General features: G+C 40.4%; 5 protein-coding genes across 10 annotated transcripts; 1 reads left to right on the plus strand and 4 right to left on the minus strand.

The window, feature by feature from the left end:
• Positions 1-7,752: 7,752 nt before the first annotated feature.
• Positions 7,753-19,904, minus strand: LOC127661845 (monocarboxylate transporter 13-like). Its single transcript, XM_052152771.1, has 5 exons — positions 19,314-19,904; positions 16,283-16,501; positions 15,154-15,297; positions 13,236-14,081; positions 7,753-10,084 (listed from the first exon to the last, which is right to left on the minus strand). The coding sequence occupies exons 1-5, from the start codon at positions 19,318-19,320 to the stop codon at positions 9,909-9,911; spliced, it is 1,392 nt and encodes a 463-aa protein (XP_052008731.1). The 5' UTR covers positions 19,321-19,904; the 3' UTR covers positions 7,753-9,908.
• Positions 19,905-20,080: 176 nt separating this feature from the next.
• On the minus strand, positions 20,081-27,874 carry LOC127661875 (uncharacterized). Its single transcript, XM_052152817.1, has 2 exons — positions 26,954-27,874; positions 20,081-20,713 (listed from the first exon to the last, which is right to left on the minus strand). The coding sequence occupies exon 1, from the start codon at positions 27,765-27,767 to the stop codon at positions 27,117-27,119; it is 651 nt and encodes a 216-aa protein (XP_052008777.1). The 5' UTR covers positions 27,768-27,874; the 3' UTR covers positions 20,081-20,713; positions 26,954-27,116.
• A 25,382-nt stretch (positions 27,875-53,256) lies between these two features.
• On the minus strand, positions 53,257-117,773 carry LOC127661389 (potassium voltage-gated channel subfamily G member 4-like). 3 transcript variants are annotated; one of them, XM_052152053.1, is made up of 3 exons: positions 117,730-117,773; positions 89,585-90,512; positions 53,257-54,685 (listed from the first exon to the last, which is right to left on the minus strand). In XM_052152053.1, the coding sequence occupies exons 2-3, from the start codon at positions 90,332-90,334 to the stop codon at positions 53,810-53,812; spliced, it is 1,626 nt and encodes a 541-aa protein (XP_052008013.1). In that variant the 5' UTR covers positions 90,335-90,512; positions 117,730-117,773; the 3' UTR covers positions 53,257-53,809. The 3 variants fall into 3 exon arrangements, with proteins under 3 accessions (XP_052008013.1, XP_052008012.1, XP_052008011.1); XM_052152052.1 differs by lacking the exon at positions 117,730-117,773 and adding an exon at positions 112,329-112,462; XM_052152051.1 differs by lacking the exon at positions 117,730-117,773 and adding an exon at positions 91,593-91,824.
• A 773-nt stretch (positions 117,774-118,546) lies between these two features.
• On the minus strand, positions 118,547-204,895 carry LOC127661390 (solute carrier family 66 member 2-like). 4 transcript variants are annotated; one of them, XM_052152057.1, is made up of 6 exons: positions 204,812-204,895; positions 192,255-192,503; positions 191,186-191,319; positions 152,189-152,405; positions 125,887-126,082; positions 118,547-118,599 (listed from the first exon to the last, which is right to left on the minus strand). In XM_052152057.1, the coding sequence occupies exons 2-5, from the start codon at positions 192,455-192,457 to the stop codon at positions 125,908-125,910; spliced, it is 729 nt and encodes a 242-aa protein (XP_052008017.1). In that variant the 5' UTR covers positions 192,458-192,503; positions 204,812-204,895; the 3' UTR covers positions 118,547-118,599; positions 125,887-125,907. The 4 variants fall into 4 exon arrangements, with proteins under 4 accessions (XP_052008017.1, XP_052008018.1, XP_052008016.1 ...); XM_052152058.1 differs by lacking the exon at positions 118,547-118,599 and adding an exon at positions 120,119-120,245; XM_052152056.1 differs by lacking the exon at positions 118,547-118,599 and adding an exon at positions 120,281-121,431.
• Positions 204,896-211,952: 7,057 nt separating this feature from the next.
• LOC127661391 (heat shock factor-binding protein 1) lies at positions 211,953-213,998 on the plus strand. The gene is made up of 4 exons (XM_052152059.1): positions 211,953-212,107; positions 212,408-212,474; positions 213,432-213,555; positions 213,681-213,998. The coding sequence occupies exons 1-3, from the start codon at positions 212,063-212,065 to the stop codon at positions 213,548-213,550; spliced, it is 231 nt and encodes a 76-aa protein (XP_052008019.1). The 5' UTR covers positions 211,953-212,062; the 3' UTR covers positions 213,551-213,555; positions 213,681-213,998.
• Positions 213,999-221,492: the final 7,494 nt, after the last annotated feature.

Below are 221,492 nucleotides of genomic sequence, written 5' to 3' on the forward strand. Positions count from 1 at the left end.
TTCAAAGAAGATACATCTGCAAGAAAATATGCTGTGATGTGCACAAAAAAAAAAAAAAAAAGAATCACCTCTATCTCAACTCTCTGTCCCATTCTTTCTTTTTATGTCTTTCCCTTTGAAAAAAATACCTTTGATTGCATGTAGGTGCATGTATGTGATGTGGGCTTGAGTGTGTCTGTTGTCAGATACTCGAAGACCTCTATGACCTTGAGTGTAACATGGTATGAAACTGATGTTAGCAGAGAGATACACATTTTCTTGCAGGTAGCTTAATTATGATTTACCCTTAAAGGGATAGTTCACCCAAAAATAAAAATGCTCTCATCATTTACTCACCCTCATGCCAACCAAGATGAACACAACTGAGGACTTTTAGAAGAATATCTCAGCTCTGTACTTTCATACAATGCAAGTGAATGGTGTTCAGAACTTAAAAGGTCTAAAAAGCATATAAAGGCAGCATTAAAGTAATCCATACTTCAGTGGTTAAATCTATATCTTCTGAAGCGATATAAGAGTAGGTGAGAAACAGATCAATATTTAAGTCCTTTTTTACAAAAAATTATTCTCCCTGCTCAATAGGTTGCAATATGCACAAAGAATGTGAATCACCAAAAACAAAAGAAGAAGAATGTGAAAGTAAAAGTGAAAGTGGAAAAAAAAAAAGGACTTAAATATTGATCTGTTTCTCACCCACGCTTATATCTTATACACTCATACAGCTTCTAAAGACATGGATTTAACCACTGGAGTTGTATGGATTACTTTTATACTGCCTTTATCTGCTTTTTGGACTTTCACATTTCTGTCCACCATTCACTTCCATTGTATGGACCAACAGAGATGAGATATTCTTCTAAAAATATTTGTGTTCAACAGAAGAAAGTAAGTCACACATCTGGATGGCATGAGGGTGAGTAAAAGATGAGAGAATTTTCATTTTTGGAGAATTATCCCTTTAAATGTTTCTTCAAATTAAGCTGGTATTTCAGTCTTTCAGATATGTACACTTTTTAAAGATTAAGTTACAGATTTATTAAGCCACACAGTTGAGTCTGTTTTCAATGTAATTCATTGTACAGTACCAACCAACTCAACAGCTGTTCCTATCGCTCATGTTTAGGGTGGTCTCCTCTCATTTGACCTCATTAGGCCCACCCAACAACCAGTAGGTTGTTAGTAGGTAAAGTGGGAGAAAAAGTGGGAGAAAAAGTTAGATAGTTAATAGAACTTTACTTTGGTGTTATCCAGTATAATCCCTCCAGCTTTCTAGATTTGTCTCTGCTTTGAAGTTGAATCTCTGTTGGTATGCCTACTTTTGCCTGGGTTTACTGCATGACAACTTTTTATTGAAGTGTTCATTCTTAATACACATCTAACTCAAATAACTTTCTTTTTTTTTACCTATCACACTTTTAACCCTAAAGGTTAAGTGGTATGATAAACAGTGTTGGGTAAGTTACTCTAAAAAATGTAATTAATATCTAACTACAAATTACATCTTCTACATGTAATTAGATTACAGTGCAAATTACTCTGTCTGAAAAGTAACTCAATTACTTATTACTAATTACTTTCTAAAACCCTTATCAACCTCAACCAGATGAAAATTTAGAACAGATTTACATGCTTTAATGTAAAAAAAAACACTTTACTTTTCTCATACTGTATGTTGCTGCAGCACTTTTCACCCACTGTCTGTTAAACACTGTATAGACACCTTGAAATGCATCTTGTTTTCATCCTAACTCTATATAAAGTTTCTGGAAGCAATTTTGTTTCACTTTTGAATGTAAAAATGGATTCTTAATGTGAAAATGCACAGTAAATACAGGATTTCTAAGGAAAAAATGTGCTAAAGCACACACTAGTGTACATTGTGTTTAGCAGTGTGGCGTTTCAGATAAATCTTTAAAATGCCATATGAAACTAGAAACACTAATCTATTGCCTCAAACAGATTTCAATGTAAAAACTTCATTAAGTTTCTAACCAGATGTAGTTTTGTTGATATTGAGTATCTAAATTCAATGACATACTTTTTTTTAAGTCTTAAGTGTCCAAATACATAAGGCCACTCTGCACAAGTAAGTGTTCAATTACTTATCAACTGAGTGATATCTGCACCAGTTACTTTATACTCACTAAGTTTGTCCCACTTTCAGGGCTTTATCTAGCAGTATTGGAGTTTGTAAGTATTGGATTGGTATTAAATTCGATTGAAATGTAGTTATTTTTGGTGGTTTTCAAATGGAGAAAGAGTATCACTAATTTGTGTGCAGTTTGAGAAACAGGTTTAGAAAGTAATTCCATTACAACCTCTGTGCAACTGTGCAGAAAAAGAACAGTGAATAATGTTTGGTGCAGACTGACTTAAAGGATGTCATTTTGATGTCTGTATAGTTTACAGTGTAGTATTGTCGTTATATTGTTAAATGATAAACTTGATATTTTAACGTTCTGAAACTGTAATAATCTGCTTTTCACTTTATAATGTATTGTTCATCACTGTAGTAACTACAGAAGGACACATGATGACATGGAGTTCAGCAGTAGTGATTCTTCCAGGAGCAATGACCAATAAACGTGTAGTGCTCAGTGTCACTCACACAGACACCATCAGGGTAACACATGTGAAATGTAAATAATGCAGTAAACATTAACTAAACTACATTAAATATAAACAGAACACACAAATGTATGTAACTGATAGTAAAATTAATAAGCAACATAACTATTTCCATAAAATATAATTAAATGGAAAGGGTATGATGGGTCACGCTGAGAATTCTGTGAACACCCGATTATTGTTTTTTTTTGCTGTAATTTTAACAATAATGTGCCATAAAAAGTACATGTACTCTCTTGTTAAACATCATTTTAGGTAGCTTTTTATTATGCAATAAAAGTTTTTTTTTACTGTAGCATTTTCACTGCCTTTTACAGTTAAAATTACGGAATTGTTTTACAGTATACGTACAAGGATTATAAGATTTCCAATTCCAATACTTTTGTTTCAATTTTATATTCGGCCTGATGCAATCTGTATCCTTGGGCTCCACTGAATGGAATTCCATGCTGCACAAGTTCACAAATAAAGAATTTTGACTGGCCTTTTCTGGGGTATTACGTAACCTGGTGTACAACATTGAGGTCAATGTTAAGAGGCCTGAGGGAATGGGGGGGAAGACACATGTGCAGGCAAATAGATCCGGGATCCTTTGGAGTTATTCCACATTTCTCAATCAACTGTTTCCAATTACAGACTTCAAAGGAGTCGTTGCCCCAACCGTGTTTAAAAGAAAAGATGGCTCAGGTCACAGGAAAACAGCATGTGTCCCATTTTCTTTCATTATAGCACAATTTCTTCTGACGAGTTCAAGTGTGAAAAATATATATTTTATGATCAGTTTCTGCTTGGAATGATAACTTTGACTGTAGACTTGCACCATAGAGATGAAACAAATTTAAATAGTTTAAAAATTACTTCTATTTAATTTATGTAAGGACAAGTTGTATATTCTGAAATCCAAAAAATAATATGTCACATCATAAGAAATACAAATGTATTGACCTTTGTAGATAATACAATTATTATTATTTTTTTTTCAAAAAGGCTGCAGTTTATTGAAACTAAACTGCAAAAAGGCTCTTTCAGTAATTTAGATGTAAAGGATGCCTGGACGAACAAAGTCTTGGCATGACAAATATGGTAGATAATATTTTTCCTAAACATCAAAATGAACTATAAAAGTAAAATATCTAAAAGTAAATCAAATCTTGTGCTGTTTCTGACCAGGTGTAGCACCTGCAGCTATCAAAACCTTCTGTAGGATTCCAAGTTTAAAACAACTGCCCGAAGTAGATTTTTAGTATTGCTGTAGATGCTATTTGAAGGATGGTGCAGTTAAAATGTTTACCGCAGCCTTCATCAAACGTGTACCTTGTTTCTCATTTCAAATGTGAAGAGGCTGTTTAGTGTAATTCTTAATAGTCAGAGAGAGTTAATGGGATAGTTCACCCAAAATTGAAATTGCTCTCATCATTCTCATGATATACCAGACATGTATGGCTTTCTTTCTTCTGCAGAACACAAACGAAGATTTTAGAAGAATATTTCAGCTCTGTAGTTCCATACAATGCAAGTTAAAGGTGGCCAGAACTTCGAAGCTCCATAAAGCATATAAAGGCAGCATAAAAGTAATCCATATGACTCCAGTGGATTAATCCACAACTTCTGAAGTGATAAGTCCTTTAAGTCCTTTTTTTTAACCATAAATCTCCACTTTCACCCTCACTTTCAAAATGTAAAAGAAAGTGAAAGTGAAAGTGGAGAGGTACAAGGGAGAATAATATTTAAATATTGATCTGTTTTGGACCTGCAAAGTTCTGGCAACCATTCACTTGCATTATATAGACCTTCAGAGCTGATTATTTGATTATATTTAGGACTAGGTGATATAATCCCTTGTGTGTTGCACATACCTTGAGGCCTTGCTGTTATGATTGGGAATGATGACGATATCTCAGGGCTTTCAAGTGGGCGCCCTTCTTCCTCAGCGTTTCACTGATAAGCCCACTACACCTCCAGAGAGTTCAGCAATGAGGCCTGGCGTCCCAGGCTCACCCCCCTTGACGTCAATTCGCTCTTGATGTTACTTTGGAGCCCAGGTGTTGTCTCTCCTCTTAATCCAGAGCCACTGGCTTGCCCTATCAGCTGCACTGGAAATGGCTTTGATGGCTTGCTGTTGGACCTGGCCTCGGATTCCCAAGTCATTAAGCAACCTGGTAGTTGACATGCCTACGAAGCCTCTGCAGCCAACTTCCACTGGACAAACCTTAGCTTTCCAGCCATGTTGTTCAGCGTCGGCTGCCTGCTCAGCATACTTAAGGCTCTTCTGTTCATAGGCCTCGTCCACAGAATTCCCCAAGGGCAATGTAAGCTCTATGATGTAAGTGGTGCGAATTGAGGTGGACCAGAGCACGAGGTCCGGTCTGAGGTTGGTCCTGGCGATCTCAGTTGGGAAGCAGAGACTCTGTTCCAGGTCCGCCAGTAGCTTCCATTCCCATGCCACTCCCAGCTGCCTGGCCTCTGGTTTTGAAGTGCCTGCCTTGGGTTGCTTCGCACTCTCTTGCCAATGCAGGATGGGATGACTGAGGAGGCAGGGTGTTAATGGCTGTCCGTCTGCTCTCCAGTGTAGCTGCCAAACACTTCAGTACTTGGTTGTGCCACCAGGTGTAGCGGCCTTGTTTAAGGCTTGTCTTGCAGCCGACGAGAATGTGCTTCAGGTTTGCTGGGGATGGACATAGTGGGCATGTACCATTGGCTGATGTTTTTGGGAGATGGCAGGAGGTGCGCCGGCATCATATGTGGCTTGTATAATGAAGCTGGTCGAAATGCTTCCATGTCCAACAACTGCTTCCATGAGAACTTTATCTTCTTAACTCCATCCCATCTCATCCACTGCCCTTGCTTTGCTTGAGAAACAGCCTTTGCACACCTTGCTGCCTGCTCTTGCCGGTGCACCTCCTCGACCACAAGACCTCGTCGCTGAGATGGAGTTGCCCTGTACAAGGATGGTTTGCTCTCTCCATGGTCTCCTCTCCCTTGTTGCACGTGGCCAATGTGGCCAGGGTGGGAGCAGTTTGGGCTACACATGGTTCATGGGATTCTGTCAGTGTCATATCCAGCCTTACCTTGGTGCACTTGTACTCCTCTGAAAGACTGGAAATGGGAAGTTCCAGGATGCCTTTTCCATAGAGCCCTAGGTTGCTTAAGCACCTGGGGAGATCTAGTCACTTTCTGGCAAATGAGCTGATCATCCTCTCCAACTTGTCGACCTTTGATATTGAGGCCTCGTAGATGGTCAATGGTCATATTAGCCGGGGTAGGAAACCAAATTGAAGGCACCAGAGCTTCAACCTGCCAGAAAGCAAGGATCTATCGATACTCTCTAGGCTGTTGGCGGTGTCCTACCTAAGCTGGTCAACTTGATCTGTGTCCTTGAGGGTTGCATCATAACAGCGTCCCAAGCTTTTGAATGGCTTCTCACTCGCAGATGGTATGGGCTCATCACCAATGTGGAAGCATTGATCTGACAGCTTCCCCTTAACAATTGATATGCTCCTGGACTTGCTTGGCTTTGTCTTCATCCAGGCCCACTTGATGTTGTCCTGCAGCTTTCTCAGCAGTTGCATTGTGTATGCCTTGGTTGTAGTGTGTGTGGACATGTCATCCATTTATGCCCTGATTGGAGGTAGCCGCAGGCCAGGTTTTAGCTGCTCTCCTCCCACCACCCACCGTGATGCTCTGATGATGAACTCCTGCCATGATGCCTACATCTAGCCGTTGCCATGCTGTGGTGTATTCTGCTGTTGTCAAGCATAGCTGCATGTCCTGGAAAAAGGTTTTGACAAGGGTAGTGATTGCCTCTGGGATACTGAAGTAGTTGAATGCAGTCCAAAGAAGGTTTTGAGGAACTGAGCCAAAAGTATTGACGAGGTCCAGGAACACAACGTGGAGATCTCTATCATCCCTTTTAGCGGCTTGGATTTGATGCCATATCATGCTTGAGTGCTCTAAACACCCAGAAGAGCCTTTCTAGGTAGACAGGTGAGCCACTACACTTCAACGTTCAGGAGGCTGATTTGGCGAAATTGGCCTATGTCAACAGAGTTCTTTTCCTTTGGGATAAGGTTGCCTCCTGTCCTCCACCAGACTGTTGGTATTACTTGTTTTTGCCACACCACCTTCATCAGTCTCCACAGAAACGTAAGATGTCTGGTGCATTCCTGTAGAGCTTGTATGGGACCCCGTTGGGCACTGGGGAGGATGAAGCTCTTGCCCGACCTACAGTTCTTTCCACTTCACTCCACTTGGAGGGCTGACATCCAGCTGGTGTTCTGGGGGATGCATTGGTGTCATGTTGGGTGGAAGAGTGATCTGTTCATGCTGCCGGCTGAAACCTTTTCTAAAAATCTTTGTTTATATTCAGCAGAAGTAAGTCATACACATACATTTCAACTAAAAATACATATCAAATAAAATAAAACACTAAATTAAGACTTTAAGAAATTAAGGTTTTAGGCACAATCCTGAAGAAAAAAAAAAACAATAACAAAAAAGCTATATGACTTCTTTATTTCATTTGATAATCTTAATTTAAAACTAAAATTAAGCCTGTCCTAAAGTAATGAAAAAATTAACAAAACTAGATAATTAGAGTTAGACAATACCTATGCAGTCTCACAACCTCTTATCCTGGTATTTCATATCTCAGTTGTGAGAGCACCTGTAATAGACATGTAACTAAACTAGTGTCTGTAACAGCTGAGGGCGAGAACAGTCCATGTAGGAATTAATGGTATTCAAAAGACATAAAAGGGACCTCTTTTAATGGTGGTTGTGGTTCTGGGGGCCGGAAATGAGGGGCGGACAGTTTAAAGCTTTGATTTTACTTCCCACATCTGATGGCTGGTGGCCTTTTTGATGATACTAGTGTATGTCTATCCAGAAAAAGAAAACATAAGAATGCATTACGGGGAAAAGTGCGCTATTGAGATATGTCATCATGCGTGAGTGTGTGTACAGACATATGTGCTCAATTGGGTGTGAACAGACTTAAATGTGTGAAGCATATGTTAATTTTTATGCAGTTTGTGACTCCAAGGATTATGTTTACAAAGAGGCTCTCTAAGTCTAGCAAAATGTTTGTCTACTCAGATTTATGAGAAGTAACAAGTGTATTTATTTCTGTTATTTCAAATGAGGAAAGTCATTGTTCTTTGAAAGATATACACAGAGCAACATGAATAAAACACATCAAAGTGCAGATACCAGGAACAGATATTTCTTGTAGAGTGCATCAGAACAATGCTTTGATATCCTGTATAAATTATTTAGCTTTGAAAAGCTACAGTATTAACAGGAAAGATCTGGTCATGTCTAAGTAGCACTATCTACCCATGTGGTTTTCTGTCATGTGGTAGTCTCTATGCCTTCAACATTTAAAGAAAAACATTTGCTCCTTTGATTCATAGTTGACAATCAAAGGTTAAAGCAGAAGGGTGTAATTTCTGTGCCACTAGCGTCACCAAACAGAATTACAAAAATAATGAAAGGTTCCTGAATACATTGCCCGTCTTCAATTGGTCAAAAAACAGAAAGTCCCGCCCCAAACTTACGATATTGGCTGAGCCAATATTGCTTTGTTGGACTGGTTGGAATGCTCAAGCAAACAGTGAAATGTTTTGATAACAGCAAAGCGTTTACACATTTTCAGGAAAATCAACCTACACATTTGCGTGCATATTAAAGGAATATTCCAGGTTTAATACAAGTTAAGATCAATCAACAGCGTTTGTGACATAATGTTGATTACCACAAAAAATATGTAAATTATTTTATAAAATTATGAGCTTCACATTTCTGCCTTTGAAACCTTCAAACATTGTCCCCATTCACTTCCATTGCAAGTGCCTCACTTTAACCTCAATTATTGCTTTTATATTTAAAGAAAAGGAGGGATGGGTTGAAAATATTTTTTTGTGGTAATCAACATCATGCCACAACTGAGCTAACATGTGCACTCAATTTGTTTTCTCTCATTAAGTTTAACTCCTGAAGACTTGAATTGTAATTTAGCAATATATGCAGGAAATCACGATCACTCCAGTCATATCAGAAATCTTATAAAAGCTGTTTTATTCTACATGGAGAGAATCCGCACATGTGGGCTGCCATGTTAGAATCACATGACCAGCTGAATACTATTTGCTTAATCTTAGTAACCGTCCTGTTGTTTGACACTTTCACTCATTAAATAAAGTAATCATGGCTGACTGTGAATAATACATTTCTACAATAGCAACTGAAACTGAAAACTATTGATTTTAAATTATGCTACATCCAAGCCGCAAGGTGTCAGTGTAAATCCAAGATACACAGAGACAAAAGAGTACACCTTTAACTTGTATCAAACCCAGAATATTCCTTTTAGCTGGGTTGGGAAAAATTACTTTAACATTCAAACTTCAGCTTTAAGGTTTTGTAATTACTTTTTGCTAAATAAATCCAGTAGATTTTGATGTAGGCTATATTTTGGTTTCCTGTTGCATGCTTTTTATCTACAAAATCACTTATGACAGTTGTGCAGTATAGTTTATTCTCCATCCTGCATTTCCATTTTATCACCAGTAGAGGGGGATCATTGAGAATGTTTTCTGAAACAAGAACAGCTTGGATCTCAAGACCTGCACAAAATCCATATTTCAAATACAAATTTTAATTTGTGTAATTTTATACAAACAAACCAAAATACTTTTGAGTGCACATAGCTTCATTTTTTTGCTATAGGCAAATAATTTCAGTAGATAGTGTGCTTGACTGCATATATTGTCAGTAGCTAAACCCTGAGTCAGCATCCATTAGTCCATTAAGGCAGAACCCATTTTTCAGACTTACTGGAGCAATAGATCTGATGAAATATGATTGCATTGCAATGGCATCATTATAGGATCAAGCCGAGAAGACTTCCCAGAATCTATCAAAGGCTTCATTTATGTGAGAATGATGTACTGTATTCTCTCAATGTCATGTAGAGAGAGCGTTTTCAGGGTAAGCAGATAATGCATGTCAACAGCATTAAAGGCCCTGCTGTCAATTTACACCTGTTGTATATGATAGTCATCTCTAACTATAATCTCATTTACATGACTGCATATTCGGTGGGACTTGCATGAATTATATTTGTCCTCAGCAGAGAAGTCTGGGTATAGTGGGTAAATGTGTTTGAACAAACCCACTTTAAAGTGACATTGCAAAATAAATGTAGTAGCTACTCAAGTGTGACCCCAAACATATGGTGCCTATAAATAGTCTCGCTTTTAACTTTTTCCGAATTCGGAATTTCAGTTTTTCATATCTTTGACTTCTTTTCTGTTTTCCAAAGGGGTGTCTTTTCCCGTTTGCTTTCCTTTCTTGTTCATATGGTGCAACAAAAGCAGAAAGATGGTGGAGACTATGAGAGCCACACCCGCCATTATGAAGCCAGCACCATAGTCATTCATTTTGTCAATGAAGAATCCTGTAGAAACAAGAGAAGAATATGTTTAATTATTGTCATTTTCTGCTAAACTAATAGCTTCATTTTTAAGTCACATTTTCTGTGCATTAGTAATAAAAAGTTAAATACATATTATACAAAATTACAGGGTTTTCAGGAACAAATTAATTTAATAAACCCTTGTCAGTCCTGAAATGAAAATAAAATATTCTTAAATGTGGTGGGCGTATTGTGCAATTAAGATAGCAAAATAACAAATTTCACAATACATATTGTTCCAAAGCAACTTAAAAAAAAATAGTGCCTTACATACGCCCAATTAGCTAGCCAAAGGCAGCAGTCACAAGGAAAACTCTTCAGATTTAGGCTTATCCATTTTAAAACGGTGGCAAAAATACTTCTCTTATCTTTTGTTGTTGACGTCGAAGGCTGTGCATACAGTCATTTTATTTATTTATTTATCTGTTATCAAATTATGCAGATGTCCAAATGGGCAGGTTGCATGCCACTCAACACTAGTTTACAATTAGAATTAATTTGTATTTTTTACTAAAGAAAATGAAAGTGATGCTTACGATGCAAAATGCGGCATCACATTGGTGTTCTTACTTTATTGCTGGGTTGTTCTAGGTGGTTGTTAGCTGTAATAGTGTCCACCACTATCTTGCAGTTTTTTGGGCACCATCCCACCTCACTTTTTCTGCCCGGCTCTCTTTCGGAATGCATTTTTCTCTGGACATTTATTTTAAATGATCAATCAATTAAAGCACCAAGTTATAGAGCCCCTACAAAGTCAGTGATGCAGAGAGTCATTTTTTGTAATGCGACAGTAAAAGAGTTTGGGATTTTCCAACCCAATTAAAACTCACTCAGAGAAACTGCTGCGCTGTCAAGACATCAAAACTAATTTATGGTGTAATTAGAAGGACATTATGGAGCCCTGCAGACTACACTCTTAACCTGTAGTGCCCAAAATAAGGGCTATCCTCTCCTCCCAAATGTCAATCTATGCTCTATTTAATGAAATAAAAACCCAAGAGATTCAGACTAAGTGCATTACTCTTTCACACTAAATATGCTGACATGGCAGATAATGTCCCAAAAATGGACGAATGAGGGTTGTAGTGTTGAACTGCCTCTGGCATGGGAAATATTTTTTGGCTGAATGGGGTGAGGACTCTTCCAACTTAGAACTTTATTAGCACAGGGCAAAATGTCACCATTTCCACATTACAAAATGGCCTTTTTGAAGTAGCCCTATCAGAGCTTATTAGGTGGCAATCAATTACACCTATTTAATGTACTGTTGTGTGCTGCCTTTCGTTTTTTGATTCATTGGGCACTTCTGTGGGGCTCATTTGATGTATTGTCACGATACCATTTGTGATGTGTTCTTTGCACTGTGTTAGCAGAGAGCAGCAGGAAATGAATTGCAGCCAATGAAACATGGTTTAAATTTGGCAAGGCCAAACGAAGCGTGGCCCGCTATTCAAAAAGATGAGGAAAAATGGTTTATGCGGTGACCAATAATCCATGAAATTAACACAATAGCCGAGTGCGAACAATGATGCATTTCCTTGTTGAGCAATGCTTTATGAGAACATAACGTATTATTACTGTGAATTTAATTAATAAAATTACTGTCAAACCTTTTAAGGCCAAAAATATGATGAGGGAAAGGTATGCATTAAAGTGACTTAAAAATAGCTTTTCCATATCTGGACAATACATCAAGACATACAGCTTGTTACTGTATGATGTCCATCTAAAGTATAACTAGAGTAAACCATTTCTATACTGTATTAAGATATAGTACAACTTTTAAATCTCAGTTTTAGAAGGCAAAATTAGAGAAAAAAAAAAAAACTATCAATTACTAATAATCTCTGCCATTATTTACACACCCTACATTTAATTCAAAACTTGATTTCTATTATCAATCAATTGAACACAAAGAAAGAATTTTTGAAGAATTTTCATCAAAATAGGCCCAAAACACCATCAAATTAGTCAATACAACTCTTGCGATATACAAGCTTGTAGTAGCTACTGTAGTCTTCTGAGACATATGATAGGTTTATGTGAGGAGCAAATAGACATTTAGGTTGTTCCATCCATCCATCCATCGTCAACCGCTTATCCTGTGTACAGGGTCGCGGGGGGCTGGAGCCTATCCCAGCTAACATTGGGCGAAAGGCGGGGGACACCCTGGACAGGTCGCCAGTCCATCGCAGGGCCATTTAGGTTGTTATTCCCTGAAAATTTTTACCTCCGCTGCAGAATTCAAATTTCATTATCCATTTCGGATATTCAAACTGGTGTGAAATATTCAGTTACACATATATATTAGCCCCAATGATATCGAAAACATTTTTGAATCTGAAGAACACATATGCACATAAGACTTCAAAGCTTCAGCGGAAGGGAAGATTTCAAGTAAATAATGACCTAAAAAGCTATTTCAATCTGTCCATACAAAACTATCATATTGCTTCTGAAAACATGGGACAGAGTGCACAACATCTGTCATCTGGACTACAATTATAGATATTTTTTGTGTCCTTTTTGGAACTTGAAATACAAGGTCACCAGTGTTGGGTTTAATCTGATTACAAAGTAATTAGTTACTGTTATCTAATAACTTCTGAGTCAAAATGTTGTGGTATGCATTACATTTTAAATTCTAGTAATCAGATTATAGTTATTTTCAATTCAGTTAATTACGTTTTAGTACATTACTTGGATTACACATTTTTTAAATAGTATTATTTATGTTAATTTTAAAACATGAATTATGTTCAGATGTACGTCTTTTTGTGTTTCTTTGACAGCCGAAGGGCAATCACCCCCTAATAAGTCATTGTAAAGGCATGGTGCTGAATGTAAGACTTGTGTGTGATAATAAACGTGGAGGAAATATAGATATTACTTTAAATTCATTAATCATAAAAACATGTTTTAGAAATTAACTTCAAGTGAAGTTATTAGTAATGTGATATCTTTTTACATAAAGCAATTTGTGAAATATTCTAATAACAATTTTATAAATGTAATAGGTCATTTTTGGTGGATTATTTTTTTTGTAACTTTTTGGGTGAACTATCCCATTGTAGTTCATGAAGGTTTTTGGAAGGTTTCCAAAACTGCACATCTTCAGCATGTCAATTCTCACCTGCCAAAGGTGGTCCAAGAAGTCCACCAATGCTGCGGATGAGCATGAAGAAACCCAGAGCACTGCCCAGCCTCTCTACTCCCACCACTTCTGCGAGCACTGTGATGTGAATGGCCACGGTTGCTCCGAAAACCAGTCCATAACCAGCACTGAACAATGCCAGCTGGGTGAAGGTGGTTGCTAGCGGGCAGAGCAGGAGAACAATGCCCAGCAAGATCACTGTGACAATCAACTGATGGATCGTTTCCACCAGCCTCAGGTTAGCCACCAACCCGAAGACCACCCGGCCGGACAGGTCCAGTACCGCAGAAATGGACATGAGAGCTGCCGCCTGGTACTCCTCAACTCCCTGACTGTGGGCATAAGGTACCAGAAACAGTGATGGTGCGAAGAAGCCAAGAGCTGCGAAGACACCAAACATTGAGTAGACCATGAAGTGAATGTTACCGATAAGCGTGTAGTCCATGTAACGTATTATTTTGGTTTTCACCGTATTATTTTGGTTTTCAGAGTTTTGTTCTGAGACTGGCCTGTTTTTGTGTGCCTGAGACAGCATCTCCAAATCTAGATTTTTCTCCTCTATCGTAAGTTCTTTAGAAGGAATGTGTCTGTCAAGTGGCCTCAATAGAGCTCCACACAAGCACAGATTGAGCTGCAGAGCTCCAAGGATCAGCATCGCTCCCCTCCAGGAATACTGATCGACCATGAACTGGAAGGATGGGGTCAGGATGAAGGTAAGGATACATTCTCCTGTGCTGGCCAGAGCATTGGCTACTGGCCTTCGCTTTTCAAAGTACCAGCCCAGCATGGTGACAGTAGGGGTCCAGGTAAGGGCATAGCCAAATCCTGCAGAGGACCAAACAGAAAGGACATTGAGTGAGCAGTGTAGGTGGATACACACTGAGTAAGCATTATTTCTCTGACAAGTCATTAATTTTCCAAGGGTAAAACATTGTATAAACGCTGCTGGCCAATTGGACAACAGCATTGCAAGGTTATACAGTTTGTATTATATATATATCTTGTACCGCTGACTGGCCTGATATACCCTCACTTTATAAGGTCTTGTTAGCTGCTATATATCATTGTTTTCATTCAACTTGACCTGCCACTGTATACTCTGTTTACTGTTGTAACTGCACAGCACTTATTAGACTGTTATCATGCCATTGACTTCAAGTCTTTAAGTCATAAATGTTTTTTCTTTTTCTCTCACATTAATACAAATAAAGTAACTTAAAATTAAATACAAATGTGGAAATGAACCAATTGAATGAAAATAAATAATTTAAAATGTTCTTTGTTTCTATATTAAAGTGTGCTTCATTAACATGAAACAACATTTGTATTACCAAAACATTTGCAGATTAGCTGTGTGCAATGAAAAAAATGCAAAATAAGTAAACTAACACAACAGTGTAAATAGATTAAACAAAAAATATCAACAATTAAAGATATTAAATATTTTATAAATAAAATGAAATAAATATATAATTAAGTACAAATAAATATAACATAAAATGACATGAAATAAAATCATATATAAATTAAAAAAATACTTAGAAATTTAACAAATTAAACAAAAAGGAATAAAATAAACAATTTGAAGGATAAACTAGTCATAAATAGTAATAACAAACATAACTGTCTCTTTCTTTCTTTCTTTCTTTCTTTCTTTCTGCCCATCATTTTGCTGTCTTTTTGTATGCTTTTCCTCCTGAAGTGGTCCTGAATGCGAGTGTTTTATGAATAAGAAGACCATTACACCTGCTGTAAATGGCTGATGACCATTTCTAGGTCTGAATCAACGATGCAAGTTCTGTGTTGTCATTGCACTGTGTCAGTGTCTGTGTGTACATGCAAAAGAGCGAGAGCAAGTGAGGACAACCATATGCTCCATTGCTGGAGTTGCTCTTACCTGTAAGGAACCCCACAGTGATATACAGCTGTAGTAGATCCTGGGCGTATGACCCTGCCACCATCCCTATGCTGCTCAGTAGACCCCCCGCTATTACCACGGGCCGGTGCCCAAAGTACGTGCTCAGTGCAGAGCCAAAAGGGGCTGCATCACAGACAGACAGGAAATAAACACTCATGACATTCTGTACTGCCAGGAGCCAAGTGCTCTGTCAGCTCTTGGAGGAGTAGAACACAAATTCATATTTCTGGTCTCCTGCTCTGTTAGATTTATTGCAGCCTCACACTGTTTAAAGGTCTTATGGTGCCAGTGGGTGTATCGTCATGCATTTTTATTTCATTTTTATTAAGTATGTCTTTAACAAATATCAAACGATTACAACGAACAAGCAAAAGATGCATTAGATTACCCGGCAACAGTAAAATCAAGTGTGGCAAAGACTTGACATTTGCAAAACAAATACAATCAGTTTGTGCCTGTCTGAGGTTCGGACATTTCAAGTTTACTGAGAGTGTTAGTGGAGGGCACCCACTGATGTTTAAAAGTTTAACTGGATCTCAATTAGCCCACTAGGGCAGGCTGTTATAAAGTAAAGTGCCATTGGTTTAGCCAGGTTTACCATTGTCTGGAGCACTACTTTGTAGAAGTGGCATGTAATGATCAGCATATGCACAATATTCTGACCTCTTAGGCCTAAAACATACTCTATGCAAGTATGTAAATGCAAAAGTTTCTAGCTAAGCAAGCTCAAGTTGTGTGTTGTTGTGCTCTGAAATGTGTCAGGCCGTAATTCATAACGCAACACAAGTACGTATGGCATTCTCAGTTTTGCCGCATGGGGATGCTAGCAGGACAATTTCCGTCATGGCAAAGCAACTGATTGAAGATGGTCTTGCAGAGCAAGCTAGTTAAAGCGGAGATGTTTATAGCCAGATAATTGAATAATAACACACTTGGTGTAATTGACACTTGAAAGCAACTACATTGAGTATTTGAGTATTGAGGTTTGTTACCACAAGTGAACATGTTAGGTATGTTCAACAGGGGCAACACTAGTAATGCCTTGGCCTAACATTTTGGCATGGACAGACGAATGACCTGTTGTTGGAAATGACAGACTGGCTCATACCTCCAAAATGTACAGTTGCCACACAGATGGATGTGATCCATGAGCTTGCTGTTGCTGTGGTAGCAAAATAGTGGTGGATTTCTACAAAGAACACACCGAAGGACTTGATAATGCCAAATGTCAGCCCAAAGACAAGGAAGGTAGAAAGCACAATGAACCATCCATAGCCTCCATCAGGGGGACCTCTTGTCAGGACTATTCGTCTCTTCCCTTGAAGTTCTATTGAAGATCAGAAGGGAAGTTAGGATTCAGTGCATTATCTGCAATCTAAAATAAGAGATGCAGTATTAAACAGTATGTAACTATTTAAAATGGAAATGCATACAGTGGGGTCCAAAATACAAAAACTAATAAATAATAATAACCCTTGAGCAAACCCTAGGATTTTAATATATTTAAAACAGAAACGTTATGGCATAAAATATAAAATACAAATATATATATATATATATATATATATATATATATATATATATATATATATGTGCCGTTGTTTTGGTGGCACGAGGGGGACTTGATGTATGTATACTGTATATAAAATATATAAATAAAATAAATTAATACTGCACTATTTCTAAGTAACAAATTAAATAGGTAACATTTTGACAAATTGAGTCTATCTCATTTGAGATATCTCATTTGATTTGATTGAAGCACACAAGATGATATTTGGAATATTGTTGGATCATGCTGGAAAAACGTAAAAGTTAATAAATTTCTATGCCAGCTCGAGTGTATGCTGTCATTAAAGCAAACATATTGACATACCAAACTAGAAATTCCAAAATTCAAGTACATTTTTTCCATTTCACTCGAATGTTATTCTGATAATCAAATTTGTTTTGGAAAAAAGTTGTATTAAACTAGAAAAATGCTAAATAGAAGCATTTTCTTTTTTAATCGGAGACTTTTGGACCCCACTGAATTTAAAATATCTCAATATATACATTTTATTATAATATACAGATGTATCACATATTCTATATACTGTAGATCTTCTGTTATAGCTTTCAACATCTGTAAGGTGGTAAACAAGTGCAATTTAACAAAAACAAAAGCAGACAGCCTAGTCAGCACGGATGTTCTTATTAGCCCAGTAACACGTGGTGAAAGTGATATGGTTGATCAATTATTATCTCTTGAGTGTTAAAACAGCTGAAGAATTATTAACTAATACATTGTTGCATAATCACATGCAATGCACAACATTGACCTCATGCTGTGGCCACATGTGCTTTTTCTGGAGGTATGATTGTGTAATCTATGTTAGAATAATTCACACTGTATATCAGAGGGCAGCTGAAATTTTGATGGTCCTGGCAGAATAGTAATCATCCATCTATCAGAATATGTGTTTTATGTCAGTGGAATGGCAAAGTAACTGAATAACTGATTTTGGAAATGTAGGCAACAAAATACATTTATATATACATATTATGATAAATATATTATTATAATTGCAAATTCTAATTCATGGGCCAATATTAAAATACAAAATATAAAGTATTTCCCATTAGGTGCAACTTGTGAATGCAGTAAAAACAATGGAAAAATTACAAAATGATAAAATGATATATATATATACACTACCATTAAAAAAATTATGTGTACAAGGTCCATTACTTGGTATATTCCAAATGACTCTCATACCAAGTTACCTGTATCGGATTCACTATATTTTGCTTTCTAAAAGCACATCTTTTCTCTCTGTGTAATCCTCTGCATTTGGCCAATGAGTTCATTATTATTTTTAATTTATTTTCATACATTTGTGTTTTTGTTCATTTTGTAAAGCAACCTTGGCTTGGGGAAAGGTGCTATGCTATGTAAATGAAACATTATTATTATTATTATTAATATATCATTCACTATATAATGAACAAAGAAGCAAGTGAACAGTAATGGAAACACAGTGTACATTTTTCACTTGGGAGACTGACAGCAACCATACCAAAGAGAGCTAACTGCTTCTTTCATGAACTTTTTGCTGCCAAAACTGATTGATAACGGTCACCCTCTCAGTCACTTCCTACAGTGTTTTAAATGTCATTGCTGAAGCAGTCAGTTGAACTTACAGTTGGAGTACATTTGTACAACAAATGTTCCAGACGTGCAACACTAGTGTTACTTGCACATCAACTCGAAGGACAGTGGATATCAGTTAAAGGAATGGTTCACCCAAAAATAAAAAAAGATTAAATTATTTACTCACCCTTATGTCATCTCAGATGTGTATGATTTTCTGTCTTATGCAGAACACAAAAGTATATTTCAGCTCTGTAGGTTCATACAGGTGAATGGTGACCAAAACTTTGAAGCTGCAAAAAGTGCAAAAAGGCAGCCTAAAAGTCAAGGACCAACAGAGCTGAAATATTCTACAAATATTTGAGTTCTATATAAAAAAGTAATATACACATCTGGGATGGCATGAGGGAGTAAATGATGAGATAATTTTTATTTTTGGGTGAAATATCCCTTTAAGACAGGTGAACACATGACAACCTATATTCCACCCCCTTTTATAACCTACATGTTATAGCCTACAGAACTACAAAGGAAATTTCAAATGTGAAAACATAAATTAAATTTTTACATTTGAGTTTACGATTAATTTTAAATGATGTTTTTTCTTTAAGAATGCTATATAATGCTAAGATTACATTAAAAGCTAGTAGAATAAAAAAATCCTTATAATTTGGTAAAATAGGCAAAATATACACATTTTTTTATAAAAGTGTGTTAATCCAGATAATAAAAAAGATTTAACTAACTCCAAACTAACCTCCAGTTCTGTCTTCTGATTGGTCAATTTAGTATCACACTATTATATAAAATATAGTAAAAACTTTCAGCGAAACACCCGTTCACCTAGTAACCATTTTATGATTGCAATAAACCACTGGTGACCCTGCAATATTGTGAATGTAGTCACAGCTATAGGGGTTACAGGGCCTAGCGATGCCCTTTAGCGATAAATGTATGCACAATTTAGCACTGGCTTTCGTACCTTATTGCTTGAATAAGATCTTACCATTCATGATGTCTGGAGGGTCTCCTCATTAATGTAGAGCATCCACTGTGAAATGAGACGAGATAGCCTTCTGTTACACTGGAACTGTCTTATTTTTAAACACATTCCAACTTCTGACAGGCTCATCCTCTGTGACATTGCATATCCATGCTTCACACAGATACAAAGGTCAACACAAGGAAAAAGTAGGAAGTTGGTGGTAACTTGCTTGGCAGCACACTACTTCATATAAGAGGGAGAGATTAGAGATGAAAGAAGATAATTGAAAAATAAAGTAACGGTTCAAATAAGCTGATGAGTGTCGGTGCAGCATTTAAAGGTCTCTTTTAAAAGTCTATAAAAACATAGGTTGAATAATGTTGTTGTTTAACTCATGAGAGTGTATGGGTAAATCTCATATAAAACATGTCGAGGTCACATTTCACCTAAAAAAAATAAAAATAATAATAATTCTAAAATATTATTGTATATTATTTTGCTTAAATTGCACAACAAAACTGCTTGAGCCTCACATTTGTAGGTCCCTTGCACAGACATCTGATCTCTGGACCTAACCATAAATGAGCTCACTCCTGTTTTGTAAATGTATTACTGTGGAGAGTAGTGTGTGTGTTTAGGAAGGTTAGGTAACCTAAAAATATGCTTCATGTGGTAAAATCTAAGCTACATATTTTTAAATTTTAAAGTTTTTTGTCCCAACCAAAAATATTATTCGATATGACTGAATCAACTTAAAGGCATAGTTCACCCAAAATATCTCTCCTTCACTCACCCTCATGCCATCCCAGATATGTATGAATTTCTTTCTTCTGAAGAACACAAAGATTTTTAGAAGAATATCTCAGCTCTGTTAGTCCATACAATGCAAGTGAAGCGTGACCATAAATCACATCAAGGCAGCATAAAAGTTATCCTTATAATCCCAGTGGTTAAATCTATGTATTCAGAAGCAATATGATAGGTGTGGATGAGAAACATTTAAATATTTAAGTCCTTATTTACTACATCTGAAGATTTATAGTAAAAAGTATTGAAATATTGATCTGTTTCTCACCCAATGTGATTGCATCGCTTCAGAAAACATTGATTAAACCACTATGGATTACTTCTATGCTGCCTTGAGCTTCAAAGGTCTCAAGTATAATAAAGGGATAGTAAAACCTGAGATCTCCTACTTTGTGGGGACAATGTAGTGTAACCATGTACACACACGCACGCACGCACGCACGCACACACACACACACACACGTAAAGCCCTGAAAAGGGGAATAATTGAATGAAAGATGCAAGGACACAAACTTTCATCAGATCATATGTGTAATGACTTACTGGTAAAACGCATTATTCCCATCTGTCACATACTTCCCCTCAAAATTAGATGTTGTCCTCAACATCATTACCTGTAACCATAAATTCAAACATGTTCAGAACACTTTTTACACTCTGGAACTCTTTTGATACATTCTGTCTGTCTCAAAATAACACACATATGCCCAATTTTGGCTGTTTGGTTACAGTCTGGAACTCTTTTGATACATTCAGTTCTCTTACAAGAGGTTCTCTCGTATTGCGTAAGCTAGTTTACGCTACGGGAAAGATTCATCTTTTCTGAGATATTGAAGCCAAAAAATTATCCTTAATTTTGTATCCATTGTCAACGCAGTGCAGCAACTGCATACCTTGAGCGGGCTAGCTAGCGAGCTCATAGGTTGCTCTGCGGCAACTGCTGCAGCCTATAGACGAACTTGAGTGAACTTGCGTCCAATGACAGGCGCCCGCGCCGTCACTGCCTCAAAGCCCGCCAAAATGGGCATGGCTAGAGTGCATATAAGCGTAAGTTCGTAGGCTGGAACCCTGATTTTCATCTATTCAGCAAAGCTCTTCGCATCTCTGAACTGCAGAAGCCGCGTCGCCGTTCGAGGGGCATCTAGCATGCTTGGACAGCGCTTGAAGAAGCCGGCCGTCTTCGCCACCTTCAGCCATCCTGCGAGCTACGCCATCCGGCGACATATCCTTTTTAGAGCAAGCAAGTTCCTCAGCGAACTTCACAAAAAGAGCAATGAGCGTCTTTTTTAAGATGCCTCGCACCACCTGCGCCTCATGCCGCGCCCTCTCAGCGCCGGAGACCGCCACCTCATCTGCGCTCTCTGCCTGGGATTGGAACATGCAGAGCTCACCCTCGCTGACGGCGGATGCGACCTCTGCGAGGAGCTTCCGATGTCAACCCTGCGGGCTCGACTTGAAGCACTCAAAACCGAAGCCGCCGCGCGCCTTCGTTCGCCAGCGCAGAAAGAAGCGCCCGCTCCCAAAGGCTGCCGGAACCGGTGGTAGAAGCGACTACCTCCCTGGAGCCTCTCCCTCGAGCCTCGCTTTCACCCTCCCGCCCTCCGGGACCGCGCAGTTGCCGCCGAGCGGCCGCACTGTTGCCATCTCGGATGACGAGGCGGAGGATAAGGGCTGCTGTTCCATCATGGCTTCGGACAGCGAGGAGTGGTCAGGCTCCCAAGCCTCCTCCTCGGCCCAGGAATCCAGCAGGACCTGCGCCGGAGTCGAGGAAGAACTAACGCACCTCCTCACACAGGCCGTCGACCGCCTCGGGCTCGAGTGGTCACCGCCCTCTGAGCAGGCTCCCAACAGACTCGACGGCTGCTTTCTTCAGAGCCGTCGCCGCGCGGCGCCCTTCCTGCCGGAACTCCACGCCGAGCTCTCTAAATCGTGGAACGCGCCTCTCTCGGCCAGGAACCGATCCCACGTCTCCACCTCTCTTGCTCTGGTGGACGGCGCCACCGAGAGGGGCTACTCTTCCATCCCCCCGGTCGAGGATTCGGTAGCAGCACACCTTTGCCCGCACTCCGCGAGATGGCGGTCTAAGCCAGTGCTCCCATCTAAGGCCTGCAGAACTACTTCCGCCTGTGTTGGCCGCGCCTATGCCGCCACCGGCCAAGCCGCATCTGCTCTGCATTCCATGGCCGTTTTACAGATCCTCCAAGCGGACCGTCTCCGAGAATGGGATGAGAAAGGCAGGCACCCAGAGGCTGTTTCAGATCTAAGGAGCGCGACGGATCTCGCCCTTCGCGCCACCAAAGCTGCAGCTCAAGCCCTAGGGAAGTGCATGGCCGCGCTGTCTGTGACCGAGAGACACCTATGGCTAACACTAGCCGATATGGGAGAAGCTGAGCGCTCCACGTTCCTCAACGCGCCGCTCTCTCCGTCCGGTCTCTTCGGTTCCACAGCGAGTGGCATTGTTGACCGTTTTTCGGAAGTCCAGAAAGCCACCCAAGCCATGAATCTCTTCCTGCCTCGTCGCGCTAGCTCCTCTGCAGGCCGCCCACGTGACCAGCCTCCTGCACGAGCCTCTTCACAGCGCCCAGCTCAGCAAAGCCAGACTTCTCAGCGTCGACAGGGCGGACCACCGTCAAAGCTTCGCCCCCTGTCAGTCCCCTACTCTCAGGCTACTGCAGTGGTGGATTCAGCAGCCAACAAGCCGGTGATACTGCCCGCTTGCCTGCACTCAAATGCCGTTTTCACAGCGAACAAAGACATTTTGTGAAAAGCACACATGCCTTATGTGTAGAAAATGTGCCCACAATCCAGTGTTCACCCCTACACACAAGCATTACACTTCCCGTGTCCCTATCAGAGCCCACTCACATAAAGCAGGCACAGCCAGCTCGAGTGTTAGAGTCAATAAGCGCCCACGAATCCGTCTTGGCGCCCTTCTCTGCCCGCTCTGTCACATGGCCAGCAAACACCTCTCTGTATGTAAGTCCCATGCCCGTGACTATGCTTACGCATCACTTCACAGATGTGACTCTTTTCCCATTCACCTCAATCGGAAGTCACTCACAGAACAGCCTGTCCCTGCTGTCTGCGAGCAATCATGCATAAGCACAGTAAGCGCTCACACATTCTGTTCAGCTCGCTGTGTGCGGCAATCAGGGCGACTTGGCCATTCACCCTCTAGCGTTACGCTTCAAAGCGTGGAAAGCTATCCCAGGGATTTCCAAATGGGTGTTAAGCACAATAAAACAGGGCTATTTGCTACAGTTCGATCGCCGCCCTCCCGCTTCAGAGCTGGCTCGAAACTACTGTGAACACGGAAGCAGCCTGCATGCTTCGTTCAGAAATAGCAAACCTTCTGTGCAAAAGGTCCATAGAGAGTGCCACCTTCTCTGAGCGAGTCGGGGTTTTACAGCCGTTATTTTCTTGTCCCCAAGAAAGACGGCGGCCTCAGACCAATATTAGATCTCAGGGTTTTGAACAAGGTGCTCGCAAAAAGACAGTTCAAAATGTTTACAATCAGGAAACTCCTCGCGCATGTGCGCCAGGAGGACTGGTTTATTTCTCTCGATCTGAAAGATGCCTACTTTCAGATTCAGATAAATCCCCGTCACAGGCCATTCTTGAGATTCCAGGTTTATCAATACACCGTCCTTCCGTTCGGCCTGTCTTTAGCACCCCATACTTTCACGAAGTGCATGGATGCGGCGCTCACACCCCTGCGGAGTCAGGGCTTGCGAATTCTGAACTATTTGGACGATTGGCTGATTTTGGCACAGTCACATACGGAGCTTCTGTCTCACAGGACAGTTCTCCTCAGTCATCTGAACAGTTTGGGCCTTGCAGTCAATTGGACCAAGAGCTCACTACAGCCCAGTCAGGCAATTTCCTTCCTTGGAATAGAACTAGACTCCATGGCAATGACGGCTCGCTTATCTACACAGCGCGCGCGCCGTGTTCAGCGACTAGCCGCGTCCTTTCAGATGAACAGCCTCACGCCTCTGAAAAAATTTCAGAGAATGCTAGGTTACATGGCTTCAGCCGCAGCAGTACTTCAGCTGGGCTTACTGTGCATCGCCCGCTTCAGCATTGGCTAAACACCCGCGTCTCGCCGGGCTTGGGCCACGGGCCGCCAGCCGATCAGAGTGACTCAGACCTGTATCTCAGCTCTGCAGCCCTGGGCAGTGGCCGAATGGTATCAAAAGCTCCTTCACATAAATTGTCTGGAAATGATAGCGGTCGAGTATGCACTCGTGCGCTTCCTCCCGGTCATTCAGGGTCACCACGTCCTGGTCCGTTCGGACAACAGATCTGTGGTATCCTATCTAAACCGTCAGGGCGGTGTCAGATCCAGGAACCTCTTCCATCTGACAAAACGCATACTGAGTTGGTCCCAGTGCCACCTGCGCTCGCTGAGGGCGACGCACGTGCCAGGCCACCTGAACGGCGGCCCAGACAGACTGTCCAGAGACAATATTTCCCCAGGGGAATGGTCCCTGCACACTCAAACAGTCCAGAAGTTATGGAGTATATTCGGCAGAGCAGAGATAGACCTCTTTGCGTCAGAAGAGAATTCTCACTGCCCAGTATTTTTCTCGAAAAGCGAGGACACGCTGGCCCAGGACTGGCCCAACCGCCCACTTTACGCCTTCCCTCCCGTCTCGCTATTGCCACAGGTAATGCAGAGGATCAGGGAAACAGCGTCACTCGGTGCTCCTCATAGCCCGGCTGGGAGAATCAGACATGGTTCCCGGAGCTTACGCGGCTGTCACTGACAGCCCCGTGGCCCATTCCAGTGAGAGCAGATCTCCTCTCTCAAGCTCGCGGCACGATCTGGCATCCCCACCCAGAGCTGGGCTGCACGCGTGGGTGATCAACGACTACCCGTCGCTTTGCCAGAAGGAGTAATAAACACTATCATACACGCTAGAGCCCTTTCCACGAGAAGACTCTATGCGTCCAAATGGTCTGTGTTTTCAAAATGGTGCACCGACAGAGACCTGGACCCACGGACATGTGGGGTGTCGTCGCTGCTCGTGTTTTTACAAGGGCTGCTGGATAAGTGCCCCATCCACGCTCAAAGTGTACGTGGCGGCCATCGTGGCGTTCGAAAACGAGCTGGTCATCCGCTTCCTCAGGGGAGCTAGAAGGATGAACCCCCCGCGCCCCCCATCGGTTCCTATCTGGGATCTTTCCGTAGTTCTCGAAGCTATGAAAGCCCCCCCTTTCGAACCTCTTCAATCCGTGGATTTGAAATACCTTTCACTCAAAACCGTTTTTCTGACTGCCCTGTCATCAGTTAAACGTGTGGGAGACCTTCACGCGCTGTCTGTCAGCGCTGCGTGTCTTGAGTTTGGACCAAGTGACTCCAAGGTCATTTTAAAGCCTAGACATGGCTATGTCCCCAAGGTGATCGGTACTCCTTTCAGAGCACAAATCATTTCCCTATCGGCGCTGCCAGCATCCGATAGTGAACGCGACGCCAATCTCCTTTGCCCAGTCAGAGCACTGAGATTGTATACTGCGCGCTCCGCCTCTTTCAGATGCTCTGAGCAGCTTTTCGTTTCGTTCGGAGGGTGCACCAAGGGTTTCACCGCCTCGAAACAGACACTGGATGGATACTGGATGGATAGTGGAAGCTACTGCTGCCGCGTACGCGTCAAAAGACCTACCATGCCCGTTAGGCATTAGGGCTCACTCCACTAGAGGCATGGCCTCCTCGTGGGCATGGTCCAGCGGGATTTCCATTCACAACATATGTGTGGCAGCGGGCTGGGCTTCCCCCTCCACCTTTGTCAGATTACAATCTGGAAGTGCCCGCCCTGCAGGCGAAACTACTAGCGGTTTAATACGCTACAGCTCCCCTGGTGAGCTGCACTGATGGGACACATTCCACACAGACTGGCACCGCCGCTCTGTCTTTTCCTTCCCACTATGTGCTTATGTATTACACACACACTGGCCCGCACTCTTGCCAGCCAAATATTATTCCCCCACTCACAAGGGCTCCCCGGGTCCCCCCACCCCCGGGGCTCATGCAGTGGATGCTTGGCACGCACGCCGTTGACAATGGGTTCCCGTAGCTTAAGCTAGCTTACGCAATACGAGAGAACCTCTCGTAAGAGAACGAATCGGTTACCTTACGTAACCTCGGTTCTCTCTAAAAGAGGGAACGAGTATTGCGTAGCCGGCCGTGCTCGCGCCACGAGCGATATTCGCTTCATTCAATGAAAACCAGGGTTCCAGCCTACGAACTTACGCTTATATGCACTCTAGCCATGCCCATTTTGGTGGGCTTTGAGGCAGTGACGGCGCGGGTGCCTGTCATTGGACGCAAGTTCACTCAAGTTCGTCTATAGGCTGCAGCAGTTGCCGCAGAGCAACCTATGAGTTCGCTAGCTAGCCCACTCAAGGTATGCAGTTGCTGCACTGCGTTGACAATGGATACAAAATTAAGGATAATTTTTTGGCTTCAATATCTCAGAAAAGATGAATCTTTCCCGTAGCGTAAGTTAGCTTACGCAATACTCGTTCCCTCTTCTAGAGAGAACCGAGGTTACGTAAGGTAACCGATTCGTTTTCAATCCACATAACACATACTGTATATGTCCAATATCTGAAGAAATGTTGAACGCTTTACAGTCCATCGCCTGAATACTCCACAGTTAACTTGTGTAACTAAGTCCTCAACTGTGCAATGTTTGTGACATTAGCAGCACTCTGCTTTCTCATGAGTCAATGAGTGCAAGGCAGTTTAAGCTGTTCAAAGCAGGAATAGTTTTTTTAGTTTACATCCCACACAAATAAAGGTGCTGGTTGTAGTATGACTGTACCGGTTGTGCCCATAATTGAGTTCTTACATAAGAGGGAAATGCAGCAAGACTGTAGCAGGATGGGGTTCCAATTTTATCATAGCTGAAGGTCTTTGGTGGCCTACGTTGTCTCTGCGGCCGCTGAGGTCTGGTCTCCAACTCTACTTCGTGTGTGCTATCCACTGATGGCAGTGATGTTTCCTCCCCAGTCTCATGCGATGTTGTCCCGGACATCCTGGTTATCTGTTGAGTTATCATCACTATGTTTTATCAGAGGTTGCTCTGCTGCGTGTTCATTTAGATCTGGTTGAATCACATCAGCTGCCATGACAGGAATCTCTCTCACTGATTTTGGTGGTTGAGCAAAGGTCTGAGGTGGCACAAAATAGTAATCCTCATCATCATCCTCTTCCTCTGACTCCTCTCTGACTTTATCAGCTACTGTAGTTTTCTTTTTTGGTTTCACAGGTGGGCGTACTTCAGCTTCCAGCGGTAGGTGATCGCAAGGTAAGAGGAGGTTTCGATGCAGAATCCTGGTTTTTCCTTTCCCATGTTCAGGTCTCAGCTCATAAATGGGAACATCCTCTCCCACTTGACGGACTACAGTATGGATGGTGTCTTCCCAGTGATTCCTTAATTTTCCAGTTCCACCACGAGGGGTCATGTTTCGGATTAACACACGGTCCCCTGGACACAACACTGAACTCCTCACCTTAGTATCATACATCCTCTTATTCCGCTGAGCAGATTTGTGTGCATTTTCTCTTGCGATAGCATATGCCTCCTGCATTCCTTGCTTCCACATTTCAACATAGTCACTCTGGCTGCGACTTCCATCTTCTGTGGGCAAACTGAACAACATGTCAATAGGTAATCTTGGAGAGCGGCCATACAATAGATAAAATGGGGAAAAGCCTGTTACGTGTGCAGTTATAAGCGAATATGAGCTTATTCAGAGAGTCTTTCCAGCTCATCTTGTCTTTGTCTGTAAGAGTCTTGAGCATCTGTATTAACGTTTGATTAAAGCGTTCTACTTGGCCATTTCCCTGTGGATGGCATTTCCCTGTGGATGGTAAGGGGCTGTCCTTGATCCAGCTACACTGCAGTATTTGCTCAACTGTGAGAAGAGTTGATTCTCGAACTCACCTCCCTGATCGTGGTGAATGCGTGTTGGAAACCCGAATTTCAGAGCATAATCGTTGAATATTTTGTCAGCCACTGTCTTTCCAGATTTCGATGTTGTCGGGTATGCCTGTGCAAAACGTGTAAAGTGATCTACAAGTACTAGTATATACTCGTAGCCGCCTTTGCACTTATCTAGATGGAGGAAATCTACTGACACAAGTTCAAATGGCTGGGTGGTGACAATGTTTGTTAGAGGGGCCCTTGTTTCACGACTAGGTTTTTTTTGTTTCAGGCAAGTACAGCTCATTACATATTGCTCTATGTCACGCTGCATGTATGGCCAGAAAAAGCGGTCCCTTATCAGCGATATTGTTCTGTCAGTGCCTTGGTGTCCCATCTGATTATGCAGCTCTTTTAGTGCTGTAACTTTGTGTTTTCCAGGCAATACCAGTTGTTTCCTGTGGGCTGTCTTTCTCCATAGGACTCCATTTTCGTCTACTTCCAGTTTTTCCCATTCTCGGAGGAGACAACAACTCTGTGCATTGAGTTTTCTCAGTTCCTGACGCATGGGCCTCATTCCAGACAACTTGCACTGTAAAACTGGTCCAATATATGAGTCGTCTCTCTGATCCTATTGTATATGTGCTGGTGTTATTGAGACAACTGATGCATATTGAGCCTCGAGCAGACTTTTAGCAAAGATGGCCATTGACCATGAGGCATTTGACTCTGCCTGTGATTCTACTGCCTGAGCAGTTGTTCCCACTGCATCATAAGACATTTCTTCTGTGCACTCATTCATCAGTTTTTCAACATCGACTGGCATCCTAGACAAACTATCGGCATCAATGTTCTCTTTGCCGGGGCGATATTTGATGGTAAAATTGAAGTCTGCTAGTTCTGCTACCCATCTGCTTCCTGTAGCGTTCAACTTAGCAGTGGACAACACATAAGTTAAAGGGTTGTTGTCACTGTAAACTGTAAAAAAGGGGGCGTAGTACAAATAGTCACGGAATCTCTCTGCCCACTTAAGAGCGAGAAATTCCAGTTTGCCTGAATGGAGATGATGGTTTCTTTCTGATGCTGACAGTGTCCGGGAACCGTATGCTATAACACGCAGTTTTCCATCTTGTTTCTGATAGAGCACGGCTCCGAGTCCCTTATTAGATGCGTCTGTGTGCAGTACAAATGGCTGAGAAAAATCAGGGAATGCCAGGACAGGTGGTCGAACCAGGCAATCTATCAGTCGCTCAAGGATTTTTTGGTGTGAGCCTGTCCATCCAATTGGTGAGTGGGATGGCACCGCTTTTGCATTTCTTTTTTTCTGCAACTTCCTTCCCTCAGGTTGTGACCTTTCCATGTGAGCAGATCCTTTAGTTAACTCATACAGAGGGCTAGCAATGCGAGAAAAGTCTTTTATGTACTGGCGATAATAGCTCAACAGTCCCATAATCTGTCTTAACTCGCCAATTGTTCTGGGTTTTTTGTCTTTTAAAACTCTGATGGCAACAGTGTCAGCAGGATCAATTTTGTTCCCTTCTGCTGATACTATTCTCCCCAGGTAGCGCATTTCAGCTTTAAATAACTCGCATTTGCTTGGTTTTAACTTGATGCCATACTGTCTCAGTCTTTGCAATACCGTTCTTACATCACTGACATGGCTTTCAAATGTTTTGCTGAACACTAAAGTATCATCCAAATATGGGACACATATTTTGTCTCAGATGCCTTCCAGGCAGTCCTCCATGCAGCGTTGGAAAGCAGCTGGAGCATTCATAAGCCCAAATGGGATCCTGGTCCATTCGTACAGGCCCCAGGGTGTCACAAAAGCTGTCAAGTGCCTACTGTCTTTTGCCATAAACCCCTGATGATAAGCCTTTCCCTGGTCTAACAGTGAGAACATGGTGTTTCCTCCAAGGCCATCCATGATATCCTGGACTCTGGGTATTGGCTGTCTGTCATGGTGGGTCTTCCGATTTAACTCCCTGTAGTCTATGCACAGTCGTAAAGAGCCACATTTCTTTCTTACGCAAACAATGGGTGAAGCGTAGGATGAGTGGGATTTCTCAATCCACCCTTGTGTAATCAAATCTGTTAAATAGTCCTTTCCTCGTACAAGGGCTTAGGGGCTGATATGTAGGTTCGAGCTACAGGCTCAGGATCTTTCAATGAGATTTTCAAATGGAGCTTCTCAATACAGCCTATGTCACTATCTGATCTGGCGAAAGAGTTTGACTCCTCCCTCAGCATCTCACGAACAACCTTCCTCTGACTTTCGTCCAGATGGCTGAGATCGATAGGGGGATCCCAGAGCCCTGTACTTGTCTCCTGATCTTCGGTGTGCTGGGCCTGAATGTTGTTTACATCAACAGGTGAGCGTGTTTCCTCAATAGCATTGAGTGGATATACAGATGTGACTGACTGTGCTGTACCGATAACTACTCTTCCTGTTAATAAGATGTCATGGTCAGTGGCATTCTGTACACTCAGGATAATGTTTGGTTGTGCCCCTTTGCTCACCTGGACAAGTGTGTCACAAAATTCAAGTCCCTCTGGCCACTGGGGATTGTCATCAGGCTCAAATACTAATGTTGTGTCTTCATTAAAGGGTTTCACATTTATCCTACACTCTACTTGGACAGCACTATGACTGGGTATACTCATTCTCTGGGTGGCTGTTCTCACTAGGCACTCACTTGTTCGCTCAACGCTCACTGCTTTAATGAATGCCTTAACTGTCTTTTTCTTTAGGTCAGGAAAAGCCATTTTCACAGTTTTTATCAATTTCTCTTCCTCTGTGTCATTTGTCTGGTTTTTCTGGCTGTTAATGACTATACGTTCAATGACATTGAAGCCAATAATGGGGCGGGGCTGTTGGCTGCCTTTCATAACAAGTATGGGGACATGAAACTCCTCAGCGCCTGCTGCTAGCTTAAAAGCCACTTCTACCCATCCCACATAAGGCATCTCTGTACCATTAGCTGCCTCAATCTGCAAGGGATCATCTGGATCAACTATTTCTGCTATGTCTCTCAGTCTAATGTCAGGGAAATTGTCAGTTTTCCATACCTCATCAATTGCAGACACCTGTGAACTGGTATCCCACAGCACTTGAGTGCTCTTCCCTTGTAGGTAGCAGTTGAGGAGACATTTCTTTCCCACCAGTTCAGTCAATGTCGAATGTTCCTTCGTCAGAATGTTTCTTTTTTTTTCAGTCATCATCTTGCATGAATGTGTTTGTTGCGTTTTTGGTTCAGGGTGGATGAATGGTTTACAGTTTTCTTTATGTCCTGGCCAGTGATTACCCTGACATTCTCTGGAACAATAAAATGCTGTTTTACACACTGAGCATTGTTGAAACTTCTGATATTTCTCTTGTTCTCCACAGTTAGTGCATTTTTGGGACACTCTGACAGATCTGGTCACTCCCTGTCCCTTGGGGGCAACCACTCCTCGTTTAAAGGGGTCTCTCTAATAGAAATGGGCGGTCCTCTGTATCCTCTGCAACCCGCGCGAAAATGTTCACTACTCCCACACCTGTAGCAATGTTCGCAGTATTCCTCCCCTCGCCGCTGGCACATAAAACATCTTGGTTTGGGGGCGTTGCATTGGGTATCTTTGTGGTGCAAACCTCTGCTGAAACTGGGATGTTGCTGTCTTTAGTCTTGAACCACCAGCAGTTTGGTACCCCTGCACTGGTCCACTTGGCTGATGAAAAGCTGTGGCACTCTCTTTGTTCCAGGTCGTGAACTGTGGCCGAACATAAGCTGGGTGGTTGGCTGCGCTGTAATCTATCTCTTTACTAGCAGGAGGATACAGGTTTGGTACGGCTTCTGTCTTATGAATGGATTCTCGGATTTGTGATATCTCTGCCTTGAGGTCTTTCAACAGTACTATGTCGGCTTTGATTTCCTTTAGGTCTGAAAGAACATCTGGAGGGAGGGTGGCAATGTTTTGTCGAGCTGCACATTTTTTGTCGCCACTTGCATCACTAGACTGGACAGCATGGACCCCAGTGTGTCGCTGTGGAGCAGTCAGTCTGTTTTTATCCTGCCTCTCTTTCTCATTAGTGCATGCCAGATTTAGCCTCTCTAAGAGTAACTCATCAGAAGTAGTCGGCTGCAACAGGTAAGGCTGGAGGTCAGTTTTGATGCTGTCATTTTGTAGGCCTGTGAGTACTGTGTGCATGAACATGCTCTGCACTAGTGTGGGGTCATATTTGAGGCTAGACTCAGCTTCCTGTGATGCAAACAATATTTTCTGTCTTAAATCCATAGCTCTGATTAAAAAATTCTGTGGAGTCTCTCTATTGCTCTGAACTTCTGTGGTTAGTTGTTTATATAGCTCAGTTGCACTCATCTCTTGGTAGTGTGTACAATGGCTCTGATGACGGCATCTACTATTTCTGATTCAAGGTAACCTTTACTGAGACCATTCTCGATTTGACGGGCCAAGCTGGAGAAGGTAAGTCTGTCTTTTTGTCCAGGTTCGCCAATCTGACCAGAGATTTTATAATCTTTTCGCCATGGCGGGCTGTTCGCATGAGCATGGGCTACGTGAACTGGGGTAGTTTCATTATTTACTGTACTCTTTGTGTTTCTATTAGCTCGTTCCTGCATTTTGGTTTCCTTCTGTTGTACCATTAGTTTTAGTTGCTCTAGCTCTTTCTTTAATTTCTCCTGCTCCTCATTATCTTTTGCTTTTTCTGATGTGTCATTTTTGCTAGTCTCTTGCAGGGTTTTTATCATGTCCATGAGACTTAACAGATCTGACATGCCTTCATCTTCGAGGTCACTTAGTTCATCATTTTCAATGTACTGGATAATATGGGAAACAAGAGTATTACAAGTTTTTCCAATAAGTTTTTCTCAGTTTGTTCCTGATATTTCAAGAAAGTCACTTATTCTGCATTAACTCGTCTGTAGTGAGTTGAAAAAGAGCTCCTTTAACCTCAAAACGCAAATTCTCAACCTCAGGATCCATCTTGGCAGGTGAGCTACAAGCAGGGTTGTGGTGTGATTTATTGCCTGTTACCGTGATTTTTGCTGCTCCCTAGTGGACACTGCACCTCAGGATACACGCTTTCCTTGGCTAGACTTTCACTCCAACCGTGACTGCACTGCACTCTCTGCCACCTGGGTTACTTTTATGGGATGATCAATGTGTGGTTTCTTCCTCTGTCTTGGAACACCAACCTCACTTCTCTCATCCCAAGCGGTGCCTCCAAATGTAAAGCCCTGAAAAGGGGAATAATTGAATGAAAGATGCACGGACACAAACTTTCATAAGATCATATGTGTAATGACTTACTGGTAAAACGCATTATTCCCATCTGTCTCACACACACACACACACACACACACACACACACACACACACACACACACACACACACACACACACACACACACACACACACACACACACACACACACACACAACAAAGTTTCACATTTGATTGTTGGCTTTTTTCAACAGGAAATAAAGAGAGGGGTAATTTTAGCAAGGTGCTAACCTGTAATTTTGGACTTTAATGATGAGATCATTAACTCTTTATTTTTAACAAAAAATTGAGGCACAAACACTTCTTTGCCCTCAGAATCAAAACATCTTCAGTAATAGCCTGAATCTCATCTTGCTGCCACTGCTCTGAGTTTATTGATTAGTGGAGGTCATTTAAGTTTCAATCTCTGAAGTCTGATCTTCACAGCTGGGAGCAAAAAACTAAAAGTTTTAAAAAACAAATTAATAGGAAGGAAAAATTAAACAAGCTCTGGGGTCTACTAAAAATGAGTTTCATTGATGTTCTCTCTCTCTATCCTTTGTGCATATAAAGTAAAATGTATTTCCTTAAAGGAAGGTTAAACTGTCAAATGTGCATTATATTGCCAACTGCAGATACATTCAGCTGTAATTTTTGGCTCTTGGACAGGCACATAAACACTATTCATTAAAAGACAGGGAGTTATATTAGAGAAACACTATAAATCTGATCTCCATAAGCCACAATAAAGATAATAAAAATGATGCCAGTTGTGCTCACAGGAAAGAACATCGCTTACACAGTATGAAATAGCTACTTATTCAATGTGACACATGATCTTGAATGGATATTGGACATCTTGGCTATTCAGGAATACCAGTGATAGTTTTACTCTACATCAGCCTCTCTGTGTTTATGTCTGTGTGTTTATGATTTTATATATTTTATAATAAAGATCTTCTACTGATCCAACTCTAATACAGCTCTATAGTTTTAATACAGATTTACTGTTGTACTGTACTAACAGATATACTGTTCATCTCATTGGCAAGGATGAGGGGTTAGTCATTATGACTGTATAACAATGTAATTAGGCGCCACTCCAGTTATTGATTTCTATTAATGGTCTGAAATTGATTTACAGTAGATCAGGGAAAAACATACATGTGGTGTCAAAGTGAGTCTGAATACAAAAATGAGTCTGAATACTACTTATCCCACACAGATCAAATAATATTTGATTTTATTTGAATATCTGATTTCTGCATGGATGATCTCAAAATACATGTAGACATTTCCATTGAATAGTTGAAAGAGACTCATGATTATTCTCAGTGTAACAGTGCACTCAAATGCAAATAAAGAATCTGGATTAAAAACTCTTACACTCATTTCCCACTATTTTCTCTTGGGTGAGTGATAAAGGTTAACGGAAAGCCCTAATCCTCAACATTCCCTGAAAATTAATTTTAGTAGGACATAGTTTTTGTACAAATCTGTGCATGAAAACATTCCGTAATATCTGACATAATAATATGACATAATATCTGACAAGCGGTCACTTCCTTGAAATAAAGATCAATTCCTTTGAGCTAAAGAACAGGCTGGCAGTGGGCCTAGAAAGAGATGTATTTCTTGAGTGTAGAGGCAGTATGAATAATATAATTAGAGAAACTGATCATTTCAACAGCACTGAAGGATTAAGCTAGCATACATTATACTCACGTGATAAGCTGTAAAGTTGAATGTTGCGTGTCCTGAAAGCTTTACAGGCTTGAGGTTCTCTGACTAATTGCTATGAGCTTCAGGTCCAATCATGGATAAAATCCTTACTATGAACCAATTAAAAGGACTTTGATAACCAACCAACTGCAACAGACAACCCTCAGCCTGAGCCATGTGAGAGCAATCAGGAAAAAAAGATCATAGCACACATGAACAGTTTCCTGCATGTATTAAAACATGTCTATAAGGCAGTGCACATTGCATGCTTGTGAGGAGGACAACCTTTGGAAATGTGTATATTCAAGGCATGGATCTTGAAACATCTCATTAAAGGAATATTTCAAGAAAAAGATTTTTGCTGGTTGTTCAATTTACTTAATTAAAATGAATGAAATCAACACAATTCTAGAACATTTGGTCACAACTTGATTTTATTGTGGTCTATCCAGTTGAAATGTACAAATTTAAGTTTACTTAATTTGAGTTGTGGTGAAGAATGACGCTTGTGTCTAGGTTGAGGATTGACTTTAACTTTGAAGAGATGTTTGATTTGAGTGTTGTTAAGCTCCGTAAACAGTTGCTATCAAATTAAAAGTGCAACAGTTTCACGGTCCTTACACTTGCCCATCTGGCATATACTAATGATTAATAAAATAAATTAAGTTAGACCAACATAAGAAAATTATTTATTATAATAATAAATGAAAAAATGATTATAATTGAACATTATTAAACTGAGTTTGACTAACCTAATAAAGTTGAGTTCAAATTTAAATTTCAAATAAATTTGACTTGTTTTGCTTGTAAATCTTTCTCAAATTAAGTGTAATTTTTTTAATTAAGTTAATCTATCTAGACAGCATTTGTGGCATAATGTTGATAACAACATTTTTTTTTTGATTTTGCTAAGCCATAGATCAATCTATAATAATGTCTCTATGTTCAGGTGTTATGTTTATGTGTTTTGTTCATGATTTCATGTCTTATTGCTATGTCATGTGATCTGTTACCTCATGTGATCCTCTCTTGTTCCATTTGTTTTGTTCTCATTGGTCTTTATTCATGAGTCTTGTTATCAGTTCTGTTATGTCATTGGTTCATATGGTTATTGTCTTGTTATTAGTTTAGTCTTGTTATTGGTTCATGTTTCATTGTCTTGTTATCAGTTTTGTATTTTCATTGATAGTCTTGTTAACTTGTTTACCTAGTCTGTGTATTTATAGCCTCTAGTCCTTGTCGAGTATGAATGTTGTAATGTTGTTTCATGGTTTATTAGTCTTTTACATCTAGTCAAAGTCAAGTCATAATTCATGTTTGTGTTTTGTATTATTGTTTTGCTATTGTTCACATTTTGGGATTTATTGCACTTTCAAAAATAAAACTGCACTTGGGTTCTCACTTCATCATCTTTTCATTCTCACCTGTTCCTGTCTTCAGCCTGTCATGCCTTGCCTGAATGTTACATCAGAATGCCTCTGATAGGCTCACCCTCATATTGTTCCAAAACAAATTTCTTTCTTTTTCCATGAATTAGAAAAGGAAGTTACACACAATGGCTATGTTTACATGTACCCATATAATGCGATGAAGGCAATCATGCGATTAAAATGTAGCTCGTGAAAACGGAACATTGTGATTATGATATTGCGATTCTGTTCGAAAACATCATGAAAAAGAAGCTGCACTTTTCAGCTTTATGTAAAACGGCAGTTCCACGCATCTTCTTCCAGCAGTGGTGCTCCCCATCTACAGCTCCATGGCAAAATAAAACATTTTCCAGAGTCGTGAATGTCTGTTTACATTCTGAATTGAATGTTGGGGAGATAAAAAGACCATATGCAGCAAAATAGGGAAGGAAACACATCTTTGAAATGAGTTTGTGCTCACAGGCGAAACACAACAACATCCATTGCGATTCACACACAAATGACTCTTATGAAACGATTCTTTTTAGTGAATCAAAACAGACAGAGCAACCAGTGTAGTCTGACAAACAAATTACTCTTATGAAGTAGTTCTTTTAAGAAATCATTCAAAATGACTCACAAACTGACTGACTCACTTTCTTTGCATCTTCTTTCCATACAGTGAAAGTAAATGGTGAGACTGATCGTTCTGTCCAGCATCTCCTTTTACAGAAAATGTTATACAGGTTTGGAACAACATGAGTGTGAGCAAATGATGACAGAAGTTTCATTTTCGGGTGAACTTTTCATCTTTCAATGAAAAAAGATGTTGAGATGTGGAAAGATTGTATGAGCATTAATCCATGCATAGTGAATTAACGTGACATTTAACGGTTTTAATTTTTTTAAATTGTAGTTTCTAGAAGGGCATCCTCCTCTGGCAGTCCTTACACTCCAGTGGCTTTCGTCCAAAACGCACAGGTGTCTTTGCACTTACCCAGATGGCTTTGCTGTTGATTACCAAACCAGGGTATCAGAGAAAAATATGAGATGCCAGCCACCAAGGATCTCTTTGGAATACAAAGGACATCTAATTCTCTATTCCACTGAAATTGCTTTATTCGATTACTACACAATTTGCCATTTTTCTCACACACACACACACACACACACACACACACACACACACACACACACACACACACACACACACACACACACACACACACACACACACACACACACACACACACACACACACTTCTGTGACAAATTGGTTGGGCAATTTTTGAGACAAACCAATGCAACGTAAATGAAAATGAGCTTCTTTTCTTTCAAGTAATAGACTGCTCTCCAATTTTTTGGCTGAGCTGTCCGTCAAGAGAGGTGCGAGCTTATCTTGAGATGAGTATAGAACATAGACGGGGAAGACTCGAATCCCAAGATGATGGAGGGAATTGTTTTCATGGACCTACAGTGGGGATCTAAACTACTGTAACTAACATTCAGACACATATTCATCATGTACAAGATCATCTGTCTTTTTCAATGTCAATGAATATTGACATTTTCAAAACAATTTCAGTAATATACCTGTAAATAACTTTAACTGTCTTCCAAATGCATAAATTATTTGTGATCAGCTCTTTCATTTTTAGTCACTTTAACCCAGAAACAAATTTTGAATTTGGTGCACTATAGTAAAAAAGGGAGTCTCAGCTTTCTAACAGTATATTAAATTCCTCAAAATCATTGTTGTGGTGCAATCATTTAAATGTGGGGTGATAAAATTATTTAAATTGGTTCCCAATCAAAATGTGCTTCTAGGACAAAGTGACCCAAAATGATGAAATGATGGTCACTATATAAATGGTTTCATGTTTTATAGAAACTGATAATTTAAGAGTGATCTGGTGAGGATGTGTATGTGTTTAACTACTAGCATGATTCTATTCTATTGTTTTTATCAGTATGTGTGACTCCAAATGTGTCCCCCGGCTATCGTCATGGCTATGTTTTGGTGTTCATGGTGACCATCTTTGGTCTTCAAGAGGATTGATTTCAAAGCATCAAATATCCCTTGGTTTTACAAGTATAGCTAAGTATTACACACTGTTGGAACCAAAATAGTCATACAAACTGGAAAAAGATATTTATCACGTTATATAAAACTACAGTTAAGGTCTAGTCTTACCTGTAAGCATCAGTGAGCATCCTCCAAGTGTGTTGTAAGCCTCTGGGCTGCTTTGATGAACTCCACAAGTTGAACAAGGGGATGAGGAAAGGTTGGAGCTTATGTAAATTAAAATACAACCGTCAGGCTTCTGAGGGTTATAATGGCTGCATACTCATAAAAAAAGAGTGATGTGAGAGTTTTGCTTTTGTGTTGCTCGCATGTCATCCGACTTGAGCTGTGCAATTCTAGCTGGCTTGCAACATAACACAAAGATTTACTGATATATTGTCGATGTACTGTATTAACAGCTGTACTTGACCAATCCCTTCAAGCACAAACCCTCTCTCCAAAACCCTGCACGCCAAAATATTTAAGCCAACCTGATGTCAGCAAACTTGAAAATGCATAATGACAGACAGGCAGAAAGGATTTCTGATAAAAAGCTCATGCCCCTCCCCCGATTATGTTTGGCCATACAGGTCTGATTTCTCAGGTAGCTGGGACATTTGATCAGTGGTATTCCAAAAATATTGATTAAAGCACCTTTAATTTACTGGGAGAAAGTACGTTTTGAAGGTTTACATAAACATGAATAAAACATTACAGAACTAATGTTCGCCAAGGTAGGCTATACTGTATGAATTATGGAGGACCAAACGTGCAAAGATAGATGAAAGGGTATAACAGAAATTAGACAGACAGAAGACAGACAGACTGACAAACATATAGACAGATAGATAAATAGACAGACAGACAGCAGACATACACACAGAAAGATAGACAAATAGACAGACAGACAGACAGATAAACTTTGATTCATCACTATGGAGTTGAAAGTCACCATCTGTGCAGCACCATATAAAGTATTCAAAGCCCAAGGCATTCTAATTTACAGCAGTGCGGAGTGATTTAGTCACCAAAAAACGTACAATATATCCAATCAAAGTGTCAGAGTGTGTACGTGTTGCGTGCACACACCCATGCATATATGCCTGTTCTGGGGGACTAATGCAAGATGATAGTTTTCTTTGCATTTCCACCTGAGCTAAATGAAGGGCCCATCAGAAGCTAATTCAAAGTCTGTGCTGACAGTTTGGCTGATTAATAGTCAATCCAGCCCCGCCACAGCTGAGAGGACACAAAGTCTTCTTCTACCCTTTTCCCTGGGAGTGATCACAAATTACACTGTATATCTAATACAGGCATGAGGAGAGAGTTGTGAGGGGTGCCTAATTTCAATCCAATTGTGCGGTTTTCTTTTCTCTAGTCACTGTTATGTTTGAGGACACATGGGGTAGTCTTGATTGATTCTTGAGACATATGGAGATCCCTGTGGACAAGTTTCTGGGATGCTTTTGAGGCATTCAATTTCTTGATTTTAGGCAGGCAAACATCTGGCAGTGATCCAGAGCGAGACTGATGATGTCTCTGTTGGTGTTGAGCAGGACAGACGCAGGGAGGAAATGAATGCCAGTTCTACAATATCACACTTGTGTAACTGAAATTAAATGGAATGACAGGATAACACTGTAAAATGTTTCTGAGATGTATTGTAAATCGAGCAAAACAAAACAGGACACAGGAGTCTCGAGAAGCGTTTTTAAAAGTTGAACTGTTTTTAAATTGACATGGTGTTTTAAACATGTGACACTTTTGGTGTGAGATGCTGAAAAAACAATAAAACTATATGCAACGGCCAAAGAAATGTAGTCAAAAAATTACAAAACTGTGCAAATGGAACACAAGAACATGCCCTCTGTGAACAGCCCCTAACTTGCAACTTGAACATGTCTGAAAATTAGCGGCTTATGAACCATTATAAAGTTATTGGGGAATTCATGAAGAATTAATTGGATTTGCTTATAGTGTGATATATTTGCATGCCCCAAAAATGGGTGTGGAATGCAATTTGCATGGTCCAATTTTCTATCTTAGAGTTCTGAGTGCTGGATGGCTAAAATGCAGCAGAGCAGACTGCCACAATCTGGCATACTTAACTGAAGTTGCACAGCATTTCTCCACCACTGCAATTGATACACTTGAAATAATTCTTTCAATAGCAGAACGTGTGCTCGGTACGGTGTGTCTCAATATACACAAATGTCTCTTTAAAAGAAAATCTGTTTACCACCTGCCTACCGTGCAAACGATAAATGACAATCCTACTGTGTCAAGCACTTACTTACCAAAGTCTACCTTTCAGAAAATAAGGTAGGTCAAGAGGGCACACTTAACCCATTATTAATATTCATGAGCAAATCTAATTCTGTACCCCACCCCCCGCCACCCCCATATTTTTGAATGCTCTATCTCCCTTGCTAAAAATAAAAAAGGAGTGTGACAAATAAAGGAATGGAGTACATACATAAGTCATAAATGGAATAATCTCACCATTTCTTTCCAGACATTTTTTAGATTCATCAACTTCCTTTGTGAGGTCTGATGAAGCTCATTAATACATTAAAGTCACACTGATTTAGGGACATTTTTACATTCTCTGACATGACATTGCTTTGGTCACCATGGCCACTAGAATAGCTCATGCCTGTCATATGAGCTATTTAAAGTGGAATTGATTGATTGGTTCTAGGACGTTGGAAGTTGGAACTAATTACTCATAGTGATGAGATGATTAACATGGCCCTTTAATTTGTCCTTAAAGGCACTTATCACCAGTGTCCTGTCTTTTTATCTCTATATACATGCTTCATCTCGGCACCCGCTCCTCCCGCTTCTCTCTTTCTCCATCTCTCTCCACCTGTCTTTCTTTGATATCTCTCATGTATGATTCCAACATCACCCCTTCTGTAGAACACATCAGAACAAGTCTGTATCATTATAGCCATTACAGAAAGTCAATTTACACAATCTATAGTAAGAATAGCATACTACTGTATCATACTAAAAATAGTACTTTTTCTCCTTACAATTTTACTTTAAAAGTTCTCACGACAATTATCAGATACTTTTCGTCTTACTGGACTGAAGCCACCGAAGCCACCGCATTGTCACTGCATCCAACAAATGACAGATGACAGACCAGAGGTCAGTCATTTCAAATGGATTGTTGCAAGGCAGCTGTGTAGAGTTCCGACCATCTGCAGAGGTGGACTTTCAGATACATTGAAATATTTGTGCGACTGACCGAATCAGACGGGCATACTGAATTTGATGTATTTATTCAAAACTATGTGCACGAAGTGAGAAACAATGATAGTTTTTGCCTTGAACTTTATTCTAAATGCCTGCTACTTCTACAGATTGGACAGTTATGAAGTCAAAAATTATCATTCTCCTTGCAAATATACAGTATATAAAAAAAAACAAAAGGCTTTTTTAAATTACATTTTTACATGCCATTTATTTCAACACTTGCCTTCATATTTGAATCATAACTATGAATTTCTTGCTAAATTATTATTGTTGTTGTTAGGCAACTATTAATTATAACTATAAAACCAGCAATGATAATGATGATAATAATGATAATAAAAATAACATAATCTGAGTAAATATTAATTATGAATTATTTGATTGAATTCATCCATCTGATGAACAGCAAGGTTAGGTAGAAAACCTCAGAAAACAATTCACAAAACCATCACAGTTACTAACTTTCCTCAAAGCTTATTTTTATTTCTTAACTTTCTCCATGTCTCAAAGGGCTGGGTGTTCTGACATCGCAATTCAGTAGTGTCTTCTCTAATGCCACGAACATTGCATGACTGTGGCAACATTTCTGCAAAATAAAATGGTGGTTCATTACATGTCTCAGGGCAGTTCTGAAGTGAAATGCCCACTGTGTTGCACTAAAAGTGAGTGAAATGTTCTCCCAAACAGAGGAGGCATTTAAGGTTATTGTTCTATTGAGACTTAAATCAATAAAACCTACCTCCATACCCTAAACCTAATCCTAACCGATAGTGTCATAAAAAGCAAATGTGACATTAAAACATTTCTGAAGCAACAGAAACATTTTGTGGTGCATCTATGAAACTTTTGGCTATGTGTCGACTTGTGTGCTCTTCAGGACTCATACCTTGGTCCTTTGTATCGCGTATGCAACTCTCTTATCAGTTGAGCTCCCATTCAATTTGATCACACTTCAACAAGCACAGTGTAATCTAAAATATTACATAACTGATTGCCATTTTAGTTCTGTAATTTTAAACAGTACCTGATGTTATATTTTCACAATGCTTTCTGTTTTATATGTTATCTGAAAAAGTAGTATGCAGTATTTAAAGTATGGTGCAATATGTAGTCAGCAGTATGCTAGACTACTAGTATTCCATTCTGAACATTGCCTTTGACATTAAATCTGTTTATGAGATGATCTCTTTCACTTTTTGTTTTAGTGTTTATTGTAGTGATTCATTGTCTATAATCCATTTCTGTCTCTAATGTCAAATTACAACACATTTCCCTGAAAGTGTAATTAAGAATAACAGATGTTGATTAGATGATTGAACCAAATACAGACATGCCATCTGTGTAAGCAACGATTTTCATTAAAGCCTTAGAGAGAAATCATAATTTAAAGTCAGCATTAAATACTGAACAAGTCAAGTGTATTAGCTGAAAGATGGAAGGCCATGCTGCAAATTGAAATCAGACACAGTATGTCACAGATCTCTGAGGGACACAAAAAGACACTTTGTACCTGAGCTAAGCATCAAGTAGACATCAGCAGAAGACCTGCTACACAAGTGTCTCATTTGACTGCAGAATTAAGACAGCGGTCTTGCCCAAACACCTGCTTAAGAGCCCGAGAAACTTAAATAACAAAGAAAATGTGAACCCTCTTTAGCCTTAGCTTCCATTTACACCGTACATTTCAGTTGTAAATTGAAGGAATGCTACAGGCTCAATACTATCGACAGCATCTGTGATATGGGCTTACCACCAACAATTTTAACTTGCCTCTCAGTTGGTAAAGGCAAACAAAAATCGCACCTACACTTACACGCACTTACAATTGATGTCTATGAGGCAATGTATTCCAGAGGGTTTAAACTATAGATGTGGAGTGGTATTTTTGTTAAAACACTTAAATTAATTAATTCTTACAAAATATGTTTTATTTTTGTTGTAAAGTTGTCTAAATCTCTTTCTGTTCAAAACACTTGTTCAATGTTGGTCATAATGCCTACATGCATTGTAAAGTACAGCTTCTAAGCTATAAAACGATACCTATTTTGTGTTGGTCAAGACTGTAGTTATTAATATGTTTATAATATTTTTTTTCCTCAGCAGACCACCAAAAGGTTGAATGTTTATTTGGTGTAAAAACTTCGTCCATCGATATCCATTGTAAGTGCATTTTTTAAAACATCACAGATGCAGGCGACAGAAAAGTTGTATTGAACCAGAGCATTCCTCTAATGTTTGCTGTTTCTATTTTACTCACCCTTCTGTTGGGTTATCAGGATGAAGAATTTAGTTTAGAATAGAATGTTTCACAGATGTTCTCTCTTTTTAAATTGAGAATAACAAAAAAGGCGGATTTTCTATGAGCCTGCAAATGAACAGATACAATGTCTAATGAAACCATATCACCCAAAGCAAGCAGTTTATTAAGAGATAGCACATTATATGCCACTCTTTTAATGAACACTACTTCTTCTGCATGAATATTCTGCATGAGTGCTTTAACTGTCCTTCCTGCTCTTTCGCTCAGGGTTGTGAGGTGTGGAAATGATACATGGATTCACACAGCAAAGTAAGCCTGAAAAAAATAAAAATAAAAAAAATCACTGAAAATGCCTCACACTAGATTCATTTTGATGCCTTTGATTCATTTTTAAAATCTTGACTTTAAAGAAATACGAAGAATGGCTTTAATCACAGCTGTCTGTCAAAGACACTGATATCTCCGATGCTCAATAAAACCTGACTACACTTGAACTACTGCAATAATGAAGCCCATGTCAAACAGAAAGGAGGCAAAAAGGAATGCTTTAACTTCCCAATTGAGACTCTTTCCAAAACCACACTACAGTAGATATCTGGTCTAGCTGTCAGTTTAAATTGATTGGAAACACACTGTCCCATTGAAGCTCATACCACCATGACAGAAAGAGGAGAAAAAGACACCATGTCAAATTTCCATTGTCGGTTCACACTGAGGTCCCATCCACACTTATATGTTTTCAGTTTCCAAATGCCATTGTTTTCTAAAGTTTGCAGTTATGGAGAACATTTTTGAAAGTCTATGTTTTCAATGCCGTTTCAGTGTGGATGAGAGCCGTAAATGTAGAAAAATGTATGCGTTTTCAAACTAAACATATTAGTGTGGACATGGCCAGAGAGTAAAAATGTACTGCAACAAAACACAATCACAGGCAATCAAAGCCTGTTTAATGTTTGATATACAATAGAGCAGGTGTTCTTTTTTGCTTTTTAATTCCAAGGTCCCCTAAAAATGATCATCCCCTTGTGAGGAACTACTTACTATAAAATATAATGGCATCTACAGTAGATATAGTATTTCCATAAAGACACATAACGTGTGAGAAAAATAAAATTATATTATTAATAAAATGTGTTGTTTGCAAAATTCAGAAATTGAATTTTATATAATCATTGTACTAAAACCAAGACATATTAAATTAAATTTAAACATTATCTGGAAAATAGTTACTGTATGAAAAAAACTGTATTAAATAATTGTATTAAATTGACAATGCATCTATAAAAGAATATAATAATCATGATTAATCTCATGATTTCTGAACTTTCTGAAAAAAAACAAAATAAAATCTAAACTCTGACTGTGCTTTTCTGATGCAATTGAAACTTTGTAATGCAGCACTTTCATGCTACTGTTTCCATAAGATGAATCACTTATCCTTCCTCATTTTGGATAATCCTCATCCTCATCCTCATTCCTCATCTGCTAAATCAATGTCAAATTTTGAAATAAAATAAATAAAAAATACTTACAAAAATTACATGTTAAGCATATTTATTTAATATCTTAAGTTAAAAAGTTAACTTGAGTGCCCTTGTATGATCTTTTTTTTTATTTTGAAAACCTCTGTATAGAACTTTGTGGAGCAGGAATTTAGACCAATGAGATTTCACAATGGGCGGGGCTACCCAATGCAACAGAAATTTACATTTACATTTATCCATATGGCAGATGCTTTTATCCAAAGCGACTTACAGGAGCAACCTGGAGTTAAGTGCCTTGCTCAAGGCCCCAACAGTGGCCTCTTGGTGGTGCTGGGGCTTGAACCCCCAACCTTCTGGTCAGTAACCCTGAGCCTCAACCACTGAGCCACCACTGCCCCATGTAAACAAATCGACCTAATGTCACGTCGCTGGTCTTGGCAGGCAGAGGTGGGTAGAGTAGACAAAAACTGTACTCCAGTAAAAGTACAATTACTTCAAAAACATAATTACTCAAGTGGAAGTAATAGTACTAACATAAATAATTACTTGAGTAAGAGTAAGAAAGTATCATTAATATATAAAAGTATAATTAAAAGAGTACTCAAGTAGTGAGTAACTTGTTACCTTCACAAATGACATAATAGAAGTTAACTCCCCTATATTCCATTACATAATACACATTTAACCTATATTACAAAATTATTATTATTATTAAATGGAAATTCTGTCATCATTCACCATCATGTTGTTCCAAACAGAGAGAGAGAAAGTGAATGGTGAGTGAGACTGTCAGTCCCTAACATTCTGTCTAACATATTTGATGTTCCACATAATACAAACCCTCACACTGGTTTGAAACAACATGAGAGTAAAGAAATGATGACAGAAAATAAAATTATGGCTGAGCTATAACTTTAAAGAGATAGTTTACCAAAAATTTAATTGTCTCATCATTTACTCACCCTCATGCCATCCCAGATGTGTATTACTTCCTTTCTTCTGCAGAACACAAGTTCAGATTGTTAAAAGAATATTTTACTATATAGTGCACTATTTAAAGTGTCCGCTATTTTGTAGGAGTGTCTGAATTCTGAGTGAGCCACTCGTACCCTAACTCGTTCACTCATTCTTACCCACAATGCACTCTAATTTCAAATATACATTTCAAGTACACTCGATGACGGTTAATTTCCCACAATCCACCACGGGGAAGATGTATGAGCTAGGAGTTTACTGCTTCCTTCACTCCTGCAATGTTTTAATTTCATGCTGAATGTAGTAAATCACTTTTTGACCAATCATTACTGGATTCAAATAACATAATAGCATATAGAGAGACAAAACATACGGATACATTTTAAAATGTCCTCTTTATTTGATCAAATGTGTTTACTCTTTATATTAACACACAGTATATATAAAAAATGACAAATTGAATGAAGATTTATTGTATTAATATATTATATCATAAGAATAACTTATAAGGCCCAAGTATTTTAAAATGTTATATGTAACGTTTCTGCACAAGCCCCTGAGCTCCGACACTCTCGTCTGAATTCACTCATTTCGTTCACTTACTGCTGAGATATAGTGCACTAACTGATTCACTCTATAGGAAATAGTGAATGAGTGAACGATAGTGGACACAGCCACTCTCGTCACCACGATCAACTCACAACCGCAAATCTCACACGTGCTTGCCCCGCCGCGCACCGCGCTGTGCATGCACAGAAATGCTGTCTGTTCACGCTCCAGTTATCGATCGCATGAATGGAAGTGATTTACACTTAACTTGGATATTTAAATGGATTTATACAGTTAATCCGCCTGAAGTAGCTGCGATAGTTTCCAGTACCCCAGCGAGGGCGCGGAGTAAATGCGTAAATACTGCTCACGACATGCGGGACAAAGCGCACTGATATAAAAATGTACACTTAAAAACTGATGTCATAAGAGCCCAGTTACAGAATCACCCTGAAAATGACTATGTAATTACACAGAAAAGCCTGCGTTAGAATTAGAGCCAAAACATACCCCAGCGTGTTGCCTGAAGTTGGAGCTGTGACTTTAATCTTGAAATAACAGCTTGTCTTGGTGTTAAATGAAGGCATTGCATGACGAATCTATTCTTTGTGTGGAGCGAAGAAAGTGTTTCACTTTGAAGAGTTTGATGCTGCTGCGCCGATGACTTGATTGACAGTCTCATCACTCAAGTGGCGCGTCTCATCACGCGCAGCTGTGAACTTCCGCTCTCGTAAAAGTCCCATTCAATAATCTCTCAATAAATTAAACATTAATTCAAATTAAACCCATTAATGTAATGACAGTAACACCACACATTGTAAAGAAGTAAAAGTAAAAAAAAAAATCATTAGAAATGTACTTGAGTGAGAGTAAAATGTACCCATTTTTAAATCTACTCTAAAAGTAATTTCCCCCCAAAACGTTACTCAAGTAAATGTAAATGAGTAAATGTAACGTGTTACTACCCACCTCTGATGGCAAGTAAGGACAAAAACTCTCTTCTCAGCACAGAAATAGCTGTTATCGCTTGTCTCTTTATCATGGTTAGGACACCATGTGACATCAATGAGAAACTTGATGACCTTCTTTTAAATATCAATCACTGACTGTGTATTTCAAAATGCAATGCTTAATGCTAAAATCTGTGTACTGTTTAATGGGCGGTGGGTTTAAAATAGTTAATTCAGATTAATCCAATATCTTCTTCTGTATATCAGGTTTACTGTAGTGTAAGCAAATGGACAGCATATCAAGAGAAATAAACCCATTTACATACAAACAAGTCATAGAGACTGACAAAAACTGAAGCCAATGCAAAATTATAATCTCACTAACATATCCAATCAAACATAACGGAATATTGTAAACTCAAAAATCAGCTCACTTCACTGCCAAGAGGAATCAAATGCTTCAGCTAAATGCAATGCTAAAGGGACACAATTAAGCCTGAAATACAAGATAATGAAAACATTTCAGATGTGCTAGTAGAAGCTTTTAGACACATCTGTAGAACTCACATTTGCTGTCCATAAGACAATACAGTATTTTTAAAGTCAACATGAAATGGCATTTGCAACCCATTTTACTTCCGTAATGTGAAGCATTTCAGATTGAAACAGGATTTTCAAAAGGATTTGACCCATTATTGTAAAAAAAGTGGGCATTCAACACAAGAATGGAGCCAGTCCTCATTATTTGCAATTATTGCTGTAACCTTTAATACATTAACATTAACTGGCATTATATTACTGTGTTAACTATTCTTAAGATTTTAGAAAGGCTGCCTAAAATGCACAATACAACAAGGAGCTTGCATTAAAACAAGTAAATATGGTACATTTTTACTACATTTTGACCCATCATTCTAAAAAGAGTAGCAAGAGTGATTTCCTTCTGACTATGTGATGACTGAAGACCACTATAAAAAGTCCTGGGAAAATGAGAGATAGACTGGAATGGCCACACATTTATCCATCCATCAGTGGACTGCATTTATACCTATCACTGACACTCAACGATACTGTTCAAGCAACACTCCACCCGTGTGTGTGCCTGAAAATGTCCTAACACACACATCATTAACCTGACTGCTCAGACCTTGATATCAACTGCACTCAATAAAATGGTTGAGACTTGATACCTACATTTTAAAGTATGCACTTTGAAGTCTGAATAGCAACTTGACCATCAAAAAGAAATCAATCTAGCCATCAAAAAGGCCTGATGGATGACCTCTTCTCCATCAATCACTGATGCCAAAAAACACTAGCCATGTAGATATGGCCTTCCTTTATAATGGCATATGATAAATCATTCTAGCATCCTTCTACAAGATGCCTCAATAAGCACAACTGCTAAAAGCATATTCATCGCAGAGCTGATGGAATATCTTGAGAAGCTTTAACCATATAATGCTGTTAAAAGGTGCAGAGGGTTATTAAGTGGTGAATTGTCATAACTGCAATAGAATACGAACCATCAAAACGTTTAAGGCCCTGGCTCTTTCTTTTAGGTTATGTTACATAACAATTTAATATAAGTACTTTATAGTTGTAGGCCTAGTATTTACAGTCCACATTTTTGCTCTTGAAAGAAATTGATGCTTCAGTTCACCAAGGATGCATTAAATTGATCTTTTGAAACAATTGGAAATACTGCCAAAACCATTGGCACTGTTGAATTTTTTTATTACTGTTTGAAATAGCTGGTTTATATTTATATTTATTTTAAAATGACCAGTGATGCTCCTGGGCACCATATCCCCATAGCCCACAATCATCATGGAAGAAAGAAAAAAAAAGTCTGTAGATGAGCAGAAAATTTGAAAAATCCAGAATTTATTTAAATACAATTAGTCATTTATAACATTATAAATGTCTATACTGTAATTCTTGATAAACAAAAAGCTTCCTTGGTGAAGAAAATTATAATTTATGTCAAAAACATAAAAATTTCATGATTATTTCAAACTTTGAAACAGTTGTGTATGTTATCGCTATTGTTTACTTCAGTGTTCCAACCCCAGAAATGTTATAAGTGTCAATTTCACAATAAAACATGCATATCGACAACATCGCTGTTCAATACACAAAGACCGGAAACCTTATGGCATTATTCCTTTTGTTTATTGTAAATTTTTGTTATAGCTGTTGAAAAGTGCAGTGTCATTAAGAAATATGCACTTGTCCTCCATATTGACAACTTTAGAGATTGAAGAAAACATAATGTCATTTCCATTAAGTAATAAAATGAGCAACCGATTTTACAATGCATTCAGTACATTTATTAGGGAGCTTATATTTTGTGCACTGGAACATTGAAATTGCTGACTCCCTGGGCAGCATATTTAGTACTGAATTCGGAAGCGATTTAAGACACACTACTGTATGGTTTGGGACCAGATTCTAGCCCTACTTGTTTCAAGAAGAAAATGTCTCGGTTACTAACGTAACCTCCATTCTCTGATGAGGGAATGAGACGTTGTGTCGATGAGTTGACACTAGGGGTCGCTCCTGCGGAGCCCAGACATCTCTGATCTTGAGAAAAGGACAATGGAAATTGGCGTGTGGAATTTGTAAAAATTCCAAAAAGACCCGGACATGTCAGCGGTTGGTTCAGTGTTGTGGCAGGAGGGACACAACGTCTCGTTCCCTCCATCAGGGAACGGAGGTTACGTCAGTAACCGAGATGTTCCCTATCTGTCACTCACTTGACATTGTGTCGATGAGTTGACACTAGGGGTCCAAATGGAATATGCCACAAGAGCTGAACCGTGTTACGAAGACTGGTGGTGCGAGACGGGCAGACCTCTGTGCGCGGCAATAGCCTCCTCAGAGCAAGTAGTACTGCCAGCAACTCGAGGCATTTGATGTGCCAACACAGTCGCGAGCCGCTCGGGAGGCATCTGTCGTAACCACAACGTGCCTGGGGACCTGGCCTAGGGAGCTCCTGCCCGTAGGAAAGCTAGGTCTGACCTGGGGCTGAATAGACGGCGACAAGCCTGCGTGATGAGGACGCGGTGTGTGCTGTGGCACCATGCTCGTCTCTCGACTCGGGCCTGTAGCCAGTGCTGAAGTGGTCTCATATGCATCAACCCAAGTGGCATGACCGTCTCTAAGGATGCCATATGCCCAGGATCCTCTGAAAGGATTTCAGTGGGACCAACGTGTTCTGTCTGAACACATGTGCGCACTCGTTGGTGAGGCGCGCCGTCATTGAGGCAGAGTCTACTCCATACTGAGAAAAGAGATGCTCTGAACCGGGGCGAGCTTGCTCTTTCCCGGTTGACCCGAATCCCCAAGCGGCTGAGGTGCCTGAGCACTAGGTCCCTGTGTGCACACAACATGTCCCGTGAGTGAGCTAGGATTAGCCAGTCATCGAGATTAGCAGAGCAAGGGCTGCTTCTGCGAGTTTCGTAAAGGCGCTAGGGGACAAGGACAGGCCAAAGGGGGGGACTTTGTACTGATATGCCTGACCCTCGAAGGCAAACCGGAGAAAGGGTCTGGGTCGAGGAAGAATCAAGACATGGATGTACACGTCCTTCAGGTCTACCGCCGCGAACCAATCCTGATGCCAGATGCTCGGTAAAATGTGTTTCTGCGTGAGCATCTCGATGGGAGTCTGTGCAGAGCCCGGTTCAGAACTCACAGGTCTAGGATTGGCCGCAACCCTGCCTTTTTTAGGTACAATTAAGTAGGGGCAATAAAACCCCTTCTTCACCTCGGCTGGAGGGACAGGCTCCATCGTGTCGTTTCATAGAATGGAGGCGATCTCTGCACGCAAGGCAACGGCATTCTCGCCTCTCACCACAGTTGAGCAGATGCCATTGAACCTGGGCGGGGCCTGGCGAATATAATGGTGTAGTCGAGTTGGACGGTCCTGATCAACCAATGCGATGGTTTGGGGAGCGCGATGCCACGCCCCCAAGCTCCGCGCGAGAGGGACCAAGGGAACTACAGCATTGGACGTACCAGCGGGAGGGCCACCTCCGAGGCGCCATGCCTGCCAGAGAGAGAAACGGTGCCCGGTGGTCGTGATAACGATGGCCGGGGACACCGACTGTGAGCCCCAGGAAATGATAAGACCGCTTTTTTCTTAGAATGTGGGAACCGCAGCCCTTGTGGCATGAAAAGGAAAATAATTAACCTCCACCCAGCCCTCCACTGGGGGAAGGAGTCGTGCTCTTACCAGCTCCTGTGCAGCAGGACTCCTACTTCCTGGACTGCCCATCTCGGGAACACTTTCTTGGGATTATATATATATAAATGAAGTTGTTCACTCCGTAGTTTTCTGCTGCTGAAGCGCCCAGGGGTATTTGCTCAGCACAACCGTGGTCTGCGAGGGGGAGGACCGCTGGAATGAGTTCAGCTCTGTGAACTTGCTTGCTCGGCTCTGAAGAAGATATCTGATGTGTGTTTGTAGCGTCACTCCTTTTATACCCTTATGTCCGGGGGAGTGGCATGCAAATTCCACACGCCAATTTCCATTGGCCTTTTCTCAAGATCAGAGATGTCTGGGCTCTGCAGGAGCAACCCCTAGTGTCAACTCATCGACACAACGTTGAGTGAGTGACAGATAGGGAACAAGTGATAAACAGGTTTAACCTTTATGTCAAGAACAAGCTGATGTCCATTTAATGATTCAACCAGCTGGTTAATCCTCAGAAAAGGTACACATGTAATTTGATTGGTTCATCAAACCCTCTGGCTTTTTCTGCACTTTTTTTATGATCCATGACTCAGCCTTCAGGGACTTTCAGCGCAGTGGCAAGGCTGTTTATGGAACATCTGATTCAACGTGAATGAATAATTGGATTAGAGGTGCAAATTTGTAGTTTGTTGACAAAGCAAAATCTGTTAACACTCAGAGGAAGGCCTTGCATCTCTGAGAATTTATTGCATCATGTTTAATCCCCAGCTTCACCAGAATTTACCCTACAGCTCCCTCTGTAAGCATTCAGCAATGGGACAATTTTGTAACCTATTACAGTGGAGCTCCTCACATGGGGGCAGCAGATTATCCAAGAGGGAAATCGTCAAGAAGGACAAAGATGAAGATATAATAAAACACTTCCCAGAAATAGGGGACTGACCTCATTAAGGTCACAATATTATAGCAACAAACACACATACCACATAAACACATATTTAGTGCTCCGTCATCGAGCCGACAGATGGTGAAGGCACATATGAGCTGTTTTGTAAAAGGAAGAGAACAGGGTGACTGTGTCTAATGATTGAGTGTTTCATGGAAGAAGATTAGAAATCCTATGAACTAAAAAAAATCAAGAGAGGGCTGTGAGATTACTGTCTTTATTTGGAGCTGTACAAGAGCCATTGCATATCTATTCCGACTATATATATAGGCGCATTTACTGAAAGAGCAAATTCTTGAACGTGAACAAAATGTTAATATCAGCAAACAAAAAAATGCAGACCATCAAATTAAGGAAATAAAATGTCACTGCTGTATGTCTAACAGTGTGGAACAAGGCTTCAAGCAGTAAAAGTTGAACTACTGTATGTCACTATTTCAAGGATTTTCAGTGATAAATCTGAACAGTTAAGTCCACAGTGAGACCATGAAGGAAATAGTATTTTAATGAGATGTAGTCAGCTTGCGGCTGATGGAAGACAAAATAACTTCACTCAAATTGTGAAGGTTTAACTCTTTAGACAGAGCTGTCTATAAAAATTCACCCTGTCCGTTGCACTAGGGTTTAGTCTGAGGGCATGGAAGAACAGGTTTGACGCAGTCCAATCTAGAGAAGCATAGTTTGTTTGCATCAGTTAAAAGGCTCGAGCTGGTAAGGGGTATTTGTTATTCCCGGAACTCTCTCCACCATTCCCAAGTAGAGAGAGGTCTTCAATAGAGCCTGGCATCTCAATGTCTGGGGTAAGAACTAGTATAGGAGCAGGATAGTCCACCCATCCTTTGTCCTGCTCCTCCTCGGGCCCTATGGCAGCAGCTGCTGCAGTGGCTGCTGCACATTCCTCCTTAAAGAGCCTATCGTGTTCCTGTTTAAGCTCCTGGTAAGAGCGAGAAAACATGTGGAAGATTGAAGTAGCTGGGAAAGCCATGATAAGAATCCCGCTCAGAATGCTGCTGAGCGCCACCACTTGACCTGGGATGCTCCTAGGCACCATGTCCCCATAGCCCACCGTCGTCATGGAAATGATCGCCCACCAGTAGGAGGCGGGAATGCTACTGAAGTCTTGCACCCCGGTAAGCTCACTCTCTGCCAGGTGTACCAACGGCGAGAAGAGTGTCACAGCTACACAAAGGAAAAGTAGCAGCAGACCAAACTCCCTCGTGCTCCGCCGAACTGTCAACCCCAATGTCTGCAATCCCAGAGAGTGGCGGGCCAGCCGCATCACGTACAAGATCCGAAGGGCACGTAGGAGCCGCAACACCAGCCCCAGCTTGTCTAGATAGCCTTTACCTCCTGCGGGTCTCTCATACTCATCGTTGGGGTTCTCCTCGACCACGACTAGGGATACATAATAGGGTAGGATGGCCAAGGCGTCAATGATGTTCAGAGGTCCACGGAGGAACTCCAGCTTACTGCGCGCCTGCACAAAACGTAGCAGAAACTCCAGGGAGAACCAGGCCACACATACCGTCTCGACCACAAACATGTGTTGACACTTTTGGGAGCACTCACCCTATAAGTGGGGAGAGAGAAAGAGAGAATTAGGACAGTCTACTTAAATTCACAATCAATTAATAAATCAATAGAGAATGCTTTGCATCTAACTTTAAAATCCATAGGATTTGGCAAATTAAAAATGTAATTAATCTAAATGAAAGGCAAGTCTAAGAAAGGGAGATTTTAAATTTGTAACGGAGCAAAAGGTCAGAGGGGGAGGAGAAATGACTAAGATAAGGAGAAGGTAGATAGCCACCATATCCTCCAGAATAAGTCAGTATTTACCTTAAGTATTCAAGTCACACTTACAGATAAGTCAGACGGTATCAGTTAATTAGCCAGAGTCAGAGGTCATATTGATGCAGTGGGGGGGTTAACAAAAGACCAACAGAACCTATTTGACCTTGTAATGCCCTTTCTGGAAAACGGCAATTAAAAACTCTCTGTATTCACAGTTCATGGTGAAGTGGCCTTATTTTCTATCACCTTGTGACATATACAATTTCTGATGTGGTTTTAGAACCTATATATCAGATATACATCAGATTGGAATTCATCCATTTTGTAAACATCACACATTGTGTGCATATCATGCTATATATCATGTTGTTATCTATCAGTTCTAGCAAGTGCCGTATTATAAAAAATGTAGGAGCAATGAGAATCAGTGGAGAGATGCTGAGATAGCAGAATCAATTAATATTTGAGGAGATGTGTTAGTTCAAGCAAAACTCAAGGGAATGTATCGCAATCATGCCATGTTAAAAAAATAGCAACATGGCTTCAGAGAACAAGGTATGTAAGGATTAACGATTGACTGTAACACCTCAGGCGTGCATTAATGTTCAATAATTCAACAGTCTGGACTAAATAATTTGACTCATACCGTGGCTACCACATGCATATGTCTATATAGTCTGTATATTTCAAGTTCTTGTGTGTAGAACTACCTCCTTACACCAAAGATTAAAGGAATATTCCAGATTTAAATCAAGTTAAACTCAATTAAAGCATTTGTGGCATAATGTTGTTTTCCGCAGAAAATCGTTTTGACTTGCCAATCCTCTCTTAACACAAAAAGCAAAAATCGCAGTTACAGAAAAGAACTTGCAATGGGAGTAAATAGGGCCAGACTATAAACCCTAAAATACACGTGTTTCAAAAGTATTGCTACAAGATATAAACAGTTTACATGTGAACATGATTTTAGCAGTGGCGAATTCTCAGGGCCAGTAAAGCCTTCTCTGAAGACATAACATGCCAAATAAATAAATATATAATAATTTTTCATCCTTTCATTCTCAATCACCTTTTTGCCTATGTATTTTTTTTTTATCACTTTCCACTCTTAATTAATCTACAAACAAATAGAGAAAAACAAGTTTATCCAGTCAGAATTTATTCCTCGATGCTTATAAGCAAAGTGAGACAACTCTTTCACAAAACGTATGCCCAAAGCCAAGCTTGTTAGCTGAAGCAGCGAGTGAGTTTGAGCTCCACCCCCTCAGGCCTTCAGAATTTCTTCAGAATCCCTCAACAGTGAAAATGAATGGGCAACTAAAGTCAGATTGTCAGATTCACCAGCCAATCAGATTGATTTATTTGTTCATGTTAGGTGTGGTCTTTAGGATATGTCCCAGTCGAGGCCTTCTAGCTCGCCCTGAGTGATGCAATTATGCTTTAAGTGATGTACGTAATTCAAGAACAAAAAGCGTAAGATCAAGCTGTCTGATGAGTCAGCTGTCATCTCTCCTGGTATTGCTGTTGAGAAAGAGATTTTTATGGATTTAAAAAACCTGAGATGTTATGCGATTGATTAATTAAACAGGAAAGGAGGACTGATTTTCACTTTAAGTAAATTGGTAAGTGCTTTTTGCATTGTTATAGCAACATCAGGAGTTTTATTAGGTATATTAGGTATAAGTGTATATTAGGCTGCTTGAGTATTCAGTGTCGGATCAAGTTTTGCTAAGTAGTGCTGCATTCCTTTCATCTCGGAGCGTCAAATTTTCTTCCTACAAGGAAAAGTGCAATGGAATGCATCTTGAAGTCAGAATTGCAACTTGTAGGCTCGTGCAGAAATTCTCAACTCCGATTTCACAAATATGTCGACACACAGGGAGATATACAAAGTAAGTGAGCAGAAACAGGTGTATAAAACATAATTTCTTTTGATAATCGTTTACCTGAAGCACAAATACTAGCACTGCAGCATTGTTTATCAGTAGGGTTGCTAGGAGACATTTCTAATGAGAGTCAAACCACCGCTAATCTAACGGGAGCGTTGCAGTTCCGAATATCTGGGAATGGAATGCATTTATGGATATATAATGTATGTAATGCATTTATGGATATATAATATATATAATGCATATATAATGTATGATGCCCAAATGCATAGGGTGTCTTATTCATTGTGAAACTGTGTTTTCTTAATGGAATGAATCACACTGAAGGCCTGGACTGTAAATGCACGGCCCGCCACTGGATTTTAGTGTGATAAAATAGCTAACTAACCTTTTTTACATAATGTTATTTCTATCAGGAAGACTCGCAGACTTGAGTCAAATTTTAGATTACATGTATTTGATGAATATAAAACAGAAATTATGTCTCTCTTTGGCTTGAGCCCTTCTGGCTGTAGGAAGAAGTTGTACTCGGGACTGTCATATCATGCTGGAGATAGGAGGCAGGGGTGAGGAGCCTACCCCCATGTAGGACAGAATTCAACTGGTGGTGGTGGGGTGGTGGAGATTGCCGTGTTAGCACACTGAAACAGCAATTTGATAGATTGTGAGCAGACTTATAAAGCATTGGCTTACATGTGATTGGCTAAGAGTTACCGAGCTAATGGTGCGATGATGTACAGCTGCTAGTCTTCCCGCTAGAACTTCACTGCGCTTACATATCCAATACTACAACTTTGTTGTTATGGTAACAAAAATCCTGTAATACCAGTATTGGATATAACTTGGATTTTTTGTGGTAATCAACATTATGCCACTAATGCTGTTGACTGAGCTTAACTTGAATTGAACACAGAACCCAGGTTCAGAAAAAATGTTACAAAGTGAATTTGGTACTGTAATAGAGTCCAAAAACCTGTAACTTCTAGAAGCTGCAAGTTATAGAAAATGAATAAACATTTCTCTCAAAACATCTCTCAACCAAACATAATTAAGAATTCAACAATGCTTTGCTACTTTATATACTGGTTCCTTATGCTCTCCCTTTTCACCTGTGAAAAGTCTTGTTAATTCTCAATCTGTCATTGTAGCAACAGACTCACAGTCAGAGCTGCCATAATATTAAACTGCAGCAGCTTTATATTGATTAATTTGGGTAAATGCGGTAATAGGAAATGTTCAGCATGCACAGTCTAGACGATTTGTCCTCTTTTTCCCAGTATTTCCAAATTCCTTTTTCTATACCTCTCTTTCTCATACTGTTACTCTCCCCACTTTGAAATAATTCTGATTCTCTTCATATTAAGTTTTACACCCTCCTCTCGTCTCAATTTTCCATCTCTTACTGGTTCTTGTCTCCCTACCGTGAGGTTGAAGTGATTGTGAACAGAGCTGCTGATATTATGCATGTTAAAGAAGGCTAACACTTTGCAACTTGTCAGGCTGATTGTCAGTTTTTCAGTGCTAATGCACTTAGGGTGACCTTATCTGTGTGCTGCCATTAGAAATGTCAATTACATCCCTCCCTTTGTGCCCAAAACCAATCAACCACAACCTCAGCATCTATACTGCCTGTATACATTTAGAAATCTCTTGCAGAGCTGATGAGCAGATTACCATGAAGACATCTGCGCGGGCATGCTTTTGAGATCATCATAAATAGCAGACATGATAATAAGACCTTACATGTGGGACTTTCTGGGTGAATAGTAGAGTATAATGACAAATTAAATCAATAGGATGGTTGAAATGGGTTTGGCTCAACCCAAAGTGAAATGTACCTTCTCATTGTTGCCAGCATGCATCACAGCATTTGTTTGCATTGAACAGAGCATACAAACTGACAGTCATCTTTCCGATATGAGTCTCTGATTGAATGTTAGGAAGTCTGGCTGGCTCTAGAGGGAGGGTCTGATAATGCATAAATGGATATATTGAAAACGAACGGTTAGAGTAATCGGATCTGCAAGCTGCATAGTGAATGAGATATGGGGACCCTTAAGTAGAGATTGCAGGAAGAGAAGAGGGTTTGGACAGAGAGTTTAATAATTGAAGAAGCACTAAAGCTTAGGAGCATTTCTTGCTTACACACATACATACCTACACATACATACACACAATTGTTCATCTGACAAATACACTTCTAGAGGGTCTAATAAACAATACTAAAAACATTAATACTAGCAGCATATCAATCTCACAACACTTGCTACAGTACACTTCTTCTTTCATGTATATATATATATATATATATATATATATATATATATATATATATATATATATATATATATATATAAACTCCTGGGGTCAGCTGTTTCCAAAGAATCTCATTTGAACTTGGACCTCCAAACATTTTCACATATTATATTTTCAAGGAAACGCATCAGATATTTATCAAAAAGATATTATTCATGAGAAACGAAACTGCACCAAGCATCTAGCCCTAAACGCATATGCACTGAACATATACTGCTGCATGGTGGGCCTGGGAACAAGAACAAGAAACTTAAACAAGATTTCTCTCAACATTTAATATTCAAGACTCAAATTAAGTTATAAAAAACACTTGCAACTCAAATTATACACTTTCAGATGTTATGAAAATGTTTTGCACACAGCTCTTTAGGGCCTTGGGGAAAGTTTTCTATTACTCAGGGCAACTGCATCACTGAATATTAAATAGTATTTAAATAACACCAAGTATATACTGGAGACTTGGGCTGGTTGTCACACTTTTACATTAAATACTGTATTTCTAAGGGTAGGAACACACTCACTGAACACTTGTATAAGGAACACCTGTACACCTACTTATTTATGCGATTATCTAATCAGCCAATTGTGTGGCAGAAGTGCAGTGCATAAAATCATACAGATACAGGTCATGAACTTCAGTTAATGTTCACATTAACCTACAGAATTGGGGAAAAATGTGATCTCAGTGATTTCGACTGTGGTATGATTGCTGGTGCAAGATGGGTTGGTTTGAGTATTTCTGTAACTGCTGATCTCCTGGGATTTTCATGCACAATAGTCTCTAGAGTTTAATCGGAATGGTGCCTAAAACAAAAAACATCGAGTGAGAAGCAGTTCTGTGAATGGAAATGCCTTGTTGATAAGAGAGCTCAACAGAGAATGGCTAGACTGATTCAAGCTGTCAGAAAGGCTACGGTAACTCAGATAACAATAGGTTACTCACGTAACCCTGGTTCTCTGAAACATCGAGTGGAGAGATCCACCTATGGGAAGGGCATCCGTACCTGACTTCTGCAGAAGCTTCCAATTGCACCAAGTCTGGCTAGACAGAGAGAAGCGCGTGACCTATGCTCGGTAAGGACCCACCCCCTTACCTAAGAGCATATAACGACCTGCATGCGCTGCTGCTCCTCAGTAAGTATATTCGCTTCTTGTGCAGCAAGCGGGGCAAGCTTGGTGGATCTCTCCACTCGATGTTTCAGAGAACCGGGGTTACGTGAGTAACCTATTGTTCTATTTCATCATCTCGTGTCCTGCAAGCCAGTTAAGGGAACGGTCACCCCAAGAAGGCGGTGCTTGACACGTCCCATAATCACACACATGGCAACCCTGAAGCACACAGGTGAGAACTGTATACAGGTAGAGCATAAGTAACATGTTAGTGGCACAAACATAAAAATCAGCCCAGCAGCATACAGTAAAGACAACACCCAGGCAGGAATGTTATTGCATGCTTGGTGACATGAATGTGCACAGCCATCTGGCCCATTACCCCTTTTTCTTACATTCTATATATATATATATATATATATATGTATATATATATATATATATATAAAGAGCCACCCTGTCTAGGTGTGGGTGATATATCTCCCCGTTCGCCTGAGACAACAGGTCGGTGCGTAAATTGAGGGGCCACGGTTGGGCATGCAGAAGAGGAATTATCTCTGCCAGCCATGGTGCCTTGGGCCTCCTGGGTGCTATCAAAATGAGGGACAGGCCCTGCTCTCTCACCTTGGCCAGGGTAAGTATTAACAGGCACAGGGGAGGAAATACATAGAGCAGCACTTTGGGCCACGGGTGGGCTAGTGCGTCCACGCCGAGGGCCACGTCCTCGTCCATTAGCGAGAAGAACATAGGACAATGGGAGTTTTCGCGGAGATCTACGTTTGCCTGTCCGAATCTTTCCCACAACATGCCCATTATCTGGGGGTGGAGTCCCCAGTCTCCGTAGAGCGGGTTCCCCCTCGACAGAAGGTCCGCGCCCCTGTTCAAAATGCCTGGAACATGGGTCGCGCGAAACGACAGGAAGTGCCACCTGCTCCACTCTAAAAGCCTGTGAGCTAGGGCATGAAGCTTGGGCGAGCGCATGCCGCCCTAGCGATTCATGTGTGCCGCTGCTGTGGTATTGTTGCAGCGAACGAGCACATGATGCCCCTGCAAGCGGGGCAGAAAATGATTCAGAGCTTTCCATACAGTCATGAGCTCCAAATAATTTATGTAGGCTGAACGAAGTTTTCTCGGGCACGAACCGTTCACCGTACTGCCCTCCTGAGTGGCTCCCCACCCTGTTAAGGACGCATCTGTCTTTACCACTTTTCGCAACATACCATCCCAGAGAGGGGTCCCATGTGCATAAATGTCTGCGCTCCTCCAGTGGCGCAAGGCTGCTGTGCACGAGCGCGTCACTGTGACAGAGCAACAGAGGTCGCGTAATGGGCTGAAGTGGAGGGATAAAACCCACTTCATGAATGCCCTCATTCACAGAAGGCCAAACCTGAATAGCTGATGCCATAAAACCCTGTAATCTGAGACATGTGCGATATGGCACATTCGTCCCCTCCTTGAATTGTGATAGACAATTCATTAGAGAGTGAACGCGTTCTTGTGAAAGGCGCGCGCTCATGGAGATTGAATTCAGCTCCAGACCCAGGAATATATCACTCTGGGCAGGTGTAAAATTGCTCTTGTTCACATTCACTCTGAACCCGAGTGATGTGATGTGCATGAGTACACGGAGAGTGTCTTGCACCACTTTCTCCCTGGAATTGGCTATGATTAACCAATCGTCTATGTATGTTAGGATCCTTAGACCCGTTATTCTCAGCTGCGCTAAGCCCGCCTCCGCACATAGACAGAACACCCTCGGACTCAGCGAGAGGCCGAAAGGGAGGACTGTGAAGTCGTAGCATATGCCCTGATAGGCAAAACGAAGACATTTCCTGTGCGAGGGGTAGATACTGATGTGGAAAAAAGCATCTTTCAGATCGACTGATGTGAACCAATCGTTCTGATGAATTGAGCATGCAAGTGTGTCGTGTGTTAACATTCTGAAATTGTATTTCAATTTCCAAATTGTAAAACCCCTGATTGCATTGATCTAGTGGTACTACGTGAATCGCCCCCTTCGCGAGGAGGAAGGAGATTTCTTCTTTCAGAATGTAAGCAGCGCTCTTCTCTGTGTGAGAAAAGATACCACTGCCGAAAGGCGGGGGTTTCCTGACAAACTGGAATCTGTACCCGTTCATTATGGTTCGAATCAACCACTCGGGAGCCGACACAGCCTGCCAAGCTGTTGTGTGGCTTGCAAGTGACCCCACCTGAGCCGGGGAAGCGCTTATTGCTGCGTTTATGCCCGATTTGCTCATTTGAAATGCAATGGCACCATCTAGTGGACAACCTAGGGGCGACATAAGGGGTTGCAGAGAGATGTTCTGGATTTATTAGATTTTTTTGTGTTTTTGTGAAACACTGGGGCCGAAGCCTTTATTGAATGCGTGGGAGAGATGTAATAGGGGCTGTGTGGTGACACTGCTCTCATACTTTTCCCACTGTAAACATTTCCAGAACGGGGAGGTTCACCTGACATGAGCTGGACAGGGGAACACACATTGTTCTGAACTGAACACATAGGGTGGGCACCCACTGCTGGGGGGGACTGACCCCACCGAGTGAAAACATCCTTTTTTTAACATAATGTGAAACCAAATAAATGCCATAGCAGATATTGTACACTGTGTAATATATGGTATTAATTTATGGTTTGTGCTCCTAAAATCATCTAATATGATTCATGTTTTATTAAGACACTATCTGTACTACTAATCTTCTGTAGTGTCTAGCAGTGTGTCTGTTTGGATCTGCCATGCGACATTAAGTGTAAAGGCTTTAATGACACATTTCAGTCAAGAAACTTGGTTAAAATTAAAATAGCAGACTCATACATTCAGTCAGGTTAGCTATTAATCTAATGATCAGGACACTCTACAAATGGGCAATTTTCAGCTGTCGACATTTAACAAGACACTACACATGTTTAAAACTGAGAGAACATTATATGCCCCTTAAGTCACAGTATTCCTCTGATGACATCTATTTCTTAGAGTTTGTGGCCTTGGAGCTTTCCATGCTAATGAGAGCTGTGACTCTTGTCCTGCCCTGATAGTAAAACGAAGCGTGATTGGTTGAAGATAGAATGTGCTACGATTGCTCCGAGTAATGTAGCTGTTATCTGGTTGGCTTGAGAAGATGATGGGTAGAGTCCACCTATTTGTAGATTTGTGTGATGCTAGATTTGTTTCAAAATCGACAAATGAATTTAGCGATCCGTAAATGCACAGGAAGTGATCCACAAATAAATGTGCATGATTCACAAATGAGTGCTGGACAGAGTAGTGTTTGTGAGTTAAAACATATATTTGTAAATAATGTTTTTCTATTTGCAAATCTCATTTTATTTATTTGTGAATTCACTTTATTTTTGTGAAACTATAAAAATGCTTTTGATCATAATCAGATATAATTGTAAATAATGACAGTACACAATTTGTTCAAATTTTGTGTACTACTGATGGAAAACTGTTATCTATAAAATACTACTCACTTAGTTTAATGAGGAGAAAGGCTTGTGAATCCAAACTACATTTCCTACCATTCTTTGTGGCAGCACAAGAATGATATATATATATATAGCTAAAGCATCATTACTAATGGGCAACATTTGCTTTTTATTTTGTTGCATTAGCGCTAAATACTTCCTGTCTATGTCAGGAAGAGATAAATTGAAAGAAATAGCACGTTATGACTCCGGCTCTGAATATTTCCCAGTCTTGATCACACACAGGTGATTTCCAGGTGTGCTCAAATCATGAGATTCATCCACCAGAAGAGTAGTGCAAATACATGACTTACATAATATGTTATTCTGTAATTTGCTTGCAATTTTAAGTTTCGACCACAGATGCTGCTAGAGAGCACAAAGTTACGTAGTGCAGCTTTAATTAAAATGTTAATTTGTCAAGAAATTCATACATGGGTACATTTCATATTTGTGAAGAAAACAAAAGTAAAAGCATTTAAGAATATGCCTTTAGATCAAAAGCTCTTTTAGATCATGAGAAATATGCATTCAGGCAGGTGTGGCAAAACCTTTGACTGCTACAGTTATGCTTTTTTACAGTATTAACTATTTGAAATTGAAGAATAAATAAAAAAAGTATAGTCATAAAAACAAACAAACATCAGAGAAAGAGAGTTTGAAGTGAGGGTAGTTTGAAGAAAAATATCACAAAGCTCACAGACACCCCAAAACTTGTCACTGATGTTTTCGAGCTTGTGACTTTGTTATAGAAGTGGTAAAAACATTAGGCTGAGGGCTCTCTAAAGGCTCAGGAACACTCCATTCTTCTCTGGATTGAATCGCACCTGGTCGACCGCATTGCCTTTCAAAGTAAACTTTTTTGACTGCCAATGAATACAAATTAACTTGACGCATTTGTACTACAACTGCTTTGTGATACTCTTTTAGTACAGTCAATGACAGCCTCATGCACCAAGGATGCTCACACATGAGGACTGTTCACGTGTCGAGAAAATCTGGACCGTTGATGATGAACTTTGAGCAAGCATATTGTGTGCATTCCAATTAGCAATGCGGACACACCAATAATGCTTTTCCTTAGAGTTCGTAAAACCCTCTGATATAACGCTGTTGCATCACCCTGCTCTCACTTTCTACAGTAAAGTGGCAACAATAATGCCCAGAAAACAAAAAAACAACAACAAATCACCTTGAAATAGAGTTCAATGGATAGTTGTGCTATAATGCATTGACAGCAGTACAGTGGTACAGTCTGATATGATGTAATGTGATTAAGTCTCCACTGCACTGCTGCTACTCACCGTGTATTCCTGCTCTAGCACTTCAGACATCAGCCTACACGCCGGTGTCTGTCTATCTTCAATCATCTGATCCCATTATTCAGTCTCTCTCTTTCTATCTATCCCACTTTCTCTTGAAAAATATGTGTTGTCAAACATTTTCTGGCAAGGAGTCAATAATTCCATGTAATTCTGAGAGCATCTAGAAAAGGCCAATGGCAGGAAATTGGTGAGGTCTCAATATTGCTTTTATTTAAATCCCTGAACTCTCTGCCCCTACTGCTCTCTATTCAATATTCTGACTAAACGTTGTTTCAGAGACATATAGGATAAAGTAAGCAAACATCTGTAAAAGCGTGTTCAATCAGTCATGCTGTTTGTGTGTGCTGCTAAGGCCATATGTAAAAATAACCTTGAGGTCACTGCTAGGGATTGAGAAAGAGGCAGAGACAGAGATGGAGCGATGGGGACATTGAGAGATCTCTGTGTACAACACTGCAGTAACCCAGAAACCCTCAACTTTCTGGTGCACGCTAATACAGTCACAGACCAGAGACAGACAGGGACATGACAGATGATCAGGTATACTTGTGTCTGGGTATTTCTGGCAACTGACCTCGCTGGAAAACACAACACACAGACACACACACACACACACCCATATGTTGGTGTGGCTAACCTTATGAGGACTCTCCATAGACATAAATATTTTTACACTGTATGAACTATAGATTGTATCCCCTAACCCCACCCATATAATTGAATTCTTAGTTATGTTTCTTTAAAGTATCAGCTTTGTCTCAAACTTGTTTCTCCTATCATTCCTTAAATGCAGTACACACAAATGAGTACAGGGTTAAGAAATTAATGGGGCGAGTATAGCTGTAATATAGTATATTATAGATAATTTGGTCTTGAAATGATTTGACAAGAAATTTTTGAGTTCATATTAAAATCTCTGGTATCTTGGTGAATGCGAGCACAGTTTATAACATTGCTGAGATCTATTTCAAAACTGTAGAGAAGATAGGAGAGTAAGATTACATTATTCCTTCACATTATATCCTTCACAGTGCTTTTAACTTGGAAATACATCACATTACCAGAGAAAAAAGGGCTGGGTATGCCGTTTCAAGTTGACTTTAAAGAGAACTCATATGTGATTTTTCTCTTTTTCATAACATCATGCAAGGGTGTAGATTTGAACATTTGTAACAAGCATTTGCATGATTCCATTGATCATGGTTGAAATGGGGGGTTGTACTTGCTTGTTTTAATTATTGGGGTGTTACCTCCCCCTTTCCCCCAAGAATGTACGACCCCGTCATCATGACTTCCAAACCAACACACACACACACTTACTCACTCTCTTTCTCTCAAGCCGATGCTTTAATCTGTGTAATCCTACAAAATGCACTCCACACAATTTTTCCTCCTAAATAATATTTTGCAAGACATTTCTCCCTCTTTCTCGGTCTCATTCCATTGCAGCCAAGAATCCTCAAGTATAAAGCAAAGCGTGGGGTGGTGCGGCTTTGCACTAGCTAAAACACACAGCGAGACAGTCTCAGAATCTTAAACAACTGCCTCTACATCTCCAGCTTGCTAAGCACTCTTGATGTTTTTATTTTTTTTATCGAGACACTCGTTCTCACCAACTTCTGCTCCAACAATGGAGAGTAATGATGGGATAGAGGGATAGATGGAGAGAGAGAGTTGGTTTGTTAGCATTCACAGCCTTTCACACTAAGTGTGTCTCAGTATCTGTCAAAGCACGTGCTCAACTTGATTGTGATAAGCTACTGTGTGTGTGTGTGTGTGTGTGTGTGTGCGTGTGTTTGTGTGTGTGTGTGGAGCAGGGCTGCTTACCCTTGTAAATCTCTATCACAAAAAGTGCCCCTTGCACACACATACACACTGGATCCTCTTACAACTACCTGTGATTACAGCCACATGACCTTTTGAGGCAGTAGTCACGCCCACCCACACCTCTCATCCAACAGCAGCACTCTCATTCCATTCATTTTCATCTGTGTCCTCCCCCGTCTCTGGAGACTGATTCTGTGCTTGGTCCATTTGATCTGTCTTTTTCAGCAGGTTGCTGAAAATTCTGTCAAGCGAGTTTAACTGCTGTAGTCCTACACCAGCAGCTCTCTGTTCTCTCCATCTGTCAGAGCATCTCTGCTTCAGACTGACTATAAAAATACTCCCTGATAATATGTATGCATTCTTTACTCTTAAGGCCTGTTCACTACAAATCTGTGATGACTTCTGACGGAAGGTCTATTCACACAAGTCCGTAATTTGTTTTTATGAAAAACAATTTTACCCCTGTACAGTAGGTAGCGCTGTTTATTTTCATCAAACATTTATACCAGTCTCCTCTCTGCACCATTCATCTGTTTATGCAAGAGATTCATATATTTAATGCTGTTATAGCATTTATTTACCTAATTTGCCATAATGGTTTCATTATGTTCTTTCCATGGTTTTTATACATTTTGAGGAGCATATGATCTGGGCCTGTATTCACAAATATTTTTATCTTAGCACTAGGAGATCTCCAAAGAGTTCCTAGCTTGGAGTTTTTGCCTAAAACTGCTAAGGGCAACTTTTACTAAGGACATCTTAAGAAAAGAGTAAGGACCCATTTCCAACGGCCATTACTCCAACACCTTATCCTTGAGTAATCATGCTAAATTGATAATTTGGTACTAGAAAAATCACTTGCCATTATATAAAACACAGTTGAAAGCTATTTGGTTCGATAAATGAAGCTTAACATTGTCTCTGTGTTTGTTATTGAGTTGCCACAGTATGCAATAGACTGGCATGTCTTAAGGTCAATATTAGGTAAAAAATGGCAAAAAATAAACAGCTTTCTCTAGAAACTCATCCGTCAATCATTGTTTTGAGGAATGAAGGCTATACAATGTTTGAAATTGCCAAAAAACTGAAGATTTCATACAAAGATGTACACTACAGTCTTCAAAGACAAAGGACAACTGGCTCTAACAAGGACAGAAAGAGATGTGGAAGGCGTACAAATAAACAAGAGGATAAGTACATCAGAGTCTCTAGTTTGAGAAATAGAAACCTCACATGTCCTCAGCTGACAGCTTCACTGAATTCTACCTGCTCAATACCAGTTTCATGTACAACAGTAAAAATAAGACTCAGGGGTGCAGACCTTATGGGAAGAATTACAAAGAAAAAGGCACTGTAAAAACAGAAAAACAAAAATAAAAGGTTAGAGTGACCAAAGAAACACACATTGGACAACAGATAATTGGAAAAGAGTGTTATGTATCTTAACTCCATTGAGCTTTTGTGGGATCAGCTAGACTGTGCACGAGAAGTGCCCGACAAAACAGCCACATCTATGGCATGTGCTACAGGAAGCGTGGGCTGAAATGTAATTTGAGTATCTGGACAAACTGATAGCTAGAATGCCAAGAAAGCTGTCTTTGCTGCACAAGGAGGATTTTTTGATGAGAACTCTTTGAAGTAGTTTAAGACGTTCTGAAATAAATTGTGGACAGTTGAATGCCACTTTGGTGAATAAAAGTACAGATTTCTTTGCATAAGAGCAAAATCTGTACATTACTCCAAACTTTTGGCCACCAGTGCGTGTATATATATATATATATATATGAATGCCCCCTTTTTTTCTCTGCAGCAAGCGCACATCCACGGGAACAAAATACACTTTGAATTGTTGGATAATATGTATTCTGGAGAGGACATCTATAGTTTGAAAATGTCAAGATGGGTTTGATTCCCAGGGAACACACAAAATGATAAAATGTATACCCTGAGAGCACTGTAAGTCACTGGATAAAAGTGTCGGCTAAATGCATAAAGGTAAAATGATAGACTATTCTACTGACAAATGACAGAAATTCCCGATTCATCCAAGCTACACAGTTTTTTAGGAAGCGCTTAATTTGCCTTTATATCTGGTATAATTGGGCAGTTTCAGTTTTTGGAGAGGTACCTGCATCTCTATCGAAGTTTATAAGAATGAACACACCCACGATTCAGGTGATACCTTTTTAAATGGTCAATGTCATAATAATATTCTAATATATTGTTTTTAATGTGTATTGACGGCAGCAGCCATGCTTTGGATAATTTGTGAGTGACTCTTTAAAGAGCAACATGCAGGTTGAATTTATAACTGAATTAATACTTTATATTGTCTGCAGAGGTCTTTTAAAAACACATATGTAGAAATTACTAATGAAATCTCATTTGATGTAGAGATTTTGATGAAAATGTGCTAGGCTGTGGAATACGCCTTTCCGCTATCAACGCGTCATATGACGTAGGGCTGAGGCAAACAAAAGAGCTCATGGTCAGCTCTCATTGTGGGTGTTGATGTAGTTAAAGCAGTAGTGAGAGACAGAAAGTTTTAGAGAAGCCATAATGGTAAATTATTGTGTTTGTGCTGGTTGCACGAATTCCAGCCTGTCAGGACATCGTGTCCATCATTTTCCTTCTAGAAAAAACAAGGCTTTTCGGTCTTGTGTGCGTTTTGTGCAGGTGAAGAGAGCAGACTTCACTGCCGCGTCTGTTACCACACACTCGGTCGTTTGTGGCGCACATTTCACTCGGAGAATTATCGACCTGGAGATTTGTTGGAGTCTCGGATGGGATTTCGGAGTAAGGACCACGTGAGGCTGATTACTGATGCTGTTCCTCGGTGCACTCGATGGAATCAAGTCCACCGTCAAAGTGTACACCGGATTTTGGCGCGGGCTGGACTGGAGGACAAAGTGCTAATGTTAGCAGACATTCTGTGCAACGAAAACGAGGACTTAGCAGAGTAAGTCTTACTTTTAATTATTTTAACTCTTAATTTGCTCATAATTATAGGCCTGTGGGCCATCATAGGCATGTTGGCCACATCGAGAACTCGGTTTCTTCATTCGCATCCATTGTAACCTGAGCCTGAACTTGACCAGACTCCTCAGCCCATCGTCACTTCCGGTTAGTGCTTTATAGACGCGGAAGTTATTTTATCACAATTTATCTCAAAATATCGTTAATGGCTAAATATATATTACTCCAGTTCAGAAAATCTAGTTGTTTTATCATCAACATACACTATGCTATATAGGGGTGTCCAACCTGCATGTTGCTCTTTAAAGGGATCGTTCACCCAAAAATTATAACTTGCTGATAATTTAGTTTCTTTCTTCATCAAAACAGAAGTTAAGATTTTTAGGATTTCATTTCAGGCCTCCTCCTTTAAACAATGCAAGTGAATGTACTCTAACATTTTTTGACGGTCCAAAATGCATATTTAGGGTGCATCAAAATAATCCACATGACTCCAGTTGACAAATAAAGTCCTTCTGAAACCAAACGATTTTTATTTTTAGAAACAAAACAATCATTTTAAATACAAATGATTGTTTCCATACATCTCTGTGACACGCGCTCATGAGAGGGATGATGTAAGCTTGTTTGTAAGATCACACGTGGAGGAGGAGGCAGAAAGTGTGTCATTGTTTACAAGAGGAGCGCTGTACAAAAGTTTAATTGTCTTTGCAGTACATTTGTAATTGTAAAAGTGTACTGTTCAAAATGGTTGTTTGGGTGTGTATATCCTGGATGCTTCAACCTTCAGAAACCCCAAAGAAAATGCACGTTGGGAAAAATATTAACTTTTCATCGATTGCCTATACATGATCATGAGCGATTGTGCTGAACCTGGATATCAGTACACCCCTACATTCTCTCAAATATTTGAGGGTGTGCAGTGAAATATTTACCCCTGAGGATTTCAGACCATTGAAAGAAACAAAGGGTCGATATCTGAATTCATCGGCTGTTTTTCAAGTGAACTCCGGTATGTGTGAAAACTTTGTCATTGTCATGTCTCCCTCAGGCTCTGCACCTCCCTCAGTGCTCTGCTCCTCATCACCCGATTTCTAATTCACCACTCCTGCACTCAGTTAACTCACTCATCAGTGCCTGCATAAATAACTTCACACCACTTCACTGTCAAGTCTCACACAAAGGACTCGCAGTGTTTATTTACCTGTCTGTATTTGCTCTTGATCTTCGTCGATATCTGTTTAGTGCTTACCCTGCTGTTTTGCCTGTTACCTCTTCTTCAGTTCTGTGGAAATCAACTTGTTTGTGAAACTTCTCTTCTGTATGATATCTCCTGTACCACTGATCTCACTGTGTAAACCCTGTAAATCCTGTGAACATTCATTTAGCCTATTTATTTCTGTTAAATAAAGGATGGTTATTTACTGCATTATTGTTTTTTTTAAATAATTATTTGGAAGTGATTTCTTTTATTTTATTAAAAAAGTTTTGGTTTGTGAATTGCGCTTGGTCTGTGGTCTGTGCAAGTTTCTCATGTAAATAATGCACTTCCTGCCTCCTCCTCCATGTAAAACGTGACCTTACCAACAAGCTTACGTCATCCCTCATGAGCATGTCACAGAGATGTACGGAAGTGAACATTTGTAGTTTAAAAGTATGCAAGTATTGTAAGGGTTCCATACTAATACGCCACAACTAGCTGAACTGGGTTACGTGGATCGGCAGTGCAAGACGGGCAGACTGCTGTGCACAGCATAGCCAGTGCACCGGGCTGGCCAATTACCTCCCCTGATGCTAGTGTGAGTGTCAAACAGCCCTTTTGGGGATGAGTCGACTACCCAAAATGATAGGAACAGGCTTGTCCTAGTCGTGCCTCTTTTTTCTGTTTCTCCCCAGAAAAAGAGAGAATTTGCTAACCGACTGGGACGCCAGTGTCCACGTTGGGGAGAGGGAGGGGTCACTTCCAAGGGGAAGACACCGCGGAGACCACACCCGCCCAGAGAGAGGGGGTATTAAGTGGAAATATGTCACATGGTCTTGCCGAGTCTAGTCGGAAGTATGTCATATGGAGATGTCCCGTGGTAGGTCCTGCCCAATGAGGAGGAAGCTCTACGAGCATGGAGACTGGGGCAGTCTCCAAGCAAATCTGCTGCAGGGCTGGGAGGAAATCAACCAGAGAACACATCTGTGAACACTGCTGGAAATCAACAACACACATCTTCAGCTCAAGGGAGGTGAAAGGTGATAGGTGCAAGCGGTATACCTGGCCGGTTGACCCAGACTTAACCGTTCGTTCCTGCTTAGACACGGGACGAGACCGGCTCAAGCCAGAAATTGTAGAATCTCGCAAAGGTGTTGGGTGTAGCCCAGCCCGCTGCTCTGTAAATGTCAGCTAGAGAGGCGCCACTTGTCAGAGCCCAGGTGGCCGCCACACTCCTGGTGGAATGGGCTCGTAGCCAGGCAGGGGGCGGCATGTGCTGAGCCTGGTAAGCGACAGCTATGGCATCGATGATCCAGTTTGTGATCCTCTGTTTGGAGACAGCACTTCCTTTCCGCTGTCCACCAAAGCAGACAAAGAGCTGCTCAGAGATCCTAAAGCTCTGTGTATGATCCAAATAGATGCATAAAGCATGCACCGGACACAGCATTTCTCTCTCTCTGGCAGGTTCAATGCCCCGGCGGCAGCACCCCTGCACCGGCGCACCAGGATGTGGCACAGATGTACTCAAACTCAAAGTACTTAAAGTTTTGATGGACCACGGAGACAGAACACCTAAGTCTGGGTCTGTCTCCTCTTGGGGCGGCGCTTGCAGGTTCACCGCTTGTTCCCTGAGAGGGGTTGTGTGATCCTGAGACCCGGTCGGGGTCTCAGGATCACGTGAGAGTAGCCCGGACCGAACTCCGGGTACGTTTCGCTGACAGAGAACGCTTTCAGGTGCCCTACCCTCTTGATGGAGGTGAGCGCCATCAGGAGGGCAGTCTTCAAGGAGAGTGCCTTAAGCTCTACTGAATCTAAGGGCTCAAAGGGAGCCCCACGCAGGCCTTGCAGGACTACGGAGACATCCCATGAGGGAACTAGGTGTGGTCTGGGGGGATCCAACCTCCTAGCGCCTCTCAGAAACCTGATTATCAGGTCGTGCTTCCCTATATGCTATGGCAGCTACGTACACCTTCAAGGTGGAGGGGGACTGCCGTCCCTCCAACCTCTCCTGCAGAAAGGAAAGCACTGAGCTGACTGTGCATCTCTGGGGGTCTTCGTGTCGGAAGAACACCACTTTGCGAACAGACACCACTTCAAGGCATACAGGCACCTCGTAGAGGGGGCCCTAGTCTGAGTGATGGTGTCTACCACGTCAGGTGGTAGGCCACTGAGGTCTTCCGAATCACATCCAATTGACGTACCTTGCTGCTATTTTTCATACCATGAGAATAGCACAGTTATATACTTATTTAATAATGTATATTAAGACAAAAAAGCATAAGCAGCCCTTCAAAAACAGACCAGGCTTATGTTTGTAGTATCCTACAAATGGTTCAAGTATTACATTTTTGGGGAATGCATGTCAAATGCTGGTGTTTGCCAGCTGATTAGCGCCACCAACACGCGGGATTGAGCAGCTGCAGCGACTCTGGAAAAATGACAAAAAGCTCTTATATCATTGGTCAGTCAGTTTTCATTGCAGTCCAAAGAAGAAAAAAATTATACCACTCCACATAAAAAAACCTTCAGATTGTTGATGGACAATTTGTCGGAACTGGTATAAATAGCAGCAACTGAATCCATTGTTCCCGTTCAAAAGCTTGTTCGGAATGAACAATCAAACCGAATATGCATCTATGGAAATACAGTATGTGAAAGCAAATTTCTTTTGAATTCTTTTAAATTGTCAGTTTTGATGATCAATTCATCCTCTAAAATAAATATTTCACATAATACATTTGATAACTTTAGCTCTACGGCTGCTACTTTCGGTCATAAGATATTGTTGGTCACTGGAGAAGTACATCATTCAGCTTAAATGTCAAGAGTCTGACTGCAGGGTCAAGTGGTAACCTATTCAATCCTTGTATTAGAAATCCAGGGTTCTAAACCAATCAGATGCAACTTTACATTTTCATAAACAAAGATTGCATCCGCACTTCAGTGTACATAAATCTTGAGTGTTTTGAACTGTTTACATAAATCAATCAGGACTTGTGACAGTAGCATCAGCATGTAAGCTTGCTTTCATATCTTGTGTGTAGGTTGAGGGTGTATGCTCTTATTTATTGAGTATTACATTAATATTAACTGTTTGACCGTGTCTAATTTATTACACAAATTTTCAAGTAGAACATGTTACATTCAAGGTAATACAAAACGTGGCTGGGTCTCGTCTCTGACGTCCGGAGTTAACAGTCATTGTAAATACAGCAGCGAGGACCTAGCAATAAAAATATGAATATGAAGCAATAATTACACAAGATGCCTGTTTAACAGTTTTATTTCTCATATTCTCTGAACATGTTTAATTAAGTGAGCTAACAGCGAACAGCAGAGTTAAATTTAAATTATTTTTACAGCATATTTAGTGAAATCCGGGGGGAAGAAACTTTTCATAAAGTTATTTCGAGGATCTCCGGTTGTTTTTTTTTCCCTTCTTCTTGTTTCCTGTTGATGTGTACTCCTTGAGTTAATCGTGGACGAGTGAATGGCAAGCCAACAGTGTCTAGTTGATGTCACAACACGTCTTCCTCTGGAGCGAGCTCAGTATCCTTAATCTGTCCTCAAACAGATAAGAGAATAGCACACACCATATACTTTGAGTAAAATTTAGTTTAAAACTACCCAGGTAGTAATTCTGTCTTCTGTCACATGACTACCTCTGCTTCTATTTTTTTTTACTTCAATATTTCTTTCCTGGAAAGATCAGACTTTATAAAAAAAAAGACAAGTGACAACACAAGGAAAAGACTTTCTGAACTGTGTTTCGGGAACCATTTATTTAATTTATCATACTAAACAGGCCTGATTGTATTTTTTTGTTTTGTTTTATGTATTTGTATGTATACAAATATTGAACTGGTACCAATACAGTAATTATTTTTGTTATTTCACAAGGTGTAGTGAAATTGCTGTCTCAAATCCTCCTTACGAATCTAAACGTTAACTACAGTATATTGTAATGCTACTGTGCCCATTCAACCTGATCAGTTAAGTTAGAGTCCTACAATAGAGCGATGCAACGTGTTACAAGTGGAAATATTGCAGTCATTCAATGCCCAGAACCCATGATTTACTGTAAATATCTTTATTTCTTGACTTGTGTAAGCACTTAACAGTGTGCATCAAATATTGAGGATATCAAAGTATGTGGGTAATTTCAGAACATGCAGTGTTTTTCTTACAAGTTGGAAGGATCCGGCCCACCAATTATTTACCCATTTATCTTCATACTTATCCTCTCTTAACACAAATGTGAAATATTTAGACGTACATGTTTTTCACATTCACAATATTATGAATTTCTTTTAATTTCGTTTTTTATGTAGTTGGTACCGGAGTAACACACTCGGGCATATTTGATGACATAATCGAATACTACTGCACGGGGGAAAAGTTATATCAGGAAGACACAGACTTAATTAAATTGTCATTGGCATGACATATATTTGATGAATAATATGTAACAGGGATGTACTCTAATGTCTCTTTTTGGCATAAGCATTGTCTGGCTTTCCAATGAAATTGCTACTCGAACCGTCAGATCCTGCCAGAGATAGGAGGCAAGGGCGAGGTGTCTATACCCATGCAGGACGGGACTCAACTGGTGGCTGGTGGGAGGAGGAGGTCGCCGTGTTGGCACACTGAAACAGCAATGTGATAGACTGTAAGAAGTCTTATAAAGAGATCAGATTACTACCACTAATACAACTGTTACCCCAAAAATAAGTAACATGGAATTTTCTGGTGTTTGTTTTTCAGAATTCTCCATGTTAGATTCTCAATCCCTGTGTAATGTGGTTCTAAAAATGAGGGCTGCCACCACAAGTGTTGATCCCATACCAGCTGGGTTGTTTCAGTCATGCTTTTCTTCTTTGTGTCCGGCTGTATTGAGTATTATAAATGACTCACTGTTTTCTGGTGTCATGCCATCTGCACTTAAAATTGCTGCTGTAACCCCTGTTCCAAAAACAAATAGCCGTGACTTTGAGAATCTAGCAAATTTTCGTCCCATCTCTGGTCTCCCTTTTATTGCTAAAATCCTGGAACGTATTGTTGCTTCACAATTGCTTTCTCATTTGTCTGCAAATAACCTCTTTGAGCCACTTCAATCTGGCTTTCGTAAAATGCATAGCACTGAGACAGCATTAGTCAAAGTCACAAATGACTTATTGATGGCTTCCGATGCTGGTTGCTTATCAATACTGATTCTGCTCGATCTCAGTGCTGCTTTCGACACTATTGATCATAGCACTTTACTCTGCGCTTAGAGTCTGTCTTTGGTGTATCTGACTCTGTTCTGAGCTGGTTTACGTCTTATTTTTCGGATCGCAAACAATTTGTTGTGCTGGGTGGCTGCAGATCTGAGGCTGGTATGGTAAAATTTGGTGTTCCTCAGGGTTCAATTTTGGGTCCCTTACTTTTCACTCTTTATATTTTTCCTCTTGGCCAACTCTTGAGGTCTCTAGGTCTTGATTTTCATTTTTATGCGGATCGACACCCAGATATATGTTCACTCAAAATCTGATGTAAATGTGGCCGTATTACATCTTTCTAACTGTATCACAGTTATTAAAAATTGGATGTCTGCTAATTTTTTATGCTTAAATAGTGATAAGACTGAGGTGATGCTTATTGGTTCAGCCTCACCAGTTACGCAGAGTGCAACCTGTAGCGTTACAAGTGGATCGGCTCTGTAATCCAGTTTCAATCAAAATTAAAAAATTTGGGAGTAATTTTTGATTCTAATTTAACATTCGATCTTCACGTATGTAATACTGTTAGAGTTTCTTTTTTCATCTCAGAAATATATCCAGATTACGCCCATGCTGTCCTTTCCTGTATCTGAAAAATTAATTAATACTCTGGTTTTTTCTAGAATTGATTACTGCAATGCCTTGTTAGCAGGAGCATCAAAATCAATTCTGAATAAACTTCAGTTGGTACAAAACTCTGCCGCACGTATTCTGACTAGGACAAGACAAAGAGATCATATAAAACCCATTTTAGAGATCTTGCATTGGTTACCTGTTAAATTTCGTGTTGATTTTAAGATTCTGATGTTGACGTACAGGGCATTGAATGGACTCGCCCTCAATATCTCGCCGAGCTTTTAAAGCCCTATATCCCAACACGTAATCTTCGCTCTGCTGATGCCGGTCTTTTGCAAGTTTCGGTAACGAGCTAAAAACAATGGGTGATAGGGCATTCTCCTCAGTCAGCCCCAAAGTTATGGAACTCCTTGCCTTCCGAAATCAGATCTGCACCATCTTTGAAAAGTTTTAAAACATCACTTAAAACTCATTATTTTACGGAAGCATTTGGGTAAAGGTAATATTGGTGGTTGTCAATGAGATGTATCTTATGGTCTTAATCTGTCTTGATATTTATTTATAATTTGTTTTTAGGTTTGTAATCCTGTGTGAAATATTTTGTATTGTGTGATCATGCCTTTTTATGTGTTTTTTACATTTTATTTTTTTTTTTTAATTTTTTTTTTTTTTTTTTAATTTTGCTATGTAAAGCGCTCTGAGAATTAACTTTTAAAAGCGCTATACAAAATAAAGTTATTATTATTATTATTATAAAGCAATTGCTGATTCATGATTGGTTTAGGAGCTACCTAGGTAATGGTGTGATGATATAGCTGCGAGTCTTCCTGCTAGAACTATGCTAAGTTAACATATCCAATAGGTTATCTGGACACAGAAGCTACTTGACGTGGACAAATTACAAATAAGTTCAGTTTGGAAACTACATGGCATGGCTGGTAGGTCGAACAGGTGCACCATGTCCTACGCACCGAATCAGAGGCTTTTCCCTTTTGTCAAAATATATAAAGCCGCAACTCACCTCATACAATACAATTGGAAATGGCTACAGCAGTGCAATATGTGTAGCATTATCGTCCTCTCGAATAGGTTTCACAAGCTGACTTTCTAGGTTCCAAGTCCAGAATCCTGGAGGATTTGTTACCAGGAAAATATCTCCGCCAACCAAACTAAAGCTCAGACTTCCCCTGAGACAATGAGTGCCCATAACCAAGTAGCACTTGAAACATACAGCTTTCTTCAGCTGGCCACATTGCCGACCGGCTTTCTTATCAGATCTCCGTGACTCACAAAGTCTTCACTGAGCTTTATATTGTAGCTTCAGCATCCCAGCTGTCAGCGGTTTATGCAGCAGCAATACCTCACAGTCAGTCAAGCAGGTCACATCATCATTTACCCTACGTTCGTGAGTTTTCCTGTACTATTAATTCCCAGCATGAGTACTTTAATGCACACCGTAATTTTTAAGTTTAAATTAAAGTCACAGCAGATGCACTGGAGGACAGTTTTCTAAATATACTGTGCAGCAATGCACAGCTCGAATCACATCATCAAGTTCGCCGATGACACGACCGTGGTGGGTCACATCAGCAAGAACAACGAGTCAGCAGGAGGTGCAGCGGCTGACGAACTGGTGTAGAGCCAACAACCTGTCCCTGAATGTCGACAAAACAAAAGAGATGGTTGTTGACTTTAGGAGAGCACAAGGTGAACACACTCCGCTGAACATCGATGGCTCCTCTGTGGAGATCGTCAAGAGCACCAAATTCCTTGGTGTTCACCTGGCGGAGAACCTCACCTGGTCCCTCAACACCAGCTCTATCACCAAGAAAGCCCAGCAGCGTCTCTACTTTCTTCGAAGGCTGAGGAAAGCACATCTCCCAACCCCATCCTCACTACATTCTATAGAAGGACTATTGAGAGCATCCTGAGCAGCTGCATCACTGCCTGGTTTGGGACTTGCACCGTTTCGGACCGCAAAGCCCTGCAGAGGATAGTGAGGACAGCTGAGAAGATCATTGGGGTCTCTCTTCCCTCCATCAAAGACATTTACAAAAAAAACACTGTATCCGCAAAGCAACCAGCATTGTGGACGACCCCACACACCCCTCACACAAATTCTTTACCCTCCTCCCTTCTGGCAAGAGGTACCGAAGCATTCGGGCCCTCACGGCCAGACTGTGTAACAGCTTTTTCCCCCAAGCCATCAGACTCCTCAATACTCAGAGACTGGTTTGACATACACGTGTCCTGAGTTGCACTTTAATTACTGTCACTTTATAACTGTCTGCTACCTCAATAACTGCTATGTGCATAGAACATTATCTCATAGTATGTTATGTTTACATTTTTAGAAACGGTCATCTTTTTGCACTACTGAGTACTGGTCGGCGCTGCACTGTCTATTGTCCTGTTCATTGTCAGTAATTTGTTGTACTGTCCTGTACTTTTTGCACATGTTTGCACGTGCACTTTATATAGGTATATATAGGTAGTTTATATAGGTATTTTATTTCGTTGTGTAGTCTCATGTGGTCCTATGTTGGTCCTTTGTTGTTTTTATGTAGCACCATGGTCCTGGAGGAACGTTGTCTCGTTTTGCTGTGTACTGTACTAACTGTATATGGTTGAAACGACAATAAAAACCACTTGACTTGACTTGACTTGATATTCATTCATATCATGTGATTTTAGATGTTTACAAGGATTGATTACGATAGGTAAGCTGCGATTGCAACGTGTGGCCGGTCATGGGCACAGACCTGTTTGTTTAACAGGGGTTACTCGGCGATGCCTCCAGTTGACAAGGCGCTCGCGGTGCACCTGGCGTGGGTGCCCCAAGCTCCTGTCCAGGGCCTGTAGGCTTACGTTGTCCCTGACGGCCAGGGCCTACGGTGCCGCTGGGCAGGTACACCAAGCTCCTGCAGGTACACCAAGCCAAGGAGCTGAAAGAGCTTCACGAGGGTAGTTCCACACCAGGATTGATGCAGGAGCTGCGCTCGGTGACCGACCTCGCCCTCCGGGCGACAAAGGTCATGGTGCGGTCTCTCGGGCGGACGATGTCCACTTCGCTGCTCCAGGAGAACCACCTATGGCTTAACCTGGTTTAGATGCGAGAGGTCGACAAGACACGCTTACTGAATGCACCCATCTTCCAGGCCGGCCTATTCAGCGACACTGTCAGAGATTTTGCCCAGCAGTTCTTGGCATTGAAGCAGCAGACGGAGGCTATCCAGCATATCCTGCCCTGGCGCGGCTCAAGATCCCGCACCCCGTCTGCGTGTCACCAAGGGTGTCTCCCTGCGGTGGCTGCAATGACTCTGCCTTGGCCCGCCACTGCGGCACCGACCTGGCGTCGAGCCACCCGTGCCGCTCGTCTCAGAAAACTGCTTAGAAGAAGTCTTCTAAGCGCCCCTGAGAACGGAGATCCAGGGATGAGAAGACCTGCTGTCATGTAGCAAATACACAGTTTCCTCATTCCCTGGGTCACATAACGGGTGTGTACGGCCATCACCCAGACCACTGTCCCCGCCCCTGCACACTATGCTGTGGCACAAACATGCTCAACCCTGGACGGTAGGGATGGGCGATATCTTATCGTTTGCGATATATCGTTGAAAATTCTCCTCACGATAAAAATGTGTCTCCTCACGATAATAATGATAAGTCTAGTTGATGATGTAGTTTTGTGCGCGCGCACAATCGCGATTCACTGTTCACGTGCGGACATTCTCAGTGCGGAGTGAAAACAAGCATGGCGGAAGGCGGACGTGAGGCTGAGGAGGAGCTTGTTGTTAAGCGAGGAGCTACCTCCACAATTTGGAACTGGTTTGGTTACAGAAAATCAGATGAGGAGCAAACTACCGTAATATGCAAAGTTTGCAGAAAAACGTAGTTACAAAGAGTGGAAACACGTCCAATTTGTTCCACCATCTGAAACACAAACACAAACCAGAGTATGACGAATGTCTGAAGATACGCGAGGCAACGGAGGCGAAAACTACAAGTGGACCTAGGGGTAAGAAATTATAGAAATTATATTTACATTCTAAGAGTGTGTTTCACTCTGAACTTCTTTACTTTATCAGGATTTATTTGCAGTTGTACTCTGTTGTAATTTTTAAACACAACTGAAGACATGGTTGGTGATTGTTACTTTTGCTGTTTGCTTTGCACTATTTTTCCACCATGAGAGTATAAATAAATAAAGAATCTGTGTTTACATTTTAAACTTGTAATTGATTTGAATTATTATTATTGTGTAATTGTTGTTGTGTGATGTTTTTCAGCACAATCACTGGAACACAACTTAAACATAACGTAATCTGATATTTTACAGAAGAAAATAATTTATCGTCATTTGTATCGTTATCGCAATAAATCCCTGAAATTATCGTGATAAATTATTTAAGCCATATCGCCCATCCCTACTGGACGGTTTCGATGGACTGTGGGGATGAAGCACCTCCTCCTCGACCGATCCGCTGGTGAGAATCAGGAGTCAGGTAAGTGCTTCGATGTCTCTCGACTCAGCACCGCCAGAGGGCTCAAGCCCCGTCAATGTGGCCTCCCTGGCTATATTTGCATTTATTCACATACGATTGCAGTGTTTCCCACTGGATTTTGTGAGACTATGGGGGGTGGGCTTCCGACCCTCTAGGAAAATTTTGTACATGTTAAAGTTAAATCCTTCCATCTGGAGCACTTTGAGAGCAAAATAAAGAGGATGGTGTTGTGCTCTTGTAAACAGTTTTGTGCTCTTAAAGCTGCAGTAGGCAACTTTGAAATAAATTGAATTGAGAAACAGCGCCCCCAATTATTCCCCATATACATGATGCTCTTCACCCCCAGCCAGGGTTCAATTGACAGCTGTTCACAAACAGAGCCAAGGGCTTTCTCGCCAAAAGTGATTGGCTAAAATTTGCTGGATTGATACAACCCACATTTTTCACTTAGAGTTTGAGTCTATGGTGCTAACGAATCTCTCACAGGGCCTCATTTAACAAGACACCATGTTTATATAGAAAACAATTTTTTCAATGAATAAATACTACCTACTGTAGCTTTAACAATTTCATGCTCTAACCATTCTGAAAAGCAGGGTACAAACTAGGGATGCGTCAGCTTTTTATCTTTTAACATTACCTCAGACTGCTAACGATAGCTAGCTAGTGAAGGTGTTGTCACGTTCACTGTTGTCTTTTGTTTTTGTACTGTTATTTTGAAGTTTAGTTTAGTTCCTGTTTCCTGTTTTGGTTTTTGTAGTCCTTTTGTAGTTTCTTTGATGCTGTCATGTTCCCTGTTGTCTTTAGTTTTTGTACTGCCATTTTGAAGTTTAGTTTAGTTCCTGTTTCCTGTTTGGTTTTTGTAGTCCTCTGTAGTTTCATTGGTGTTCCCCTGATTGGTTAGCTTTCCCTGATTGTTTCCTCCAGGTGTCCCTCATTCCCTTGTTTGTTCCCTCCTGTATTTAAACCTGGTTCTTTGTTCAGTCTTGGTCGATCGTTGTATGTGATGTTCCATGTTTCCAATGTTTTATGCCTGCTCTTGTTCCCTTGTTTCGTGGATGTTTCATGTTTGTGTGTTAAATTAATTTTCCCATCGTGGACCTTTAATTTGTTCCAGTGTTTTGTGTTCCTCCTCCTATTATTATTTAATAAAACCGCGTTTGGATCCGCACCTCTCGTCTGTCTTGTTCTGCTTCCACACCAGTCGTGACAGGTGTAAACAGTGTAACGTTATGCCAATTAACCTAGTAACGCTAATGTTAATTTATGTTAATCATCATGATGCTAACTTCGGCAGTAATATTATCTGTTTGCTCTTGTACACTGATGATGATAAATTGTGTATCAAGTAGTGTATAAATGCAGTGGATACATTTAATGTTGTTTATCAACCCTCTACGATCATGTTAGAGAAATAAATCATTATTGGATAGTACATTTTTGTTTATACTCTCCAGACGTTTGACCTCATGTAAGCACAATGTAACTAAAAAATATATTAAGCAAACTGAGAGAGGGGGCCTCTTCATATATATTCACACAATATAGTATATTGTAATTTTTATTTGATTTTGCTTTATCATTTTAATCACATTTTAGCATTTCACATTCTATCAGTTTTTATGATGTCATGAAATTGCTTTTTTACTAATGAGAAAAAACTGTTTCACTGTTTGAAATTTCATACATATTATTAACAAAACAATTCACAAAGTGTGAACCTAATAATGAAAATTAGGGGCTAACAATTAATTGTCAAACAAATAATTGTAATTATGATGATTATTTGCCTGTTTTAGGTGTTTCACGAATGTGACGATTAATTACCATACAAACTCTCTATGACCCAGCCAACCTGTATAGCTATTATATTATATTGTATTGTATTGTATTGTGCAATATGTAAAATATTTCTGCCTTAAATTCTTCACTTTCATACATTATTAAGGCTCTCTGATTAACTCACAAGCCCTTATTTCTCATGAAGGAAGACTTTGATCATCTCCACAGAAATAGAGTAGGAAATCTCCTCTGTCTCACTGCTGCACTGTGTGAATAAACCCCATTTGCATTACATGGCCGTTAATTGAAACTGGAGTCCTTTGCGTTCACAAAATTAATACGTTTATACCTTGTTTATTTTTCACGGGAGTTTGGCGAAAGTCTCTGTAGACGGCGTGCACATCAGAATGCTTGAGAAGTGATTCATCTCCACAACTGAATGACACAAGTGCATTTTCCTGCACTCATCAGGCAGCATGCATGGAAAGATGAGGCTGAATCCAGCTTCAACTGGTCTCAGTGTTCGAAACTACACAACTCTATCACAGGCGGGTGAAATGTTAATTTCATTATTGAAAATGCGGCATAATTTTATTATGCCTCACTTTACTTGTTGCCAGTGGCTAATAACAGACGTTTTTTGGTCGCACAGTGAGTAATTTATTTGCATATATGAGTGATTTATTCGCAATGTAGAGGGCTGAGTTAATGTTACTTACCTCAAAGATTTGTCGTCGTCCTCAACCAAATAACAGACAGAATACTCCAGGTCATATCTGCGAGTGTGTGAGTTTACAGCAACAGGTGAGGAACTGGCTGGCACGCGCGCACGCGCGCGAGAGAGAGCGCGCAAAACACAGCCTTTTATTTGATGTTATTATGAGACTGAGAAGTGCAAAAATATTTTAGATGAGAAGTGTAAATAAAATTCGGTCCATTATGAGACCGTGGCGGGGCAAATTAGATTAGTCAATTAATGGGAAACACTGCGATTGGATTAGCTACTCTGCATCAGAGGGGATTTAGAAGTGGGTATATGCAATGCAGACTTATAAAGAAGTATATGCCGTATACATGCGTATACCCTGCACCACATCCCTGAGTTCAACCAGTCAATTTGTCCAGGTCCGTAGTTCAGGTTGTAACACAGGTGAGTCTGCACCAATAACAGTTTTGCCCTACAATGGCACTTTGTGGCTTGGAAAACCCTGCTGTTGAGTGTCATATAAAAAAACCTCCTCTGCAAGGTGCAGGTGAAGGTAAACCCCCCAATTTCTCCTCCATCAATACTGGAACACCTTTTCGGTAAAAAATTTAAACCAGTGAATTCTAAAAAAATAAAAATAAAGAGTAGAGATGATGAGTCCATGTGCAATAGGGAGTGCATTCTGGTACAGTGAAAACAAACTAAAACTCAAAACCAAAGCCAAAGAATTAGTAATCGACTTCTCCAACCCACTTACATAGTGTTTCCTGTACCATTACTCCCACTGCTGAATTTACTGCCTCACAGGAAAACGATTTTATGTTTTTGTTGTGAGCCTGCAGTGTGAACTGAATGTGATGAAAGAGAAAGAATGGGTTCAATGAAATAATATATAGACAAGGTTGCATACAGCAACAAACATTGTGCACAAATGGATCTTATGAACAGTCGAAATGATTCAAGATCTGAATTAGTCACCCTCATTTTGATTCAAACTGGAATAAAATAGTAAATACTAGGCAGTCACCATTAACTTTCATCGTATGAAAAAAAGAAGCCATACTTATCTTGAACAACATAAAGGTGAACAAATGATAACAGAATCAATTTTTTTAGTAAACTATTCCTTTAAATGTAAATAATTGAGTTGACGAAGCATGACATCAGCAGCGGATGTGCTTCTCATGTCTACTTGTTCAACCAGTATTCAACTACCCCAACTTCTCTGAGTCAATCTGCCCTCATCCTACTGGCATAGGGCTGTATCTGCCCACTTAAGGGAGAACCTGCAGTGCATTGTCCAGATTGTGCTGTGGATTGTTCATCTTCTCCTGCCTTATATTAAGGACCCAAGCCAAAGAACGCTCCAACACCATCTGTTCCAGGTACTCCCTTTCTGGCAAACTATACAGCCAAAATGCAAACTTGTGCAACACAAGGCCAAAACCACTCATGTCCTGTACCTGCACCAGCACCATCTGGCCCTCTGTAACATTCTGTCCGACATGGCTCAGTATGAGCAGGACATGGACAATGGTAGCTAGTCTGCCACTTATGGGTGTAAGGAGGCAATGATTGTCAAGAGGAAAAATGTAACTAGCATTGGTTTGAACAGCAGGCAGGCTAACTGTTTAGTGACTTCAACAAATAGGAGGCCACCTATTAATGTCTCATAAATATCATTGAGCCCATTTACATGCACACCAATATGCTGATTACTCTCTAAAATTAGGTTATTTTAAAAATCTGACAAGGCAAGAAATAGCATTTACATGACATTTGAAATAATCGCGCCATTCTCTATTTGACGTCAAATCTTGAAGTCATGTGCTCAACACGTGCGCACATTGAATGAGCTGGTAAGAACATTGGTTAAGGTGTTTACTTGGCACATGAAATCGACGTAATAGGCAAAAATGTACCCTGTCGACCGTGTTATTCAGAAGCAATTTATGGCCTTTACATGATAAAGGAACAGGGTTTATTGCATGTATATGCGGTCATTGATGCAAAACTCCTCTACCAAGAGAGTGAGACTGCAGGGATGTAAAATAGCAAACATTCACTACTTTCTCTCACTCTAATGTGCTTGCCAGTACTCTTGGGACAATTCATTTGTCAGTTTCTCTTTTTTTCTAGCACTTCCACTAAGCAGCTGCAGATAATGTGGTGGTAACTAACATACGGCGCTGTTCATAATCTCTTAATGCATGTAATCAAGTGAATATAACTGCAATAAAAAAAGGTAAGGATTTTGATTGTTGCAGAGGTAAGCTCAATTCCAGGTAAAGTAAGCACTTTTAGTAGGTTTCTATCCAATCAAAAAGGATTAAGTATTCTTTCTTGTTGCAATCATAAATCCACTCTTTGCAGAAATTGCACTTGCCAGAGACTTTTAGTCAAATTAAAAACAATGGATACAAAACATCATGGTAAAGTGTTTATTCCACTCTACATTTCTCACTTCAGGTAAATTTGTGTATAAACAGTGAATTAATGAACAAAAAGTCCAATACGAGCCATTTGCCGAGTCGCATTAGCTTAAGTTATCATGGCTAGTATAGGAATGGGAATCGTAAGTAATTTAACGGTTTTGGTTCCGATTACTTCTTAATGATTCTGGTTACTTAATGGTAAGAAGATGCATTGCTTTACAAAACAAACACATGCAAAATAACTTTTGTGCGCTCAAAATATCATCTTATGCAGAATCGTGGCACAAATATAACTCCATACAATACAAGACACTTTTACACACACAATGAATAAGTGTTTGTTTCACCAGCACTGGGTGAGTGAGTGTTTGCAGGATGCTCATGGCATACAAAAACCCTTGATTCTGAGTCCTCACTGCTGTACTTACAACAAAGCAAAAATTTACACCTACAGTCCGGGGAGAGGAAAAATGAGAGAGAACGGGAGAGTTAGAGGAAAGGAAGGGGGAGAGAGGGGAAAACAAGAGTGAAGGTGAGAAAAGGCACAGAAAAGATAAGAGGGCAGAGTGAAGACAACCAAAATGAAGAAAAGCTAAGAAGAAATGTATATTTGACAGAGGGAAACCTAGAGAAAACAGGACTGGAGTGGATCTATGATGACAGGCAAATAAAAGGAGTGGAGCACAAATACTATTGGTGTTATTGTTTCTGTTTACTAGCTGATTTATTTATCCTTTAATCCACATAATTTAAGGCTTGAATATATAACCAATAGCACAATAGAATCAAGGTTAGTTGTAAAAATCGTATGTATAATACTGTACATACAAAATTGTAACAAAACTACAGAAGATACAGCCATGAGATCCCATAATACCATTCCAGTACCACTGCGTCAGTCTTATCTAGCTCCAGCAAAGATAAAGGTATTAGGGGATATGCTGCCAGATAAAACTCATCTTATCACCTGACAACAATTTATTTGTTGTTATCTAAATAATAAATTAAAATGCTGATTGGGATAAGAACATAGCTTATATAGCTTATACTTTCGCCTGGCACTGCAGCGCGTCCTGTGTGTGCAGCTCTTGAAAAAATTTGAGAAATGCTCAAATTTATTAGCATAAAAACGGAAATTGCTGTGCGCCAACCAATCACCGTAAACTCAAAGCAGTGACATCTGTCAAAAGCCCTTCACAATCTGACAATAATGCTGATGTTCCTGCTGGATTTAGTGCTTCAATAACATAATAATGTTTTATTCAGACTTCAAAATTGGGATTGCACGCATTCATTGTTGCAATACTGCTGTTGGGTAAACAAAAAGTGTAATAAATCAAAAGTGTTGGTATATTTAGGAATTCGGAAAAAAAGCTGGCATTCCACGTGTGGCTCATGTACAGAAAGCAATGATAGACAATACACACTCGCTTTACATATAAAAAAAACATGCCCCAGAGTGGCAGCTTTCTAGTTCTTTGAGCGGGTGAGCAGATTTCTTCTGCCCCTGTGAAAATATACTGCTGTGTTATCAGGTGCGATGTGAGAAAAAAAAAAAAAACTTTTTGGGTGCACACCAGATTCAAATTAGAGAAGAGGTGATTTAAAATCCCAGTGAAGTGCCTTGACAAGCACAGTTTAATTTGGTGTTTTGGTGCATAGAAAAAGGCAAAGGGAAAGAATTGTCCACACTGGTACTTGCATGTACTGTCACAATTTTTTTTTTATATGTAAAAACACATTTTATATATATATATATATATACACACACAGAGTGTTATTTATTATCATTTAAGTCTAAAATTTTGTGCAATGTTTTGCTTGAAAATGAGCTTGTTCTATCTTTCTCTTCAAAATAAACGCCACATTGTTTGATCTTTTGTGTAGGCCTATATACAGAGCCACTGTAGATACACTTAAATAGATTCATGTAGACCAAATATGCATGCTGGATATCCTACAGGAGTTTGTTGGGGTCACAGTGATGTCAAACAACTAAGCCTGTGGGTTGCTGGATGTATTCGCTGTATTTATCTTTCAGCTCATTTTGAGTTTGAACACAGTGTTCCTCTCTGTTGCACAGCGTTCTCCTCACTGTTTCTCACTTGTTTACACTTGTGTTTGTGTTTCCTGTTTACAAGAGATTTGCTGCCTCATCTTCCCAGATCTGATATTGAGCTCTGAGCTAAAATGGCACAGACAAATTTATAGTGGCATAAAACTTTATGGAATAAAGTTTTACGCTTGCGAACATACAAAACTGTCTGCACATACAGTATGCCAAATTTGACACATTTTTTTAAAAAGTGCTGGGAGAGATATAGGAGATATAACTATTTATCACTCAAATGTACACACACACACACACACACACACACACATTTATGAGCAGAGATGAATGACTCCATGCTCAGGCCACTCCTATTCAACCATGCCAGTGACAGTGAATGTGAATTAAATGTGACAGTCCTGCTACTTCCAGTAGGAAGATGGACTCTGGTTGTTGGACCCTACATGCTAGTGTAACTGACTAGACACTGCTTGTCTTTGCCAGTCTTAACTTGACATACACAGCATAACACACACAGTATTCTTTTTTTTTTTGGATGGATGGAAACAATAATGTGTAGACCAAAACCTCATGCAAACGAAGCTACAGCCAGTTTGGCCTACAGCTACCACATTGGGCAGTGTGAGGTGTCTCCCTAAGGGCAATTAAAATGCATAGTCATTTAGCAGCAACAAGGTACCCCCCTGTGTGCCTGTTGACATTCCAGAGGTCTCTTAGAAGGTGGTTCATTATTCTTGGTGTGCATTTGCTGACATTTTTGAGGCATCACTGGTCCAGTTCATTACTCTCTGTGTATTTACTGACATTGGGGAGCACTGCCAAGTTGCATTCATTATTCCTCACTAGAAAATATCACACTAAGGTCTGCATGAAGACCAGTAAGACCTCCAGCAATGTAGACACATTTTAGGCAAAGGGGGTTTGATAAAACATGTGTACATATGTTTGGTGTTTGCTTACATCCTGGCATGAAGTCACAGACAAAGATGCACAGAAGTAAAATGTGCCCGACTAAACCAAAAAGAGCTAAGAAATGAATCAGAAAATGATTACAGATGGAATTACTTATGAATCACTCTATTTCCAGTAACTTGGTTTGGTAAAAACATCTGCCAAGAGCATAATTTCAAATAAAGAGTGTTTGAGAATATACAGACCATCAGTTTGAGTTTCCACCACAGTCACTGTGTCAACATTTTGTACACACTCACCCTATTTTCCTCCTCTCTGAGGTCTGGCATGGTGCTGATGCACAGACTGACCACCGTCACCGCCACCATCAACACAGACAAACAGGCGAAAAACTTTCCCGGCAAGCCCGACTGAGGGTTCTCCACCATGTCCCTCAGACGGTTCATGAACTTGCGGTAACCTGTCTCCTCGGGAGGAGGGTGCAGCTGCATACTGTGTTGACGTCGCTCCTCCTCCCGTCGCTCGAGCTCCGCAACCTCGTCGATGCGTGTGTACATCTTGCGCTTGCAGCAACGCTCCATGTACGTCATCTCCACGCCCCAATAGTTCAGCTCATCGTGCAGCGAAAGCACACACATCTCCCGTAACATACGAAGCTTTCCCGCCGCTAGGAAGTTTAAGATAACGCGAAACGCACTGGGGCTACGGTCAAAGAAGAACTCGCGACGTGCCTCATCGTAGTCGTCACAAACACAGGCGATTTCATCAGGGCTGCTGCAGGGTCTCAGACGTCCTAAGCGTGTCAAAGGGAACTGCTCCAGGGTGCTCCAGGGGAAGGTGTAACGGTTGCCCCCCACGTTGATGAGGGCCTGCAGGCCATGGTCCACCAATAGCAGATCTTCTGGTCGGCGAATGAACTGGGCGCGCTGATAGTACACACCTTTGATGGTTTCTGTTTCTGGGATCTCGGTAAAGATGTGGTCCAAGCTGCTTTCATCACTGACCGAGAGGTTGCTGAAGTCATGGTTGGCGTTGCTAATGATTGGCATGGTGGCATTGAAAAAAGTTGACAGAGGGGAAGGTTTAGATTCAGTTCAACTCAGAATGTGTTAGCTTGTTACCTGGGTGCAGGGCATTGAGGTGTTTATCCGAAGAACACCAAGGTGGATCCCATAGGATCTCATGCACAATTCAGCGAAGAGCCAAACAGCCCACATTATTTATACACTGTTGGAGACAACAAAAATCAACAAGGTCAAACACTTGCATTGACTTTGCATTTGTACAATAACCAGCACTATGTTGAAATTACATTAACATTTTATTCTTCACAGGTAATATCCATATTTACAGCAATGCTCCTCCTAATTTCAATAAAGCAGGATGTTATCTTTTGACACAGATTGAGTTAACCCTCAACAGTCTCTGGAGGTAGGGCATATTAGCAAAAACCTCCAGACCTCCTTCAACTCTTTACAGACATTGAATAATTTGCTGTTGTCAAGGTGTTTCATTATGTTGGGAAAGGGTGGGAGAGAGTGAGATTGACAAAAGTATTTATTAATAGAAGCGTATTCCCGTCGGGAGAGAGGCTTGCTTTACTGTGTGGAAAGTTAATTGAGGGAAGTGTGTTGAGCAGCCCAGTGGCTCTATCAGGAAAAATCTCCCCAGTACAGCCTGATGAGCAGAAAGTGAGTGGAGCAAGATTTTTCATAGTCATGCATATGCAAGTGGTAAAATGGATGTTAATAATGTTGCTAATGCTAATGATTTGCATAATGGTATTATAGAAAAAACTACTATTTGTTTCTTTTATTAAACTGTAATATGTACCCCCTTCCCCCCATTATTAATTGTTTCTTTGTTTATTACAGCAATTATTTGCTCAGTTCAGTTTTTTGTATGTGCTTTCTACAAAAAATGTTGTTGACTAAATCATTTAAACTGTGTCTAAAAATGTATCAAATTTAAACTTTTACAACAGCAGACTAAATACAGCAAAAGTCAAGGGTGATTTATGGTGCCTTAAAAAAAGCTTTTTTTTTTTTTTTAAGTCACTGCACTTGTGACTATGCTTCTGAATTATATGATACATTTTACATTATTAAAACATTATTGATTAGACTAGATTCAGGTTTCGAAAGCACAAAAAGCCATTACATAAAAGCTCAATCAAAAAGCTTTCCCAACAGACCAAAAGAAAAAGTTAATACATGTAATAAATACAAAAATAATTAAAATAATTAGCCTGTTTATTAAAGCTTATTCATCACAATATAAGGCATCAATATAAAAAGTCCAACTCACTCCTCAACACAACTCCTCCACTGTAACCGGTCCTCACTTTCTTCATCAGAAACATATTCTCTCCATAGTGCTGCATATCCGTTGAGATGAACTCACTTAAATATTTATTTAACGGTTCTTGACGCTGAAGTCAGAGGCGGGAAATTTGTCAAGGCGCGAATATTCTGCGCTGACACATCATCACTGTCCGAGTCAGTATCACTGCATAGACCCGCGCGAGTGAGTGTGTGTGTGTGTGTGTGAGAGAGAGAGAGAGAGAGAGAGAGAGAGAGAGAGAGAGAGAGAGAGAGAGAGAGAGAGAGAGAGAGAGAGAGAGTGCAGTTAGCGCGTTCTGAGAGATGCAAGGTAGGCTAAGTTTAAAGCGAAATCAAAATAAGCGTATATCTAGTAACGGATACTAGACCAACCCCTATTTCGTGGTGACGTTTTCAATCTATTTCTAATTAACAAGTGAATACGAAGCAGAATAGTCTGCATATGCAATAGGACTTTTGTTAACATGCCTCGTGAATTTTTTAAACTGCTGATATCATGATCTCTTTTATTGACCCTGCACATGGTACAAGCACCTCGGGACAGTCCAATTAGTTTGATTGAGAGTGCAACAACAAACAGCATTTGTATACAAGCTGTTTACCTGGCAGCAATATTTGTAAGTCTAAAGCTTAAAAACAGACATGTTCAAAGTGTGCATATACTCATTAGGTTGCACCTTCCTGGGGAAATGGTAAAATAGCTAAACTGTTGGCACAGTTCCTGGTGGTATATGGTAATACACCAGTGGGAAGTGAGACAGCTGGCGTTGTGCATTTCCACTCTCCATCACTTTATTTCGAAGGTGTTCTGCACATACAAAACCCAAGAAGGATTACAAAAATATGGGCTACACCTCTTTATTTATCTCTGTCTTCCTTAAAGGAATATTCCAGGCTCAGTACCAATTAAGCTCAATCAACAGCATTTGTGGCATAATATTGACTATCTCAAAAAATTATTTTGATGTGTCCCTTTAAAAAAAGCACAAATTGAGGTTAGTGAGGTACTTACAATGGATGTCAATGGGGACAATTTTTGGAGTGTTTAAAGGCAGAAATGTGACGCTTATAATTCTATTAATAAACTTACATCATGAACTCTTCTGTTAAATGTTGTGTATTATTTGAGCTGTTAAGTTGTTTAAATCATCTTTTTGTGGGATTACAGGTTTTACAGCGTTACGTAATCTTGGCAACAAATACAATTTTAAAATTGTCAGCCACACACATACATAAAGAAGTCCTGACTTTTAATGCATTTTCAAATGTTTTGTAGATGATTTAAGCAGTAACAATTTACAATAAGATTCCATTTGTTAATATTAGTTAACAACATTAGTTAACATGAACTAAAAATGCATAACACTTTAACAACATTTATTATTCTTGGTTAATGGTAATTTCAATATATATTAATACAATTTAAAAATAAAAAGTTGTATATGTTAACATTAGTTAATGCACTACAAACTAAATTGAACTAACAATGAACTGAATTAAATTGTATTTTTATTAACTAACATTAACAAAGTTTAAAGGAATATTCCAGGTTCAATACAAGTTAAGCTCAATCTACAGCATTTGTGGCATAATGTTGATTAACACAAAGAGTAACATCGACTCATCTCTCCTTTTCTTTAAAAAAAGCAAAAATCTGGGTCCCAGTGAGAATCTTCAATTAAAGTAAATGGGGCCAATCCATAAACAATAAAATAATAACTGTTTCAAAAGTAAAGCCACAAGATGTGGTGGTGGGGTAATGGGCTAAAGCACATAACTGCTAATCAGAAGGTCACTGTTTTGATCCCCATAGCCACCACCATTGTGTCCTTGAGCAAGGCACTTAACTCCAGGTTGCTCCGGGGGGATTGTCCCTGTAATAAGTGCACTGTAAGTCGCTTTGTATATCACTATGAAGATGTAATGTCAACAAACCCTAAAACGTCTGTAAAAATTATGGTTTAAACAACTTTACAGCTCAGATAATACATGAGTTTTGTAAGTGCTTTTAAAAAATTATATAAATTATATATTATATTATAAATTATTTAATATATATTTATAAAATTCTGTCTTTAAACCCTCCAAAAATTGGCCCCATCCACTTCCATCGTAAGTGCCCCACTGTAACCTCGATTTTTGCTTTTCTGAAAGAAAAGTAGGGACAGTTCAAAATAATTTTTTGACATATCAATTGAGCTTAAATTGTATGGAACCCAGAATATTCCTTTAAAAAATGCTGTAAAAAATATATTGTTCATTGTTAGTTCATGATACCTAATGCATTAACTAATGTTAACGAATGGAACCTTATTGTAATGTGTTACCATTTAAGCACATTGTATAAACTTGACAAACAAACAAACACACACACACACAAAACACACACTCACACACACACACATTGATGGTCTTATTAGGGATGCTGTGGAGTGATAATGCTACAAAATTTGATAGAGAAACTGAATATTTGAGAGTAAGACAGAGGGAAAAAGGACAGGAAACAGTCCGAGGATTAAACTGTAATCCCCAGCGACAGAGAGACGAGATCAGCCTGACTGATGGGTGTATTGAGTTGGGGGATGCGAGCTGCTCCAGGAGCTGGTGGGCAGTTGTGTGTCCCACTGACATTTGTTTGATCCACTGCACGTTCTGATCAACCTAATTGCTCTTCAAGCAGATGTGTGAATAGATAGTAGATTACTGCCAAACGACGGCCTGCTGGGAAAACGAGATGGAGCAAAGAAGAGTAAGTGAATGATAGAGGGATTTCATAAAAGGTGCGAGCCGGCAAGACTTTCTCACTCTAAACTCAATCCTGATAATAAGGGTTTGATTAATTCCCTCTCCTGCTGACTGAGTTGATATAATCAAAGACGTGATTTGCATTGTGCTTTGAGCACCACGACTTGGTGAGTAGGAGCACGTGAAGGAAGGCAGTGCTAGTTTGTATGTCACCAGGTTCTGCTTTGTCATCTTGGCAGCGATCCTAATCCATGCTGATTTACATAACATTCAAATTTGTAATCAAATCCAGCAGCTAGCCAAGGAATGCAGGTTAAATTAGTTTTCTCTGGGGGGACTGCGGATGTCTGTCAAGTGGAATTTGGACCTGTGTTTGTGCTGGAGATTTTGAAGAATGAGATAGGTCTATGCAGTCTGAAGCATTCAGTGGTGTTCTGTATTAAACATTAATGCTGGAAGCAGGGATGCATTGGACCTACCCCTTTATGCAGACATCAAACCTCCCTTTGAGCTTAAATTGGAATTTGAGAACAGCCAGGAACGTAGAACTCCCTCACTGTCACACACACCTCTCTTGTTCTCTGAGGGTGCATAAGTTAGCAGGAAAAAGCAAATAGCAGACCGGATATCCCCATACAGGGTGGACAAAAATAGCATCGTCTTCATCATCTGCATGGAGTGAAGCACTTCTGAGCCTTTCCTGTGCCAAATTTGCCCTGTCAGCATTTTGAACGAATCTTATGTTTTGTAGGATGAATCCATCAGCATATCAATTAACTTTCACATGTAATTCTAGAAGCATCCACTTCTTTGAACCACAGCATTGTTGGTTGACAAGGACACATGACATTTCCATAACTGCAGCCAGCAGTGAAACTAACAAGGGACCATCCGCCCCACCATTAGGGACTCACTATGGTCTCTGCTGTGCATGTGTGCAGTGTTTTATTTCCACATTAATTGAGTCTATTTACATCAGCAGCCCTTACCCTGGTGCTCGGATTACCTGTAATGACACCTGAATAAGAATTTGAGAGCTCAACACGATCACCTCACTTCCCTGATCTCTGATCACAGACGCTATGGCTCAATTTCTTTGCCTATGAGATTCAGGCTTTGAAAGCACAAAAAGACATTACATAAAAGTATCCTTAAACTTTGTAAAGGTGTCATTCGATTGAATGAAAGATTATTTATCACCGTCTCCTCTTCTCCCTAGTCTCCACCTGTTACAGTCAACATGAAACCCATTGATCACGTAATTCTGACGTATTTTTGAGTGAAGCAAGATTCAACAAAACCAAAAAGTAAAATGGGACTTGATTTTATCCATCCGGATAATTGAATACTGGGCATTCAGTATCAGAACGGAGCCAGACCTGAAAGTAAGATGACAGTCGGTTATGGAGAACTGCTCCACTGGAATGCCACCGGCACCCACTTTTTAAGAGGGTTTTTTTAACAGGGATGTTGAGGCCAAGTTCACTGTAGCACATTTTAACGTATCTCAAACCTAATATATTGTTATTTGTTGTTATTGCATATATATATATATATATATATATATATATATATATATATATATATTACTATTATTATTATTATTTTTAAATAGAATGCACTGATGAATCATGCACACATTCATTAAGACCATGAATGTGTATTAATTAGGGCTGTCAATGAATAAAACATTTTAATCAAATTAATTGCATGATGTGCCAATTAATTAATCCAATTTATCACAACTAATCACATACACAGTATATAAATATTTATTGAGAAAGGCATATCATTTAGTATTAAATAACAAAAATACTTATAAATATAATATGTAATATAATAAAAATTATCATTCTGATCATTCAAAACAATTACTAGTGGCGTCTCTACATTAGGTGCAGGTGGGGCTACTTCCCACTGGATGTGGTGCTGCAAAATGTGTGGCATAATCATTCATTTATTTTAAGAAATAATATATTTTCCGCATCATAAACTAGTTTTATGTCCATTATACATGACAATATATTCTTTTGAAAAATACTATACTTGTAAGGTCTGTGGCATTAAGGTCTAAAGCCATTTAATAGTTCTCATTTGCTCTGTGTAGGGCAAGGCTGTCGTTTGCCCCTTAGCCAATCAAAAGCTTTGATTATGTGTATGTCAAGCTGATATGGTCTTCGGAATATAACACTCTTGAACTTCATTGGTAAGTTTTAAAAGCTAAATTCATGGTAATGTATTGCTGGTTGGATTAGTTAAAAGTGCATCACTCATCATTTCAAAGAAGTGGTTTGTATTACATTACATTACATTAACTGCAAAATATTGAGTCTTTTATTTTTATTATTTTTGAAATGCTGTTAATGTGATATGCCCATAATTTACTTTAAACAAGTGTTACTTATTTATAATTTTTTTTGCTGGTTATTGTGCATACATACATGCACAAGTTCACACAACGTTTTCAGTGTGCCTGATACAGGCGCAGACTGGCCATTGGGAGAACCGGGCCATTTCCCGTTGGGCCGGCCGTAAAATGGGGCCGCCGCGTTATGCAGAATGCACCACAAAACGGCGCTGCGATATACAGAAGGGGGCAGCGATATGCAGAAAAGGACAACAACCCTTTTGCCTTTTTAAATCCCTGGCCAAATTTTCTCCCCAGTCTGTTTGCTATTATCATGCGTTAAAACACTGACATAATAATTGATGTATTCAGTCATGAAATCAGAGACCCTTTTCCATGAAATCTGAACACAAATGTTCACAAATGGGAATAAACAGGGCACACAGACACAGCAGGAGTGTGTGTAAAAGACAGTGAAGTAAAAACTGATGCAATACAGTAGGTTAAAATTATTTTCTTATTTCTTTTTTATCTATCAAAATGACAGACAGGATTTGGAAATATCCGTCAATGTTTAAAAAATCGGTAAACGATAAATTACATAATATTGTGGCAGCAGACAAATAAAGCATTTATACAATAAAAGGTGGCTTAAGCAGTCAAAATACAGTTTGTTTTATTTCCATATCATTAATCTTAACCCTATTATTGGATATTGCTGCCTTCATCTGCTATCGGGATTATTGTAAATACTGTATGAGTTTCCCCACTTGGAAGTTGGGAGGAGACTTCTCTTATTGATTTGTCGAGGCATGTTGCCTGTACAGGAGTTCTGCTGACTGCCAACTACTGCTACAGATTTGCAAAAACATCAAGGTGGTACAACAAACTTGAATTGCATGATTCATTTTCTGAACATGTTATTATACATACAATTAATCCCATTAAATTAACCTGTTAAATAGACAGTCATAGTATTTTGATTTCATGTTAACTTTAAGAGCATTGAAAGACTCAAACCATAGCCTATTCCTGTTTCCCAAATACCCAAACATGTCAATATGCTACAGACAAGTGAAGAACAGACCAAAACAGGACATGGAGACAACAGCTCACAGCAAAATACACAGCACATGAAGGCTCCTATTTTTCTGTTGCAACTCAACTCACCCAGCGGCTATATGGCAGCAAGTGAGTGGACTGAGGTCCATTTAATCCTTGGAGAGATATGTCAGCCATACTAGCCCACACACATACATGCACACAGACAGTCTTTCAAATTGAATCAAAATCCCTGCAAGGAGTCATTAAAACATTACAAAGAATCCTAGCTTTCAAACAAAGTTTCTCCCACACCAAGCTTCCATCGACTTATCATAACAAAACACCCAATAGGCTGAATCAATCAGGCTCTTTCCTTCACACTTCTCTACGCTCCTGGGCAAGTAAAGGAGAGAAAAAGTGTTTTAAGAGTTTTTAATAATTAAAAGCCACCAGGAATTATCTATTTTCATTTTAGGGCAGCACTAACTCTGTTGAGCAAACATGCTGGGCTGTTACATTGCCTGGTCCAATTAATCATTAAACTGCAACAGAATTCAATATTCTTGTCAGGAATTATTTGCTAGCTACACTTAGTTAATAGAGCTCTTTCTTATTCTGCCCTCTGACGCACTGCGTACAGCAGGAATATTGACAGTACATTAGCACACTAGAGCATCAAACATGAAGAAAAAAAGCTGTTGTTCCACCAGAGTAAGTCAAATATTTCACCAGCAAGTCAAGCAGTGCTGATTGATGTTTTAAATTAGTTTGTTCCTAGAAAGACAGAATGATATTTAAAGTGTTCACCGAAAAATGAAACTTCTGTCTTCATTCACACAAAACTGTTGTTCCAAACCCACCTGACATTCTTTGTTCCGTGGAACACAAAATGAAAAGTTTAGCAGAATGTTCACACTCTTCTTTTCCACAGAGTGAAAGCATACACCATGGGCTGTCAACCTCCAAAAATAAAATAAATTAATATATAAATAAACTATTTTGCTATTTACCAAGTCTTCTGAAGATGTACAATATGTACATCCCCTGACAGACCAAAATATAAGACATGATTCGCAGAAAATCTCTTCCCATACACTGTAGCTCTTAAATCTCAGGACCACATACAATGTATTCAGTAGGGCTTGGCAAAAAAAATTATTTTGATTAATTAATATCTATTTGATATTGATTCTCAAAAGCTATGGATCGATCTTTTAAACTGCGCGCAACCCTCTACTACAATAAGAGGAAATCACTCGCATTTGCAACAAAATTTTGTGCTGTGTCTAAAAACACTGTGTCTTCACTTACAAGTGATTGTGATGTATAGTGGTGGAGTATTTAGCAGCAAGATCCTTTCACTGCTTGTTAAGAGTAAAAGTTGTTCCGTGTAATGTGTGTCCAAAGACGAGATCCACGCAACCTTTTTGCCATTGAATAATGTCTCTTTTAATATCTTTTCTGTTCTTTAAAATCAGTTGTTGATCATAAACTAAAAAATAAAGAAACATTAATTGTAATCAGGCATAGCACTGATGAGATAAAGCCATTTGAGTCTTGAGAAATGCAGAATTTCCTTAAAGAGACAGTACTGGTTTTCAGTTTTTGTTAAACAAATCAATGTAAATACCTGTATATAGTACAAATTATGCAATTAAACAATACAAATGTAACAAAATAGAATTTATACAATATAATATCATATTTATTTATTAAATACATTGATTTGTTCATTTTCAAAGAGTTAAAGTGTGGCCAAAATGATGAAATAAATATTTTCAAGTTGCATCTACAAGTACAATAGTTACTGTAGTTAGACAGCATTAGCTGCAAGAGAATTGATTTCACATGTAAGCAAATGGGACATTAGAACTGAAATATACCCATATGAATCGATATTGAACCGGAGTCAAATTTAGAGCTTGTGAATCTCAAACAAATCGAATCAGAAAATCTGTATCGATACCCAGCCCTAATATTCATACTCTGCATGAAGTGTAGTGCCATGCTTGACACTGACAATGTCGAACTTCATAGGTTCTTGAATGTCATGTGACCAATCAGATGCAGAAAGTTTGAATATGCCCATGGTCACAGCATCAACATTATGCTAAAAATACACCAGAGAAAGAAAGTCATATGGGTTTGGTACAAGATGAGAGTGAGTAAATGATGCCAGAATTTTCTGTAACACTTTACAGTGAGGTTCAACTTGTTAACATTAGTTAATGCATTAGGTATCATGAACTAACAATTAACAATATATTTATTCAGCCTTTATTAATCTTGGTTGATGTTATTTGATAAAAAAACAAATTGTTCATTGAAAGTTCATGTCAGTTAATATTGCATTAATTAAATAAGATATTATTAAATGTTGAAATTAACAAATGCTGTGAAAGTGTTTTTCATTTTAACAAATTTAACCGTATTGAAAAGTGTTACTGACTGTTTATTTTTGGGTAAAATATCCCTTTAAAAACAAAACACATTTGTTCAGTAATTCTTTATGAACATAGAGCTGCCTATCAAATAATGGATAGATGAATCCTTTGTGGTCATTTGTTACCAGTGCATACAGTCTACATTGAATGCCAAAGGAGTGCCATAGCACTCCTTGGAAGTAGAAACGTTCAAGGCAAAAAGATGAAGGATAATGAATGGCCTCTAAAGTACAAATCAAAGCATCAGACCTCATTTAAGAAACATGTGTCAATTGCTCAGCCTGAATCATGTTCTCTTGTGAATGCAGCATATAATACAGCCCTCAGTGATCAGAGAGGAGGAAAGAGGAATGTCCAGCCTAATTACATATAGAAAAGATCAGTGGCCCAAAGGCCTGCCTGCTGTGAGAAGCCTGCTGAATATGGAACAGCTGCCTCTGACCAGAAACATAATGGAATCTGATGGAATGAATTCCCTGTATTACATACTTCAAAAAACACTTATGACAACACAGTGAGTTATTATGCAACAACCAAATATGAATGTATACCAGAGTGAAATCCACTGTCATCCACTGTATCTTAAACCCTAAAACAAGCAAGAGTGGCAAATGATTATCAAAAAAACATGTCATGTCACTTTGTATATCATTTGGACTTCAGTAAAACATATCCAAAGAAATGTTTTATATGTTTTGGATTTTATGAGTTGTATCTCCCAAAATACGTTGCCCAATTAATGTACAAAAAAGTAAATGTCATAATTTCTGTTTTATTTGATGCAAAAAAAATAATGAGTTTCTAAATGCCCCTCTTATTTTAGAACATATCATGGATGTGTGTGTGTGTGTGTTTGAGAGAGAGAGAGAAATCTGAGAAAAGTTTAGCTTTAAGGTTGCATGTATGACATTTGTAAGTGTAATATATGAGTACGTGTAATATTGTGGATTAACCCTTTTTCTTCACTTAATCTGGCAACGTATCTCAGGGGATGCAAACACTTTAAAATGTGCTAAATAACAGCATGATAAACATATGACTTAATTTTCTTCAGCATCTTAAAACAATGTTCACAATTAATGTTAGCAGTTTTTTTTTACGTTTTTTTTTCTGAAGAAAAGAAAGATTAATATATAATTTATTATCACAAAGTCAGCATGTCATGCACCTTGGGCAGCCATGTTGGATTTAGGTCAGGCTGACTTAACGTTCAAAGAAAAATGTAACCAAATCATGTGACCCAAATACACAAAACAGACCCAACTCTGATAAATGATAACAAGATTGGGTGAGAAACTCTTTCTCATACCCCCTATAAAATCTAAAGAGCATGTATCTTGTGGTGCACATTGACTGTTTTAGGGTTAAAACTGTCCTCGTTAAAAGATTCAGTGACTGGTTTAATTACAGAATTGCCAGTTGGGTATTCTCTCATTAAAAATAACAGAGATAGTTCACCCAAATATGAAAACCTCCAAATGTGTCAAAACCTTATGATTTTTTTTTCATAGTGGAACACACATTGAGATGTTTGGCAAAATTTTAGTCTCAGTCACTATTCACTTTAATTTTAGAGTGAATGGTGACTGAGCTTAACATTCTGCCAAGCATTTCAAAGCTTCTCAGCTATAATTGGCTGATATAATATAGCATAGTTGTAGTGAAACGTGTTTAGGATGAAAATGAATGGTAGACTAATGTTCTTTTTTGAGGAACGCTCTGGGGCCATGCGGCTAGATTAGAATGCTGATACAGACACACACACACACCTCCGGATGTGGTGGTGTGGGTACCCTGTGCCGCACTCGGCAAGATGCTACCTCAGGCGGCTGCCCATGTCACCCATGCCTAAATCCGCCCCTCAAGATCGGACAGTCTTTCTGTTCTCCTTTCATCATGGGCCGGTCTCTTCTCCTGTGCCTTTACTCTTACACACACATAAACACACACACACTTGTTAATACTCAAAAAGATTACCACACAAACACACAAACGCCTTTCTAATTCCCATACTACTCAAACTGAAGCCACAAATGATTTTGTATCTTACTGAGTGGAATACAGAATAGAAGGCTGCATACTGAATAATACAAAAGTAGAGTGAACTTTTAAAGATATAAAAAAAGGTTTTGCCTTCATTCAGTTTTTATAATTTTTTTTTTTTGCAATATTCTAGAAAACTGTAGGCTTTCATTTTTTATATAAAGTAAGCACAATCAGTGTTAAAATTGAACTATACTTATCTACTTAGGAATTAAATATTTCAAGATGCATTGACAATTCTAATTTTGTTGACTCATGAGGACCATTGATACTCTGGAATCTGTTTATAACACTTTATCCCTTCCAGTAATTTTTTTTTAACTTATCTATCTTAAAAGGTGAAGTGTGCTATTTTGTCACTATACCAACACAAAATGGATTTGTGAAATCGCTAAATTGTCTATGCATATTATAAGCTAGGAGAGGAGAATGTATTTATTAAAGGGGTCATGACATGGGTTTTTTTTATTGTATTATTATGTTCCCTTAGGTGCAATTATAGTATTAATATATTTTTTTTTAAGAAAAACTTTTAAAATCTAGTGATTTATGACCTTTTCCCACCCTGTTTCTCATCCTCTGATTCAAACAGTCTGTTTTGGGGGCGTTTTCCATTTAAGACTTCAGTGTTAACGCCCAGTGTTATGATTGGCTAACGTCAGTGCCTATGTATCAATTATTGACGCCCCCAGCCAGAACAATATGCAAGTAAACTAAGTAAAAACACTGTTATTATTCATAATGAATGAAATTGCGCTTTAAAAAGTAGTTTAAAGTTTAAAATAGATTACTTACAGTTTGCGTCGTCGTTGTTCCCAGAATAGTCGGCACGGACTTATCTTTGAGTAACAGTTTTCTGGCAAAGCCAGCATCATATTGAGATTTGTTCTCAAAACAGTCATCCTTAAAATGTACAGAACAAACGCTTAAGTTAACACTGCCGTGACTGGGACGTCCGCAAAAAATAAACTGCATCCATTTTTCCCTGGCGTCTGGATCTTTCGGCAACTTATTCAGAGGTTTTGTTTGACCACAGCCAGGAACAGCACATCTGTGTGGCATCGTAATTTTCCTGTGCACAAGTAGTCTCTGTCAGAGCTCAGCTGTCCATCGACTGAACACTTGTGAGGTGCACAGCGATACTGAAATGAGCGTAGTTGTCTTGCGCTTAAAGCGTAGTTATCTTGTGCTGGAGCGGTCATATGCAAACGCTGGTACGTCACTTCTAACCGTCACGTCACTTCTAACCATGAATCCAGAACGAGCTGTATTTTGAGCTTGATTAAATAAATGATTCGTTTAGAATGGGGAGGACGTCTTAAAATATTAAACTTGCAGGACTTTTTAATGATACAAAGACCTCTTATATACCAAAAGATCAAGGCAAATTTGGTTTCTCATGTCATGACCCCTTTAAATATATCCAAAAAACTACACACTTCAACTTTAAATTAACAGACTGATCTCGCAGGGGAATTGGAAACAGTAGGTTGACTTTATGTTAGCTAAAATCTGTCTGTGCTTACCAAAATTGGAAACACTGCCCCCAGTGGCCAAAGCGGTAAGTGTTGCAAGTGTTGGTAAGAGCGTGAGCTCCATTTTCCGGTGAAATATCCACTGAGGGGTGCAAAAAGCCAGTTGTAAAGTGAGATGTTTTCAACTGTACATAAAGTTATAGATTTAAAAGGAATGCATATTTTATAAACTTAAAATAAATTTGGTTAAAAGAACAACATTTCAATGCAGACCAAGACAAGAGAAAGATACTTTTGATTGTTTTATCGCACTGGAGAACACTATCTGTTGATAACTGTTTCACTTCAAGCACTACAGTGTACACATAAAGAAAGCTGAAGGTTGGGTGAGATGCATTATTGAATTAAATCCTGTCTCAGCAAATAAATATCAAGGCTCTGAGGCTACATTGCAATGATAGCAACTTACTCATGTTTCCCATTAGATGTGATGCCAGTATCATTACCACGTAGATGCTTCAACTGTGTTATTACATCAAAACGATGTAGACACCCATGACAGAGCCTGTGCTCTGTGATTTGTTCTTTAGCTCCAGTTTTTGTGTGGCCATGCATAGAAACTGTTCTAGTAGTAGAACACAAATGGAAAATAACTTAAATGAAACCAATGCAATGGGTCTCAAAGGCCAGAAATGGAGAGCTTTTTTTCTAATCCACTGCTGATATGGTTACAGTGCATGCGCCTACTCCCTCAACATAATTACCACTATCGAATGTAAAGCTTGCCCATTTTAATGCCATGGCAGGGAAAGCCTGTAATGCATAGACAGAAATGAGTGAGGTACATGTGTAGAAATTTATATTAACCCATAGAAATTGAGGAATGTACGCATCGATACATATGGTTGGTCATGGAAAATCACACACATGATCAGCTGTTGTCATTAAGGTGTCCAAAAGGAAAAGCTTGGAAATGTAAGAAAAAATGAAGAGAGAAAATGAAAGGCAGACATGGAGGGCTATTAATGAGATGTCTCATTTAAAAGTTCATTGCTTATTTTCTTCCCTCTATTTCTTCTAGCTGGACTTTAATCACTTCATTGATATTCTCAAAACAAGCAAACATAACCAAGAAATATTAAGAAATAAGGTTTATGAAAACAGGTAATTATAATATCCTCTCTATATTATTATTTTTTAGCAGTTTTGCATGAACATAAATTCATATTTGTAGGTCAAATTATTTTTTTTTTTATAAAAAAATAAAACACAAAATTTAATAATTAAAAAAAAAACTTTTGAATTAATATTTAAGGTTCAAGTGAAGATAAATGGACAGAATTTGTGGCATTATGTTGAATACCACAAACAATATTGATGACTTGTCTCTTGTTTACTTGTTAAAAAGGCACTTGCAAAAGAAGTGAATGGGGCAAGTCCATAACCATTAAAATACATTTTGTTTCAAAAGTACAGCCACAAGATGTAAACATTATATGTGTTAACATGTGTTTGGTGATATAAAATCGATGACTAACCTTATCAGTGTAAGTTATATTTATAATATTACAACTTTGTTGCCATGACGATGCAATGCCAATAAACCCAGTAAGCAATTTTATCAAATTAAAATTATGTTAACATGTACATTGTTTTCATCTTTTTGCTAAACTTTTGAAACAGTGTGTATTTTAATGTTTATTGTGACACAAGTCCTTTATCCCTATGTATGTTCTTATAAGAACAGGCAGAAATCAGTATTGAAATAAAATACTCTTTTGGTTGCTTTGGCTGGTTATAACGGACCACCTGTCAGACTTAAAGGGAAAGTTCACGCAAAAATGAAAGTTCTCTCATCACCCTCATGCCATTTTAATTGTGTATGACTTTCTTTCTTTAGCTGAAAACAAAGCTTTTTAGAAGAATATTTCAGCTCTGTAGGTCCTCACAACTGAAGTGAATGGTGTCCAAACTTTTGAAGCTCCAAAAAGCAGTATCAAATTAATCCCTATGACTTAAGTGGTTAAATCCATGTCTTCTTAAATGGCATGATAAATGTGGGTAAGACACAGATACATATTTAAGTCATTTTTTACATCAAATTCTCCTCCCTGCCCAGTAGGTGGTTACACTATGCACAAAGAATGTGAAATGCCAAAAACAAAGTATATGACAGTGAATGTGGAGGTTGATAGAATACAAACTGACTTAAATATTTATCTGTTTCTCACTTACACCTATCATATCACTTCTGAAGACATGGATTTAATCACTGGAGTCTTATGGACTAATTTTATGCTGCCTTTAGGTACTTTTTCGAGCTTCTTTTGTCAGCAAAAGAAAGAAAGTCATACACATCTGGGATGGCATAAGGGTGAGTAAATGATGAGAGAATTTTCATTTTTGGGTGAACTATGCCTTTAAAAGAATATCAGATGCTTAGACGTGAGACATTGTCACTTGACACACTACAATAGTTACCACGAGTGTCCACAGCATTGTTCAGTCTCTATAATCTCAAACCTTTTAACATAGTCTCACAAAATTACAAAAAAATTTAATTTATATATCAACTAATCACATATGCTTCACAAGCACTCCTTCGGAACCTGGAAGTGTCTTCTTCCATATTACATAGCAGGCATTTAAACATTAATATCATTGTTATGTTTAGGGCAAGGTGTTTCACTTCAACAGTGGACTGTGGGGTGCACTCTTTTCTCTGTATCTTTTTCACATCCCACAGCTAATACAATTTAAATAAAGAGGAGAAACCTGAGGAAAGACACTGAAAGGTCACAATTTCAAAGGCTTTATGTTTGTGGTTCCATCAGTCTGGTCTTAGGTGTGCAGGAGCCTCTGAGCTTCACTGTAGGTCAGCTTGTGATAAATCACTGGGCTTGTTTAATGCGTTTTCAGTGTTCACTCTGTCTCGAGAGTAGGGTCATAGGCAGGTGAGAGGAAGTGGAGCAGAGAGGCTCTTCCAGGGAAGCACCAAATCCCATGATCAATTTCATGATGTGAGAATGGTCCTTGTGGTATTTTATTATCATCTTTCCTTATTTATATAAAAAGTCTGCCATTCCTTAGGTTCCAGTCTGTCATTACAATGTACAAAATAACTCTATAACTCATTGACAAAACACTTTAAAAAGGGCCATGAAGCATAATGTGGTGCCATTTTCCTGCCTTTGCCTCAATCTATCAGTAGTGAGGAAAAGGGAGAAAAGATAGGTAGGTATATATTATAGGTATACGCAGTTTTTAAAAAGTGTCCAAATACTTTTGGGGGCATGTAAGTCATGCTTATCATTTACTCAACCTCATGCCCTTTTTATGCTAAATCTCCACTGGAGTCGTATGGATTACTTTTATGCTGCCTTCATGTCCTTCTGCAGCTTCAAAGTTCTGGTCACAATTCACTTGCATTGTATGGACCTACAGAGCTGAAATATTCTTCTAAAAATCTTTGTTTTCAGCAGAAGAATTAAAGTCATATACATCTGTGATGGCATAAGGAGGAGTAAATTATATATTTTTGGGTGAACTATCCCTTTAACTATGGAGAACTTTCACTAAAATTTGACAACCAGAAATTGTCCCAATAGCTTTTTCCTTCACTTTAAACACTGTATCTATTGTTGTATCATTTCAAATCTAAGAGACTGCTTTTTGTGAACAGGTTTGCTTGAAAAGTGTGCTTATGCTAAATGTATTTTAAATAAGTACCACGTAGTTTGATTTATATACTATATATGTATATATATATATATATATATATATATATATATATATATATATATATATATATATATATATATTGCTAAGAGTTGATTTAATCATTTTTACTGTGGCTTTACCAGTAACTACCACTGTATAAATAGCTGTATAGATAGAGGCTAATCTTGGTTTACAGTATCAATGGCTATTTATCCTCTACAACGATGGCATTTAATACATTTGTCAAATTAAATAGAAATTAAATACAAACTTTTGTCCTTAACATTTCATATTAAATTATTATGTAATAACAGTTTTAAAAAAGTGATATTGTGACTATAGCTTGACAAATGTGGTTGCAGACATTGGTGTGCATTGTTAGTAATTTCTATGGAGTACATAACTCAATATCTAAACTGATTACGGTACATATTGTCATATAAATTAATGTTTTTTTAAGGCTAATGAAAATTATCTTTCCACTGTTAAAATGATCTTGCTTTCCATCTCATACTGTATATGTAATTCATACGTGCAAGTCAGCTGATTTACGCACACTGATGTGTGACCCCGGAGCCAGTAAAAGCAACGCTTTCTCTCTCCAGTCTACACAGACCATGTGATTCTCATTACCACGTCAGTAGTTACTTATCTTCTGCTTCCTTGACCAGTGCTTAAAGCTGCATGGAAACTTAACCCACACTGCTCAGGATCACTTTCAGTGATCTCAGTCTTTCCCGAGCTCAGATTCTCTTACATGGGACATTCATTATTTAAAATAAAAAAGAATGAGGGAGCAAGAAAGAAGAAAAAGAAGGAACAGGGAAGACACCACTAAAAACTTCATCTGTCCGATGTCAAGAGCAGAGTTATTACAGTAGCTCACAGACCGCAATGTGAGTTACTGTAGACCCACTGAGTGAACTAGATGCAGCCTCAACCAGCCTGTGAATATTTTATGAGGTGTCCTGAAGATGGCCTGAAAAAGATGCAAATGTAATTTCTCAAAAAACTGCTTGGATCTACTCCAATGTCCGGAAGGCCAAAAGGATTAAAGTTTCACTTAAACCTGGCAGGATATTCACCTTCTATGAAGTACGACATTAACAAGTAGGGGCTATCTGCCCATGCTAACAAGCCAAACCTTGATCCACTGGTCTGTTTGCCAACCTTGTTCCTGGAGTATCCCAGCACTGCACAATTTGGATGTCTCCCTTATTTATCATTCCTGATTTAACTCATCAGCTCAGTAGAGAACCTACAAGACCTGAAATGTGTGTGTCCAATAAGGGAGACAATAAAAACATTATGTGCTGCAGTACTCCGGAAACAGGGTTGAGAATCACTGCGCTAAAAGACTTGTGAGTGTAATAAAAAAGCAGGAGGAATATATATATATATATATATATATATATATATATATATATATATATATATATATATATATTTATTTTATTTATTTATTTATTTTTTTTAACTAAAATAGAAACCCCCAGAAAGAAAAATCTCCAAAGCAATTCCAGCTTTTTTCATGCCTACCAGTGATGAAGAAATGTGTTACATTTAATTGAAGCCTAGCATTGCAGAAATTATCTTGGTTTCCCATGATTGAATTTTCTGTTATTACTGTGTTGAATGGACTTGTTTGTAATTAGAGAGCAATTGCTCAGACTTAAGGTCAGGAAAGAGGTTCTGGCATTTCACTGTGTCGTTGTAGTTGTGCATTTAAATGCTTAAAAGAATCGTTCACACAAAAATGAGAATTCTGTCATCATTTGCTCTTCGCAACTCTTATGTCCTTCCAAATATGTACACATTACTTTCTTCCATGTAACACAAATGGAGATATTTAGCAGAATGTCTGAGCTGCTCTGTTTCATACAAAGAGATTGAATGTCGTGAAGAGTGAGATTTTAAAGACAATATTTTCCTTAAATAAATCTTACTTAAAATTAAGTAAAATTTGATGGTGCTTTTTTGGAGCTTGACAGCCCCTGATCCCCATCCACATTTTTATTTGATAGAAAAGAGCAGCTCAGACATTCTGCCCAACAACTCCTTTTGTGCTTCACGGAAGAACCATGTGTTTGAAACAACATGAGGGTGAGTAAATAATAACAGAATTTTCCTTTTCGGCTCAACTATCACTAAGCACACAAACTTATCTATAAGTGCACAAAACTATTTAATGCTACATAGTTTTTGTTTTAGAAAGGACCAAAAATGATTAGGTTGTACAATATCCCTAATGAAACTTAAAGGATGATTAACCATGTGAATCTATTTATATTTGAGACAACAACATGAGAACCAGTGAATAACGATGCTATGGAGAAAATTAAACATAAAATCCCTTATCTGTTCATAGTATGTAACTAAATATATAGACTGCAGAGCTGTATGAAAAATATCCATATTGTAACTTTATCCCTATATCCTGCTGTAGGGTAATAGCATCCCTGCTGTTAACACATCTTAGCATGTTCAAGCTGGTCTTTGAACCAAGTTGGTTTTTAGCTGGTCTAGCTGATCTCTGAACCTGGCCAAGCTTATGTTCAGCTGGTATTGCTGTCAGACAGCTGCTCTCCAAGTCTTACTAGCTCACTAATGCCACACAACCCCCTTAAATATTAAACTGACAGTGTTAGATTGTTTTAAGCTGTTTCAGTGGGGATCTAACCAGCAGTTGACAGAGCTAGCATGCTACGTATAGAAAAACGCTAACTGTTGAAGCTAACTGTGCCTTGAGGTATTCGTGGTTCACCTTCAACTGTTACAGGGAGGGTCGCATACAATGCTCTGTAATGGTTTTGACCTTGTTTAATTAGAATGTGTGGGATTACTGCCCAAAAGATGGGCAATAATAGCCACTAGGGGAGGTGGATTGAGCAGACCATGAGACCAGGGTGCCCTTGACGTCCCATAGAATGCAAGTCATACCTAACAAAGAGGACCTACCCTGGGGGACTTCATGGGAACAATGGACACTGCAAGTGTTTGGACTCCAAAGAGATGGGTGTAAAATGAGGGGGCATGAGGAAAAACCATTGCAGAGATGACAGAGATGGAGGCTGTGATTGATAGAAAGAGATACAGTTCAGCATGGGTGGATAGAAGCACTGATTAGCTTTAGCGCTTGAGATATTTGCATTTCCCAGAGGTTGTGACAATAGCATGAACAGTTTCAATGTGGGTAATGCAAGGTGTTTCAAGGACGTCAGATTAATCTTATTGTCAAAACACAAGGCTATTCTCAACTGTTTGTTACTGTAGGAATGAATAATGCCCTGCAAATCTGAAACTACACCAACACTGAAACTGTGAAAAATTGCTTCAAAGTTTTTTGATTGTCCAGCCAAAGGTTGAGAATGAAGTATTCTCACTCTGTTCTCTTTTAATCAGCAAAGCTGAGCCCATCCAGTCTGTCACCGTACAGATCATCAAGAGACCCGATATAAATGATTACACAAATTTGATCAAATGTGTACTTTATATTTTTGTATTTGACCAGTTGGAGGGTTGGCTGAACAACTAGTTGACTAATCATTACTATGGAAGCCCTGAGTATATAAGTTGGTTGTGGGTTCACTTGACCCCAATCAGATGTTTTCTTAGAGGAGGTTACATTGGAAATGTCCTTGTGTTTCAAAACAGCTGGATAGAGCTCAACGTAATGCAGTGGTTATCAATTTTTTGGGTCACGCCCGGCTTTGAAACAAGAAAAACGTTCTCATTTGAAACTGGTGGGCACGCAAGAATGACCTTGTTTACATGAGCACACCTGACATTAAAGCTTTCGGCTGTCAAGAGCTGCGGTGACAGGCAAAAGTTTAAACAAGGCAGGAGAAAAGGCAGAGGAAAAGAAATTGCGCACATCGGTTCATATATGTATTTTCACAATTTTTGTTGAATGTGTAAAAGTGAATGAGATTTGAGGACGGGTCTGTCTTCCACGACCCCCTTGCAATACCTCTGTGCCCCCTCCCCCCCCACCCCCCATGGGGCATGCCCCAGACTTTGAGAACCACTGATGTAATGGAACAGAATACAGAGGTCTCGAGATGCATTTTTTTATGTTTTCAAAAATAACTATTTTGAACTTTAAATGGCATCTTATTGCTCATGGCACAAGATCCTCAAAAGAAAAGTTTGAGTTGCGATGTCTACAGGCTGTTCTGGCGGTGCTTTAAAAGTGATACATTTTCAAGATGCATCTTCTCAGAGAGAGCTTTACAGTGCAAATGGTCTCACAGCTACAGCATAGCGCACAATCAGAACACTAATTAAAGCACAGAAACCATCTTTTTCCCACCCAAAACGAACAAGAAAGAAATAATAACAAATCCAACATAGTTGGTTGTTGGTTGAATGGTTGGTCTTTATCACTGATATAAATCAGTAGTCTTAATATTAAACTCTATTTAATCCAATGGCACAAAAAGCTATAAACAAGATCATAACTCTTTGATCACTCTGGGTTGAAACATATAATTTGGTTTTGTAAAATTCCTCTTGCGCTGCTATTAATGTCTTTATAATAAGCTAGAGGACAGTGTGGAAAAACAAAAACATATACAGTATTTACAATATAAAATCAAAATATATTTCTTATGTTACACTTTGAGATCAGTGGCTCCTGAACTAGTAAACTTATTTCAACTCAGGGTTGTATAATTATTTGGTGAATTTCTGTGAACTTGGTAAAATATCCATGCTTGTCCTTTAGAATTATGAAGTGCTGTTCAAAATGTGTGGTGCAGGGACTGAAAATATCTTGACCAGAAAAATAGCATGACAGTGTGACTCATAACCTTTCTTTTTAAACACTCTTCAGGACAGGCCAATATAATTTGTTCTTACCTGAAAAAGTGTTGCTAACATACCGTATGTAAATTCGTTTTTTTGCTTAAAAGCAAGGAGAGAGAAGAGTGAAGCCATAAAGTGATTTCCCTCTCTTATAATCACACAGATGTCTTCGAACCTGGTTAGGCTCCATTTCCAAAGCCTTCCCATGAGTCTTAGCAATTTTCCAGGCTGCCGTACATTTATCCGGTCGGCCTATAACACGGATGAAAAGACAATAACATTTACTATCTAAATCAGACATAGATATATATACCCAGGGTTGGGGATTAATGGAATAAATGTAACAGGATTACATATTTAAAATACCAAATATAAGTAACTGAATTCCAAAACAGTTACAATTTAAATAATTGGTAATTAGAATACAGTTACATTCAAAAGGTATTTTGATTACTGAAGAGATTACTTTTTATTGTCATTTGCTTAATTTAATATTTAGTCCTTTCAGATGGAATATACATTTATACATATAAATGATGTGATCCAAAGTGCATTTGAACAGCGGTGAAACAATTTTTATGATGTGTTACATTCATACGAGCAGACAGAGAAGTAAGTTTAAAGTAAGTTTGGAGCAGAAGAAATAGAAATAAACCTTGTGTAAATTGTCATCTTTACGCTAAGCTAATATGCTATTTCTAGCCATTTTACATGCACGTTACCAAGCACGATCATATTTTTATATCAAGAAAATTCAGATGTTCTTTTTTTATGATCAGTTAGATCATAATTTCTTTTGTCTAGTACTGGCAGTGTTTTTATAGTCAAAACAAGTGAAAAAAATCTACCAGTGCTGAAGAAGTAATCCAAAGTATTTAAAATACATTACTGACCTTGAGTAATCTAACAGAATGTTACAAATGTATTCTGTAATCTGTAGTGGAATAAATTTCAAAAGTAATCCTCCTAACCCTGCATATTCATTATATGCCCAAAACCTAAATCAATGTTTCTTCATCTTTACATGGAGGCATATAAGGAAAAACTCTACGTGCATTATAAAATTACAGTAGTAATTGAAACATGGCTCATAATTTCCTGTGAGCAGAAAACAGCTCCACTACAACAGTGAAATGCTGCCATGTGAATTCAAATGGTCCGATTAGTGATTGTTTCATTTGAATCGTCAGTAATGAGCGAAAAAAGCTGTAATTGGATGGAGAGAAATTGATATTGATTTAAAAATGGTGTAGCAAATTCAAGCACATTGATTCAGGCTCAGATAGAGTTTGCCCTCAATCAAGCTGAGGGGTAATTGCTTGTGTGAAGGAGCCAGGGGGGTATTCAGAGTTAGGGAGGAAATTATAAAATAGGTTTATGCTAAGGAAGTCTATGAGTGCAGCCAGGGTTCAAATTTAACTTTATGACACACCTGCAAGTACAGTAGTTAAAATGTGCCGTATTTTGCAGTAGTTTAACTTGTGAAAATAGGGTTACACAAGATTAGTCTCTCAATAAAATGGCACTTATAACAAAAACTTGTTCCTTACATATTTGATTTAGTAGTTGAATGCAGGGACTATTACACATAATTTATGTGCAGCCACAATAAACTTTGTAGGGATAGACTTATGAGATTAAAGTTTTTCTTTAGTAAACAAGGTGTATCAGTATGTCATCAAATTATTTTACAGAAAAATAAGTTAATTATGGACCCTGAGTCAAGCCACTCTGATGGCAGTTACACTAGGTCACTTCATGCATTTTTACAGATCAGATATCCTATCATAGTGTAAATGCCCTACAAGACATGACAAAGTCTACTGTTCAGGGCTTATATGTGAGCTTTACTCCTCCCAGACGTTATTATACCAGCATATAGAAGTTAAGTAGCTCTGCAATCTACGTGTAAGTAAGCAATCACATGAGACAAACACTTTTTACCATATAGGTAAAATAGAGCATTCAACAGAATCTTTAGAACTTATAAAAAACTAAATGATACATAAAATGATAGCAAAAGTTGGCATATCAGACAAAACTTAATTAGGTTTCTTACCAGATGTAGATTTGTTGCCGTTTCAACCAAAAACAAATTCCTCTGCGATGACTGCCCTTTTGTTTTGTCACATGACTCACCATCACCATGGAAGTAAGCTCAATTATATTTGCATATCACCTGGGGAATATTAGATCATATTTATATCCGTTTGGGGAAGACCAAGACTAAGTGTTAATGGAATGAGCATACCTAACTGGACAGTAATACAATCAATCAAGACACATGATAAAAATTATAAAAATCTGGAGGGCTAGATGTAGCAGTCCTTTTGTCAACTGCTGTTGATGCTGCAGTTTGTCTTTGGAAGACAGAAACATCTGCAGCAGGAACTGTCAGTCTGACCTTATATGGGTAAAAAAGAACAAAAGAAAAAAAATGCAAGGAAAGCAAAAGTAATATAAAGGTATGGCTTCGATCTCCTATTTAAATCCAGTAATCTAATGTGTGACGTTGTGGAAAATAAATTAGATTTTCCATGTGGTTGAGCTGATAAGTGCTTAAGTCAACCAAGTGTAGCACAGTAACAAGAAAGATATTTCAACCTCTTGCGGTGTGCAAGACCTTCTCATTATGCTAACACATTGAATAATTTTGCCTGGGCAAACTAAAAGAGCCATTTATGACAATTTTAAACAAATAGGATCCCAGGGCCCCAGCATTCTCACAGTTTGCTCCAGTCATTGTTCATATGCATGACTGGAATAGAAGAAGTAAGGATGGAGGAATGGAGAGCATATCAAAGCTAAAAGCATAACAACAGAACAGTCAGGGGCATACACTAAACAGACCGTTTTTCACATCTTATTCACTTAGCAAACACAATCTAGCTCATCCAGGTTTGCAATGCATATTCATTTACTCTCAGCCATCCCAGATTTGTAGAACTTTCTTTCTTCTGCTGAACACAAATTGTGATTTTTAGAAGAATATTTCAGCTCTGTAGGTTCATACAATGCATGTGAATGGGTACCAAAAATGTTAAGCTTCAAAAAACATATACATGCAGCATAAACGTAATCCATAAAACTCCAGTGGTTAAATCAACTTCTCCTGAAGTGATCTGATCTGTTTTGGGTTAGAACAGACCACATTATAACTCCTTTTAAAACAATAAATCTTGATAGCAGTCTCTTTGAAAGTGTAATCAAGCTTGAAATCATGATCAAGCCAAGAGACTGCTATGGCAAGATGTACAATGAAAAAGGAGTAACAAAGTTTTGGCCACCATTCACTTTCATTGTATGGAACTACAGAGCTGAGATATTCTTCTAAAATTCTTTGTGATTTGCAGAAGAAAGAAAGTCATACACATCTGGGATGGCATGAGGGAGAGTAAAAATTATTTTAATGTTGGGTGAACTATTCCTTGAATGCCATGGAAAACAGGTGGTATTAGTGTACATTTTCTATTGATAATGACAGTAGTAATTCATCAAATGAAGATCAAATTATGGAGAAGAGCATCATAACCGGCATCTATTCAGACATGCAGTACAATTAAGGCCACTTTCAACATTTCAATAAGCAGATTCAGGTACCTAAATCACAGTGGTGAAATGATGGTGTGCAGTCCCAGAAAAGAATGCCAGACCACCATAGTCTGCTGCATACTACACAACCTTGCAGTCAGAACCAGCCTAGAGGATGGGGAACTGCACTGTGAAAGTCAACAAAGATTTCTTGGGCATTTTTGTGCTGTTGCCTGAATTTCATACTTCCTATAGTGACTTGAGTGCTAACATTAGAAAACGCAGACTGCGCAAACAAATAAACAATACTATCAGTTGGCACAATTATTGGTGAATGCCCCCTCAGTGTAGTAATTCCATTAAAGTGCTCCATATTTGTTTAGATCATCTGAGTGTGTTAACTTGAATGCAGCTGCCAAGAGAAAAACATGTGTACAAAATATGTGTGAATTCACTGATGATTGATTAACGATTAGCTGATTGGCTAAGATTTTGGTTAATAATGTCTGTCAAATGCACACACATGTAATGGCATCTGTAATGGTAACCCAAGTGAAGAACTAAAGTACAGTGTGACCCTTTGACCCCATTAGCAGGTTGTAATTAGGAACAAAATATCCTCTACCTACATACTTCAACATTCACAGCACATCACCCCTCTAAATGAATACACTGTCTCTCATCACATATGCATACAGTATATGCAGCACACTTCAAAAAAGCAAAAAGTATTACATTATATTATAATACATACTTCTTGGCATGCTGGCCTTATCAAAGAAGCTAATGTCCTGTGAAATATGACAATTGCACTGTAGTTAGACAACACACACATCATGTTGAAGGACTCTCTTCCTTTGGCCACATTTCAAGTGTTTCTCCATCTAAGGAAGTTAATAAAAACATCAATCGTGTCACAGATGACGCACAGACACACACACACAAATCTCTCCCATAACTGCATATAAACTGAAAAACACTGTGAAGGCAAAGGACAAATGTACCATAACTCATAAGTCAGGTCAGCCCACAGCTACACAGGCTATTATCAGGATTCAGGACATCTCATGTGCAGTTTTAAAGTGTAGCAGACATACTGTACCTGACTAGCTGAGACAGAGCCATCCGTCATTATATATCACACAAATCAACTCCTTCTGTTCTCTATTGCAATTTCAACATTATTCCTGTGAAAGTCATTTGAGTGAATCTTCCAAAAACATGGCCACCTAATCACTCAAATATAATATATATAAACAGTACTCTGTAAAAGTTTTAGGCAGTTGTGAGAAATAATATATTTTGTGGATGCTTTCAAAAATAATACCATGAATCATGTTTGTTTATCAATAAACTTCATACAAAGTGCAGTAACACAAAAAACCTAAACAAATTTTTGGTGTGACCACCCTTTGCATTTAAAAAAGCACTAATTGTCCTAAGTACACTTGCGCACATTTTTTTTTTAAAGGACTAGTTCACCCAAAAATACAAATTCAATCATTGTTTACTCACCCCTGTATATAACCCAATAAGACTTTCTTTCTTTTTCTTAACACAAAGGGAGAAATTGTGAAAAAATAATTGTTCTCAGTGATGTCATACAATGGCAGTTAATAGTGACCACTTCGTCAAGCTTCAAAACGACATAAAAGTATAATTCAGAAGTCTAATAAATAATTCCATGAGACTCATGATTATGAAAGCATATGATATGTAAAAAAATATTGTATATATATATATATATATATAGTAACAAAATACTGTATTGCAGTAACTAAAATCTATTGAGAATCACCATTTAGAATAAGAATAGAAAAGAAAAAACAAACTCTAAGTAAGATGTTGAAATGCATTAAAATATAAAATATATAAATGCATCACAGGCTTAATTTACTTTAATCAAAATATAATTTCTTATTTCTTATGTTTTTGGGGCAAAATTACCTTTTATTCATGTTTGTAAGTTCTGTTCTCTGGTTTTTGAGCAGCTATGTTGTGTTTCTGTTGTTAATATCGCCCCAGTTACTGTGTAACTACTGTTGCTTGCATGCAAAGATTTTTAAAGCTCATGTGCAGACTCAAGTACGCGTACAGGGTCAGAAAACATTTTTACTAAATAATACATTCGATTTCGGTTTGTTTCTCCACAAAGCTTATCGAATATACTTTTGTGTCATTTTGAAGCTTGAAGAGATGGTCAACATAATTTTTTTCAAAGCAAAAAGTTCTCCCTTTGTGTTAAGAAAAATAAAGAAAGTCATATGGGGAAATTAAAACACAGAGGTGAGAAAACAATGCCTGAAGTTTTATTTTTAGGTGAACTATCCCTTTAAGACAAAGTTTTTGTGAAACAGACTTTTACAGAGCACCTTATATACACCCAAATACAGTGTGTATATATATATATATATATATATATATATATATATATATATATATATATATATATATATATATATATATTATATATACTGAAAATATATTTATGATATTATTTCTTCTGCGGAACACAAAGATATTTTGATGGAGACATGAGGTGTTTTTGTCCAACAATTTTAAGCTACAAAAAGGACATAAAAGCAGCAAAAAGCTAATCCATACAACTTGAGTGGTTCAATCTTCTGAAGCGAAACAATAATTATTGGATGAGACACTGACAAAAATAACAAATAAATATTGACGACTGCAGTCTCTTTGGCACGATAATGATTTGAAGCTCGATTACATTTCTTTGCTCATGACATACGTGCAGACGACTGTTCACAGGAGACACTTTGTTTTTGTTGTTTCATTGACTTGTGTAATGCTGGTGTCCTGGAGAGGAAGAGACGAGAAGAAGGAGTGAATACTTTTCAATCTTTTAATAATATACGCAGGAGTGGAACAAACATTAAAGTTTAACATCATAACTTAACACAACGTGACAATACTACAAACCATTAAATGTAACACTTTAAGGACTGACAATTGAATGAACAAAATTAGAGGGTATATATATATATATATATATATATATATATATATATATATATATATATATATATATATATATACACACAAGGAGCTAAATGAGGGAATGGAATACAGGTGAGGAGCAGATGGAAGTGTTAAGGCGAGTTAACTATGGGAGATGTAGTCCAGGGGAAAACTTCAAAATAAGAGTCCAAACAAGACATGAGGGAAAAAGGCTGTGACATTACCCCCCACCCCCTTTAAGGGGCAACTCATGGTGCCCAAAAAAAGGTGAGTTGAGAGTGGGGTGATGCAGAAGGTGAGGAAGGATCCAAGGGAGACGATCAGGAGGCTTGGGGGGCGGCTTCATGTTGCCACATGCAGCCACAGGGCAGGGACTGGGCCAGGAGGTGGATCATTAGAGGATGAGTCTCTGCGGGCGGAACCGCTGGAGGAGCCATGGAAGACTCTGTGGGTGGAGCCGTGAGAGGCGGAGCCAGGGAACCGTAGAGTAGCAGGCGGCTCGAAGGGACAGGGTGGAGCCAACTTAGGTGGAGCTGGGGGATATGAGGATAGAGGTGGAGCCATAGGGAAGGTGGTCCCCGGTGAAGCCGGAGACTCAGAGAGTTGAAGCGTAGCTGGAGGATCGGAGAGGTGACTGACTGACCAAGGCGGAGCTGGAGGGACGAGGAACCCCGGAGATGCCGATTGGCTGAAGGACCAAGGTGGAGCCAAAGGGACATAGAGTTGAGGTGGGACAGAGGGAACGAAGGGCCAAGGTGGAGTCCAGGGCTCAGAGGGTCTAGGTGGAGTCGGATGAAATGAGGTTCCCCATGACCATGGTTTTGCAGGGAACGAAGGTCAAGCTGGTGATGTGGAAGGAGCCGGCTGACCAGGAGGTGGAGGAGGAAGTGCTAGCAAAGGAGGAAGGACCAGGGTACTGGATGGAACTAGGGTGTCCATAATGTTGGGCAGAGCCAGCAGAGGAGTACACTGGGTGGGCATATGGGTCGGAATGGAATAAAGATCAATAAGCTTCGTGAAAGCAGGCTCTGGGACAGAAGGGTCTACAGGTACTGGCTCTGGGACAGTCGAGGCTACAAGCACTGGCTCTGGGACAGTCGAGGCAACATGCACTGGCTCTAGGACGGTCGAGGCTACAGACATTGACTCTGGCTTGATGACCGTGGTAGGCATGGGTGATGGCTCGTTGAATGTGGCAGGCTTGGAGGGAGGAGCCGTGGAAGCCTTGGGGGCATCCACTGTGGGAGCCACCTCCACAAACTCGAGTAGCGTCCAGTGAGGACCCGCCGGAAACATTAGCTCCTTTAGTGCACTATTGAGACCAGCCCTGAAGTAAACCACAAGAGAGTGGTCTCCATAGTGCAACAAATTGGCTAGCTGGAGAAACTCACATACATGATCCTCAACTGGACGGTCCCCTTGCTCAAGGAGGAGGATTCTCACTGCCAGTAGATCCATCTTGTCAGGTCAGTCCTTCTGTAACACTATTGTCGTGGAGAGGAAGAGAGGAGACGCGGGAGTGAATACTTTTCAAACTTTTAATAATAAATGCAGGAGTGGAACAAACTCTGGAGTGGAACAAACATTAAAGCTTAACATCATAACTTAACACAACATGACAATACAACAAACCAGTAAATATAACACTTCAAGGACTGACAATTGAATGAACAAAACTAGAGGGTATCTATACACAAGGAGCTAAATGAGAGAGTGGAATACATTCGAAGATGATGAAGAGCAGATGGAAGTGATAAGGACAGTGAACAATGGGAGATGTAGTCCAGGTGAAACTTCAAAACAAGTGTCCTAGGAAGACATGAGGGAGACAGTCTGTGACAACTTGAACCCTTAATGTATCATAAGAGTACATTTCAGAACAATTCCATGGCAAAATATCAAAAGAAAAATCCTTGCTCATCAACCTCTTGCATTGTTTGTGCTGCAGGAACATTTGAATCACAAATCGTCTCCTTTCATCATTGTTCTGGAAAGTGTCTACAGTAGGTGATACAAAATGAGTGAATGCGGTAACTCAATCTTTCCTTTCCCTGTCAAGCCCCTGCATCAGGATACTCTATCGCTCACCCGAACATTCGCATCCCTGGGGTCGAGAGAGAACACCCATGATCCCTGCATTCATCGATCTGACATCCTGTACCATATAATTAATGTATGGGCTTCGAATAATGGATGGATACAGGTATCCTGTCGCCTTAATCTCTCATCCATAATCAAGTCTTGCTCGCAGTCTTAAATATTTAATTCTGGGGCCCTTCTGTAACGTATGTAAAGCCACCAAGTGCAGTGCCATCAGGTTCAGTACTGTGGGTCAGAATTTGGTAGAGCCGAACACTTTCTAAACAGTGAGATTGTTTTGATTATCTGGTCATTCACTGTCTCCTGCCTCACATCGGGAGCACAAATTTTCAGTTGTACACTTCGCTACACTGGACACACAAGCAATTTACATATCATTTAAAATGTGCAATCATGCAGTAGATGTTATATAAATAAAGTATGTTGCTGGAGCTTTGAAAATCCAAAGCACTCTGTAAATAAAAAGTAATTCAACAAGCAATATAGATCTTGTTTCATAACATGCTGACAGTGTAGGCTCATCCAGTATTTGCACAGCAGGACTGTGGTTGCAGGTCCAAGGATAGGTAGCTGAAAAAATAAAAGCATTACAAATAAATAAATGACATTATATCATGAACAAAATACAGAGAATTGTTTGGTTATTTTTATATTGTTTCTTTATTGCGAAACAGGAATTATTTCATACTGTGCAGTAACACTTACTCCCAGTCATTTGCTTACAAGACAATACCTGTACATTCAAATGCCAAACTAAAGGTTGCATACAGAATGTGCTGATCTTGATATCTCTTAAAAGGATATTAAGTCCATAATAATTTATTTTATGCAGTGTATAGTAATATATACACACTGTATATAAAATGTATTATTATTCATAAAGACAGGTTGATTTGATGTCAACAAGGCACCTTCAGAATTAAATGACAAAAATGTTCAGACCATTAAGGCAACATTAATCAGTCATTATCACACAACATTAAACACATAAAAGGCCATTTTCTTGCTCGTCAATGTGATTTCTTCTTTGAAAGATGAGAGAAGAGTTTGATAAAGATATAAAGCTATTTACCAGTCATGTGAAAAAGAAGAAAAAAAACCACTGAAAGTGTACAAATATAAACAGATACATTAGAAAGAAATCCATGGCTGTTGAAACAAAACAAGAATGAACTTCAAATTTTCATCCTTTGCACTGCGTCTAGATGGTTGTCACAAAGATTCAACAATCTGAACAAGTTCAGGCTGCATAGAAGGGACTGTTGCATTATTTCATTTTATTCCAGAATGTTCTGCAACAAATGAAGCTTCAGCAAATAAATGGTAAGTCAATGCTTTTTTCACCTTCTACTCTAGTGTACTTGGGGGCTGCTGTGCCTTGTTAAAACTATGTATGTTTACTGTTTCAGTAATGTTACCAATATTGCATATATGCTTACATAAAATACAGAATATTGCAACAGTACTTGCTAGGAGAAGAAATTAGATAGTAAGTGATTTCAGGTTCGGTTCGGGCTTAAAACCTGACTGTATCGTTTGGGCCGGGCAGGGTCACACGGTCTCGGGTACGAGTCAGGATTGAGTTTCATTTTAAGGCCCATGCAGACCTCTATTTGTTTCTCCTAGACATCATTGGGATGACATGGGGAGCAAATAGAGACTTTGCTAAAGTGTCCTGCTTCTCAAACATTTCTACTGACCAAAGACAAAACAAAAAACTCATGTCTAAGAGGTCTTAAAGTTTCAGAAAATATAAAAAAAATACCAAATGCAAGAGATTTCATTCTGAACTCAAATGTTTCTAATTGCCAGAGCGACCCACGTTACTTTTCGTAGCTCTATACGCTTACTGTATTTCACAATTGCTTAATTTGTGTCTATTATTTTTTTCCGCCACTTTGAAGTTTTGAGAGAAACATCTGAGACAATGTTGATAGTTAAATTAAGCATAACTGATATGACTCCGTTAAGTCTACTGAGCAATAAAACTTTCCTCTGCTGGAGTGTACTGACTGGACAAACACGATGTACGTTGTCCAAGAGGTCTCCTTAACATTAGTGGCAGGCACATAGTTCCATATGCTATTAGAACATACTGCAATGTATTCAACATGTATTTTGAGTGGCTTGGTTTTGCATATTTTTATATGAATAAACATTTTGTTTTGAGATTTGCTTGGGCCATAGTTGCTGATAATGCTGAGGAGATTAACAAAACAATAGAGCAAAGATTTACCTCACACACATAATGAGAACTAGTGCCAATAAAACCTGCTCATACAGCTGAGAGACAACGATTATGTGAACATCCTTAATAACAAACATCTAAACTTTGAATTTAGACTAATACCGAAGGAGTCACCAGGCTTAAACTTTCCATCAACATTTCAAAATACCTAAAGTGAAACGTTGGCAGGGACGTAGAGAGAAAATCAAAAAAGCAACAGAGATCTGAAAATGCATTTTAAAAGGCCACATTTGTGTCCACCTGAGTATCCTGGCACTAGAGCAGGATTTAAAGTTATAGTGACCTTTCTTTGCAGCAATAAATATTACATAATCTCAAAGAGCCTGTATGAACGGTAAGTTAATGGAGTGGAACTATTTTATGATGAGAACTCATCATAGCTGATCAACAGCACCAGCATCCAAGCTGAGGTGATGGCATTTTTATCACCAGTCCTATCAACTTTCACATAAAAAAAGTCAAAATGTCAATATTTGAGGGCAGGCTGCCCTTCATCTTGCCATGACATGCATTGATAAACATGTGGACAATATATACGGGTTGTGCTCAAGTGGAGAGGTAATCGTTGTTATCTTTGAGGACAAAGTACTGTAGACTATCAACCCAAGAAAGCTACTGAAAACTTCTGAAAGCATATATGCAATTTATTTTCCATTGGACAAAACTATACTGCATTTGTCAAATACTGGCACCAATACTATAAATAATGGCCATTAAATGATCCTTCAGCGAAATTACTTTGTTGAAAGGGGACTACTGATTGGTGTTAATAATAAAACTGAACTAATCTATCTGTTTTTATTTTCTTCATGTTAGTTATGTAATTAAACTTTATAAATCAGTTTTATTTTATATATTTATGGCATACCCTCATGCCATTCCACTGAAATCTTTAGGTAATTAAAGTTTAGGTAATAGAATCATTCATCAGCAAATGGTCTTGACTCAAAGGCTCAGATTTAGAAGTCGAACATTAATACATTTTCTAAAATATGATTTTTTCTGAGCAGCTACGCAAGTAACAGTGCATTAAAAAGGACCACAAATATATGATAAATGAGCTAGCAGTTTGAATCCAATTTGTGGCAGATGCATTTGGCACATGCTCTCAAAGTTCCACATTGGTTCAATTGCACTAAGAGTGTTTTGGCTCTCACAAAAGCTAGCAAAAATACATTCTAAAACAATAAAGTGAAAGGGTCATTAATTGTGTTGCAGTTTGGAGTGGATGTATTTGTTGAAAGAATTAAAGGGATTTTTATCTTGGTTGTTTTAAGAAAGGTACTGGGATGGAACATCTTTGGCTGATGCATATTAAGTAGTCTTTGAAAGAAGTGTAACACTTTAAGGAAAGAAAAAAAAGAGCAACTAAACATAGGTGTTTTGTCACAAAAAATTAATTACAGGGTCCAAAGAATGTGGACATCCAAACTAAAGGTCTGAAAAACGACCCAAACCTGGCGGGTCCCGACAAACCTGTTGGGTTCAGGTACCTTTTTCTTGTATGAATTGGCTAATGAAAAAATAGGTCAATGTAGTTTGTTTCCTGCACGTGCTCTTACTTACAAACAAGTGCAAACAGACGAGTTAGGATCTGTTCACACAAACATATTTTTGTGAGCATCTGCTCTGTTTTTAAAATTATTTTTCAATGTAAACATGTGCTGGATGGACATCTTTGATCCTTGCGCCACGTCTTGCTGTTTTTAGTGTCTCGCGCAGGACCACCCAAGTTTTTAGACATTGTGCAAATTTACAAAAAAGTATTTCATTTGTAGCACTGCTTTTTGTTTAGTGCAGGCGTCATGAAGATTCAACATTTCAAGAAGGTCAAGCTACAAAGAAGACCCTTACACTGTTACACATGGTTCCAGATTGTTCTTCAGCCAGCACAGTTTTTGCGCTTGATAAACCTAACCAAATATTTTTTCCTTTTACTCTGGTGCATTGAAGGGCCACATTGCTTTGTTAAAACTGTGTATGTTCACTGTTATTAAACTATCTTGAATGTTGTCTATGATACTTACATAAATTACTGCCTATTGCAACAAATTTACTTGCTTACAGAAGAAAATACTGTATAAAGAGAGTGAGTGATTTTGATTAAGGATCGAGTTTGGTCTTCTAGCAGTAAGTCTCAAGTATGGGCTTCATGTTAAAGCCTGTGCAAACCTCTAATCTGCACTCCACACTAATATGTGCTTGTTGAACATTAATTTCAAAACTATATACAACAATAGGAAGCTGCCATTCCTTTGCTGCTACTGTATATCCACCTCTACTCTTTTTGCAAGGCTTTTTACTAGATGTTGGAACATGGTTAAGGGGATTTGATTCCATTCAGAGACAAGAGTATCAGCGAGGTCAGCACTGATGTAGGACAATGGGGACTGGCTTTCTTTCAGTGTTCCAATTTATCTTAAAAGTGTTCAGTTCAGTCCAATTCATCCACAACAGACTCAGTAAACCATTTCTTTATAGACCGCACTTTGTGGACAGGGGCATTTTCATGCTGGAACAGAAATGTTATGTCCCATTCTATTAAAATGTTTTTTTTTTAAAGGAGATTGCAAGGCTGTGTGCTTGATTTCATGCATCTTTCTGCTAGTAATGATTGTAGATGAAATAGACAAACATGTTAATTACAAGGGGGTGATCACATACATTTGGCCAAGTAGTGTATGTATTTCTACAAAAATATAGCAAGTAAAAGCATGTTGATCTGGACAAAGCTTGTAGCAAGTAGTATGTCCTTGTGTAGGAGTGATGAACATCACCTTTATTCTTCAAAAGTGAATTCAGCCCAGTTTGATTCTGGAGTCTTGGCCATAGTAGCCCACCTGGAGCAGAATAGCAATGTCAATTAAGATCTGCACTGCACCACACACCATGAACTGTGTGGGGCTTTCATTGATCACAAAGTACGTAGTCTTAAAGATGTCACCAGCGGTCCACAGAAGCACCATCTTCACGCTGAAAAAGAGAGAGAAAGAGGGAATTTTACTACAACATTCTAGTAAAGTTGAAATACGTCGTATCCAATTGCCGTGCGCAGTGTCTTATCCAATTTTCGTGAGAGCGCTAATTCTAAGCGCATGCCAGTGCAAAGCGCAACTGGCCATGGGTGGGAGTGTTTGTGCTACTGTGGGTGTAGGTGTGCAAACTGTGGGTCTATTGTATGTAAATTAAGTGTCTCAAAGCCCAATTAGCTATTTTCCAAAGAATTTGGTTGTTGCACTCAGACGTTTCAATACCACCTTTTAACTCAAATTCAGTTTCTGCATTTGCAGTTTATAAAGTTCATGTCCAAATTTTGAAAGTACAATCACTATTGAAGCCGTTTGTTGAAAAACAACCTTAAAAAAATGACAAATGCATTTGCTAAAGCAACCACATAATTTTCTGGTTCTTCTATGACACGTTCGGCTCACATGTCAGCGCACATGCTCTGCTGGACTGCACAATTTAATCAAATTAGAACATCTTGTAAAATATATCACCTTATAAGTCATGCACTACAGTTAAACTGTTTATAAGATAGCACTGTGTGAGGAACATGAAAAAAGTTAGTGTTTATAAATGAATAATCTGCCGTTTTACTTCTGATTGGTGTAAAACTAAATCAATGTCATTGTTGTTGTTGCGCTTCTAGTATTTATTTCACTAGGAAACTGCTGTGATACTTACAACCAAGCATTGCATAATGTAGGTATTGTAACATGATTCTATAATATAAGGTTGAAAAATACAGTTACATGAAAAAGTATGTGGACCTTTGGACTTCCTAATGAATGAGTAAACTAGTCATACATTTTGATCTGACTCAGGGCCTGGACAACTTGTTTATAAGGACATTTTGCAGTAAAATGTAAGGCTAATTAATCTGTGTGCCAATTTAATCTAAACATGTGATGCAACAGGACAATGGCCCAAAGTACAGAAGTAAATCAACAGAAATTTTTCAACAGAAGAAAATACACCTTCTAAAGTGGCCCAATCAGAGCCTTGATGTCAACCCAATTGAGATGCTTTGGCAAGACCTCAAGTGAGCTATTCACACCAGACAGCTACAGAATATTGCTGAACTGAAACAGTTTTGCAAAGAGTAATGGAGCAAAACTCCTTCTGACTGTAGTGCTGGTACAATCCTCAATTACAGGAAACATTTGATGGTTGGAGGTTATTGCTGACAAAGAAGGGTCCAATTATTAAATCCAAGGGTTCACATACTATTTCCACCCCGCATTGTGAATGGTTACATGGGTATCATCTATTTGTTTAAGAAGACTGTGTTTGTCTAATTAAGAGCTGTTCAAATGAATGCATGCAATTCGTTTGAAAGGTTTAACGGTTTAATTTGTATTAATCACATTTAAAGAATTTTAACATTAATTACAGCATAAATGAACATAAACAATGGCTAGAAGGGCGTAACTTTTGCGATGTGTCCGGCCCGAGTCATTTTACTGATACACACACACCACAAACAACGTGTGTGTGTAATGACTCCAAAGCATCCGTGCCAGGGATCAAATGATGGTGAAAGGAGCTCTTGAAGTTATTTTAATTACAAAAGAACTCCAGATGGTACATGTAACAGAAATTTTCAGCCTAAATAAGGCACATTTTAATGACCACAGATGCACGTCGAGTCTTAATTATCACCAATGTGGCTTGAAACAAATCAAGAACGTGGCTTCACGATTGCTGTAACAAAGCGGATAGATTACAGTCTACCATCAGATTCATATTGTAGAGGATAAGAATTTAAGAGATGGAATGCCTATTATACTGTGGTAGGCTTTGTTTGGAAAATAAAGTTAATAAAACATTAATAAAGTATTATATTGATTCTTATTGTTTTGTTTTCTTTCCTAAAATGGAAATAAATGCATTCGAGAGAAAATGTACTCACTTTCAAAATCTGCGATAATTCGCGATTAAATACAAAAAATTATGCGAGAATCCGTGATTAAAAGTGTTAATCTACTGAGAGCACTACTATTATTGTGAGTTAGTTGCAAATTGTATGAAGAAATTATGAATAAAAAAAATTAAATGCTGGCCACACACTGAATAAAGGTACAGACTAGAAAAAAGGTTTAGCAAATCTATTAAATTTTACATTTGCATGGTACAAAAGGTGCAATTTGTATGTGAATTAAAAGTCAGACCAAAGTTCTTCAGTACTCAGGAGTACCGAAGAACGTCTAGGTTACTAGTGTAACCCCCATTACCTGATGAAGGGATGCCGTGGTGCCATGTCCATCTCGCAACTCACTATCGAGTCACTAGCGGCGCGACAGCGGCTGAGGATACCCCAGGAGCCTCTGGAACTGTTTTAAAGGAACGCTGAGCCTATTTTTAATGACGAAAGGCAATTCAGCTTTGACTGCGAGCGCTCGTTTGTGAGGCACACTATCATTGAGTCTAACTCCACTCAGAGAAAAGAGATGCTCTGAACCGGGGAGAGCTTGCTCTTTTCCCAGTTGACCTGAAGCCCTAAACGGCTGAGGTGCCTGAACACCTGGTCCCTGTGAGCGCATAGTGCCTTTCTAGAGTGAGCTAAGATCAGAAAGTCGTAGAGGTAGTTGAGTATGTGGATGCCCACTTCCCTTAGCGGGTAAGGGCGGCCTCTGCGACCTTCATGAAGACGCAAGGGGGAAGGGACAGGCCGAAGGAGAGGACCTTGTACTGGTACACCCGGCCCTTGAATGCGAACCTAAGAAAGGGTCGGTGTCAGGGCAAAATCTGCCAGGGGCGTGGACTGCACTGGTGTGCAGAGAAGGTAGAAAGCCCCTGGTAATGTGCAGTAGGATCCAACAGCAATGTTCTTAGAGGTGAGTGGAACAGAAGTGAATGTTTCAGCTCACTGATCACACAACCGCTCGGCTCCGAAGAAAGAATCTGACTGAACAGATGCAACAGATGGGCCTTTTAGAACCGTATGTCCGGGGGCGGGACATGCAAATTCTGTTTGCATATTCTGAGACTCTGAAAGAAGCCCCTTGTGTCACTACAATCGACACAACGTCGAGTGAGTGACAGTAGGGGAAAGGCAGATTCCTGTTTGTCTGGCTTTTAATTAACTCTTCACTTTTTCACAATGCAAATGTAAAATTTAATAATTAATGTATTTTTGCCAGACCATTTTTCTAGGCTGTATCTTTATTCAGTGTGCATACAGCTATTTTTGTTTTGACAAATTATGTAGAAATCCATGGTAAATCCAAGGGATCATTTAGTTTTTCCTGCAACTGCAAATAAAAAAGTTCCTTAGTGTTTGGAAAGAGCCCCAGTCAGCTATAAAGTTCTGATAAATGAACCTCATTTGAAATCTTTTTAAGGTGCCACACACACACATCAGACTAATGTATTGTGCAATGTCCCATCCACGCCTTGATATAGTCATACATCTGTATATCTCACACATTTACAAGATTCTGAATTCCTGTGCAATGGACTGCAGCAGGGTGCAAATTTCAGTTATACTTAATTGAATATAGAGGATGCAATTTTTCAACTTGCATAAAAATGTGAAGGGGAGAGGCAGCTGGTAGACTCCATTGGTTGCACAGCACAAAACCATTGCCTAACTTCTGGCATATAAGCCCTCATAAAAATTGCTCAGGTCTGTTTGAGAATTTAATGTAGAAGCATTTTAATTCAAATTTTAAATTGACCGTATAAGGTGAAGAGAATTAATTTCTTCTCATCCTGTAACATTTGAGATGTCACCTGCTTTATATTAGTCAAAGCAGGGCCAAACCTCCTCAAGGATGCTTGGAGGAGACGACCTTCCGAGGCACAATGTTTTGCAAATGTCAGTTGTACTTCTATCCTCTATGACAAGCAGATAAAAGTTATGCTTTAAAAACTTCCAGAGAGAAGCGAAGTGTTTGTATGCAGGGAGAGACAGCGTTTTCTGGCACCCATACATCCTTCTTTTCCCAGCGGAATTTATGCCGAATTCCTTCATTCATTTCATCCGAGTGGAAAGCGAGAGAAAGATGGCCTACAAATGAGTGCAGACTATACATCAGCCGTCACAGACAGAGAGAGATGGGTTGTGGACTTCCCACCCTGCTGTCGGTCAGCTCGACTAGAGAAATTTGTCTTTTACATCGCAAACAACTACAGTAATGAAATATTACATTCTTCTTTCCTGTCTTTTTGATGATGTTACTCACCCATCTTCATATGAAATTTATTTTTACCATTATATTGTTGGCTAACACTTTATTTGCACTGTTTTGGTTGCACAGGAAGATTTTGCAATGAGGATACAGGAAAATCTCCTGGTGGCTGTACAAAATAACATTTCCATCTGATTTGCATTGATAAAGTTTGCTGTTTATAAAACACTGCTCTGCTAAATCACAAAGATTAGGCGTCATATTATCAAAGTCTTTGTCCACACGGCACTGAGAGTTAGTGCCCCAGGAAAACTAAAAGGCATTATATATACTATTCCATCGATACATTGAAAAATAATGACATTAGGAAAATAAAAACATATGGATATGGCCTCTTTATAGCTGTTGTTTTGAAAAAGTTATTTTGTACTTGTTTTGAAACTGGGCCAAATTGAGCATTCCAAAATGATAATAGGTGAGTCCCAAACCATACACTTCAGCACTATTTTACATAATTTTGATTTGAAGTAGTGCGAGTAGTAAGTTTACACTGAAAATACAACAAAAAGAAGTGTACTACAAGTATACAGTAAATGCACTTTTTCAACCATCAAAAGGAAGTGTGGAATGTTGGACACTTCGTGCACTCAGGGTATGCGGCTTGCCGTTCATAGCAACATACCGTCAACGATGATGATCTGGCAAAACAGTTGTAAATAATGGAGAATATGACAACTAGCGAAACTTCTGTGAAGACAGCACCATACAAAATTTATTTAAATGCTTTACCATCATACCATGCTGTGTGAATATGTATATTATTGAGGTATAAGTGTTGAACTGAGGGTGGCTAGTGCTCTAAAGCTAGCAGCAACACAACACTTATGTTTGAAATGTCACTTCCATCAGCTGTTTAACAGCAAACGCTTAAAAAATGGGGGAACGATACTACACTTGGAAAATTCATACACTACATGGCTGAGTGCATAGTTCATTCTGTAAGTTCTTAGTGTATAGTGTATTGTTTGGGACACTAATAATACATGCTTCCAGTTAAAAGTTTGGACACACTTGACTGAATCTGTTTCTCATAATTTTAAAAGCCTTTTGGTCTATTGGTGTCTGCCTAAATGTTTGAAATTAGTTTTGAAGACAAATTTAAACTACCTTCAGATAAATAAATATATAAGAATTTTTTATTTTTTTTATGGGTGAACTGTATCGAACAGTGTAGAAACAGCACTCAAAAAGTGAGCATCATAAGCGTGAACTCCTTCAATAATGTTTAAAAAGCATCCCAGGTGGAAACCTCATGAAGTTGGTTGACAGCTGTTGGTGCAGAGCTGTAATCTAGGCAAAGGGTGACTACTTTGAAGAAGCTAAATTATAAAATCATTTTGATTTGTCAATTTTTGGTCACTACACAAATCCCATACAATATGTGTCAGATTGTGCCATTTCTTATTTTTGATTACTATTATTCTTAAATGTGAAAAACAGTAATATTTTTTTGTACACTACATGGAAATCTCAATTGAAAGTGTAATTTTTTTATATGATCTTGAAGAAAATGTCCACTATATATGACCAAAGATCCCATCAAAGAGACCATCTCCAAACATCATTAATGAGGATGAAACATTAATGAGGTAATTAAGGGGGGAGGTCATCAGTACAAGAGCACTGAAAACAGTGCTGCCACACAAAGGAGACAGAAAACCACTTAATAGTTCTCAATCTTCCAACCTGAGAACATAAAGTCTTCAGATTGCTCCCAAACTCAAACGCACCCTTTCTCGCTCATGAAAACAAACCACCCTCTTTCCTCTCTCACCTTCTCCTCTAAGCCCTTGCCGATTGACAGCAGATGAAAGAAGTGCTCTGCAAACAGCGAGCAATGCTTCAGGGCCTGTGAGAGACGTGGAACTGATTACTGCATTGATTAGGAGAACTGAGGCCACAGTTACAGAAATCCTAGTCCACACTGAACAGCCCTGAACTCAACACTGACAAGAGTACAATTGATCCTCTTCAACCTGACAATCTAATCTTTACACTGAGGGAAAAGACAGGGGAGTAGGCTGGAAAGAAAGAAAGAAAGAAAGAAAGAAAGAAAGAAAGAAAGAAAGAAAGAAAGAAAGAAAGAAAGAAAATACTTGACTGAACTGGCAAGATTTACATTAAAAAAACTTTTATTTTAGTAGATTCTCAATATAAATTGATTGGATCTCTTCAGAAGATATGGATTAAACCACTGGAGTCATATAGATTACTTTCATGCTGCCTTGATGTGCTTTTTAGAGCTTAAAAGTGTCGGACCCCATTCACTTTTATGCATTTTCATTAATTGCATAAAATTACATAATAGAATAAATATTTTGTGCAGTTAAGTACGAATGGATCTCTATCCAATGACATTGAGGATGCATTGTAAATGCAATCAAGCCAAAACATTCCACATATCTGGATAAGAAACATGTTAATGTAAGGTGTACAGTGGCCACAGTTAATCTGTATACACCTACTGAATGGTAAGAGAAATAATGAAAACAAAACCTTGAGAATGTGTCAGAGGAAGATATGAACCATTCATGGCTAGTGTTACACAAGATTCTTCAAAACTATGGCACATTTTAACAATGGCTGAGAGGCCCACCTCAACAGAAGAAATTATGAAATATGCATGCAGATCGATCAAACCCATTAAGGTGTGCTAAGTCATACAAATTAGTATGCCAAACAGATGGTCTGCTTTTACTCTATGTCTCCAAAATTCTGCTCTACACTCTTATTTCTCCCGTTTCTCTCCTTCCCTGCTCCGCTGTTCTTTGCCCTAGGCCTAGAGCAACTGTGAATAATTCTGTTGTGGTACTGGCCCTGGCAAGCCATGGAAGCTAGCGGGTCCTTTAATTCAATCACACTGCTCAGGTTGATCAATGGGGACTGTGCAGGAAGCCAGCATACTGCTGCTCACATTGAGTCATTTGAGGATCTAGTCCAATGGCTTTTTCTTCTCTAATTAACCCAGACACAACAGCCTACAACTGTGAGGGGAACAACTCTACTCACAAAGTTCTGTTTGTTTACCTCTGAGCAAAAGCAACAAAATGATCAAGACAAAACTGGACACATATTGCAAATATGTGCTTGGGTGCATCATCACTTTGATGTGTCAGAGATTAATTAGCTATGTTTGAAATATCTTACTACCATACTATTCCTGCAGTATGCAGAATGTATACTGTGCTCAGTATATTCATTTTCTGTATGCACTGAATACATGGACGATCTACTAAATTTGCCAAAGTGCAGTATACAACCACAGCAAGGAGTTACATTATATACCTAAAGAGAGCTAGCCATTAGCATTCCCATTATCTCAAAGGCAGTTGCTTGGAAGTACGCTGCCTGGATGCTGCCATCTTCTCTTCATGGTTTTTGCTCTTAGCAACCTTTGACTCCATCAACCAGAGGACATTGCATGGAATATTCTATTATAATATATTATATATACACACTCCCTGAGGAACACTATGTTCCTAATAAAGTACTGGATGTGGTCTTCTGCTGTTGTAGCCCATCAGCCTCAAGGTTCGACATGTTGTGCATTCTGCTCACTACAACTGAGAGGTTACCTCAGCTCGAACATCTGGCCATTTTCCGTTGACCTCTCTCATCAACAAGGCATATTCGTCTGCAGAACTCACTTATCGTTTTTTGTTTTTTGACCCAACCTGAGTAAACTTAGAGATGGTTGTGCGTGAAAATCCTATCAGTTACAGAAATACACAAACCAGCCCTTCTGGTACCAAAAATCATGACACGGTCAAAATCACTGAGTTCAGAGCTGGGCGTAATGCTGATATATATCGTGGTGATGATATAAAGTGTCAATAGACAAAGATTTTGCTATTTTGTGTATATCGCGATATGTAATATCCATGTGCACACTGTGACCGTATCTATCAGGGGGCAGCTTCACAGGCTTGAATGGGGAATGAATTTGCCGGATATTTGCCCACGCTGGTTTAACGTCAGATTCACTAAAGGAATTGTGCAGATTAGGCAACGGCGCAATCGCACCCACAAAACTCGTGGCTGATTCTTTGCAATTCTGATTTTACAGGCCGGTTCTGAGCGCTCTACAGGGAAGGATGCAATAAGTCCACTGACTGACACACTCTGCCGGAACAGCGTCACTGTGATCCAGACACCTGAATCATCTCTTTAAGATGCCGAGGTGTGCTTGACTACACCGCACATCTGTACATATCCATCATTTGATACATTTTTGCTGATGTGATCAAAAGAAAAGTGAAGGGGAGCTTGTTATTAAAACAGGTGTGACATCTGGTTCACAAATGCTGACAAAGATTAGAAAAATGTAATCTGCAAAACTGTCACACGACGATAATCACTTTTGGTAATACAAACAATCTGTTTTAACACTTTAAAATGAAGCACGCTAAAGAATATTATGAAAGCTAGAAGTGTTTATAAATATATTTTACATTTATTTTCTGCAAAATATGTTATCTTTGTTGTGTATTTTCTACTAAAAATTATGTCATATTTTCTTTGTTATTTTGCTTTGAAAAGATCTTCAGTTTCTTGTAAAAAGTTTATAATAAAATTGGTCAACAACTTATCAGACTGAAATGTGCCATAATGTGAAATTGAGTTTTATGGTAAGGTTGATTTAAAACTGAGTGTTTATTTACATTTTTAATTCATATTATTTTATTTTTATTTATTTTCATGTTCTAATTAAAGAGTAAATTATGTAAAAGGAAGTAGATGTCATTTAAATTTCACTAACTATTTCCAAACATAGGTTATTTATTATGTTAAGTATGCAGTACACTTGAATATGAACATGGAATGGAATCCAAGTTTTCTTCTTCACTACCTTTGATAAATGAGGTGAGTTTGCCACCTGTGGGTGTACTGCTAAGCACCATTTGATGAAAAGATGAGGTAGATCACATGCACACACAGACAACAAAAAGATGAATAGCTCCCACCAGTTGCCATAACAGTAGCCAGAACAAATCAGAACAGCTCAATTGCATCTGTGCTAAAAACGTGTAGACTTTTTACCCAGATTCCCTGTACTGGCAAGTTACCTTCGCTACTTCCATATTTTCATAAATAAGGGAAACGTTTCCTATTAGCATGAAATTCCCAGGGGTAATCAGGGCCGATCAGGGCTCAATGTGAGCAGCCAGGCCTATGGCGCAGCTTGGTCTCTGGGGAGCATCTGGCTGCGTGTCCCTGCTTGTTAAGGAGACAGATTACAGCGCTCTTGGCTTCATCAACACAGCAGGGTCCTGATGCTAACTACACTCTTGACATAGCATCGAGCCCAAACCCCAGAAACTGGCTTCCACCCTCACTACAACCGAGCGCCTCAAACTTTTTTGTTAACTTTTTTATTTTTCAGAACTCCTGTAGTGGTGTCAGAACTTGGAGAAATTGAGGTGAAAACAGCAGCAGCAGGGTGGTGCTTGTTGTTTTTGTTGTGAAATGGGAGTATTGTTTGGGCTGTGGCTAATTAAAGATGTTCATGTGTGGATGAGACATTTTGTAGTTTCAGACAATAAAGTGAATTTAGTTAAATGTCAGCTGGACTCTAGCAATGTCTTTTAAAATATTTTAAAGAATAGTTAATCTACAATGACAATTCTATCATCAATTATCTACAATCATTATTCCAAAAACTTTCTTCAGTGGAACACTGAATTTTAGACATTATTTGCTGAAAAACTTCCTCTCATTTGCAAGTCTGAATATTCAAACCAGGTGTGTCACATTTGAACCACTTAGCTATGGCATCATTGACATCATACCTGGCAGCGTATTTATATACACATGGATACAAATGAATAACTAAGATTAATAACTTGCATTGTATAAAAAAGAACTTAAACATTCTGCTAAATTTCTCCTTTTGTGTTCCCCTGAATAAAGAAATTCATATAGGTTTGGAATATTATAAGGGTAAGTAAATAACAGAATTTAAATTATTTGGCGATCAAACCTTTTTAACCCCTAGCTGAGGTCTTTGGCTGTATCAGGAGGGATGAGATGCAATATGTCTTAAAGGAGGAGGAGTGTGAATCTGTGTTAGCTGTAGGAGGGAAGAGGGTTCAGTGGGGGAGATTCTATTAAAGCTTTATAATTAGAATCATCATCAAAGAACCTACCAGATCTCAACTGAGTCCACATCAAAGCAAAGATGATAGCCATTAGAAATATAGTTCAAACTGAGTTTTAAGTGCAACTTTCTACATTTTGCTGCAGTTTCCTGGTGAGATTAACACTAGAGGTGCTACAACATCTGTGCGTTTTATTAACTTTCTCACAAATCATGGGTACAACGACTGATTATGACTTTATAAACATATTTTTTGCTCTATTACTCACACACTGCAATGTTATGATATCAAAACACCTTTGCATCACACGTAATGCATCATTTGAAAAACTACACATTTCTTGTATTACAAACCCATGTACATGTACAGATGTATTCCAACATGATTAGCTTTTGCGGTAGCTCACCTGATAGAGTGTTGGGCTTTAGAATCAGATGCTAGTCTCAAGCCCTGCCAAGAATGCTCAGAATGAAAGTTAAACCAAAGTGTTATAATGGTGTGTTACAAGTGTTATAAACAGCTATATAATGGCATGTTTGCTTCAGTAAATGTGCTTTTCATGTCAAATTTGCTTTTAAAACACTGTCAGTCAAGTTTAGGTATTGGCTAAAGGTAAGTGTTGTGAATTCTGTCTTATTGTCCGTAACTTCTCTTGTTAAGGTCTTGGGTTACGGAAAACATGCATTATACAGTTTGACACAGATATGATTCCAACGTAAGTGACGTATTCTTTACTACGCAAGTGGCGCAACCAGAGTTTGTAATGTTTCCATTCACATGCAGTATCCTTAAGTGCAAGTTAAACTTCACAACGTAAGTTCATATCATGATTCTGTGTTTGATGCGGAATGTTTCTGTATGTGTTGCAACTAGATCTGGCATTAAGCCAGTATTGCTGCTGTTTGCGATCTATATAATTAATTAGTTTGTCACATATAAACACTTGCGCTAGCGTGACTAGCACGGCTGCTTATGTTGCTAATATCTGCAATATGATTCTATATGTTCATTTATCTCCATATGTGCATAATACTATATTCTGCAGTTTGTTATCTGTTAATATGATAACGCTGCATAATGTGATCCATGTTACTATGTCCTTTCCATAGTTTATATCCCTTGCTTTCTTTATCTAAGCATATATATGAGAGACATATATATTGATATTGTTTATTGGTAATTTACTGTTGAATCATAACAGTATGTATGTAGACAATTATTCATTTCTGTTTGATTGTTTATTACAGAAACTACCTCAGTTGTATACTGTTATGTGTACAAGGTTGAATCTTGCACAAATAAAAGGTGGGAAAGATATCTGATGACTCCTACTCCCTGATCAGAGTACTGTAGTGGTTAACACCTTAAAAAAAACAGATTATAAATTCAATAGGGCAATCCCCAACTGTAAAGATGTTTGTTTTGTTCACCTCTCGTTTATATTTTTGTTCACTATCAATCAGGTTTAGGTGTTGGTTTAGGTTAAGGATGTCTGTTTTAGTCACCTCTCATTTATCTTTTAAGACACTATTGGTTAGGTTTAGGCTAAAGTTTTAGGTATGGAAGATACGTTTTACTCATTAAAACGTGAATCTAATATTCACCTTAAAAAGCTTGTCTGATTACAACATAATTTACTCGCTTTTGTCACCCACACTGTACATTTCACTGGGAAACTGCAGCCAAACGTGTAATGAAGCACATGACTTTGGTTTGCAAAAATGTTGAGATGGTCACCTAAATTTCATGAGATCAGGCTATAAGATTCTCTATGGAACAACCTCAGATCGTACTGGATAACATGGATCATGAGGTTTTGCACAAACTTGTGGAGCCATGCCAGCTCGAGTATAGGTTGTCTTTAAAACAAAAGGACAAAAAAATAACTTTATTAAATAAAAAAGTGCAAAATAGAAGCATTTTTACTTTTTGCCCCACTATACGGTACATGCAGTTAGCTTGCTATATATATATATATATATATATATATATATCACGAAAGATTTGCTGGGATTAGGATGGTTGAGAAGGGGCGCTGTAGTGAAGGCATCCTTAAGGTGTTGGAAATCTTAGGAGGGTGCAGGGGTCCAGAATAGGGAAAACCTAAAGAAGTTGGCAAAACCAAGAAAGCGCCGGAGTTCCTTAATGGTGGTTGGAGTGGACCAGGCTCGCACAGCTTCTCCCTTCCCTTCATCCATTTGGATACCTTCTGGACTGATATTATATCCGAGGAACTGGAGGGTCTTCTGGTGAAATGAACATTTCTCGGCCTTGAGGTATAGGTGGTATTCCCTCAACGTCACAAGCTTGACATGCTGATGTAACCCAGGTTAAAATTTGTCCATATATATATTAAATGTTTGTATATTGGTTTGGCTGTCCCTTTTAATATATCTGCGCGTGAGTACGTGCCCTGCGACCTTACGTAACTCCAGTCATGTGACTGTGCTTAGCCAATCGCGCTTTGGAGCACGAGTGTTTAACCGGAGCGCAGCGTCTTCCTCATTCAGAGGTGTGGGAAAGCCGATCGACAGCTGTGGATAGGTTTGTGTTTTACAAACTATTCACTCTTATGTTCGATTCATGCTTTTTAGTTAAGCATATCATTGTAACTTTTTAGAACAACTTACTGGCTGTAGGGAAGCCGTCGCTGCCATCAGGGTATGTTTGTATAGAGGAACTGGTGAGTAATCTGAATGAATGAACTACATGCTAATATGTTAAGTCATTAAAAACATTAGCATTGACATTGGCTGTTCTAAACTAATGGTTTTGATTCATTTTATGCTGTTGTGAAGTCTGCCAATTTCTTTTGGTTTACAGATAGATTTGTTTGCACTAAGTGTGTTTACATGCAGTACTGTTTGATTATTTATTTGAATTTTGTGCGGGTAATGCAACTTTAATATTTCACTTTTGATTGTATTAATTTAATATTGCATTTAATGTTTATTTGTATGTTGTACCTTTATTGATTATTTGGTAATGATTTAGATTTGGGTACACCTAGAAATGATATGCGAGGGTGGAATTAGCTAAAGTTTAATGCAAACTTAGTTCCAACTCAGCTTTATTATTTACTGGCCCTGTTGTTGCACTATAGGCCAGGTTCTCTCTCTCTGTTTGGAGATGAATGATGGCGAGCTGAGTTACTACGGCTGGGAGCCTACCATCTGCGCGGCATCCACTGAACAGTCGCTCTACTGGTCTGGTAGGAAGGTTGTCTGCAGCTTGTCCCACGCACACTTCTCCATAGACCAGCGCTTCAGTCCCACATGCACATTCTTCCCTTTGATGAACACTAACCTATGGACTTATTAACATAAACTCTCATAAAACCCTTGTGGGTTGTCGCGTTGGTCTTGAAGAAACCAAACATTGCTGGGACAGTTTTTTTTCTGGTTCTTGTGTATGGCATTTGTTGTAATTTCTATTATCATATGTTATTGGAACAATAACCACAAAGTGCACTTAACTATAACCAGTTCAACTGTAGTCTGTCAATATTATTATTTTTTTTCTATTTTTTTTGTAAATATTTTATTTAGTCACTTATCAATATATGGTACCTGCACCAAATTTAAAATGTATGTTTCTGTGTTGTTACTGACCACCAGCTCCTGTAGTCGAACTTAGACTTCTGTGACCTAACTAGCCTATACTGTTTATTTCTATAGCCACCTATTTAATTTATTATAGTTAATATTAATGAAGTAGTATTATCGGTTAGCAAGGCCCAAATACCTGTTACATATTGGCAAGCCAGCCAGGAGCCGGTTTGTACAGTAATTAACATTTTTATAACAACAGAAACAGTGCATTCAGACTCACCAGTCCGCTTTGGTTTTTGTGATGGAAGTTTTCGGAAATCTCGGGATAAAAATTCCCAATGCCGTCTTAGTGGATGGGCTGGTTGAAGAGAGTTCCTCTGAAGTTATAGATTTTCTTGATCAATACGGCGATATTAATCGTGATAACATTATTGATGATAGCGAATCCGAATTTCATCATATGCTCGTTGTTGAATTTGCGTCGGGAGCGTCAGTAGCAAAACTGTCGTCACGATTGCCATATACATTTATTTCTGATGAAAATAATGAATTCCATATTAAGAATTTATCCCAAATTTACACTTCAAAGTTGGGTGGTTCAAAAACTGACACCTATCTATCTGACCTGAAAGAAATTGCTAAAATGTCTGGAAAAGATTATTCGATGGTTTTTGGTGAAATGATGTTCCAGATACAACAAGCTATTGCACAACTTCATCCTATTGCTGTAAAGGTCTCAAAAATAGAACAAAAGATATTTGACCAACAGGAAAAACCCCCAGAGCCATCTGTACCTCCTTCTGTACCAAGTCGAACTTTTGGCTCAGGGTATGCTCCTTTACATAGCTCTCTCACCCCACCTGTTTCTGCCTCTAACAGTGCCGATATGAACAGCGCTGGGGGACGATCGATTGCACCTGGTGATCTTAACCCTCCTGAGGTGCAGCGCTATGTTGTGGAGCATGTGGTCCGGAGCAGTGATGCATCCATGCATGTTAGCCACCGGCTGAGACCGTTCTCTGGTAAAGTGCCCAGATCAACCCATGAAATGGACTACGACACCTGGCGGTCTGGCGTCGAATTAGTGCTGCGTGATCCAGCCATCTCTGATCTCCAACGCACCAGACTAATTCGTGACAGCCTGTTACCCCCTGCCTGTGATATGGTGAAACATCTAAGCCCTGATGTGCTGCCTGATGTGTATTTGTGGCAGTTGGAGTCAGCATATGGCACTGTCCAGGATGGTGAAGAACTTTACGCCAAGTTCATGGATACTTACCAAAATCATGGAGAGAAGCCATCTGAGTACCTACAGAGATTCCAGGTGGCATTGCAACATGCTGTGAGGAGGGGAGGAGTATTTGAGAGAGATATGGATAAACGCTTATTGGCTCAATTCTGCAGAGGGTGTTGGGATAATGGACTGATTTCAGAACTTCAACTCAAACAAAGGAAATCAAGTCCACCATCTTTTGCTGAACTTTTATTACTCCTGCGAACAGAGGAGGACAGAGACGCAGCAAAGGAGCAAAGAATGAAACAGCACCTTGGAGGAACCAAACAAAAGGTAACCACTCATGCTCAATTTGTAAACAGGCAGGATGAAGAACCAAATCTGTGCACTGCGATAACAAATTTCACCAAGGAGCTTTCACAACAGATGACAGCCATTCAACAACAGCTTGCTGCTCTCAATGCCAGTTGGACCAGCAGGTATCAGCCAGCAGCTATGTATTCTGCTTCAAAGCAGTCTGAAACCGGGAAGATGGGGAGAAATGCCAAATTAGCTTCTTTCATTTCAAAACCTGGGTTTTGCTTTCGCTGTGGGGAGGATGGCCACATTAAGCCTCAGTGTGATTCTGATCCGAAGCCAGCACTGGTTAGTGCCAAGCGAAAGCAGTTTGAGGACAGGCAGCAGAAGTGGTAGAGACAAAATCCATCTGCAAAGAAGCATTTAAACTAGCTCTAGTTCCTGGTGTGGGACACCCAGGGGCTGAGCAGGACCAAATTTGTCCCGCCAAGAGTAAGCGTCCTGTCAACTGTTTTGAGCTGCAGTCTACATCAAGGAGAGTACCAAAAGGACTTATAGGATCCAGATGTACTGCTGATGTCAAAGTCGCTGGTCATCACGGTTCCGGTCTTCTGGATACCGGGTCCCAAGTTACGACCATTCCGGTTTCCTTCTACAATGAACGTCTCTCCGATCAACCAGTTCAACCTCTGCACGAGCTATTCCACGTCAAAGGAGCGGCAGGCCAAAATGTTCCATATCTTGGCTACATTGAAACTACAGTGACTTTCCCTAAAGACTTTGTGGGAAGCATCATTACTGTTCCAACTCTTGCACTCATTGTTCCTGATGTCCGACCAGAATTTCTTACTTCAATTCTGATTGGTATGAACACTCTCGAAATGCTCTATGACCTGTTTCGGCAAAGCGACAATTCTTCTTTCCAACCAAATGCATCCAGTTACCGAGCTGTACTGCAAACTCTCCAAGTGACCTATCAACAAAGCTGTAGCGGCCATCTTGGAGTTGTAATTCTGCTCAGTAAAGTCTCTGTGCTCATTCCTGTTGGCCACACCGTATTGCTGAAAGGCTCTGCTAAAGTCTCTGCTCCAGCAAGTCAGTATGCTGTCGTCCAACATCCGGATTCAGGCCTACCGGGTGGTCTGTGCGTTAGCAGCTGTCTTGTCGACATGCCAACACATTTCCCTCACCAAGTACCTGTTATGGTGAGAAACGAATCGGAGCAAGACATCTACATACCACCTTCGACCATCATAGCAGAGCTGGGAGCGTATGAATACATCGTTTCAGAGCATCGTGTGACCAGTGCCTCAGCACCTGGGACGAACGGCTCTCCATTAGTTTTTAACTTTGGAGAATCGCCATTACCCCTGGAATGGAAGGAAAGAATCACCACCAAGTTGAATGCAATGTCCAACGTCTTTTTCCGGCATGACATGGACGTTGGCTGTGCTAGTCAGGTGAAACACCATATTAATCTCCATGACGACACTCCATTCAAACACCGAGCAAGACCAATTCATCCTCAGGATATAGAAGCGGTTCGCAAACATTTGAGAGAGCTACTAGATGCCGGTGTTATTAGAGAATCTGAGTCACCATTCTCGTCACCTATAGTTGTTGTCAAGAAGAAAAATGGAGATATTCGACTATGTATTGATTACCGTAAGCTCAATTTGCAGACTGTAAAGGACGCATATGCATTGCCAAACTTGGAGGAATCATTTTCTGCACTCACTGGATCCAAGTGGTTTTCGGTGCTAGACCTCAAGTCCGGTTATTACCAAACTGCAATGAATGAAGCAGATAAGCCAAAGACAGCCTTTGTCACGCCTCTTGGATTCTGGGAATTCAACAGAATGCCCCAGGGAGTAACCAACCCACCTTCAACCTTCCAAAGGTTAATGGAAAAGTGTATGGGTGACCTCCATTTGGAAGAGGTCCTTGTGTTTTTGGATGATCTGATCATCTTTTCCGAGATGCTTGAGGAGCACGAGAGCCGGTTGCTAAGAGTGTTGAGTCGTCTACGAGAGTACGGATTGAAATTATCGCCTGAAAAGTGTAAATTTTTCCAGACATCAGTCAAATATCTAGGACACATTGTTTCTGAAAAGGGTGTTGAGACCGACCCAGAGAAGGTATCTGCACTAAAATCCTGGCCAGTTCCCACTAATCTCAAGACCTTAAGATCCTTCCTGGGATTCGCAGGCTATTACCGCCGTTTTATTAAGGGGTATTCAGCCATTGCAAAGCCTCTCAACGACCTGACCCGTGGATATTCTTCCACAAGAAAGAACTTAAAACCTCTTGGCTTAAAGGTCCCCCAGTTTGATTCAAAGCAACCCTTCGGTTCTCGGTGGAGTCCTCATTGTCAACTTGCTTTTACTACCTTGATTGAGAAACTTACCAGTGCACCAGTCCTGGGGTTCGCTGATCCAAAATGCCCTTACATTCTGCATATGGATGCGAGCACCATTGGGCTGGGTGCAGCGCTTTATCAAGAGCAAGACTCTAAGCTTCGGGCTATTGCTTTCGCAAGCCGAGGACTCTCTTTAAGCGAGAGTCGTGGAGAGTCGTGGAAAGCCCTTGGATTGAGTCCCTGTCCATCATGGCAGATGTTCTTCCTGAGAGCTATGCAGAAGATCCTGGATTGACTGTGGTTCCGACTCTGTCCCATCTTGAGCTCCGGGACAAACAGAGGGTTGACCCAAATCTCCGGGAAGTCATACACCAGATGGAGACAGGTGAGAAAGTTCCTCCTACTGCTAGGGAGGGGCTGCCTGAGATTTCCTTGCTGCTGAGGGAGCTCAATAAGCTTAAACTGGTAGAAGATATTCTCTACAGAACACGACAGGACAATGAACAGACTTCATATCAACTCGTTCTGCCTGAAGAACTTCGTTCCACTGTTTTGCAGAGTCTCCATGATGATATGGGTCATATGGGGATAGAGCGCACGTTAGATCTTGTTCGCACTCGCTTCTATTGGCCAAAAATGTGTGTTGACGTAGAGCACAAGATAAAGACTTGAGGACGGTGCGTTCGTCGTAAAGCTCTTCCTGAGAGCTCTTCATTAGTATTTACACTTCCAGGCCACTTGAACTCATCTGCATGGATTTTCTCAGCCTTGAACCAGATACCAGCAACACCAAAGACATCCTCGTGTTAACAGACCACTTCACCAAATTCGCCTTAGCCTTTCCCACTCCAAATCAGAAGGCTAGGACAGTGGCCAAATGTCTGTGGGACAATTTTATAGTCTATTATGGAATACCAGAACGACTACATACAGACCAAGGGTGGGACTTTGAGTCCAAACTAATCAAGGAATTATGTGAAGTGGCTGGAATTAAGAAGTGTCGGACTACACCGTACCATCTGCGAGGAAATCCGGTAGAAAGATTCAACCGCACCCTGCTCAACATGTTGGGGACTCTGGAAGCAAACCAGAAAATGAAATGGAAAGACTTCGTCAAACCCTTGGTACACGCTTACAATTGTACAAGGAATGAGACTACAGGATATACACCATACGAACTGATGTTTGGACGTTCTCCTCGTCTTCCGGTCGACCTGGCATTTGGTTTACCTCCGAGTAGGAAAACCCACCAACCTCATTCACAGTATGTTCAAAATCTGAAGTCCCGGTTGAAAGAGAGCTACGATATTGCCTCGAAGAATGCCGCCAAAGCATCTGAAAAGAACAAGGTCCGCTTTGATCAAAGGGTCACCCCTTCAAAGTTGGAGCCAGGGGACCGAGTGCTTGTGCGCAGTGTTCGCTTGAGAGGTAAACACAAGCTCAGTGATAAGTGGGAGCAGGACATCTATGTTGTGGTGGATCAAACTGGAGACCTACCAGTCTATACAGTGAAGCCAGAGCGTCGTGATGATCCTAAACGTACTCTTCATAGAGATCTTTTATTACCGTGTGGTTTTCTACCTGCTGTTGAAGAGCCGTTCATTGAGGTCAGTCCAGTCTCAAGGTCAAGAACGCGGCAACAACGTGAGATTCCTCCTGACTCTGAGGTCTCTGAAGAGGAAGACTCCTCACTTGAACCAACAGTTCTCGGTTTGGACCCAAATCCAATGAAGTTCACTGTGGAGAAGTTTTCCAAAAGAGCTTCACCTGCAAGTGTTGCCAATGACTATTTTTCTCCATCTATGACGTGTGAGTGAGCCAGCCGCTTTTGATGTAGGGTCAGAGAGTGAGCACTTACCTGAAGAAGAGACGTTACTTGTCATCCCTGACCACTTACCTGAAGCTGAAGAATTTATAGTACCTGTTGAAACTGACTTATCTGAACATCTACCTGAGTCTGACCCTGAGGAAGAAGAGTTTGTCGATCCTGAGACGTCAGTTTCTAGTGTTTCTGAGCCCTCAAACTTTGATTTAACTTTTGATTTCTATTATCATATGTTACTTGAACAATAACCACAAAGTGCACTTAACTATAACCAGTTCAACTGTAGTCTGTCAATATTTTGTTTTTTTTTCTATTTTTTTCCTTTATTATTTTTGTTGTAAATATTTTGTTTAGTCACTTATCAATATATGGTACCTGCACCAAATTTAAAATTTATGTTTCTGTGTTGTTACTGACCACCAGCTCCTGTAGTCGAATTTAGACTTCTGTGACCTAACTAGCCTATACTGTTTATTTCTATAGCCACCTATTTAATTTATTATAGTTAATATTAATGAAGTAGTATTATCGGTTAGCAAGGCCCAAATACCCGTTACACTGACAATGGTTAGTATCGTTCTAGGAGTACACCAGAATGTCATCAATATATACAATGACGAATCGATGGAGGTACTCACGGAAAACCTCATTCATGAATTCCTGGAACACAGAGGGGGTGTTGACCAGGCCATACGGCATCACCCTGTACTCGTAGTGGCCTGTAGGTGTCACAAAGGCTGTCTTCTATTCGTCTCCCATCCGGATTCGAATGAGGTTATAGGCACTGCGCAGGTCAAGTTTGGTGAAAATACTTGCTCCTCTCAACAATTCTAAGGCAGCAGGAACGAGGGGGAGAGAATACTAGAACTTAATGGTTATTTTGTTGAGAGAGCGGTAATCTATGCAGGTACGGAGGCCTCCATCCTTCTTCGCTACAAAGTAAGTAAGTAAGTAAGTAAAGTTTATTTATAAAGCGCTTTTCACAGATAAAATCACAAAGTGCTGTACAGGAGGATAAGTAAAAACAAACAGTATAAAATGTATATACATATGTAAGATTAAAGTGACAATAGTGAAAACCCATCAACCAAAAGCCTTCTTAAATAAACATGTTTTCAGAGCCTTTTTAAGAGAGGCAACAGTGTCTGCCAGACGCATGGACAGGGGCAGGGCGTTCCACAGTCTGGGAGCTACAGACTGAAATGACATGTCCCCTCGGGTCTTATAACGAGTCTTAGGGACTGCAAGCAAGTTCTGGCCAGAGGACCGGAGAGTGCGGTCAGAGGAATACAGCTTCAAAAGGTCCAGGATGTAATGTGGGGCCTGACCATTTAAGGCTCTGAAAGTCAGCACTAAAATCTTAAAATCAATCCTGAATTTTACAGGGAGCCAATGGAGATCCAGTAAGACTGGTGTTATGTGAGACCTTCGAGGGGCACCTGTTAAAAGTCTAGCAGCAGAATTTTGAACAATTTGCAATTTGTTCAAAGCAGACTTATTCAGACAAATAAAAATAGAGTTGCAGTAGTCAAGTCTTGTTGATATGAAAGCATGAATTATTATTTCCAGATCCTTCTTTGACAAAATTTTGCGAATTTTAGAGATGTTCCTAAGATGATAAAAACAATTTCGGACGAGCTATTTAGATTGTGTCTCCAAAGTCATGGCCTGGTTAAACACAACCCCCAGGTTTTTGAGGCTGGATTTGACAGAGCATCCCAGAGAGCCAAGGTGCTGTTTGATCAGCGGGATCTTATGGTCTGGGGCAAAAATCAGAGTTTCAGTTTTGTTTGAGTTTATCTGCAAATAGTTTGTGGCTAACCAGTCTTTGATGGAGGACACACACTCTAAAAACAGAGACAAATGATGAAACTCAGACTCATTAAAAGAACAATACAACTGGACATCATCAGCATAGAAATGGTATGATACATCCTTGAAACAACCAATAATTTGACCAAGTGGCAAAATGTACAGTAAAAACAAAATAGGGCCACTCCCTAAGGCCACACCTTGTGCCACTCCACAGGACAAATTGGTCACATCAGACTGTACATTGTTCACAGCAACATTAAAGGTTCTGTCATGAATATAGGAAGAGAACCACTGAAGGACAGATCCTGATAGTCCCATCTCATTATGAAGCCGATTTATCAGTATACCGTGATCCACAGTGTCAAAAGCAGAAGTCAAATCAAGAAGTAAAAGTACAGTGTAGCGTCCAGAGTCCGCTGCCATCATCACATCACTAGAGACTTTGATAAGGGCTGTTTCAGTAGAATGTAATTTTCGAAAGCCAGATTGAAAAGTATCAAACAGGTTGAGCTGCTCCATAAAGGAGGTCAGCTGGCATGCCACTACTTTTTCCAAAATTTTGGAGATAAATGGAAGTTTAGATATGGGCCTATAGTTTTTAGGTTCTGAAGGGTCAAGATTGGGCTTTTTAAGGATCGGATTTACCACAGCGTGTTTGAAGTAGTTGGGGACTGAGCCAGATCTAAATGTCTGGTCTTCTGTAACAGACACCCAGACTCCTAGATAGCGTAGAACCTGGAGGTTGTGTTTATTGAGAACAAAACAAACTAAACAAAGGCAGAGAAGAACTTGGGGAATCGTCAACGGAGTGATGGAGCAGGAACCAGGATAAGAGAGTGAGGGAATGTCTTCAGAGAGTAACCAGAGGTAGTAGGTAAGTTAGACTGTATTCTTAGTTGAGGGACAGGTGCAGATGATCAGTACTCAGGGGAGAGGGATGGTAGAGTATTAGTGCTGGAAGTGTCCGGTAGATCTGTAGATCTAAGAAACATGACCAGATACAGCACGCATTTACCAGTTTTAAAATGACACAATATAGCTTATTAGGTAGACTAACTCGTCACTTGTAACTTAACGAGAGGCCAACTATTTGTTCATACATTTATTTTCTTAACCCTATATGGGCAAGGCCATAACGATCCTGAACATTTATTTATTGCTATTTTCCAAAACATTAGGTTAAAACCCCCCCCACATATTTCTGTTTTTCTCCCAAATATAGATATTTATTTTTTTTATTTTAAAGCTGATAGAAATCATGATCGAAAAGATGACATTTGTCTCAATGCTTAATCGCAGCACAACAGTTAGCATACAGTGTGTATATTACTAATATGTTTTATTTGTAAATTAAAAAGTGCTTAAGGCATACAGAAAAAGTGGCAGTGCTTGTGCAAAAAAGAAAAACACAAACAAATAAACTGCAAATTAATAGCCTAATATATTTTTTTATTTTAATAAATGTTAATGTCTGAAGAAAAAAAGCAAAGTTTTATCATTTCTTTTATTTTTAGGAAGGTAGACCCACTTAGAATCAAACTAAATTACAAATGCAATTACTGAATAGAACGCACAACTTAACTGTTGCAGGGCTGTATCACTGAAAATTATTTTAAAAAAATTATTATAGAATTTTTCTATTATTTAATATTAATAATATTACAATTTAACTTGATACAATTATTTTATTTTTTTAATGGCTACTTTCAATCATTATTGTTTTTGCGAGACATTTCAGATGGTAACCGGTAGCCAATAACACAAAAACAATTAACATCGAACAAAACAAAACAAAAATTATCTTATGAACTATTTATAAAACTAGGACTAACTATCTGAATAAAATCAACAAAATTGGCTATCATGGAAATCTCATACAGTGACCAGGGAGCTACTCGCCATCCGCACAGAAGAAATTAACCGTCAGTTTAGTTGTACCTTACGCAATTAATTTGTTTACGAAATAATAAAAGAGCGGGCTTCTCGAGAGAAAAGACGTGGATATCAGTAAATTTAAGACGTCACACCGATTGTCCCGGCATGTGTGTGAAGGTGAGGGCAGATTATGGGAATGCTCTTGTAGTGTGAATGAACACATTTTCCGTCCCAGAACAGTTGCCAGAACAACATTTCTAGGGATAAATCCCAGGATTTGTGTGTAAAAGTAGCTTTTAATATGTAAGTAATTGTATATTCAGTCACTTTTATTGCAAAATAAACCATGATCAAGTATTACATGGTTACTTACCAAAGAAATACACAATTGCTCACAAAATATTGATGTGAGATTAAATGTTTGTATTATGTAAAACGAAAGCTTAGCACGGAGTGCAACGAAAGACAATGGTGTGTGTATGTGTGTATGTACGTATATGTATAATTATTTTATTATTATTATCTATGTCTTGCTGCTGGTTTTGTATTGTTTTTTGTGTTGTTTGTGCACTGGAAGCTCCTGTCACCAAGACAAATTCCTTTTATGTGTAAGCATACTTGGCAATAAAGCTGATTCTGATTCTGATTTTTGTGTGTGCAAAAACCTTTACTAAAATTGTAAATGAACCTCAAGGAAAATAATAAAGTAAAAAAAAAAAAAAAACCCAGACAAGAACCTTTTATGTAGACGTGGCATAAGACACCTTGTTTTGGGAAAATTCTAAGCCAGAATTTTAAGGCAGAAATACAGAATTGTTAGCTATTTATTGCAAAACTTAAAGGTTTCATTTTAACCTTTAAAATGAAACCTTTAAGTTTCATTTTAAAAAACTTAAAGTTTTTTAAAATGAAAAACCAATCATAAAGATTACCAATCATAAAGATTACTACATCCATTATAGTACATTCTTAAAGTGTCCACCTTTCTAATTCAAAGAACACATGCAAACATACAAACACAAACAAAACCACTACTGCCACTGTATGCTCCATTGATCAGAAGATTGCACAGCCTACATGTCACTTGAGACAATCTACTGCAGCATTTTTTGCTCATTGGCTGGCATAATGTGTGTTAATGTTGCCTGTGCCATGACAAACAAGGTAAAAAAGGTTAAATTCACACACGGTAATTGTTTGCAGGACATGTCTCACCAGAGACATCACTCATTATAGCCACATAATGATGACAATTAATATTAGACAGCATAATGAGCTTGTTAATGGATGTTACGGACCACTCAGCTCGAATCCAAGGGCTCCTTGCTGTAACAAAGTTAACCTTACTGGAATTGCTTGTAAGAGTACCAAAATGAGAGCCAGGCAGATCTCTTTAGCTGCAGGCCTCAGTCAGCATAATAATCACAGCTCAATAACAACTACCAGTCCAGCTGAAGCCAGCTCTTTTTCCTTCTCATTTACTAAGAAAAAAGTAAAGTCCTTCATCTCTTGGTCTACTCCATAGAACTCAGTGTGACACGTGCTCCAGGCTGCTCTTTATGAGGCAAATTAAACATTGTGTGCACAGTTTATGCTGAGAGAGGGAAAATGGAAGCTAATGTAACTGGCTTTACTCTGGAAATTCATCTTTTTATGAACCCAATGAAAGTGCCACTGCTGTCACATGTAATGTGTAATGCCTTTGAGCATGATGTGATTTCAGTGTCTGCAGGCATCGACAGCTCTCTACCAATCACAGCGATGACATCTGTGTTCCTTTGCATATTTGTGTGTGAATTTATGGTTGGTGAAGCCTTTGGAGACATGGTTCAGTGTGAGTTTTTGAAGCTTCAACATACAAAGAAGAAATACAGTATGTCACCAAGACAGGATGGCAATATATGTGTGTACATCTTGTGTGTATTTCTCTATAAGTAAAAATATGTACTGAACCTTCACAGTGCAGAATAAATAATCAATCAACATGAGGTGACAAGGTTGCACATAAGGTATCTTTTCTGGCTTTTGTCAAAAAATGATTAATTGTGCTGCTACTAACACTTTGACACCTATTTTCCATTGAGAAATTAAATTCTCAAAAATGTTAAAGGGATAGTTCACCCAATTATTCAAGTTTTCCATCACTTATTCACCTTCATGTCATTCCAAACCCATACGAGTTTCTTTTTTCTGTTCTCTCCATACAATGAACGTGGATGCTGACTTATACTAGGCAAAACTACCAATTTTCATAATAGATTGTCTGAATGACTAGTCAGTGTTAAGGAACCCATAAATGTATATGTCACGGTTTTGTCACTCTGTCAGTCTGGGTTTTTGTCTGACAGAACCGTGGCATCATCGTCCCATGTCTATCTTGTGTTTCATTGTCTGTCTTTGTGTGACCGAACGGCTTCGGTTGTATTCCCTGCCGTGCGCTCTTCGGTCTTGTTTCATATCTGGAGCACTGTGTCTGGATCCTGACTTCCTGTCTGGTTCAGTTTAGGTCTGTGTCGGGATCCGGACACTCATGCTCCATGTCTGTCTGTTGACATGGGCGCATCGCACTTATGTCATCTTGGCAGCATGCACTTGCATCAATAGTTTATGACTGTCTCTCGCAAACACGGGTGTGCCTCGTGTCGCGCTAGTGTTGTGCTGCACGCCCGTGTCGTGAGCTGTCTTGTTTTTGTTTTTGCTATTCAGGTGAACTATCCCTTCAATCAATGTCACAGTGATACTAAATACGCAAAGTCACTGGACAATAAAATCTACCACCTTAATGAAAGATCAATCACTGTTTGAGCTGCATCCAATTCCACATCTCACCTCATTCCTCGAGTGGATCGGTTGTTGTAGTTCTGTACCAGCTGAGGCAGACCAAGCATGGCTTCAAACATAACAGCCAAAGAGCCCAGAGCTTCCACAAACAAGACCCAGTCCAGAAAGAAGAATGTTATAAAAGCACACATCAGGGTAAAGGCAAAGCAGAACATCAGGTAGTCCTCAAAAGAACTCCAGCTCCAGAAATATCGGAGGTCCAAATCTGAAAAACAGAGAGTGAGGAAAGAGTGAGCGAAATCATACTAATACACTAAAAACAGATTAAAATTAACATTAAAATTTGTAAACAATAAGATATCTTCAGGCATCAATTTACAGTATATACCAAAGAAAATGGGATGGGAAACTTTTTATTGTTAGTATGCATGTCATAATGCTCAGTGTTTCTCTCTGCGCTATATGAAAATTTAAATGAGCTTTGAAACCTGTGCCTCTTTGAGCGAATCTCTATTATACACAGAAACCCATTTCCGACAACTCAACATTTCATCTACAATTTTCCTGAGTGCCATTAAATAAATGACCAAGTCCTCTAGGGAAACACAGCCAAACATTCAGCAGTGAGGATTAAGCACTCACATAAATAAAGACACAAAACCACGACTGTAACAGAGTAAGTAACAAAGGAAACCACCTAAAAGAAGCAAAAATATATATTTTTGGAGTATTCAGCTCATTTACATTTACTAGTTCTGTACATAATGTATATAGTAATGAGCGAATGAGTGGTTTCAGATACAGATTTCAGATAATGCCCCATGAGTTTAGCATAATGATGGACGCATGTGCTAACTGTTCATATTTTTAGTCCTCTCTTTACACAATTACAGCAGCTTATGCCTGTTGCCGTTGTGCTGACTCTAAAAGGAATATTTTTCTTAAAATCTGTCATCAATCTGTCATCATGTTGTTTCAAACCTATAAGACTTCCTTCCATGAAACACAAAATTATCTGCAAGGCAAAATGGCATTTGAATAATAGATGCAATAAAAGTGAACAGTGACAGAGACTAACATACTGTCTAACATTACCTTTTGTGTTTCAAGAAAGTGAAATGTTTGGACATTTCGATGACAACCGATGTAGATATTCTAGATAAATGTAGATAGTCTGAACAAAGGGATCTGATGTCATTATTGAAAAATGAGAGTATGGACAGTCAGTCCCATAGATAGGATTTGAAAAAGAATCAGATTTATATGCAGTGTGAACAAAGACAAAGAAAAAACACTGAATAGCATAGACAGGCTTCTTAGTCTCATTGGTCATCTCTACAATAGTGATCACATACCATGTAAGACATCCTGACATGATCAATGACTACGGTACCTGCCTTTCTCCAAAACTGATGGAATGAATCCTGAAATAAGCTGATATCAGCTCAACAATTGATCGCCACAGTATTGTTATGCGCTCGTGTCATTTACTAAGTTTTAAACCGTCTGATTACTTGTACATGTCTAGTGTCGCTACCTGATGCCATCCGCTGTTGGGAAACGTGTGCATGACTGTGTGGTAAAGCAAGAAGTGAGATGTCTCAATGTGTGTGTTTATGATTAATGCACCGTATTATCAGAAAGCTCAGAGCCAGAACTGAGAGAAGAGATAAGATCAGGAACTGGAAAGCCCCGGAAATAAAAAAGTGAGTGCTAGAGTGAAAAACACAAGATGAAACATGGTAATGGCCTCTTCCTGTCCTTGTGAAGCAGCCAAGGACAAAATAAAATAATATAAAGATATGGAAAAGTATGGGAGAGTACTCTCCCATACTTTTCCATTACTTTATATTCACACACCTTTCTCTCTTTCTCTCTCTCTCTCTCTCTCTGTCAAACACACACACACACACACACACACACACACACACACACACACACACACACACACACACACACACACACACAGCCATCCTTGTTTATCCAATAATTTGTTAGAAACAGCTGCATCATTTGGTTCTGATCCGTCACGTAAGAAAGTAGTTACATGCACAATTGCGTTGTTATGACCGTACTCGTTAGTTTTTTATAATTTTTTGAAATGTACTTGTTCATTGAACTGTTGTACAGTATATAAGCAATATCACACTCGCAATCGTCATATATGGCCCTACATCAGCACACATGGCCGAATCATGCTCGTGTGATTTTGCTTAAAAAAAAAAAATAAATAAAAAAAAATATATATATATATATATATATACACACACTGTATATATACACACACTGATGGCCTGTATATATAATAGTCATGTATCAATACATGACGATTTCCGATCCATTCAAGTCCTGATTAATAAAATCAGTTCTCACCCAACACTGTCTTCTTGCTGAATATCCAGTTTCACTTGGAAATATGTCACATTACGGAAGTAAAATGGGTTGTAAAAAAACTAGGGCTGTTGATTTAACTATTTATTTAGTGTGATTAATTATATGAAAAATAACATGTAAAAGCAATTTACACAATTAATGATGCCCCTGATCCATACGGTAATTCTATAATAAGAAATGTTCCTATTATTAGACCAATTCAAGCTTTATGTACCATCTTGATGTGGCAATAGGGAGAAGTCAGCTCCTGCTGTACAGGCAACACCCCTCATCAAACCATCATGAGCAACAGGCAGCACAGCTTTCCTCAAATGTGCTTTTGTGCTTAAAGACAGCTGGACTGAGCACAACAGAATTCCGGTATCTAGAGACACGTTTTTTAATGTTTCAAGTGACATTTATTTTGACACAGCATCCTAAACCACTAGTTAAAAATGGAAGAAAATTAGTAAAATGCAACGCAACTAAAGTGAGACACTCAGAAAGTGTCCGTCTGACGCATGAGTGCATAGACCAACTATTTTAACAGCGCAGAGGGAAGTAGGCCAATCCTAAAGTTATGTTCAATAATATGGAAATAAATAAAAACTATATTTTTACTTTTAAGCCACTTCTTTGTAATGTAGAAATGCTAAAGTTGTATGATGCCACAATATGTGTATATGATGTAATGTGTTTGAATTAACTTAATTCTAAAATTTGTTTAAAAAAAAACATCCGTGGTTTCAAGCCACATCAGTGAAGCTGTCAGGCCACAAAAGGTCTTTGCTCCCCATCACTTCATGGGGCATGTCAGTCTCAGCCAATAAAATCAGGCCAGAGAAACCTTTGGAAGGATGACAACTGATGAGGAGGCCCGTCAAAATAAACCATCTCTTCTACCGCTATGGCCTTATGACCAAGCCTGCCTGATGGAGATTGCCAGGTTTACGGCCCGATGGGCCTTTTTCACATCTGTCCGTGCCAGGCCAGGGGCACTGTTTTACTATTTTTACTTTTAAGCCACTTCTTTGTAATGTAGAAATGCTAAAGTTGTATGATGCCACAATATGTGTATATGATGTAATGTGTTTGAATTAACTTAATTCTAAAATTTGTTTTATACTATATTTATAACTATTTCAAATATTATATAATACATTTGTATACTTTTTTATGCTTTCTTAGAAAATATTGATATTGCGATGAATCCCATTAATTAGTTGGCACAACATGTAATTATTTCGATTCAAAATTTGAATCGACTGCACTAAAAAAAAACATTGTTCCACATGGGTTGGATGATACCAGAGGCTGTTTAGCAGAGGAAGGGTCACTTCTATTAAAATGAATGGAAGAAATTGGAACACCCATTGATGCAGTCATTGCCTGTCAATCAACTTGAGAATGCGCATACGCATTAGCTATACAAGGCTTTTTTGTGTGTAATCTGAGGCAAATGTACAAGATTTATGATGCCAGTGTTTTCAGATTTTACTGCTGATTTCAAATATGTTATTTGATTGTAATCTTGACCAACCGTTTTGGGGATTTCGGACTTTCCACATGCAAGTAGATAGGAGCTGCTCTTGTATGCCACTTGTTTACATAGAAAATAGCTGCCCAACCTGCATGCAAGTTTTCCAAAGATGGCTGCCATGCCAAGTGGACTGACTTCCTTAAAAGATTTTGATAACACACAGCATCCTAAAATTCAAATAAATGTTTTCTATAAATGTACACACACCAGCGGCACCCAGCTATGACTCCGGAGACTGCTCAAAATTCTGCCACATCACTGAGTGCCACTCACATTGTTTTCCATTTAATTACTTTAAATTCGACCCAAATCATTATCAAGGGACAAACATTATTGACTTTAGCGTAGACTAGAAGATATATTGTCAATAGGCAATTTTTCAGGAACAAGTAGCCAATGTCTTTTTTTGGTTTGACAGCTTGACTAAAGCATAGGCTACATACAGAGAAGGTTATGGTTAGAGTTTGGTTAGGTTAGGGTTAGTTAGGGTTAGGTTATAATAATAATATAAACATCACCCTTTCTAATTATTCAGTTTGTGCATCTTTTTTCATACATCAACCTGCAAATTCATCGATATCTCTTGGTTCATTCTAGTGTACAAACAAGTGCAAAAACCTTTGTATGTATAGTGATTACTGTATATTCACGCTTTTGGACTGCCAACTCTAAATACCGCACCAATCCTTTATGTGTGTGATACCTGTGCATTTTCATTACTGCGACACAGCATTGTGCTTCTTGTTCAGTTTAAGAGCCTTCCTCAAGGTCAAAACAGTGAGTTCCTTTGATTCATATGAGGATCAAACCAGCAACCAACTTTCTAGTTGCAGCCCTGAGCCTCATCCAGAACACCACACCACACCACCACCATGCACAAATGCAGGTGGCCTGTGCCAGCACAATCATATTGTGCACAGTGACAGTGAACTCACAACAAGCAGCATTAAATAAAAGAGCTCCTCTGAAACATTGTTCACACATCCTGGTACATGTCTCCTCTGCGCACCACTACACTTCAGCTTAAAAAATTTAAAACTCCTTGTGAACAGTAACAGTTTGTCAGCACAGCGGTGGAAACACTTTTGACTTTCATTAATTTCAGCACAGTCAGCATGCTTAGCATACTCAATCTTGAACTGCATTATTTATGAATATTATGCATTACTTTCTCTATTTATTTTTCACTTTTAGTTGTAAGGCTCACCAGGACTTTCTACCACAGCTTTCAACGTCTCCCTAATTTTATCTTCATACAGGCCAATGTTCAAGCCATAACCCTTTGTGCTCTGGAATGTCTAATTTCCCACTGCTGGCATTCTCGTCAAACTGGCCAGTCAGAGCTGAGAACACAGCTGACAGGGTCACATTTCAAAGCTGGAGATAAGGGAGCATGATAAAACATCGAAGAGGGCAGAGCTCTTTCTTATAGGCTGTCCATGGATCAAACATTTCAATTAATAACACAGCTCCAACCTCAAAGCAGAGAGTGTGTCTTAACCTCTGTGTGTGTTGTGAATCTAATCTCCGGAAAAAAAAACATCCGTGGTTTCAAGCCACATCAGTGAAGCTGTCAGGCCACAAAAGGTCTTTGCTCCCCATCACTTCATGGGGCATGCCAGTCTCAGCCAATAAAATCAGGCCAGAGAAACCTTTGGAAGGATGACAACTGATGAGGAGGCCCGTCAAAATAAACCATCTCTTCTACCGCTATGGCCTTATGACCAAGCCTGCCTGATGGAGATTGCCAGGTTTACGGCCCGATGGGCCTTTTTCACATCTGTCCGTGCCAGGCCAGGGGCACTGTGGCAGATGCTTGCATGGGCTCGGTAACTCTGCTGGGCTCTCAGAGCTCCAACTTTGCCCTGATTATAAGCTGTGCCCCAAAATTCGAAGCCAATCAAGGCTATGCTGAGGAAGTAGTCCAGCTCACCGCACCCCACAAGTATTTATTTATACACAAATTCAAAAGTGCTGATTTCAAAAACAGTCTGCAGATATATAATTATAATTAAATTAAAAATCTCACTAGTTTAAATTACATTTTCATTTTTCATTTCATTTTTACATTAATGTAAAAATATTAATTCTTGATATAAAAAATAAAGTAATTACCCACATAAATACCCAGAAATAAAATACATGGAAAAATGTTTTTTAACAATTGAATTTAAACAGTTGAATTACAAGATGTCAAAAAGCTCTTATTTTTTTTAGATTTAATTTAAATCTAATAATGGTTCTCACCAGTGGCAATATCAGATATCTTTAATGTAATTGTAACTAGTAAGAAAGTCTTTTAAGATATCTCCTTAATTACTCTCACATTTATTAATATCTGAAATCTATTTACAGATATATGAAATACCAAATCCAACATGTTGAAATATATGCACTGATTTCCATTTCCTTTTGTTTTATTTTTACTAGTAAAATTAATTTTGTAATTAAATTTTTGATACCAGGATTGGATATTTGCACTAGTAAAAATTGTATTATTGGTTTTAAAAATGATCATTATAACTAGCAAGTACACAGCTGATATCTGTATTTGGAATTTCAACAAATAAGAAATGAATTATAGATACCTGATGTTAACGGAAGTGAATGAAAGATCATTATGTAATTTTACTAGCGGAAATGCAGTTTCATATATTAATAATTATATTTTTTACTAGTTTTCTTTTTTATATAAAAAATGGTATTTCCATTATTATTACTTCATTTTTTTATATCAAGAATTAAAGTTTTCATTAGTGCAAATGTAATTACAGATATCAAGAATTAGCCCTTGTAGTAATTCCATTGGTGATATCATAAATTAGCATTTTAACTAGTGAAAGTTGTCTTGGGCGTGATATGCCATAGTGATGTGTCATTGACCCAGTGGGCGATCCTCTGTTTGGAGACAGCAGTCCCTCAGAGTGTCTAGGGCTCTGTGTGCGATCCAAATAGATGGTCAAAGCACGCATTGGACACAGCAACGATAAGGCTGGGTCTGTCTTAGGATCACGTGAGAGTAAGTCAGACTGAACTCCAGGCACATTTTGCTAACAGAGAACGCCTGCAGGTCCTACCATATTGATGGAGTGCCGTCACGAGGGCAGTCTTCAAAGAGAGCGCCTTTAGCTCAGCTGACTCTAGAGGCACAAATGGAGCTCCCTGTAGGCCCTGAAGGACCACAAAGAGGTCCCATGAGGGGATGAGATGTGATCTGGGGGGGTTAACCTCCTCACACCTCTCAGGAACCTGACGATCAAGTCGTGCTTCCCTAAATACTTACCGTCTACTGCATCGTGATGTGCCGATATAACGGCTACATACACCTTCAAGATGGAGGGTGACAGCAGCCCCTCCAGCCTCTTCTGCAGGAAAGCACTGATCCGACTGCGCATATCTGGGGTCTTCAAGGCACTTCAAGGCACACAGGCGCCTCGAAAAGGGAGCTCTGGCCTGAGCAATCGTGTCTAGGCCACTTAGGTCTTCCACGTCCCATCCAAGGGCCAGACATGGAGATTCCAGAGGTCTGGTCACGGGTGCCAGATGGTACACTGTACCTGAGAAAGAAGGTCTTTCCCCTGTAGCGAGGAGCGTGAGGTCCGAGAACCAAGTCTGAGTGGGCCAGTAAGGTGCTACTAGGATTACCTGCTCCTTGACCTTACTGACCTTGCACAACATCTTTGCAAGTAGGCTCACTGGGGGAACGCATACTTGTGTAGCCCCAGGGGCCAGCAGTGCCAGTGTGTCTGTGCCGAGGGGAGCCTCGGTCAGGGCATACCAGAGTGGGCAGTGGGAGGACTCCCGGTAAGCGTACAGGTCCACTTGTGCTTGACCGAATCGACTCCAAATCATCTGGACCACCTGGGGGTGAAGTCTCCACTCTCCTCTGAGCGTGACCTGCCATGACAGCACGTCCACTGTGCTGTTGAGGTTGCCCGGGATGTGAGTGTCTCGCAACAACTTGAGTAGGAGGAGACTGCGGGCGAGTTGCAACTCTTTTCCAGTTGACCCGAAGCCCCAGCCGGCTGAGGTGCCTGAATACCAGGTCCCTGTGCGCACACAACAAGTCCCATGAGTGAGCTAGAATCAGCCAGTTGTCAAGATAGTTGAGGATGTGGATGCCCATTTCCCTTAACAGGGCAAGGACTGCCACTGCGACCTTCATGAAGGTGAGAGGTGACAGGGACAGACTGAAGGGGAGGAACTTGTACTGGTACGCCCGGCCCTCGAAAGCAAAACGCAGGCAGGGTCTGTGTCAAGGTAAAACTGAGACGTGGAAGTACGCATCATTCAGGTCTACCGCTGCAAAACAATCTTGATGCCGGACGTTCGCCAAAATGCGTTTTTGCAACAGCATCTCGAATGGGAGTCTGTGCAAGGCCCGGTTAAGAATTCGCAGGTCCAAGATTGACCACAACCCATCGCCTTTTTTGCGTATGATGAAGTAGGGGCTGTAAAACCTTTTCTTCATCTCAGCTGGAGGGACAGGCTCTATCGTGTCCTTCCGTAGAATGGACGCAATCTCTGTGCGCAAGGCAGCGGCATTCGCGCCTGTCACCGGAGTGAAGTGGACGCCGTTGAACCTGGGCGGGCGCCTGGCGAACTGAGTCATGTAGCCGAGTTGGACGATCCTGATCAGCCACCTCGACAGGTTGGGGAGTGGTGGCTTATACCCACCATAGGAGCGGTCTGGTATAAGGGAGGAGGAGAATCGTGCTCGCGACCTTTCGTGACCATCCTGTCAAGGGTGGGAGTATGCCACAGCTGGGTGCCTGGGGGCAGGAGGCCTGTCTCCGAGGCACCGTACCTGCCATAAAGGAACGGTGCCTGGTGCCTGGCGGTTGTGATAACGATGGCTGTAGACACCAACTCTGTGACCCAGGAAGTGAGGAAACTGCTCTTTTCTTAAATGTGTGTACTGCAGCCCTTGGGGTGTTCAGCAAAATTATAAGAAAAATTATATGTTTGGGGCTTCCAAGGGCGACATTTAGTGTCACTACATTGGCACAACTTCGAGTGAGTGATAGAAGGGGAAATGTGTCATACTTGTGAAGAGAGGCTGGATATATTTATAATGTGTCCCACACAAGTTCCAACACTTCTGCAAATAGGGGTCTAAATGTGTGCACACAGTGATGCAGTAGGTTTCTGGGTTTTGAGAACACTATAAAATTAATGTAGGCATACTCGAGAGCAGACGTCCAGTGCTGCTGAATAATCCATGATACAGATAACAAGTTCAGAAATAGCTACATTTATTTCATACAAACAATTTTTTTATCATGGTGGGGACTTTCCTTTGACTTCTATTGCAGCCAAACTGCTCCTGTCTGTACCTTTAACTCAGTGGTTCTCAACTGGTTTTGCTTCAGGACAGATTTTATATTGGAAATCAAGTGTCGACCTGCCATAGATTAAACATAACCTGTATTTAATGTATCCTGGGTTGCATTTCCTTTTATGTTGCATAGTTTTGTTCATGGTTTTCCACTACAAGGACACGCATCAAGTGTCATTATTTTTGTTGTTGATGTCAACAACAAAATCTACAGGAAGTTGTCTCTCACCCCTTTTAGTCAAGTCAAGTCAAGTCAAGTGGTTTTTATTGTCGTTTCAACCATATACAGTTAGTACAGTACACAGCAAAACGAGACAACGTTCCTCCAGGACCATGGTGCTACATAAAAACAACAAAGGACCAACATAGGACCACATGAGACTACACAACGGAATAAAATACCTATATAAACTACCTATATATACCTATATAAAGTGCACGTGCAAACATGTGCAAAAAGTACAGGACAGTACAACAAATTACTGACAATGAACAGGACAATAGACAGTGCAAGCTGACCAGTACTCAGTAGTGCAAAATGATGACAGTTTCTAAAAATGTAAACATAACATACTATGAGATAATGTTCTATGCACATAGCAGTTATTGAGGTAGCAGACAGTTATAAAGTGACAGTTATTAAAGTGCAACTCAGGACACGTGTGTGTCAAACCAGTCTCTGAGTATTGAGGAGTCTGATGGCTTGGGGGAAGAAGCTGTTACACAGTCTGGCCGTGAGGGCCCGAATGCTTCGGTACCTCTTGCCAGACGGGAAGAGGTACCGAAGGTACTTCAATTTAAATATTGAAGAGCATATTTACTTATATGAGCCCATTATTATCCCGTTTGTTAACTAATATTACATATTTATACACATATTACACAGAAGGAAAGGCTCCTCGTTACCATGATTAGGTCAGTCAGTGTGCTAGTCTTGAATAATAATAATAAATTAATGCATTTATGAAAAATACATTCCAGCTAAAACACATCTTGAAACTTTAACTACAACTGCCACTGTTGATATAAAATGAGCACTAGCTTGCTTTTGCTCGCATGTCAATGATTACCTCTCTGTGTGTCAATGATGCCGAGATCTACTTTTATATTTAATTTAATCACTGAGAAGGTTTACCTGCAAAATTAGTAGTACCAAACATCACAAGCAGCCTCAAGAATGGACACGGAGTAACCGTATAACACTTTTCCTTGAGCAGAATATTGCACTACAGATCGCTAAGTTTGTTCAACGGGGAAAGCGAGAGACAGAAAAAGTGCACTCGCTTGCATATTTGCCAGATTACACAAAATAAGTATAACATTAGATGGAATATTTCCAATTTGCGCAAGTATAACTATCAAACTAGGGTTTTTGCGTCTCTTATCTGGCAACCCTGAGCATGTTAAACACTTGTGGAGACGTATTAGGTCCCAATGCAAGATAATTGAAATATTCAATGAAAAATAAAAACGCTTTTACGATAAATGAGCCGCGGGCCACATTAAACCATGTGGAGGGCCTGATCCAGCCCGCAGGCTTAAATTGCCCATATCTGCTTTAGCTGTTTACGAGATTATCATTAAATCTGCCTCGGCAGTCCTAAATAGTCTATCACTTGGGCAGACGCCAAAATATCTTCAATGGGAGAACCATGGCGTTGACCTTTCCCTGCTTTCTTGCGCGATTTCCCTTGCCTCGCTTCTCTCTGTCATTTTCTCCACTGCGTGTGTGTGTGTGTGTGTGTCGCAAGTTGACGAGTCTGACAAGGAGGAAAGGAGATGCGCACGCATATGTGAGATTCTCTGTCCAGTTGCATTTTTTCCTCAATACCGTAGATAAGCAAATGTACATGGTATGATAACCGTAAATTTTCAAACCGTGGTATACCGTGAAACCGGTATACCGCTGCAATCCTATACATAAGCTTACCTTAATCAAACTGACCCTTTTTGGAGTGAAAAATAACAACATTACACAAAATTAAAAAGGACAATTAAAATAAATTGAAAACAAATAAAAAATAAACACTTAATTCAAAATTCAAAACAATAAAAACCCTGGAGAGGACTGTTAGCTGGTCCACACAATGTAGGCAAAACTTGAAACACTCCAACAAAAACAGTCTATCAATGCGCTTAAGGTTGTACAACCACATGTAGAATTTCCTGTGTCTTTTTGACAGGCACAATCATAACTCATAACTACTTAAATCACTTTATGAATATTTATGCAGTACAGTGATATGAGAACAACTTTGAATTGGCGTTTATTATGCATGCACACAACAGATATTTTCTGTCAAGTGTGACCATTCTATTTACATTAGATAGACACAGAATTAGTGTAACTGAACTCTCTCTCTTTTCACCCCCCTCACCCAACACACATTTTCAACTATTTATCTATTATAAGCACTATAAGACCTAATGATCCTTCTCATTATGAGTCTTTTTGACTGACACAATCAAAACGACTCTGAGCAGATCCACTCAATGAATATTAATGCAGTACAGTGATATGCACATTACTTTGCATTGGATTTCATGCCTGCATGCCCATAGCATGCACTTATTTCCAGCCAAGTGTGACCAGTCTATCTACATTAAAATCCATTTAGAGCTCAGAATTTTAATAACCAACCTGAGGGTTAATTGCTAAAACTGCTTATCAAGGTAAAGTGATGCTTTATTAGTGGTGCTTGCTGAGGCATGCCACCAGGGGCAGACCCGGTGGGCCAGGGCCACGACTGGCTGAAGAGGGTCGCCAAACGGTGCTGCAATATGCCGAAGGGGGCCGTGATATGCAGAAAAGGACAGCGAACAGTCTGCCCCAGCATGCCACTATTACTATGGCCCATACTTGAGGTGAGGGATTTGAGAAAACCCTAACACTTAAGTATTTAATTTCAGCATGTTGCTTGTCCCACACTTTTTGTTCTATAGACATGAATGATACCTCAAATTGCGTAGCTTGTTGAAGAGAAGTGTGCTATTACTTTAAGTAGTGGGACTTAAAGTCCCATAGACATACATTAGAGGAAGAGCCCAACCCATATCTAGGCACTAGAATATCATAGAGACTGGGGACTGGGCTCTTTTATCTTGGACCAGTGAGCAACTATGTAGCAACCACCCAGAACACCCTAGCAACCACTGAACATCTGGAATAGTTACTGAGCAAGCCAAAAAGTCCAACTCCGAGCTCTATGACCAAATGTATCCACAACCTCCAGGTAACCTTGGTGATCTCTTACAGCACAGCACTGATGCAACCCTACAGCAATACATCATTGTGGGGCAGTTAGACAGCAGTTGTGAAAACTCTGTAAGATAGTGTGTTGGGATGCCCTAAGGTTTGCCCTTGGCTGAATAACATTTTTTGTAGGAAATGGGTAATCAATTGAGATCCAATCCAAATAGTGACTTTAACTTAGATGAGAACAGATAATTAGCAAGGGGATCAGCATGAGTAATTAAGCAGTTGACCCCAAGGGGAGAGCAGGAGTGCTGCTGCACTGAGAACAGAACACAGCTACAGCATAAGGAGGTTGAACATCTTGCAAAGGATGGGAGAAAGATATCACTAGAGATTTGAACTCCTGACAATACAAAGTCGAATGATTAATACAATTTTTGTGATTTCTTAAATCACATTTCATGGCACTGCAGTGTGATCTTTTGAGATGCATGAAGGTCAATTCACTTCTCTCAAAAAGATTGTGTTTGTTATTTCTGTTAGTCTGCACTGCTCTTCTTTGTCCTATTTACTATTCTGCTCTCTCAATTTATGATACTGCTTTGTGTTAAACAAGTCTCCATATTTAACTCTGTTCACCACATTTGCAAAAACACAATTAGCACCAGTCCAGATGTGTGCTAATAAAGAATTTTGAATCATGCAACAATATAAGCAAGAACGTCTAGGTTACAGATGTAACCTCCATTCCCCGATGGAGGGAACGATACATTGTGTCAAAGAAGCGACGATAGGGGTCTCTCTTGAGCAGACAGAATTTGCATGTCCCGCCCCCGGACATACGGGTATAAAGGCAAGGAAATACGTCTGTTTCATTCAGGATTTTTCTGAGGAGCCGGAAATGGTCCGGCCACAACAGTGGCTCGGCTCAGTGACGTGGCCGGGAGGACACAACTTCTCGTACCCTCTATCAGTGAACGGAGGTTACATCTGTAACCTAGAAATTCCCCGTCTAGGTCCCCTGTCAAGAAGCGACACTAGGGGTCCAATTTAAATCATGCCATGCGCTAAGCTATGTACATGTACTGCTGACACAGGAGCGGGCAGGTACTTGATGTGCCAAAATGACCAGCTGTATCGGACTGCACAGGGGGGAAGTCCACGTAGGAGCCCTTACCTGTGGAGCACCTATTCCAGTACAGGGTAGATTTGAGTACCCGCAGTGATTGGGTTGGCGAATTCCTCCGCTGAATTGTGGACCCAAAGGGCTAGGGAGGAGTCATCCAGGAGCCGAGTGAGTGAGATCACCTGGGAGAAAAAGCGCATAGTAAAACTATGCTAGGTGCAAGCGTCCGTCAGCGTGTTACTGAGTTCCACTGGCTCGGACCTGAGAAAACATGGGACGAAACTGACTCTACCCTGAGATCGTAAAATCTCGCAAAGGTATTAGTTGTTGCCCAACATGCTGCTCTGCATATGTCTGCCAGGGAGGTTCCTCTGGCCAGTGCTCATGAGGATGCAACACTCCATGTTGAGTGTGCTCGGACCCGGGGGGGGAGCGGCACGGCCTGGGTGCGATAGGCCAATGAAATGGCATCCACCACCCAGTGGGAGAGCCGCTGTTTGGAAAGCGTTCCCTTTCCCTTTCAATTTTATGAAAACTATTAGTCTAGAATTTTTTTTTTTTTTGCATGTTTATTAGATCCTGCTAGATACAAATCACAGCAGTCATGCTCGGGTCTCATTTATTAATAGAGGATATTGTAGATTCATGTGGTTCTGGTTCCAGAAGGTAGTTTTACCATGCTATAGCATAGTATACTATTAGTCCAAATCAGCATATAACATAAGCAAAACATAAACATGTACAGTATGCAAGTACTGCTTCAATGAGATTAGAAAGGATCTAAAAGGTTTACCATATTTGTTAAACACTTTTTGAGAAAATGTCCTGGTCATATTTTACCCCAAATCCATAAAAAAAATCTGAAACGATATTTTGCATAAAGAAAATTGGGCCTAAATTTAGGACCATTAATATGTTTTGCATTGTGACATTATTTTCAAGACACCCCCAATTGTCATTATCGCAACACGTCCGGATGTTTTACTTTTACTTTCCCCATTGTTTTTTATTACAGTAAAAAAATATATATTGTTGTACAATGATTTTTCAAATTAAAATCAGCAAAAATGAAAGGCAGTACTAAGGGATGAATATTATGACTTGTAAATATTTTTTTCCATGTTTCAGTAAAGAATTGAGCCTACCGGTCATAAAAATAATGTCACAATTTAAAAATTCTTAATACCTCTAAAATGTGCTTAATGTTCTTTCTGCATTTTTTTTTTTTTTTTATGTAAGCATTTTCTTGACAGGTTTCATGAGAATCACCCATCTGCATATAAACATTACTTTCCACTGGAATTTTGCAAAAACTTGGGATCTCTTCCATGTTAAGGAAAGAGATGTGTTATGGTCAGTCACACAACAGTTGCTTTTAACGTAAACAATTGTATACTCATCTCGAACCAAACATGGATGATGTGCACCACCATTATCAGTCATTTAAACCATCTTATCTCCCTCTTAGCTCCGTTGTTGATGATGTGTGCTGATCGATATTTAAAGAAGTTCAATAATGCTGGTCAAATTATTGAACAGAGGACTAAATTTCTTCCCTGCTTATCAGCTTCCCCCTTATCCAGCTGCATGAATGCTGATGGACATCCAGATCACCTTCACACGGTGTTTTTGTGTCCAGATTATCTGACAAAACCTTTATCATTCACTGCGATAAATCTAAGTGGCCATTAAATGAGAGGGAATAGAGAGATTAGGTGTTTGGGGATGAAAGCATTGTTTCAGCTTGTGGTCCTGCATGTCTTTTCTGTTTGAGTCCATGTGGAGCGGAGGGGGGCGGGGCCGGTCGGAATATCGCGCGCCCGGTCCCCAATCAGCCTGATGAGGTAGCGAGGATAAAGGCGGCGGTGACGCATTGTTCGAGAGAGAGAATTACGGACATGTCCGTCATGTGTGTTTATGTTTGTGCTTTGAGTTTTATTAAATATGATTTATGTTGACTAGCCGGTTCTCGCCTCCTCCTTGCCCATCCTTTAACTGTTTTACATTGGTGCCAAAACCCGGAAGGAGGAGGGATGCCCGTCGCAGAGTCCTCGACACTGCCGTCCACCCAGGGAGCGCCGCTGCCATCTGCCGGGGACGGAGTAGCCCGACCGCCCGGATGCGGGTACGGCCTTCGTCCGCGGGGCAAGTGGGGACTGGATACCCCGACCGCCTGGGCGAGGAGCCGCTGCCGGAGGCGGAGGAGTGCCCTGCCGTCCCCAGAGACGCGGAGGAGTCGAGGAAGACCGCCGTCCGCGAGGGAGGAGGGAAGAAACTCTCCGACCGCCCGGGCGGTAGAGCCGCTGCCAGAGGCGGAGGAGTGTCCCCATTTGCCGCCAGAAAGCGGAGGCGCGTTCTACCGCTGGGGGTCGGCGGTTTCACTCGGTTCGCCCGGTGTTGGAGCGGCTGTCGTCCGCCTGAGTGTGGAGGAGTGTTCGAGGACCACGCGACGGTACATCAGAGAACCGGTGAGTGAGCTTTTTCTCTCTCCTCTCTCTCTCCCTGTCGCACCGTGTTGGCCTTTTCCTCGCCTATTTTTTTTTTTTTTTTTGTTGTTGTTGTTGTTGTTGTTGTTGTTGTCTTCCCTCCTGTCTCCTCCCAGGGCGAGGAAGGCGGGGATGACCACGCTGGACGCTAAGATACACCCGCCCCAGGGATGGGGGGTGTCACGTCATGCCGGTGGCACCCGGCCTGAGATAACGCCGGGAGGAGTGTGGAGCGGAGGGGGCGGGGCGGTCGGAATATCAGCGCCGGTCCCCAATCAGCCTGATGAGGCCGCGAGGATAAAGGCGGCGGTGGCGATTGTTCGAGAGAGAGAATTACGGACATGTCCGTCATGTGTGTTTATGTTTGTGCTTTGAGTTTTATTAAATATGATTTATGTTGACTAGCCGGTTCTCGCCTCCTCCTTGCCCATCCTTTAACTGTTTTACAGTCCACCAGTCATGTTTGGCCATTCTCTGACCTCCGGCAATGACACTAAGAACATCATGCCAAGGCAATTTTTAATGTCCAACTGTGCAGTCAGTCATCTTCCAGTTAAGCCTGATGAGCGCAGGTGGTCCTGGAAAGAGGGCTTGAACAGAAAGCTCTAGAATTTTACCCAGCTGTGCAAAAAGAAGAGAAGTTTAACTACAGTCACACCCCATGCACCTGCAGTCCTGCCTGGAACAAATCCACAACTGTTTATAGAGCAAAGACATTAACCAATCATAACCTTCAGGGCATAATGGAATTCGATGTGTGCTTTTTTCTGCCCATGACCCTGACTTGAATTCAATTGTTTTTCTTGAAATTATGAGAACAGACATAAAAAAGAGAAGGTAGAACACAAGAGTAGGGTTCTAAATGCAAAAATCCCATACATTTTCTCTAAAGGGATATAGATTTTTAGCGATAGCATAAAAACATTTCAAAACAGAACTACCATCAGCTCTGAGCTTGCTAAGCAATTGTGCATACCTCTTTAAAACTTATAAGTCAGAGTAAACTTAAAAAAGTAAACCATAAAAGTATCTCCAGTCTTGCCTCCAATACATGACAACACCCTGTTGAACCCATGTAAATTGGTCGCACCAAAATTTATCGAGGAGAGAGCCCATTGTTTCCAGTTTCAATTATGTCCCTACTGTGGTGGTTCCGGTCCTAGCAAATTGCACAGTTTGACCAACAACATAAAATAAGCCTCTGGTGAGTTTGAACTCTTCTCAACTCTTTACTACTAGTCAGATGCTATTACCAATTATGATATCGCGTGATAACGTGAAAATAGAACTTCAAGCATTACTTGACTCTAGGGCAGCTGGCAATTTTATTGACCAGAATTTGGTGGAGAAATGCAAGTTACCTGTTACTCGCTGTACTTCTCTAAATGTCACAGCCTTAGATGGTCTTCCGATGGGCACAGGCTCCATACATCAAGTTTCTCAAACCATACAATTGCAAGTTGGCCTGTTACATAGAGAGGACATCCAGCTCTTAGTCAACCATTCCCAAAGAAATGGAAGACGGCCTATTACACCTGTGCAGGGCACTATGAATAATTTGTCATGCTCTTCTGCCTTTCCAATTGTCCTTCTGTGTTCCAGTCCTATGTCAACAAAATATTCTGACATGCTCAACAAAGGGGTTGCTGATATCCTGATCTATTCCTCCACACTCGAAGAACAAGTTCAAAAGGTACGCCAAGTCCTTCACCGCCTCATCCAGAATCAACTATATCACAACCGAGAAATGTGAGTTCCTCAAAGAAAAATTATGTTCCTTGGGTACATAATTGGACCAGATTGAGTAGCTATGGATATCTCCTAAGTAGAGATGTTATGGATTGGCCTCCACCACGAACAGTGAAGGAATTACAACAATATCTTGGCCAATTTTAACAGACGCTTCATAAGAAGCTTCAGTTCAGTAGCCACACCTCTTACTTCCGTTCTCCGGGGAGCCACTAAACGTCTACAGTGGCATCCAGCTGCCGCTGCCTTCGAGTTACTCAAGAAATGCTTTGCAAGTTCACACATACTTCACAGAGACCCTACGTTAACTTTTATCCTCGAAGTGGTTGCATTCACCGGTATTGGTGCAGTTCTCTCCCAATGACATGGTAACCCAGCTAAACTTTTTCCCTGTGCATTCTTCTCCCGTAAACTCCCCTCTGTAGAACGGAACTATGATGTTGGCAACCGGGAACTATTAGCCATAAAGGCTGAAAATGAGGTGTGGCGGAATGAGCTAGGCACCCATTTCAAGTAATCACGAATCATTGTAACCTTGAGTACATTTGAGCAGCCAATTCGACAAATCACAAGAGACCATCAACAACAAATCCATAATACCCACTTTTCTGGTGATAACTCCTGTGCACTGGGAGATCATGGATGACTTGATCTAGGCAAATATCCAAGTTCCACCGACTGCTGAATGTCCAACCGATAAGACCTATGTTCCTGCCAACATGGAACCACAAGTGCTCAAATGGTTTTGCATCATTGTGTTCTGGTCACCCAGGCATACAAGCTACCATATGTCTCCTTAAAAACATATTCTGGTGGGAATCACTGACTCTTGACGCAACAACCTATGTACAATATGTTCCACATCCAAGTCGTCGAAGCAAGTTCCTGCTAGTCTTCTACAACCTTTGTCCCTTCCTCAAAGCCCATGGTCACACTTAGCTCTTGACTTTATTACCATCTTTCCCAAATCACAGGGAAAGGGAGTAATTCTCTCCATAATCAACCGATTCTCAAAAGCCTGTCACTTGCTTCCATGCCTAAACTCCACACTGCACTGGAAACTGCAGAAACCCTGTTTAATTAATGTTTCAGCCTGTATGGCCACCCCGAAGATATCTGACAGAGGACCACAATTCACCTCTCGAGTGTGGTCAGCCTTCTTCAAACAACTCAATGTCAAAATTAGCTTAACCTCAGGTTACCATCCATAATCCAATAGGCAAATTGAATGCCTCAATCAGTCCGATTGGAGCTGGACTCTGTTACACATGCCAGCCAAGCTGGTTCCCTCGAGCGCCACCAGAGGTCCCCCTCGCCTGAGTACTGACTGTTCACTCACCTGCTTCCTGTTAGTCTGTAGATCATTAGAGTACATGATATTGAATACACATTTCTACCATTGTGCCTGGACATTTTAAGAGACCGTACTTGTTACGAGCTTGTGTAATATACGTGCTGACGCTCACGTAATGCCTGACGCATGGTGGTTGCACATGGACACAGTGTGTGTATCACATGTAGTAATCTCTGCATAACTAATAAATGATTAGTTCTCATTTACATGGTGGTTGACCATAAAAGTCATTGTTGTTGTAGCTTCTTGTGTTTATTTTGCCAGAAAACAGCCACGATATTTGCAAGAAACATGTAAATATCCAGTTGCAAATCTATAGATATAATAACTTTTTACTAGGGGACCAAGTTGGGTATTTTATACTCGTTGTCAATTAATCTGTCAATAGTATTAAATTACATCTTTCACAATTCTTCATGGGATGAGTATTTAACTTCCTCATAAAAGACATTAGGTTCACAGATTTCTTTGTGTTAAGATTGTTGAGTAAGAATCCAAGTGAGCTCTCCTTCAGTAATACAAAAAATATAAAGTCCAGGTTGCTCATTCTATCCATCCAACTTAAGGTTCTCACATTTAAAGTTCCATCTGATTGGCATTGGCAAAACAGGAATGGAAGTGTAAAGGCAGAGTAAAGTACAAACCTTGAATATAATTAATAAAGAACAGTCAGCATGAGGAAGTCAAGCATGTACACAAGCTACAAACTATTATAAATACCATGGTATTACTTTGGTTTCTGAACATGGATTTGGTTTCAACGTATTTGGACATTTGAATGTCCATTTTAATAAAAATATCAAAGTGACATTTAATTTAAATAAAAAGAGCACAAACACACTTTCACAAAAAAGGAGATTTAGTTTCAAACTATAAAACAATTTATATAAAGATGAAAATGAAGACTCTTTTGGACACATTTGCTGAACATGTCCATAGGTAATGTGATGAAACATTATGACTTGAGTAAAACTTGAGTCCACACATCCACTAAAGTCACACTAACACAAAAAACAAGGCTAAAAAAATTAAAGTTATTTAACGAATGGTTGCTGAGATGAGACAGGAGATGTAGGATCTACAAGGCAGGCTTTAATACAAATTATGACATTCAAACAACAAACAGAAACTCAAAACAACAACAAAAAAGAACTGACAAAAGAATACAAAAACTAAAGGGTATTTATACAAACAAAAGCTAATGAGGGAATGGAAAACAGGTCAGAAACAATCAGGAAGAGATGGCGGTGATGAGGGCAGTGCATGTTGGGTAACGTAGTCCAGAGAAAACACTTCAAAATAAGAGTCCTTGAAAAGATGAGGGAGACAGACTGTGACAAGTTAGTTCTGAGAAAAGGTCTGGAATCCTTTGTTTGCAGTTGCCACTTGGTTTAATATTTTGTATCTAATGCAATGGCATTGAGATATTTGTGTGGCTTTAGTGTCCAAATACTTTCTGGGGCTACTGTATAACAGTTCACAAAGCGTCAATACAACATCATTGTCAACTCATGGAAAATAAAGGAAGAGGACTGGAATGTTAGCAAAGTCTCTTTGCTTTATGATGAAACCACTTCATCTCTCTGCTCTCCTCTCTGTCTGTGATTACCCAGGCAAAAAACAAAGTGGACAGCTTGTCAGCACCAACCCGTGTTTCACCAGGGATTCTAGAGTTACGAGGCAGCATTAATTATGCAGGACAGTGAGAGAAAGAGAGAGAGAGGGCAGATGAGAGCGAGCACAGCACTAAAAGCATTTGGATACGGGTTACATAAGACTATGCAAGAGACAGTTGGTGAGTCAAGGTCACAGCATAGAGAACACACACACACACACACACACTCATTGAGGCTGCAAGAGGGATTCCCCAAACAATGAGGCTGAGCCAATTCAAGGTTTACCTGCTATGATAATGCAGTCATTTGTGCCTGCACTATGACTGCAGAACACCAGGATGTGCACAACAAATTCAATGACATAATGTATTCAAAGGTTAAAGGGAGATTAGGAAAACTCCAATGTTAATGAGAAAGAGTTAAAACTGCAATGCAGACAAAAACGGACAGTGTGCGGATGGAGAGACACACAGAGATGAAGGTGAGAGAGAAGAGAACACACTCAAAGTATTAACAGACAGAGAAATAGAGGGATCAGAAAGGTTACACTCATCCCAATGTCAGAGCAGAACCATTCATCAATGGTATAAAATGCTGCAGGGTGTAACTATCTCTCCAATATACTGTATGAGGGTATATACTAGGTGTAGGTCAGTAGTAATGTCTGAATCCTGAAATAATCTTTCTTTTGAGTTGTATCTTTTTAACGAATCAGTGGAGCTGGTTAACAAAACTAGACTGAATTGGTCTGAGCAGTTCTTGGAAAATCTCTTTGGGACATATCTGGCTCGAAATGAGTAAACAAATCACTCTTTTAATGAAAAGAAGGTAGTTTCTCTTTCAAACATGTCTGACTCATGAGCCAGAATCCAGTGAGTGTGCTAATACTTAAACATTGACTAATTTTCCATTTAATCATAATCTTAATTTGATCGATCTCAAATTCGATTTTTAAAATCACAAGATCGATCTTTTGCTCATTGCCTATTTTCAGTGGCTTTGTGAAAATGTATTTGTATAGCATCTCCTGTCTTATCACTGCGTTCTGATGAACTAACTAGCTCAAACATATCGTTTAAATACATTGTGATTAAAATGTATAATTTTGGCCCTGTTGTTAATTTTTTGAATTAATAATTTTCATAACAAACCTATTTATAAGGTTCCCTGTATAATTTACAGCATTAGCTGTGTGAGAATTTCTTTCATATGTAAGCAAAATGGATTGCTTTTTTTATATTATAACTGAAATATACCCAAATTTATCAGAATCTAATCAAATTGACTCGAAGGAAATCTGTATCGATAACAAAACCTTTTTGGAGTTGGCAGAGAATTTGACTGATGGGGTGAAAAGTAAGATACTTTAATAGCGGGAAAGAATAATAATTATTATTTTTATTTATTTTTTAATGGAAAACTTTTCACAACTTAAATATATGTCACCAAACTGCAAAAATATTTTTTTAAACAGATTTTTTTAACAATCCCCCATCCCTCATTTGTTGTTAAAACAGAAACTCATGCCATTAGCTGAACAAATGTTGCTGTGTCAGGTTGGTTGGAATGCTGAAACAAACAGAGCAATGTTATGATAGCCCCACAGAGAATCAGCATTTACACTTTTTTAGGGAAATAAACCTAAATATGGCTTACTTATGCCACATCCACACTAATATGTTTTAATAAGTTTTGGCCTTCTGTCCATACTGAGACTTATCCATACTGTGTCTTGGCATTGTAATGTGGATAGGGAAAACAGAGATATCTCACACCCATTGGACGGACCACACCGAACCTCACCGAAATTACCAGCCAGGTTGAACTGTGATGATGACTAAATGCAGCCGGTGCCAGCAAAACATCACTTCAGTATATTAGGATGGACTTCAGAGGATGAACTGATGCCAACTCCAACCATAAGACATGGGATACTTCATATGCCATTGTCTGAACCTTGGACTTAGGATGGACCACACCTAACCTCACCGAAATTACAGGCCATGTTGAACTGCGATGTACCTCACTGATCTCTGCCTGCATCACCTCTGTCTATTGATGGACTACGATCTTGAAATGGAATACATATAGACTATCAATTGTTAACAAAAGCCTTCATCAGCCAATTAACAAGGACAATTGCATCTATGTGAACTTCTGCAGTTAATCCAGGATGGACTTCAAAGACATTAGTCATTAATCTTACAGTTCATACAAAGTAAACACTGTCCCTTAACACTTAGTTTAATAATTTTAAACCATGACTTTAACTATACATATGTAATATTGGCATTATATTCATGATGTTATCCAGAGGGGAACTGCCCCCACAGTGAGTCTGGTTTCTCCAAAGGTTATTTTTCTCCCATTAAACAAAGTCTTATGGAGTTTTGTGTTCCTTGTCACAGTCGCATTCGGCTTGCTCACTGGGGATATAAATACAATTAATATTTAATTATTTATTTTTAAATGTATTTTATCTAATTACACAATGATGACTCATCGACATTATAGACATTACAGTTTTATCATCTGTTAATGCCTGATTTTCTGTAAAGCTGCTTTGAAATTATGTGTGTTGTGAAAGGCTATATACAAATAAAATTGACTTGACTTGACTGACTTGACACCCAAAACAATCAACAATCATGGTGTCCCATGTTATGCGGTGCTTTTGTGCCTGCAATCCACTTCGATAGCATTGTTAAAGATATATGTTACTTTGTACAACCTTCACATTGCATTCCTTCAAAGGTGACAGGAAGATTACTTGGAATTGCTGTCAGGTGAATGTGAGGACAATTGCATTTGAGAGCAGCTATTTTTTGCATGTGCTGTAAGAGGAACGAGAGTCAACGTGGACGAGAATCTTTTGTTTTCTGAAAACGCTGTTTTCAAATGTATCTGGATTAATGTGGACGTAGCCTTAAGGCCCAGATATACTTTCAGAGAAGTTCTTCTTCATACTTGGTTCAGGGGTAAAAAAAGTTCTAAACAGCCGGGCAATGGCATACTGTTTGCGAACTCTACATGCCTGTGTGTTCATGTTGACTGATCTTGACTGACTGAACAATGTTAACAAAGTAGACGGAGCTTCAAGTCACACCTACCGCTGATATGGACCAATGGCAGTAAGAAGGTGTTGTTTAGCAGCCAGTTAGAAGTTGTCCTAAATGTTTGATCAGGCGAGCTGTTACGAACCACTGAAACGAACACAAAAACACCTTTTTGGCCAGATTTTGTTCTAAATATTGTCACACCCCTTCATTCTTCTAATTTGTATGAAGAATATCGGGGCCTTTACTTTGAATATGCATAGTAAGCTGGGAAAAGATTAAGTATTTTAACATCCAAACAATTACACACTTCAACTTTAAAGACTCATGTTTCAGACAATATTCCTAAAAATTGGTTTGATATGAAGTAAATAAGGTGGAAAAAAAACAGGATGTATAGCCACAGGACTCACGTGCATTATTTAGTCTGACTGTCTCTCCTACACTGCGCCTCTCTCTGAATAAATGCATGCTGCAGTGCAGCCTGTAGGAGCTCAGATCCCCCCACCATCAGCTATTTACCCCATTAAGTCACAGAGAAAAAAGCCTGTGCAGAACCACAGAGCCATGCACACTCTGTGACACCCTTTTTAGCAAATTAATTTCACCAAACCTCAACTTGCTTTCTATTTGTCATTCATATTTAATGTTGATGCTTTACTGTCTTGTCTCACTCTCTCACCACAAGGTTATGAGGGTGAGGGGTCATTATGTAAACTATATCTTGATGCTTATGCCCCAGAGCACAAAGAAGGACAGGAAATAATGTCTTCATAGATGCTACGGTAATGTAAAAGAATAAACATGTGTCTGTACTAGAACAGATCTCTTTGATGTAAGAAGATAGTAACCTGTCGAAACAGGAAGCTGGTCTTCTTAGAGTCTGTGATGGAGAGAAGGATGGATTTTAAGATGGTTTTGATGCTGCGGTGATGAAAGTAGAGATGGTTTTAACTTAGACAGAGTCTGTTTGGGCTCTCTTAAAGGGAAAGTTAAACCCCACAATGAAAATCGTTATCATGTACTTACTCATATGTTATTACAAGCCTGACATATTTCAATTGTGGTACCCAAAAGTAGATGTTTCACAGATTATTCATGCTGCTCTTTTCCATGCAACACAAGCATACAGTGATCAGGGGCTATAGAAAGGGCTGGTTTGAAGTGATCTGAAATGATTAGATATTCACAGACTCAAGGTAAGCTATGAAGACTCCTTGATGGATGAAACATGCTTGCTTTTAATAGGCCTTGAGAGAGAAAGAGATAGGAAAGAAAATTAAAAAGAGAGACTCAAAGAATGAGACTGAGGAAATGAGAAAGAGAAAGAGAGAGAAAAGAAGACAAGCAGAAACAGAGTCCAAGAGAGTGCAATCAAAAGAATTAATCTAAGGTCACTTGAGAAACCACAATAAGGAAGAGAAAAATTGTGGGAATCCATTACTTGAAACATGCGGCAGCGCTAACAGTAAGAAAGAAATCAACGCCGGATCCAAATGGGCACTTCCAAGAGCTCTCACTGTTTCTGATACTGATATCATTTTTAATGAGCCAACCAGGGACTGAGGTCCAGAAAGCAGAGCAAAATACGGATGGTCAGGGCAAAACAAAGCTCTGATGAAACCTCTAAAAGGTTATAGAGCAACCAAGACCCATAACTATGTTGAACCCAGTTAAGATGTGATTCTGATGACTAAGATCTAAGTACATTTTCATTAATAATAGAATGAAGCAGGCAACATGAGGAATAGAGGCCCCTGGGGTAAGTGGAGGCTAACCAGCACTCTCATCTATCATCCATCTGGATTCTGTCACTTAGGTGTCACATCAGTGGTGAGAAAGAGAGTGAAGGAGGGAGTGTAAGAGCCATTGCGTATAGTTGTACAGTCCATTTAAAGTTGTTCTGTAGCATAATTTTATGCATTGCATGGTCATGAAAAACCTGGAAATATCAGGGAATTTTAAAATTGTGTTTTCCAGGCCTGGAAAAGTCATGGAAACTAATAGAATCTCAAAAGTAACAGACATTTTTATAGTAAATATAAAGAATGCAGATCTGGTTAGGAGAGAACGGCAAAGAAAAAGCAGAAAAGAAAGACTAAAGAAGGAGACTTTAGAGCGATCTTGACCATCAGGAGAGCTAAGAGACGATGACCCTGAGGTACTGTTTCAAGTCTCCTCACATTGCGTTTTCAACTTGTCAGTTCTCTGTAAGGATACAGTGATTGAGGGATGTGGGAGGGCACTTGCCTGTCAGAACCCACTGCTGATTCAGAAACAGAAGCCCCCGCTATGACCAGAGTTGAGAACTAAGGGCCAATTGCAACATGTGAATTTAAAAAAGTAGTTTACAATTAACCAGAAGACGCAGCAAACGTCAGACACTTAAGAACAAAAGAGGTATCACAAGCTAATGGATGACTCCACACCAGACTCAATATAAAGTGTGATGGATGGGGGGGGGGACTTTTGTGGGTGATTGTAAGGGTGTTGCTACAGTAGGTGGATGCGGGGGTGTTCTGGATGGTTGGACCAAGTAAAAAGAGACCATTGTGGTGATGTGGGTGTGGCTGAGCAACATCTGTGGAGAGTGAGGCTGGGAGGTGAAAAGCAGTAAGGATTGACACCTGTGGGAAAGTGAGAGCTGTAGGGGGTTAAAAGGGTAGTCCAATCCACCGGAGGGGAGGAGTGATGCACGGAGCTGACTGTGTGTGTGTGTGTATGCATGTGCAATGTTATGCTGAAAAGCAGATTATTGTGGGTAAAATAAAAGACTACATGGATTGTTTACCAGGCTTCCCGCTTCCTCTTTCAAGAAGAGAGTTAAAGAACCTGTCGCACCCTACCTGTCAAGTCTCTATGATATTCTGGTCTCTTGATATGGTTCGGGTCCTTCCTTCAATTTAAATCTATGGGAATTTTTCTTTTTTTTTTTTTGTCTGTTTTTAAGTCAGATCACTTTGAAAAATTATAGCACACCATTCTTTAACAAGCCATGCAATTTGAGGTGTCATTCATGCCCCAAGCACAAATAGTGCAGGATGAATCATACGCTGAAGTTTAATATGGCCCAACAGGCCATATTTTATATCCCCTAACCCTACTCTTAAACCTAATTATCATGCAAACCTTTATGTCTTGTATATTTTAATTAAACTCCTGCGACCACGTGTCCACATGCATGAATGTTGTATTCACAGCTTGGTCCCGCTGTCCACATATGTTTCAATACATTTTTAGGAAAACTATTTCTCTATAATATTTTTATTAATATTATAATTTTTGCATGTTTGTTAGGTGCTACTAGTTACAAATCAAAAAGGGAAATGGAAAATGCACAAAGCAGTCAGGAGGTTAAGACATGGTTTATTATGTTTATTAATCCATTTTCCTTATGGGAATCGTTTGCTGGTCACCACAATGTAGGTGATTTAAGATTAAATTTACTAAATAAATCCAGGATACAACTGTACTCCAAAAGTTTGCACAATTTCTTTATCTGTCAACCAGTTTTATATATAGCAGATGGTGTCACTTAGTTGCATGTACTAATTACATTAAAATGTAACTTAATTGGACACATACAAGAGTGGTAATTACAGTAATAGAGCTCCAAGAAAGCGGTCACACTTGGATGGCTACAATGCAGCTCTGCAAGACATAGATAACGGCCACCTGCCACTCCTCTTCCCAGATATCACAAAACATCCACTGAGCATGTTTAAAGAGCCATTTCACTATATTCAATGGCCTTTTTAGAGAGGAACCTTAGTCTTAATCTTAAAAACCTCCCAAAAATACAATGTACAGTTGTGCCAAGAAGTATTTGGACACTTTAGCCACATTTAACTGTATGTAATCGCATTAGATAACAAAATATCAAACCAAGTGGCTACTGCAAACAAATTATGCTACATTTTCTCTAAACTAACCTCACTTTTCTAAGGCATTCTTAAATTAATTTTAATCCAAATTGCTCCAAGTTAAAGAAAAAAAAAATGTGTGGATTCATGAAGTCAAGTTTATGTCACCTAGCAGAGTAAACTTTTGTTATCTAATTCAAATACATTTACACATGTACACAAGTGCGTCTTAAATATCCAAATACCTTTTGGGGCCACTGTACATTTAAACTCAAGTTACGTACCACTGGCATCCACAAGAGGGCGCTGTTGTTCTAGTTTCAACGTATCTTTACTACAATTTAATTTCCCCTCCAAAAATCCATAAATCTCATGGATCCAGTTTTAACCTTGCAGAAACACAAATAAGTATATAATATTTTAAAAATCAAATAACCTCAGGCACAAGACTGAGTTTAGGCCTTAATACTTCATAGCATAACAGAAGGGTATTTCTGTCAAAATTAGAGCAACAAAACTGTTATTCAAATATATTACTCAACCTCAAATATATTAATTATTCAAATGTAAAGTGGCACTGTTTTGCTCAAACATGTTTAAATATACTTTGAAAAGGCCACTGAACAGAGCAGTAGACTGTATGAAATAAAACTGACACAAACTAGAGGGCAAAGCAAACTGACATTTAAAGTAAAATGTTAAACAACAGATAAAACAGATATGGGTCATTCTCTTTCTTAATCCTATGGTCTCCTAACACCTCTCTCAAGATCTTAGAATTTAACCTAAACAAGCATAAGGGCAGGAGTCTAATGAACAGCCTAAGGGCAGTCAGTGTGAGCCAACTCAAAGGCATTAGTCCCATTCACACATGCAACCAGGTAAATTACAGGAAAATCGTTGGGTTGCTTTTACTGGTAAATGTACCAAATATGCTGTCCGCACATGCAATCAATAAGGATATGTGTAGGTAATGATACAACTTCGCATTAAGGAAAATTGCTATAGCAAAATCGTTTGGTTACGTATGTAACCTCCGTTCCCCGAGGGAGGGAACGACACGTTGTGTCGGAGAAGCGACACTAGGAGTCTCTCTTGAGCGCCGATATTCACCTCTGACCTATTGAAAAGGGCCAATGGGAGTTGGCAGTCAGTATTTGCATACCCCGCCCCCGGACATACGGGTATTTAAGCGGGGCAAATACGGAAGTTTAGTCAGGATTTTTCTGAGGAGCCGGAATGGTCCGGCCACAACAGTGGCTCGGTTCAGTGACATGGCGGAGGAAAGACACAACGTGTCGTTCCCTCCCTCGAGGAACGGAGGTTACATACGTAACCAAACGTTCCCCTTCTGTCACTCTCTCCACGTTGTGTCGGAAAAGCGACACTAGGGGACCCATTCCAATCTTGCCATGTGCTGAACCATGTACGTGAACCGCCATGTTCACGTGGAAACGTGAACGTACCAGTACAGGGTAGCCATCAGGGTACCCGCAGTGGCTTGGGTCGGCGAGTTCCTCTGCTGAACCGCGGACCCGGAGGGCTGGGGAGGAATCGACCAGGGGCCCGACTCGGAGTGGGGCGCCCTGGGAAGAAGGCGCACTACTTTACCTTGACGTCAGGAAAAGGGCGCTGGGCGCAAGCGATCCACCCGGCCGGTCGGTCTACGTGTTACCGAGTTCTACGGGCTCGGACCTGACAAAACACGAGACGCAACCGACTCAACGCGGAGGTTGTAAAACCTCGCGAAGGTGTTGGGTGTTGCCCAACCCGCGGCTCTACAGATGTCTGCTAGGGAGGTGCCCTTGGCCAGTGCCCACGAGGACGCAACACCCCTTGTTGAGTGAGCTCAGACCCGCAAGGGTAGGGGCACGGCCTGGGTGTGATAAGCCAGTGTGATGGCGTCGACAACCCAGTGGGCGAGCCTCTGTTTGGAGATGGCATTCCCTTTCTGCCGTCCCCCAAAGCAGACAAAGAGCTGCTCAGAGCGTCTGGTGCTCTGTGTGCGGTCCAGGTAAATGCGCAGGGCGCGCACTGGACACAGCAACGAAAGGGCTGGGTCTGCCTCCTCCCGAGGCAGCGCTTGCAGGTTCACTACCTGATCTCGGGTCGCGGTCTTAGGATCACAGACGTATCTGCCAGACCGAACTCCAGGCAAGTGTCGCTGACAGAGAACGCTTGCAGGTCCCCAACCCTCTTGATGGAGGCAAGCGCGATCAGCAGGGCCGTCTTAAGAGAGCGGGCCCTGAGTCCAACTGATTCGAGCGGCTCGAAGGGAGGTCTCTGGAGTCCTGCCAAGACTACCGAGAGATTCCAGGAGGGAACTAGGCCTGGCCGGGAGGGATTCAACCTCCGGGCGCCTCTCAGGAACCTGAGGATCAGGTCGTGCTTACCCAAAGACTTGCCGTCTACAGGATCGTGGTGGGCGGCGATAGCGGCAACATACACCTTGAGGGTGGATGGGGACAGCCTCCTGTCCAGCCTCTCCTGTAGGAACAGAAGCACTGACCTAATCGCGCATCTCTGCGGGTCTTTGGCTCGGGAAGAACACCAATCTGCGAACAAGCGCCACTTTAGGGCGTAAAGGTGCCTGGTAGAGGGGGCTCTGGCTTGGTTGATTGTATTCACAACGGTCGCCGGTAAGCCGGCTAGCTCTTCCGCGTCCCGTCCAGGGACCAGACGTGGAGGTTCCAGAGGTCTGGGCACGGGTGCCAGAGCGTGCCCCGTCCCTGAGAGAGGAGGTCCTTTCTCAGGGGAATCCGCCAGGGAGGAGCTGTCGCGAGGAGCCTGAGTTCTGAGAACCAAGTCCGAGTGGGCCAGTAGGGGGCCACCAACGTGATTTGCTCCTCGTCCTCCCTGACCTTGCACAGCACCGGTGCAAGAAGGCTCACTGGGGAAATGCGTACTTGCGCAGCCCCGAGGGCCAGCTGTGTGCCAGCGCGTCTGTCCCAAGTGGAGCCTCTGTTAGGGCGTACCAGAGCGGGCAGTGGGAGGTTTCCTGGGCGGCGAACAGGTCTACCTGGGCCTTGCCAAACCATTCCCAAATCAGCTGGACCGACTGGGGGTGAAGCCTCCACTCCCCGCCGGGCAGGCGTTGTCGTGATAGTGTGTCCGCTATGACGTTGAGCTTGCCGGGATGTGAGTGGCACGCAGCGACTTGAGTCGCTGCTGGCTCCATAGGAGGAGACGGCGGGCGAGTTGTGACATGTGGCGGGAGCGTACGCTGCCTTGGCGATTTATGTACGCCACCACCGTGGTGCTGTCTGATCTCATGAGGACATGTTTGTCCCGAACTAACGGGAGGAACTTCCTGAGAGCAAGAAGGACGGTCAACAACTCCAGGCAATTGATGTGCCAACGCAGCGGGGCCCCTTTCCAACGGCCCGCTGCTGTGTGCCTGCTGCACACGGCACCCCACCCGGACCGGGAGGCGTCGGTTGTGACCAGAACGCGTCGGGACACCTGCTGCAGGGGCACTCCTGCCCGTAGAAAGCAGAGGTCTGTCCAGGGTCGGAGTGTTTTGAGGCAGGCGGGGGTGATCCTTACCCGATGCGTGCCGTGGTGCCAAGCTTGTCTCGGAACTCGAGTCTGGAGCCAGTGCTGGAGTGGTCTCATATGCATCAACCCCATCGGCGCGACCGCCGCGGAGGACGCCATATGCCCCAGGAGCCTCTGGAAAAGTTTTAAAGGGACCACTGTGCCTGGCTTGAAGGAAGCGAGGCAGTCCAGCACCGACTGAGCACGCTCGCTCGTGAGGCGTGCTGTCATTGAGACTGAGTCTAACTCCAACCCGAGAAAAGAGATGCTCTGAACCGGAGTGAGCTTGCTCTTTTCCCAGTTGACCTGAAGCCCCAAGCGGCTGAGGTGCTGGAGCACCTGGTCTCTGTGTGTGCATAGTAACTCTCTCCTAGAGTGTGTCGGGGAACGGGAGGTTCGAGGGGGGTTACCCGGCGAAACTGCACCCGCTGCCGCCCCCAAATCGCCCCCAGCGCCAACCGCACCGTCCTCAATCCCGTGGGAAGAAGGAGCAATGCGGGGTGCAGCTGGGGTGGCTTGCTTTCTGTTGAAAGCAAGCCGCGACAGCAACGTGGTCATGGTCATGTTCTCGCAGTGAGAACATGAACCATCCACAAACGTGACTTTAACTGGTGACTTTGAGCACATTTTTTAAAGATGTATGTGTTTGCATGTGTGTGTTTTGAAGGTCTGTTCATGCAGCCTGTGTTTCTTTAGAACATTTAAAGGAATTCTTCAAGCCAAAATGTAAATTCTGTCATTAATTCATATCATTTCAATCCTGTATGACTTACTTTCCTATGTGGAACACAAAAGGAGAAATTTTAAAGAATATCTTGGCTACTATTTATCACAATGAGTAGCCAATGAAAGTGAAGGTGGACTGGGGCTGTCAATCTCCAAAACGTTTCCCTCTGCTGTAGTTCTCAAATATGGCGAGTGTAACGGTTACCCTGTCTTGTCTCACTGTTGCCCTTTGTTTGTAATTTTGTCACTTTTGTTATTCCTTAGTTTTCACTTTTGTCACCCTTGTACCTCCATAGTCTTCCTGTCAGCCCTCGTGTTCACTGTTCATTGTTTTCACCTGCCCTCGTTAAGTTTGCCATTTGCTTCTGTTTGTCATCTTGTTATCTTGTTTGGTGTTCTGTTTGTTCATTGGCCCCTTAGTTCTATGTTCATGTGTATATATATACCCTGTTTTTTGGTTCAGTCCCTGTCTTTCGTTGATTGTTTGTAAACGTGGTTGTATGTTGGTGATGTTCGTTCCCATGCCTGTGTTCCCAGTTCCAGTGTTCTCGTGTTTTGTTTTCATTTTTGCCCATCGTGGTAGTTTTGTTTGTTCATCTCTGTTTGTTTCCATTCGTTTAAATAAAGTTAACTGCACTTGGATCCTCAACCTTTGTCAGCCTCAATCGTTACAGAATGAAAGACCACACCATGGATCCAGCAGTATTACGCGCCAGATATCATCTGCTCTGCCTGAGGCAAGAGGACCGTCCAATTGAGGCCCACATCCGCGAATTCCTTAAACTGGCGGCTGTTGCGGACTTCTCGGACTCCTCCCTGGTGGTCTTCTTCTGGGAAAACCTGAGTGGCTGGCTGAAGGAGCGGCTGCCGCCGGCATCACGCGGCTGGACTCTCCGCGACTTCCTTGAGTTAACCTTGCTGTTGTGCGGCTCCCCGTTCACGCCTGCCCCGGTCTGCGAGCCAGAGCCTACGCCTGCCCCGGCCAGCGAGCCTGAAGTCACGCCGACCAGGAACAGCGTTCCAGCGTCGCCAGTCACCTTCCATGAGCCAGTGCGGCCCACTTCGTCTGCCCGGAGGAGGGAGAGAAGACGGGCTTCCGCCTCCCGGCCCGCGCCTGCCCCGGTCTGCGAGCTAGAGCCCACACATGTCACGGTGAGCGAGCTAGAGCCCACGCATGTCACTGTGAGTGAGCCTGAGTCCTTGTCAGCCACGGTGAGCGAACCTGAGCCCTCGACCGTCCCCGAGCCAGCGCCAGTAGCCTCAGACGTCAGTGAGCCAGAGCCGATAGCCTCAAACGTCAATGAGCCAGTGCCTGTAGCCTCAGACGTCAGTGTGCCAGCGCCTGTAGCCTCGACCGTCCCTGAGCCAGCGCCTGTAGCCTCGACCGTCCCTGAGCCAGCGCCTATAGCCTCGACCGTCCCTGAGCCAGCGCCTGTAGCCTCGACCGTCCCTGAGCCAGCGCCTGTAGCCTCGACCATCCCTGAGCCAGCGCCTGTAGCCTCGACCATCCAAGAGCCAGCGCCAGTAGCCGTGACCGTCCAAGAGCCAGCGCCAGTAGCTGTGACCGTCCAAGCGCCAGTGGCCGTGACCGTCCAAGAGCCAGCGCCAGTAGCCAGGACCGTCCCAGAGCCAGCGCCAGTGGTAGAGCCCGTGCTAGAGCCAGCGCCTCCCAAGTCTCTCAAGTCTCTCGAGTCTTCCAGGGCTCCTCCTCCCGAGCTTTCCAGAGCTCCGCCTTCCGAGTTTCCCGAGCTTTCCAGAGCTCCGCCTTCCGGGCTTTCCAGAGCCCCGCCTTCCGAGCTTCCTGAGCTTTCCAGAGCTCCGCCTTCCGAGCTTTCCAGAGCTCCGCCTTCCGGGCTTTCCAGAGCCCCGCCTTCCGAGCTTCTTGAGCTTTCCAGAGCTCCGACTCCCGAGCTTTCCAGAGCTCCGACTCCCGAGATTTCCAGAGCTCCGCCTTCCGAGCTTTCCAGAGCTCCGGCTTCCGGGCTGTCCAGAGCCCCGCCTTCCGAGCTTCCTGAGCCTTCCAGAACTCCACCTCCCGAGCTTTCCAGAGCTCCGCCCTCCGAGCTTCCCAGAGCTCCGCTTCTCAAGCCCCTCGAGCCTTCCAGGGCTCCGCCTCTCGAGCCTTCCAGGGCTCCGCCTCTCGAGCCTTCCAGGGCTCCGCCCCTCAAGCCTCGCGAGCCTTCCAGGGCTCCGCCCCTCAAGCCCCTCGAGCCTTCCAGGGCTCCGCCCCTCAAGCCCCTCGAGCCTTCCAGGGCTCCGCCCCTCAAGCCCCTCGAGCCTCCCAGGGCTCCGCCCCTCAAGTCTCTCGAGCCACCCACGGCTCTACCTTCCGAGCCTCCTCCAGAGCCTCCTACGGCTCTGCCTCCAGAGCCTCCTAGGGCTCCGCCTCCAGAGCCTCCTAGGGCTCCACCTCATGAGCCTTCTACGGCCCCGCCTCCAGAGCCTCCTGCGGCCCCGCCTCCAGAGCCTCCTGCGGCTCTGCCTCCCGAGCCTCCTACGGCTCTTCTCCCCGAGCCTCCTGCGGCTCCGCCTCCAGAGCCTCCTGCGGCTCCGTCTCCTGAGCCTTCCTCGGCTCCGTCTCCTGAGCCTTCCTCGGCTCCGTCCCCGGAGCCTTCCAGGCCTCCGCCTCTAGAACTGCCTATGGCGCCACCGCCCTCGGCTCCACTTCCTGAGCCATCCTCGGCTCCACCTCCTAGGCCTTCCTCTGCTCCGTCTTCTGAGCCTTCCTCAGCTCCGTCTCCTGAGCCTCCTACGGCTGAGCCTCCAGAGCCCCCCTCAGCTCCGCCTCCTGAGCCTCCAGAGCCTCCCTCAGCTCCGCCTCCTGAGCTTCCAGAGCCTCCCTCAGCTCTGCCTCCTGCTCCTCCTGAGCTTTCCATGGGTCCGCCTCCCTTGGCTCCGCCTCCTGGGCATCCAGAACCTCCCACAGCCTCGTCTCCAGAGCCCCTCTCTGCTCCGCCTCTGGGACCAGTCCCTGTCCTGAGGCTGCCTCCCAGGCATCCTAGACCTGTCCCTGTCCAGTGGCCTCCTCCCAGGCCCCCTGACCCGGTCCCCGTCCTTGCCAAGTGGCCAGCTCCCGGGCCATCTAAACCGGCCTCTGTCCTGTGGCCACCTCCCAGGTGCCCTGAACCAGCCCCTGCTCTGCGGCCATCTCCCAGTCCACCTAAACCCGCCTCTACCCGGTGGAAGCTCCCCAGGCCACCCGACCTGGTTCCCAGCACACACCCCCAGAGACTGCTTATCTGCCCTCTCACCCTCCTTGGTCTGTCTCCGTGTCCCTTGTGCCCCCCGTGGACTGCCTGTCTGCCCCTCATTGCTCCCTGGACTGCCTGTCTGCCCCTCGTTACCCCCCGGACTGCCTGTCTGCCCCTCGTAGCCCCCTGGACTGCCTGTCTGCCCCTCGTTGCCCCCTGGACTGCCTGTCTGCCCTTTGTGCCCCCAGTCATTGGTTATTTGTTCTTCCCGTTTTTGTTTTTATTGATCGTCTGGTATCCGATCCTTGAGGGGGGGGCTATGTAACGGTTACCCTGTCTTGTCTCACTGTTGCCCTTTGTTAGTAATTTTGTCACTTTTGTTATTCCTTAGTTTTCACTTTTGTCACCCTTGTACCTCCATAGTCTTCCTGTCAGCCCTCGTGTTCACTGTTCATTGTTTTCACCTGCCCTCGTTAAGTTTGCCATTTGCTTCTGTTTGTCATCTTGTTATCTTGTTTGGTGTTCTGTTTGTTCATTTGCCCCTTAGTTCTATGTTCATGTGTATATATACCCCGTTTTTTGGTTCAGTCCCTGTCTTTCGTTGATTGTTTGTGAACGTGGTTGTATGTTGGTGATGTTCGTTCCCATGCCTGTGTTCCCAGTTCCAGTGTTCTCGTGTTTTGTTTTCATTTTTGCCCATTGTGGTAGTTTTGTTTGTTCATCTCTGTTTGTTTCCATTCGTTTAAATAAAGTTAACTGCACTTGGATCCTCAACCTTTGTCAGCCTCAGTCCTCAATCGTTACAGCGAGATTGATGTCAGAAATGTTTTGTCACAAGGCACATGAGAACCAATTGCATTTGCTGTTAAATAGTGCTTACGTGTCATTTTGTAGTCCAAATAAATATTGTATACCATTTCGGATATTTAGCAGATGGGATGATTATCAGTCAATAACAACATGGATTAATAACTATTTCTCACACAAAGCTGTTGTACGAATTCAAAAGACATGGAATATAGCACATGAGTCATACAGACTATTTTATGATGCTGTAATGATTCTTCAATGTAATTTTGGAGCTTCACAGAGACCCAGTCTCCATTCACTTTCATTCTATGGAAGATCAAACAGTACATTCTTCATAATTTATACTTTTGTGTTTCACTGAAGAAGCTTTGTATTTGGAACAAAACTAGGGTGAGAAAATGATGGTGTGGCAGCTGTGTGTGTGTGTGTGTGTGTGTGTGTGTGTGTGTGGGCAGGTTTAAGTGGTTTACGAGGACTTTTCTTTAGATTACAAACTGGTAATTAAAAGTGTATTATGATAGAAATGTGGTTTATGAGGACATTTTCATATGTTTTGCTTACAAATGTAAGCATGTTTTATTGAAAATTTTTTATGAGGGTTAGGTTTAGGGATAGGGTAAGGGGTATAGTATATTTTCAATATTCTAGTATGTTTTTATATATCAAAATACTTATATGAGTTTCCAGGCTTTTGTGTGAGCCAGGAGAGAGCATATGAGGTTACTAAAAGTGTTGATACTGCAGAGAACACAAAGAATGGTATATAACCTTGAAAAACAAGTGTATTTCTTCAAAAACAAAAAGTGTTTCTGTTAATCAATAGTACACTGATGAGAGTCCTTGGTGTGCTGGCATGTATCTTTTCAAAGATACTTTTAATCAGTTATTATATGAATGGTGTCTTGTTTTAATAAGCTAAATGTATTATAATTTTGCAGCTGGTGTTCTCTTTCAAATAATAATGTGTATGAACAAACAAAGCTGCCCATTGAGGGAATGTGCTGAAAATGCAGGAAAAAGATAAAAAGTATTTGATGGAGACATGGCTGTTTACGCAGATGTTTCTAGGAGTTGATGTACTCTGTCCATGAACTGTAACATGAGGTCAAGTTATGAGAGGCTACCAAAGATATATGTTTCTTTTTCTTTTTAATAGATAGACGAGGGATCTCCCACCAATATTTAATTAACAAAGAACGAAGAACATATTGGTGGGAAAGAGACAAGACAGTGACCTCATGGGTCAGAGACAGTGGGTAACAAGATAACAAAAAGGTATATAACTGAGAACTTAGAAAAATGAGTCAGAACGGACAGCTGGCCGGTCTCATGTTTGTTGGTGTTCAATAAACTACAACTTTGGCATCTGGAACTCAAGACTCAAGAGTTTTCTTACAACTTAGAGAGATTCATCGCGATGTTCCACGACAGGGGATAGAATCTATATTTCATACAGTATAAAAATCATTATGCCTATGGAGAGTCCTCATAATGATAGCTGCACCAACATATGGGTGTGTGTGTGTGTGTGTGTGTGTGTGTGTGTGTGTGTGTGTGTGTGTGTGTGTGTGTGTGTGTGGTTATGCAGGGACATGTGGGCAATAGGTTGTACATTGCCAGTGGGATAGTCAGTCATTAAAGAAGGTCTCAAATGGCATGTAACTTTTAGAGGAAGGACCCAATGTCCAGACTATTCTGGTCCAGCACACCCTCCCTTTTGTTCCTGACCTAACAAGACACATAAACTGCTATTCAGGCAATCACATTGACGCACACTGTTGGAAGCTTTTATGGACCCTGATGGTCCTTGCACTGTGGTGTGTAGAGAAGAGGCCTGCTAAGAACTGAATGCAGGTATGCTGGATCGATTAGGATAAATTAGGACCATTGGTTAAAAGTACTTATATATAAGCAAATAAATAGGCCTATTCCAAGAGCCTCAAATAGTGTACCACAACACCGACATTTATTTATTATTACAGCTAAGCATCATTTTATCATCAAAGCTCCTTCCTAGGCAGTGACTTAGATTGAGTATTCACTTGCACACCCAAAAAAAAAAGTCAATCAACCAGTGCCTACATTTATCATAAATCAATGCTGTGGAAGAGCAAAAGGAAATTGCGCACAGTTTGCACCCTGACCCATGTGATGCTGAAATTCTTCTGACACTTGGCACATAACGTCTTCATTATAAATGAACGTGGTACTAGACTGGCACCCCAGGCAATGAGCAATTTATATGCTGTTTTAATCCAAACCACATGACAGTAAAGACAGTGGTAATATCTGTTAGAAATGCTCTTGTATGATAAAGTTTATACTATTCACATGACCTCAGGCTTTAAAGACAGCATATGAGTGCTGTTAGAAAGATCATAGCAATCATTATAACTGGAATTTATTGGAATTTCTACATTCATCCAACTAATTATCGTTACTTTTAAGAAATCCATGCCAATATTGCCCCAAAAATGAATAGTAAAATAAATGATCCAGTTTAAAATAATGACTTTCCTAGTGGCTCCCTCTTTTGCCAAAAAACAAAACAAAAACAAAAACAGAATGCTAAAATTCAGTGGATGAAGATGTAGGTCGTGGCGTCTCGAAATGCCAGACTTTTGACTGTCAGCATAAAGTTTAGTCCGCCTTGCTGCATTTCTTGCACCGCCCACTTTGACAGGAAGATCATGACTGACTGATATGTAAGACAACCAAACTCAGTTAATTATGTTTTTACATGAAACATTTATGGCTGCATCAAAACGGCAAATCCAGTGATTAGCCTTGTTGTTCTTCAGATACTTTATACTTGTTATTACAGACTGCTACCTTGTTGTAAACACAACTTTGTTTCTGGATGAACTGGTACCTGTACATCCTGACTGCTGGCCAACCAGCCAGATTGGAACTGGCATTTTCAAGCAACTCTTACCATTTTTGTGCAACATGCAACAGACAATCCATAAATGGACTATGCAATCTAAGACTAGAAGCTGAATTACCTGACATCTACCATCTGTTACAGTATCATAACAGTAGTGTGAAGGTAATAGTTGGACAGAAGGTGTTTAAATTGGTTACCTGTGATATGGTGCTGTTTGGTACTGACTTGGTTGCTGGTCTGGATGGAACAGGTCAAGTGCAGCATAGAAAACATTGTAACAATCATCACCACACTCTGAAGGAGCAAAGACAGCTCGAACTGCTTACCTATCCTGCAATGCAATAAATACATATTTAAGCTTAATTGTATATATTTGTCCCAGCTTAATATGCAGAGACATTTATTTGTATGCCATTAGTGGATTATTATTCTCAAAAAGTGTAAACACACTAGCTGCATTTCCACTATTGGGCCAAATGTGGGTGTGCTAGTGCGTGTCAGGGCCAGTTACATTCCCTCTGTCACTTCTGGGGCTTCATCTTAATGGGGTCAATGTCAAAGGTGGAGTTTAGCTGAGTCAGGTCAGAGGTTTCAGCACCAAGATACTCATTTTCCAATTTTTCATATCTAGCTACCAGCTTACCTCATCAGATCCACAGAGAATGAAGAATAGTTAGTACTGGTCAGTAAACGAAATCAGGGCTCTTCTGATTTTTGGGCTGATGAAAATATGCAACGTCAGATCCACAGCGTCTCCCGAAATGAAGACGTGATTAAGATTATTGTTGCTGAACTTGCTAAATTGTGTATCCATTGCACCATGGTACAGGTTCAGGAAAAATACACAGTAAAAATGAATCCCTGCACTGGCTAAGAAGTATTTAGCAGTTTTCTTATTTTATTCTATTATTTCTGAACAGCTGGGTTAATTCGATTTTAATTTATTTTACATTTACACTATGTTGACAACTCCCTGTTTTTCGTGCATTTTTCTTGCACAACTATGTTTCCTATAACGAAAATAACTTTTTAATTTATTCTAATAAAGAACAGTTATTCAAAAGTTATTTGAATCATGTTGGAGTCCATTTAAAAGCTGAAAAGAAAAGAAAAGAAAAATCTAGATTTTATTTTTTGCCATATCGTCCAGCCCTAACATAGGCCCTTAATTGTTTTCTGTTTTTTCACATCAATTTTCTCATCAGCCCCAAAGCAATCAATCAACTTTAACTACTTCTGCAGCAACATCGAGTCTCTTCCACTTACCAGAAGAAAATGCGCAGTATGTTGGCAATAAGCAGTAGCAGGCAGATTCTTGTCGAGAAACCCTCTGTGTTATTAGTCCTCTGAATCTCCTGGTACTGGGGGAAATAGGGCACGGCACTCCCAAACACCATCACGCTAGAGGCCAGCAAGGAGAGCAGAGTCCACGAGCTCTCCATGTCTTCCTCTGACCCCTGCTCCATCATGTAGTCCTTAGTCCTCAAGAAAACAATGTCCCTAAAGTTCCATTCTCTACAGAGAAATCACACTACAGTTCAGCACATTCATCCATGTCATCACATATGCAACTGTAACAGAATTTTAAGAATATACTGTTGACAAGGTTAAATTGGCTGTTTTCTAGCTAAAAGAAGCACAAATGAATAAAAGAGGCATTTATTGGTGAAATATTCCCTTCCAGCACCAAAAAAAGCAACAGTGCCACCTTAAGGGTCCCACTGGTGCAACTATGCCTACAATAAACACTTTGTAAATGATTTGTGTGAGTCTTTCTGGGCATGAAATCTCAAAAGGTACCATTTTCACAATAGCCAGCAACAATTCTCTAAAAAGTTGCCACTCATTCTGACATTATCTAAGCTAAACAGGACGTTTGTGCTAATGGGACTGCGCTCCAAAAGATAAGGCTCCTTATTTCTTTGTCTCTGAACAAACAGATGTCTCCTCATAATGCTGGGCTGAGTCATACTTTCACTAGTGGCAAAAAGCTTCAAAACAATTACAGTATGAGCTTATATTACAATATTGGTGTTTTCTATAACTTTTTATTAGGGAGCATGGGCCCCCTGGAATTGATATTCAGGGCCTACTTTTCTAAATTTACATTCAAGCATTTCATGAATACAGGCCGGAACTTATCTAAAGCGACTTCCAGTGCATTCAAGGTAAGCTAGTGTATACTAGTGACATGCTGTATCGTTGGTTGTTACTTTTTGTTTTATATCAACAACCACATCCTATTACAAACACATTCAATAACACTTCAGACAATACAGTATATACAAACATTTGGCCGCTGGAAACGCCTAGAATAAAATATCCTTAAAGGGATAGTTCACTCAAAAATGAAAATTATCTCATCATTTACACATCCTCATGTCATTGCAGATGTGTATGACTTTCTTTTCTTCTGCTGAACACAAACTAGATTTTTAGAAGGATATTTCAGCTCTATGGGTAGGCCTGTCCTGATTATTAAATAACTGTCTGATTTTAGACAACTGCGATTATTGGGATTTCAAATTCCAATCTCATTCCCAAATAAGATAATTTTTAAGCAAAGATACTGTATAAATGGCATGGTTTGTGTCTTTTAGTTGAGTCCGAGCATCACTGAGCCACACCCCTTAGTTCAACAAGCTCCTGTCCTGAAGAGCGCATGAAGCGCTATGATGCGCGTGCTCGCACCCAACTCCCGCAAAGATATACTGTAAACAAACAAGTATAAACTTTATTAGTGAATGCAAACTGCTCCCATTTCACTTTAAACAATCGTGTAATGACAACTGTTCCTCGTTCATACAAGCTGTTTATAAAACACAGGGTCAAAGAGGAGACGCAAGGCCTCGTGGGTTTAATCAGAGCATTAAAATGTGTGAAAGCTAATAAATTAGGAAAAAATTATTTTACTATTGCAAAATATAATATAAATATATTAAAATATATAAAAACAATTATATTTAATTTTTTATTTAAAAAATTATAAAATATATGTTCAAAAACAAGTATAAATATGCAATTGACCAAAACTACAGTTGACCAAAAAGAGATTACTAAGCATTTAGAAATATTTGTATATTTAAAACATTATTTTTTTATTCATTTTCAAGTTTTTAAAGCCTTAAAAGGAAATCATAGTTTATTCCTATTTTATTTTTTTATTTTATATTTGAAGTTAAATATGTAAATTACTTTTTAAGGTGTATGAAGCACACACGCAGAAAATAAATTCACCTTAAAAAAATATGACATTTTATATGACAATTAATCGTGAAAGCCCTTAACGAGACAATTAATCATCACAGCCCTAAAACAGACAATAAATCATCATAATTGCAATTATTTTTTTGACAATTAATCGTCAGTCAAATTCATTAATCGTGACAGCCCTATCCTTATGAAGCGATATGATAGTTGTGGGTGAGAAACAGATCAATATTTAAGTAAGTTTTTACTATATTCTCCTCCCTGCCCAGAAAGGGGTGATATGCACGAAGAATGTATACCAAAAACAAAAGAAGAAGAATGTGAAAGTGAACGTGGATATTTACAGTAAAAAAGGACTTCACTATTGATCTGTTTTTCACCTACACCTAAAATATCGCTTCAGAAGTTATTAATTTAACCACTGGAATTGTATGGATTACTCTTATGCTGCCTTTATTTGCTTTATGGAGCTTAACATTTTTGTTACCCTTTTTCTCGCATTGTGAGGACCTACAGAGCTGAGATATTCTTCAAAAATCTTCATTTGTGTTCAGCAGAAGAAAGAAAGTCATACACATTTGGGATGGCATGAGGGTGAATAAATGATGAGAGAAATTGTATTTCTGGGTACAGAAGGGATAATTACCCTTAAGTATACCAAATGCTAGGTAGCAGATAAAAAAAGTGGAATGCTCTACTGGGACATTTTTTGTCCCTCACAATTCAAAGCTGAAGTATGTAACTTTTTCATTGTTAAAATACTTTCTTCTACCCAGTTTAAAATACAGATAAAACTATAAGTAAGCCATTCATAGGTTAGTTTTCTCGAAAACAGTAAACACTGTGTTTCTGTGGTGCTATAAAAATTCCTTTATGCTTTGAGAGACCCGCCCCAACAATGCTCCTCAACCAATGCCGTGAGTTGAGGGCGGGACTATCTGACTGTTTGAACAAATGCAGACGAGGAGCATATTCAGAAAGCTATTTTGAAAACCTTTTTTATTTGCAATTCCGTTCACTGGCGCTATTGTCGCAGAAATTACAAACTTTGGCTTTATATATCTGCGCTATTTTTGTCATTTTCGATAGAGATGCATACTACTCTGTAGTACCCGTATCGGGCAGACACTGGGGGATAAATACTCGTAATCTGTATCAGTGTCATCATTAAATAATTCCAAGTAGGAGTACTTTAATACAGTCCCTGACAAAAGTCTTGTCGCTTGTGTACAAATTGACCTGAAGTGCCGCTGAAATATATTTCTAATCAAGATTTTTTTACAAGAAATGGCTAATTTTAATCCCAACAGCTTTTGTAATAATGTTTCAGTGCAAAACGAAACTGTTAAAAAGTATTCTAAAATTCACAGCTTGGTAAAGCCCATTGAGTCAATTTTTGCAAAGACATAAGTGTTGTCGCCTTGTCATATGAGCTTCACCTGTGACTAATAATGGATCAATTAGGTCTCAGGTGTACCCCAGTACACTAGACCTTCACATCAACTGCAACTAGACCTCTGCAAACATGCCTAAGATTCACCCTGAGACTAAAGTTTTGATTATCAAGAGGCTGAAGACCAGATCTACTGCTGATGTGGCAGACACCTTCAATGTGTCTCAGCATCAAGTACAGAAGATAAAAAAACATCTGAAGACACTGGAGACATTTTTGACAAGCCCAGGTCAGGCAGACCCCGCAAGACAACTGCTCGAGAGGACCGTTTGTTGGCTCGAAAATCCAAGGCCAGCCCATTTTCCACTGCAGCAGAGCTCCACGAGACCTGGTCACCTGAAGTCCCTGTGTCAACCAGAACAGTTTGTCGGTTTCTGTCTCGAAATGGCCTCCATGGTCGAATCAGTGCCCAGAAGCCAGCACTAAACAAAAGACAATTGAAAAACCGTGTGGCATTTGCCAAGGCCCACAGCCTGCTAAAAGGATGGACCCTGGAAAAGTGGAAGAAGGTAGATTTTTCAGATGAATCTTCTCTTGAATTACACCACAGTCGCCGCAAATATTGCAGGAGACCTACTGGAGCCCGCATGGATCCGAGATTCACCCAGAAAACAGTGAAGTTTGGTGGCGGAAAAATCATGGTCTGGGGTTACATCCAGTATGGGGGTGTGCGAGAGGTCTCTGCAGGGTGGAAGGCAACATCAATAGTCTAAAATACCAAGAAATCTTAGCTACCTCTTATATTCCCAACCATAAAAGAGGCCAAATTCTGCAGCAGGATGGTGCTCCATCGCATACTTCCATCTCCACATCAAAGTTCCTCAAGGCGAAGAAGATCAAGATGCTCCAGGATTGGCCAGCCCAGTCACCAGACATGAACATCATTGAGCATATGTGGGGTAGGATGAAAGAGGAAGCATGGAAGACGAAACCAAAGAATATTGATGAACTCTGGGAGGCATGCAAGACTGCTTTCTTTGCTATTCCTGATGACTTCATCAATAAATTGTATGAATCCTTGCCAAACCGCATGGATGCAGTCCTTCAAGCTCATGGAAGTCATACAAGAGATTACATTTGGATCTCACAGCACCACTACTTAATTTGCTGACATATTTTTGTATTTGCAGTAAATTTGTTCAATTTCTTTATAGGCGACAAAACTTTTGTCTTGCCAAAATTTGACCTTTCTGTCTTGTTTAAATGATAAATCTTTTTTCAGTGAAACTAATTTATTTCAGTGCATTAATCATCATTTGGGAGGGTTTTAGCTTTTCATATGAGCTATTTCTAACACCAATTGATTAATTAAAAGTCAGGTTAATAGGAGGTGTTTCTACAAAATAGATAAGCGACAAGACTTTTGTCAGGGACTGTATAATGACGTGGCTGCACATGTGGGCATAGTGCTTCTAAGACCAGTTTAAAAACATGAGAAACATTTGAATGTGTTTAAACCATTTAAATCTAGAACATTAGTTTATTTATTAATTTTTTTATAACACATGCAGGTTCCATAGCTTGGGCGGGGTATGCCAGATTGTGCCTTGCGCCTGAGAGAGGAGATCCCTCCTCAGGTATTTCCCATGGCAAGCTGTACACCATCGCTATCATTTCTGGAATCCATGGTTGGTTGTGCTGCCGCCATAAATCCCAATGCTTTTTGAAACAGTGGAAGTGTTCACCCGAGTTTGAACTGAGACAGACACTGTAGAATGGCTTGAACACGCTCGCTCATGAGGTGCGTGCCACCACTCATGGAGTTGAAGCGTACTCCCAAAAGTTCAAGTTCAAGATGCTCACACCGCTCAGTTTCTAGAGGGTGAGAACCGCATCGATGCACTTTGTGAACATGCGAGGAGCCAGAGACAATCCGAAGGGATCCATTTCTGAGTAATTCTTTTTAATAGCAGATTTGTGAGTGCGTGATTCAAGTCAAGTCAAGTGGTTTTTATTGTTGTTTCAACCATATACAGTTAGTACAGTACACAGCAAAATGAGACAACGTTCCTCCAGGACCATGGTGCTACATAAAAACAACAAAGGACCAACACAGGACCACATGAGACAACACAACGAAATAAAATACCTATATAAAAAAACCTATATATACCTGTATAAAGTGCACCTGCAAACATGTGCAAAAAGTACGGGACAGTATAACAAATTTCTGACAATGAACAGGACAATAGACAGTGCAGCGCCGACCAGTACTCAGTAGTGCAAAAAGATGACAGTTTCTAAAAATGTAAACATAACATACTATGAGATAGTGTTCTATGCACATAGCAGTTATTGAGGTAGCAGACAGTTATAAAGTGACAGTAATTAAAGTGCAACTCAGGACACGTGTGTGTCAAACCAGTCTCTGAGTATTGAGGAGTCTGATGGCTTGGGGGAAGAAGCTGTTACACAGTCTGGCCGTGAGGGCCCGAATGCTTCGGTACCTCTTGCCAGACGGAAGGAGGGTAAAGAGTTTGTGTGAGGGGTGTGTGGGGTCAGTCCACAATGCTGGTTGCTTTAGTGGATACAGTGTTTTTTGTAAATGTCTTTGATGGAGGGAAGAGAGACCCCAATGATCTTCTCAGCTGTCCTCACTATCCTCTGCAGGGCTTTGCGGTCCGAAACGGTGCAAGTCCCAAACCAGGCAGTGATGCAGCTGCTCAGGATGCTCTCAATAGTCCCTCTATAGAATGTAGTGAGGATGGGGGTTGGGAGATGTGCTTTCCTCAGCCTTCGAAGAAAGTAGAGACGCTGCTGGGCTTTCTTGGTGATAGAGCTGGTGTTGAGGGACCAGGTGAGGTTCTCCGCCAAGTGAACACCAAGGAATTTGGTGCTTTTGACGATCTCCACAGAGGAGCCATCGATGTTCAGCGGAGTGTGTTCACCTTGTGCTCTCCTAAAGTCAACAACCATCTCTTTTGTTTTGTCGACATTCAGGGACAGGTTGTTGGCTCTACACCAGTTCGTCAGCCGCTGCACCTCCTCTCTGTATGCTGACTCGTCGTTCTTGCTGATGAGACCCACCACGGTCGTGTCGTCGGCGAACTTGATGATGTGATTCGAGCTGTGCATTGCTGCACAGTCGTGAGTCAGCAGAGTGAACAGCAGTGGACTGAGCACACAGCCCTGGGGGCCCCAGTGCTCAGTGTGGTGGTGGTGGAGATGCTGTTCCCGATCCGGACTGACTGAGGTCTCCCAGTCAGGAAGTCCAGGATCCAGTTGCAGAGGGAGGTGTCCAGGCCCAGCAGGTTCAGCTTTCCAATCAGGTGCTGGGGAATGATTGTGTTGAATGCTGAGCTGAAATCTATGAACAGCATTCGAACGTATGAGTCCTTATTGTCTAGGTGGGTGAGGGCCAGATGGAGGGTTGTGGTGATGGCATCGATCCGTTGAACGGTTTGAACGATCACGCAAACTGCAGTGGGTCTAGTGAGGGGGCAGCTGGGTCTTAATCTGCCTCATGACGAGCCTCTCGAAGCACTTCATGATGATGGGTGTAAGTGCGACGGGACGGTAGTCGTTGAAGCAGGACACTGAAGACTTCTTTGGCATGGGGATGATGGTGGTGGCCTTGAAGCACGTTGGAACGACGGCGCTGCTCAGAGAGATGTTGAAGATGTCGGTAAGAACATCTGCTAGCTGGTCTGCACATCCTCTGAGCACTCTGCCAGGAATGTTGTCTGGTCCAGCAGCCTTCCATGGGTTGACTCTACGTAGAGTTTTCCTCACATCTGCCGTGGTAAGACAGAGCACCTGGTCGTTGGGAGGAGGGGTGGACTTCCTCGCCATCACATCGTTCTGCACTTCAAACCGAGCGTAGAAGTCGTTCAGCGCATCTGGAAGGGAGGCATCTTTGTCACAGGCAACTGATGTTGTCCTGTAGTTGGTTCAAATGTCTCGGTCCAGGATTGGCCGAGAAAATAATGGCTGAAAAACCCTTTTTGAGCTTGACAATTTGGCACAACCTCTATCGCGCTTTTCACAAGGAGATTGTGTATTTAGGCTTGTAACACTGCCGCGTCTTCAGACGAAACTGTGGAATACAAAACGCCATTGAAACGGGGTGGCCAGCATGCAAATTGGATCGTATAACCATGTTTGATTGTTTTTTGTACCATTCAGAAATACCTGTTAGGGCTCACCACACGTCTGCTTAAAGGGACAGAGGGCAATTGGGTTTGCTCACCGTATGATATAGTGTGTTGCTCACCATAGGGAAGTGTGTCCTTTGAAGAGGAAAAGGGCTCTTTATTGAGAATGTGTGAGCATCTCATGCATTTGCAAAGAGTGCTGTATACTTTTTTGCATTTATTGGATGTTTTATTGCATTTATTTGAGTGCAAGACACAGAAACAACATTTTGAACAATATTGTGAACAACAATATTCCTTTCCCGACATACAGCAGTGGGGAGATGGGTAACAGTGTTTTAAGTCTCCAGTCGAGCCTTCTTTGGTGCGGACTTGGAGGGAACCATGGACTGCTTTATGCTTCAAAGGACTGTGCCTGTCAGGAGCACTTTTGCTGCCCGGGAGGGTTTGTTTCAGCAAGGCAGGCACCGATACGGCTGCTTCTGTTTGGGCCACTGCTTGCGTGGCCTCACCGGTGGCAGGTACCAGCGCTGAGGCAGCAGGTATGGGGCTTTTAGTCGGCCACTGGCTCGAAACAGAGCGAAGGTGAACTGGCTGTGGTGTACTCCATTTCGGCATAAAGTGTTTCATAGCATGTGACTGCTGCTGTGTCGCACTGTAATGGTCAGCAAACTTATTCACAGAGCCGCCAAGAGGCCAGCTGGAGACACTGAGCATCCAACAGAGTGGCTTTTTCCCTATCATTCATTTCTGTGAGGGTCAGCCATATATGTCGATCCAGAACTGCCAGGTTGCCAATGGACTTGCCAATGGCCTGCGCAGTGACTTTCGTGGCATGCACCATTAAGTCTGTAGCGGTGCGGAGCTCTTTGAATGTCTCTGGATCGAAGCCTTGCTCGTCCATTTGCTTGAGGAGCTTAGCTTGAAATACCTTGAGCACCGCCATTACGTGGAGTGCTGAACCAGCATGTCCTGCTGCTGAGTAAGCTTTTCCAGCCAGTGCAGATGTTTGTTGACACGGCTTGTATGGGGTGTGATTTCCACACCCTTTTACTTGCTGGGCAGAGGTGTGCTGCTAACGCCTCCTCCACAGGGGGTAGTTGGGCATAACTGATTTCTTCATTGTGATCCACACTAGAGAAGACGGCGTCACTGTGTGAGTGTGCTGAGAAGGACTCCGGGAAAGAATGGTGCAGATTTGCAGAATGTGGCCACTTGATGGCGTCCGGGCATCAGGAAACATCCATTGAGGCGAGACTGTTCAGGTTCCTCTGGGGGAGACTACAAAAGGTAAACTCTTCGACGGCCTTGTAAGAATACAGAGCATCTCCCTGTCAGTGGAGTGTGCACACTCCTCGCCCTCGCTGGTGGAAGGGGCGGCAGCATCATCCACTGACCCCTCGCCTGTTGCAGCGAAAGACATGACATCATCATTATCATCCCCAGCATCAGAACTGAAGAAACGAGACGAGGCCATGCACTCTTTCAGAGGGCCGCAGCTCATCTCGCACATGGCGTACATTCATTAGCAAAGTGTCTTGAGACGTATGACCTCGCAGTGAGGATAGTCTGTCTCCACGAGAGATGACTCTGCATGGGCATGGCTTAGACAGTAAACGCAGCTCTCATGCTGATATGACGGCGGGATGTGCCTCTCGCACAAGGGACACTTCTGGAACAACATCTTTAAAAGACGCAAACACATAAGTGACTCTTTTAGATATAAATATGCATGTGTGTACATGTCATGAAGCGATGGTCCGAGCTTAGTTACATTGATATCATTAACTACTTTGAGTTGTAATGACAGCCAACAACAGCACAATTTGAGCCTGAAATTCATTTTACTCCAAAAAAAAATTAAATAAATAAACTTAAATGGTTGTTGTTCTCTGTCTGGATCGCTCGTTTTGGTAGTTTTTACAATGCGTCTCAAGACCAGCAACAAAAAACAGGCAATTAGAATCATCATGGCGTCTCCCAGTGGTTGCTCAGGAAAATAGTGGATAAATCAATCTAACAGATATCGAACTCAGTCAGGCTCAACGCAACAAACCGAGAACAGTCATGTGGCAGGGCGGAGGGCGGGGCCGGGTCGTGATCCTACGCAGCCGGTCCCGTATTAGGCTAATCAAGCCTCTGAGGTTTAAAGGTCGACTGCAGGGTGTCGTGCGGGAGAGAGAGATCGTTAGCGGACATGTCCGTCATGTGTGTTTATGTTGTCTTTTAAGTTTACCATTAAACTATTATTTATATCGTCAAGCCGGTTCTCGCCTCCTCCTTTCCATTGATCCCTTTACACTGGTGCCGAAACCCAGGAAGGAGGAGGGATACGCCGTAGTAGAGTTCTCGCCACTACCGCCCACCCCAACGGAGCAGCCGCGGCCATCTGCCGGGAGACGAGGAGCCCAGCCACCTGAACGAGGACGATGGCCGCCGACCGCGAGGGGAGAAGGGGCTCCTAGCCGACCGCCTGGAGCGGTCAGGGCCGCTGCCAGGGGTGCAGGAGTCGCCTACCGGCCGCTGAAACGCGGCGGGATTTAAGACCGCCGACCGCGAGCAGGGAGGGGCTCACTGGCGACCGCCTGGAGCGAGAGGACCGCTGCCAGGGGCGGGGGAGACCCCTTCTGTTCCCCGAGAACGCGGCGGGGTGTTCCGTCCGCAAGGGGCTGGAGGACTCCCTCGGATCCGCCTGGAGAGGCACGGCTGTCGTCCGATAAAGGGTGGAGGAGTGGCCGAGGAACAAGCTGCGGCGTATCGGAGAACTGGCGAGTAAGACTTTTTCTTTTTTTCCATCTCTCTCTCCTCTCTCTCTGCGTTGGCCTTTATCCGCTTTTAAATTTACACTGTACACTACACTGTTACAGGAAGTACCCCCCATTTTAATTATTTCTGTTTCCCTCCCCTTGTCCCCTCCCTCGTCCAGGTAGATGGGGATGACCTGCCGGCAGACAGCGCGGAAGGTGCGCCCTCCCCCAGGGAAAGGGGGGTGTACGTCAGGCCGGGGGCTCCCCAGCCTGAGAGAACGAGGGAGGAATGTGGCAGGGCGGAGGGCGGGGCCGGGTCGTGATCCTACGCACCCGGTCCCGTATTAGGCTAATCAAGCCTCTGAGGTTTAAAGGTCGACTGCAGGGTGTCGAGAGATCGTTAGCGGACATGTCCGTCATGTGTGTTTATGTTAGTCTTTTAAGTTTACCATTAAACTATTATTTATATCGTCAAGCCGGTTCTCGCCTCCTCCTTTCCACTGATCCCTTTACAAATCAATACTAAAGGTGTACTGTCCTCTCCATGAATGTACAGAACAATATGGATAAAATAACAACAATAAAGCATGAATAACATGTACGTATTTGCTGGGATACTTTTAAAGGTAAGCTACACCCTATTAAAACAGTCCTGAATTGTCTTTTTATTTTACACAGCAAATGCTAATATTAAGGCAATATTAAGATTTCAATGCATATAATGGCATACCTTTACAAACACAAAACTATCGGTACACAGTATCGGCTATATCCAAAACGAGGTACTTGTATCGGCCTTCAAAAATTGGTATTGGTGCACTTCTAATTTTCAGTGGCATTTTCACCCTGATCACTGGTTAATTTCTGAATTTCCACAGCATCTTTTCCCATCCTTCCACAACTCTTACACATGCTGTGTATTTTTAACAGATGTGTCAGCTGAGGGTGTGAGAACTCTTCACAGGATGTGGGAAAAGGTTTGTGATGGAGAAATGTATGATCTGTTTTTGAAATACCCAAAGGCTCAAACCCTGCATTATATATATATATAGACACACAGACAAAAAGAGTTGATAGATCACAATTACTGTATCTCAACAACTGTACACGTTTAAGCTGATTTTGTTGTTCAAGAAACGTTTCCTTATCCCCATGCATTTGAGTTGAACAATACATTCATATGCAGCCATGGAGCATTGCTCTTGCCCTCCACGGTATACTTAAAAGCTAATGTCTCTAGAGCTGTTGCGTAACTTCTGCATTCCGTTGGGGGGTGAGGCTTTTCCGACACGCCTTAACCTCAACCTCTTTGTGTATCCAAAAAAAAAAAATAGATGTTTACATCCACTCCTTCAGTAATCAGATTGTGATGTTTTAGACGGAAAAAATTAAGACGATCTGTATCTCTAAATGCAAACATGGTCACAAAACATGCTTGGTATGGTGTTCTTGAGGCATTGGGTTAGTCATATGAGTTATGAACTTTCGAAACCAGATCCAGCAGCACACGTGGAGAACTGGAAAACCCCACGAGTGGGCTCCAAGGGGTCTTTTACACAGGAAGATTTTTAAGATCTGCCTGCAATTGTTGCGTCTCATTATTTTTTCAGCACCATGAGCGTTGCGTTTAAAATAGTTAAACTTGTAAAACTTGTCTCGAAATCCCTGCGTTTAGATTAATTCGGTTAAGCTCCTTTGAGAGGGGCGTTCACTCCGAACACGAGTTTGCGTCTGTCTGTGGTCTTTTTTATTAGTTTTTTTTTTATGTAAACATGCGCTAGATTGACAACTTTGACCGCGTCTCGCTGATTTTTAGACGTCTCACGCAGGAGCTCTGCGTATTTTTAGTCGCAGCTTTGAGTAAAAACAAAAAAAAAGGAATCAAACAGTTCTCTGAGAATCCTTCGTTCAGTTTCATTTCGTTGCGCTCCTTCTAGCTGTTTTTAAACGCAAGAACGCGTCCGGTGTGAGGTGTAAACAGCTCCTAAAATATATGAGCACACTCGGAGATACGTGAGGTCGGTTTTTAAGTTATCTGCATGTTTTATTGGCTGCTTGTCTTGATCAATATCAAGTGAGCCCGATAATCGGAGATAAATTATTAGGTTATCACGTACAAACTGTTCTTCAAAAAGAATTATGAATCATGCGCCGAGAACAAATTGTGTGGTTTTCGCGCAAATCTCTACGTTTGTTGAATTTGCACGTTCAGCTAGATTTCACGGCTCAGGTTTCGCTGTGAAATGAAAAATAAGCAGCTTGACATGACAAAAAGACAAGTTACAAAGGGAAATACAATTTAAGTTAGGTAGAGCATACCTCGTTTCGCGCGAAGACTCGTTTGGCAACTTTAATACGTAGCACACACTCTCGTGAGCATATGCCGTCTCATCTAGTCATCATCATCATAGTCTAAATCTGGGCTTGAGAGCGCGCAGCTTTCATCAACTGCTCTAATATGTTACTCAGGGAAGAGGAAGAAAAAATAAATAAACGATATATCGTCTCAACCCGAATTTCTTTGACTGATCAAAGCGATATCTCGACCGCTGACGACTTTTTTCGAAGATGATTCACTTTTACACACCATATAACTAGAAAAAAGATTTAATAGCTGCCCTGTCATAAAACAAGCTGACTGGCTCCCTCTCTCTCTCCTTTTATCTCGAATCCCTTCAACAGCTGATGATTGGCATATGACACGACAACGCCGTTATTCAATACGATCACAGTTAACGCTGCTTTAAGTGATTTTTGTCTTATGGAATGGTATGCAGAAAAGGTTCCTTCTTCCTGAAAGATGTTACTGAAATAACTGTCCTGAGATATCTCACCGGTCTATGTGACAGCACTATACTGTGATAAACAGCAAACAAAAACTGGGGCCGCGGACACATTCTTTGATTAGCCAAATGGAAGTCTTTGAATTGTTTTCTGCCTGAAGAAAGTACGATACTGCATACTACCATACTACTCTTACTATTTCTACAATATGGCAGAAGTTGTATGAGTATGGATAGTACGCAATTTAGAACTAAGCCAAAGACTGTTTAGCAGAGACGGGCCACTTCTATTAAAATGAATAGGAGAATGAACGGTCAACGGATGTAGAAAGGAAGTCCCGCCTTACATGTAAAAAAGCCAATCACGTTTTAGGTCAGACGTCGCCAGCCAATCAACTCCAAAATGAGCTTGTGCAATTTTAATGCAAGCCGGGAAAATTGCTTTTATTTGCGTTTTTTATAATACCATTGATGTCAGATTTTACTGTTGATTTGAAATATGTTCTTTGATCGTAATCTTGACCAACTGTTTTGGACATTTCGGTTTCCCAATTCAAGTAGACAGGTGATGGATGCGCTTTTTTTTTCTTTATTATTCTTTATTTATTTTTTTTTATTAATGCTTACAAAACTTTTACATCTAGAGCCAAGAGGTATATTAAGACAAAAAACAACAAAAAAGGAACATGAATAAATAAACAGTTTAAATAAAAATATAAAATTGTTTACATATTTCAATACACTTTACAGCTTTCTTGTTACTCAAATTGGAAATTGTTCTTAGGTATTGCTGAACCTCTGAATTAAAAACTTAAATTAACCACCATACTTACATTTATGAATAAAAAATTTGCCAACAAAAGCAGAACATTAATCAAACAATATTCCTTATGAAGAGACATGTCAGCTAAAAAAAACAAATAAAACATTTTCAAAACAAAGTTGAAAGCTGGAAATGATATGATCTCTAACAATCTTGCAGAAATCAGACCAAAAACAAGTCGAGTAGGGACAACTCCAAAATAAATGAAAAAATGTTTCCGCCTGCAGAATATATATGGACATCACAATTCTCTCTACAAGAAAATAAATAGTGGGGTAAGGTGATGCACTTTCATGACTGGAAATAGCCTCCAAGGAGCGTTCCAAAGATGACCTATAGTGAATGCTAGAAAGACTTTGAGAAAGTTGCCGAAATAGGGTTGCCACCCGTCTTGTAAAATACGAGTTTATCCCGTATTTAAAGATGAAATTATGCGTTAATACGGGACACAATTTGTCACGTATTTAAGCTGGTCCGATGGCGTCACAGCAAAATGTTTCAAGATCGTTTATTTAACCTTGATGTTCATTAAAAATGTAAACAATTCCAGAGAGTGTCCCGTATTTTACAACTTCTAAAGTGGCAACCCTACGCCGAAGCCACAGTGTTTTTTTTTTTTTTTTTTTTTTAAAGTAGTAGCCTATGCAATTCAATACAGCTTCAGAATTTACATTTGAGGTATGACTGTGTGTAATTTATGTTGTAGAACAAACAATCACGTATAAGTTATGTCTACCACAGACCTGATTTTACTCTTAAGTTGAAACCCCATTATAAAAACCCAAAGGAAAATCCAGAGGGAACAGAGTTTTTGAACAAACAGAACAGCTCTATATTCATATTCATAACAGTTGTAAGCTGATTGCGCTATTTTGCTGCTGTTGTGCTTGACAACTGTGAGAAGAGGCACTGCTGCTCTCTACTGTTCGGTGACGTCAGAGACTGTATAGCAGAGACGGGCCACTACTATTAAAATTAGTGGGAGAAACTGGAACGCCCAACAGTCAACATATGTAGAAAGGAAGTCCCGTCTTACGGGTAAAAGAGCCAAACACCTTTTACATACAGATATCACCTGTCAATAAACTCAAAAACACACATGTGCAATACACCAGACAGGCAATACGTCATCCAGAGTAGGCTCTCATCACCACGCACTCTTTTGGGGAAAAAATATCCTGCGTACCGCATAGACGGCAAAAGCGTAAAAACTTCATACAAACCGGTTCAAATGAATAACGCTATGCCGAAGAGTTGCTGTGTAGTTGGTTGCATCAACAATAAATCCAAAAATGCTGATCTGCGATTTGTACCCCTGCCATGTCCTAAACAAGGTCCTGATAGAAGGACTTTGTGGCTCCAAGCTATATGAAGGGCAATGGAAAGCTATGGGGCCCTGCATCTCCACACACTCTTGTGAACATTTCATGTCAGGTAAGAGCTAACTTAGCTAACACTATGTCTGATTGAACAATTATATGCTATGGGCAGATAGCTATCTATAAATACTATTCATGTGTTTAGATTAGTAAAAGCCCGTCGCTACGTTAGGCTATCCTGTTAATGCTAACTTTGATGTATCGTGATTTCAGGATTCCAAATAAATGTCAGACTTCAAACTGATTATGTGCCCTCAATCCCCCCCCCACCGAAGACAGACTCTTTCTGTTTCAAGAAAAATCAGCCGTTTTCACAGTCCCACTAAGCGCATGCGGTCCTGTGCAGCGTTTAAGCCTCCTTGTTAGCACGCATGCCTCCCATGCCAGGGATGCCGGTTCAAAGCCCATTCGGAGCGGGGCGAGTAGGACCGTTCTTTTTTTTATAGTGAATTTGTTGCCCAGCACACATTAAGTGATCAGCATTCTTTTACATGGTCTAAGCCCTCTTATTACTTAAATATCAAAATATCCAGATCTGGCCATATCACATATTAGAGTAAGCTTGAAGTGAATAGATCAAGGTTACATACTGAATAGTATTAGACATGTATACATAGTATCCTGAGCAAGATTACTTGTTTTCTGAATAGAAAGTCCAATTTGAGGACCACAGTCTCCCCCATTTTTTCATTCCTTGGCAGAGGCACCCTGGAAACTCTTTACAGATATTAAAAAAATAATTTGGAATATGTGTTATTTATGCGTATTTTAAGTATTTTATGATTGTACAAAGTTGATATCCTATTCATTGTATACTGAGTATATATTGGTCCCTTTTCTCCATAGTGGAATGTTCACAAATAATAAGGGGCTGGCAACATTTCAGAAAAAAAGTGCAATATTCTGGATTTATTTGGAAACATAAACAGACAATATAAATATAACAAATTGCCTAGACTTTATTATTGTGGTAATTCATTTCTTGAATAAATTGAACACGAAAGCCACAAGTACAAGAAGAACTCATCTTTCAAGATTCTAAGGCACTGCTGTGGGTGATGAATCCATTTTCCATGATCTTAACAAAAGTTACAATAATTGAACAAGGTTTCTATGAGTTTCAGCAATCAAGGCTCTAGTTCATGTTTTTTATTATCAAGCAATGTAGGAAATCTATAACTTTGAAGAAAAAATAAAAGCCAAATGGAACGAACAGATGTGTTTCAGCACACAGTCTTATTCTGTGGCTCTGTCTGCTGCCCATGCATTAAATATACATTGAAGGATATCATCCATGAGTGCTAATATCTTCTACTATAGTATGGATTTTTTACCCAGCCCTAGATGTAATAATTTCACAAACAAGTGGAGGATTTTATTGATATGCTTTTTCTCATAGAGCGTGTGATCAGCGCCTTGAAGAACAGGTTTCACATCCTCGACGGCCCAATTCCTGTACAGTTTGTGAAGTCTGTGGGATGAAATGGAAAGCAAAGAGGAGGCAACGGTTGACAAAATTGTACATGTTTGCGCTGCCTTAGTCAATATGTCATCAAATATTGTGTTCAGCCGTGACAGGGTTGGGGATGAGAAATCATAATTCACATACAGATAAGTAAGGGAGATGCTGGTTAGACAAAAATGAAGTTCAAATAAAACTAAACTTTCTCCTCAGCATTCCCACCCTTTTGAAAATACTGCACACTCTTTCATAGAATACAGTTACAATATGCATGATGGACCATGTATCAAAATCATACTGCTTTAAGGATCAGTTCAGGACATAACTGAATTTGTACTGCAGATTGCACAAAATTAAATTAAAAATTTAATTGCATTTTGGAAGAGCATTTCATCAGTTTCAAATTTGTTTGTTTTTTTGAGGAATTTGCAGTGAAAATGTTATGTTTAGTTTTATTTTGGTATTCTGATATGAATTTCTGTAATGTAATTTGCATTGCTTTACCTGCACAAGCCAACCTGTAAACTATTTACTTCTAGGCATAAATTGTAAATGTTTTACTTAATACAGTGGCTTCTTCGGTCATATACCATGTCCCTTATCTACCCTCATCTACCTTAGAGCACTGCTCTGCACTCTCTGTAGATTCTCTGTAGTCTTTCAATGGGATCACATTGTAGTAAAATGATTATACTGTGGTCTGCAGTTCTGTTGACTAATTTCTCTCAAAACAAGATGTGATTTGTTTAAGGTTAAATAATTTGTATTTTTGTTTGCTATCACAATTGTGTTCAGGGCGCTGGATACTTCGTATCATAATATACATCAATATTGAAATTATTTTTGAGGTTGTCATATTAATTGCTTCCATATTGCCCAACTCAACATGATCCCAAACAAAGTAATATATTTGGTATTAATTAGAATGTATTTAATAATGTGTTTTTTTTAGTTTGTTTGTTTGTTTTGTTTGTTTTTTATTATAAATCCACTGTCTTTATTCTGGTTAGTGTTTTACTGAAAGTTGGTTTACCTTAACCTCCTGTTAAGTGAGGTTCCAGTCAGCTGAGGGTATATATGCCTTGCACAGAACCTGCTAATGGTATATATAGTCTTCAAAATGAAATCCTAATTTTGTGGGACATGGAAGATTGTGTTTTGCTGTGGGGTCCAGGTTATGGAATCAGCATAACCTGCATGGCAGGTAAACATCTTTGTAGAGCAGGACTGAGAAGTAAAATATTTCACTGGTAATTGTCTTACCTGGAGACTCAATAAAGGACAAAAAGATGGGGAAGACATCTCTGGCCACTGAGTGGAGTTATTGCACCAGCTGGATGCTGGGAAACCAAAGGGAGATGATTGAAGACTGATCAAATTAAGCTTTTCGGTGTATGTTATGCGTTCTATGGCAGGCAGAGTGGAAATATATAAACTTTTCATAGTGTCTTTGTGTAATTTATAAACTAATTGAATTCCAGTGGTTTTGTTTTGGGTTTGTATTGCTATTGAAATCTATGGTGAGTGTAATTTGTTTTCCCCCATAAAGGGGATGTGCCGGTCTAATGTAAAGCTGCGCAAGCCAGGTACATTATTGTAATAGGTAACGAAGCACAATTTATGATTCCAGTGTTGTCAGATTTTATTGCTGATTTGAAATATGTTATTTGGTTGTAATCTTCTCCAACCATTTATGAGATTTATGTGTTTTCCCATTCAAGTAGATCGGAGCTGCACCTTCATGACTGGAAATAGCCTCCCGAGAGCCTTTCAAAGATGACCGACAGTAGACTCACTTGCTAGAAAGACTTTAGTTACGTTCTCAACAGTATCTTTGGGACCGATGTATCTAATGGTTCAGTCTCTCTCGTGGAAGTTCCAGAATGGCTAAAATAGCTTACAGCACCTTTAAATACCATCACGGGTCAGTTACAGACTGTATAAATTAATCCAAATGGGCTTTACTTGATTTGAAATATTGGTATAATAATGTAAAATATTGATATAATAATGTAATTATACTGTATATTATTATAATAATATTTACATTTAATCAATGCAGTGAATGTTGTAGCTAGTAGCCTATTGCTCTTTATTTACATCAAACTATACCTAACAAGTCTGGTCCAGAACTCCCCTAAAATTTTAAGAAAAATTGATGATACAAATTAGCAATAGTTTCCACCAAAACACCAAAGTCACAACAGGTATTCTTACTGTTGTAAAACCGTAAGCTAATAAATTCAAATGGGATCTCCTATAAGAGGTTTTGTGACATTTTACTTTGTGGACAGTTACTCTGCTTTAGCTACATGCAATGGTATTTTGGCAGAATTACATGATTTCCATGGTAACTGTCTGTCTTTTGGTTACAGGGACTGTTCAACCAAAAACCTCTGTAGGTGTATACAATGCAAGTAAATTGTGACCAGACTTTTCAAGCTCCAAAAATCACCAAAAGTATAATAGGTATGGGTGAGAATTTTTTTTATATTTAAGTCCTTTTTTACTGTAAATCACCACTTTCGCATTCTGAACGTGAAAGTGGAGATTCATTGTAAAAAAAAGAAGAAAAAAAAAGGATTGAAATATTGATTTGTTTCTTGCTAAAGTAATTGAATCGCTTCAGAAAACATAGATGGATTACTTGGTATGGATTACTATTTTTACTTCTAAAAATCTTTGTTTGCATGCAGCAGAAGAAAGAAAGTCAAACACATCTGGATGACATGAGGGTGAGTAAATTATGAGAGAATTTTCATTTTGGGTGAACAATTCCTTTAAACATGTGTTATGTTATAGGTCTATATGTATATTATTCATCATTTAACATTATTCGTAATTTAACAGAGAGAGAGAGAGAGAGAGAGAGAGAGAGGCCTGTAACATTTGTGGAACGACTGTGCATCTTCGAGCGTGCACTACCCTGCTGCAGCGCTTTGGCTCACGCGAGAGGTCGATTTGCGCGCCTGCAGCTGTGGGAATCTCACATTGAGACCTCTCGTAATCACGCGATATTTGTCACGACTCCGTGTTTTCGCCATCAGCTGATTATTTTGGAAAGCAAAGAGCTCGGAAGAAATAGCATTTTTAGAAGAATAACCATCGTTTTAAAAAACAACTATGGCAGAGACAGACCCCAAATCGGTTCAGGATCTGACAGCAGTGGTAAGAAATAAAAGTCAGCTATGTTTGTTTGCTAGGCTAGTCTAATGCTAAGCATGTTTATCACCTCTGCTTGGACGGGCTTGACGCAGATATTAGCTTCGTTTTCATTATTTTTTAATTATAATTAAGAAGCATATAATTCCGTTACATAAGCCTATTTATTCTCTATTATGCTGAATGGCGCAAGGAAAAGACAGACACACTCAAATACCCTAGATTCAATTCAGCAGTCTCATCAAGACAAACCTGTACATCATTTCAATAATGGGGATTATTAAAACTGCACGTTCTCCCTAACAGGTGCAGACATTGCTGCAGCAGATGCAGGACAAGTTCCAGACCATGTCAGACCAGATCATCGGGAGAAATATCCTCCACTCTTAGTTATAGGATTATGGAGCCTTTAGTGACCTCAGAGGTGATAGAAGATCACAGCGAGATGTTTCGACGTGCCTTTGTGAACTAAGGAGGTTATTTGTGATTTAGCAGATGGTCTATCCAAAAGACTGTTTTCATTTGCACTGGGGCTCTGGTATAATGGTGATAAGGGGTCTCAGCAACTCTTTCAAGGTTTAAGCCTTAAACCTTTGGGGGATTAACCCAGATTTTCACCATTAAATTATCGCTATCTCCATCAAAACACATCTCATCAAGTTCCTAGCTCATGAGCAGGCCAACACAGAGTTTGCAACCACTTCCCACAGAACACGAATGACCATAATTTACGAAGTTCACATATCCTTTACAAAACTGATCATCAGCAGTTTATAATTATTTCAGCTACCAATAAGCCTATGGTACCCTCAGCTTATTAACACATTTTACTGTGTAAATCCATTAAAAATAAATCTGTAGATGTCCCCCTAATATTAGTACTGAAAATGCAAATTCTGTCTGGGCTTGCTCTCAAGTCACTCCAACCTGCATTAAAATGGCAACATTTACCAGCCTAATTTCCAAACCACACCATTTCAAACATCCTACCACCACCCTGTGGCCAGATTCACAAAATTGTCTACAAAAATACAAAGGAGGACTGCAACTTTAGAACAGTTTTTACCTTCAGAAACTATTATGCAATTATAGCTGTAGCCAAGCACTAACCTTCAGAAAATGCATGCATAGGAATACATTATATAAACTGGACTGTGGAATATCTAAGAGCACGAGTCACACCCTGTGTTGTTTTCAGGTCTATCATAACCACTCATTGCAAGCATATTACAAACACCTTTTTTTCCCCTCAATGTCTTTTTATGTGGGTTTTGAATGGTGGGCTATTACCTGTGCACAGTATTCCCGTGTCTTCCTTAACAAGTCTCACTTGATGAAATGAGCACACGTATTGATGATCTGGAGAAGAATATAGCAGATCTGATGACTCAGGCAGGAGTGGAAGAGATTGAAGGAGAGAACAAGGTCAAAGAGGGAGAGGCCTCCTAGTAGAGGTAACCTTATTTGGTTTTCAATTGCTTTGAAGGACTATGATTACAGCCAATTTAAATGTTAATGCATTTCATTCTGGAATATTATAGTAAAATGCAGTACCCTGACCTAATGTTGTCTTTCACAGGATGCAGATTAAGAACAAAACTATATACACTCTTCAGGAGCAGCAAGATTTTCTTTATGGTGACTAACAAGTTTTGATTGATGTGATGCTTTTTTATATTTAGAAGGGATTAAATTCAGTCCTTATACTGTGACTATGCTACACTTTTTCCCTTTTCTGTAATGGACTGCAAAGAACTTTTTAAACTTTCGATAACACATCCAGCTGTAGAACAGAAACCTGCATTACTGTAATAACAGCACAACCCCAAGTGCCAACCTAACACTATTCAATTCAAGTTAATTTTTCTTTTTGTTGAATTAAAAGTTGTTTCATAAACCTGTTTCCTCCGGTCTCTTTCCTGGAATAGCCCCTAATACAGCCTCTATTTTACCAATCACTAATTGCCACTGTCTCACCTGTTCATCTAGAAAAATGACAAACAAGGCTAGCATAATTTGATGTAATGTGAAATACACTCAAGCTAAGACTAACAGGGTATATTGTTGGAAATCACTTTGTAAAAATGTATTGCAGACTTTGATCAGTGTGTAAACTGGGTAAGATGATGATGATTAACTTTGAAACTTTTATAACAGAAGTCTCATTAAACTATCAAAGCTCTAGTGCATGATGCACAAGAACATTTTGTAAACCACCTGATAAGTTCATTAAAAAAGGATGTTAGCAGGTATACTTGTATTTTTTTAAATCGTTACAAAAGACTTGTACAGGTGCTGGTCATATAATTAGAATATCATCAAAAAGTTGATTTATTTCAGTAATTCCATTCAAAAAGTGAAACTTGGATAATGTATACATTCATTCCACACAGACTGATATGTTTCAAGTGTTCATTCCTTTTAATTTTGATGATTATAACTGACAACTAATGAAAAACCCCAAAATCAGTATCTCAGAAAATCTGAATATTGTGAAAAGGTTCAATATGGAAGACTATAATCAGCTAATTAACTCAAAACACCTGCAAAGGCCTTTAAATGGTCTCTCAGTCTAGTTCTGTAGGCTATGCAATCATGGGGAAGACTGCTGACTTGACAGCTGTCCAAAAGATGACCATTGACACGTTGCACAAGGAGGGCAAGACACAAAAGGTCATTGCTAAAGAGGCTGGCTGTTCACAGAGCTCTGTGTCCAAGCACATTAATAGAGAGGTGAAGCAAAGGAAAAGATGTGGTAGAAAAAAGTGTACAAGCAATTGAGAACCACACCCTGGACAGGATTGTGAAACAAAACCCATTCAAAAATGTGTGGGAGATTCACAAAGAGTGGACTGCAGCTGGAGTCAGTGCTACAAGAACCACCACGCACAGACGTATGCAAGACATTGGTTTCAGCTGTTGCATTCCTTGTGTCAAGCCACTCATGAACAAGACACCGCGTCAGAAGCGCTTGCCTGGGCTAAAGACAAAAAGGACTGGACTGCTGCTGAGTGGTCCAAAGTTATGTTCTCTGATGAAAGTAAATTTTGCATTTCCTTTGGAAATCAAGGTCCCAGAGTCTGGAGGAAGAGAGGAGAGGCACAGAATCCACGTTGCTTGAAGTCCAGTGTAAAGTTTCCACAGTCAGTGTTGGTTTGGGGTGCCATGTCATCTGCTGGTGTTGGTCCACTGTGTTTTCTGAGGTCCAAGGTCAACGCAACTGTCTACCAGGAAGTTTTAGAGCACTTCATGCTTCCTGCTGCTGACCAACTTTATGGAGATGCAGATTTTATTTTCCAACAGGACTTGGCACCTGCACACAGTGCCAAAGCTACCAGTACCTGGTTTAAGGACCATGGTATCCCTGTTCTTAATTGGCCAGCAAACTCGCCTGACCTTAACCCTATAGAAAATCTATGGGGTATTGTGAAGAGGAAGATGCGATACGCCAGACCCAACAATGCAGAAGCGCTGAAGGACCCTATCAGAGCAACCTGGGCTCTCATAACACCCGAGTAGTGCCACAGACTGATCGACTCAGGAGGAGCCCCAACTAAGTATTGAGTGCTGTACATGCTCATACTTTTCATGTTCATAATTTTCAGTTGGCCAACATTTCTAAAAATCCTTTTTTTGTATTGGTCTTAAGTAATATTCTAATTTTCGGAGATACTGAATTTGGGATTTTCATTAGTTGTCAGTTATAATCCTCACAATTAAATGAAATAAACATTTGAAATATATCAGTCTGTGTGTACTGAATGAATATAATATCCAAGTTTCACTTTTTATTACTTTCACTAATTATATAACCAGCACCTGTATATGTACACTGCCTTGCCAAAAAAAAAAAGTAACCGTTTGGATTTAAAAAGCAGATACTTAAAGAGCCTATGATTGGATCTTTATGGCAGTGATTAATGTTTCAGCTGGCAACAGTTCTTTTAAAACGAACAGATGCAGTGTGTAGCTTATGTCGGAAGATGTATCCAGTGGTCATGGAAAAGATGTTGCAGTGTTTCAGAAGGGGCAAATTATTGGCCAAACAAAATTTTGGAGATTTACGAAATCACTGGAACTGGGTTAGGAACTGTCTAGCGCTTAATTAAAACATGGAAGTATAGGTGGTGAACCATCAGCTTCAACTTATCGTGGTCGGAGATTATTAAAACTTTACAGCTAAAAGTCACATCTTAATCTCACAACTATGTTTAATAGTGCAAGTAATGGCATTTTCACCTACACAATGTGATGAGAACTTACAGGATTGGTATTGAAAAGCTGTGTGGCCTCAAGAGAGCCACTTGTTAGTGAGGCTAATCGGAAAAAAACAACTTCAATTTGCTAAGGTCATAAAGATTTGACTGGAGCAATGGAAAAAGGTCATGTGGTCTGATAAGTCCAGATATACCCTATTCCTAAGTGATGGCCACATCAAGCTAAGAAGGAAAGCGCATGAAGCGATGCAACCATCATGCATAGTGCTTACTGTACAAGCCTCTGGAGACAGTGTTATGATCTGGGGTTGCTTCAATTGGTCAGGTCTAGGCTCAGCAACATTATGAAGCATTAAAAGGAAGTCAGCTGAATACATGAATGTACTGAATGACCAGGTTATCCAATCAATCGATTTTTTTCTTCCTTGATGGCACAGGCATATTCCAAGATGACAATGCCAAGATAAAGCAGGCTCAAATTGTGAAAGACTGGTTTAGTGATTCAATGCCGAAATCACTGGAATTGTGTTAAGAACTGTCCAGCGCTTTATTAAAACATGGAAGTATAGGTGGTGAACCATCAGCTTCAACTTATCTGATGACTAATGTGTGCCATTATCAAAGCTAAAGTTGGTCCAATAAAACATTAGAGTATGCAACTTTTTGGTATTAACCACTGGTAGCTTATAATATTGGCTAACCGAAACATGTTAATATGCTTGGGTTGCATTTCACCCCAAAATATTTAGGATAAAGGACATTTTAGAACCTTTGGATATTTTGCACTGTGAAATAATTCCCTAACAATTAAACACATTTTCCCTTTAATTCTCATTACTATAAAGAATAAAAAAATATCATGCTCATTATTGTAATGTGAAAATATATACAGTTGAAGTCCGAAGTTTACATACACTTAGGTTGAAGTCATTAAATATAATTTTAACCACTAATTTTTCCAACAATTGTTTGCAGACAGATTGTTTAACTTTTAATTGAATATATCACTGTTCCAATGGGTTAGAAGTTTACATACACTTTACAAGTCAACCGTGACTTTAAGCAGCTTGGAAAAATCCAGAAAATGATGTCAAGCCTTTAGACAATTAGCCAATTATCTAGGAGGTGTACTGAATTGGAGGTGTACCTGTGGATGTATTTTAAGGCCTACTTTCAAACTTAGTGCCTCTTTGCTTGACATGGGAAAATCAAAAGTAATCAGCCAATACCTCAGGATAAATAATTGTGGACCTCCACATGTCTGGATCATCCTTGGGAGCAATTTCCAAACACTTGAAGGTACCACGTTCATCTGTACAAACAATCGTATGCAAGTATAAACACCATGGGACCACGCAGCCATCAAGCCATTCAGGGAGGAGACGCACTCCAGTCTCCTGGAGATGAACATAGTTGGTGCAAAAAGTCCAAATCAATCCCAGAACAACAGCAATGGACCTTGTGAAGATGCTGGAGGAAACGTCTCGGGTTACATGTGTAACCCTTGTTCCCTGAAAAAGGCGGAACGAGATGTTGCGCTGCTAAGCGCTACGGGGAACAGCTCTTGCTGTGAGCCAAGCTGAAATAATGTGTGAAACACGTCAATGAACATTGACCGGAATTTATAGCCTGATGTAATTATTAGATGCACCTGCGGCCAGGCTATAAATGGACACGTCACCAGGTGTCGTCAGATACTCCTTTTTGAAGAGCAGTCCTGGGACGTCCCAGTGCAGCAAAGCAGCGAACATCTCGTTCCGCCTTTTCAGGGAACAAGGGTTACACATGTAACCCGAGACGTTCCCTTTACAAAAGGCTTCACTACGATGTTGCGCTGCTAAGCGCTACGGGGAACGCAATACCCACGCCGCCAGACTTGGGGCTGTCCGGACCCCTATGGTTGTGCAGTGTACTCACAAAAACGCGAGAGGTCTCAGACATGAGCTTGAGATGTCGACTCAAGGGCATAAGAGCCCGGAGTAGCATAAACATCTAAACCATTAATTTTTTGATGAATGTGTGCGGAGAGGACCAGTCTGCCGCATCACAAACTTGTTCAGGCATGAGCCGAGATGTCGACTCAAGGGCATAAGAGCCCAGAGTAGCAAAGCATCTAACCCACATAGTTCGATGAATGTGTGCGAAGAGAACCCAATCGCAACACAAACTTGTCATAAAACTGATGAATGTGAGCGGAGAGGACCAGCCTGCCGCATCACAAACTTGTTCAGGCATGAGCTGAGATGTCGACTCAAGGGCATAAGAGCCCAGAGTAGCAAAGCATCTAACCCATAAAGTTTGATGAATGTGTGCTAAGAGAACCCTATCGCAACACAAACTTGTCATAAAAACTGATGAATGTGAGCGGAGAGGACCAGCCTGCCGCATCACAAACTTGTTCAGGCATGAGCTGAGATGATCGACTCAAGGGCATAAGAGCCCAGAGTAGCAAAGCATCTTAACCATAAAATGTGATTAGTGTGTGCGGAGAGTGCCAACCTGCCGCACCACAAACTTGTTCGGTGTCAACTCAAGGGCGTAAGAGCCAAGAGTGGCAAGAACATCCAAACTATAAAGTTTAATGAATGTGCGTGAGAGGACCAACCTGCCACACCACAAACTTGCTGCAGAGGGAGACCTCTAGCCAAGGCTTTAGAGGAGGAGAGCCCTCTGGAAGAGTGCGCTCTAAAACCTACTGGCTAAGCTTGACCGCGTGCCTCGTGAGGCCCGGGCAGTAGGTCCCTCACCCAAAGTGACAACCCGGTCGCGGCTTCAAAGTGAAGAACTGCTGCCCTGACTTTACACCACTAGCAAATGCGGTGGACATAATTCTGAAGGGCACAGACTGGACAAAGTCTGAGTAGTCTTAGCTGCTCCGGCATTACAAACGGCAGGGAGCAGAAGGCTTAGAGAATGACTGGCCAAGGGTCGAGAAAGGCACCTTGGGCAGGTAGTCAGGGTGAGTGTGCAAAGAATGCTCTTGGTCCTACCTGGGGCAACTCAAAACAGGCCGGCAAAAGAGACAGAGCCTGTAGGTACCCAAGTCTCCTTAGAGACGTAATTGCCATATGAAAAACCATCTTGAGAGTCAGAAGTCTACCAAACGCTGACTCTAGAGGTTTTAAAAAAGGGGGGTTTTACCCTATGAAGAGGTCCTAGCAAGGATGCCTCTTAGAGGGCACCCCGCCCACCAAGGCATGGCAAGCCGAAGGGAGGCCACATAGAACCTGGCAGTGGCGAGGCAAGTGCCCGCTGACAGTTCTTTCCACAGAAAATCCAGAACTGAAGCAAACTGGCAGTTAGCAGGTTCTGTAATTTGAACTTATTAGAAGGAAACGCATGCAGGCGCATTTGTGCCATGTATGCGCCACCACGAACAGCACCCCGAGGGGGACTGGGTGACTCGGGAGAAGTAGAGGAGACATTGCGCTATCAACAGAGGCTAAGAGGTCCTCTTCTGCCCTGTAAAATCTACCCAGATCAGTTCCAAGGGAGGGAGCCCTAGCACTTGCAATGGTCTCGATAACTTCTGGAGAAAGCCCTGTGAACCTCAGTTGGTACCCTACAGGGCCAAGCATGAAAGGTTTCACAATTTGGGCCGGGATGAATATGCCCCCTGAGCCTGAGAAAGAAGGTCCTACCTGATCGGAATGCCAAAGGCTGAACCGTCGAGGAGAGATATTAACTCCGAGAACCATTTCCTGTTCATCCAGCTTAGCCATTAATAGGAGGCAAGACCCTTGCTGGTGAACATTGCCAAGACTCCCGGAGCAGAGAAACCGGGAAAGAAATGCATAAAGACGCATTCTGGGTCATGTATGTGTTTTAACGCCCAGACCCAAGGGGCTGGGTGATTTCAGGGAGAAGTCGAGGAGACATTGCGCTATTCATAGAGGCTAAGAGGTCCTCTTCTGCCCTAAGATCTCACCCAAACTTGTTCCAAGTGGAAAAAGCCTGGCATTTAAAAAGGTCTCGATAACCTCAGGAGAGAGCCCTGTGTCCCTCAGTTGGTACCCTTAGGGGCCAAACATGAAAGATTCCACAATTTGGGGCAGGGATGAAATATTGCCCTGTGCCTGAGACAGAAGATCCTTCCTGTTCGGCACCACCAAAGGCGAGCCGTCGAGGGAAGAGATTAGCTCCGAGAACCAAGCCCTGTTCGGCCAGCTGGTGCTATCAGTAAGAGGCAAAAACCCTTGCTGGTGAACTCTGGGCAACTACTACCTTAGGGTGGAGTTCTTAACTCCCCGCTGGTATTTTCTGTCTGGACCGTGAATCTGCTCCCATATACGGGCATCCAGGGATATAACTGCCTGAGTGACAGGAGCTTGCCCTGGGCCCTAAGGAGAACCCAACGTGTCAGAAATACAGCTGACAAGAACGTGGGTCTCCTTGATGATTTATGTAAGAGGCTACCGCTGCATTGTCCACCAAGCACCAAGACATGGCAGCCTCAGGAGGAGGTATTTCAGGGCCAGAAATACAGCCATCAACCCGAGACAGTGACTGTGACAACCGAGCTGATGACCCTCCTATCCCCTTAAGCTGGATCGACCACTTAAGGCCGCTACCCCGCCCATCAGGGAGGCGCCTGTCGTTAGCAGCCTGCGACAACAAGATGCACCTAGAGTGGGACCCAAGGCAGAAAACCGGGTCTGAACCACATAGAAAGGGAACGAAGCCTGAGGCGCTAGAACCCTATTTAGCCTAGGGGTTTTGGCCCTTGGATGAAATCCCCTGGCTTTTGGCCACAACAAAAACGGTCTCATGAGCAGAATGTCCAGAGGGATCACTGTGGACGCCTTCAGCCCTGAGACCTGGAAATCATTGATACTGATAACAGTGCAACCTTGCCCTAGCCTGACTTTGCTCATGGTGATCTAAATGGACTCAATACTAGCGGGAGACAGTTGTGCCCGCGATTGAGATTGAACTCCATACGATGCTCGATAGACAGTGTTCTGAGTGGGAGAGAGTACGCTCTTCTTGGCGTTGAGCCTCAACCCCAGAGAAACAGATGAGCTGAAACGATGTCCCTGTGCTGAACTGCCAGTTCCTGGAACTGCGCTAGGATCAGCCAGTCGTCTACATAATTCAGAATGCAGATGCCCCGGAGTCGCAAGGAGCCAGCGCTACATCATGCATTGTGAATGTGCGGGTAAAAAGGGCTAGGC

The sequence above is a fragment of the Xyrauchen texanus genome, chromosome 21 (genome assembly GCF_025860055.1).
Source record: "Xyrauchen texanus isolate HMW12.3.18 chromosome 21, RBS_HiC_50CHRs, whole genome shotgun sequence".
Classification (NCBI taxonomy): Eukaryota; Metazoa; Chordata; class Actinopteri; order Cypriniformes; family Catostomidae; genus Xyrauchen; species Xyrauchen texanus.

Bases quoted from the DNA above. Each gene is read 5' to 3' on its own strand.
- LOC127661389 (XM_052152053.1), bottom strand. From the start codon at position 90,334: ATGCCAATCATTAGCAACGCCAACCATGACTTCAGCAACCTCTCGGTC. The intron at 54,686-89,584 runs GTGAGTGTGTAC...CCCCACTTATAG, and splicing joins TCAGAGAGGAGGAAAATAGG to GGTGAGTGCTCCCAAAAGTG.
- LOC127661390 (XM_052152057.1), bottom strand. From the start codon at position 192,457: ATGATGGAGCAGGGGTCAGAGGAAGACATGGAGAGCTCGTGGACTCTG. The intron at 191,320-192,254 runs GTAAGTGGAAGA...ATTGCATTGCAG, and splicing joins ATACTGCGCATTTTCTTCTG to GATAGGTAAGCAGTTCGAGC. The intron at 126,083-152,188 runs GTGAGATGTGGA...TCTCTTTTTCAG, and splicing joins CGATCCACTCGAGGAATGAG to CGTGAAGATGGTGCTTCTGT.
- LOC127661875 (XM_052152817.1), bottom strand. From the start codon at position 27,767: ATGTTGTTCAGTTTGCCCACAGAAGATGGAAGTCGCAGCCAGAGTGAC.
- LOC127661845 (XM_052152771.1), bottom strand. The intron at 14,082-15,153 runs GTAAGAGCAACT...GGTCCTCTGCAG, and splicing joins CACTGTGGGGTTCCTTACAG to GATTTGGCTATGCCCTTACC. The intron at 10,085-13,235 runs GTGAGAATTGAC...TTGTTTCTACAG, and splicing joins TCTTGGACCACCTTTGGCAG to GATTCTTCATTGACAAAATG.
- LOC127661391 (XM_052152059.1), top strand. From the start codon at position 212,063: ATGGCAGAGACAGACCCCAAATCGGTTCAGGATCTGACAGCAGTG. The intron at 212,108-212,407 runs GTAAGAAATAAA...TCTCCCTAACAG, and splicing joins TTCAGGATCTGACAGCAGTG to GTGCAGACATTGCTGCAGCA. The intron at 212,475-213,431 runs ATATCCTCCACT...AACAAGTCTCAC, and splicing joins AGACCAGATCATCGGGAGAA to TTGATGAAATGAGCACACGT.